Source organism: Pelophylax lessonae (assembly GCF_965119305.1).
Source record: "Pelophylax lessonae genome assembly, chromosome: 3".
NCBI classification, from domain to species: Eukaryota; Metazoa; Chordata; class Amphibia; order Anura; family Ranidae; genus Pelophylax; species Pelophylax lessonae.
In genome coordinates this window covers 293,002,114-293,257,637 of record NC_138770.1, presented here as the reverse complement: position 1 = coordinate 293,257,637, position 255,524 = coordinate 293,002,114, and the positions used below count along the sequence as shown (strand labels likewise).

Sequence of the window (255,524 nt, the reverse complement as noted above, 5' to 3'; positions counted from 1 at the left end):
GAGAGATCCACCTTTCCAAGTTGTTGGGGTTCATCTCATACTTCTGAAGGTTTGAGGGTGCTGCCTGTTCCATACTCCCCCTACTCCTAGCCTTTTAGGGGTACAAACAATAGTAATTGGGGCCTAGTGTGGTTGTGTACGTGTGATATACATACACTTTTTTGGGATCATATTTTCTATTCCGCTATTTAATCAAAAACCTTTGGGGATCAGTTAAATTGGGGGATAGTCTGTGTTGGTACGTGTGAGAGAGATCCACCTTTCCAAGTTGTTGGGGTTCATCTCATACTTCTGAAGGTTTGAGGGTGCTGCCTGTTCCATACTCCCCCTACTCCTAGCCTTTTAGGGGTACAAACAATAGTAATTGGGGCCTAGTGTGGTTGTGTACGTGTGATATACATACACTTTTTTGGGATCATATTTTCTATTCCGCTATTTAATCAAAAACCTTTGGGGATCAGTTAAATTGGGGGATAGTCTGTGTTGGTACGTGTGAGAGAGATCCACCTTTCCAAGTTGTTGGGGTTCATCTCATACTTCTGAAGGTTTGAGGGTGCTGCCTGTTCCATACTCCCCCTACTCCTAGCCTTTTAGGGGTACAAACAATAGTAATTGGGGCCTAGTGTGGTTGTGTACGTGTGATATACATACACTTTTTTGGGATCATATTTTCTATTCCGCTATTTAATCAAAAACCTTTGGGGATCAGTTAAATTGGGGGATAGTCTGTGTTGGTACGTGTGAGAGAGATCCACCTTTCCAAGTTGTTGGGGTTCATCTCATACTTCTGAAGGTTTGAGGGTGCTGCCTGTTCCATACTCCCCCTACTCCTAGCCTTTTAGGGGTACAAACAATAGTAATTGGGGCCTAGTGTGGTTGTGTACGTGTGATATACATACACTTTTTTGGGATCATATTTTCTATTCCGCTATTTAATCAAAAACCTTTGGGGATCAGTTAAATTGGGGGATAGTCTGTGTTGGTACGTGTGAGAGAGATCCACCTTTCCAAGTTGTTGGGGTTCATCTCATACTTCTGAAGGTTTGAGGGTGCTGCCTGTTCCATACTCCCCCTACTCCTCATCTAGCCTTTTAGGGGTACAAACAATAGTAATTGGGGCCTAGTGTGGTTGTGTACGTGCGAGATACATACACTTTTTTTGATCATATTTCCTATTCCGCTATTCAATAAAAACCTTTGAGGATCAATTGAATTGCGGGATAGTCTGTGTCGGTACGTGTGAGAGAGATCCACCTTTCCAAGTTGTTGGGGTTCATCTCATACTTCTGAAGGTTTGAGGGTGCTGCCTGTTCCATACTCCCCCTACTCCTCATCTAGCCTTTTAGGGGTACAAACAATAGTAATTGGGGCCTAGTGTGGTTGTGTACGTGTGATATACATACACTTTTTTTGGATCATATTTTCTATTCCGCTATTCAATAAAAACCTTTCTAGGGCAAGATCTTAAATTACAGAAATATGAGGAGACCGTCAAATAAGGGCCGTGGCCTGGGTCGTGGTGCTGCTGGTAGAGCTCCTGTTGCAAGGAGAGGACATGGTCGATCTGTGCCAGCTACACGCACAAGTGAAACACCTTCCTCAAGTGTGAGTAGGCGACAGAACCTGCATCAGTATTTGGTAGGGCATCAAACGCCCCTAGAAGTGATGAGGCCAGAACAAGTTGAGGCGATAGTAGATTGGTTTGCTGCTGACAGTGCCTCCAGTTCCTTCACATTGTCTCCCACCCAGTCTACTGCAGAAAGGTCAGAGTTGGCACCTGCAGCCAATGTCCAACCGTCTTTCACCTCACCCCCTTGCAAATCAGGCCAGCAGTCTGAGCCCCAAGCCATACAGCAGTCTCTTATTCTTTTTGAGGACTCTGTCAGCAGGGTTTCCCAGGGCCATCCACCTAGCCCTGCCCCAGAAGTGGAAGAGATTGAGTGCAGCGATGCCCAACCACTTATTTCTCAAGATGAGTACATGCAAGGATCATCGCAGCACGTCTCCGATGATGACGAAACGCAGGTGCCAACTGCTGCGGCGTTCAGCATTGTGGAGACCGACAAGGAGGGCAGGGGTGAAGACTGGGTGGAAGATGATGTGGAGGACGATGAGGTCCTCGACCCCACATGGAATGAACGTCATGCAGGTGACCTGAGTAGTTTGGAGGAAGAGGCGGTGGTCGCACAGAGCCACCAGCACAGCAGAAGAGGGAGCAGGGTGCAGAAGCGGAGCGGCCGTGCCCTAGACACTACGCCCGCTACTGCCCAACGCAGCAAGGGAACGAGCGCACCAAAGTCAGCTCAAAGGAGTTCTCTAGCGTGGAAGTTCTTTAGAAAATGTGCTGATGACAGGACACGAGTGGTTTGCACCCTGTGCAATCAGAGCTTGAAGCGAGGCATGAACCTTCTCAACCTGAGCACAACCTGCATGATCAGGCATCTAAGTGCAAAGCACGAGCTGCAGTGGAGTACACACCTTCAAAACCAAGAAACGTCTCTGGCTCATCCTGCTTCCTCTTCTGCTGCAGTCTCGGCCGCTCCAGCCACATCTGTAGTGATACCGGCACCTGCCACCCCGCAAACAGACGATCTGTCAGCAACACCACCACCTGGGTCACCAACAACCATCTCCACAATGTCCCGTGGAAGCGTTCAGCTTTCCATCTCCCAAACACTTGAGAGGAAGAGGAAGTACCCCCCTACCCACCCGCGATCCCTGGCCCTGAATGCCAGCATTTCAAAATTATTGGCCTTTGAAATGCTGTCATTCCGTCTGGTGGAGACGCACAGTTTTAAAAACCTTATGTCGGTGGCTGTCCCACAGTACGTCGTGCCCAGCCGCCACTACTTTTCCAGGCAAGCCATCCCTTCCCTGCACAACCAAGTGGGGGAAAATATCAGGTGTGCACTGCGCAACGCCATCTGTGCCAAGGTCCACCTAACTACGGATACGTGGACCAGTAAGCACGGTCAGGGGCGTTATATCTCCCTAACGGCACACTGGGTAAATGCAGTGGCGGATGGGCCTGAGGCGGATAGCAATTTGGCGCATGTCCTTCCACCACCGAGGATTGCAGGGCGCTTCAGTTTGCCTCCTGTTCGTAACTCCTCCTACTCCGCTTCCTCATCCTCTACCGCCTCCTCATCCGGACAGCGTAACACCTTCACCACCAACTTCAGCACGGCCAGGGGTAAACGACAGCAGGCAGTTTTACAACTTGCCTGTTTGGGGGACAAACCACACACCGCGCAGGAGTTGTGGAGGAGCATGGAACAGCAGACAAATGAGTGGTTGCTGCCAGCGAGCCTCAAGCCCGGCCTGGTGGTGTGTGATAACGGGCGAAATCTCATAGCAGCTCTGGGCCTAGCCGGTTTGACGCACATCCCTTGCCTGGCGCATGTGCTGAATTTGGTGGTGCAGAGGTTCCTTAAAAACTACCCCGATATGTCAGAGCTGCTGCAGAAAGTGCGGGCCGTTTGTGCGCACTTTCGGCGTTCTCACCCTGCTGCTGCTCGCCTGGCAGCGCTGCAGCGTAACTTCGGCCTTCCCGCTCACCGCCTCATATGTGACGTGCCCACAAGGTGGAACTCCACCTTGCACATGCTGGAAAGACTGTGCGAGCAGCAGCAGGCCATAGTGGAGTTTCAGCTGCAGCACGCACGCGTGAGTCGCTCTGCGGAACAGCACCACTTCACCACCAATAACTGGGCCTCCATGCGAGACCTGTGTGCCTTGTTGCGCTGTTTTGAGTACTCCACCAACATGGCCAGTGGCAATGACGCCGTTCTCAGCTTAACTATCCCACTTCTATGCCTCCTTGAAAAAACAATTCGGGCGATGATGGAAGAGGATGTGGCACAGGATGAGGAGGAGGAGGAGGATGAAGAGGTAACATTTCCAAGGCTTTCAGGGCAGTCATTCGCAAGGGGCTCCGAGGGTGGGTTCCTGCACACGCAAACGCCAGGGACGCAATTGTCCAGCAGGGGCACAGTTCTGGAGGATGAGGAGGATGAGGAGGAGGAGGAGCTGGAGGAGGAGATGGAACCATGTTCACAGCAGGGTGGCACCCAGGCCAGCTCATGGCCATCACTGGTGCGTGGCTGGGGGGATACAGAGGACACGGACGATACACCTCCCACAGAGGACAGCCTTTCGTCGCCTCTGGGCAGCCTGGCACACATGAGCGATTACATGCTGCAGTGTCTCCACAACGACCGCCGAGTTGCCCACATTCTAACTTGTGCTGATTACTGGGTGGCCACGCTGCTGGATCCCCGTTACAAGGACAACGTACCGTCCTTAATTCACTCACTGGAGCGCGATCGCAAGATGCGCGAGTACAAGCGCACGCTGGTAGACGCCATGCTGCTGGCATTCCCATCTGACAGCGGGGCCACAGTGGAAGCACAAGGCAGAGGAGGAGGAGGAGGAGGTCGCCAACGCAACCAGGGCACCGCCAGCACCTCAGAAGGCAGGGTTAGCATTACCGAAATGTGGAAAAGCTTTGTCAGCACGCCACAACAAACAGCAGCACCAGCAGCTCAGATGGAACGTCTTAGCAGGAGGCAGCATTTTACCAACATGGTGGAGCAGTATGTGTGCACACGCCTACATGTAGTGAATGACGGGTCTGCCCCCTTCAACTTCTGGGTCTCCAAATTGGGCACATGGCCTGAGCTTGCCCTTTACGCCTTGGAGGTGCTGGCGTGCCCTGCAGCCAGTGTATTATCTGAACGGGTATTTAGCACGGCTGGGGGCGTTATAACAGACAAGCGCAGCCGCCTGTCCAGAGACAATGTGGACAAGCTCACGTTCATTAAAATGAACCAGGCATGGATCCCACGGGACTTTTCCGTACCTTATGCAGAATAGCAATGGATACCGACCTTACCCACCCATTGTTCCATTTTTGCTCTTTCTCACTCTTTTGGGGTGTACCCTCATTTAAAATTTTTGAAAAGAAGCAGTGTTGGCTACCTCGTCCTCCTCCTCAGGGCCAGATTATTGTAGGGGCTATTGGAGCTGCAGCTCCAGGCCCCTACCTTTTATATAGGCCCCGGGTTGGCCATATTCACTGTTACCGCTCTTCTGTCACTTGTAAACACAGAAGTCTGGCTTCTATGCTCGCTTCCCCAGGCAGCACCCTCAGAACCTCCCCACACAGCGTGAAGGCCGCACAAGGAGGGACAGTTGGCGATGCATGGATGTGTTTATGGGCTTCAGAGACAGCATCCCATGTTGAATTAGGCATGCATGGCTGCACCCTTCCTCCTCTGGGTGCATGGCAAGGCACGGCCCTTAAGGCCCTTCAAAATCCTCAGCACCAAGCCCATGATGCTGTTAATCCGGCCCTGGTCCTCCTCCACCGCCGCTTCCACCTACACCGCCCATAGGTGTGCGCAGCCTATTGCATTAAGGTGTGCACCCCAAAGTTGAAATACACATGCATGTGTTTGCCAGCAGGGAGAGTAATGTATCGGGGCCATGTACCTGTAGGCAAGGAGAAATAGAGCAGAGCAGGTCCCAGGGAGATCTTTCCCATCTCCTCACTGGCAATGCTATGTGCCCTAGGTGATTAGGGTGTGCCCAGGCACACCCAGCACACCCTGTGCGCACGCCTATGTCACCGCCACATCCACCACCACCTCAACCTCCCTCCTACTCCATATGGGCCTCGTCCTTCAGAGATGAAGAAGAACATTGTTTTATTTTTCTGTTTTTTTTTTGTTGTTTTAAGTTATTTCCCTATCCACATTTGTTTGCAGAGCACTTGCCATGCTCTTAATTACGTTTTGCTGCCATTTGCAGCACTCTAGCCCTTTCCTTTGGTGTTTTAGAGCCATTTTAGTGCCTTAAAGTTCGGGTCCCCATTGACTTCAATGGGGTTCGGTGTCCGGGAAAAGTTCGGTAAAAGTCCGGGACACGGACCCGGACTTTTTTTTAAAGTTCGGCCGAACCCGTCGAACACGGACATCTAGGTGTTCGCTCAACCCTACTCACAACCAATTAACTCCAGGGGGGCCATGGTGGTCCTCCCAGGAGGTGGTTATAGTACGCAGGTTGGACCAATCTTACAGAGGACCCCACCACAGCAGGCAATGTAATTTTTACACTTGTAGAACTTTACTCAGATAACACCCCACTTCAATATGTGGTATTGGGGGGCCACAGGTTTATCACACCAGTTCTACAAATAATTGGCCAGTAACTGTTGTCACTGTGTGTAGCACAGTTAACGCAGCAAAAGAGGCAACATTTTTGCAGGACTAAAATACACTCTTAGAAAAGTATACTGTTAAATAACACCCCACTTCAATATGTGGTATTGGGGGGCCACAGGTTTATCACACAGGTTCTACAAATAATTTGCCAGTAACTATTGTCACTGTGTGTAGCACAGTTAACGCAGCAAAAGAGGCCAAATTTTTGCAGGACTAAAATACACTCTTAGAAAAGTATACTGTTAAATAACACCCCACTTCAATATGTGGTAGTGGGGGCCAGTGGTTTATCACACCAGTTGTACAAAAAATTGGCGAGTGAGTTTGGCACTGTGTGTAGCAGAGTTAATGCAGCAAAAGAGGCAATATTGTTGCAGGACACAAATACACTTATACAAGTATACTCAGATAACAGATAACTTCAATATGTGGTTTTGAGGGGCCACTGGTCTATCACACCAGTTATACAAAAAATTGGCCAGTGAGTTTGGCACTGTGTGTAGCAGAGTAAATGCAGCAAAAGACGCAATATTGTTGCAGGAGACAAATACACTTATACAAGTATACTCAGATAACACCCCACTTCAATATGTGGTATTGGGGGGCCAAAGGTTTATCATACCAGTTCTACAAATAATTGTCCAGTAACTGTTGTCACAGTGTGTAGCAGAGTAAACACAGCAAAAGAGGCAATATTGTTTCAGGACACAAATACACTTATACAAGTATACTCGGATAACACCCTACTTCAATATGTGGTATTGGGGGGCCACTGGTCTATCACACCAGTTATAATACTTTAAAAGTGCTTTTGTCACTGTTTGTAGTATTGCTGCAGAAACACTCATCAAACCAGTCACAATGCTACACAGTGCAAAATACAAATCCACTATAATATGCTTTCTATGTTACAAAGTATATTATAAGTGGATTATACCCCTATATAGTGCACTGCACACCTATAACAAATACCAGTCCTTAAAGTGAATTTTGTGGACCTTAACAGAGCGATTTGTGTCATTGACAAATCTGTCCCTGGTGCACACAGCAGACCACTCCCTACACTGACAAAAGAGACTGTAGACCTATTCCAAATACCAGCCCTTAAAAGGACTTTTGTGGATCTGAACAGAGTGATTTGTGTCACTGACTATCTGTCCCTGGTGCACACAGCAGACCTCTCCCTACACTGACAAAAAGCAGAATGTGAAATGGCCGCCAGCTCAGGTCTATTTATAGGGTAGGGGGTATGTCCATGTGCTGCAATGTTTCAATTGGCTGTCCCGTTCCACCTGATGGCTGTGTCATGGGTCAAAGTTCTCCCCAATGTAAACTAATATGGCCTCCGCGAACAACGCCATGGGTTCGCAAAATCAGCGGGCTGCGAACAAGCAAAGTTTGCCGCGAACCGAATGCCGAGCGAACCGCAAGGCCATCCCTAGTTATAAATGTACGCAAGTGACCGATTAAGAATACTCTCACTGATGTGATGTAATCGATAGCCCTATAGATGATGAGCTGTGGTGGTTATAGATGTACGCAAGTGACCGATTAAGAATACTCTCACCTATGTGATGTAATCGATAGCCCAATAGATGATGAGCTGTGGTGGGTATGAATGTACACAAGTGACCGATTAACAATATTCTTACTGATGTGATGTAATCGATAGCCCTATAGATGACGAGCTGTCGTGGTTATAGTATGTATGCAAGTGACCGATTAACAATATTCTCACTGATGTGATGTAATTGATAGCCCATATAGATGAAAAATCTCTCTCCCTCCCTGCTAGGAATGAATCATTGGCGCTGCACTGTCTGGCAAACTGCAAAGAAACAAATCTCTCCCTGCCTCAAACACGTTCCTGGCCTTCCCTACACTGCTAGGAATGTCTCGCTGGTGCTTTACTGTCTGACAAACTGCAAAGAAACAAATCTTTCCCTGCCTCAAACACGTTCCAGGCCTTCCCTACACTGCAAGGAATGTCTCACTGGCACTGTACTGTCCGACAAACTGCAAAGAAACAAATCTCTCCCTGCCTCAAACACGTTCCTGGCCTACCCTACACTGCTAGGAATGTCTCGCTGGTGCTTTACTGTCTGACAAACTGCAAAGAAACAAATCTTTCCCTGCCTCAAACACGTTCCAGGCCTTCCCTACACTGCAAGGAATGTCTCACTGGCACTGTACTGTCCGACAAACTGCAAAGAAACAAATCTCTCCCTGCCTCAAACACGTTCCTGGCCTACCCTACACTGCTAGGAATGTCTCTCTGCACTGTCTGACAAACTCCAAAAAAAGCTACTCTCGCTCTGCCTCTCCCTGTCTCCTCGCCCGCACAATCACACTACACACTGCAGCTGTGCGGGCAGCCTTTATGTAGTATGGGGCGTGTACTTGGTCCCTGAGCCATGATTTGGCTAAAGGCAGCCTGCTTTTAGTCCAATCATGGCAGAGATCATTTGATTGGCCAAAGCATGAGCATGTGCTGGCGTGCTTGCAGTGCATTATGGGAATCTCAAATTTCCCGCAAAGAAGCACATTTGTTCGTCATTCAAAAAACGATCGAACGACCGATGTTCGAGTCGAATTTAGCTTCGACTCGAACTCGAAGCTCATCCCTAATATTCATGAAAGTTCTTTTTATCCATTTCAGAGACATTTTCCAAGGCATCTAAGCCACGTCTTAATAATTATCAGGAACATAACCTGGCATATCAAAAAAAAGGTGACAGACTGTCTAAAACAGTTAAAAAATGTAAAAACCAATGATTGAACCTGATACCATCCTGTCTATTCTGGGGAAGGTACCTCTCTAAGGCCTATTGTCAGCAGCATCATGTCTGTTACATATAACTTTGCTAAGCATTGGGCTACTTTCTTATCACCCTTAGTTGGAAACACAATTTACCATATTCAGAATCCTAAAAAAAATGTCCAAAATGTTCATTGATTGAAGTTTGAGGCAGATGGAAATATTCGGCCGGATTTAAAGAAACTGCAGCTTCAGACATCCATGACGTGTTTCAGTTTCGCCGCTTTCAAATCAATTAACTAGCGCTGCGGCGAATTGGCTAGTGAAACAGCAATAATAAATTCCGCCGTCAGCGGTATTCACTTACGATTGCGGCTTCGCAAATGAGCATACTTATGTCTTTGTGCTTATAGCAGTTTCACATAGCGATGTGGGCTAGTGGATTAGTGCACACATCACGTCTGTAATTCATCTCCCTCTGCTGTAGGTTCGAGGCTTACCATCTCCACCTAACTTTTTTATTTTCTTTTTTTGTTTATATTTCAAAAATGTAACGGATTACATCATATATATTGCTAAATAATGTTACACTCAGAAGCGCTTGTAAACTTACAGCATTTTAAGTGATTTTATGATCTTGTCTGTGTGTCGAATCGATCTTATGATTGAAAGTAGCAAAGGGAAGTGACCAAACCCCTACACTACTTCAGGTCAAGACGAAACCTTACAATTTTACCATGGTCTTCTTTCCAGATTCCATACAATGTTTAGTACTTTAGCTATATGTGCTTTTTAGCCTTAACACACTCCTTTTTTTTCACCAAACAGCTTTATTCTGCACAATAGCTAAGTGCTTTGCAACTTCACTGCAGTTAACAACGTCATGGGTTCAAATCCCAACAATCGCTACACTTGGTATCTCTTTTCACTCTCATTTTTTTTAGAGTTTTTTTAAACTATCTCGAATTTGGGGGGGGGGGGTGTCCTACCCAAATTTAAAGCACATTAATGGAACCAACACAATTTTGATGTTATGAGTGTGGTCCTAGTTTTCTCGAGAAGCAATTCTTTACATATTTACCATGGTTCTTACAATTTCTTGACCAAAAAACATAGGTGTCTGATATTGGACTCTCTCCATATTTCAACAACACAGACCCTCATAGTCCAACACTACATTTGCCTCACACCTCAACACAACACTGTCACATCCCTACTCTACATTCCAACCCCTCACATCACCAGTACAAGCAGCTGTAGACTTAACCAAACCATATAATATGAGGTCAAACCTCAACACTTTCAATTTGTATGCAATCAGGCAGGCCCTTGCACTACATAGAAAATGTCAATCTGAAGGATAAAGTCTTCTCTAAATCTTACAGTGTGTATGGCCCTTTTGTCTGTAGGCACCCACACAAAACAAAAAACACATGTTCCATTCAAAAGTCTTTATTTATTCTAGAATGACAGCATAAGGAGGGATGCAGCAAGATAATATTGTCAGTCTCCAGTCCGTGTGCCTTTACAGCGCCAGCTCACGATCTTTGCTCCATGGCTATGGGATTCTGATGTCTTCCCCAACTTCATGCAGAGTTTAGAATCCATTCTGCACCTCTACCAGCTCATAGGGGACAGGCATGGCCAGGTTGCTGGTCAGCTTCCAAGCCACTTTGTAAGTTCCAGGGTGTTCATGTTGGTCATCGATGCTGCTTTTGGCCATGTGCCTTACCAAATATCCACTGACCACAAAAGAAGATGAGTGGAGTCCATCAAGGTGGGTTTCTACCAGCTACAACCGCAAGCAGTACCACTCCTGGAAAAATAAAACAAAGGATAAGACATTTCATTATGAAAATCACATCTTAACCGCTTGCCGACTGCGCACAGTATATTTACTGCGGCAGTCGGCCCCGGCCAGGCAGAGTGACGTAGGTCTACGTCGCTCGCCTGTCACTCCTTCCAGAGCCAATAGCGGGCGGGCGCACGCCCGCTGAGGCGCGCGCCCGCCTCGGCTCGTTCACGGAGGAGTGCGGGAGTGTGACTGGCGGACCCGATGTCCGCCGGTCACACTACGATCGCCGGTACAGCGGGAGAAAGACAGAGCGGCTTGTGTAAACAAGCCACCTGTCAGTTCTCCCTGTGTAAAAGTGAAGATCAAACAGTTCTACTATGTAGAACTGTTGATCTTTGTTTTTACACTAGTAGACCTGTCCCTGCACAGTTAGAATCACGCCCCTAGGACACACTTAACCCCTCCCTGTCCAATACTGTTAACCCCTTCCCTGCCAGTGTCATTTTTGCAGTAACAGTGCATATATATAGCACTGATTACTGCAGTAATGTCACTGGTACCCCCAAAAGTGTCAAAAATGTCAGTCAAGGGTCCGATCTGTCCGCCGCAATGTCGCAGTACCGCAAAAAAAATCGCAGATCGCCGCCATTACTCGTTAAAAAAAAAAACACCAAAAATGACAAAAATCTTTCCCTTTGTTAGTAAACGCGATAACTTTTGCGCAAACCAATCAAAATACGCTTTTTGCGATTTTTTTTACCAAACATAGGTAGTGTAAAACAAATTGGCCGAAAATTTTAAAAAATTTTGATTTTTACATTTTTTTTGGGGGAATTTCATATAAAAAAAAGTGAAAAATATTGTTGTTTTTGCAAAAATTACGCTCTTTTTTTGTTTATAGCGCGTGATCAAAAAATCGCACAGGTGATCAAATACCACCAAAAGAAAGCTCTGTTTGTGGGAAAAAAAGGACGTGAAATTCGTTTAGGTACAGCGTCGCACGACCGCGCGATTGTCCGTTAAAGTCACGCAGTAAAAAATCGCAAAATAACCCCTGGTCTTTTAGCAGGAAAATCCTCCGGTGGTAAAGTGGTTAATGCCTGTTTGCTTCATTCTGAACTTCATTTCATTTCGACATCACGAGTGAAATAACACATTTTCTGCCAACTTACACAAACCAGAAATCATTAATGCAAACATTTGAATACACACCTGTGACGCCAGACAGCCCATCACCACAGGCTTCTCATGGTACATGCCATGATTCCAAGATGTTCACGTTCTGGAAAATTAGAACACCATAAGATACCAAGCAGCCGTTCATGTTATCAATAACTACACAGGTGGCATAGACACAACTAAACACCTGCCAGCTCTTCTCAGCCCTTTCCACTATTCACAATACCAACATGTTTATGGTTAGAGGTGCATGTTTTTGCTCAAGTAACACAATTTTACCAATGTTGACTACACTTTATCTACAATGGCAAGTGTCATTGGCAGATGATAATTACCCTCTGTCTCCCTGTGAGTGGCACCTCTGCTAACTAGCAAATTAATACACATGCCCTATCTTGACCGGTTACAGTACTTACATGTAAAGTGGCTAGCAACCAGGGTATTCCGGGTGGCAAAACCTGCAGCGGTGCTCCGCCGCCTGGGGGCCGCCCACTGACGGACCTCTGGCTCCCTCTCCTCCGTCAGCTCCCAAGATTCATCCCGGGCAACGCACATGTTGTGCAACACGCAGCACGCCAGGATGATCTTGGAAGCCTTTGTAGGAGAGTACAGGAGTTCACCCCCAGGCCGGGCCAAGCAGAGAAACCGGGATTTGAGAAGACCTATGGTCAACTCGATGATACTCCGGCTTCTCCGCAAGGCCCTGTTGTAATTCATTTCTGCTGGGCCCTGGGGGTACCCGATTGGAGCCATCAGCCACGTCAGCTGCGGGTAACCAGCATCCCCTGAAAAAAATGAAAAATATACATTAGTTCTTCATATCATGTGACTTTAGATGACTCCTCAAAATGTGAGACAGTTATGCATTCTACTAAACAACCTGCTTGTCTGTTTGCAAAAACTCATATGAAACATCTCAACTCTGTCTAACTGCCTAAATCACTAATACAAATGGGAAAAAGGACACACAAAGTGGTGTGTTTCTCTTGCAAGTTCCAACTTGGCCCCTATTTTGTTCCTATTACATTAGCCTAGGTCTTACTTCTGGAATATATCTGCAACTAGAGTGAGGAAACAAATATTGACTCACTTATGCAAAGTACTTTGGGGATATGGCAATACCATTGGAATCATTTGTAGGTTTTGTTTGGGTGGCTAGAGGACACCATTTACACATTGGTTAACCACCTTCATTTGACTCAAAGACAACTTTGGAAATCTTTCTTTTGTGAGCTGCTAAGCTGCTGATCTGGTTGTGTGTGAACAGCCTGCCAACTCCTAACACATCCATTTTAGGTAGGCTTTGCTTAAATCAGGGTGTACACCGATGTAGCTTATTCCTATGTCTATGTAATCTTACAGTTTATGTTGTTAAGACAAAATACTTTACCAATAAGCCACCCTTGGGGCATTTGGCCACTTTCAAACGCCTCATACAGAGTACTGGTTCGTAACATACTGGAATCATGGCACGACCCTGGGTGACCAGTGTTGACACTCATGATGCGCTGTTTGGCGTCACAAACTAATTGGACGTTCAGGGAGTGGTACTGCTTGCGGTTGCGGTACTCCACTTCGTGGCTCCTTGGTGGCCTAATGGCTATGTGGGTGCCATCGATTGCCCCTAGTATTTGCGGCATGTGTGCCCGCAGGTAGAAACCCAACTTGACTTCATTCCACTCATTTTCATTCTGTGGCCAGTGGATAAAATTGGGCACTATATCGACTATGGCATTAATGACCAACATGAACACCCTTGAAACTGTGGGCTGGCTAATGCCCATGATACTTCCCGAAGTGGCTTGGAAGCTGCCACGCCCTAAAATATACAAAGTGGCCAGCAATCTGGCCATGCCGGGCACTGCATGGCCGCGCTGTGTGTCCGGTTCAATTTTGTCTGCTATGAGCTGGTAGAGGTGGAGAATAGTTCCTCGCTCGAGCCGGAACTTCCTCCTGACATCAGAATCCCGCAGCTTGTCCAAATAGATCCTTGGAGCAAAAATGCGTGGCTGGCGAGGTAAGGGCACACGGACTGGAGGTGCTGCTGGAGGTGCTGCTGGAGGTGCTGCTGCTGCTTCCCCACCTTCTGCTGCCTCCTGTGCTAGGGCCTCCTCAAACAAGGCACCGATGAATGCCAACATTGCACCATCTAATGCGTCTGGGATATCGTCCTCCATTTTGAACGCGCAAATTCGCGAATGCGCAGATATATATAGAAACGGCCGCTAATTATCACACCTGTGAGCCAGCTATAAAAGGAGCACATGGCCAATATGGCTGCTGGATGTTATAGATCGATGTTTCTTATGTGCTAGCAAGACCCTGTGACCCACAACGTACATTATCTTGAGGTAAGACAATTGTATCTCTCTCTCTCCCAAAAAAAAAAACAACAAATTCTCTCTCTCTCTCTCTCTCTCTCTCTATATATATATATATATATATATATATATATATATATATATTATGTGACAGGAAGTCAGGTAAATCTGGGAATGTAGTCACAGGAAGGAGATACATTTCCACCTGATTTAGAAAGTTCACTGATACTATAGGGTGTTGGCTGCAGAGAGAGCCAGCAGGAAGTTGAAAACCATTCAGCTGTTCAGAATGAGGAGATCAAGGCCTCTATAATTTGTCCAGAGAAAATCTATTGAGTGCTGCCTCCTGTCGCCGTGTGGGCTGGGAGAGGAAGGCAGACAAACGGCTGCATCCTGACGCCATGTGGGTAGAGGACAGTCCTGTGTGCCCCCTGAAAGCTGAGTGAGCATGGGGAAGACCTCCTGAAGCGGTGTGCGCTCAGGAGGGTAAAAACGAGTGAAGACGTCTCAAAGGTGAGAAGACGAAGTGTTTCTGTGTGAAAGAAAACAAAGGGACATGTTCAATGGACAATGTTTGTGCTGTGTGAAAAGCAAACAAATGGACATTTGAGTGTCTGCTGTAGGATCAGCAGTGTCGGCCCAACAGTAGGTTGGGAAGACTTCTTAGGTAGGTTCCAGCGTGAGAAGGTAGCCGCCCACAGAGGCAAGGATTTATTTTGTCTTTTATTTTATTTTGGCTGTTTTGACGCTTGCAATTGTGTGAAGTAAATTGCATGAATAAATCAGTCTTGTTTTCAACCTCTGCTCGGCTATCTCTCTGTGAAAACGCACCCCCAAAGGGGTCATCCACGCCTACCACCGAGCTAATCCCTTACATATGGTGGAGGATGCGGGCATAAGCAGAGATCCCTGCAAGGAAGTGCAAATGTTTGATGAACTTTATCTGGTGCATGAGATTGCACAATCTATGTGTGCAGGAGAGAAGATCCTGACAGAAAAAAAAAAGTGTTTTAAAGAGACAGCGGTCTCAAAATTATTTGATGAACTTTGTTGTGTCTGGTGCAAGTGACTGCACAAACTGTGTGTGCAGGAAAAGAGATCTTGCAAGAGAGAGAAAAACTACATGTGTTAAAGAGACAGTGGTCTGAAAATTTTTTGCTGGACTGTGAAAAATTTGTTTGTGGAGTTATTGAAGATGGGGCGATCCAAACGCCTGAAAAATGCAAAGATAGATGAAATGAGAGACCGGATTCTATGGATGGAGGGGATGCTACCGTCTGAACCAGCCCCATCCATGCCTAAAGAGAGTCTACTAAAGAGGAAGGGTGTTGTCCCTAGCAACACTGATGAAACTGCTATGGAGACGCAGTGTGCTCAGATGAAAAGTAAACTCAAAATGGGGGAGATGCTGAAACAGCGGAGCTTTGCAGCTCAACAAAAGGCTCACCAAGAGAGCATGGCAGGCTGGAAACAGAGACGCCAGCAGCCAATGGAGACCATCGGTTTGGAGAAAACCGAGTATGTGTGCAGGGCTGAGTTGGATGCCTTGCAACGGAAAATGGAAGAAAAGGAACAAGCCGTGGAATTGCTTAAGATGGAGCATAGAAACTTGCAGGAAACGAATGAACTACTCAAGTCTCATGTGTCACAGTGGGAAGAAACCACTGCTCTTCTTTTGGTCGAGTTGCAAAAACGTCAAGACACTATAAAGGAGAAAGATACCATCCTTATGGAGAAGGAAATTGAAGTTAAGACTTTGCAGGAGCAAAGTATGTGTGAAATGTTGGAGTTGCGTAATCAGCTGGAAAAAAGTCTTCAGTGTTTGGAAGTTACAAAAATAGACCTGCAGGAGTCGCAGGAACAGAATGTCGCTCTGAAAACGACATTGTCTCTCAGCGACAACGAGAAAAGTGAAAGAGAGGCTAAATTACTGAGTACTGTGTATGAGCTCACCACTTTGAGCAATGTGGTAGATGAATTACGTGCAGACTGTGAAAGTTGGAAAGGTGAAGCCCAACGTTTCCAGCAGCAGTTAAAGGAGAAAGAAGCCTGTGTGGCAGAATTACAGTCTCATTCCCAGAAACTAGCCAATGAGGTGAAGGCTCTTATGCAGGGAAAAGAAGATTGTGAACATAAGAGGGAAAAAGTAGAGGCACAGCTTCTGGAATCGCAAGTCAAGGTGTCAGAAGGTGACCGATTGTGTGCTAAGCTGTCAGAGAAGGCAAACCGACTGCAGGTTGAGTTGGACAATGTTACAAATCAGCTTTCTCAAGCAGACAGCAAATCTAGAGAAATTGCGGAAGATTTTTCTATCTTGGAATCGCAGCTGCAAGACACGCAGGAACTCTTACAGGAAGAGAGGTGTCAAAGGCTGAGTTTTAGCACAAAGCTCAAACAAATGGAAGATGAGAAAAATGGCTTCCTGGAACAATTAAAAGAGGAGGCGGAAGCAAAGAAAAACCTATCAGAGCAAGTCGCAACATTGCAAGCTCAGATAGCGGATATGAAAAAACGCATGGAAGAAAGCGTTGGGTCATTACAGTGTGTTGAAGATGTGAAAAAGAAGTTTGATCAGATGCTTGGTGAAGAGAAGACTGTGTCTGCAAAATATGCAGAAGAACGCGCCCGTGCAGAAACGGAGGTGCGTGATAACGAGAGCAAAGCCCTGTTCTTGGCTCGCTCTTTGGAGGAAGCTCTAGAGTGTAAGGTTGAACTAGAAAGAGTTAACCAACAGCTGTGTACAGAAATGGAAGATTTGGTCAGCTCCAAGGATGATGTTGTGAAAAGCGTTCAGGAGCTAGAAAAATCTAAGCGAGCCTTAGAACAGCAAGTAGAAGAGATGAAGATTCCGTTGCAGGAACTGGAAGAGGAATTCCAGGCAACAGAGGATCTGTCCCAAAGAGGGGATAGTGTGCCTGATGCAGTTTTTAAAAGGATCAGTGTTTTGGGGTCTGTCCTGAGTGAGCCTCAGAAATGTGATGACACGTGGCTTGAATCACCCCTTTGGAATAAACCGTTCCTTCAAAAACTTCAAGCATTGGAAAATGTATCATTAGAGCTTCAGCAAACAAAAGAGTTGTGTAAGAAATGTGATGATTTCTCAGTTCAGGCTGAAAACCTAGTGGAGAAAACTAAAGCGGAGAAAACTAAAGCAAGTGATATAAATCTGGGAGAAAAAAGCAAACGCCACCTAGTGGAGAAAACTAAGGCTGTTGGTGAAAACGTGAAGCAAATGAATAAGTGCCTTTCAGGGAGTGTTTCCAAAATGGAACTGGTGAAAGACGGGTGGCAGAAGTTTGATCGTGATCTTGAGATGCATTCCATGTGGAATTCAGATAGAGAAAAGGAACTAGGTGACTTTGAGCGGTCAAATAGTTCAGCAGAAAGTGCATTGAAGAAACCTGTAAAAGAATGTGTTGCAGTTCCATGCTTCTTCACTGATGCAGAGAGGAGGTCTATAATGGATACCACCCAGATCGCTGGGTTCAACTGTGTTGTTGCCTTTGACCCCTATGTTGGTGGAAGGAAAGTTGATGATGTTCTGGTTGGCTTCTTCTGTGAAGAGTTTGGCAAGAAATATAAACTCAATATCAAATCAAATAGTAGGCCGTTACTGCGACTCGCTCAGGAGGGCGAAAAGTTTAAGAAGTTGATGAGTGCAAATGCTTCAGATCTGCCTATGAATATGAAATGTTTGGTGAATGATATTGATGTCTCTGGGAAAAGGAACAGGGGTCACTTTGAAGAAATGTGTGACAGCCTGTTGTCTCAATTGGAAAATCCTCTGCACAGCATCTTAGAGCAAGCAAAGCTCAAGAAGCAAGATCATTCCCTTTTACAACAAAAAGTCAATGATTGTGTACAGCTGTATGGAGAGGCAACTCAAGTCACAGAGGGATGTCAAGAGTCCCTACTTGGAACAAAGCTTAGTGAAGCAAAGGTTCTCAAAGTTTTGTGGAAAACATTTATGGATTGCAGAGAGAGGCGTCTTAAGAATGTTGAAGACATTAAGACTAGCCCAATTGAGTTGCCTATGGATCACGGTCCTCCATGGTGGATTGGACAGACGGTTATGAGGGACAAGCTGTCTGACATTTATGAGAAAGCTGTCAATGAAGATGACAGAAACGAGAAGGAGCAAAATGATGCCAAAAATGCAGTTGAAGAATGTGTATATGAGATGAGAGACAAACTGTGTGGCATTTATGAGAAATCCGTCAATGAAGATGACAAAACAGTTTCATCCGGAAGCTTGAGGATAATAGGAGGCTTATCAGTGAGTCAGCAGTGCCTGACACATGCGTGCCTGGAAATATGTGTCCCAACCCTAGGGTTGAAACAAGAGGGGGGGGTATGTGACAGGAAGTCAGGTAAATCTGGGAATGTAGTCACAGGAAGGAGATACATTTCCACCTGATTTAGAAAGTTCACTGATACTATAGGGTGTTGGCTGCAGAGAGAGCCAGCAGGAAGTTGAAAACCATTCAGCTGTTCAGAATGAGGAGATCAAGGCCTCTATAATTTGTCCAGAGAAAATCTATTGAGTGCTGCCTCCTGTCGCCGTGTGGGCTGGGAGAGGAAGGCAGACAAACGGCTGCATCCTGACGCCATGTGGGTAGAGGACAGTCCTGTGTGCCCCCTGAAAGCTGAGTGAGCATGGGGAAGACCTCCTGAAGCGGTGTGCGCTCAGGAGGGTAAAAACGAGTGAAGACGTCTCAAAGGTGAGAAGACGAAGTGTTTCTGTGTGAAAGAAAACAAAGGGACATGTTCAATGGACAATGTTTGTGCTGTGTGAAAAGCAAACAAATGGACATTTGAGTGTCTGCTGTAGGATCAGCAGTGTCGGCCCAACAGTAGGTTGGGAAGACTTCTTAGGTAGGTTCCAGCGTGAGAAGGTAGCCGCCCACAGAGGCAAGGATTTATTTTGTCTTTTATTTTATTTTGGCTGTTTTGACGCTTGCAATTGTGTGAAGTAAATTGCATGAATAAATCAGTCTTGTTTTCAACCTCTGCTCGGCTATCTCTCTGTGAAAACGCACCCCCAAAGGGGTCATCCACGCCTACCACCGAGCTAATCCCTTACAATATATATATATATATATATATCTAGATCTGTCTGTTTGTGTGTTCTTGCTCACCGTTATTGTTTACTGAAGGAGAGAATTTGTACTTATCTTGGGTGTGCTTAAGTTGTCTATGGTGAATCCCCTCCAACCCACAATAGCTTGTGAACCCCTCAAGTGTCTTTTAATCATTGGCAGTTGGCCCCATGTGCATGTGGTTTTGACATGTGTTTTCTCATGTTTGTTAAAGGTGTGCAGTCTAGATTTGGCATCTAAACCTGCCCCCTTACCTTCCCAGCTTCCAAAGACACCATTTTTGCTTTCCTGATAACTGTAATTTATTATGTGCACGTATGTAGGTCATGCGATTTCTCATGTATGTTTAATGTTTGCAGCCTCCTTTGGCCTATAAAAGATTACACCACCACCCCATCAAGTCTGTTTGTGCCATTAGGTAAGTGTTTGGAGGGCCTCGTGTGATTTGTGCCCATATGCGTTTTCTTATGTGTTTTTTTCAATTTCTTTGCAGCCTCTTCTGCTCTTTGACCACCACCACCACTGTGTTTGTGCCATTAGGTAAGTGTTTGGAGAGCCTCGTGTGATTTGTGCCCATATGCGTTTTCTTATGTGTTTTTTTCAATTTCTTTGAAGCCTCTTCTGCTCTTTGACCACTACCACCACCACCACCACCACTGTGTTTGTGCCATTAGGTAAGTGTTTGGAGGGCCTCGTGTGATTTGTGCCCATATGCGTTTTCTTATGTGTTTTTTTCAATTTCTTTGCAGCCTCTTCTGCTCTTTGACCACTACCACCACCACCACCACTGTGTTTGTGCCATTAGGTAAGTGTGTTCTGTAACTGTTCACTAATTATACTGTATATGAAGAGCAATCTGCAAATCATGTTTTTTTCTGTTTTCTCTTTTGTCATTTCAGATTTAGGCGTTTGGGGCTATTTGCTGCTGCTGGACAGCCAGATTCTCTGCCCACCTCGTGCTCCCATGGCCCCACCCACTGGAAGGCTGAGGAGAAGGGGCAGGGTGGCCAGGGTGGCCATGGGGGGCAGGGTGGCCAGGGTGGCCAGGGGGGGCAGGGTGGGCAGATCGTCTGGCTCTGGTGTGAGGGAGGCTCCAGCTGTATCCATGAGGGAGTCCACCGTCCCCATCCCAGAGGAGGAAGCCGGGGGAGGTGGTAACACACCAAGTGGACAAGCTGGCTCTTCTGACAGTAGTCCTGAAGAGGGTCCGTCCACCCGAGTCAGCTTGTCCACATTATCCCGGCTTCCCCGTTTCTCCCGCAATCAGTGCTGTGTCCTGGTCCAGGCCTATATGGCCAGATATCAGGCGATACATGGGACCAGGGCCGCGGCTAGCTCTGTAACAGAGAAGCGCAGATTGTGGGATGAAATCCGGGATGCTGTAAATGCACTGGGTGAAGCACCTCGCCACCGTGACAGTGTGCGGAAGAAGGTCACTGACATCTGTGCGTCCGTTCGGAAGAAGCTAATTGCATGGGCTGCGGAGGGTCTTTATGACCGACAAGGTCGGCTGGATGAACGTGCACGAAGTTCTCCCTGGGATTATCAATTACCTTTCTTGCAGATCATAGGACCCCGATACCATCTTTTCCAGAGAGGACTTAGATTCGGATGCTTTGCCCAGAGGTAGGATATTATCTTGGATGTCAATTGTGTGAGTTGTTTTGAAATGATGAACTACTATCCTATGTGTGACACGAATAGAATTTGATACTTGCCCTTCCAATTGTCCTTTTTTTGTTTTCCCCAACCTGCAATTTGTTCATCTGTAGCACGGATCTCAGCCCCTCCACAGCCCATGCAGCTTGGCGACCCAGACGGACTCACGGGTGTTGACATCAGTGCTGACCCTCCTCCTGGTAGGTCCCATATCATACTGTGCCAAACAATGTAGATGTATATTTTATTCTTTCCAAGATAGCTCATATTGCTATGTCCTCTTTACAGAAGATCCGCAGCAGGGAACACACCCAGTGCAGCAAGGCCTGGAGGAAGGTGTTGGTATGTCTAGCAAATTAATATTTTTTTAGGAATCTTATTAACCCCGTTAACACACATGTTTTTTCTTTTGAAAGAGTGTTGCCTTTTAGATGTTTACCCTGCAAAACACCGTTGACAGCATTAATGGGTGCCGTCATTAGTATTCAGACCAAGCCTTCTTAACCTTTGGGAGGGTTTAGCAAGTGTCCTATGAGCCCAGGAAAGCACTTTTGAATGTTTGGCCTCAATGCTTCATTCCTGAAGCTAGGAGGGCAATCTGGCCATAATCATTACTGCCTAAGGTTATGTACTAAACATTTTTTTTTTTTTTTTTTCAAAGAACATCAGGCCCCTCTTGACGTAGCAGCTGGAGTTGGATCAGGAGCTGGCGACGATTCTGCATCCAGTGCTGTATGTGATATAAGGGAACAAGGTGCACATGTAACATTTCAATGGTAGTAATGATTTTGGGCTAGATGTGGCTTACATTGTGTGTGTTAAATTAGTGCTATGACATTCTGACGATGCACCAGCACAACAAGAGTTCGATCTTGAACATCAGGGAATTATGTTATAATTTGGTGTGCCACTAATGTTCCAAAAACATCCAGGACCTTTAAAGTCCGGCCAGTCTTTGATTTTCCAGGTCCAAATTAATGTGTATCGTTTTGTTGGGTTGTCCTGTAGCCGATTGATGGCAAGATTTTAGACAACATACGTAGATGTAGAAAGTCATTGGTGTAGTAACAGATTTACCAAAAGCATAAACAACCTACCACACCAGGGTTAATTGGGAACACCTTCATGTCAAAACTTTTTTGCCTTTGTCATATTAGTCCTACCAATATAATATGTACCCATTATCAGAAGTGTTGCTAGCTTGGATAATATTACAATGAACAAGTACTTATTAGAAGCACATCAAACTTTTCTACGTTCTGCTTGGAGTGTTAAGTTGTCAAACTAATCTGAACTATTTAGTCATGATGTTTGATAATGATTTGGTCTATTTCTTCTGCTTTCAGGTAGCCTTCGATGCAGAGGGATTGTCACCTACCCAACCTCGTCCATCTATGCTGGATGTAGCCGAGAGGCTGCTTGACGAGTATCGGATCCAAAATGAGTTAAGGAGGCGTACTCAGCAATCTACTGAGGTAGTACGTCTGCTCGGGCTCATACAGGAATCTGTAGCAACAATGGTACAGGTTCAACAGGATATGCGTAACAGCTTGGTAAGTTTAGCAGACCAGCATAAACGGGATCGGCAAAGTGTTGACACTTAGGTGCTGGCCACACGCCAATGCCTGTTTGGATCTGAAGATGCCCCATTGGCAGAGCCCTCCCAAACATCTCACTCACCTGCCACTGCAGGTTGTGGTAGTGGGAGGGTAATGCCAGTGTTGGCCACTTGTCAGGCAGCTGGGGATGGGACAATTCCTCCTGTAGCCACTCCTAGCACTTCACACTCCGTTCGGACTCCCACACCCCTCAATGAGCAATCGTCCTGCACAACCTCATTGCGCACTGGTTCCACAATGCCCCTTCCATTTGACTACACTCCCTACACACCTTTAGAACTTCACTCCTACCCAGGCCGTCACCCTTTGTCAACAGCCCCACATGCCATTTCCCCCCGCACCGTGGACCACAACAACCAATCAACCACCACTCCCCACACATCTTCACAACCCTTGCACCACCAGCAGCATCAAATAGCCTCGGGGCAGCAGCTAACAAATTTACTGGTAATGGCACACTATCCCCAAATTCTGAGGCTGAGCACAGAGCCGATTGGACTATTGGCACAAGATCTTATGTCTGGGACATTTCCAGGGTTCACCACCCTGCATCAGCAGCAGCCTCATGCACAAGATCTGCTCATAATGGGCCACTATACCACAACTCTAAGGCTGACCCAAGAGCAGATTGGACTATTGGCCCAACATTTGATGGCTGGAACCTTTCCAGTGTTCACCACACTGCATCAGTCACCACCACCACCACCACCACCACCACCAACTTAATTTGATCTTTTTTTATTTATTTGTGTTATTTTTGTTAATGATTGTTACATTGGCCAATTTGTGGGGCCATTTTTTGGTTTAATTTGAGGGTGGCACAATATGATTTATTATAGTGTTTTTTTTGGTGATGCAATTAAATTTTCTGCAAAATGATTAGTTTGTGTTTGATCTTTGGTTTTTTAGGAGTGTTGGTGGCCAAGTAAGGGCCCTGGTTAATGTAGGCATTTATACACACGTGCTTCTCTATCTCCAAACATATGATTTCATTTAAATTTGGAAAACTCAATGTTCACATAATGACCCAAGAAAAGGTCTCCCTTCAAATGTAGCTTCAAAACAAGTCTCAAGGATAACATAAACCAAAGCCAACATGCTAACAATTACAGACCACACCACTCGACTAAACAAATACAACACAAAAGACATTCGATGTGTACACCAAAAAGAAAACTTTGGTAATAAAAGATAAACTCTTTTTAATAACACATGTAGGTGTCTACCAACTGTAGCGTCAAAAAAATATATTATTAAAATATATAATATAATGAACACAATTTCAAATGTAACATTTGTGTTGCAACGTGCAACATACAATTATTTTATTTTTCTTTTTATTAAAAATTATTATTTTTTTTTTTTTTCAAATTTTTTTTTTTTTTTTTTAGTAAACATTTTTTTATATTTTTTTTCAAAAATTATGTTTTTTTTTTTTTAGTAAACATTTTTTATATTTTTTTTTCAAAAATTATGTTTTTTTTTAGTAAACATTTTTTTATATTTTTTTTCAAAAATTATGTTTTTTTTTTTTTTAGTAAACATTTTTTTATATTTTTTTTCAAAAATTATGCTTTTTTTTAGTAAACATTTTTTTATATTTTTGTTTAAAATATTTATTTTTTTATTTTTTTATTTATTTTTTTGTAAGAACGATTCAAAGGCATGACATTACTCACAAATGGCTCCTTAGGGTCCGGATCCACCCCACACAGCTGCTCCAATAACATTATTCGCTCTCCGCACCACTTTAAATACGCCAGCATTACCTCGCTGGTGAGGTGGGTGTGCCCTGGGTAGAAAAAGACATGACAATTAGTTTTATGCAAAATGATCCTAACAAGGATTGTAATTAATGTGCCTCAACAAATATGCTTAGGAGTCTATTGGTTGGCTTTTATGAACACTCTGAAGCAAATATGCTAAATTGCTGTTGTAAACCTTGAACTCAAACTTTCAACTCAAATTGTTCAAAAGGTTACATAAGATGGCTTGGAATGTTAGTAGCAGTTCCACCAAAGCTAAGTAAAAGGCTTTTCTGCATGTAAACACAAGCAATCATTTTGAAGAATGTAAGGTGTTTTGTGTTCAATTGGTCAACACGATACATGTGCACACATTTATCTCTATCACCATTGGAATCTGTGGAGCGTTCTCTCTCCCTCTTACTGTCTATAGTTTGAACCTGACACATAGTAGAGAATCACCCTTTGGAATTTTGAGGGACAGTTCTGGACGGAGCAGATGTGTCTCCTCCCCTGATGTCCTTTGGTCCATCCCAGCTGTGTTAAGAGAGAAGAAAAAGTTTCTCAACAAATGGACTCACGCTAACTGTAGGTTACGCAGTCATGAAAACGCTCTAACACCCACTCCTTACCCCTCCACACTTCCCTGAAAGTTTTATTTAGACATTGATACGGTGGTGATGCAGATTTGTACAGTGCAAGCGTCATTCTTCTGGGTGAAGCTTGTAGCGTTAAGGATACGTACTCCCTGCTTTTGTGCTGATTGTGTTTCTCTGATGTTTTTTGTGCCTCAGCCCTGCCTGTTCTAAGTGTTGGGAACATATTTTTGGAGGGCTGCGGAAAACTAATCAGGTTAGACTTACCCTCTCTAGGTTTTTGGGGACGAGAGAAATCACAATCCTCCTTTTTACATGGCCCCTGTACACACCTCTAGGCACCTCCCTCCTGTTGGTTGACCCCACAGCAGGCAGCTTGCTATGGAGGCACATGAGATGAAGCCAAGCACCCTGTGCCTGTTCAGCACTAGGCTGTGAGCCAGCCTTGCCCCCCTCCCTTCCGATGGTCTCAATGATTAGGAGTGACAGCATCAGGAGGCAATATTGGCATGCTGTCACCTCAGTTAAGGAGGAGGGGGAGTCTGTTCCAGACAAGTATTTGTGCAAAATTTTAGACAGTAAGAAAATGGTCCCAGTAAGTCTTAGGGGGAATATGCACACCTATCACTTGTAATACTAATGCATAGAATGCATTCACATAAAGAACCTGCTGCCTTTAGAACAACTTGAAGCCTGATCGGGGACATACACAGTTAGCATTTCTCCACTTACTAAGTAGACACATTACTGCAAAAGCACACAACTTACCATCATCACGGTTTTGTTGGCCCCCAGAACAGGATGGGCTTGCTGGCTCAGGAGAAACTGCACAAAAAGAACACAAATTGTGAACTGGAATGTGGTACATTACCGAGGAAGAGTATTTATGAAAGATTTATAAACACGCATTTTCAGTGTTGACTAAATCAGGACATGAGTAAATTACAATGTCCCCAAAAAATTTACAAGTACAAAGCACACCATTTCCAATGTAAAAAAACTAACACCAATTTAGAATAGGGTGGCTTGAGAAAACTTAAAAAAAAAAAAACATGTCCTGTAATGCTCCCCAAAACCACCTTTCAAACATGAAGGTTAAGCAAGAGTGTTTCATGACCAACCTTCCTGTCACATATAGCAAAACTACACTTGCTTTGACTCCAACTTAGATTATCCTAGATACACATCATCCTAGCACACACAATACATGTGATAATCTAATTTTAGGTACTTACAGACTAGTTCAGGGGAGCCACTAACATTATCTGCCTCCACCCCTGGAGTGGGGGAGGATGGGGGAGACCCTTCATGGGGGGATGGTGTCCCTTCATGGGGGGATGGTGTCGTATCTCCTAGAAACACAAAGACACGGATACAATCCTTGAACAAAAGCTATTTGATAAAGGCACACAGAAAGTAGTCGGGAAACATTGAAGGTAGTAGTTACAGTGGACTGGGTAAGCAGCGGCCCCTCTTCCCCAGTCCTCCACAACAAACATCCTCAATGTCAGCTGCTACAGAACCCCAATGTCAAAATATATATATTACAGCCCTTATATTTCCCAGGACACATTGAACACACAAACACATGTAGAATACTTACTTCCCATTTGAGGAGAGCCCAGGTCCTCATCACTGTCTGACAAACTGGCCTCTTCTTGGGCAACAATGTCTTCCTGGCCCGGATCCAGGCGACTTGGCCCTGCCTGAGGCTCCTCTCTTGCTGAAGTTACATCAACCACAAAAGAAAACAAAACAAACAATCATTCCTCCAAGTTCGACCTAATACACAACACACCAGCACATCCACATTACTTACAGTGGGCCTGAGAAGGCTGAGGCTCAAGATCCTCATCACTGGTTTCTAAAAAAAAAAAAAAAAAAATAATACATTATATATTATTTATGGTCACAAATAGGCAGTAACCTCTCATCATGCTAGCACTATACTCAATGCACCTACAATTCAGAACATAGAAGTGCACTTAAACCAATGAGATGCATTGACCATGTTTTAAAACAGGAGGGCACCATGCAAATTAAGCGGTCGCCTAAGGCCTCGCACCTACAGGGGCCTTGCGGCCAGTGGCGGAGCACCAACATTTCGAAGGGCGCAGTCAGGGAAATCGCCCAAGTAAAAGATTGCTTTCAATCCTCGGATCTAAAATTTTCAGCAGTGTGCTGCAGTCCCTTCACTGCGTCTGCCAGGTGTCTGTTGTCCGCTGACACTTACTCCTCCTTCTCTGACTGGGGATTGGCCGTCTGATCATGTTATCCTAAGATGTTGAGGAATCGGTAGGTGTGTACCTGCACCAGTAGGAAGTTACTGCCTGGTCAACTCACTCTGCTATCATCGGTTGTTGCTCTGGGAGGAGAGCTCCGCCCTGGATCCAGAACATACAGTTAACCAGGCCCAGACTTGATATTTTGCAGGCTGCTCATAGATTTGTGGTGTCTACTATGCAAAGGGGTGAGTAGCCCCAGGGAAGTTGGAAGAGTCCGAAAATGGTTGGTGGAGGAGGAGGAGAAGAAGGCCCTGGGTGGCTGGGGGACAAGGAGAGGGCCCCTGGGTGTTTTCTAGAGGAGGAAAGACCCCCAATGACGCCAGAGTCAGTTGCCAGGGAAGAGAGTGGAGCTGAGCAAGTCCTGCATATCTGACATGAAAGCCAAACATGGTGGAGATGGAGCCCTCTGCCCTACACAATGACAGCACCCGAGGTGGAAGGTGAGGGGTAGCGGGTCTTTGACATTATACAGCATATGGACTCTGTCCATTATTGTTAGTTTGGTTTGGAGTTGTCCTTTAGATGTTTAACTCTGTTGTTTTTGCCCCGAGCTGTGAGGGACTGAGGTATGACAGCCCACTATGCTGGGACTTATAGTGCCCTAGAATGTGGAGGACTGAGGAATCCTTAGTCCCCAACAGAGGGCACTACAAGTCTTAGCATAGCAGGCAGTAGTTCCTTAGTCCCCTACAGAGAGCAGTACAAGTCCAAGCAGGTAGCCTTCTGCGTTGGGACTTGTTGTGCCCTTGACTGTGGTGGACTGAGGAAGGGAAGTGTAAGGGGGTCTCTCTAAGCTCAGATGTATGGGGGAGCTTTGGTGACCACAGAGTTCCCTTTTACACCAGAGTCCCCAGCTTTCCCCCTCAAATAATGGTTCCCAGAACTCTCCTTACATCAGAGTCTTCACACTTCCCTCTTACAGTGCAGTAAGTCTGGAGACTCCGATGTAAAGGGGGCTCTGTGAAATGTGATTAGAGATTTGACATTTCTACAATGTACATTTTTCTACTTACGATCCACAATTTGTAGCAGCTGAAATGGCTCGCTGCCTCTGAAGGCATAGTTCAATGTGGCAGTCCTCCTCCTCCCCTTCTTCACCAAAAGTACAAGAGGGTGTCGCCCGTCCGCTTTTGCTAGAAGCAGAAGAGAAAAAATAAACATAAAAAATACTCATGTACATAGTAGTATTAAAGGTTGTGAAGAGACACTTGATGGAGGTAGGAAAGGTAGGAGCGAGAGGGAGGGGAGGGGGGGGGGTTGTTGGTATTTGTGTTGTTGCATACCTAAACATATGTCCACCTACCCACAAAATTGTAACCTATCTGGTCACATGTCATGTATATTTTTACTTACCGGAGATTTGCTCCACAGCCTTTTTCAGGAGCCTGGGTGAGCGCCTTTTGGCATCACTCCAGGCCCGCTGAAGATCCACCACTAGAGGCAGGAAGTTAAATCTCCGCAGCAGCCTCATTTGGAGACGACACATCATCTTGTACTTTTGGTGAAGATGCATATTCACCTTGTCATACCCCCAGAGGAGGAGGAGCTGTGGAAAGAGCAATGTATGTTTGAGTCCAAGTATGTCCAAAAATGTACAGTCTTACAAAAACATGCTAGGTCGTCTTTGAGATTTTGTAGAACAAAGAATCCCATTTCTGGTGATACATAGACATCGATGTCCAAATCTACCTCCATGACATAGGTTGCCCCACACTGGTGATTTCCTCTACATGATCTAGACATTTTGACAATTGTCCTTTCATTACACACCCAGGGCCGCCATCAGGGGGGGACAGCCAATACACATGTAGGGGGCCTGAGTGCCTGTAGGGGCCCCGGACCCGCCATCCATGAAGTGTGCAGGAGACAGTAGCCAGTTGACACATAAGGCAGGAGAAGCACCGAAGGATAAATTCATAGTAAGCACACTAAACTAGCTGGCAGGCCTGGGACTCAGGAGATGTTAGGAGGAAGGGACTTAAGAGCCTTTCAGCTACTCATTGGCTGAGGAGGTAACAGGAGGCAGGCTTATCCACTTCCTGCTGCCTCCTTAGCCAATGGGTACACAGGGTGCACTGTCCATCACTGCACAGCCTTGTGCTTACTCTGCTGATGGGATAGAATTCCTCTGCCAAAATAACATGCAGCAGAGATGGAGATAAGAGAGATGCAAATTAAATATTTCCTAATGAAGCTGCTATATTTAGCTAGAATACATGTACAATTCATAGCCCTTGGCATGTTAATTACAGTCACTGTATTTACAACCTTATTGCTGTCCATTTAGCAGGGTGAAAGTAACTTTACACACATGTATCATAGGTATCAACTTTTGTCACCATGTTAAAAGGACAGCAGTATGGGTAGCATTACAGTGACTGTTATTAGTCCAGGCTCACTAAACTAGCCAATGCTTGGAAAAGCAAGCCATGCAGATTGCTTTTCAGGTCCCTTTTAACATGAGCTGTCTGATTGGGTGTGTCTGTTCATTATGCTGTGCTGAATTACCCCTGGATTCGCAATTCCTGCAAGAGGAGCACATGGGATGTGGGAGATGTGAATTTAATGTGTCAGAATTATCCACACAATCACACATAATCCTTTTTAAAGGTCCCCAGCAGAATTTGATGGCATAGTGGTGGACAGCAGTGCCATCAGATTCCAGTTATATCTGTAAATTAACAAAGCAATGGGATCTGGGGGCGTATTTAGCTTGCAATGGACACCCCCATTGAAACACATATGGCAGTGTGAGATGGGTGTGTTGGGAATGTGATCCATTAAGACAAGTGATTATACACTCATGTGTTTCGTTTAGAGGTGATTTGTCCAATGCAATCCTTTGAAGACATGACCAGTCTATATTTTTGTGAGCACTGATTCCATCTCAGGTGAACAAATTAGCTGCTGTGTGCAGATCCAGCTTATGATGGCGAGTCTCCGACAAGACAAACGGTGCAGAGCTTGCAGTGTGTATGTATGTATTTAAGGCAATAATTTTGTCATTATGTATTTAGGGAATATAATGTTTCTAATCTTGCATATATGAAAAGGGGCAATACATTTGTCTTTATCTAGACAGATTCCAAAGCGTCATAGCAATCTGTCACAGATAATTGTGTTTCATTTTGTGTAAAAGTAGAAACTAATCAAATCTATCTATATACAGGCATACCCCACTTTAAGTACACAATGGGACCAGGGCATGTATGTAAACCGAAAATGTACTTAAAGTGAAGCAATCCCTTTTTTCTTTTCTCAATGCATGAAAATACACCAGCTCCATAGTAAATTTTGGCCACATTGACATGGCCTTGCTCCCAAACCATGTGGGAGCATGTTAAGGGGATCCAGGACTATGACATGATAGATTACCTAGGCAAGCTGGCCAGCCACAAAATGGATATGGTGTAGTCCTGGGTACCCTCTCGGTGCTCCCTAAGTTTGTTATCCCTGTCACTTATGGTTTGTGAGCAGTGTCATGCCAAGCTGAACAAGCTGTGTCCTTACTCACGAGTGTATGTAAAGTGAGTCTACTTAAAGCAGGGTATGCCTATCTATATCTATATAGAAAGTTCAGAGATGTGAACCTGTTCCCTATTATATACACTAATATATGGTATATAATATATTCTATATATGTATAAAATATATAGATTTTATATAATGTATACATATTGTATATAATGTATATATATTGTATATAATATATACATAGTATATATATATATATATATATATTGTCTATAATATATATCTTTTGTGTGTGTGTGTGTGTGTGTGTGTGTGTGTGTGTATTCACACATATACACACACACACACACACACACACACATATATATATATATATATATACACATTATATACAATATATCTAAAATATATATATACATTATATACATATATTATATATAATATACAATATATATATATATATATATATATATATATATATATATATATATATATATATATATACACACACACACACATTATATACATATATTATATACCTATATATCTATATATATATTATATACCAAAAAAAAATGATATATACATATATATATATATATATATATATATATATATATATATATATATATATATATATATAGTGTAGGGAACAGGTTCACATCTAGGAAGTTTCTATAACAGGAAGCTTCTAGATCACGTCTAATAGGCAGAAAGTACATGCGCATATCAGCAGACCAAAAGTTACTTGCACACCCGCTAGATAAGCGACCCACCCAGCCCCCCAGCCACCATCCCCCATCCCCCATCTCGCACATTCACCCCCCCCCTCCTTACCTTACACACAAATGCCACAATTTCGGGAGTAAAGAGTGCAGGAGCCATGATGCACAAACTTGCGGGAGGGCCTGGACAATTTCCGGAAACGTGTGCACTCACCAATAATTTTGTTTCCGGTTGCATGTACAAATGTGAGAACGCGGTTTTGTATATTAGCGAATTCGCAAACAATAGTCACCTTACACAACCATTAAGCATATTTAACTTAAAACAAGAAATACAAATACATACATTTGTGGACACCAGAAAACTTTATTTAGACACATGAAGACATTTGAAAAAAAGATTTGAAACATGCTGTTTATTACACAAATACACAGCTCAAACATTTCACATAACATATTTTTGCCACAGTCTCCACAGTATCCCATTGAAGCCACAGATTTGTATTTTTAAAACAAAAACAACCTTTGTACAACATTTAGACCATATACATCGACAAAGAGCCCATAATCTACAGATGCATGTGCAGATTGACAGAACAATACACAATTATGTTAACAGCAATAAATACTTACAGAGAGTCAACACACAACACAGCCAAATCCCACCTCCATAAATAACAAAGGCCCCCAAATGTTAACCATAAAGCATGGGACACACAATATATTGAACCTCTTCCTAGGTCAAATCTTTCCTGCTGTCTGAGTGAGCTATATATAATCAAAGCAAACACACACCCAGAATGGTAACTCCCAGGCAAAAATTTAACTGTTTGTGTCCTGTGTGTTTTGGAGCATGCTCAGTTGCCAAAAAAAGGGAAATAGAAATAAGGGGGAGGAGGAGAGAGACCTAAACAGCCCAAATACATGTATGTATGTATGTAGGTGTGTATATATGTGAATTGATAAAATTCTCTCTTCAAGTTTGCTAGTCATTATTTAGAATGTTTAGATACAGGAATACATACATATATATACAATTACATGAGAGAGCGAGAGAGAGAGAAACATATATTTAGGGAAACAATTGAAACACACCTTTTGGGATTTGGGAAGTGAGATTGTGAAGATTGAACAGATATGTAAGCCAACAATCTGACTCATCACTCATGAACATCCCTAATCTTGGCGTGGCAATTATATCAGGCGTTCTTATGGGCATTTTTGCTGGCGGTTTGCCAGGCGTTTTGACATGCATTTTTTGGGCAGGCATTTTTATATGAAATCACCTAAAAAAGCCCCAAAAATAGACCACAACACCTACATGTGAACGTAGCCCGTTTGGGGGCGTTTGAGGGGGATTTGTACAGCTCAAGGATCAACTCAAAAAACACCCAAAAAGTCCAATCCTATTCAGTTCAATGGCCCCTGTTCCCATGTAAGCATTTTGACGGCATGAGGAAAACACCCAACGCTCACTGAGAAATAGCACAATCATTAGGGAGTCTGCCTTCCTGCTGTAGGTTTGTAAGTTCGAATCCAGAAGGAGCCCTCTGTATGGGCAACACTTGGAGGTCTCCAAACCTCCAAACGTTCACATCATTAATTTCGTTCATGTTTGAAAAAGGCATGTGTATCAGCAAACTTTTAATCTAAAGACATGAACAAAATACAAAAGATGCCACATAAAGTCAATATGTAGCAATATTGTGAGCTAAAGCTATATTTGTTTGTTGGGCATACTTTGCTAATTAGCCAAGTATGGGGATATATATATATATATATATACCTTCAGTTAAATGTGTAGTCAAATGCTAACACTTGGCCATACCCATATGGAAGAAAATGTAGTATTTGCAATATATTTAGAAAAACATTCTTTTGAAACACATAGAATATTGGCAAAATTGTGACATTTCCTTGATATTTGTGAAATGCTAATAATCTTTCTTTGAAATATGTTTTACATCTATTTTTGTTCTATCTGACGACCCGTTCCCCAATGTAATATTTTGTGGGATTTTTCAGATAATGTGGAGGTTCTATATAAACACTGTAGATTTCACTGTTATGATTTCTGAGTTAGCAGGAAAGGTGTATGGAATGTGATGGTGTTTACTAAGGGATCCCTTGTTGGAAGTGTGCATGTTTTTCCAATTCCGCCGGTTTTTTCCATTTTCTATGGGCGAGACAGCGGATTTTCAATCGGTATTAAAAAAAAATATTGCCCAAAATTGCGCTGGCGGAATTTTTTGAGCCTATTTGGCGTTGCGCATGCGCACATTCGCGCGTTCGCAGCTCGGGGCTGGAGGAGCTTTTTAACCTTTCTACACTTTTGCAGATATCTCTCTTTCTAAGTCAGTTTTTAAAAGCCAGTCATCTCCAAATTGTTTTCCACACCTTCCACAGTGATTTGGGATTTTTGGGGGTACAGGGGAAAATTTGGCAAAACTTTAGTCGAGCTTTTAGCTGGCGTGTTTTTAAGTCGCGCTCTGACCTTGTTGCATCTTAATGAATCTCACACTAGGCGTTATTGTCCGCCCGCCGTTCTCTGAATACCAATTCTGACGTACGAATTCGCCGGTTCGCAAAAAACCCGCCAAAACGCCAATTCGCCGTACTATGAATCAGGCCCATTGTGTCCTATACAATGTCACATCCCTTTTTTAATTGTATTAACTGTAGAGGTTTTTAAACATATAAAGAAGTGTCTGAAAAGAAAAAGAATTCTTGACAATCCAACAGTCTAACAGAGTTTAAGAAAGAGCAAATGTGTTCTTTGCTGGACATTTGTCTTAACACTGTCTATTTCAAGTACAAGGACAACCTCTACAAACAGAAAGTCAGAAATTCAAAGACTTGTACTTTGTGAAGAAAAATAATCTCAACTGAATACAGTGATGAAAAACACTATCTACCTAAACCCAAACACTATTTAAATAGTGCTGTGAGAAAGATACAGTATAAATATATAAAAAGAATGTAATAAATAATACATATGACAAAATTATTGTGCTACAAAAAAAGTGCTATTTTTGGTTCTAATAAAATAACAAACTATATCAAAGTATACTGTGAGGATGTACTGCAAGATTTTTGGATGACAAAGTGACGCTATAAATTACAGTGACCAAAAGTTCATATAGTGTATCCACAGTGAAACCAAAATCCACATATTCTTCCTATGCCATTCTCTATTAACCGTATACCCACATTCTTCTTTTGTTAGAACACCATATTGTATAAATTACAGTTCACTCAAACAATGGCCAGACTCTTACATAAGGGCATCTTCACACTGTGCTGCTTTGGCCTCATAGTGAATGCAGCACAGTGTACCTGCAGTTTTGGTGTGTGTTAGCTGCACTTTGCCCTAGACTTCTATTATGTACCCTAGTTATGGTGCATTTTCTGAAAGTGCACCAAAAGTCTTGCACTTTGAGAAAATCCACCAAAACCATGGGACATAACAGAAGTCTATGACAAAGAGCAGCTTACCCACAACAAAGCCACGGGTACACTGCACTGGGGCAAAGCGCACCGGCTTAGTGTAAAGCCACCCTAGCATGGTGAATTCCTTATTTCTATTTTTAGGTCCAATAGCATTTGTTACATAGTCACTCTGGTAATAAAAAAAAATACACTAGTCCATCTATTTCAGCCAATATAGAAAAAACACACACACCACACACCTCCATGTACACTATACTATACCCACAGTTGATCCTGAGGAAGGCAAAAAATCCCTAATAAAGCATGATCCAATTTTCTCCAGTGGGGGGGGGGGGGAATCCTTCCTGATCCCCGAAGAGGAAATCAGATAATTCCTGGATTAACTTTACCTTTAAAAATTAGTATCCAGTTATATTATGTGCATTTTGGAAAGACGCCAGGCCTTTTTTTTATAAAAAAAATCTACTTAACTGGCCAGAACCAGCTCTTGAGGAAGTCAATTCCACATGTTTACAGCTCTTACGTTGAGGAATCCTTTCCGTATTTGGAGATTAAATCTCTATTCCTCCAGAAGTAAAGAGTGCCCCCTTGTCCTCTGTGATAACCTTAAATGATAAGTTCACTTTTTAGAAAAAAAATAAAAAATGTACATTTTTGTTGCAGGTAAAAAAGGAAATGTCCATTTATTTATTTATTTTTAGCCTGTAAAGCATTGCACCAGCGATCAGCAGATCGCTGATGCCATGCAAGTCTCCTGCAGACTTGCCAGTTGATCTGTGTGCCCGTACATCCCATACGGGCAAGCAGATACAATCTGACAAGAAGAATTAATGAACTATCACAGCGTAAAGACTTTGACCCCTTTTTAATTATAGGCACCACATTGGCCTTACGCCAATCATTCCAGTCATTAAAGAGTCCCTAAAAATTTAGAAACAATGCCTTTGAAATGACAGAGCTCAATTATTTTAGGATCTGTGAGTGGGTGTCATCTGGTCTAGGTGCTTTGTTCACCTTTATTCTGTCTAAATATTTCTGGACCATATACTGTATATTGTGAGCCATTGTGGATCATTTGGGGCTGTGTCAATATCATCATCACCATTATAGATATGAGATTCTCCCATGCCCCTTTGTATACACAGAGCTAAAGGAGGTATTTAATAAATTTGCCTTCTTCTTGTCCCTAGTCACCCACTCCAGATTATTTTGTAAAGGGCCTACATGCTCAGACCTGACCTTTTTACTATTAATATATTTAAAGAATTTCTTTAGCTTTGTCTTACTCTCTTTTGCAATCTGTTGTTCATTTTGAATTTTTGCAGCCTTGATTTCCTGTTTACATATTTTGTTATATTCTTTGTAACATTTACATGATCATAGTGTTTCTTCATTTTTATATTTAAAAAAACACTTTTCTTATTATTTATAGCTTTTTTAACTTTGTCCATGAGCCACATAGGTTTTATTTTTAGCCTTTTAAATTTGTTGCCCATGGGAATATATTTTGCAGTGCGTTCGCATACAGTATTTTTGAGGAATTCCTATTTCTGTTCTGTGCATTAATATGAATATTCCCTCTCAGTCTTGCAGAGCAGCCCTCAACCTTGGAAAATGTGTTAAGTGTTTTTATCTTTCCAATATATTCTTACTGTTTACAGCTAACATTAAATTAAATGTTATGGTCACTGCGCACACCCATATGCAATTCCACCCATAAGGCTTCAGCCTCATCACTCTCTATCAACTAGGTCCTCTTTCACACTTGCTTTGAGATCACTTCTCACATACAGACAGATCCCATCATCTTTCTGTTTTACCCTGTCTCTCTGAAAGAGACCATAGCATGGAATATTAATAGCCCAGTCATGTGAAGAATTTGTTCCTCCAAGGGTTAAGGTTATCAATCCAATTGACTTTAGACAATCAGGCTTTAATAGATATCAGAATCAGAAAGAATTATGTAAATAATTTATAGTGCTTTCCATAATGAAAGATTGTATTAACATGCCTTATTACATTTCATATATATTTCAGCTTATGCCCATTCCATGATGAAATATGGGCCCTTGCATTTACATAGTAATGAGCTGGACTGACACCCATTCATCCACCCTGGACAGCAGACAGCTATATTTTGCATTTAGACGACATGTTAAACCACCTTTTCATTCATTCATTTGAACACTTGACAGTTGGACATTTTGCATAGAGATTACTGACACCACCCATAAACAATTGACAATTGCTTACATTAACACATGACAACTGAATGCGACGGGGCGACTCTAGCACAGGACACAGGTTCAGATACGGGAACACCTCATATTGACACAGATGCATGGCGAAAGCAAAGGCCCTTTCATGTACTGTTCTGTCTGATATGTGCTATTGTTAATTTGACTGATGAATTGTAAACCAGTTTGGAGCAGTCTTTCCCGCTCAAAACGTGCCTTAAATATGAGCTAAACTTGCAATAAAATCAGATGTGACTACACTTTGTTTAGGTACTCTGTGTTCTTGCATCTCCCAGCTGGAAGAGGAGGAATTCACTATCTAGGGGGGGTTAGCAACTGAAGGGCTGTATATCATCGTGATTGCCTCCTGACGAGATTTGAGCTAACACATAATCTTACAGTTCTTTATTAAATACTACATTTTCTATAAAACACTCACATGACAATGCACTCGTCAGGGTTACTAACAGTTATGACTTAATAGATGTAGAGTAGAGCCCAGAGTCTCCAGAGTTGTGCCCAGAGTCACAAATATGTTTTAAGTTTTCAACTTATGCAACCCAGTATTAGGTGGACAAGAGTAACATGAACTGACATGATTGGTAGCATCATAAATTATGAAACCAGAGCAGTAGTTCCCTGGTCCCACTGTGCAATAAACATGCTTACGGAGTAGCCTCTTTCATGCTCACAGTTATGTGCACCCCTAACATGCACAAAGTTGTTTATACTGTAATTATCATGGCCTAACAAAACACTGAAATAATTAAAAAAAGACAACACAACAAAATACAGGCACATTAATATTTATTGATTAAAAAATATATAATATGATTACCAGTAGGCTATCTATTAGATGCTAACGGGAAATATGCCACAAATAATAAAAGTATTACACAAAATCTATTGAATATAGGCTGAAATTGCTAAATCAAAAAAAAAAGAAAAAAGAGAGAAAGACAAATGTGCTAGCAATGAAGATGCAGATTTAATTCTTGACAAATATAAAAGAAAAAGATTTACATAAAATGAATCTAAATATGCAGATTATAAACATATACTCTGTTCTACAAAAGTGAAGAACACCCGTGATATTTACGTATCTAAACATGGAAGTGTCATAACTGAAGAAAATGGAAACAAATGAGGTCTAGCACAAATGTAGAAACTGTGCATGTCCTGAGACTTACATGTACATACTAGATGTGGATTTTTGCCAGAATAGGAAGTGTGAACAAGGAAGTCTATTTAGCACAGTCCAGTCCAAAAATAAAAGTTTCTGTGCATAATATTTTAGACCCAAATTTAGACTCACCCCACCCAACTCTGATTGCTCCCTTGCTCTCTGGAGTCTCTCCATCCTGTTTGAGCGTAGGCACGTCAGTTCCGCCCTGTGAAACGCACATCCGGCTGGTGAGGCGCACGGTGTCCCGGAAGCGCCGCTAAGCGAGGGGTTTGCGGTCCCTACTCACCCACGGATCCTATTATATGCTTTTAAATGTGAGTACGTTTTAAAACGTGTTAATAAACTGTAGCATTTTAAACGGTACATCACTATATTAGTGTCTTTTATCCATACACCATCGGATACCGTTTTCAACATTTGGAGAGCTGCCCCTGATACTGTTTACCGCTTGTGTACTTAATTACTGGAGGGAGGAAGTAAGGCTATTCCCAGGAGGATTGAAGAGCCCCACCGAGGTCTCCTGAGGGTTTCCCCTAATAATCCAACGCTGGTTACCCCTGTAGGGGTGCCGCTCTCTGGTGAGTGCGGGCTGTATTGAGAGGGGAGCACGGAATTTCCTCACTCAGCACCCACATCTTGAATCCATCACTGGGACTTACCCCTCTCCTCTAAAAGACTTTTTGGCACCTTGCTTTGCACTATTGCTGCACTTTTTGATATTTATTATATCTTTGGACTTTTTTCCACCAAGCATTTATTACGGACTATTTTGAGTTTATTTTCCATTTTTTAATTTATTTATTAGATATTACCTATTTATACCAACACTGGGAACTTTTTGAGATATTCCTATCAGTGATTTAAATATATCTGTTTATTTCACTTGGCACAATTCACTATATATACAGAATATTATATTTTTCACCTGGATACTTATATTTATATAACACTATCACTGCCACCTAGTGTTTGAAATATTTATTACAACAGTCACCTTTAATTTTTATATCCCAAGATACATCACGCTTGATCACAGGAAAATATTTTCACCTTATTTACTGGTTTTAAGATATTGCTTTTAGCCACATTAAGGTTTACATTTCACTTTCTATCAATAAGTTTACACCAATTTATGTATGCACTTTTAATTTATTTACTGGCACAGCATAAACTATTATAATTGTTAAGCATCTACCAAGTAGTATTTGTGGTTTAAGCGTGGCGTAATACTATATTTGCGTGGTGTTTATAAGGATCATTGTCTCTCCCATATATTCTTACTGGCAGCGCCAATATACCCTACCACTTTCCAATATTTAGATATAGGTTTATACTATATTTTGGGGTAGGCTGCAGCCAACTAGTTTTTTTAATTTATCCACTTTGCGCGGAATTTTTTTCACATTATCTTCCCGACCTTCTTCCAGTGAGGGGCAATCTTCAATGATGTAGATAGTAGGTGTGGTGTGACGAACAGCTCTCTGAATCATTTGTGATAAGTGGAGGGCACAGTGGTGACGCCCCACAAGAGACAGGTTTGCAATTAACTGCATTCACTGTAAGTCTTCAGTCTTCTAGATTAAATGCCAAGGAGAGTCATTCAACCTGGAAGACTGAGGATATTAAGTTGTGGAATTCAATTACTAAAGGGATAGATAGCATTGGAGAGAAGGTGAATTTTCAGCCAAAAAAGCTTTTTTATTTAAAAATCCTTGGGGGATTATTTTGAAAAATAAAATTGACCAGATTTGTGGCCACCATCAGAATTTCTGCACAGTTCAGCAAATACAAACCCTGTCTTGATCTTTAAATTGCAAAAGGAAATACTAGGAAGGTTAATATATAGTGTGGCATGGCATGCATTTGAAATAGGTTGGAATTAGACTAAAAGAAACTAGAAAACATTCACAAGAGAGTATCTAGATGTCACTGGATATTGATAGTCAGTAAACACCACAACAGAAAACTTTTTTGGGATTTAAAAAGTCTCACATTTCTGCACTCACATGGCTGTTACAATTGTGTGTTCTGAAATCACTTCTTTCCCATGTGGTGAGTTGCTGTAGATGGGATTACTGTAAATTATATCAGTGTTCTTCAGGGGAACAGTCTGAATTGCATAATCTGTTCTGTTCTTTGGAGGCCACTCAGAATCTTTCTGCAGTTTCCTCTGCAGTTTCCTATACTGACTTTTTGATTTGTAGTTAAATCTTCTCTTTATCCAGAGCCATAGTTTTCGGTTTTCAATAAACCATTCCTAAAAAAAAACCCAGGGAAACCAAATCAAATCTAATTGGTTTACACTTTACTTCCCACCAACATTGCCATAACATTTAATTTTAAATATTTCAATCCAAGGAACAAGTGAACTATTATTTGTCATCATCAAATTCTGCAGCTGCATTAACCACTTGCTGACCGCATAACTTAGTTATACAGAGTGGCTCTCCTGTGTCGGATCATGATCCGGCATTTCTGGGTATGGGGCATGTGCTATGATTAGACACAGTACAAGCCAATCAGCGGCCAGCGAGGAGGAAGACAGGACAATGCTCTGTGAGTGTAAACAATACAAAGCTCTGTCCTGTCAGTGGGGATGTGTCAGTTTTTGTTTCCCTGTAAAGCAGGGAATAAAAAACGTTACATCCTTTAGTAAAAGCAGCACACAGTACACAGAAAAACACTGGTTAGGCATACATTTTACTCTTTGGTCACCCTAGATGTTAACCCCTTCCCAGCCAGTGTCATTAGTACAGTGGATCACTGTATTAGTGTCCCTGGTTCCCAAAAAATGTCAGTTAGTGTCAGACTGCCCACCATAGTATCACAGTCCCGCTATAAGTCACTGATCGCCACCATTACTAGTATTAAAAAAATGAATAAATAAAAATTCCACAATTAATATTATAGTTTGTAGATGCTATAACGTTCACGTAAACCAATCAATATGTGCTTATTGTTTTTTTTTTTTTTATGTAGCAGAATGCGTTTGGCTTAAATTTATAAAGAAATTTGATCTTTTTTTTTTTTTTTATTGGATATGTTTTATAGCATAAAGTAAAAAATATTGTTTGTTTTGCAAAATTGTTATTCTTTTTTTGTTTATAGCATAAAAAACCCCAGTGGTGATCAAATACCACCAAAAGAAAGCTCTATTTGTGGGGAAAAAATTATATAAATATCATTTGTGTACAGCATTTTATGACCGCACAATTGTCAGTTAAATTAACGCAGTGCCAAAAAGCAGAAAATGCTTTGGTCATGAACGGGGGGTAAATCTTTCAGAAGTCAAATGGGTAAAGTGAGAAAGTTCACACTGAGGATTAGTTTACACTTGTGGTTAGGAGGCAGTAAGAATAGATGGTTGAGCTGCATTTTTACTTCCTCCAAAACTGCCTACCCCTCCACCCGTAATGGCAGCTATAAAGAGATATACACATGCTAACATTCTCCCCACTGTTGTGTGCACAAAATGTAACTCACTCAAGGGAAAGGGACTTTTCACAAACGCCCTGCCACCTCATTTGATGCATGTTGTTGTGGCATGGTGGTGCAAACATTCAGGGACTAAATCAAGCAGAGAATTAGGTGGCATATCACCTCCTCACTGCCTGTCAAATATCATATAAAAAGTAATCTAGGCTTATGTAAATGAGCCCAGAGTCATTAGGAGAGCAGTAAGAGTGTGCTTCTTTAATGTTGTGCTGTATATTTTCATCTCTTTTTCCTTCCTTTCTTCCTTCCCTCCCCCTCTCTCTCTCCCATTCTTTCTCTTTACTTGATTTTTGTTCCAAATTGCATATTCAAAATTCCAAAGCATATTTAAAGTGATATTAAAGGCAGTTTTTTTTCTTCTTTCTATTTTCTTAAATGACAAACATGACAAACTTACCTGCTCTGTGCAAGGGTTTTGCACAGAGCAGCCCCGATCCTCTTCTCCCCCACAGGCGCTCCTGTCTCCACCCCCTTTACCAGTGCCCCCAACAACAAGCAACTTGCTGTGGGGTACTGGTGTGTGCTCGCTGCTCCGCCCCCCTGCTCTCTCCTTTTTTGCTCACTGGCTGCAATTGAAGAGCAGTGAGAGCCAATGGCTCCCAAAGTTCTGTCTCAGCCAATTACGAAAGAGAGACCCGGGACAGCTGAGGCATCCATGCACATCACTGGATTGAGAGGGTGCTCAGGTGAGTATTGGGGTGGCTGTGGGGGGAGGAACACACAGAAGGTCTTTAATCTTCATGCATGGAATGCATGAAGGTAAAAAAAAATGTACCTTTATAACCACTTTATGTTTCAATATTCCTTTATTGAAGGATTTTAGGTACAAAAGTCCACAACCGCGGAAGGTGTTACAGAAGTGCAAGTTTGAACAAAACAAGATAATAGCCTCTCCATATAATAACCGTACAGTACTGCCAGCATGTAAAGAAACATTAGTGGCAATCATCAGTTAAAGGTTTAGACTTATTGAGTACCATGATGACCAGACATTCCAGGTGTTCTTAAAGACTTTGTATGATCCAGACCTGAGAGCTAGGTTTTTCTCACACACATATAAAGATTGGACAATGGATATAATTTCAGATACGTTGGAAGCTTGCTCCCCCTTCCAGTGTCTAGTTATTGTTAACTGGGCTGCCATCAGAATGCACAGGACTACTTTCCGGCAAAATGATGGAAAATCTTTAATGCCCAGATTGAGTATAGCTAAGTCAGATACAGGATCCATTAGGATGCCTGTGACAGTGGAAAGGAGTCGGAAAACACTTTTACAGAAGCTCCTAGGACTTTTACATAACCAAAACACGTGAAGAAGGTTACTAACCTGACCGCAACCTCTCCAACATAAGGAGGAACTGCTAGATGAGAAGTGGGCGATTCGGTAAGGGGTCAGATACCATCTAGAGACTATTTTCTGGGTGAGTTCCCAGTAGTTGACACAGCCCGACACGGCATAGCAAAGTCGCAATGCCCCAGTCCACCAGCGGGATTCGTATGTTTGTTGTAGATCTTTTTCCCATGCCAAGATTGTGGAGCTCTTTTTTGGAGAATTTTGATTTATTTTGTAACAGGTTATAGAAAAAATAGATTCCTTTAGGTTTTTGAGGGTCACTGTGTAGGAATTCCCAGACATTGAGAGGTATTTGAACTATAGTCGTGGTTTGGTTAGTATTAGTTGTTTAATGTTTTGGAGTTTGAAAAGCCTGTGGGTAGGGAGATTGCTGCTTTTGGATAGGTTTTCAAAGTTTCCTAATTTGTCACCATCATATAAATCTTACACTATTGATAAGTTCTAGGAAGACCATTTGGTTGGGGCGATGTGGGGCAAGAGTATGTTAAATATATCAAATGGTAGCTGGGCGTCAGTGTAAGTCACGTCTTGTAATTTCTGATTATATAGTGTTCTCCATGCCTGCAGAGAAGCAGCTACTGTGATATAGGGAGGTGTTCTACCGACTGTGAAATCCATGCATCAGCTAAAAGAAGATGTAGATAGGGTGATGGGGAAGTATGAAATGTAAAAAATCCGCGCTTAGGATAATTCTAGATTCCTAGTATTTAATGTTGGCTGCAGCCCACCTTTATACTATATTACTAAGAATATAGTGAGAATGAAGAAAAAGGAGGGGGAAGGTGTATGGCGCTGCCAAAAAGTGCTGATGTTTCTATATGTCCAAAAAATAAGTGTTAAAGGTATATACAATATAAATCACCACTATGAATAAAGTGTCCAGTGCATCGTATGTGTCTTCCTAATAAATGTGCAATACTAAAGGATAATTCAACTATGTAAATGATAAATATTTGTGCTGAACTGTGAAAAAAAGTGGATACAAAATAAGTGAGAATTGGTATGATAAGAAAATTGTATGAAATGTATGAATTATAAAAACTATATAAAAGGTGTGAAATATACAAAATATAAAAATAAATATATAAAATATAAAAAATATAAAAAAGTGGATCCACTTAAATCTACAGCCGTAAATTACAAAACATCAAGTATGACTTAAATGAGGTGCACAATAGGTAGATAAATATTATGACAGCAATAATACAAGAATAAATAAGTCCGTTACACCTAAGAAAGAACAAATAGTCCCACAATGCAAAAAACTTTCCCTAAAAAACTTGGCAAAAAAGGTGACTTGAGTGCAGGTGTTCTGATGATGGGGAAGTATGTTTTTCAATCTCTATCCACAATATTTCGGATGAATGGGTGACCTTTACAACCACTTTAAAGATAATTATCAGTTATAAAAAAAAAAAAAATGCAAATTTAATTTAAATGTAATAAAATAAATTTTTTACATCAAACTTCCTGTATGATAAAAAGCAGTTTGCCAATGTTGACTATTCCAGAATCACAAGCAGGCACATTTTGGGAGTACCAAAAATAAAGAGATAAAGATAAAGAGCAGTGAGGTGGATAAGTGCCTGAGAAAGTAGGCTGTGATCACTGTACGCATGTTTTGATATCTTAATGTTTTGCCCTGTAGCTGGCAATGCACATTTAAAGTAGCATTTTGAAGTTGTAACTAAATTAAAACCTCAACTCCAGTAAATTTGTTTATGTCATGTTAGAGTAGATAGGATTTCTAAATTCTGTAAGGCTTTTCGTTTTACCTCCATTGTGGAGACTTCTACTCACTTACTGACTCTGAGATGCCAATACAAGGAATGGGAGGTACAGGTGTCATTGGGACAAGAAGGAGAGAACAGCAATATAAATATAAGGACGTTGTAAATAGGGATGATCGAACTTTTGAAAAGTTCGGTTCGACCAGAACACCCGAACTTCACGAAAGTTCGGTTCGGATTTCAGAACCCCATTGAAATCAATGGGACCCGAACTTCTGTAATCAAAAAACACCATTTTTAAGCCCTAAAACCCAATAAATGCCCCTAAAAAGTGCCTAGGGTTCTGGGTCATGCCCCAGGGACTATTAATCACACAAAAAAAAGTTCTTAAAAATTGTCGTTTTTGATAGATAGCCAATTATTGAAAAAAAAAAAAAAAAAAAAAAAAAAGAGATTTCTTTGGATTTAGTGTCTGGGGGGTCTAAAAGTTGTACCTGTGAAGTTTCAGCTCTGTAGCATGTCCAGAACCAGAATTACAGCATACCAAACCTTCAAAAATGACTTTTTTGCTTAACCGCACCTTTCTTTTGCTCCTAATCAACGGCTCAGCCAATGTGTATGATGGGGACATAATGCAGTGCACTGGGAACAAGATTAGAGGTTTTTTTGGAAAAAGGTGCTGTCTCTTTAAATGTGCATATAATTAACGGGTGTATTTCCACAATGGGGCTTTTATTACCAAATGTTTCAAGAAGTCCAAAGATGTATGTAATTGCACTTTATTTCATGTAAAATGGTGTTTGGTGCACTTTAACTTGAAATCTCACAAGAAACAGACATATATGCACGGATACATTGAGGGTTAGGGGTAGGGGCCACAATGTAGTGCAGAGTGAACAAGATTAGAGATGTTTTGGATGAATACTGTTGTCTCTTGACTTTGAATAGAAGTAAAGGATGCTTAAAAATTGGGCATTTGGTGGTGCGGACGATGCCTTGACACCATATCCCTATGAAAGTGCTGGTAATGAAAGCAATAATTGCCTTTGTAAGGAAAAAAATTACAATGATATGCATCTGTGTGACAGGTGCGCAAAAATTGTTGTTTGGGTGTTGGCGGAGCCATACCACTGTAAGCCCAAAGAGCTGGTGTTGAAGAAGGCGTAAAAATTATGAAGGTGTGCACCTGTGGAACAGGTGCGCAAACATGGTAGTTTTGGTGTTGGCGGAGCCTCCCCACCATAACCCCAAAGAGCTGGCTTTGAAGGAGGCCCAAAAATTGTAAAGGTGTGCACCTGTGGAACAGGTTCGCAAACATGGTAGTTTTTGTTTAGCATAGCCTCCCCACCTTAACCCCAAAGAGCTGGTGTTGAAGGAGGCCCAAAAATTGTAAAGGTGTGCACCTGTGGAACAGGTTCGCAAACATGGTAGTTTTTGTTTAGCATAGCCTCCCCACCTTAACCCCAAAGAGCTGGTGTTGAAGGAGGCCCAAAAATTGTAAAGGTGTGCACCTGTGGAACAGGTTCGCAAACATGGTAGTTTTTGTTTAGCATAGCCTCCCCACCTTAACCCCAAAGAGCTGGTGTTGAAGGAGGCCCAAAAATTGTAAAGGTGTGCACCTGTGGAACAGGTTCGCAAACATGGTAGTTTTTGTTTAGCATAGCCTCCCCACCTTAACCCCAAAGAGCTGGTGTTGAAGGAGGCCCAAAAATTGTAAAGGTGTGCACCTGTGGAACAGGTTCGCAAACATGGTAGTTTTTGTTTAGCATAGCCTCCCCACCTTAACCCCAAAGAGCTGGTGTTGAAGGAGGCCCAAAAATTGTAAAGGTGTGCACCTGTGGAACAGGTGCGCAAACATTGTCGTTTTTGTTTTAGCATAGCCTCCCCACCTTAACCCCAAAGAGCTGGTGTTGAAGGAGGCCCAAAAATTGTAAAGGTGTGCACCTGTGGAACAGGTTCGCAAACATGGTAGTTTTTGTTTTAGCATAGCCTCCCCACCTTAACCCCAAAGAGCTGGTGTTGAAGGAGGCCCAAAAATTGTAAAGGTGTGCACCTGTGGAACAGGTTCGCAAACATGGTAGTTTTTGTTTAGCATAGCCTCCCCACCTTAACCCCAAAGAGCTGGTGTTGAAGGAGGCCCAAAAATTGTAAAGGTGTGCACCTGTGGAACAGGTGCGCAAACATTGTCGTTTTTGTTTAGCATAGCCTCCCCACCTGAACCCCAAAGAGCTGGTGTTGAAGGAGGCCCAAAAAATGTAAAGGTGTGCACCTGTGGAACAGGTGCGCAAACATTGTCGTTTTTGTTTTAGCATAGCCTCCCCACCTTAACCCCAAAGAGCTGGCGTTGAAGGAGGCCCAAAAATTGTAAAGGTGTGCACCTGTGGAACAGGTGCGCAAACATTGTCGTTTTTGTTTTAGCATAGCCTCCCCACCTTAACCCCAAAGAGCTGGTGTTGAAGGAGGCCCAAAAATTGTAAAGGTGTGCACCTGTGGAACAGGTGCGCAAACATTGTCGTTTTTGTTTTAGCATAGCCTCCCCACCTTAACCCCAAAGAGCTGGTGTTGAAGGAGGCCCAAAAATTGTAAAGGTGTGCACCTGTGGAACAGGTGCGCAAACATTGTCGTTTTTGTCATAACCAAAATGAGGTTCTGTGAACGTAAAGAGAATGAGAGGGTTTGAGGGTGGCACCATGGTCCAGGCTTAAACTGAGGCTCAACTGCCACATCACAACGATAGCCTAGTCTACAAGGTCTGCATCAGGTGCATCAAAGCTTGATATCCACGACTGATTCATCTTAATGAATGTCAAACGGTCGACTGAGTCGGTGGAGAGTCTAGTTCGATGGTCTGTGACGAATCCTCCTGCTGCGCTGAATGCCCGTTCCGATAGGACACTGGAAGCAGGGCAGGCCAACAACTCCATGGCATACTGGGCCAGTTCTGGCCAGTGGTCTAATCTTAAGACCCAGTATGCCAGTGGATCGGATTCGTCACATGAAAAGCCCTCTGTGTCACTTTGTGCCCTCACGTAATCGTCCACCATGTGATGCAGACGCTGTCGATGCGATGTGGCAGCTGAGAGGCCTGGGCGGTGAGGACTAAAAAAAGACCGAAAGGCATCCGTCAACCGCACGCCTTCTCCAACGCTCCTCTCGTGACCACCAGTAGAATCCATGGTGGGTTGTCCCCGCCCCTGCACCCTACGGGAGTCGGGGAACATGTTCACCAGATTCCTCTTGAGACTGTCCTCAAGGGATTTGATCCTGTGGACTCTATGGGTGGATGGGAAAAGCTCCGAGACTTTACACTTGTACCGGGGGTCAAGTAGGGTGGCCAACCAATAGTGGTTAGTCTCTTTAATGGCCTTGATTCTGGGGTCCTTTCGCAGGCTCTGGAGCATGATGTTTCCCATGCGTCGCAAATTAGCGAAGGCCTGAGAAGCTGACTCCTCGGGGTCACTCATAACGACATTATCTTCAACGGGCTCCTCCTCCTCCCAGCCACGTACTACTCCAAAGTGTCCCGAGGGAGTCAAACTAGGCCTTGCAGATTGCCGCATGTCTTCCTCCTCCTCCTCCTCAAACCCTGCAAAAGTTCCCGCAGAATCGTCCTCCTCCTCCTCTTCCACCCCTGGATCCTGCTCGGGCCTCTGGGAGCTAGGCATAATGGGGTCAGGATTCTCAGGATAAAGGGGGCCTTGAGAGGCAAGGAAGTCCTCCTCTTCCTCCTGCTGCTCTGCCTCCAGTGCCCTGTCCATAATGCCACGCAGAGTGTGCTCCAACAAAAACAGTACCGGTAGGGTGTCACTGATGCATGCGCTGTCCCGGCTGACCATCCTTGTGGCCTCCTCAAATGGCGAGAGGACAGCGCATGCATCCTTAATCAAAAGCCACTGCCGTGGTGAAAAGAAGCCCAGGCGCGCAGAGCCAGTGCTGGTGCCGTACTCGCATAGGTATTCATTGAGGGCCCTCTGCTGCGTGTACAGGCGCTGCAGCATAGCCAAGGTGGAGTTCCAGCGGGTGGGCATGTCACAGATGAGGCGGTGTACCGGCAGGTGAAACTCGCGCTGCACTTCGGCCAAACGTGCAGTGGCACTGTACGACCGCCTGAAGTGACTGCACACCCTTCTTGCCATCCTTAGCACATCCTGCATTCCCGGGTACGAGTTCAAAAACCGCTGTACCACGAGATTCAGGACATGCGCCAGGCATGGCACATGGGTTAACTTTCCCTGACGAAGGGCGGCCAGGAGGTTTGACCCATTATCAGTAACCACCATCCCTGGCTGCAGCTGGCGTGGTGTCAACCACCTCTGGGCCTGTGCCTGCAGAGCCCCAAGAATCTGAGGGGCAGTGTGCTGCCTGTCCCCTAGACACACAAGCTGCAGCACTGCGTGACACCTTTTGGCCTGAGACATAGAATAGCCCTTTGAACGTTTACGTGGTATCTCATCATATTCAAAGGACCATTCTGCAGAGGAGGGCATGGAGGAGGTAGAGGAGGAGGAGCAGGAGGGGGTAGAAGTGATCGATCTACCCGGATCAGCGACACCACCAGCTGTTTGCAGACGTGGGGGCAACACTGGCTGCAGCACCGAGCCCTGGCTACAATCCCTTCCACTGGCAAGCAGTGTCACCCAGTGAGCAGTGACAGAAATGTACCGTCCCTGCCCATGTTTGCTTGACCAAGTGTCAGCCGTCAAGTGTATCTTACGGCTGACTGACTTGGCCAGGGATGACACTACATTGCCTTCCACATGTTGGTATAGGGATGGCAGGGCCTTACGGGAAAAGTAATGCCGACTTGGCACCTGCCACTGTGGAACTGCACATTTTGCGAAGTCACGGAAGGGAGCAGACTCTACCAGGTTAAATGGTAATAGTTGCAGAGCCAGTAGTTTAGCCAAACTACTGTTTAGACGCTGGGCATGTGGGTGGCGGGGAGTATACATTTTTTTTCGTTCCAGCATGTGTGGAATCGAAATTTGGCGTCTAGATGATACAGCTGGTGGTGTGCTGGAGGTAGATGCGACACTGCCTGCTATATCATCATCCCTGCCAGTGGAGGCTGCCAACAGGTGACGAGTGACTATAGCAGGGCCAGGAACAGACTGATGTGCAGGTGGAGCAGGTGGAGCAGATGGAGCATGAGGAGGAGCGCGAGGAGAACTAGGAGGCCGACTGACCAATCTTTGGCCCTTTTGTGGGTTCTTTAAATGCTCCTGCCAACGGGCCGAGTGGTGGGTTGTCAAATGCCTGTTTAGGCAGCTTGTACCCAGGTGGTTGACATTTTTGCCACGTTTTATACCCTTCTTACAAATCTTGCAGATCGCAACTGTTTTATCTGCATGGGATGTCTCAAAAAAGGCCCAGCAAGATGAGGTGTGTATAGTGGCCCGGGAGACAACAGGTGCGGCCTTAGATGGAGTAGGCCGTCTGCTCTCCCCTCTTGCTTGCTCTGCCTCCTCCTCAACCTCAGACCCAACATCTGACTCCATCAAAGACTGAGCATCAGGCCTGGCCTGGGAGACAACAGGTGCGGCCTTAGATGGAGCGGGCCGTCTGCTCTCCCCTCTTGTTTGCTCTGCCTCCTCCTCAACCTCAGACCCAACATCTGATTCTATCAAAGACTGAGCATCAGGCCTGGCCTGGGAGACAACAGGTGCGGCCTTAGATGGAGCGGGCCGTCTGCTCTCCCCTCTTGTTTGCTCTGCCTCCTCCTCAAACTCAGACCCAACATCAGACTCCATAAAGGACTGAGCATCAGGCTGGAGTAGATGGCCGACACTGTGGTCAAACAGCTCAGCTGACTCCTCTGCCATGTCTGAAATTGGGTCTAAGGGAGGACATGAGGTGGACATGGACTCATCTGTATTTGTTCTGACAACTGCAGAAGACTGACCACTTTTCTCTGCCTGGGTCACTGTAGTTGCAGATGATGCCGATGATGAGGGTTTGTTCATATAGTCCACCACCTCCTGTACATACTGTGGACGTATAGCTTGGCCACTGCCGGAGAACAATCCAAATGGTGGCCTGGCTGAGGACTGACCACCACGTCCACCCCTGCCTCTAGACACCCTAGAAGCTGTGCCCCTTTCCGCAGCAGGGCCACGTATGCCTTTTCTTGGTCTACCAGGCATATTTGTCACTGATGCGTTGGCAACTGTGTGCGGTGAAAAACGCACACTGCTATGCGACCCACAGTTGTCGCTGGATACAGCACAGCAGTTGCGGTTCACGCACAGTAGCAAAGCCTTTTGCACAGTGGACCTAACGCTTTGAACAACAGGCGTTAGGTTGTCACTGATGCGTTGGCAACTGTGTGCGGTGAAAAACGCACACTGCTATGCGACCCACAGTTGTCGCTGGATACAGCACAGCAGTTGCTTGTCACGCACAGTTGCAAAGGCTTTTGTACAGTGCACCTAACGCTTTGAACAACAGGCGTTAAGTTGTCACTGATGCGTTGGCAACTGTGTGCGGTGAAAAACGCACACTGCTATGCGACCCACAGTTGTCGCTGGATACAGCACAGCAGTTGCGGTTCACGCACAGTAGCAAAGCCTTTTGCACAGTGGACCTAACGCTTTGAACAACAGGCGTTAGGTTGTCACTGATGCGTTGGCAACTGTGTGCGGTGAAAAACGCACACTGCTATGCGACCCACAGTTGTCGCTGGATACAGCACAGCAGTTGCGTGTCACGCACAGTTGCAAAGGCTTTTGTACAGTGCACCTAACGCTTTGAACAACAGGCGTTAAGTTGTCACTGTATTTTGCTGCCTAGCAAGCACGTATACCTGCTGTGATACAGCAGCACTGTGCCACGTGCTCACTAAACAGAACCGTCACACTTTCCCTACAGAAACTAAATTTTCAAATCTAACTAATGTAGTACAAAGTTCCCTAACTACACTAGATATCCCTTTCCACTAAATAGAAAGCTCCATACAGCAGAAGACTGACACTGTCCCTTAAGTTTTTTTTTTTTTTTTTTTTAACTCTAAGAACCAGCACAATCGCTGTATCTAACTACACTGGCTGTAAGCTAAATACAATTCTGCTATATGGAGCTTTAGAACCACTCGATATGTAGGAAATGTAGTGTAGCAAGCAGGAGTCAGACAGAACTGCTTCAACTCTCTTCAACAGGCTCTGGATAACTGTGCTAGGGGTTAGGCGGGGCCATCTTATATAGTGTGGGGCGTATTCACTCCTGATTGGCCTCTGGTCCCCGTAGTCACTCCAATCACGTTCCTAGGAGACTCCTGCCCCCTCATTGGCTTTTGCAGACGTTTCTGGGCCAATCACGGGCTTTTAAAGCCCAGTTCCTGTCCCAGTGCATTTTGGGCGGTTCTGGTGGCCGAATACCGAACTTTTGCCGCAAAAAGTTCGGTATTCGGCCGAATATCGAACATCCAATGTTCGGGTCGAACCGATGGTCGACCCGAACCGTTCGATCATCCCTAGTTGTAAAGCGCTTCGTAAACTGTTGGCGCTATATAGATCCTATATAATAATAATAATAATTTAGACCCTTGCTCACACTGCTAAAAATGTGTCTGTCTTTGTTTGTGTTCATTTTAGAAAGGTTTTTCATCACCTCCTGCCCTAAGATGAAGCGAGCAGAAATCTCCCAATAGAAACATCAGTGGTTAATGCTCCAGTTTAGTTGTTCTGGGTAGGTTATTAATACGTCATCTTAGAGGCTAAGTGCTCCTAGAAATATATTTGTTTGTTGTCAGCAACATTACATTTTTTTGTTGTGTCATTTGACCGTATGTCATGACACTGCAAGCTTTTCTTAGTACTGTTTATCATAATTATACTGTATAAAATTATAAGAAAATAATGTATTAAAAGTTACCTCTCCAAGGTATGAAATGATAAATAAAACAAAAATCATGATAAAGATGTTCACTCTCCAGTAATATGGGGTACACACCAGCTGAAAACAACAAAGAAAGAACCAAATATGATCATTTAGAAATTGATGAAATATATAAAACACTCTCTCTCTCTCTCTATATATATATATATATACAGTAGGTACGGAAAGTATTCAGACCCCCTTAAATGTTTCACTCTTTGTTATATTGCAGCCATTTGCTAAAATCATTTAGGTTCATTCTTCTTCCTCATGAATGTACACATTGCACCCCATACTGACAGAAAAACACAGAATTGTTGACATTGTTGCAGATTTATTAAAAAAGAAAAACTGAAATATCACATGGTCCTAAGTATTCAGACCCTTTGCTCAGTATTTAGTAGAAGCCCCATTTTGATCTAATACAGCCAGGAGTCTTTTTGGGAAAGATGCAACAAGTCTTTCACACCTGGATTTGGGGATCCTCTGCCATTCCTCCTTGCAGATCCTCTCCAGTTCTGTCAGGTTGGATGGTAAACATTGGTGGACAGCCATTTTTAGGTCTCTCCAGAGATGCTCAATTGGGTTTAAGTCAGGGCTCAGGCTGGGCCATTCAAGAACAGTCACGGAGTTGTTGTGAAGCCACTCCTTTGTTATTTTAGCTGTGTGCTTAGGGTCATTGTCTTGTTGGAAGGTAAACCTTCGGCCCAGTCTGAGGTCCAGAGCACTCTGGAGAAGGTTTTTGTCCAGGATATCCCTGTACTTGGCCGCATTCATCTTTCCCTCGATTGCAACCAGTCGTCCTGTCCCTGCAGCTGAAAAACACCCCCACAGAATGATGCTGCCACCACCATGCTTCACTGTTGGGACTGTATTGGACAGGTGATGAGCAGTGCCTGGTTTTCTCCACACATACCGCTTAGAATTAAGGCCAAAAAGTTCTATTTTGGTCTCATCAGACCAGAGAATCTTATTTCTCACCATCTTGGAGTCCTTCAGGTGTTTTTTAGCAAACTCCATGCGGGCTTTCATGTGTCTTACACTGAGGAGAGGCTTCCGTCGGGCCACTCTGCCATAAAGCCCCGACTGGTGGAGGGCTGCAGTGATGGTTGACTTTCTACAACTTTCTCCCATCTCCTGACTGCATCTCTGGAGCTCAGCCACAGTGATCTTTGGGTTCTTCTTTACCTCTCTCACCAAGGCTCTTCTCCCCCGATAGCTCAGTTTGGCCAGACGGCCAGCTCTAGGAAGGGTTCTGGTCATCCCAAACGTCTTCCATTTGAGGATTATGGAGGCCACTGTGCTCTTAGGAACCTTAAGTGCAGCAGAAATATTTTTGTAACCTTGGCCTCTCTCTCTCTCTCTCTATATATATATACAGTAGGTACGGAAAGTATTCAGACCCCCTTAAATGTTTCACTCTTTGATATATTGCAGCCATTTGCTAAAAAACAATTCTGTCTCTGAGCTCTTCAGGCAGTTCCTTTGACCTCATGATTCTCATTTGCTCTGACATGCATTGTGATCTGGAAGGTCTTATATAGACAGGTGTGTGGCTTTCCTAATCAAGTCCAATCAGTATAATCAAACACAGCTGGACTCAAATGAAGGTGTAGAACCATCTCAAGGATGATCAGAAGAAATGGAAAGCACCCGAGTTAAATATATGAGTGTCACAGCAAAGGGTCTGAATACTTAGGACCATGTGATATTTCAGTTTTTCTTTTTTAATAAATCTGCAACAATGTCAACAATTCTGTGTTTTTCTGTCAGTATGGGGTGCTATGTGTACATTCATGAGGAAGAAGAATGAACTTAAATGATTTTAGCAAATAGCTGCAATATAACAAAGAGTGAAAAATTTAAGGGGGTCTGAATACTTTCCGTACCCACTGTATATATATATATATATATATATATATATATATATATATATATATACAGTATATTTCCTGGACCTTTTCACATCAGCCCACTATGGGTTAGCTCTGCCCTCTTGACCCCTCCAGAACCATACCTAGTCCACAAATTAAAGCTAACCCCCCCTCCCCCTGCAATCTTTTTTTGTTATTGATCTGAACATTCATTGAAGAAACAGGAGATGTGAAAGTGTGACCCCTTGCCAGGCTCAGCCTCTCCTGGGTGGCGTTTGATAGGTGCAAGGCTTCTATATGGTGGGTACCCTAAGTGCTCAGGCAAGGTGGAAGTTAGCAGTATAAAATACTCTAGATCATGGCTGGTGGGTGTTGAGATCTTACCTTTTTTTCTTGCCTTCCTATTCCTCTTCTATGGCTGGGCTGGCTGGGGTTTGCGTCCTTTGTGTCCTCCCTCTCCCTCATGGCTTGGCAGAGAGGGCAGTAGCAGCAGAGGCTCTGAGCTAGGCAGCTGCTCCTTTTTTTTAAGCTGCCTCAATAGCTGCAGTGGGAGGCAGAGAGCTGTGGCTGGCTAAGGCTTCCTGGTTGTTAGGCAGCGCGTGGGAAGCTTTTGGTACAGCTCTGAGGCTTCAGGGGTAGGAGATTTAAATCCTGCTTTCACCTCTATTCTGTCTTGCTAGCTGTGTAGAGCAGACACAGATGCTGCAGCTCCCTGATCCCTTTCTGCTGGCTTTAAGCTCCAGCTGCCCTTTTGAGTCTATAGATTCTTCCGAGGAACTGTCAGTTTCAGCTTCTTCCTGTGCTGTTTTTTTATGCTGTCTTTTATTTCCGTGTCTTGAATGTCTTGAACAGGAAGAAGATCCCAGCATGGAATAAAAGTCAGTCAATGGTACCAATCAATGTGCCCTCCCTAGTCACTCACTAAAGTTGCTGGCAGGTCCCAGGAAGAAAGGCCACCCACTAATCAAGAACTTCTCACAGGAGGAGAGAACACCAGTAAATTGAACGCCTCCTCTCAGAGACGATTCCCCATCTCGCACACATGAGAATTTGTGCTGGGCCTGCACAGCTCCAGCACTACCTATAACATTTCTGCATGCTTCCTGCCTTAAAGATGCAGCACAAGACAAAGGAGCAGAATCTTGGGAAGTTATTTAATAATTTAAAGAGGCGGTAGCAGGTGGTTTTTGCAGGCTTTCAGGAAAATCTCACAGAGTTTCAAGAAAATATTCCTTGGATGAGGTTTTACTGTATCCAGTGTCCGATTCCCATCACAGATGCTATTCAGTTTCTCATTATTTTGGGGCAGATTCCAGGGTGGATGAAGGATGAAGATTTTTATCTTTGGATTTATATTGTTAGGAGGATGAAGAAGTCTCTCCGCTTTGGGATACATTCCCCAAGGTGGATGCAGCATTACAGAGACTCGCAAGGCATGTCACACAACCTCTCGAAGACTCCATTTCCTTTAGAGACCCCCATGGGCCATGGAAGGTCAACACAGACCTCAAGAAAATATTTTTAATAGCAGGAGCAGCGTGTAGGCCAGCTGTGATTTTGACATCTGTGGCAAAGGCTTTGGGGGTTTGGATTTCCAATTTGGCTTTGGTCTCAGATAGAGGAGTGCAGAGAAGGTCTAGTTGTTCACCACTGCAACTTTTACAACTTGCAGCAGATTTTATTGCAGAAGTGGTGGTTGACCAAGTATGCATGACAGCCAAGCTCATGGTTCATTCAGTGATGGCAAGAAGAGTCCTGTGGTAAAAGCACCGGTCTGCTGATAATTCAAACATCAAAACAGGGCTTTTGCTCTCTTCCCTTTGGGAAGAAGATTCTATTTGGAATGACCCTCGAGAAAGCCATTCACAGAGCTTCAGGGGGCAAGTCAGGTTATTGCCCCAGGAGACAAAAAGGTATTGCCATTCTTTTCATGCAAGTAAGAGATCGAGAGATCAATTTAAGGAAGCAAAGTCTTACAGACCTGGATAGGAGTATTTCAGACCTTCCTGGAGGTCAGATCAGTTCTCCTTCACAAGTTCGAGGTGGGGCAGAATGCCAAACCGACAGAGAAGAACTTATGAAGGTTCAACCCATCAAGCAAGTCGGAGAGGGGCAAGATTGGCCCCATTTCAGAGGTGCTTGAAGGGAATTTGTATTGGATGAGTGGGTTTTGGATATTATTCACGTAGCATATCATATCAAATTTTCCAGCAAGCCTCCACAAGTTCATTCAAGAGACCAGAATTCCTTCTTCTCAGGAAAAGTCTGTTGTGTGCATAATTACGTAGAAGAATTGTTGGCCACCAAAGCTATTTTTCCTGTTCTGGTTCAGGAAAGAGGTACGGGGGTATAGTCATATGTATTTATTGTATCAAGGGTGTCAGGTGGATTTAGACAGTTATTAGATTTCAAATACTTAAATTCTTAATAAAACCTAGGACTTTCAGATTTGAATTAGTGAACTTGATTATCTCAGTAGTAAATGACAACGATTAAATGGCACCGATTGACTTGGCAGATTTGTACCTTCATGTGTCTGTGGACCTAAATCACCTTAGTTTTTAAGATTTGCATTCGGGACACTCATTTTTAGTTTTAGTGAACCCCTTCTGGACTGTGCACAACTCCAAGAACATTTTCAAAAGTTTTGTTAGTAATTTTTACATTGTTAAGGACCAAGGTTGTTCAGATCTTCCATTGTTTGGATGAAATACTCATTTTGGGAGGTAGAAAGTGGAGAAACATGTTTACCCAACTTGCGAAACCCTAAAGCAGTTTAGTTTGGCTAGATAGTTAAAATTTGAAAAGTCATCTCCAACCTTCTCAGAAGTTGGAGTATTTTGGGGATCCTCTTCAAAACCAACCAAGGTCGGGTATTCCTTCCCCAAAGGAAAATTCGAGAAATCCAGAGTTTAATGAGAGCTGTAGTGAAACAGAAAATCTTATCAGGGAGGTAAACTTTGCAGTACCTGGGTGAGTTGGCCTCAACAATTCCAGTAGCCTCATGGATAAGATGGCATCAAAGACACTTTCAAATCAACTTTCTGCAGCAGTGAGACTGTCATTTGCTAATGCATGGTATTCTCATTCCCGTTTTTATTGCTCAGTCTCTGAGGTGGTGGTTGAGAATGGAAAATGTAGTACAAGGTGTGCTGCTTCAACCACCTGTTGTGGTGATTGTGAAGACAGGTGCCAGTCATTTAGAATGGGTCACCAAGCTCAATATCAGTGGAAGCAGAGCCCTGGCAATGGTCTGTGCAGATCACCAGATGTCACTCTCTCTCCTCTCCTCTGCTCTCCTCTCCTCTCCTTCAGCTTCAGCTTCAACAGTACTCCTTGGAGCTTTATGCCTTTTAAATAGACAATAGGGGAGAAACGGGGGGGCCCACCATAGAGCCCTACTGAAGAAGTCGTGACGCGAAAAGCGTAAGACGCCACGCGTATAGGGGGCAGAGACTCGGACGGACGAGCGGCGATCCTCCAGCACGGCTCCCTACAGTTTCAGCTTATATTGTTCAGTGTGTACGGTCTGCACAAGCCTCATTGTGCCCCTTCATGTGAGTGCAATTTTACTTCTATTTTAATAAAAGGATTGTAGCAGTGAGCACTTATATCCTGTTATTATTTTCATCCGCATATCTGATCCATCAATCCATGTGAGGTATCGATCCAGGAAGTGGCTTCAATTCAATTGAGATTATCCCAATATAGGATTAACTGCCTGTATATCACTTCAGTGAGATGAGAGGCCATCTTGTGGCTAGAAGGTGGTGGTGTTATGAGCACTATTATATATTGAAACACCTATCAAGCACTTTTGTGATTTGTCTTATCTCTTATTGTCTGACCTATGTGTTGATTGGACTTTGTATGCACTTTATCTTGGAATGCATCTTATGGACACTTGATATATTGCACTTTATGAGATTTATATATTTTTATGATGCACATTGTCACTTTATTGGTTAATTTATTTAATATTTAACCACTTTAGCCCCAGCCCTATTTCGGACACTTTTTGTTCACAAGTTAAAACCAGTATTTTTTCCTAGAAAACTACTTAGAACCCCCAAACATTATATATATTTTTTTAGCAAAGACTCTGGAGAATAAAATGTCGGTCATTGCAAAATTTTTTGTCACGCGGTATTTGCGCAGCGGTCTTTAAAACGCCATTTTTTTGGAAAAAATTTGAAAAATCACATTTCACTGCATTTAAAAAATACTAAACAGTAAAGTTAGCCCATTTTTTTTGTATATTGTGAAAGATGATGTCACGCCGAGTAAATAGATACCAAACATGTTACGGTTTAAAATTGCGCTCCCCCGTGGGATGGCGACAAACTACGGTCAATAGAGATCTCAATCTGCGACGCTTTAAATTTATTTAACGGTTACCAGTTTAGAGTTAGAGTGTAGCTCTTTTTTTTTAATTATTGCCCACGCTCTGGCGATCGCGGCGATACCTCACATGTGTGGTTTGAACAGCGATTTCATTTGCGGCTCGACTTGCGTATACGTTTTTTTTTGTGCGCGAGCTAACGGTGACGGGGACGGCTAAATTTTTTTTTTTTTTTTTTTTTCCTATTTATTTTTTCTTTTTTTTTAAACTTTATTACAGGTTTTTAAAAAAAAAAAAAAATCTGATCACTTTTATTGCTGTCACAAGCAATGTAAACATCCCTGGTGACAGCAATATGTCGTGACAGGTACACTTTATGGAGGGATCGAGGGTCTAAAAGACCCTAGACCCCTCCACTACACTTCCCTGTATGCAAAACGCCGAAAACGGCATTTTTGCATACAGCCGTTTTTCAAATCTGCCACCTTTTGCAGCACAGTAACCCGGACGTGACGTCATGGACGCCGCCTCCGGGTTACGTCATCGGAGACCCGATCGATGCCGTTTCCGGCATTCATCGGGACTCCATCCAGCCGGCGGACGTGCCGGCTGGGTGCTCGGGGCTCCCGGTGGGACGGTAGCCCCGAGCAAAGCCGCGGAAGGCGGCGGGAGGGGGGGGACGTCCCCTCCCGCCCCCCGGGTAACGATCGAGCGGCTCCCGAGCCGCATCGATCGTTACCGACGGAAAGCCGACCGTCGGCTTCAAACAACGGTACCGGGATGATGCCTCTAGCTAGAGGCATCATCCCGGTATAACCACTCAAAGTCAGCCGACGTAGAGGTTACGTGACTGGTAGTAAAGTGGTTAATATTGTATATAGCGCTGTATTTATTTATACTATATTGCACCTTTCTACTCCAGTAAGTGAGGGAGTTTCAATATAGCTGCTGTATATTAGCACCTTATCACTTTATATTTATTTCATATAATTGAGCTGATTATTTCTTTTGCACCATAGAGTAGTATCTTTTTAATAGTTTAAAAATAATGCTGCCATTACACTAACATAGGTAATTCAAAGAATCACTTGTAGACCCTGAAGTGCCGCTCTGCATGTGCTTCGCAGGCGCTCCATAGGCCGGACGTGACATCACCAGAAGTCCCGCCCGTGACTTCCCGTATAAAGCTCCAAGGAGGATCGATCGCACTGTTGTAGCTGGGAGAGAGGAGTAGAGAGAAAGTGACATCTGGTGACCAGCATAGACCATTACCCGAAAGGGTGAAATCCACAAGGTGGTGGTAGCTCTGTTCAGCTCAGGAGGGGAGGCGGGGAGGTAAGCGCACCACATGTGAGACTGTCACCTTAAACAGCTGCCCCACTCATGGCAACCATATACCAATATGGTGTCTCCGTAGCTACCACTAATAGGAACTTCATCAGGGTGCCACAACAGGAATTGTTGGAGGCTTTCTGTACAACAAGAGCAGTGGATTTCTTAGAATTCAGTTATATGGCATGTTCTCGTTCAGAGCTGTATTTGCAGGGTTGTTCTAGGTCAAGGATTTCTTCCTCTGCACTACAACCTCTCATGTCATTGGCATGGTCTGATGATAGCTGAAGCAGAAAGGGCAACTCACTTTGGTGCAGTAAAAGCGTCTTTTTGTCAGTGAACCTCCCCTTCTCCTCCTGCATTCCTATATGTGACACTATGCGGCTTGCTAAATAGAGTAGGGCCAGTTTACAATAGAATGCATTGCCAAAAAAGCAAATTATGTGCCCTTGAGAGATGCATGTGGAACCATTCACTTGTAATGGCACCCAAAACGCATCAATTGCAGCCACTAAGGCCGCATGGCAACTGAAGAAGCATGCAGTTTGGTACATCGCAATTTAAGAAAGTTGTGCTTGTGCTACTTTTTCAGTTTTTTCATGCGTTCTTTCAAAATTGCAATGCATGTATTCCATTGTGAACCATTGGGTTTTTGTGCCACATTGTGAATTTATGACACATTTTTCGTGCTGATGCTTTTTTTTTTTTTGAGGAAGAGGTTGGATTTAAGTCCCCATTCACACGACAAAAGCATCCTCCAGATCCATTTCAGATGCATTTCTGCATGCACAATTTTAAAGTATTTCCAGATGCATTCCATATGCTTTTTTTCTTGTTTTTTCCTGTTTTTTTACTCACTGTAGTGGAGTACAGTGCCTATAGCAGCCAATCGTATGTTATCCCTTTTTTATTTATCACAGTCAGATCAATGAAATGTGCTTTATGTTAACATTTTTTTTGTTATAAATAAGTTGTTGCTGTTAATATTTATTTTTGTAACCTAAATCTCCATTAAACATTTAACATATTTCATGAGATCACTTACAAGGACATGTTTAGGGGCACACTTAGGGATGGGGCAGGGTAGGGGTTGGATGGGGCAACTGGTGGCAAGTAACTCCTAAGGCCTGGCCAGTAGCCATTAGGAATTTTAAGCCCTGTCATAGCAGATTCTCTAAGTGGGAGATTCTTCAACCGTAATAAATGGTAGCTCAATCTGAGGTATCTCCAGCCAGTCTTCAGCCAATGGGGGACACCAGTGGTAGATTTGATGGCCTCATCCATGAACAACAGGCTGATTCGCTACTTCTTGCATTTTCCAGATCCACAAGCTCTGGGCCCGGGATGCCCTTTCAAAGCCCTAGAGCTTTTGCCTAGTTTACGTATTTCCTCCCATCTCTCTTATTCTTTGAGCATTACTGAAGATACAGTGGGAGAAGGTCCAGCCAATAGTAATCCTTATGATTCTCCTACCACATCAGATGAATTTATTGGTACAGAATGGGAGACAACATTTGTACATCAGAAGATTGCCTATGACAGCCTGGAGATTGAAAGGGGACAGTTGAAAGAAATGTGCATTTCAGATGGAGTCATTGACGCTTTGTTATGGTTTAGGAAACAGTCTACAAATTCCACAAACCAGCATGTGTGGTGAGAAGTTTGTGAATTTCCCTTAAAGAATGGCTGGATGGATCCAATCTCTCTGTCAATATCTAATGTGTTGGACTTTCTCCAAAATAGCTTAGATAAGGGCCATCATGTAATGACCGAATTTCAAACGATAAATCATTCAATGGACATAAATTAATTCAGTTTGTCACATATACCTAGTGCAAACAGGTCAGCCGAGAAACACATTAACCTTTCAATTTATTGCAGTAGTTGAGGCAGGAGTAACAAGAGTGAAAGTGTCAAGATTTGGATAGTGAATCAACAGAGGGCTAAAAGGAGAGATCAGAGTTATATATATATATATATATATATATATATATATATATATATATATATATATATATATATATATATATATATATATATATATATATATATATATATATACATATACCGTGTTTCCCCGAAAATAAGACAGGGTTTTATATTAATTTTGGCTACAATAAACACACCAGGGCTTATTTTCAGGGGATGTCTTATTTATTTATGGTATATAAAATGACCATTTTAAAGTGCTTGTAACCCAAAAAAAATATCCTGATCCTTTACAGCACACTAGACAGCACAGTGCTTGTGCTGTGTCATTTACCCCTCTCTTTTTTTTTATACATTTTTATCAACATTTTCCAAAATACAGGAGATTAACAAACATTGCAAGAAAATAGACACTTGCATCAATAACCTGAGATTACATTCAGTGGTAGTAAGATAACTGGATGGATCTATATAAGGGAAGAGGGGGATGAGGGGAGGCGGGGGAAAAGGGCTCACAAAGATCCGAGAGTAGATAAAAGAAGTCAAAATGGTCCTCTGCTGTATGTAAAAAAACGGTTGAAGGAGTCCAAAGCCAGATTAGGAAAAGCAGAAGAGATGAATGCGCACCAGCGATTATAGAAACGTTTACAAGATGATGGGTGGTTGAAATCCGTGAAAATCTTTTCTCTGTGGATTAGTTGAATGAGATCTTGTTTGATTTGAGAAATAGAGGGGCAAGGTAGGGAGGTCCAGTTTCGTAAAATAACTCTCCGGGCAGTAAGTAAACTTAAGAGAATCCATTCCTTATGGTAGGAGTGATGTGGGATTGACCATATCAAGAACTGTTTGTCCCAGTAAAAGAAGGGGATTATGCACCTGCGCCTTGGACTCTTGGACTATACTAATATTAAATATTAAATATGTGCACCATAAATATAATAACTTAGTGAATGAACAAATAAAGAAATAAAGAAATTAAATATATATATATTCAATCTATAAAAAGTGCAGCTGCAATAAACTCCTCCTACCACAAGGGTAGGTAAAGTATGTGTAAAAAAGAGAGGAGAAGGAAGATACCCCCCCCCCCCCCCACACACGTTTAGTGCGCTTGCAATTCAATTTGTATACAAAGAAAAAATTGGTTATGTGTTAAAATAATGTAAACACCCTAAAATGTGCCACCAATTACCATAAGTAAATTATTAATTGAACAAACATAATCCATCCAAATATATAAACATAAAAAGTTATAAAAATGAAATATAAATAAATGTCCACAATATAACAGTCTGTGTAGGGTATAAGGGTTAAACCATTTATGAGTGAAAGTCCAAAGTTCCAGGATAAATATTCCGACCAGATTATTATATTGGTGATAAAGGTTTATTGCAAGGGTCACCACAGTGCTCAGGAGAAATGTGCAGGTGAGCCTGAGCAATGCATATAGATTATAGAATCTGATGTTGGGGAGGCTGATGCCCCCCTCACTCCTAGGAAGGTAACGTTTTATTCAAAGATATACATGGTCGCTTCTTATGCCAGATGAATTTTGTGAGGGCATGGTTTAGCAATTTAATATCTGCGTGCTTAAGCAACAATGGGATAGTTTGCATTGGATACAATAGTCGGGCAAAGCTAACCATCTTAAAGAGGTGACACCTTCCCAGGAGTGAAAGGGGGACATCCATCCAATTGTCCAGTTCCTTAATAATCTTTTGAAACAAAGGAAGGTAATTCAATGAGTAGAACGATGGGGGAAGCTTCCCTATTTTGATACGCAGGTATGTGATAGATGATTTCGCCAGGGCAAAGGGGGATAGGGTCAACCATTTTGGGGCAGAGGAGCCGCTTAATGGGAGTATTTCACTCTTATGATAATTTATGCGAAGACCCGAGTAGGTTCGGAAATCCTCAAACGTTTGTTTTATAACGGGCATATCTGCCATTGGATTGCCAGTAAATATGAGAACATCATCCGCGAAAAGGGCGGTACGGAGTTCATGCTCGCCAACTTGTATGCCATGGAGGGGGGCGTGGTCAAGAAGGAATCTGGAAAGGGGTTCCAGGGCCAGATTGAAGAGCAGGGGGGACAGGGGGCAACCCTGTCTGGTACCCTTATATAGACGAAATTTGTCAGTGAGGATTAGAGTACATGGAGTTAATTAGAGACATGAAGGGGCCGGAGAAGTCTAATTTGGAGAGAACCATGGAGAGCCATTGAAAATTTACATTATCAAAGGCTTTCTCCGCGTCGAGGGTAATAATGGCTACATCTTTGTCTGGATGTCGTTTAGCATAATCTAGGACTAGAAGGACTTTACAGATGTTGAGAGTCGCCATCCTGCCTTTCACGAAACCTGATTGAGCCGGATGGATGAGGGAGGGGAGGAAATCTGCGAGTCTAGTGGCCACTATTTTTGAGAGTATTTTAACGTCCAAATTGAGAAGTGATATGTGAGCCTGGTTCCAAGGGGTCTTTGTTCTTTTTACTCAAAAGTTTGATAGTGGCCTGATTCTCTGATGGCAAGTAGGGGCCACCCATCCAAATAGTATTGTAAACTGCCGGAAGTATTTGTTCTAACGGCTCATGGAGGGTTTTGTAGAACTCCCCCGTGAAACCATCTGGGCCGGGAGCTTTATTGGGGGCCAAATGAGAGACAGTGGCTGACAGTTCGGTAGCGGAAATAGGGGCATTAAGGAAATACCTCTGGGCTGGAGTAATTGTAGGAAGCGATAGTTTGTCCAAAAAGGTAATGGCAGCTGCGGTGTCTATGGGGTTAGGCGCATATAGAGAGGAATAGAATTGTTGCATTATGCTAGCAATAGCTGCGGGGGAGTTTTCAACAAAACCTTGCGTATTCCTAAGGGCCGTTATATGCGTGGGGGTATAGGGGCCCTTACACAGTCGGGCCAGAAGATTGCCTGCTTTGTTGCCATGTTTAAAGAACATGGCATCAGTGTGAGAATGGTTAATAAGTTCCAATTCCTGTGCCCACGTGTCAAAGTCCTGTTTGGCATTGTGCCAGAGGTCCTTATTTGAGGCAGAGGGATCGGAAGCAAGATAATGTTGGGCTTGCTGGAGATTGGAGCTGGCCAGTTTATATTTCGCCAAGGCCGATCTCTTATGGGAAGTCGCATATGCAATGTTTTTTTTTCCTCTAAGGAAGGACTTCACAGCATCCCAAAAGAGATTGGGGTCATCTCTGTGGGGGGCATTTGCATCAGAATATTCTTCCCATGCATGGGTGATGTATTTTTTAAAATCGGCATTTTGATAGAGAAAAGATGGGAAGCGCCAGGAAGATTGGGAGGATGTCGCATCATTGTAGTTTAGGGAAACAGAGATAGGGGCATGGTCGGATATGGAGATTACGTCAATAGTGGTATCGGTAAAAGTGGGGATGACACTGTCAGTGCAGAAGATGTAGTCTATCCTGGTAAAGACATTATGATTATTGGAGTAGAAAGTGTACTCTACAGGGTGGAAAAGCCTCCAGGTGTCGATTAGTTGAAGAGAAGCTATGGTAGAGCTTAACAGCGTCGGTGATGAGGATGTCGTGGCTTTGGTTGGGCGGTTGGGGGGGGGGGGCGTTCACCAGTGGTATGGAATATGCAGTTTAAATCGCTGCCTACCATATGGGGGAGGTGAGGATGTTTCATAAGTTTGGTCGAGAGGTCGGTGAAAAAGTGGGTACTGGGACTATTGGGTGCATATACATTAGAAATGAGGATGTCCCTGTTGTAGATGTGGAGGTGGACTGATGCAAAGCGTCCGGAGTCATCGGTGTCCGAGGAAACTATTTCATAGGGAAGGTTCTTGTGGATTAGGATCAGGACCCCCGCTTTCCGACCCACTGCATCAAAGCCCAGGACCCTGCCCACCCAAAGTTTTTTCAATCTATGGAAATTGGAAGAGATCAAATGAGATTCCTGTAGGAGGGCTATATCGGTTTTCAACCATTTAAGATGGCGAAGGATTTTGGTACACTTAGTGGGGGACCTTAGTCCCTTGATATTCCATGATGCAATTTTCATATGAGAGTCGACAGTAAAAGGGTTTGGGTCGGATACTTCACATAGCAAGGGGATGGAAGAAGTGTATATGGCATAGGATCGAACTGCGAGTAAGGTGAGAATATCGGGAGTAGAGAGTGGAGATAAACGTGGCAATGCCAAAGGGGGCCAGTGGGACCAGGGAAAGAGTGAGGGAAAGGGAAAAGAAACCAAATAAACAGAATTGTAGGGAGAACACAATCAGCAATGGACTTATCTTTTTTCCGCATGACAAACACCGTGAACCAGCTCCAGGGGCCACCGTGTACTCAGTCGCAGGTGTAAACAGAACCCCACAACAAGCGAGGTGTTCGCACACATGAGATAATGGCCACGGACACGGGTCCAAGTGATGTCATAGGGCAAAAGCAACCAAATATCATTCATGGCCAACAAAATATACAGAATAAACTAGACGGGTAAAACATGACATAACTGGCGGTGTCACCTGGTCGAAAACAACGTGGAGGCCCACAGTTGTGGTGACAGTTTCGCATGTAGAAGAATAACAAACTAAGTTTGGTCCATGGCAGAGCAGCGCTGGTTCAGCCGGGAAGTGGGGCCTGAAGATTTTAGATGTTTGGGGGAGTCCTTGTGAGGGCTGCATTGTTCCAAGGATCGGGCAAGAGGTGTGGCTCGGGAAGAGGGAATGTTAGAGAGGTCGGGTGCAATAGATCTCATGAAGGCTTCCACTGCGGCGGGTTCTTGAAAGGGGAGTTGCTCACCGTTGGGGGCCTTGAGGCGGAGAACAGCAGGGAACTCCAATGTTAATTTGATGTGGCGTTTGTAGAGTTCAGAGCAAATAGGTTGGAAAGCTTTCCGTTTCTTAGATACTTCACTGGAATAGTCAGCAAAAACCAAGATTTTAATGCCATCAACAGTGAGGGAGGTAGATTGCTGGTACTTTTGCAGGATAAGAGTCTTATCGGCATAATTAAGGAACTTGGCAATAATGGGGCGTGTTTGGTGCGTTCCGAAGAAGGGGAGCCCAACCGGTGAGCATGTTCCATGATGCAGGGGTTTGGGATCCCTAGAGCTGCTGGAATGCGATTAGCGCAGAAGTGCACTATATCAGAAGATTGCAGCGATTCTGGGACGCCTATAAAGTGAAGATTACTGCGCCGAGACCTATTCTCTAGGTCCTCAAGCCTCTGGAAAATATATTGATTTGTCTGGTCCTGTTTATGTTCGGATGCTTGGGCTTGATATAATTCATCCTCAATATTAGAGATTCTTTGTTCTGCTTCATTCAAGCGCAAGGCATGTTCCTCGAGCTCCTTCTGGATAAGCTGCATTGCTGCATGGATAGCCTTTTCCACAGATGCAGTTAGTGTGGGGTAAGAATCGTTGCCACTGCTTGAGCCATTTGTTGAGTATTAATGTCCCCTGGTTGTAGGGGGGTGGAGGGAGGACCGCCACCCACCTCCATTGTTGGCATTTCGGCTGTTTCCCGGGAGTAGGCCCCCATCCCCGGCCTCAATTTGCGGAGGGGGCGGGACCGGGCGCGCGCCGCTTTTTTCTAAAAAACGGTCCATCGGTGCTGGGGGGGCCACGGGGTGCGTGCGGGACCAGAGCGGGTGGTGAGGCAGTCTTTGTAGGCAGGTGTAAGGGCACTTGTAGCGGGAGCTGTAGCGCGGAGCTACTCACTCATACGGCGCCGGAACTGGAAGTCCTACCCCTCTCTTTAAAAAGTTCCTGTGTCCCTTGTCTTCTCTCCCCCTCTCCCCTGTCAGCTCAGGAGTCAGCATTATGACATTCTGTAATTCCAAAAATAAACCTTGGTTAAAGTCATTGAAAAATTATGTATTTTGTTTTGTTAAAAGAATAAAAAATGTGCAATGTGACTCCTTTTATAACTTTGTTCTGGAAAATACCTTATTTACAGTGCTGCTGGGCGTTCATGTGACCCGCCGGAGCTCTTCTTACCTGCCCTGAATACTACAGAGGAAGGGGCCAAGATCCCCGCTGATGTCAGCTCCGCTCAGAGCATTGCAGAGGGAGGAGCCGCTGACGTCATCTGGGAGGAGAGGAGAAGATATCCGGCAGGTCACATGAGCGGCCAGCTGCGCTGTAAATAAGGTATTTTCGACAATAAAGGAGACACACTGGATATCATATAATCTTTTTACAAAACGGATTACATGTTTTTACAAGGACTTTACTAGGGCTTATTTTCAGGGTAGGGCTTAATTTGCAGCCATCCCAAAAAATCACGCTAGGTCTTCTTTTGGGGCTAGGGCTTATTTCCAGGAAACTAGGGTATATATAACAATATATTCTAACAACATTACAGAAACCTAACTTTTTCATTAAAAATACTAAAGATGTACTCATTAATTACCTAAAGTTTCTCAATAAGCTATGATCAGTACTAATAGTTATGCTGATTTTATGCTGAGCAGTCTTTTAAAATAATTAAGAAAATGGTTTCAAAATACTATACCTCCAGAGCAGTGTACATATCTTCAATGTCAGCAAACAACACAAACACATAAACTGTCACTTGCACAATCATCAAACAGGTAAGTAGATCTAAAAAGAAATATAACTGAATTATAATGATTATTTTTTAAAGCGATAGATAGATAGATAGATAGATAGATAGATAGATAGATAGATAGATAGATAGATAGATAGATAGATAGATAGATAGATAGATAGATAGATAGATAGATAGATAGATAGATAGATAGATAGATAGATAGATAGATAGATAGATAGATAGATAGATAGATAGATAGATAGATAGATAGATAGATAGATAGATAGATAGATAGATAGATAGATAGATAGATAGATAGATAGATAGATAGAATTACTAAGTTAGCCAAAAATCCAATTGCAGAAGCATTTTCATAGTTTTATTGCTATTAGTTTCACTAGATAGAACACCAACTACTCTTGGATATCACAAAATGCACAAACAAAGCATCATCGCATATTGTGTTTTGGGACTTGCCAAGTCTAGACGAAGCGTAGGCAGGGGCAGAGACACAACTGCACTGGTGTCTATCATACACACAGCAATACTGTTAGCTGGAGGGCAGAGATAAAAGGAATGTACATACAGGGCCAGACTGGTAATAAAAACCAGCCCTGGAAATAATTTCATACCAGCCCCAGTGGTGTAGCGTGGGTGGTCAGCATCCAAGGAAAGGCAAGTAATTTGCACCCCTAACCAGCAGTCATTTAACGCTCTCTGGGTCCCTACCACTCATACAGAATTAAAACCCTTTATGGTACATAATACATTGCTGTCCCCCTCCCCTGGCCCCCTCCTCCTAATACAATGCTGATCCCCCCTCCCCCTAATACAATGCTGATCCCCCCCTCTGGCCCCCTCCCCCTAATACAATGTTGTTCCCCCTGGCCCCCTCCCCCTAATACAATGCTGATCCCCCCGCCCCCTCCCCCTAATACAATGCTGATCCCCCCTCCACCTAATACAATGCTGTTCCACCGGCCCCTCCCCCTAATACAATGCTGCACCCCCCAGCCCCCTCCCCCTAATACAATGCTGTCCCCCCCCTGGCCCCCTCCCCCTAATACAATGCTGTTCCCCCTGGCCCCCTCCCCCGAATACAATGCTGTTCCCCCCGGCCCCCTCCCCCTATTACAATGCTGTTCCCCCCTCCCCCTAATACAATGCAGATCCCCCTCTCCCCAGGGTCACTTTTATGCTGCCCACCAATGTATAGGGTCACTTATATGCTGCCCACCAATGTACGGGGTCATTTATTTGCTGCCCACCAATTTACGGGGTTACTTATATGCTGCCCACCAATGTACAAGGTCACTTATTTGTTGCCCACCAATTTACGGAGTCACTTATATGCTGCCCATCAATGACCAATGTACAAGGCCACTTATATGATGCCCACCAATGTACAGGGTCATTTACATGCTGCCCACCAATGTACGGGGTCAGCTAAATGTTGCCCACAGAGGTATGGGATAACTTATATGTTTCCCACCAATGTACAAGGTCAGGGTCACATATGTACAGCCGGATCCCACAATTCCCAAGTACAGGTGGAAGGACACAACATAAGGCCCCCCATTCCTCCTAAAACTTACTGATTAGGATGATGTCCTGTGAGCTGTTCATTGCATTTATAGCATGGGGGACCAGAGAGACAATCATTATTCTTAGGGCTCCCTCTGGGGTAGGAAGACTGATGGAGAGGAACCCAGGCAGTGAGTGTTGTGGTATAGAATATATATATACATTGTAATGTAATGATCAGTGATAGGAAGATCATCCTCAGTAGAGAAGATGAAGAGCACAGTACAGGGAGCACAGGGATGCATTAATCATAGATGGATACTGACAGGTCATCTCATTACAGAGAAGCGATGTTACGCTGAAGAGTCAGGGGGATCCATGTTCGGTCCTGTCCCCCCAATCTCTGTTCTTGGCAGCCCCGATCACCCGCCCGGTGTCTCCAGTGTACGGGGCTTCCTTCCTCTCCTACTTACCTCGTCATCCTGGAGGAGGGCATTCTCCCCGATCCCGTTCATGGTCATATCTTCCCGGTGGGGGCCCATGGTGCTCAGCACAGCGTACAGCACCGGTCACTGTCCTCTCCCGGCCGCCAGTAAGATCTGCCGCGCAGCCGCCGGATATGACGTCATGCCACTCACATCCGTCGGCTAACTGGACTCTGCGTACCCAGTGGGGCGGGCTGGCGGCCGCAATTTCAAAGGGGAGAGAAAAACTATTTGCGGCCACATCTCAAAGCGGCCCCAGGGCCTCCGGCCTACCTGGATTTTTCCTGGTATCCCGGTAGGCCAGTCCGGCCCTGTGTACATATAATTATATTTTACATTTATACATTAAATTGCAACTCACAGTTGGTATACAAACGCTGTCTGAATGGCTGTCCTTTGGAGAAGACAAACTCTAGAATAATAAGGTTGAATCCTGTTATAGGGAACATTGTCGTGGTGATGAAGTTCTCTGAAAACCGATGTTCTCTTATGGTAACATTTACCATGCTGTGGTTTAATGGTAGACAGGCACTGCCAATTAGAAAAAAAAAAGTCAAACTGTGTTAAGTTTAGTCAAATATATGCTGTATATATTTATTCATTTTACATTTGTTACAGGATGAATACTTTCATGGTTTCTACAGGAACACAATGAAAATCGCTGGTGTTGAAGTGAAAATAAAAAAAGGAAAAAGTAGATAGGAGAAAAATATATTAAAGTAAACTATTTCTGCCACATGGCAGAATATTTCTTCTACAGCTGACAATTATTCCTGGAAAAAAGCAGCAGAAAGGAAAACAAATTATCTTTTTCCAGCTAGCAACATTATTATTATTATTATTAATATTATTATTATTATTATTATTATTATTATTATTATTATTATTATTATTCAGGGTTTATATAGTCCCAACAGTTTGTGCAGCACTTTACAATATAAGGGGAAATAATACATTCAATACAAGAGGGTTAGGAGGGCCCTGCTGCTGGGAGCCTACAATCTAATGGGGTGGAGCTGATGGGTAATACATTTGAGGGAAGAACTAATGGGAGAAATAAAAGATTTGATTATTAGCTGAATGCAGGATAGGCTTCCCCGAAGAGATGCATTTTCAGTGATTGCCTAAAAGTGGACAGAGTAGGATATAGCTTAGATAAAAAAGAAAACAATTGCGCTAATCCAAAAATAAAAATAAAAGCAGCAACCTCAAGTGAGACTAACACCCAAAAAATGTCCAATATAAAATAAGTTGCGCTGTGGATGATGTATACAAGTTGATTGTATGGTGAAATTATAAAAGATCCGAATAATGTCCAGAATATGGAAACAAAAACGGGTAACTTGTGCAGGTACCGCTTACCGGAAATATGATAAACAAAGGCCCATCAGTATGTTCAAATACGTCCCAGGGATGAGATCCAAGTGGACTGCCAGGTTCCAATGCGGATCCCTCAATGGAGTGGTGACATATGTGATACAAAAAAATATACCGCCATAGCGTAAAACCAAAAAATATGTGTGAAGAAAGAACACCCAAAGTGCAATGGGAACACCACTGCTCCCGTAGTGAAAGAAAATGTGATAAAGGATGCCACAAAACCCCAATAGGTACTCCTTACCGAAATAAAGAGGAAAATAGCAGATGCACTAAAAAAGGGGGGAAGGGGGATTACCCCAATAGGACAGCAGCTTACCACAAGGATGAGTATGGAGAGCTTATATATAACTGGATAGATGTGACTCGAACATGCAAGCAAGTGGGGGGACACCTCTGATGGATAAAACACCCTTACCGACTCCTGGTGATTTGGAGGCAGGAAGGATATGTAGGGAACCGATCCGGTGTGTCTCCTCACTCAGATAGGGAACTCAGATAGACGGTAATGGGTCAACCATGGATAATGCAAAATATATGGAAAACGCCATAGTGTAAAACCCACAGATGAATTTATTGTTAAAAATGGTAATGCACTTACAGACAATCAGAAGATCAAATGCAGAGAGGAAAAAAGCCGCCGGCCGGACGGCTCCGCTCGCCCGTCCCTCGTGGACAGCAACGTGTAGGTGACGTCAGCACGCTGTGACCTGACGCGTTTCATCGAAGATGATATTCTCAAAGGTACGGGCGGCGTGCTGACGCCACCTATTAATAGCCATAGTGGTGATTAGATCGATGACCGGAAGTTCCCTAACCGCCATCTTGGTTGAGGTAACCCGGAACCGGAAGTTGCCTCCACGGTCCGGTAAACTTCAATGGAAATAAAACAAACAAGGTGATCCTGCATAACCCAGAACCGGAAATCATGACGAACCCGGCACTGAGGGGGGTCAGGACCAACAGGATGTAAACAACATAAGGAGTAACCAGATAATAAGACCCGCGCCCGTAGGGGTTAGGCCAACCACTGTATGGTGTAAAGTAAAATTAATCAAAAATAATTAAATATTGGATATTGGATATTGAATAGATCCAACATAGTCGTTGCACTAATTGAATAGTAAAACAAACTATGAATCAAATTTGTGCATAAATTGAATATCTCAACAAGAACAATAAAAATATAAAAAATTTAAATTATATCTATGTATTAAAATAAGTGGGAAATTCCGGTAATGGATTCTGCCCCAAAAGAAATTGTACAATATTTATAGACCCTGTTATGAATTGAAAAACAAATTAAAATATCCGTAACAGGCATCCAAAGATGAATTGGAAAATTAAAACAGTAACACATAACAAATGAGACTACAGTAACATTCTATAAATTTAAAAGGCATATAGAGGTAACAATACGATAACCTCTGGACATAGTAATAAATTGTGAATTGGACAAGATATAATCTACCACCTTATGTGGACTAAGAATTATCAATAAATGCATTGATTTCAGTATCTACATTTAAACCAAAAGGCGTGTAGGTCTTGGCCCTATAGATCCATGCCATTTCAAGACGGGAGATACCTCTAGTTTGGGGCTCCCCCCTCCAGTGTGGGGTGAACCTATCTATTCCAAGAAACAGCGTATTCCTAGGGTCACTGTTGTGGGCCTGTGCGTAATGCTTGGAAACAGAGTGCTTCGGAAATGCTTTCCTAATGTTGGTTACATGTTCATTAAGTCTAACATTAAGGGGGCGTTTAGTCCTGCCGATGTATTGGTAACCGCATGGACATTGAAGCAAGTATACCACTCCTTTGGTGGTACAGGAGATGAAGGGGTCAATGTCAAATGATTTCCCCGTACTCTGGGAAGTAAACGATTTGGTGTTGCGCCTCTTCACAGAGTTAAGTGAACAGATTTGACACCTATTGCATCTATAGTACCCTGTAAGTTGATCTAAGAAAGTGGCCCTAGGTTTAGGGGGCTCCAATACATTGGGGGCTAGATGATGCCTCAAAGAAGATGCACCCTTAAATATGACTTTTGGCCTATCAGGTAAGATGGTTCCTAAAACTGGGTCATTGTTTAGAATATGCCAATGGCGACGAATAAGATTTTTTATAGTCATATGTTGGCTAGAGAAAGAAGTAATGAAGGGTGCAATAGTCGAATTAGATGCACTATCGACATTCTCTACCTTCTTAGGTTTCAGCAGTTGTGTCCTGTCTAGTTGTTGAACTTCTGTGAGTGTCTCTTGAAGAAACTCACAATTATACCCCTTCTCCTGAAATCTTTTGGTCAAAACATCTGCTTGGGACAGAAACTCCTGGTGGTTAGAGCAATTTCTCCTAATACGAAGGATATAGCTTAACAGATTGGGGTAGGGAGTTCCAGAGGATGTGAGAGGCTCTAAGGAAGTCCTGGAGATGAGCATGTGAGGAGGAGACAAGGAAGCTAGAGAGCAGGAGGTCTTTGAAGGAGCAGAGAGGACAGTTTGGATGATATTTTGAGACAAAATTGGTGATGTAGTTTGGGGCAAAGTTGTAAATGGCTTTGTATGTTAATGGTAATGTTTTGAATTGTATTAGTTAAGCAATGAGAAGCCAATGGAGGAATTGGCAGCAGCTTTCATAACAGACCGAAGAAGATAGATCCTGCGAAGAGGTATGCCTATGAGGAGGGAGTCATACCCCACTAGCTGGCTGGCTGAAAAGACCAGGAAGTGACACAGGAGGGAGGCGGGAGCAGAGCAGAAGACTGATTGACTGTGGGAGGAGGGAGGGAGAAATTGCTGACAAGCACTGCAAGGGAGCGCAGGGACACACACTTGGTAAGTAAAGACTGTGACTGTGATTGTGATTGTGACTGAAGACTGTGACTGAGGGTGTAGGGAAGTACTTGAGTATCAGTGGGTACTGTGTGGCTGAGTATCAGTGGGTACTGAGTGCCTGTGCATCAGTGAGTACTTGAGTGTCAGTGAATACTGTGTGCCTGAGTGTCAGTGAGTAGTGAGTACCTGAGTATCAGTGAGTAAAGAGTACCTGAGTATCAGTGAGTAGTGAGTGTCAGTGAGTACCTGAGTATCAGGGAGTAATGAGTATCAGTGAGTACTGTGTGCCTGAGTATCAATGAGTATTGAGTGTCTGAGTGTCAGTGAGTAGTGAGTACCTGAGTATCAGTGAGTACTGAGTGTCTGAGTATCAGTGAGTAGTGAGTACCTAAGTATCAATGAGTACTGAGTGTCAGTGAGTAGTGAGTACCTGAGTATCAGTCAGTACTGAGTACCTGAGTACTGAGTGCCTAAGTATCAGTGAGTACCTGAGTGTCAGTGAGTACTGAGTGTCTGGGTGTCAGTGAGTAGAGAGTACTGAGTGTCTGAGTGTCAGTGAGTACTGAGTACCTGAGTATCAGTGAGTAGTGAGTACCTGAGTATCAGTGAGTAGTGAGTGTCAGTGAGTACCTGAGTATCAGGGAGTAGGGATGATCGAACTTTTCAAAAGTTCGGTTTGGCCAGAACATCCGAACTTCCCGAAAGTTCAGCCCGGATTTCAGAACCCCATTGAAATCAATGGGACCCGAACTTCGGTAATCAAAAAACACAATTTTGAAGCCCTAAAACCCAATAAATGCCCCTAAAAAGTGCCTAGGGTTTTGGGTCATACCCGAGGGACTATTAATCACACAAAAAAAAGTTCTTAAAAATTGTCATTTTTGATAGAGAGCCAATTGTTGAAAAAAATTAAAAAATAAATTCTTTGGATTTAATATCTGGGGGGGTCTAAAAAGTGTACCTGTGAAGTTTCAGCTCTGTAGCATGCCCAGAACCATAAAAAAAAAAAAAAGATTGTTTGTATTTTGTCACTTATAGAACAGGTTAGTGGCTTCCCTCTTTTCACACCTTGCCGGTTTAGTAGCAAGCATTTTTTTGGGCATTTGTTTGGGGTCTTTTGAGGCAGGCAAAACATCTGAACATGTGTATAGGGGGTATATATACACACCCATGTATGTATATATACACCTAGACATATATAGGTGTGATAGTAGCAGAAATATATGCTTGCGCTAATAAATAATTTACACCAATATAGTTACGCTCCTATCACACCTATATATGTCTAAGTGCAGAGATGTATAGTAATGAAGTAGAACTACTTAAGTACTGTACTTAAGTACCGAAATGCGGTATCTGTACTTTCCTAGAGTAGAATTTTTTTCTCCTACTTCTACTTTTACTTCACTACATTTTTTTCGATGATTTCGATACTTCTACTCAAGTATTTTTTTTATGTGCTGCATAGTTACTCGTTACTTTTAAAAAAATTACCACTGCCAGAACAGTAGATGGCAGGTTACATAAAGCTCAAAAAAATGTTTATAATGTCATTTGTAAATCAGCGCATACGAAAATAAAGGCTGTGTATAATAGAAGCTGCTATACCAAATCTTTCCAATAAAAAGAAAATATGAAACAAACAAATAAATGGTGCTACAGCACTTAAAGTGCATCAAGAAACTACTAACAATTAACGCAACTTGGCTGTGCGAATAAAGTGCCTGTGCAATCGATATAATATCATTGTTGCCCCCAGTGCCCTGCCCACACTCCACACAGTATCAAAAATAAAGTGACATGAATGTGCTAGAGCCTAAATGCAGTGAAAATAATTATTCCCACAATGTAACAGTAAATTCAATTCATATAAAATATGACAATAAATCACAATAAAATAAGTTATGAAATAAATTAGGTCAGGTGCGTGCAACAAGTTGAAGTGTGTAAACCTATCTATAACAAAAAGTCCATAAATGAATTCCAGTGTGCAAATCTAAAGTGTCACTTCACTTGTCAGATGCTTCCACCTCCTTCAGTGCTCGAGTGACCGACCAACACACTTAATGGTGGTGGCACTGGTGGATAGCGTCTGGGTGGCACTAGCACTGACTGCACTGGTTCAAAAAGCCATATATATTTAATTATTTCAATTCTCAATCTCATAGGTCCTCTCCTCATAAGATATTAATAACTTAAGATTAGGTGATGAACTTCTTGGCGACCCTGGCAGGATGACGGGGACACCCGCCACTTCTGGAGCCGAGCCGCTGTGATTCCCCAACATGTGACAAAGTGACAGCCAGGAGATCGAGTGGCTAGTAGTGCTCAACAATACCGCTTTTATATATAAAAATGAAATAAAATATACTGACTCACAATTTAGTAGTAGGTAGCGTGTAGCAGTAGGCAGCACAACTCAATTCAATCAATCCCACAGCCTGGCTCGCGCCGCGGCCCGCGGAATCACTGTCATGATCATCAAGTTAAGACCGCACTGGAGGAGCCATGCTGCCGTCTTCCCGCTCGAGGTCTCTGCCTCTAGACGTGTTGTGTGTCACTCAGACTCCAACCCTTAGGGCCCTTACTGAGAGGAGTTGTGACACGGGCGGCGGGACTCGGAGCATTTTCTTCTTTATCTCATCTTCTTCTCTACTGTATGAGGTGAGTGAGGTGGACCGTGGAGAGGGCCTAATCCTTGCCATGGCAAATGTGCCATTTGAGAATGAAATAATCAATATAAAATATTAATATATTATATACACACGGGTCATGGGTGGCTTTTTTGAACCAAGAAGAGTAAGACTGACGGCTATGATGATTATCCGACCATCCATGGTCCATGGACCATAAGTGTTGTGTTGTGCTTCCTGCGGCCTGCCTCTGCCTGTGCGGCTGTGCCTGCACTGCAGTGGCCACTGGCAGTGGCACTTGACTTGAGCAAAGCAAATGAGCACTACTAGTGTGAAGGACAGGTGGTGGAAGCATGTTCTGACAAGTTCTTTTAATGAAAATAATATAGACAGCTTTTTGAACCAGTGCAGTGCCAGTGCTACTAAGGTGAGAGGCAGAGAGAGGGGCTATCCAGTCCACCACTTTACTTGAGCAGATCACAGAAGAAAGGTGGAAGCATCTGACAGCAAGTGACAAGCACTTCTTAGATTGCACACTGGAATTCAGTTATGGACTTTTCGTTATAAAGTTTAGTTTACACACTTAAACTTGCACCTAACTTATTCACAATCACAACTTATTTTATTGTGGTATTGTCATATATATTTTATATGAATTAAATTTACATTGTGGGGAATAATTTGCACTGCATTTAGCACAGACATGTCACTTTATTTTTGATACTGTGGGCGATGATTTTGAATACAAGAAGAATATATATATATATATATATATATATATATATATATAATTGCAGGCACTTTATTAGCATTTTTAGCACAGCCACTTTGTTAAGCGTTGTAGGTTTGATGAAGCTGGCCTGGCACATCATCATCAATTGAGCAAATCAAATCAAACCGCGATTAAGAAGACTGCGCATGCTCCTGTTCTGCCTTTTGATCAGCTGAAAAGATGGACAAACCAAAAACACCACCTTCCACCCCTGGCCCTTCAACTTCAAGAGATCTGCCTGGCTGTGAGAGTGAGGAAGCTCAGGAAGGAGACCACCCCTGGCTTTAAAAGGTGGATGCTTTAAAAGGGGAAGGGAGGGACATACTTTATCTGTTTTTTGTTTACAAAAAGTTACAGCCTAAGGAATTGTGATTGTCCTTTAGGTTAATCATTTGAATAAATCATTTGAAATAATAAAAAACAATATGATGTTCAAACTTTTGACTTCTTTCTTTAATAACTACATAACACAGTACTTGTACTTCTACTTTCAGTACTTGAGTAGAATTTTTTTTTCAAAATGTAACGCTCCTGCGTTTTTATTGTAAGCTGGATTTGCAGCTGCAGAATCTCCACTCAGTAGTCATGTAGAGATGTGTTGGAATACCAGATCCAACTCTCCAGACTCATCACTGTGGGCCTGTCTTCTTCAGCATACAGATATACACACACTCAATAAGATGTTCCTGGAGTGATAGGATGTATATGATAGTATGGTAGTGATGTGCTGAAGGGACAGGTGTGAGCAGTGACAGTAATGGTAAGCACTTGATAGTAATGTTCAGGAGAGTAGTAGATGGTAATAGGTAGAATGCAGATAGGTTAGTAATCATGTATGGTAACAGGTGGTAAGGACAGCAGATGACATAGACAGGATAGACTAACCCAGTGCAAGGATAGATGGTAGTAGACTCAAGAGCTAGCAATCTATGTAACAGTGCAGATGGTAGAATTAGTATGCATAGATAGTAACAGTCCTTAATGTGCAGAAGATGATAGTGTAAGTTAGTTATGGAGGATTCCCCTGTGGGGTACTTATCACTAGTAAGGTTTAGTAAGTAGAGGGGTCCAGTAGTGAGGGAGTGATCCGGTAGCGAGATACGGGATCTGTTGCGAGGTTCCGGTCTGTTCCAGGTAAAGGCAAATAGCTGGAGGTTCCGACAGCAAGACAAGGCTTGTGAGCATGTAGACACACATTGAACGAACAACGTGAGAGAGAATGCTGGCGATTGAAATAGCCGCTCAGCGGCGCTCAGCGATGACGTCATCCGTCTTAAAGGTGTATGCGTTCCACCTAACTAAAAAGGTGGGACGCAATGTTTTGAAAGGAAAATGGTAAATAAGGGTACCAAAGGTACCAGAATCTTACACAAAACTACTGGTCCTTTTTACTTTTAGTACTTAAGTAGCAATTTTTTTGAAAAAAACTACTTGCAATACTTAAGTAAAAAAAATGTTGAATACTTTAGTACTTCTTCTTAAGTAACTTTTTCTGCGAGCACTTCCACTTCTACTCAAGTCACTTTTTGATCGAGCACTTGTACTTTTACTCAAGTAGAAATTTTGAAATGTAAAATACATATAAGTATGTGTGTATATATACCACTATACACAAGTTCAGATGTTTTGCCTGCCTCCAAAGAACCCAAAAAAACGCTAGCGCCAAAAAAAAAAACGCCCAGGTGTGTTGTTGCAGGCATTTTTGGGGGTTTTTGGAGGCAGGCAAAACATCTGAACTTGTGTATAGTGGTATATATACACACATACTTATATGTATTTTACACTTAGACATATATAGGTGTTATAGGAGCAGAGCCATATTAGTGTTAATTATTTAATTAGCGCAAGCATATATTTCTGCTACTATCACACCTATATATGTCTAGGTGTATATATACATATAAGTATGTGTGTATATATACCACTATACACAGGTTCAGATGTTTTGCCTGCCTCCAAAAACCCCCAAAAAATGCCCGCAACAACACACCTGGGCGTTTTTTTTTTGGCGCTAGCGTTTTTTTGGGCATTTTTTTGGGTTCTTTGGAGGCATGCAAAACATCTGAACTTGTGTATACGGGTATATATACACACATACTTATATGTATATATACATCTAGACATATATAGGTGTGATAGTAGCAGAAATATATGCTTGCGCTAATGAAATAATTAACACCAATATAGTTACGCTCCTATCACACCTATATATGTCTAGGTGTATATATACATATAAGTATGTGTGTATATATACCACTATACACAAGTTCAGATGTTTTACCTGCCTCCAAAAACCCCCAAAAAATGCCTGCGACAACACACCTGGGCGTTTTTTTTTACGCTAGCGGTTTTTTTGGCATTTTCTTGGGTTCTTTGGAGGCAGGCAAAACATCTGAACTTGTGTATAGTGGTATATATACACACATACTTATATGTATATATACACCTAGACATATATAGGTGTGATAGGAGCGTAACTATATTGGTGTTAATTATTTCATTAGCGCAAGTAGTGTTTTCTGCTCCTTTCACACCTATATATGTGCAGGTGTATATATACATACATGGGTGTGTATATATACCCCCTATACACATGTTCAGATGTCATGCCTGACTCCAAACATGTGTTTAAAAATCACTATAGACGCCTGCAGCCAAAAAGCAAGCTGACAGGGGCGAAGCCATATTACTGCAGCGAAAGTGACTTCAGAGAAACTAGCTTTTCTCTATAGCAGTCACCCTGATATGGAAGTGTTTGGTCACCCTGCCATAGCAGTCACTGTCAGTTCACCCTACACTACATTACGGTCACCCTGATATGGAAGGGTTTGGTCACCCTGCCATAGCAGTCAGTTCACCCTACACTACATTACGGTCACCCTGACACTTCACACTTTCCCTACAGAAACTACATTTTTGCATCTAACTAAAGTGTAAAAGAGCACCCTAACTACACTAGATATCCATTTCCTCACACTAATAAATTCTAAATGCTTCCACTCTCTTCCATGTCCCTGTATAACAATGCTAGGAATTTGGCGGGGGCTATCTTATATACTGGGGGGCTTATTCACTAATGATTGGACTATGGACCCCCTAGTCACTCCAATCACATTCCTAGCATTCTCCTGCCCCCTCCGTTGGCTTTTGCTAATGGTTCTGGTCCAATCACAGGCTTTTAAAGCCCATTTCCTGAACCATTGCATTTTGGTCGGTTCTGGTTGGCGAATTCCGAACTTTTTCAGCAAAAAGTTCTAAATTCGGCCGAACCTCGAACACCCAATGTTCGGGTCGAACCGATGGTCGACCCAAACCGTTCGATCATCCCTATCAGGGAGTAATGAGTGTAAGTGAGTACTGTGTGCCTGAGTATCAGTGAGTACTGAGTGTCTGAGTGTCAGTGAGTAGTGAGTTCCTGAGTATCAGTGAGTACTGAGTGTCTGAGTGTCAGTGAGTACTGAGTACCTGAGTATCAGTGAGTACCCGAGTGCCAGTGAGTGTCAGTGAGTGTCAGAGAGTGTCAGAGAGTATCAGTGAGTGCCAGTGAATGTCAGTGAGTGCCAGTGAGTATCTGAGTGTCAGTGAGTGCCTGAGTGTCAGTGAGTGTCAGTGAGTGCCAGTGAGTGCCAGTGAGTGTCAGAGAGTGTCAGAGTGTCAGTGAATGCCAGTGAGTGTCAGTGAGTGCCAGTGAGTGCTAGTGAGTGCCAGTGAGTGCCAGTGAGTTCTAGTAAGTGTCAGTGAGTGCCAGTTAGTGCCAGTGATTGTCTGAGTGTCAGTAAATGCCTGCGAGTGCCTGTGAGTGTCAGTGAGTGCCAGTGAGTGTCAGGGAGTACCAGTGAGTGTTAGTGAGTGTTAGTGAGTGTTAGTGAGTGCCAGTGAGTACTAGGGAGTGCCAGTGAGGGCCAGTGAGTGCTAATGAGTGCCAGTGAGTGCCTGTGAGTGTCTGTGAGTGTCTGTGAGTGCCAGTGAGTGTCGGTGAGTGTCAGTGATTGCCAGTGAGTGCCAGTGACTGCCTGTGAGTGTCTGTGAGTGCCAATGACTGCCTGTGAGTGTTAATGAGTGCAAGTGAGTGTCTGTGAGTGCCAGTGAGTGCCTGTAAGTGTCGCAGAGTACCAGAGGGTGAGAAAGTAGAGTTAGGAAGCTAGAAAACAGCCACAGAGGACAGACTTAAATTACTGAATCCCCATTAGATTAGATTAGATTAGATTAGTGGGTACAATGCCCGGCGGGTGTGGAGATGTGATTTGGTGTACATCTTGTGGCATGTATATGTTTCTTGATCATGCGATCAAGGGCGATTACAGCTGCACAAAATGTAAGCACATTGCTTCCCTGGAAGCTCAGGTTCTGAATCTAGGGAAGCAACTGGCAACACTGAGAAGAATCTCCATACTGAAGGAGAGCTGGGAGCATACCCGTCAGGTGCAGGCATGGGCCTGCACAGAGGAGGGCGGAGATACAAGGGTGCAGGCATCAGAGCAGAGTAGTTGGGTGACAGAACAAGACAAGGAGGCCGGTCCTGTGCTGGAGCACCCCAATAAAAACGCCCTGTTGCGTGATGTTGGGGAAACCAGTCATGGACCAGAATTGCAGGAGCAGAGCGACGCCCCTAGCTGCCAGGGAAAGAACTCCTCCAGTGAGGGCGGGAGCAAGGGAAAGAAAAGACAGGTTCTGGTGGTAGGGGACTCAATTATTAGAAGGACAGAGAGGGCAATCTGTCACAAAGACCGTAAGTGCCGAACTGTCTGTTGTTTACCGGGCGCTCAGGTTCGGCACATCACGGATCTGGTGGACAGATTACTGGGTGGGGATGGGGAAGACCCAGCTGTCATGGTACATGTAGATACCAATGACAAAGTCAGAGGGAGATGGAGAGTCCTAAAAAACTATTTCAGAGACTTAGGAGCTAAGTTGAGGAGTAGAACCTCCAAGGTAGTATTTTCAGAAATACTACCTGCACCTCAAGCCACACCAGAGAGGCAGCGGGAGATTAGGAAAGTTAACAAGTGGCTGAGGAGCTGGTGTAGTAAGGAGGGCTTCAGGTTCCTGGAGAACTGGGCCGACTTCTCAGTCGGCTACCGGCTCTTTAGTAGGGACAGATTGCACCTAAATGGGGAGGGTGCAACCGTACTGGGTGAGAAGATGGCCAACAAGTTAGAGGGGCTTTTAAACTAGGTGATGGGGGAGGGTATAGATGTAGAATCAGCCAGTGGGGAGCAAGGTTCAGCGGGCACAAATAGGGACGTTAGCAGTAGGGTGTTCAGAGTTCTTAAATCCAAGGTGGGTATGGGGAAAAATCACAAGAGCAGCCTAAAAACAACATCAAACGAGGATATAGTATGCATCCGGTCAAAATTACAAGGTTTGTATACCAATGCTAGAAGCCTAGCCAACAAGATGGGAGAGCTGGAGCTGCTGATGTATGAGGAGGACTTTTGTGGGGATTTCAGAGACTTGGTTTGACAGCTCTCATGATTGGCTGGCGACCATTCAGGGGTATTCCCTTTATTGCAGAGATAGAGAAGGTAAAATAAGGGGAGGGGTATGTCTGTATATTAAGAACAGTGTGCAAATAAATATGAGGGATGATATTAATAATGGAGCTATGGATGAGGTAGAATCCCTATGGGTAGAACTTCAAAGGGAAGGCACTATGGGGAAATCAATATTGGGCGTATGCTATAGGCTCCCCAACCAGTGTGAGGAGGGGGATTCGGACCTCCTTTCACAGATTGGATTGGCAGCAAGGATGGGAAATTTCATTATAATGGGGGACTTTAATTATCCAGATATAGACTGGGCAGAAGGACCCGCGCATTCATCAAAGGCATTTCCTAAATGTTTTGCAGGACAATTTCATGGGTCAGATGGTGAACGCACTGACAAGAAACAACGCGGTACTAGACCTACTGATTACCAACAATACAGACCTGATCACAGATATAGAAATAAGGGGCAACTTAGGAAACAGTGACCATAGGTCAATTTGTTTCAGTATTAATCATAGTAATAGGAAACACAAGGGTAATATAAGGACACTGAACTTCAAAAGAGCCAACTTCTGTAATTTGTATAATAAATTATATTGTTTTATGAAAATACCTTGCCTACACAATCCCATCTTTTTTGGTTTGAGGAACCAACCCAATTGCTTTGTTATATATTAGGGATGATGGCAACTCAAACACTTAAGTAGCTCCAAAGGCAACCTTAAAACTTCCTAAAACTGTGCTCTTTGCTAAACAATATCAAATGGGATAGTACCCTGGGAACTAAGAACACGGAGGAAAAATGGGAGTGCTTCAAGAGAATACTCAACAAAGGGATTGTCCAGTGCATTCCAAAGGGAAATAAATTTAAAAGAGCAATAGTAAACCCTGGGTGGCTAAACTCCAACATAAAAAATGCATATTAATACTAAAGAAATGCCTTCAAAAAATACAAGGCTGAGGGGTCATTGGCAGCATTCAAGCATTACAAAGAGTGCAATAAGAAATGTAAAGATGAAATCAAAATGGCTAAAATAGAACACACGAGACATATAGTGGAAGAGAGTAAAAAAAACCCCAAGAAAATCTTTAAGTATATAAATAGTAAGAAAGCAAGGCAAGAGGGGGCGTGGCCGGCGCGGGACCTTGATGGCAGCTTGATCCCTCGCTCCGGCTCCAGGGCTCCGCATCCAGCGACATCCGCACACCTACAAGCGGCATCCAGCCTTCTTTTTTATCGGGCAGCATCGCCCTATCACCCCTGCACCTGAAGCCATGACCGGGAAGCGCAAAAACGAGAAGGGACCGAAGAAACTGACGGCCTTCTTCCCGCCGCCATCTCGGAGCGGCCGACAAGATGGCGCCGGCGGCTCGGGCCTTGCCGCTCCGGAGAGACAGCGGGAGCACTATTCGGATCTGCCGGACGATCGACCTCCCTGCGATCCTCCGCAGACAGGTACTGTGTCCCCCCGCACTCCTGAGCCTTCCAGCCCTACGTGCAGCAGTCCAGCCAAATCCAAGCTCTGGCTTGATGCACAGGCACAGGCCTCATACTCAGGCCGCACCACCTCCTCTCTGCTACCAGTATGCCGCTTTCCCTACTGTGGGACAACCCATACTGGACACTGCCCTAAAAGATATGATGTTTGCACTCCATACCTCCTTGCAATCTGACATAGTGGCTCTGGCTAATAGATTCACTACTGAGGTCCACTCCCTTGGGGATAGAGTCCATAATGTGGAGTCCTCCATGTCTGACATGGTATCTACTGTAAATGAACTAGTTGAAGCACATGACGAAAACGTATCGGAACACCAGTGGCTTAAAGCGAAAATAGCAGACCTAGAGGATCGCTCTAGGCGAAACAATTTAAAGATCCGGGGCATACCTGAATCAGTCCCGCACGCAGAGCTACACAAATTTGCCCTGGACGTTTTCTCCACGATTCTTCCTGGAGCTACTCCTCTGGACTTAACCATCGACCGCATACACCGGGTTCCTAAACCTCCATTCCTGCCTCAGCACACTCCCAGAGACACCCTGTTACGGGTGCACTTTTACCACATCAAGGAATCCATACTGCAAAAATCTAGATCACTGGGCCAATTTCCCGACCCATACGCCACTATACAAATATTTGCCGACCTCTCCAAGCACACTCTGGACATGAGGCGGCAGTTGTCCACTATAACGAAAGCACTCAGAAACCACAACCTTCCCTATAAATGGAAGCATCCTTCCAAAATAGTGGTAGAGAGGAACGGATCATCCCATTCCATTACCAACCTTGAGAGAGGCCTGCCACTACTACAAACATGGGGTATCATCCCCGAAGCTGCACCCCCGGTTGGGGCCAAGAAACCCCCAAGCAAGATCCCTCAGCAATGGCACACTGTGCCCCACCATAACCTGAGAGACACTTGATCATACACACCAGCTTCCGAGTCTGGTTCTTGGTTCTTTCTGGTTACGTTTACCTTTCTTCCGCATTATTCTGGATGTCTACCAAGCAAAATGGATATACCTGGACCACCTAGCCTGCTTGGCTGATTAACTGTTTTACCCCCACCAGGAGACGGTCATATACCAATGATCTCCTTATTGTTCTTCATGCTGTTTTGTTCTACCTTTTGTCTTTTGTTTTTCCCCTTCCCATCCAGCAGGCACCCTTTTACCCATGACGATGTGACTACTGCGAAAGTCCACCTCTCCAGCTGGCACTCCAACAGGAGACCACGAACTCTTCTGCATCATCTGCAAGCTTCTGAAAACCCTATGCTCCACTTTTCACCAGTCCTTCATCTCTGCCTCTAGCCACCATCTGGTATCATCGGATCTGTGAGTAACCACACCGCACACATTCCCTTAGACCTCAATGACGGTTAAAATACTGTCACTGAATGCTAACGGCTTGAACCACCCAGCCAAGAGAGCTTCTCTGTGGCATACAGCGTTGAGTCACAAAGCACAAAGCCTGCGTTCAAGAGACTCACTTCCTGGACTCACATACTCCCTCTTGTGCACATAGGGATTTTCCCACCATCTACACTGCATCTTGCCCGAAAAAGAGGAAAGGGGTATTAATAGCCGTACACAAGTCTGTGGACTTCTCCCTCCTATCCTCCATCGCTGATCCCAACGGCCGATTCCTTATATTGACGTGCCTTATAGATGGACTGCCGCTCACCATTGCATCCATTTATGCCCCCAATGTGCACCAGTTGCGGTTCCTCAATCGCACACTCAAAACTGTTAGACGGGCTCAAAAAGGATCCCTGATACTGTGCGGAGACTTTAACTTGCCACCGGACAGGACCCTCGACTCTACCGCCAGCTCCTCTAGGCTCCAGCCCTCACTACAAGGATTTATCCACAAGCACGACTTGTTCGACGTGTGGAGGTGTCACCACCCCTCCGACAGAATGTTCTCTCACCATTCTGCTGTGCATAACTCATATGCTCGTATTGACGTGATTTTGACTGACAAGGCAATCCTTTGGAGGGCAGTGGACTCCGAGATAGCTCCTATAACCTGGTCCGACCATGCCCTGATTAGTATTACCCTAACAATCTCACCTAAGACCTCCACATCTAAGCCGTGGAGGGCGAGAGCAGAAGTTCTCAAAAACCCAGATAATGCTGATAGCCTCAAACATTCAGTGCTAGAATTCTTCCAGACCAATACGGGGTCGGTATCGGAGTCTGCTGTCCTCTGGAATGCCCATAAAGCATTTAGTAGAGGTGTGTTAATACAACTGCAACATAGAATGAGCAAAAAAAGGACCCAAGCAATTGATAGGCTTACAAGGGAGATAGCTACGGTGGAGACTCAAAATCAATCTGCCCCCTCAATAGCCCTTAAACACCAACTTATGGCTATTAGACAGGAACTCAGGTCCTACCTGCTAGATTCCTATGAACGTGACCTCCGTAGATCTAGGGCGAGATACTACGCCACCAGCAATAAGACGGGCAAACTGCTTGCAGCCAAACTGAAAGGCCAGCGTACTAAAAATAGGATTAGTTCCATTAAACACCCATTTACCGGAGCCAAGCTGCATGACCCCGAGGACATAGCTAACGCGTTCAGCAGCTACTACGATTCCTTGTATAACCTCCAAGCGTCCCAACCATCTTCACCCACACCGGAACTCATCAACACATTCTTAGATTCCATAGAGCTTCCTAAATTACTTCCCGCACAACTCGCACAGCTCAATCGGCCCTTTACAGTAGATGAAGTAAAAGCAGCCATTGCATCACTGCCGTCCGGGAAGTCTCCTGGCCCGGACGGGGTGATCAATGAGTACTACCATCTTCTCAGTGACATTCTAGCCCCGCACCTGTGCGCGGTCTTCAATGAGGCAGCACTATCGTCCTCCTTCCCCTCAGAGATGCTTACTGCCACAATTGTAACCCTTCCTAAACCCGGCAAGAATCCCGATACCCCACAAAATTTCCACCCAATATCCTTATTGAATACGGACGTGAAAATCTATGCCAAGACGGTTGCCACTAGATTAATGACTTACATGCCACAACTTATCCACAAGGATCAGGCAGGATTCACTAAAGGCAGGCAATCTGCAGACGCCACAAGGCGACTCATTAACATCATACACGCCGCTCATGCCTCCAGAACGCCTTCTCTGCTTCTATCTTTGGATGCAGAGAAGGCGTTTGACCGAGTACACTGGGGCTACCTGAGGGAAGTTCTCCAACTCTTTGGCATAGGAGGAACCATGTTCTCCGCGATCATGGCCTTGTATGCTAATCCCTCGGCCCAGGTCCTGGTGGACAACACACTATCGGCACCATTCGCAATCACAAATGGGACGAGGCAGGGATGCCCCCTGTCTCCTCTCATTTTCAACCTGGCGATAGAACCCCTTGCCCAAAAGATCAGGTCGGACTCGCAAATTTCGTGCATCACAGCAGACTCTTTAGAACATTGCATCAGTCTCTTCGCAGACGATGTCGTTCTTATGATATCGAACCCAACCACCTCCTTACTGCGCATAAAGCAAATCCTCATGGACTTTGGGGACATATCCCTGTACAAAGTCAATGAGAATAAATCTAACATCCTAGACCTGGGTGTGGATGGCATTACTAGAAACCTTATAACCCAATCCTTCCCGTACAAATGGTCTGACCAGGGCATTACCTACCTGGGAATCACACTCACTAAGACCACAGACAGCTTATTTAGAGCCAACTATGTCCCTTTTAAATCGCAACTCTCCACTGAACTCCAATCTCTCTCCAAGTTTGAACTTACTTGGTCCGGGAGATTGGCAGCCTTCAAAATGTGCACATTGCCTAAGCTGCTGTACTTGTACAGGTCCTTACCGATACCTGTACCCAAAACATACATTAGTTCCCTCCAGGTTATGCTGTCCAGATACCTCTGGCAAGGCAAACGCTCTAGATGCGCTAGATTCATACTGATGAAATCCAAGAGTGTGGGAGGTGCATCTGTGCCAAATCTGTTGGATTACTATTGGGCTACCATACTGTCGCAAATGCGAACTTGGTTCCTGCCGACTCCGGATACTACCTGGGGCCTGATGGAACGGGCAACGACCCCTGAAGCCAATTTACGCACCTGGCTCTGCAGCAGGAAGCAAGGCGATCGCCTTCCCAAATATGTATCGCCGACTATTAGAGCAACGGTAGTGGCGTGGCTGCACCTCACACACACTAAATGGAAGAACACCCCGCTTATCGAAATCCCCTTTCCGGTAATGGGATTATCTCAACTAATACCAAACTTAGACCTCCATGCTTGGCGGGAATATCCCCCTATATACCTGAGTGACTTACACCACAATAGCAAGGAAAAATCATTTGAAACACTGACAGCTGAATTGCACCTAGGTAAAGGAGAATGGCTCTGTTATACCCAAATACTCTCATGCATTCGCAAAAACCCGCAGCTCCGAGCCAGAGTCCCTGTTAATGTCTGGCACTTCCTAACCACACCCCTAAGGTCCGCTAAGGGCATCTCGCTTTTTTACTCCACCTTGAGCGAGAAGGAGGTATTCACCAAAACTACCCCCCTTATAAAATGGGAACGAGATCTGGAGTGCACCTTCTCTCCATCACAGTGGAAAAAAGCCATAGTGTCGAGTCAAAAAGCCACGTTAAGCGCCTCCCTGAGAGAACTATACCTAAAAGTGTCCCTGAGATGGTACATCACGCCGAGCGTAATAGCAAAATTTGCTCCGTCAGCCCAACCCGCCTGCTGGTGGGGTTGCGGCTCTCAGGGCAATCTGTTACATATACTGTGGGCATGCCCCCCCATACTGGCACTTTGGGGGGAAGTGTTCGCCCTGATATCACGACTACTGGAGCTCCAAGTGCAGCCCTCCCCTAGTCTGGCTCTGCTCCATATCCCGATAGATAACATCCCGCTGAGGTCCCGCAAAATGGTGATTAATATACTGCTGGCAACCAAAATAAATATTACAAGGAGGTGGAAAGATCCCCAGCCACCGTCTATCTCAGAGGTAATAGCCACAACCCAAACTCATAAAATGTTTGAGCTACTCATGGCACCTACTCACGATACATATACAAGAGAAATGTCGTGGTGGCAGACATGGACAGATTGGTATTCCTCCCATCTTGCCTTATGATCACAGGAATGTTAGGCAATATTGTATTGTGCCACTAGATGGCACCCTAGGCCTTACTAGGTAGTATGAGAATGAAAATAGTTTATGCTGTGGTTGCTGGATATAATGGATATTCTTATCTTCTTTTGAGTACGCTAATTTGTGTTAAGCCTGCTCCCCCTTTGTTCCCCAAATTTTTGTTCACATGTTTCTTACTCTGTATGTTTGAAAAATCAATAAAAACTATTTGAAAGAGAAAGCAAGGCAAGAACACATTGGCCCCATAAAAGACGGTGAAGGGAATCTGGCCACAGAGGAAAGAGAGAAGGCGCAAGTGTTAAATAATTTCTCATCTTCAGCCTTCACAAAAGAATTGGGGGGCTACACTGACCCAGCTTGTAATGCTAAATTAAATAATACAGCTCAGGAAGTACCCCCATGGCTAACAGAAGATAGACTTAGAACTGAAGAAACTTAACATAAATAAATCATCTGGACCGGATGGCTTGCACCCCAGGGTTCTTAAAGAGCTCAGGCAGAAGATAGCCAGACCATTATTCTTGATCTTTAAGGATATTCTACAGATGGGTATGGTGCCAGCTGATTGGAAAAAAGCTAATGTGGTATCAATATTTAAAAAAGGGCCGAGATATATCCTGGGTAACTATAGACCTGTCAGCTTAACATCAGTAGTCTGCAAGAATTTGGAGGGGATGTTAACAGACTATATACAAGACTTTAGTAATGAAAGTCTTCATGAAAAATCGTTCTTGCCAGACCAATCTATTAACCTTCTACGATGAAGTGAGTTGCCGTCTAGATAAAGCAAGGCCTGTGGATGTGGTGTATCTGGACTTTGCAAAGGCATTTGACACAAACGCTTACTGTACAAAATAAGGTACATAGGTATGGACCAAAGGGTGGTACCTGGATAGAGAACTGGCTCCAGGGAAGAGTCCAGAGGGTGGTGATAAATTGGGAGTACTCGGATTGGGCAGGTGTGGAAAGTGGGGTCCCCCAAGGTTCTGTCCTGGGACCAATCTTGTTTAATTTATTCATAAACGATCTAGAGGCGGGGATATCCAGCACAATCTCGCTATTTGCTGATGATACTAAACTAAGCAGGCCAATATCTTCTGTGTAGGATGTGGAAACCTTACAAGCAGACCTGAACAAAATAATGGGGTGGGCAACTACATGGCAGATGAGGTTTAATGTTGAAAAATGTAAAGTAATGCACTTGGGCATCAGAAACCAGAAAGCAAGCTACTCACTAGAGGGGAAACCTCTGGGTGAATCCAAGATGGAAAAGGACCTGGTAGTACTAGTGGATAACATACTTGGCAGTGGCATGCAATGCCAAGCTGCTGCAAGCAAAGCCAACAAAATACTGGCATGTATAAAAAAGGGGATTCTCCCACTCTACAAGACTCTGGTCCGGCCACATCTGGAGTATTCTGTCCAGTTCTGGGCACCGGTCCTCAGAAAGGATGTGCTGGAACTGGAGAGAGTACAGAGAAGGGCAAAAAAATAATTAGGGGAATGGAGGACATCAGCTATGAGGAAAGACTACAAGCATTGAACGGGAGACGAGATGCTTGAGAGGGGATATGGTATCAATGTACAAATACTGTACTGGTGGTGATGACCCTAGCATAAGGAACAAGCTTTTCAGAGAAAGGGAATACAATAAGACACGTGGCCACTCACTAAAACTAGAGGAAAAACGGTTTAACCTTAAAATACATAAGGGGTTCTTTACTGTCAGAGCAGTAAGGATGTGGAATTATCTTCCACAAGCAGTAGTATCAGACCTTAAAGACCACAACATAAAGGGGTATACTGTACAATGTATGGTTAACAGCAAACACACACACACACATCATAGGTTGAACTGGATGGACCGATGTCTTTTTTCAACCTCACAAACTATGTAACTATGTAATATGTAACACTAGTCAAGGCGAGTGATAACGAGGGAGTGAATAAGTTACTTAGTGGTTTCAATAGATAAAAAGGGGCGCATTTTGGAGATGTTACGGAGGTGGAGTCTACAAGATGAGTACAGTGATTGGATTTTGGGCTGAAAGGACAGGTCATAGACCAGGATTACACCTTGTACCCTGGCATGAGGGGACAAACTGGTATTTGTATTATTGATCTTGATGGAGAATTCAGGGGAGGGGGCAAGAGCAGGACGAAATGTTGTGAGCTCAGTTTTAGAAAGATTGAGTTTTAAGAAGTGGTGTGACATCCATGCTGATATGTCACCTAATAAGTTAGTAATGCAAGAGAAGATTGAAAGAGTAAGGAGTAGTGAAATAGGTTTGGGTGTCATCAGCATAGAGATGGTACTGGTGATTATCAAGTAACCAAGGGAAGAGGTGTAAGTGGAGAAAAGGAGGGGGTCAGAGGGCAGTACCTTGGGGGACCCCTACAAAAAGAGGAAGTGGAGAGGAGGAGACAGAGTTATAGGAACACAGAAAGAGCACTTTGATAGGTATGGGAAGAACCAGGAAAGAGCAGATTCTCGAATAGGAGAAAAATATATATATATTTATATATACTCCAAGAGAGTGGAGTTTTTTGAGGAGGAGGGGATGATCTACCAAGGAGGGTGCTACATAAGCATTAACTACCCTTTCAGTAAAATAATACTTTCTAAGATTCATTTTTAACTTTCCTCCAGTTAGCTCTAGGTCATGTTACCGTGTTCTTAATTTCGGTTTCATATTGAAAATACTGCCCTCGTGAACCTTATTCACCTTCTTGATGTATTTAAAGATTTTAATCATATCTCCCCTTTCCTTATTTTCTCCAGACTGTACATATTAAGTTCCTAAAGTTGTTTTATTCCTCAGACCTTTCACTAATTTTGTTACTCATCCCTGGACTCATTCTATCTTATCAATATCTTTTGTAAGTGAGGTCTCCAGAACTAGACACAGTATTATAAATTAGGTCTCACTAAAGATCTACTGTATATAGCGGAATCAGCATCCTGCTGGTGACCCCTCTTGTGATGATTCCTAGATTTCTATTTGCTTTTCCCACTGCCTGGCCACACTGTTTGCTTATTTTGCAATCATCTAAAAAAAGTACCTCCAAATCCTTTTCCTCTGTAGTGCTGGCCAACGCTGTACCCCTCTCTCTGTTGTACTCTCTCAAGGGATTATTTTTATCTAGATGCATTTGTTTACATTTAGAAAAATTTAACTGCAGTTTCCACTTTCCAGCAATGCCAACTCATGTTCTATGTTACAGACTCCTCCAGGGATAGCAACCCTATTAAAACCAATTAGGTAATTTAATAGAGAATCATTTCTAAAAAGGCCTGTCTAGAACCAGATCCACCAATGTCAGATGTAAAAGCAACCAGTGGCTGAGTCAGCCTACTTGCCCACATGTGGAGATGTAAAGGATGGGTCCCTAGCTGTAGCAAGAATGCTGCAGAGATGTCACTATTGTGGACTCACTAAACCAGCATGTAGGGAGATCATAGGCTGCTGAAACAACCACCACTCGTGGCACCGATGGTAAGGCAGTGCAGAGGGCTCTGCAGTAATCACTCCGTGGAGACATTGTGTCTGGATGAGGTGGCAGGCGATGACGTCATGGAGCTGCGCCAGAACAGAAAGCAGAGTGAAGGCCGCTGGGGATGGTGGACAACTAGAACGCAAGTCTGTGAGTGTGGTCCCATCACTATGACAACGCATTTTGTATGCCTTATCAAGTCATGTGACATGGTGGACCAATATGAACTATTTAAAAGAAAAGGGCTGGAAATGGAGAGAGGGGGCCAGGGTTAGGGGAGATATCCCCAGAGATTCAGAGAAGGAGTAGGGTGAGCAAACAAAGAAGGAAGTGTAATATATATTAATGCACATACCTCTCTGTCCTGGTGTTTGGGTCAGCATGTGGGTAAAGTATTTTCAAGAGGTGATGAGAACAGTAGTAGAGAGAGGGTAGAAGTGAGGGTGATATGTACAAGCTTTGGGGTGGAAAAGTGGGATAAAGAAAGGAGAATTTGAGAATAGAGGATACTAATATGAGAAGGAAGAGTAAAGGGGGCACATTAAAGGATAGAGAGAGTAGGAGATGCTTTCAAAAATTGTTGGTTTGCTTGCAGTTAGTCCACAGTGGAGCATGGTTCTTTGTTGTATCTTCTTGCTGCTTTAGTTATTCTGCTTTAGTTAAACTGCTGTGTTCCACTGCTGAACACCCCTGTAGAAAAAAACACTTACGCTGGAAAAAATGCCCTGTCTGTGACTTCCCCTATAAGCTGATCTAAATTTAGAGGGAGATTGGTCAGGGAAGGATTCATCAATTAATCAATTAGGATGGATATGGTACACATGAATTGAGGGGAATGGTCCAAAAGGTCCAAGTCATAAAAGATAATTGATTGTTTAATCACAAAAGGCAAAAGGAGGTGAGAATCAATCACCACAAATATAGACAAGTTAAAAGACTCAGATTATTTGCCCTATAGATTGCAGAGTGTTGGTGCATAGCAATAAAACAGTTAACATGGATTTTGAGACAGCAGCATTACCCTAAATATTGAAGAGTGCATAGCAATGAGACAACATGGCAATGTTCTTCCAATGTTTGTAAAGTTTGCCAGACACTGCTCTTCTAGCTTTTAAATGATTCACCTGTTTTACTAAAATCTCATCTTAAGTCCATTAAGTCAATTAAAGTGAGGATACAAATTGAGGTCTGTTGGCATGGATCATAGGGTATGTGTACCTGAAAAAAACACTGGCTACAGGGGCGGGTCTAAAGGGTGGTGAAAAATAGCAAGTACTCAGAATGGTCCGGGGTGGTAAGTGGGGTCCCCCAAGGATCTGTCCTGGGACCAATTCTGCTTACTTTATTCATAAATGATATAGAGCAGGGGTCGGGAACCTTTTTGGCTGAGAAAGCCATGAACACCACATATTTTCAAATGTAATTCCGTGAGAGCCATACTCTATATTTCAGGGGTCGGGGACCTTTATCAAATATTCATATTCATGGGCCGCAGCTAAACAGAGAGCTGATGGAGCCGTGTGAAAATGCCTGGAGTCCGGTCGGGAAGAGAGCAGAGCAGGCAGGTATGCAATGAGGCCGGAGTGGTGAAGCGCCTGCAGGCCTGCGAGTGATGGAGGGGAGTATAGGCCCTGAGAAAATGGCGGCCTGCCGCTGAAGGCCTCAGAAGTGGATGTAAGAGGCAGCTTCCGCGGGTCCCCGGGTGTCAGAGGGGAAGGAGATTGTGTCTGTCGGGGCACAAGGAGCGGATGGCAGGTCTCCTTACCGGGCGGTGATTGCCAAGGCCCTCAGATGCACAGGAGCTGGCGACGGTACTGCGAGTAGGCCGCGGGGTCCGTAGCGCGGCAATCCAGTCACCCAGAAAATAACTGAGGGTGGCGGTGGGTAGCCCACAAAATGTACCATCGATGGGTGCAGAAATCTCCTTGACACCGGACACAGCTACTCGGATGGCACTGGATTGAGTGGTAGATGTGGCGGAGCTCTGGGACTACACGTCCAGCGCGTCTCACGTCTGGACACCCTTTATTAAAGATTTGTCTGCGAGCCAGATGCAGTCATCAAAAGAGCCACATCTGGCTCGCGAGCCATAGGTTCCCTACCCCTGATATAGAGGATGGGATAAATAGCTCAATCTCAGTATTTGCAGATGATACAATGCTAAGCAGGGCAATAACTTCCGTGCAGGATGTGGAAACCTTGCAAGAAGACCTAAATAAAATAATGGGGAGAGAAACTACATGGCAAATGAGGTTTATTGTTATAAAATGTTAAGGTAATGCATTTGGGTGCTAAAATCACAAACTCAAGGTACTCGCTAGGGGGAGAACCTCTGGGGAATCCAGAAAACAACAGAAACAGAAAAGGACCTGGGGGTCCTATTAGATGACAGGCTCAGCAATCGCGTGCAATGCCAAGCTGCTGCAGGCAGAGTCAACAGAATATTAGCATGCATTAAAAAGGGGATCTGCTCCAAAGATAAAACCATAATTCTCCCACTCTGCAAGACTCTGGTCTGGCAGAATCTTGAGTTTGCCATCCAGGTCTGGACACCAGTCCTCAAGAAGGAAGTGCTGGAACTGGAGAGGGTTCAGAGAAGGGCAACAAAGCTAATAAAGGAACTAGAGGATCTCAGCTATGGGGAAAGACTTCAAGCGTTGAACTTATTCTCTCTGGAGAATAGATGTTTGAGCTAGCGATTGGCAAATACTGTACTGGTGACCATGGCATAGGGAAAAAACTTTTCAGTGAAACCGAGTTTAAAAAGACACATGGCCATTTATTGAAATTGGAAGAGAAGCAGTTTACCCTAATCTGTGTAGAGGGTTTTTACTGTCAGAGCAGTAAGGATGAGAAATTCCCTACCACAAGCAGTTATATCAGCAGGGAACGTTGATAGTTTAAAAAAACGATTAGATGGGCACCCTAACTACCACAACATACAGGGAAATATGATTTACTATTGACATAAATACTTGTACACACACACCACAGGTTGAACTGGATGGACTGATGTATTTTTTCAACCTTACCGACTATGTAACTATACTAAAGAGATATCAACACAAACATATATTATTGTGCAAGGGAATCTAAAATAATAGAGCTGGTGCTTGTACATTAATACAAAGGAAAAAGGGCTGTCTTTAGCCATTTTTTAACACTCACACTCTTTTTGTACAAGAAAGCAGTGCTGACACTTTAGCAAAGGTCACTTCTCAAACTTATGATTCTCTTGGTAAAAAAAAAAGCCTCCTTTGCTGAAAATTTGGATGATCAATGTCTATAGATGCATTAGATTCATACAAAAAGCTAATATACTTGAGTGGCTGAGCATATGCTCTCTTCTTCAGTGCACAGAGTTATAGCTGCCCCTGGGTAGACTTGAACAGGTGTTGTAAGGGGGTTTGTATGTACTTTCAATGCCCATTGCTGTAGGGTGTGCTTAGAAAGTGTTCACCTCCCTTTGAAAACTTGCTGTTTTTTTTTTTACAATGCTTCTTCAAGCTTTGCTTTGGCTCTTACCCCCCCCCCCCCTATTTCCTACATCACTACATTAATTGTTACTTTCATAAAGATCCAAGCTCACTATCTTCACAAGGGCTAGGCTTCCATTTTCCTTGCTGAGAGAATTTGAGCATGACCTTGGGTAGTTATCAATGAATGGGTTTTTTGGTTGTCCCTTAGGACCATTTTGCAGCCTACCAGATGCTAGGGCTATTTTAAATCCCACCAGATGGTAGCCCCTGTTTCTTGTCTAAGTTGTAAAAATGCTTTATTTATAAAAGCATATACAGTAAAACCTTGGTTTGAGAGTAACTTGGTTTGAGAGCGCTTTGCAAGACAAGCACATTTTTTAAATAAATTTTGACTTGATATACAAGCGATGTCTTGATATACAAGTAGCGTCATGTATAAAAAAGAAGAGAGGAGCCTCTAAAGTGTAGCAATATGGTTACATTTAATGAAGGTTCAATATTTAGCAACTCACATGGTTGATGATTAAAACAGGCACATCTAAGTATGCAGGCATCTGGGGTAAAGCTGTCCACATAGACCATCCTCTGCACAGCCATCTTCATCATCCCTTCCCCGCTGCACTCAACAAGTGATTCAAAGCCTCACTTTCAGATCACTCTACTGCAGGCTATTCTTCCCGGTCACGATTGCAGACTGACAGTGGTGAGAGACGGTGGTTCAGAAGATGGTCTATGTGGACAGCTTTACCCCGGATGCCTGCATACTTAGGTGTGCCTATTTTAATCATCAACCATATGAGTTGCTAAATGTTGAACCTTCATTAAATGTAACCATATTGCTTCACTTAGAGGCGCCTCTCATCTCTCTTATATTCTGTAGCTCTGCTGGATTTTGCTTCTAATCCCCTTGGGAAGGCTACATATTGTGGATGGACATTTTATGGTTACACAACCTATCACATTGCTATAATCTTTGTATATAGACTATAAACTGAAGGACTTTTGGAACGAATCATCTGAGTTTCCATTATTTCTTATGGGGAAATTTGCTTTGATATAAGAGTGCTTTGGATTAGAAGCAAAAAATACAGGTTATTTTAATTTAAAAGTTAAAAATTTGTAGTAAATTGGGATTCAAGGGTATATAGGCTCACATTGATTATTGTATTCAAATTTAAAATAAAGTGCATGTATGAACACAATAGAAACTAAACATATTTAGTACATCTCTCCAAAATATGTTTTGTCTCTTTAAAAATGACAAACCATGACATACAGAAAAAATACCTCTTGACCATACAATCAATTCAGTAATTTGTTTTTATTTATTTTTTGACAATACAGTGTTATCAGCTCTGCCAAATTTATTTCTGTGGAATACAATCTCCCTCTAGGTTATGGGGATGAGAAGATGAGGTGTTTAAATCAGGAGCATAAAGCCTAGGATAACAATGCTGCCCCTCGAAAGATACTGTATAATGAGTGATTGTGCTCACACCACTACAGAAATGCTCTGGTAGCAGAGTCACCATGTGGAAATAAAGTTTGAAAAAAGAAAACAAATGCAACTACCATATCTATGGACCATGTGATATTACAATCTGCTCACCTCCATTTTTGACCTCCCATCATAAATAATGTCAAATAGCACTTTTATACTCTCCAGCAGGGCTAGTACACACATATGGAGTTGACCCCTTATTAGTAGCCTTATCTGTGGCTCAGATACACTTAACATGCATTAAAAAAAAAAGGAAACATATAGTGCTCACTGTATTTATTAATATTAAAATTGCATGGAATAAAAACACTCACAAGAATAATACCAAATAATTGTCCAAAATCAATGCTCTTCTATCAGCACTGTTACTAAGAATGTATCAGTCCCTAACCACTTAGCAGTCCAGGCATAGAAATTTGATGGCATAAATTGCCGTAGGCTCTGCCCCTTTATATGTTAATTCAGGAGGGCCTGACTTCTTCAGTAGGACTGAAGAAACCCTACTGAAGAAGTATGGCCCTCCTGACATAAAGTGTATAGGGGGCGAAGCCTGAGGCCAATGATGTCATCATGTTCCTATGCCAGGACTGCAAAGTGGTAAGAGACCAGTACTTTCCTAGTAACAGTGCTGATAGAAGAGCATTGATTTTGCACAATTGTTTGGTTTTATTCTCATTTTTTTTCATACAAATTTACTGCTATTAACTACAGTGAGCACTATACAGTAAGTTCCCTTCTTTTTTGTGCATTTCATGTGCATCTGAGTCACATACAAGACCAATAAGGGATTGACTCCATATGTGTGTGCTAAACCTGTGGTAGAGTGTAAAAGTGTTTTGTGACCTAACTTATGATGAGAGCGAGGTCAAAAATGGAGGTGAGCAGGTTGTAATATCACATGGTGGAGTGCACTGATGTCCCTGTGGGATTATGTATTTATAAAATATTTGGAATTGATCACAATTGCACATTCGTTTTGGAAGATATATTTGAATAATGTATTCATGGTTGTATTGGGACAATTTTTACTATAAAAATGGAGGTGGTTATGAGCTAAAATATATTAGTGTATTTTTAAGTTGTGCTACACTATTTTTGTTTTTTAGAATTTAGATCAGGATTTAGCTACTTCTTCGACATTAAATGTCAATTTTATAAATATTAGCATGCCAATGATCAATAGCACACCATAGTCATATTATTTATTTTTAATTTTATGCACCTATAGTTGTAACGCTAATAGTAATGTAAACTCGTTAATTATTATTATATTAACTGGTGGACACACAAAACATGTTTGTAGTTACTATTACTGTGCACTAGCCCAAATTCATATACCTTCAGACCTCAGATTAGCCCCAAAGCATGCACTTTTAAATGTTTTATAAATCCCAACTAATGTATTTACAGACCTCAAATAAGCCTCAAAGCATGCATCTTCAAACCTCAGATCTGCCCATTTAATGTTTCTTAAGATTTCAAGTTAGCCTTTATTCCTGCACCTTTAGATCTCAGATCAACACCAATGCCTGCACCTTCATACCTCAGATCGGTCTAAATACACTGCTCAAAAAAATGAAAGGAACACTTTGAAAATACATCAGATCTCAATGAGGAAAAATATCATGCAGGATATCTATACTGATATGGACTGGGTATTGTGTTAGGAACAAAAGGATGCCACATTGTTTTATGGAAATGAAAATTATCAACCTACAGTGTGCTGAATTCAATAACACCCCAAAATACAAAGTGAAAAAATAATGCAGATGGCTAGTCCATTTTGCTGAAATTTCATTGTAGCAGCTCAAAATGGTACTCAATAGTTTGTATGGCCCCCACACGCTTGTATGCATGCCTGACAACATGGGGACATGCTCCTAATGAGACAACGGATGGTGTCCTGGGGAATATCCTCTCAGATCTGGACCAGGGCATCACTGAGCTCCTGAACAGACTGAGGTGCAATGTGGCGGTGTTGGATGTGCCAAAAATGAATGTCCTGAGGTGTTCTATTGGATTTAGGTCAGGCGAGTGTGGGGGCTATTCAATGGTATAAATTCCTTCATCCTACATACACTCACCACATAAAGCTGAGCATTGTTGTGCACCAGGAGGAACCCAGGACCCAATGCATTCGCGTAGAATCTGACAATGGGTCCAAGGATTTCATCCCAATACCTAATGGCAGTTAGGGTGCCATTGTCTAGCCTGTAGAGGTCTGTGCATCCCTCCATGGATAAGCCGATGCCCAGACCATCACTGACCCACCACCAAACCTTTCATGCTGAACGAAGTTACAGGCAGCATAACATTCTCCACGTCTTTTTCAGAAACTTTTACATCTGTCACATGTGCTCAGGGTGAACCTGCTCCCATCTGTGAAAAGTGTGGTGGACCTGCCAATTCTGGTGTTCAATGGCAAATGACAATCAAGCTCCATGGTGCCGAGCAGCAATCACAGGGCCCATTAGAGGTTGTTGGGTCCTCAGGCAACCCTCATGAAGTCTGTTTCTGATTGTTTCATCAGAGATATTCATGCCATTGGCCTGCTGGAGGTCATTTTGTAGGACTCTGGCAATGGCAATGCTCATCCTGTTCCTCCTTGCATCAGTCCTGCTGATGGCTTAAGGACCTTCTACAGCCCTGTCCAGCTCTCCTAGAGTAACTGCCTGTCTCCTGGAATCTCTTTCATGCTCTTGAGACTGTGCTGGGAGACACAGCAAACCTTCTGGCAATGGCACGTATTGATGGACCATCCTGGAGGAGTTGGACTGCCTCTGCAACCTCTATAGTGTACAGGTATCGCCTCATGCCACCAGTAGTGACACTGACCCTAGCCAAATGCAAAACTAGTGAAAAAGATGAGTAGGGAAAAAAATGTCAATGGCCTTCACCTGTAAAACCATTCCTGTTTTGGAGGTTGTCTCATTGTTGCCCATCTAATGCACCTGATGTCAATTTCATTCACACCAAAGCAGCTGAAACTGATTAACAACCCCCTCTGCTACTTACCTGACCAGATCAGTATCCCAGGAGTTTAACTGACCTGATGCTATACTCTGAATAAAAAGTGTTCCTTTAATTTTTTTGAGCAGTGTACATACACATTTAGACCTCCGATTAGCCCCAAATTCTTCACCTTCAGACCTCAGATCTGCCAAAACATGATACCTCCAGACATAGAGGGACTTTAAATATCTGCTGCAGATTTAGGAGGAAGAGGGTGTGTGTGGGTGGCCTTATTTCTCACACTAACATCATCACATTAGTGATATCAGGGGGTTGAAAGATCATGAGCAGGTAATTAATCTTGTAATTGACTGTCGACTATGGCCTGTCTTCAGTGAAAAAGGCATCGCAAGCTTACCTGGGCACATGTGCCATGGTTTGCCAATCCCTGCTTTGGATTACAGCTGCATTTTTATAAAGCTCCATGTGAGGGAGTATAATGACGACAATATGAGTTTCAAATAAAATAATTTCCAATGTCCTTAAAAAACAGTATTTTTCAAATTGTGGCTAAAGAATGGTTAGATCTTCAAACCATGTGGTAATCATTTACCTGAAGACATCTGTTTCATTGTACCATGGCTGTTGCTGAAGCAGGAAGAAAGCAGTTGTCTGTACAATCACAGTGAAGATGAAGTGCATAGCAATGGACAATAATAATGGAGGAGAAAGAAGCTGTCCTGGGGGTCTGTATGGAGCGAGCTTTGATGCTGGACCATTCAAACTTACTAAATAAAGAAGAATGTTGTGTCATACAGTGTATTATTGAAGAAGTCAGCAAAAAAAAAATGCTAAAATGATAAATACTTACAGGTTAAGGCCACTGTAACACAGATAGCCAAATCTTGTAATAGGTATTGATAATTTCCAAGAAGGGTTTGTTTCTAAGGCAAAATAATTTTGTGTAAGGCAAAAACAAATTATTTCATAACGTGCAAAATATTTATACAGAGCTGTGTTTCCTGTGGTGAGTATACAATTTATATTATATCCAAAGTTACTTTTTTTACTTGGTTTTTGTTTTCAATGGAGCAGAATTTAAAACCATTGTCAGATATTATTTGCTGTCTCTTTTAGTCCTGAGGATGACTGCCGCAGGCACATTAAGTGATGGTAAAATGTTACAGTTGCTTTTTTCATTAAGAGGTAAAGGCGTTACATTTTCCAAGGGTGATACTTATTCTAGTGACAACTGACTAAGATAAGATTTCTCCTCTCTTTAGAGAAATTCCCTCATACTTCCTCTTTGGTCTAACAGGGTGGGAGACAAAAAAAATAAAAAATAAATAAATCTTCCCAATGGGACACAGACAGCAAAAAAACCTAAGAGGGATTTTATCCCTTTTACATTCTATAAAGGTAGACATAAGCAAATGTATTCAAAGCATATGTGAACACTCCAATGATTCCATCATTTGGCTAAAATGTTCCCTGCACTCACAACTCCTGTGCAGAAAATCCTTTTAAGATTCTATGGAGCCACCTCATTAACATCTCTGGGCTTAGGAGGCAGCCCATAGAAAGCCAGTGCAGATAATATTTTAGCTAATTTAGCTAAAAGTTATATACAGCCATGGCTGCTGGGTGGGAGTAAGTTTTAGGGTTAATTTTAAACTTAACAAAGATACAAAGATTTACAAATGAGAGAATCTAAAAATCAATTGTAAAAAAAAAAAAATAATCCAGGAAGCAAACACTTCAAAACATCTTCAAAGTAAGGAAAATTTTAAAGTAAGGCAACCTTACCCAAAATAGATATGCTATGCAAGTTAGACCAACAAGGGTGAACATGGTCATGAACTTGAAGATAGAGAATGTGGTAACCAAAGTATTCCTTCCTTCCCTGTGTAAGAAAATAACATTGCCTTATTACATTGTAGTACACAGTGTTGTACGTATTTTAAGCAATGTACAACGTTTTCTCAAAATAGAAGTAGAGGTGCTATTATTAAAACACAGCAAGGACCATTTATTCCATTTGGTTCTACTGATAGCAATCACAAATCTGGCTCTGCAGTTATATTAGATATATGTATATATATTTTATATTTACTGTATATTTTTTATTTGTTAGTAAGACACTCTTATTTTTTGTAAGACATTTTACTAAAGGAACACACATCAAAATGATAAAAAAAGAACAAAAAAAGAAATTAAAAGATAAAAGTGATAACTAAAGTTGGGCGAACAATTTGGCCCGAACATGAGTTTGCAGGGTGTTAAGCGGGGGTTTGACCTGCCAAACACCTGCAACTGCACTGCGCGCTGCAAAGCTTTCCCAATCAGGGTGCAGTAAAAACAGGTTGTTAAAGCGGAATTCCACTGGCTTTTGTGTTTATAAAAAGTCAGCAGCTACAAAAACTGTAGCTGCTTACTTTTAATAAACACATACTCACCTGTCCCATGGTCCAGCGATGTGGCAGGGAGGAGCCTCGCTTCTCTCCATCTTCTCCCCAAGGCACCAGCATCTCTAGTGTGGGCATCCGGCTGTGACAGCTTGTGGCTTCACAGCCGGGTACGCACTACACATGCGCGAGTCGCACTGCGCATCCTGAATGAACGGGCAATCTTCTGGGACCTGTGACGTGTCCCAGAAGATTGCAGGGAGGGAGGGGCAGAGGAGAACTTCCGCCCAAGCCGCCTAGGCGGCCCGAGCGGAAGTGGGAGCGGGTACCTGTCAAAACTAAGTACCCCCCAAAAATAAAAATGACATGCCAAATGTGGCATGTCAGGGGGTCAGGACCACTTAAAGTGGAAGTTCCACTCCCTCCTGAATCATACCAGGGCACATGCCTTCAACATGGGGGGAGGGTGTGCTTTGTTAATGGGGACAAGGGTCTCTTCCCCACAACCCTGGGCTGTGTTTGTGAGGGTATGCAGGCAGGGGGCTCATTTGAATCTGAAAGCCTCCTTTAAGAAGATTCTGCCCCCCCCTTATGTGAATGAGTATGGGTTACATAGTACCACTACCCATTCACTAAAAAAGTGTAAAAAAGTAATAAAAATGCAGAGACAGTTTTTGTTTCTGTTATCAGTCAGTATCTCTGATCACCGCCACACCAGTTATATGATAACGCTGTACTGCACTGGTGACAGCATATAAAAACAAATTATGAAAATAACTATTTTGTTTAATTTCTTCATTTTCGAAAAAAATTGTGACAAACAAATTACAACTTACCATGCCTCTTGCTAAATAACTTGGACTGTCTACTTTCCAAAAAGGGATCATTTGGGGGATGTTTTTACTGTCCTGGCATTTCGTGAATCAGAAAATGAGACTGTCTGTACATCAGGATTGATCAATTTTCATATATACAGTATAAAGGTATACCATAGTTTTTGGACTATATAACTTTACTACAGACTGAATAATAAACACTGTTTTGGATTATTTTCACCAAAGAAATTCAAAGTAAAGCACACTTTCTCAACTGCTTTAGGACATTTTCCCTTTTATGTGCACAGCCAGTTATAATTGACATTAAAACATTAATTAAATTTCTTATAGCCAAACCTATGCAGATTGTAAACATGCAAAAAGCGTACTTGATGAGCATTGGCACACATTGAATATTTGGAATTTTGGAAGTGAAAGGTGAAGCAACAGATGCTTCTAATTCTGACAACGAAATTCCAGCATGAGATATTTTAAGCGCCTGTGGAGAAAGGACAAAAGAAAAATAATACATTAGTGAAAATAAGAAGAAACATTGGAAAACAAATAATGTTTGTAATGCTTGTATTACCTTTGTTTTTGCTTTAAATTGCTGATAAATCATTATGCCACAATTAGCTTCTCTTCACTTTACTTAAAGCTGAAGTTTATTTTTATTTATTTTATTTTTTTGGGGGGGAAGGGGTATACATCACCATTCTCATAGGTTTTGTATAAGTGTATGTATTCCATTACCCGCAGACTGCTGCCTGTCCTAAAAATGTTCCCTGTTGTGCCTCCTCATAGCTGCCAGATACTATCTTGAGTAGGGTTGAGCGAACACGGACTGTATTATTCGTGTTCGTACCGAATAATTGGATTTTTTTTACCCGAACACGGACACGAACACTTTACTGTATATTCGGGGTAAAAATCCGTGTTCGGTCATTTTATTTCCGGGTTTTGCATGCTTTGGCACGCTTTTCATGGCGGGCTTTCAACAGCCAATCAACAAGCGTTTAACTGGTGTGCCTAAGCCATCCCAGCCATGCCTACAAATGTATCAGTAGCTGTGATTGGCCGTCTGAAGCATGTGACCAAGTCTTTATAAGTTAGAGGCAGCGCCGCTACGGCGTCATTCTGCTGCTTAGATCAGGGAGAGAGCACACATCAACGTGCTGGCTGCTGATTAGGGACAGACAGGAAAAAAAAAACATTTGTGTCCGGATAGAATTGAGGGACAGGTCGGAGTGTGTTAGGCAGGGCGAGTTGTAGGCATTTTAGGGAGAGAGTCTGCTGATTTTTAGGGAAAGTGTGTTCTACAAACTACAATCGACATTGCTGTGTGGGGTGGGGTTTGCAGTCAACCGATCTACGATCTCTTATCAATCCTGTTAGGGATAGAGTCTGCTGATTTTTAGGGAAAGTGTGTTCTACAAACTACAATCGATATTGCTGTGTGGGGTGGGGTCTGCAGTCCCGATCTACGATCTTATAAATCCTGTTAGGGATAGAGTGTGCTGATTTTTAGGGAAAGTGTGTTCTACAAACTACAATCGATATTGCTGTGTGGTGTGGGATAGGAGATAGGCAGGTGTCAGTGATCCACATCCATTTTGCTGTGTGTGGGCTGCAGTGAACACAATCTTTTTGGGGTGCAGTGAACACAATCTTTTTGGGGTGCAGTGAACACAATCTTTTTGGGGTACAGTGAACACAATCTTTTTGGGGTGCAGTGAACGCAATCTTTTTGGGGTACAGTGAACACAATCTTTTTGGGGTGCAGTGAACACAATCTTTGTGGGGTGCAGTGAACACAATATTTTTGGGGTGCAGTGAACACAATATTTTTGGGGTGCAGTGAACGCAATCTTTTTGGGGTACAGTGAACACAATCTTTTTGGGGTGCAGTGAACACAATCTTTTTTGCCCACGGAGGAGGAGGGAGAAAAGTCTTTTTCTATCAGTCACTGTGTGCAGCATTTTTCCTTCAGCTTTGCTGTGCTGAGTGACTGATCATACACTGCTGTGTTCAGTTCACATGTGCTAATATTGAGTGGTTTCAAAAATTATACACTTTTTTTCTATTCCACTATTCAATATACAGCCTTGGGTTAAAAAAAATTAAGTTGTGGCCTGCAGCAGAGCTGAATGATATTTGGGGTTTTTGGGGTTCATCTCATACTTCTGAAGATTTGAGGGTGCTGCCTGTTCCATACTCCCCCCTACTCCTCATCCAGCCTTTTAGGGGTACAAACAATAGTAATTGGGGCCTAGTGTGGTTGTGTACGTGTGATATACATACACTTTTTTTGATCATATTTTCTATTCCGCTATTTAATCAAAAACCTTTGGGGATCAGTTAAATTGGGGGATAGTCTGTGTTGGTACGTGTGGGAGAGATCCACCTTTCCAAGTTTTTGGGGTTCATCTCATACTTCTGAAGATTTGAGGGTGCTGCCTGTTCCATACTCCCCCTACTCCTCATCCAGCCTTTTAGGGGTACAAACAATAGTAATTGGGGCCTAGTGTGGTTGTGTACGTGTGATATACATACACTTTTTTTGATCATATTTTCTATTCCGCTATTTAATCAAAAACCTTTCAGGATCAGTTAAATTGGGGGATAGTCTGTGTTGGTACGTGTGAGATCCACCTTTCCAAGTTTTTGGGGTTCATCTCATACTTCTGAAGATTTGAGGGTGCTGCCTGTTCCATACTCCTCCTACTCCTCATCCTGCCTTTAGGGGTACAAACAATAGTAATTGGGGCCTAGTCTGCTTCTGTACGTGTGAGATACATACACTTTTTTTGATCATATTTCCTATTCCGCTATTCAATAAAAACCTTTGGGGATCAATTAAATTGCGGGATAGTCTGTGTTGGTACGTGTGAGATCCACCTTTCCAAGTTTTTGGGGTTCATCTCATACTTCTGAAGATTTGAGGGTGCTGCCTGTTCCATACTCCTCCTACTCCTCATCCTGCCTTTAGGGGTACAAACAATAGTAATTGGGGCCTAGTGTGGTTGTGTACGTGTGAGATACATACACTTTTTTGATCATATTTCCTATTCCGCTATTCAATAAAAACCTTTGGGATCAGTTAAATTGCGGGATAGTCTGTGTTGGTACGTGTGAGATCCACCTTTGCAAGTTTTTGGGGTTCATCTCATACTTCTGAAGATTTGAGGGTGCTGCCTGTTCCAAACTCCTCTTACTCCTCATCCTGCCTTTAGGGGTACAAACAATAGTAATTGGGGCCTAGTGTGGTTGTGTACGTGTGATATACATACACTTTTTTTTTGGATCATATTCTCTATTCCGCTATTTGATCAAAACCTTTGGGTATAAACAATTAAATTGTGTGATAGTCTGTGTCGGTACGTGTGAGATACACCTTTCCAATTTTTGGGGCGCATCTCATACTGCCGAGGATTTGAGGGTGCTTCAGTCTGCCTCCTGCCTGTTCCGAACTCCTCCTACTCCTCATCCTGCCTTTAGGGTAGAAAAAATTGTAATCGGGGCCTAGTTTGTGTTTGTACGTGTGAGATACACCGTTTTGTAAAATTTGTCCTATTCCGCTATTCAATATACACCCTCTTTGAGTGTAAAAAATTAAATTGCAAGATAGTCTGTACCGGTACATGTGAGATACACCTTTTTAAATTTGTTTGGCGCATCTCCTTCTACCGCCGAGGATTGCAGGGCGCTCCAGTTTGCCTCCTGTTCCCAACTCCTCCTACTCCTCTTCCTCATCCTGCCTTTAGGGTACAAAAAATTGTAATCGGGGCCTAGTTGGTGTTTGTACGTGTGAGATACACCGTTTTGTAAAATTTGTCCTATTCCGCTATTCAATATACACCCTGTTTGAGTGTAAAAAATTAAATTGCGGGATAGTCTGTACCGGTACTTGTGAGATACACCTTTTTAAATTTGTTTGGCGCATCTCCTTCTACCGCCGAGGATTGCAGGGCGCTTCAGTTTGCCTCCTGTTCCCAACTCCTCCTACTCCTCTTCCTCATCCTGCCTTTAGGGTACAAAAAATTGTAATCGGGGCCTAGTTGGTGTTTGTACGTGTGAGATACACCGTTTTGTAAAATTTGTCCTATTCCGCTATTCAATATACACCCTGTTTGAGTGTAAAAAATTAAATTGCGGGATAGTCTGTATCGGTACATGTGAGATACACCTTTTTAAATTTGTTTGGCGCATCTCCTTCTACCGCCGAGGATTGCAGGGCGCTTCAGTTTGCCTCCTGTTCCCAACTCCTCCTACTCCTCTTCCTCATCCTGCCTTTAGAGTACAAAAAATTGTAATCGGGGCCTAGTCTGTGTTTGTACGTGTGAGATACACCGTATTATAACATTTTTTCTATTCCGCTATTCAATATACACCCTTTTGGAGTGTAAGAAAATTAAATTACGGCATAGTCTGTATCGGTACGTGTGAGATACACCTTTTAAATTTGTTTGGCGCATCTCCTTCCACCGCCAAGGATTGCAGGGCGCTTCAGTTTGCCTCCTGTTCCCAACTCCTCCTACTCCTCTTCCTCATCCTCCCTAGGGGCCTAGTCTGTGTTTGTACGTGTGAGATACACCGTTTTTTTATCCTTTTTCCTATTCCGCTATTCAATATACACCCTTTTGGGGTAAAAAACATTAAATTGCGGCATAGTTTGCATATTTGACTGTGAGATACACCCGTGCGATACTGTTGTTGTTTTGTTCCGCTATTCAATAAACACCTTTCTAGGGCAAGATCATAAATTACAGAAATATGAGGAGACCGTCAAATAGGGGCCGTGGCCTGGGTCGTGGTGCTGCTAGTAGAGCTCCTGTTGCAAGGAGAGGACGTGGTCGATCTGTGCCAGCTACACGCACAAGTGAAACACCTTCCACAAGTGTGAGTAGGCGACAGAACCTGCATCAGTATTTGGTAGGGCATCATGCGCCTCTAGACGTGATGAGGCCTGAAGAAGTACAGGCGATAGTAGATTGGGTTGCTGACAGTGCCTCCGGTTCCTTCACATTGTCTCCCACCCGGTCTACTGCAGAAAGGTCAGAGTTGGCACCTGCAGCCAATGTCCAACCGTCTTTCACCACACCCCCTTGCAAATCAGGCAAGCAGTCTGAGCCCCAATCCATACAGCAGTCTCTTCTTATTTTTGAGGACTCTGTCAGCAGGGTTTCCCAGGGCCATCCACCTAGCCCTGCCCCAGAAGTTGAAGAGATTGAGTGCAGCGATGCCCAACCACTTATTTCTCAAGATGAGTACATGCAAGGACCATCGCAGCACGTCTCCGATGATGACGAAACGCAGGTGCCAACTGCTGTGGCGTTCAGCATTGTGGAGACCGACAAGGAGGGCAGGGGTGAAGACTGGGTGGAAGATGATGTGGAGGACGATGAGGTCCTCGACCCCACATGGAATGAAGGTCATGCAGGTGACCTGAGTAGTTTGGAGGAAGAGGCGGTGGTCGCACAGAGAAACCAGCACAGCAGAAGAGGGAGCAGGGTGCAGAAGCGGAGCGGCCGTGCCCTAGACACTACGCCCGCTACTGCCCAACGCAGCAAGGGAACGAGCGCACCAAAGTCAGCTCAAAGGAGTTCTCTAGCGTGGAAGTTCTTTAGAAAATGTGCTGATGACAGAACACGAGTGGTTTGCACCCTGTGCAATCAGAGCCTGAAGCGAGGCATAAACCTTCTCAACCTGAGCACAACCTGCATGATCAGGCATCTAAGTGCAAAGCACGAGCTGCAGTGGAGTAGACACCTTCAAAACCAAGAAACGTCTCTGGCTCATCCTGCTTCCTCTTCTGCTGCAGTCTCGGCCTCTCCATCCACATCTGTAGTGATACCGGCACCTGCCACCCCGCAAACAGAGGATCTGTCAGCAACACCACCACCTGGGTACCCAACCATCTCCACAATGTCCCGTGGAAGCGTTCAGCTTTTCATCTCCCAAACACTTGAGAGGAAGAGGAAGTACCCCCCTACCCACCCGCGATCCCTGGCCCTGAATGCCAGCATTTCAAAATTCTTGGCCTTTGAAATGCTGTCATTCCGTCTGGTGGAGACGCACAGTTTTAAAAACCTTATGTCGGTGGCTGTCCCACAGTACATCGTGCCCAGCCGCCACTACTTTTCCAGGCAAGCCATCCCTTCCCTGCACAACCAAGTGGGGGAAAAAATCAGGTGTGCACTGCGCAACGCCATCTCTGGCAAGGTCCACCTAACTACTGATACGTGGACCAGTAAGCACGGTCAGGGGCATTATATCTCCCTAACGGCACACTGGGTAAATGCAGTGGCGGATGGGCCTGAGGCGGATAGCAATTTGGCGCATGTCCTTCCACCACCGAGGATTGCAGGGCGCTTCAGTTTGCCTCCTGTTCCTAACTCCTCCTACTCCGCTTCCTCATCCTCTACCGCCTCCTCATCCGGACAGCGTAACACCTTCACCACCAACTTCAGCACGGCCAGGGGTAAACGACAGCAGGCAGTTTTACAACTTGCCTGTTTGGGGGACAAACCACACACCGCGCAGGAGTTGTGGAGGAGCATGGAACAGCAGACAAATGAGTGGTTGCTGCCAGCGAGCCTCAAGCCCGGCCTGGTGGTGGTGTGCGATAACGGGCGAAATCTCATAGCAGCTCTGGGCCTAGCCGGTTTGACGCACATCCCTTGCCTGGCGCATGTGCTGAATTTGGTGGTGCAGAGGTTCCTTAAAAACTACCCCGATATGTCAGAGCTGCTGCAGAAAGTGCGGGCCGTCTGTGCGCACTTTTGGCGTTCTCACCCTGCTGCTGCTCGCCTGTCAGCGCTGCAGCGTAACTTCGGCCTTCCCGCTCACCGCCTCATATGTGACGTGCCCACAAGGTGGAACTCCACCTTGCACATGCTGCAAAGACTGTGCGAGCAGCAGCAGGCCATAGTGGAGTTTCAGCTGCAGCACGCACATGTGAGTCGCTCTGCGGAACAGCACCACTTCACCACCAATAACTGGGCCTCCATGCGAGACCTGTGTGCCTTGTTGCGCTGTTTTGAGTACTCCACCAACATGGCCAGTGCCGATGACGCCGTTGTCAGCTTAACTATCCCACTTCTATGCCTCCTTGAAAAAACTATTCGGGCGATGATGGAAGAGGATGTGGCACAGGATGAGGAGGAGGAGGAGGAGGAGGAGGATGAGGAGGTAACATTTCCAAGGCTTTCAGGGCAGTCATTCGCAAGGGGCTCCGAGGGTGGGTTCCTGCACACACAAACCTCAGGGACACAATTGTCCAGCAGGGGCACAGTTCTGGAGGATGAGGAGGATGAGGAGGAGGAGCTGGAGGAGGAGATGGAACCATGTTCACAGCAGGGTGGCACCCAGGCCAGCTCATGGCCATCACTGGTGCATGGCTGGGGGGATACAGAGGACACGGACGATACACCTCCCACAGAGGACAGCCTTTTCGTTGCCTCTGGGCAGCCTGGCACACATGAACGATTACATGCTGCAGTGTCTCCACAACGCCCGCCGAGTTGCCCACATTCTAACTTGTGCTGATTACTGGGTGGCCACGCTGCTGGATCCCCGTTACAAGGACAACATACCGTCCTTAATTCACTCACTGGAGCGTGATCCCAAGATGCGCGAGTAAAAGCGCACGCTGGTAGACGCCATGCTGCTGGCATTCCCACCTGACAGCGGGGCCACAGTGGAAGCACAAGGCAGAGGAGGAGGAGGAGGAGGAGGAGGAAGAGGTCGCCAACGCAACCAGGGCACCGCCAGCACCTCAGAAGGCAGGGTTAGTTTTGCCGAAATGTGGAAAAGCTTTGTCAGCACGCCGCAACAAACAGCAGCACCAGCAGCTCAGATGGAACGTCTTAGCAGGAGGCAGCATTTTACCAACATGGTGGAGCAGTATGTGTGCACACGCCTAGACGTACTGAATGAGGGGTCTGCCCCCTTCAACTTCTGGGTCTCCAAGTTGGGCACATGGCCTGAGCTTGCCCTTTACGCCTTGGAGGTGCTGGCGTGCCCTGCAGCCAGTGTATTATCTGAACGGGTATTTAGCACGGCTGGGGGCGTTATCACAGACAAGCGCAGCCGCCTGTCCAGAGACAATGTGGACAAGCTCACGTTCATTAAAATGAACCAGGCATGGATCCCACGGGACTTTTCCGTACCTTGTGCAGAATAGCGATGGATACCGACCTTACCCAGCCATTGTTCTATGTTTGCTCTTTCTCACTCTTTTGGGGTGTACCCTCATTTAAAATTTGTGAAAAGAAGCAGTGTTGGCTACCTCGTCCTCCTCAGGGCCAGATTAACGTAGGGGCTATTGGAGCTGCAGCTCCAGGCCCCTACCTTTATATAGGCCCTGGGTTGGCCATATTCACTGTTACCGCTCTTCTGTCACTTGTAAACACAGAAGTCTGGCTTCTATGCTCGCTTCCCCAGGCAGCTCCCTCAGAACCTCCCCACACAGCACGAAGGCCGGACAAGGAGGGACAGTTGCCGATGCATGGATGTGTTTATGGGCTTCAGAGACAGCATCCCATGTTGAATTAGGCATGCATGGCTGCACCCTTCCTCCTCTGGGTGCATGCCAAGGCACGGCCCTTAAGGCCCTTCAAAATCCTCAGCACCAAGCCCATGATGCTCTTAATCCGGCCCTGGTCCTCCTCCACCGCTTTTTCCACCTACACCGCCCATAGGTGTGCGCAGCCTATTGCATTAGGGTGTGCACCCCAAAGTTTAAATACACATGCATGTGTTTGCCTACATGTACATGGCCCCGATACATTACTCTCCCTGCTGGCAAAGAGAAATGGAGCAGAGCAGGTCCGAGGGAAATCTTTACCATCTCCTCACTGCCAAACAGAGCGATAATGCTATGTGCCCTAGGTGATTAGGGTGTGCCCAGGTACACCCGGCACACCCTGTGCACACGCCTATGACACCGCCACATCCACCACCACCTCAACCTCCCTCCTACTCCATATGGGCCTCGTCCTTCAGAGATGAAGAACATTGTTTTATTTTTCTGTTTTTTTTGTTGTTTTAAGTTATTTCCCTATCCACATTTGTTTGCAGAGCACTTGCCATGCTCTTAACTACGTTTTGCTGCCATTTGCAGCACTCTAGCCCTTTCCATTGGTGTTTTAGAGCCATTTTAGTGCCTGAAAGTTCGGGTCCCCATTGACTTCAATGGGGTTCGGTGTCCGGGAAAAGTTCGGCAAAAGTCCGGGACACGGACCCGGACTTTTTTTTAAAGTTCGGCCGAACCCGCCGAACACGGACATCCAGGTGTCCGCTCAACTCTAATCTTGAGCAGTTGTCTTCCAGCGTTGTGAGACTTAACTGCCGCCCTCGCTACAAAGAAAAGTTAGAGCAGTCGAATGAAAGGATTCCACTAAACACATGTGGTTCGTTTCATTCTGAATCAAAATTCGGACAAAAGTTTTGCTATTCTGATATTTGGATGTATCTGAAGTCCCAAATAAGTACAGAATTTAAACGAATCCCAAATAACTAACAAACGTTTGTCCAAAATTCGAACACTTAATTGAATTTGAAAACCATTTTAAAATATAAATATATTGCTGACAATTGCTGATTTGACAATTGCTGATTTCCTACAATGACTATGTGTATAAGCCATAGAATATAGCCAGCTTCTGAAATTCGAATTTTGAAAAGAATAGAACAGAATAAAACAGAATAGAATAGAATATAAAAGAACAGAATATAAAATAAAAGAATATAAAAGAATAGAATAGAATAGAAAGAATATAGCTGTCTTTCGAAATTCTAATTTTGAAAAGAATAGAATAAAAGAGAAAAGAATATAATAGAAAATAAAGGAATATAATAAAAGGTTTCTTCCCAGTAAGAGCTGTGAAAATGTGGAATGGACTCTGTCCATAGGTGGTTCTGGCCAGCTCAGAAGATTGATTTTAAAAAAGGCCTGGATTATTTCCTAGGAGTACATAATATAACTAGGAACTAACATTTATAGGTAAAGTTGATCCAGGGAATATCCAATCGCCTCTCGGGGGATCAGGAAGGATTTTTCCCCCTGCAGGAGCAAGTTGGATCATGCTTTGCTGGGGTTTTTGCCTTGCTCAGTTGGATCAACTGTGGGTATAGGATTGTGTATATGAGATTGTATGGTTGTATTTTCTTTTTTATTTTATTGGTTGAACTAGATGGACTTGTGTCTTTTTTCAACCTTCTAACTATGTAATAACTATGTAAAATAGAATAGAAAAAAATGAACAGAAAAGTAAAGAAAAGAAAAGGAAAGAAAGTGACAGCAGCCCTGGAGGAGAATTTCTCTAATAACCCTGTAGGTTCCACCTCACCAAAAGCTTTTTGGAATGGACATAAGGCAGTGATTAAGAAGGTCCCAATTGCATATGGTCCACACATTTAAAGTGAAAAACAACAAGAACTTGATAATTTGATTGCCGAAATCCACATTTTTGAAAAAAAATTATAAACGTATTAAATATCTCTGATGAAAGGAAACTCTCAGAACTTTGGAACAAATTGGTTAAATTACTAGACTAGAATATACGAATTAAATATAGATATAAAGCACATAAAGTCTATGAGATCAGCAATAAATACAGTAAAATGCTTGCTTCAAATACTTTAAGAGCAAATAACGAAAGCACCCGCATTTATAAATAAAATTTAGGAGGGACTAGTGTAGTACATATGGATAAGATTGTTCAAACTTTCTGGGATTATTATGCTTCTTTATATGATATTAAACCAAATGATCCGACCTTGACACTTGAGCAACGTCAGCAGCTAATTAAGAACTATTTGAGAGAGGTCAGCTTTCCGAGGTTATTCCCAGATAATGTGAGGAGTTTGGAAACCCCAATCACACCTAGGGAGCTTGGAGAGGTAATCTCCTCCTTAAATGGGAAAAGTTCAGGTCCAGATGGTTTTTCTAATGTTTATTATAAAAAAAGTTAAGACAATTTTATTAGGCCCTATGGTTGAGTATTTTAATTCTATAACAACCAAATTGCGATTACCCAATGAAGCATCACTAGCTAATATTACTGTTATTCCCAAACCAGGGCCCACTCATCAGTTAACCTCCCTACCTTCTCCAATCCTGTCTACTGATGCTGAAAAGGCTTTTTACAGGGTGGACTGGATGTTTATGGAAGGGCTTTTGCAGTTTCTAGGGTTAGGAGATTGTATGGGAGGATGGATAATTTCATTATGTCGGAAACCAGAAGCCAGAATAAAAGTAAATTATACTTTCTCAGAGAAGTTTCCAATTAAAAATGGGACGAGGCAGGACTTTGTCGCCACAACAGTTCACTCTAGTACTAGAACTCCTAATATGTAAAGTTTGGCAAAATTTGGACATAAAAAAACATATCAATAGGATCAATTGGAAATAAGCTTTCAGCATATGCCAATGACATAATTTTTTATATTGAAAACCCTCTTATATCACCCCCCCCCCCCATATTAATGACAGCATTGGATAAATACAGGAACTTATCAAACTTTAAAATAAACTGTAATAAATCTGAAATTCTTGTGATTAATCGTTCCTCGATCACCCAATAACTGCAGCAATCCTTCCAGTTTGTATGAGTGAAATTCCACTCTCACCACCATCACTCTGCCACTAATGCCATTCCCCACCACCATCACTCTGCCACTAATGCCATTCCCCACCACCATCCCTCTGCCACTGATCCCACCCCACACCACCATCCCCCTGCTACTGATCCCACCATCTCTCTGTCACTGATCCCACTTCCCTTCACCAGCTCTCTGCCACTAATCCCATTCAACCTCCCATCACCACCGCTACCTCTGATTGATCCCATTTCCCCCTACCCTCATAAGGCACTGGTGGTGGGGATAGGGTTGACATCAGTGGAGGTGATGGAGGGATAGGGATGACATCAGTGGAGGTGATGGAGAGATAGGGATGATATCAGTGATGGTGGTGGAGGGATAGGTATGACATCAGTGATGGTGGTGGAGGGATAGGGATGACATCAGTGATGGTGGTGGAGGGATAGGGATGACATTAGTGGCAGTTGACTGATGTCATCCCTATCTCGCCATCACCACCTCCACTGATGTCATCACTATCCCTCCATCACCATCTCCACTGATGTTATCCCTATCCCCCAATCACCACCTCCAGTGATGTCATCGTTATCTCTCCGTCACCACCTCCGCTGATGTCATCCCTATCCCTCCATCACCAACTCCACTGATTTCATCCCTATCCCTCCTTCACCACCACCACGGATGTCATCCCTATCCCTCCACCACCACTGATGTCATCCCTATCTTTACATCACCACCTCCACTGATGTCATCCCTTTCCCTCCATCAACACCTCCACTGTTGACATCCCTATCCCTCCATCACCACCTCCACTGATATCATCCATATTCCCCCATCACCACCTCCACTGATGTACAATCACCACTTCCACTGATGTCATCCCTATCCCCCCATAACCAACGCCACTGATTTCATCCCTATTCCTCCATCACCACCTCTAATGATGTCATCCTTACCCCCCCCCACTTCCACTGATGTCATCCCTGTTCCCACCACCACTGATGTCAACCCTATACCTCCATCACCACTACAACTGATGTCATCCCTATCCCTCCACCACCACTGCCACTGATGTCATCCCTATCCCTCCACCACCAATGCCACTGATGTCATTCCTATCACCACCACCACTGATGTCATCCCTATCCCACCCATCACCACCGCCATTGATGTCATCCCTATCCCACCCATCACCACCACCACTAATGTCATCCCTATCCCCCATCACAACCTCCACTTATGTCATCCCTATCCCCCCCCTACACTGATGTTATCCCTATCCCCCCCACCTCCACTGATGTCATCCCTATCCCCCACCTAAACTGATGTTATCCCTGTCCCTCCACCTCCACTAATGTCATCCCTATCCCCACCTCCACTGATGTCATTCCTATCCCCACCACCACTGATGTCATCCCTATCCCTCCACCACCACTGCCACTAATGTCATCCCTATCCCCACCACCACTGATGTCATCCCTATCCCTCTATCACCACCTCCACTGATGTTATTCTTATCCCCACTGCCACTCCCAATGATGTCACCCGTATGCCTCCATTACCACCGCCACTGTTGACTATCACTCCACCACCAATGTTGTCATCCCCTATCTTTCCATCACCACTGCCACTGATGGCATCCCTATCCTCCCACCTCCACTGATGTAATCCCTATGCTCACTTCCACCCCTGATGTCATCCCTATTTCACCATCACCAACTCCACTGATGTCATCTCTATCCCTCTATGACCACCACCACTTCACAGGAAGGCTTGGTCTAAAAGGGGATCCAAAGAGTGTACAAGTACACAGTACATACGGCGCTCCTAGGAGAAGTGCATAGTCCCTTGGTCCATTGGAACTTTCATCTGTATCTGTTGACCATCAACAGGATAGAGGTACTTGTGGAGGAGCTGGGGAGGTTTTGCATCTGATAAGTTTACATCCATTCTGTTTTAAGAGTTCATGGAGGCTGATGATCGGTTATCTGCTAATTCATGCCTGATTGACCTTTCATTAATTTTAAGGTCCACCTCAGCTGGTAAGAGTAACCCGGTTATTTGCATCACAGTGGTGGATTATTACTCTACAGTGGGAGCGGCTTCCTATCATCTCTTTTCCTTCATTTACTACAGAGACTGCTTAATATCAGGACTGTTTTGGTTTATCTTTTATATGCACACAAGTCATGTTCATTTCTGTTTTTGTATAGGATATTGTTTTTCATCTTTTTATCATCTATGTGCATTATATATTAGCTTCCATCATCATTATTAGGTGCTGCACTTTTTATTTATGTTGCATTTTTTGGATATGGTTTCCTGTTGTGCTGGCTGCCATTTTCTTTTCATTTATCTGTTATTTTACTGAGCACTCATATGCTTAGAATTGGTCAGTGATCCTGCCCATCTGTTCACTTTGGGACTAGCGCGGCTTTTTGCTTTTTATTTTTTACTAATTCATTTGGGCCTATAATATGTAATAAACAAATATATATCTATAATGTATAAATAAAGTGCTCTGGTCCCAAAAAAGTGCAAAAAATCAATGAATAATACGTCTCATGAATGGACGTGGTGTAATATAAAGTGCTCTCGGTGTAAGGAATGCAAAAACACAATAGGTGAACTATAAATGAACCTCAAAAATCCATCAATCCATATACAGTGATGAGTGCAAAGACCACAATCTCGAGTACAAAGAATCACAATCTCTGGGGATAAACCGGAAAAAATACAAAAACACACAATATATCAATTAATCTCAAAACAATATAATAATTCATAAGTCTAAATAAAGTGACAAGGTACAGAAACCAGTGCAGATAGATCACAATCTTTGGTAAAAAGCCTCAAGTGGGTACACCCCCCCCCCCCCCCATCTCCAAGGTCTGCACCCACCAAAATGTGGAATCCCTGCAGGGGTCACAGGCACCAACAAAACAGGGATTTCTTTCTCCACCTCTTCATGCCAGATTATTGGAGGACAGAAGGTAAAAATCCTTAGCAGGGGTCGCAGACACCAACTAAGCAGCGATAGCTCACTTTCAACTTCAATATACTCAATCCCAGAGAGTTTCCATCACAGATTTATGAGGGTAAAAAGAGGCATCCCATAGCATGATTCCATACGAGTAGTGTTGAGCGAACACGGACTGTATTATTCGTGTTCGTAACAAATAATTGGATTTTTGTTACCCGAACACGGACCTGAAAACTTTACTGTATGTTCGGGTTTAAAATCCGTGTTCTGTGATTTTATTTCCTGTTTTGTATGTAATGGCACGCTTTTAATGGCGGGCTTTCAACAGCCAATCAACAAGCGTTTAACTGGTGTGCCTTAATCCATCCCAGCCATGCCTACTAATGTATTAGTAGCTGTGATTGTCCATCTGAAGCATGTGACCATGTCTTTATAAGTTCGAGAGCCCCAGCGCGCCGCGTCATTCTGCTGTAGTTTAGGGACAGAGCACACATCATACGTGCTGGCTGCTGATTAGGGACAGACAGTGATTCTGTGAAAAATTGTGTCCGAAAAGAATGCAGGGACAGGTCGGAGTGCAGGCAGGGAAAGTTATTAGAGCATTTTAGGGCCAGGCTGGAGATTAGGCAGGGTCAGTCTACATCGATTTTGCTGTGTGGGGGGTGGTGCAGTGAACAATCTTTTTGCCCTCACTTGAGCCCACTGAGGAGGAGGAGGGAGAAAAAAAAATCTATTTTTATCAGTCAGTTGTGTGCAGCGTTCATCAGCTATATTTCACTACAAGTTAAAGGGGATTTTTTTTTTCTCCCCCTTCATAGCCTGTTTGCTGCAGTGCTGACTCTGAGCTGACTGTGACATAAGACACTGCTGTGTTCACATGTGCTATTGAGTGATTTTCAATTTTATACACTTTTTTCTATTCCACTATTCAATATACACCCTTTTGGGTTAAAAAAAATTAAATTGTGGCATAGTCTGTACTAATCTATTTAAAAATTACAAACTTAAAGGGGAATTTTCTTTTTTTTTTCCCTTCATAGCCTGCTGCAGAGCTGACTGTGACATAAAACATAAGACACTGCTGTGTTCACATGTGCTATTGAAAAATCACCAATTTTATATCATATTTTCTATTCCGCTATTCAATCTACACCCTTTGGGGTAAAAATAATTAAATTGCGGCATAGTCTGTATCGGTACGTGTGAGATACACCTTTCCAATTTTTGGGGCGCATCTTACACCGCCGAGGATTGCAGGGTGCTTCAGTTTGCCTCCTGCCTGTTCCGAACTCCTCCTACTCCTCATCCTGCCTTTTGGGTACAAAAAATAGTAATCGGGGCCTAGTCTGGGTCTGTACGTGTGAGATAGATACACCTTTTGATATCATATATTCTATTCCGCTATTCAATCTACACCCTTGGGGTAAAAATAATTAAATTGCGGGATAGTCTGTATCGGTACGTGTGAAATACACCTTTCCAATTTTTGGGGCGCATCTTACACCGCCGAGGATTGCAGGGTGCTTCAGTTTGCCTCCTGCCTGTTCCGAACTCCTCCTACTCCTCATGCTGCCTTTAGGGTACAAAAAATAGTAATCGGGGCCTAGTCTGGGTTTGTACGTGTGAGATACACCTTTTGATATCATATTTTCTATTCCGCTATTCAATCTACACCCTTTGGGGTAAAAAGAATTAAATTGCGGCATAGTCTGTATCGGTACGTGTGAGATACACCTTCCAAATTTTTGGGGCGCATCTTCCACCGCCGAGGATTGCAGGGTGCTTCAGTTTGCCTCCTGTTCCGAACTCCTCCTACTCCTCATCCTCATCCTGCCTTTAGGGCACAAAAAATTGTAATCGGGGCCTAGTCTGTGTTTGTACGTGTGAGATACACTGTTTTATAAAAATTTTTCTATTCCGCTATTCAATATACACCCTTTTGGGGTGAAAAAAATTAAATTTGCGGCATACTTTGCATATTTGACTTTGAAATACACCCGTTGTATTAGTATACTGTTTTTCTGTTCTGCTATTTAATAAACACCCTTTTGGGGTAAAAAAAATTAAATTGCGGCATAGTTTGCATATTTGACTGTGAGATACACCCGTGCGATACTGTTGTTGTTTTGTTCCGCTATTCAATAAACACCTTTCTAGGGCAAGATCATAAATTACAGAAATATGAGGAGACTGTCAAATAGGGGCCGTGGCCTGGGTTGTGGTGCTGCTGGTAGAGCTCCTGTTGCAAGGAGAGGACGTGGTCGATCTGTGCCAGCTACACGCACAAGTGAAACACCTTCCTCAAGTGTGAGTAGGCGACAGAACCTGCAGCAGTATTTGGTAGGGCATCATGCGCCTCTACAAGTGATGAGGCCAGAACAAGTAGAGGCGATAGTAGATTGGGTTGCTGCTGACAGTGCCTCCAGTTCCTTCACATTGTCTCCCACTCAGTCTACTGCAGAAAGGTCAGAGTTGGCACATGCTGCCGATGTCCAACCGTCTTTCACCTCACCCCCTTGCAAATCAGGCAAGCAGTCTGAGCCCCAAGTCATGCAGCAGTCTCTTCTTCTTTTTGATGACTCTGTCAGCAGGGTTTCCCAGGGCCATCCACCTAGCCCTGCGCCAGAAGTGGAAGAGATTGAGTGCAGCAATGCCCAACCACTTATTTCTCAAGATGAGTACATGGAAGGACCATCGCAGCACGTCTCCGATGATGACGAAATGCAGGTGCCAACTGCTGTGGCACTCAGAATTGTGGAGACCGACAAGGAGGGCAGGGGTGAAGACTGGGTGGAAGATGATGTGGAGGACGATGAGGTCCTCGACCCCACATGGAATGAAGGTCATGCAGGTGACCTGAGTAGTTTGGAGGAAGAGGCGGTGGTCGCACAGAGAAACCAGCACAGCAGAAGAGGCAGCAGGGTGCAGAAGCGGAGCGGCCGTGCCCTAGACACTACGCCTGCTACTGCCCAACACAGCAAGGGACCGAGCGCACCAAAGCCAGCTCAAAGGAGTTCTCTAGCGTGGAAGTTCTTCAGAAAATGTGCTGATGACAGGACATGAGTGGTTTGCACCCTGTGCAATCAGAGCCTGTAGCGAGGCATAAACCTTCTCAACCTGAGCACAACCTGCATGATCAGGCATCTAAGTGCAAAGCACGAGCTGCAGTGGAGTAGACACCTTCAAAACCAAGAAAGGTTTCTGGCTCCTCCTGCTTCCTCTTCTGCGGCAGTCTCGGCCTCTTCATCCACCTCTGTAGTGATACCGGCACCTGCCACCCCGCAAACAGACGATCTGTCAGCAACACCACCACCTGGGTCACCAACCATCTCCACAATGTCCCGTGGAAGCGTTCAGCTTTCCATCTCCCAAACACTTCAGAGGAAGAGGAAGTACCCCCCTACCCACCCGCGATCCCTGACCCTGAATGCCAGCATTTCAAAATTCTTGGCCTTTGAAATGCTGTCATTACGTCTGGTGGAGACGTACAGTTTTAAAAGCCTTATGTCAGTGGCTGTCCCACAGTACGTCGTGCCCAGCCGCCACTACTTTTCCAGGCAAGCCATCCCTTCCCTGCACAACCAAGTGGGGGAAAAATCAGGTGTACACTGCGCAACGCCATCTGTGGCAAGGTCCACCTAACTACCGTTACATGGACCAGTAAGCACGGTCAGGGGCGTTATATCTCCCTAACGGCACACTGGGTAAATGCAGTGGCGGATGGGCCTGAGGCGGATAGCAATTTGGCGCATGTCCTTCCACCGCCGAGGATTGTAGGGCGCTTCAGTTTGCCCCCTGTTCATAACTCCTCCTACTCCACTTCCTCATCCTCTACCGCCTCCTCATCCAGTCAGCATAACACCTTCACCACCAACTTCAGCACAGCCAGGGGTAAACGACAGCAGGCAGTTTTAAAACTTGCCTGTTTGGGGGAAAAAAACACACACCGCGCAGGAGTTGTGGAGGAGCATGGAACAGCAGACAAATGAGTGGTTGCTGCCAGCGAGCCTCAAGCCCGGCCTGGTGGTGTGCGATAATGGGCGAAATCTCATAGCAGCTCTGGGCCTAGCCGGTTTGACGCACATCCCTTGCCTGGCGCATGTGCTGAATTTGGTGGTGCAGAGGTTCCTTAAAAATTACCCCGATATGTCAGAGCTGCTGCAGAAAGTGTGGGCCGTCTGTGCGCACTTTTGGCATTCTCAGCCTGCTGCTGCTCGCCTGTCAGCGCTGCAGCGTAACTTCGGCCTTACCGCTCACTGCCTCATATGTGACGTGCCCACAAGGTGGAACTCCACCTTGCACATGCTGGAAAGACTGTGCGAGCAGCAGCAGGCCATAGTGGAGTTTCAGCTGCAGCACGCACGCGTGAGTCGCTCTGCGGAACAGCACCACTTCACCACCAATAACTGGGCCTCCATGCGAGACCTGTGTGCCTTGTTGCGCTGTTTTGAGTACTCCACCTACATGGCCAGTGCCGATGACGCCGTTGTCAGCTTAACTATCCCACTTCTATGCCTCCTTCAAAAAACAATTCGGGCGATGATGGAAGAGGATGTGGCACAGGATGAGGAGGAGGAGGAGGATGAAAAGGTAACATTTCCAAGGCTTTCAGGGCAGTCATTCGCAAGTGGCTCCGAGGGTGGGTTCCTGAACACACAAACGCCAGGGACACAATTGTCCAGCAGGGGCACAGTTCTGGAGGATGAGGAGGATGAGGAGGAGGAGATGGAGGAGGAGATGGAACCATGTTCACAGCAGGGTGGCACCCAGGCCAGCTCATGGCCATCACTGGTGCGTGGCTGGGGGGATACAGAGGACAGCCTTTCGTTGCCTCTGGGCAGCCTGGCACACATGAGCGATTACATGCTGCAATGTCTCCACAACGACCGAAGAGTTGCCCACATTCTAACTTGTGCTGATTACTGGGTGGCCACGCTGCTGGATCCCCGTTACAAGGACAACGTACCATCCTTAATTCACTCACTGGAGCGCGATCGCAAGATGCGAGTACAAGCGCACGCTGGTAGACGTGATGCTGCTGGCATTCCCACCTGACAGCGGGGCCACAGTGGAAGCACAAGGCCAAGGCAGAGGAGGAGGAGGAAGAGGTCGCCAACGCAACCAGGGCACCGCCAGCACCTCAGAAGGCAGGGTTAGCATGTCCGAAATGTGGAAAAGCTTTGTCAGCAAGCCACAACAAACAGCAGCACCAGCAGCTCATATGGAACGTCTTAGCAGGAGGCAGCATTTCACCAACATGGTGGAGTAGTATGTGTGCACACGCCTACATGTAGTGAATGACGGGTCTGCCCCCTTCAACTTCTGGGTCTCCAAATTGGGCACATGGCCTGAGCTTGCCCTTTACGCCTTGGAGGTGCTGGCGTGCCCTACAGCCAGTGTATTATCTGAACGTGTATTTAGCACGGCTGGGGGCGTTATCACAGACAAGCGCAGCCGCCTGTCCAGAGACAATGTGGACAAGCTCACGTTAATTAAAATGAACAGGCATGGATCCCACAGGATTTTTCCGTACCTTGTGCAGAATAGAGATGGATACCGACCTTACCCAGCCATTGTTATATTTTTGATCTTTCTCACTCTTTTGGGGTGTATCCTCATTTAAAATGACTGAAAAAAAGCAGTGTTGGCTACCTCGTCCTCCTCCACCGCCACTTCCACCTACACCGCCACATCCACCACCACCTCAACCTCCCTCCTACTCCATATGGGCCTCGTCCTTCACAGATGAAGAAAATTGTTTTATTTTTCTGTTTTTCTTTTGTTGTTTTAAGTTATTTCCCTATCCACATTTGTTTGCAGAGCACTTGCCATGCTCTTAACTACGTTTTGCTGCCATTTGCAGCACTCTAGCCCTTTCCATTGGTGTTTTAGAGCCATTTTAGTGCCTGAAAGTTTGGGTCCCCATTGACTTCAATGGGGTTCGGTGTCCGGGTAAAGTTCGGAAAAAGTCCGGGACACGGACCCGGACTTTTTTTTCAAGTTCGGCCGAACCCACCGAACACGGACATCCAGGTGTCCGCTCAACTCTACATACGAGATATATATTCAATACAATAAAAATGTACTCACAAACAAGCGGAGGTAAAAAGCCTTAAGTTCCAAGTATCTATACAAGTGCTGTGTCCGGAATTAGATGTGTTCCACGGACTAGAAATGCGAAGCCGTAAGTGACGCGATGACACTATACACGTTTTGTCAGAATGACGTCATCAGGAGCAGCATAATTCTCATCAATCCAGCTATATTTATACTGTGTAGTTGCCAGGCAGCAAGGGAACAACAAATAAACATAAGCGTCCATGACCGGAAGCCATCAAGAGTGGCCATACAACGGGTCAGAGTCCTAAATCTGCAATGCACTAAGTGTACGAAAGTAAAAAATATCTGCTTGGCAATATACACTAAACAAAATATAGTGTACATTATATAGCCTCCATAGATAAATCAAAAATACAAAAATAAAACAAAAATGATTTACAAATAAAATAAAAATAAACTAAAATAAATATAATTTTACAATGCACCCAGCCTTAAATTGAGAATAAGGTACTTCCTTAAAAAAACATATATGTAATATAAAAAAAATGTGTAAGTAAACAAAAACGTAGTGAGTTGGGGGTGAATTGCACGTTCAAAGCAATATCATCAAGGCGCTAAAGATATGCATTACGCAACACGGATGTTTGATTGACCTATTGGGAAGCGCTGAGGTTACTCTGGGAGATTGTGTTCAATAACAGAAGGTGTAAATGGTCAGCCTATTGGGCTCTGTAACTACATGAAGAGCACAGACTGCAGCAAAAATGATGCAATGTGTTCATAGGATGAGTGACATGACTCCAGGCAAGACAAACACTTGATTTCAGATCTCTAATGCCAAGAAAAATGCTGTTACTGATGACTTCTGACAATTCAGACTAGGCCTAAACCTGGAGATATGGTTCATCTAAGGCGAGGTCCAACTTTGGCTTAGGCACCTTTTTGGAATGTGGACCTTATTTTTACTTTTTTGTTGTGATTCTGTGGACTTTTTAGTATGTATTATGCCCTCCCCCTTTTTTGTCTTTCTTCTTTTGTTTAATTGCGTATGTGTGATATTTTGTATTTTTGTGAATTTGTATTGAAAAATGTCATAAAATATATAATATAAAAAAAGAATAGAAAAGAATAGAATAAAATAGAAAAAAAAATAATAAAATATAATATAAAATAAAAGAATAGAATAAAATAGAATATAAAATAAAGGAACAGAATAAAAAATATTAGCATAAAATAGAAAATAAAAGAATAGCATAGAATAAAAAAGTCACTTTATTTTTCATGTTTATTTCTGTTAATATAAGATAAGGTCCTATGCACAGTCACTTTATATTTTATCTACCATTTGTTATGTATGGGTATTGGTTGAGCGCACAGTATTACTCCAATCACTTTGCAAAGTCAACAAATATTACTCCTTTATTAAATCCATTCCAGTGTATCTAGCATTAAACCATCACAAGCAAAACAACATTTTATATAAATGATATATACTGTAATCCACACAAAAATATTGGTGACTTCTAGTCATATCATTTTCATATTGATATCTATCTACATGTACCTGATCTATGGACTGCTACAGAGCACCTGGAATCATAACATGAAGAATCAACTTTTTCATGTTATATTTGTAGATGCTAAGTTACAGTCCTATGAGCAGATTTAGTGTTTGGAAGTATAAAAATAAGGTTTAGGTATATTTCTTATATATAAGTATAAAACAAGGTTTGCATTTGTATTGCCAGATACTGGCATCGTTTTAAGTGGGTGTATAGATGTATTCACCGTGTTAGCAAATATACAGCATGCTTACCCCACAGTCATTTGCTCCATCTCCACACATTCCAACAAAGTAGCTGAAATAGTGACAGTAAAATATATATTATTTACAAAATAATTATTACTAGTACTTACTATTATATGGGATCCTGAAGGCTTATTTAATAGAGCAGTGCAAAGAGCAAATATTATATAAAATATCCAGTAACCCTTATTAAAATCTTTTAAAATGACTAGAATATTAGCACTGGTAGCAATGCATTGATTGGTTTGCATAACTCGGTTTTGATCAACCCATTATAAAACCTAATTCACTTAGAGGAGGAGAAAGGAATACTTTAGTCCCCTTAGCAGCCCAGAACCAGTGAAAGGGTTCCTTTTAATCCCATGTGCCAACAGATGTTTGCCAAATATAGAGAATAGGATAAAAGACATTTTTAAACAGTCAGTGATTCACAATGCACAATAATTAGGAGTGAATTCAGCTGCTCATCAAAAGACCAAATCTCAATGTTTTGCGAATCACTACATTACTACATTGTGTAGGTGTATGGCATATTTAAAAATATAACAACATAGTTGATTTTTATTTTATCGTTTAAGCTGGTTAACCTGGAAATAATTATCAAGGGCAGATTTATATTGCCTACAACCAGTATAGCTATCTCAGGCTGGACTCTTCCTTCCCGAGTTATCTCTCTCTCCCTAGAATCACAATACAAGACAACATAGCCAAACAAGGCAAACTCTCAACACATACAGCTAGTTGGTGCTAGGTTTATAGACCCAGTCAGGAACAGGATGTGTTTGTGGCTGTATAAACCCCTTTCAGACTAGCCGCCTTTGGCTATCCAGAAAAAAATGTTATACAACATGCAAGTATTCCAATATTTTAAGGTTCTTAAAGGTCTGTACTTACTCTAATTTCTGAAGTTCTTCAATAAGGTTGGACTTTTGTTTTGGCATCATTCTGGCAAAAATGGTTCCATTCAGTAATATCTTTAAAACATTAAAATTTGTACAGTACACTATTATGGTAGGTCCTATGTAACCATTTATAATGTTTGTATAAATAGGGAGGCAAGAAAAAGCCACGATTTCTATTAATCTATGTAAGCTTGTGTTAGCCACTATTTTCGAGATGTCACATTATTTAGTATACTGTAAATACTACATTTTGCGCAAAAACTCTTTGTAGTAATCATCTATGAAATACTGTAGGATGACATGGTGTCATCACCAGGAAAATGATAGCAATTGCTTTCCTAGGTTCCTTTTATCTCCTACTATACATAGTGTTCCCCTTTCCTTATCCTTGTTGCACTAATTCTCTCTCTCTTTTTTTTTTTTTTTTTGAAGCATCATACTAGACATTCTCTTTCAGAGGTGGGTATTTCTGTGTTTGATATTGTACAACCACATGAAGAAGATATGTATAAATAAGACTTCAGACAACATACTTACTTTTGGCAGTAAGTGGTTAAAATATTGATGTATAACCTGGTAGGACCTTCCAGTCAGCACAAAGTGAAAATTTCCATGAGCAGTGGGGTTATTAATCCATCCACCAATGATGTTAATTTTTGACTCCTAAAACATATATTTATGTTAGTAATGAGAATGTATTCATTATTGTCTTAATAGTAACAAATGTTTTATGTTTTACATTCATATAGAACTTCTCTAATTAAAAAAAAAAAACAGGATTTTGCATTAAACAAAAATTATGTTGAATGATAAAATGTAACCAATCGCATGCAATGGTAAAGTATCAAATGCATTATGTGGGAACAGTAATATTTTTACTTAGTCCATAATCCTGTGTATACTAAAATCATTTATTCACTGGCATGCAAATCTAGGATTGAGATATTTTGTGCAAAAAAAGGTCCAGACTAAGTAAACTATTTGTAATGTAGTGATGCAACCTAGGTTTAAAAATATTTTGGCTTGGTAAAATAATTATCTTAAGTCACCGCTTCCATGTCTATAATTACCTCCATCACACTATGGTGATTACAGCACACACTGCTCAGACAAGGAAATGTTTCTATGGCATCATGACAACTGATATTTTTCATGATCAAGTTTACCCATTCATGACTGAAGAAGATGAAAGGCCATTCACAGAAATACAAAATTTCAAATTTCTTCTTAGGATTTGCTAATTGCATTCAAAATTTTTATGTATTAATATGCTTTATTATTATGTATTATTATTATTATTATTATGTGTTATTATGTATTTCGTTTTGATGGGTTTATGTAAAGTGAAACTTTTAGAAGCCGACAGTTTTCTAGCCAAATTAACCTGTATTCTATTTAAAATTTTAAAAGCAGTGCTTAAAGCGTTTGTTACCCTAAAAAAAAAAAAAAAAAAATTATCCTGTTCCCTTAAAGCATGTTATACAGCACAGTGATTGTGCTGTGTAATTTGGCCCACTGTATCACCTAAAAAACCTGGCTGATCCTGCCAGTTTCTACCTTCCCCTCTGTACACTGACCACAGTGTATCATGGCTGCTGAGCCCTGACACCATGGTCAGTGTACGTGCCTCCATCATCCGCAGCCCTGCTCTCTGTTCTCTTGTGTCTTGTGTGGCCTCCTCCCCCCTCCCCTCCCGCCCTGTCAGCTTTGTGTCATGGCCCGCCCCCCCTCCTGCTGCTTAAATAACTGTTATTGTATTCTATAATCATCTTTGTCTCCTAATCCTGTGTACCTCTGTCTATGTGTTGCATAAAAAAAATGCTGTGAATACCTGATTTCAGTGTGCTGCTCAGCGATCACGTGACCAGCTGGCTCTTTCTCTCTCTCCTCCTTTCCTCCTGAGTGATGTTAGCAGGGGAATCTCGGCCCCGCCCCGTGCAGCTGTCAGACGGGGAGAGGTTAGAGCCAGCCAGTCACATGATCACCAAGCAGCAAACTGAACTCAGAGGCACACAGGCTTAGGAGACACTGGAGAATATACAATCCTACAAGTGGCTTGACAACCACTTTATATTGTCAGAAGGTATAGCATGCGGTTTTCTGTGCTTCCCCTGGAGGCAAGCTAATTTTAGTTGGCCAAGCTCCAGGACTGCCCTTGCATTTTTACTTTGTTGCTGGAGCCTGACTTTCCCTGTTATAATAGATATGCTTTGCCAACTGTCATCACTCCGTCCAATGGTTCCCCAATGATAACTAAGGGCATTCATTTACTTACAAACTTTAGGAGAGCATGTACAGGTAACAAGGAATTTCTAGATAAGCAAAGCCTTTTCTACCTAATAGCTGGCGTAATCTGGTGTCTTTTTTTAGGACAGTTTAAAATTCATTATAGCATTTAAATATATGTAAATACAATGTTATTTTATAGTTGTATACATTTTTTAAAAGCATATAACATACTTTTGGTTTTGATGGGTTCCCATCAACTTGTTCCTCAGCCATGGATTTCCAGGTAAGGGATGCAGGTAAATCTGTTTCAGGTTCACAGGCTTCTAGCAGGATAATTTCACTTTTGTCAGGTATCATCCCTGAATGTTTCCCAACTGTCACAGCTGTCTGAAGGTTATCACCTGTGTAAAAAAAAAAAAAAAAATATATATATATATATATATATATATAAATATGTAGCTAACACCATGTGTAAACAAGTAGCAATATGTATGCCAACATGCTATAGGTGATAGAGCAACATATGAGGGGCATTGATGTAGCTTTTTTGCCATTAACGGCACTATCATACACTTATCACTTTGCATTTATTTCTTCTTCAAATTTTAATTTTACACTAAGCGGTTAAAGGTTTTTTTTATTATTATTATTTGTATAAAATTTCACACTTTGTGTGTTTTATTTATACTATTCAGGAAACAATTTTAGGGGCCTGACCATCCTTAAGATCTATAGGTTAGCTATTTAGGTATGATTTACAATGACTGATGCTGAAGGCTAAAAAATTAGGGAAAAAATGTTTAAAAGATAACAGATTAAAAAATAGTATCATTGCTAAGTCTCTTTGTATATTATAATATTTCTGAACCAGACATACAATACATTGGTAACATACAGCTCTACCACATTTACTATAAAATATTATGCTCTAAATTTATGTTTTCTTTTTATCTGACCACTAACTATGACTTCACTATATACTGTATCTGCTACTGTTACTGTAGTGTAGGATAAATGTTAAAACATATTGAATGTTATAGGTTTTAAGCCTTTACATTTAAATAATTTAGCGATTTATAGCGATTTATCATGTTTTCCTATTAGAGTTTGTATTACTCTTTGAAATACACTGGGCTAGATTTACTAGTGGGTATGAGCAACAGCAAAGACTGATTGTAAAGATACCCTTTAATTGCACAATCCCACTGAAATGTTAGTGAATGTAACAGGCATTAAATGCACATACTTAAAGCAAATCAGCAGGGCAAAAAATACTTGTGGTTTTGTTGGACCAAAAAAAAAAAAAAATGAAAACAGAATATGTATGGTATGTAGGAATAATCATTGGTGCCTCTAATCCAAGCAGTAGTGTATGGCATTGTGTACACATTTGCATGTCCATTGTGACACCTCAGACACAGTGTAGTTTTTATAGTCACTTTTAATGATATCATGATGATAATGGTATATACTTCATTTGTACCTACAATTCCAGCCACTAGGTTAGCATATTTCCCATGGTCATGTTTACATCAAACTGTACTAACCCAATTTACTCCACTCTACTAAAGTAATTTCATGGTAATTAAAACAGGAAAACAAAAAATTGTTCACACATAAACTATCAATTCTGCAATATTATCACAATCTTTAGGCACAACATTTAAAGCATATTTTAGTGTAATTAGACATCATTTAAATCTTGTAAATATGTGTAAAAAACACATACCTGTAACCATAACAGTTCTTATGTTGGCTGCACTTAGTTCCTTTAATACAGAACTTGTCTCTGCTTTTAGACGATTTTCGAGGATCAGTAACCCAAGAAATATAAGGTTGGACTCCACTATTTCCCTTTAAAGAAAGCATTTTCAATAGAAGTTTTAACTGAAGCTTTTTTAAAGTGAGAATATACAATCATGCTTGCAAGAAAAAAAAAGAAAAAAGTTTAAACATTTTAGATGAATAACTCAACAATAAAGAAAGCTTTAAAGAAAAGCAGCTGTTTGCTGTAAAAATGTTGTGTGCTTTATCGAGTGCAAAGTAAGCGCAGCTCTCTATCAGGAAATTCTAGAGCACTTCATGCTTTCCTCTACTGGCCATCTTTATGGAGATGCTGATTTCATTTTCCAGCAGGACTTGCCACCTGCCCTGTCAAAAGTACCAATAGCTGATTTAATGATCATGTATCATTGTGCTTGACTGGCCAGCAAACTCACCTGACCTAAACCCATAGAGAATCTGTGGGGTATTGTCAAGAGGAAAATGAGAGACACCAGACCCAAAAATGCAGACAGGCTGAAGGCCGTTATCAAGGTAAATTTGGCTTCCATAACACCTCAGCAGTGCAACAGGCTGATCACCTCCATGCCATGCCACATTGATGCAGTAATTTTTGCAAAAGGACCCAAGACCAAGTATTGAGTGCATACTATACTGTACATGGACATACTTTTCATATATATTTTTATATATCCTATATACAGTATATATTCTATACATCTATTTCACAGAAAACTGTGAAGAGAACACAGGTGCCACTCTAAGTGCAGTATGAATGATTTATTCAGGTAAAACACATGTTATGGTACTCACAAACGAGCGTGAAAAAAAGGCATTGTTCATGATATCCATGGGGAGAAAAATGTCTATCCAGTGCTGTAATTCAGGATGGCCTCCAGTGGTCACTGCTCCCGCAGTCCTTGCCGGTGGTTACCGGCACTTCCTGGTTCCTGGAATGCACGGGGGCTCCTCCTGATGTAATTTCCTGGATATGACGCGATGGTGCAGGCGACAGGTTTGCGGAGTCTGCGCTCCTTCCTCAGGCTTATGAGGAAGGATTAGGCCCATGGATATCATGAACAATGCCTTTTTTCACGCTTGTTTGTGAGTACCATAACATGTGTTTTACCTGAATAAATCCTTCATACTACACTTTGAGGGGCACCTATGTTCTCTTCACAGTTGTTTTCAAGTCCCTTCTTCTTACTTGCCACAAGAGCAGCCTTCTGAGTGCAATGTGTATGGACTGCTATATATATACTTTCTCATATGGACTTTGGTTGTAATCATATTTATAGAGATTTGTCCTGTTTACTGAAATTAATTTTACCAGGTCCTTACTGTGGAACCGGTGGGTCCCATATTTCCATATTTCTCCTTTTTGCGCCAGTAATTGTTTCTGTTATTTCACAGAAAACATTTTTGCATAGGGAGATGCTCTCATATGAACCATCTGAGTTGTCCTGCCTTAGGGAAGCATAACCATATTACCAATAATTGCATACAGAAATGTTGAAAAGTTAAGAATTCAGGCTTGAATTAATAACAGTGTGTATTGGGTATCCTTTTCAAAAAGTTGGTGATGAGCAAAAAGTTATTACATTGCTACAAATTAACTAACACCCACGTTATTGATAGGTAAATGCACCTGTAAACTGCAGCAAGCTAAATGGGCTGGGCCTATTAAACCATAGAGGTTACTCACTATTAACTCAGGGTAAATAGTGTTTTGCTTTTGCTTTCATTCTGCAACCAGCTATTATTTTTTTAAACTTACAAAATAGTAAAATGTCAAGTTTGCAATGTAGTAAACTGGGGACATGTTTATGTACAGAATGTCCCCAGATTTTAAAATTTCTGTATGTGCATGGGGATCATAGCTTTTCCTAGAGGTCTGCACATTCCTCAAATGGCAATGGCTATAGTTGACTCATTTTTTGGGAGATTCTTCCTAAAGCTCGTACCAAAAATAATGCAGTTGATGGTCCTTTTCAAACTAAAACATTTTTAGTTTGCTTAGATCAGTGGTTCTCAACTCTGGTCCTCAGGACCCACTAACAGGCCAGATTTTAAGTATCACCTTGGGGAGATGCAGACTAGAATACTGCAATCACTGAGCAGCAAAATATATCACCTCCAATGTATTTTAGTTATCTTGCAAACCTGGCCTGTTAGTGGGTCCTGAGGCCCAGAGTTGAGAACCACTGGCTTAGATGATAACAATGAAAGCATACTTTCCCATTTCTGTATGTGAAAAAGAACATACTTAGGTAAACCTATGTCATCAGATCTGAGAAATACTGTACATTTGGTAAAATTCTTGTGGTATATGTGGTTCACCTTCCGGGACTGTTTTGTGTTGAGAATATATGTAGAAAAGATGCATAATATTTTACTGTTTAGTAAGATACAGTAATCAGAAAGAAATGGAGGGTTTAACCTAAAATAGTGCAAAGAGAAATGAGCACAATGATTTCAGCAAAATAGATTTTGGCACAATATTATCAAATTCATCAAACTTTGCCATGCAGATTCGTTTGGTAAATTTTATTTGAAAATGTTACAAGTAAGGCACCTTTTCGATGTTCATTTGCAAAGTGTTATTTGTGCTTCTAGGCAAAGTTTAAATTTACCCAATCCTTCTAATGCTTACACATTCTTTTTAGTCAATCAAGCTTCCCATTGTAGTGATGAACGAATAGGAATGTGTGGGTATGGGGCTTAGTTACAACCTCTTAAACTGCCATGAAATTTGGAAGCTTAGTCTAGCCAAATAGCTTGGGGTTTCACCTTGATGGGAAGGTTTGAAATGCAACTGCAGATTTTTTTTCTCTTTTTATATGCAATATAAGATGTGTTAGTTTTAAAAGATAACAACATTTTAAAATGATGGTCACCTTTCTAAGTCTGAGGTAAGTGTCAGTCCCTCCTTTTGTAGAGATCGATATGCCAGTCCTATTACACGAAAGCCTTGCTTTGTGTAGAGGTCAAGTTGCTTATAAAAATTGTCTGGAACTAGTTAACAAACAAAACATCTTTGTGGTCACAAATATTCATAGAAAAGATAATGTAAAAATACATAGCCAAAAGGCTTACTTTCCTAGTTGTAAGCAGGTTAAGTCCCAATTTTGGTACCTTAGGATTTTTTCACAAGCATTAAAAATAAAATACATACCCTAAAAACATCATTTTTATGGGTCTTGAAAAGTGGTTATTTAGGGGTTCATTTACTAAAGTTAGAGCGTGCAAAATCAGTCACATTTCTGCATAGAAACCAATCAGCTTCCAGGTTTTATTGCCAAAGCTTAATTGAACAAGCTGAGGTTAGAAGCTGATTGGTTGCTCTGCAGAAGTGTGACTAATTATTCACTCTCCAGCTTTAGTAAATAAACCCCTTAGTGTATATTTTTACAGTCAAAATAGAGCAGACACCTCAAGCAATCTTTTATCACCTTAGCCACAGAACTATCAGTACTTTACTACTAGGGCCTGATTTCCCTGACTTGTGATCCTATGGTATGTTCAGTAATGTTCATTAAAGCCATCACTGATCTCAGTAGCTGCACTCACTGGGGAGTATATCTTCCTAAAAGTTCACAGCAGATGCACTGAAACCTTATTTTCCCCTGCTACCCCCTCCCAGCAGTGGCTTGGCTATCTTTCACTTGTATAGCATTTTCTCCTAAAATTGTTTTCTAAATGTGTTATACATTTGCTAGTAGTAGTTAGTCACATACAACTGGACTTTTACTGTATGGTCAAAGACATTTGGTAGCTTCTCCAAGGCATTTCTTCAGTTCTAATAAATGTCAGGAAGTTATCTCAGCATTTTAATGCACACAGGTAGCACCGATACCTTTACCCAATCACCATGAAATGTGTAGATGTTAAATGCCTATAAACATGGCTTTGTTGTCAAATGCATTATTTTAGATGAGGACTGGGTCACCATTTACGAAGCAAACCTTGCATTTTAGTATGTAAGCTTGCACATAGCAACGTAATGCACTGCTACAGTATATGAAAAAAAATAAATAAAAATAAAATAAAAATACAGATCACTTCCCCAGAGAGGTACAATGTTACTATGATAACAATATAATTGCTCTGGTCGAAGTGTGTTAAAAAAAATCATGCAGTCAGTGTCCCTAATCATCGCTAAACCTGCTATATGATGACGCTGTACTACACTGGTGACAGTATGTAAAAAAAAAAAAAAATGTGTGTATGTTCGTGAGCAGCAAAAAAGTTTTAATATATTTTATTATAGTTTCATTGTTTTTAACTTTTTAATTTTATTTATTTATTTTAACTTTATTCCAATCACAAAGGGTTAATAAACCCCCATGTGATAGTATTTGGCAGGTGACTTTATGGAGACATGTCTCCTTTGCTCTTCACAGCAAGTAACTGGCCACAGATCTGCTCAGTTAGATGTGTCCCCTGGCTGTACCAAACAGAAAATGGAGGATCTGAAACCAGAAGTGACAAAATCATTTTCACTTCCGGTTTCTTTCAGTACAGGGGAGATTAAGGTATGAATATGCCTTGGTCTCTCTCCACATGGGAGATCCCAGGAACCACACAGGGGGGTTCCAGTGGGAGGGAGTTTTTACTGCACTGCCCACAATGTGAAAGTGATCTGCAGCTATCAGGGCTATATTTACATATCACGAACCTATAGGCAGAGAACTCTGAAGTGCCCCCCCCCCCAAAAAAAACCAACCAAACAAACAAACAAAAAAAAAAAAAAAAGCACTAATTAACACGTTGACCTGGTAGCATACAATACTATTGCAAGTTAAAATCCCCTCCCCCTTCCCAGCACATATCTTTGCCCTCCAAACCAACCTTCCAGCTCAAATCCACCCCAATACCCCACAAATCACCCCTCTCCTAGAACACATCCTCTTCCCTTCCAAATCCCCCTCACAGAGCATAAATTCTCCCCCAAATCCTCCCTCCTAGCACAAATCCTCTCCTGCAAATCCCCCCTCCTAGCACAAAACCTCTCCCCCAAATACCTCCTTCTAGCACAAATCTTCTCCCACAAATCCCTACTTCTAGCATAAATTATCTCCCCCAAATACCCCCACCTAGCTTAAATCCTCCCATCAAATCCCCACTCCTAGCGTAAACCCTTCCCCCAAATCCCCACTCCTAGTGTAAATCCCCCCCTGAAATCCCCACTCTTAGTGTACGTTATCCCCCAAATCCCCAATATAAGCGCAAATCATCCTCCCCAAATCTCCCCTCCCAGCACAAATCATCTCCCCCATATTCCCCTCCTAGTACAAGTCTTCACCCCAAAATCCCCCCTCCTAGCACAAATCACCTAAAATCTGTCATTAGCACAACCCCCTAAAAATTACCCTCCCCTGCACAAATCCCTGCCCTCGCTCCAATTATCCTCTCCTAGCTCAAATCCCCCCTTCCCCCCAATACCCTTTCCACCGCAAACAGCCCCCCATCAAATCTTACAGGAGTAGTGAGGAGGTGTGGGCTCTCTTGTACCTATGCCCATTGCAAGTCCCGACAGGAGAAGTGTCAGCGAGGAGAGAGCTGGGATAACACTGCTCCTTCATACAGCAGATAACACAGGATCCTCCTAGATTGGATGGAACACAGCTTGATTACCCATCCCCTACCTCCTCCAGGGACTGTTTTATCTCCCGGAAATGTGGGTAGGGAATGAGTAATCAAGCCCTGTACCGTGCAATCTAAGAGGATCCTGTATAATCAACCATATGGATGAGCGTTCCACTGACAGGAGCGGGGAGAGCACAGAGAGCCCAGCTGTCAATTCTCCTGTCTGGACTAGGAGCGGGTGTAGGTGCAATGTTCAAAGGGGAGGCAGCATGGGGGGCACAACTGAAATCTGGGGGGCTGCAGCCCACCCCAGCTCCCCCCTAGATAAGGGCATATACAGATGGGTTCCCCTGCTAGGGAGGCCGCCTGTAGGCACATGGCTACAGTGCCTAATGGGAAATCTGGCCCTGGCAGCTATGCAACTTTCCCTTTCAAGGCAGGAGCTAGCTGAACAAAATGGGCACAGGCAGATGGCTGCTGCTGCAGCCATCAGCTTGTGCTTAAGGGTTCAATCTTTTGGCATATGTAGTACATCCAAAGAACAATTTGGGACCAACCAAATTTTGATTAGTTTGTGGCCTTCCATGCTTGACAGAACTCAATTATTTATTTGATTTATGGCAAAGGGACATGTTGGAAAATTTTCAAGAAATCTGCGGTCAATCCATTTCAGGCACTGAAAAGTATATTCTAACAGTAGTGGGTGCAGCTGTCACAATACAACGTCCCTTAGGGAGGATTTCTCCATCTACATCATTTTGGCTGGCTGAATGAGAAAACTGTCCATGTATGGTTAGTGTTACCCGAAAGATATGAGATTTAATTTACCTCAGACAATATTTGGGTTAAAAATGAGAGTTCTTTGACTATGAATGAAAGCTTTAACACAGCAATTATTTATTGGTATATAGTTTGAAAGCCTAACAATCTAACTATTGTACATACTACAAAATGTAAAATATTCCTAGTTTAACTGAACAAATACAGTGTATAGAGTATATACTCATATACAAGCACACTACGACCGACACAAAGAGGACAAACAATGTAAACCTTAAACCTTCATAGTTACCCTTAGTGTTTCCTCCTGCTCTGCCATGCCAAACAGGAAGTCACTCTATCCCCACCTTTGCTAATATAGAACCATATTGCATTGCCTTGTATAGGGCTATTCTGATTGGTTCAGCTATCATGTCCTGTTCCTCCCTGTGGGCGTATCTCGTTCAGGATAGGACAAATTCCCCCTCCCCTAGGTTCTCTGTTGGGGGGAGAACCTGTTCATCTCCCGGGCCTATTGTCCAACCCTTCAACCGATAGTCAATCTTCATTGCATATCTTAATGAGAGTTCTTTGATATGGAGACTTGAAATAAGGGCAGACAGGACATAGTCTATTCATCCTAGTTTCATTGTCCCCAAAAAGTCTGGCTCTCTGTAAATTAAATTACAGGGTGATACTATCAGTATGTGTTTAAATGTAAATAACAGTTGCCCCCTGGTAGCTCAGGCATGCATTTTAAATGGACTTGTTAATCAAGTTCCTAAGACTGACTGCAGACTGAAAGTCACACAACTTCATATAATTGATAATCATATCTCAACTAAATGTAAAATCAAAACTCAATATCTCGTACATATATATATATTTGCATTAATACTTACAATCTCTAATGGGGATTTATACATTACTCCTCCTCAGGCCACAGTAATGAAGATTACGCATAAACTCATAAGGCAACAGTTAGCCTTAGTCAGCTTACCTTAAAGCTTCTTAAAATAAGTCAGCTAATTTAAAGTATATCCAAACCCAATCAGAAAAATATAATATACTGGAGCTCATTAATAATATGATGATGGCTGCTGATGGACTTGACTAACAAAGCTGAACACCAGTTAATGCCTTTAGCCATTTCAATAATGAGCACTTTCACCCCCTTCCTGTCTAGGCTAATCTTTAGCTTTTAGCACTTTGAGTGACAATTGCGCGGTCATGCAATGCTGTACCCAAATTAAATTTTTATTATTTTTGTCACATAAATAGAGCTTTATTTTGGTGGTATTTACTCACTGTTGGGTTTTTTTATTTTTTACAAAAAAAAAAAGTAAAAAATACTGAAAATTTGGAAAAAAAAATTTTTCTTAGTTTTTCTTAGATTACCTGTCCTGGACTCCCCTTCAAGGAGGAGCTACTGATCGGCTCTCCTCGCCACAAACTCTGACAGCGTGAGGCGAGGAGTGCTGATAAACTAAACTTCCTCATTTACATGTGACTGGCTGTGATTGGACACAGCCGATCACATGGGCAAAGAGCCACGTCATTGGCTCTTTACCAAGATCAGGGTCACGCCGTGTCCTAGGAACATGGTGCAGGCGAGATCACTGTGCTGTGCGCCTCCGCGGTGTTCTGGGGCGCCATCATATGACATGTTTGCTTGAGAGCCGCACCTCTTCGCCATCATTTGACGGTGGGTGGGCGGCAAGTGGTTAAAGCAGTTACAGCAACAGGTTTTTTTTTTTGGTATAAAGGTTTTACATAAATGAAAAAAAGCTGACCATTTTAAGCAACTTTGTCAGTTGAATTTGGCTTGTCTTAGCACTCCAACTGACACTTTTGCTAAAATGTTTGGTCTATTAAAGGAGGTTGAAAAATAAACTTACTGGCCGGATCACCATGTGAAAATAAAGGGGGAAAAAAGCCTATAAAGGAAAAGGCATGGTAATCTGTAATCCATTTTATTTTTGTCTTTGTGTTTGGATATGCTTTAAGGTTTCTCCTGCATACAAATGTAGTCGTTGGAACTGATCTTACAGGGCATCTGCTGTGAAGTTTTAGTAAGTACATAATGTTGGATATTTTAAAGTGGAACAGTTTAATAACAATTACTGTTCCTTAGCAAGGTACATACATTACATATTAATAATTATGCTACCAAAATTTGAGTGTGCAGTAAATTGCCTCCAGCATTGCTCTTCTGTGCCCACTGGAGGTTGCCATGTTGTTGAAGCCCAGAGCAGTCACTTCCCTATTTAAAAACTTTCACCCTTTCCTTGGACTGTAATTTAGCTCAAAGTTGCAGTTAAAATTTGTTTCTAGCCTTGATTGCATGCCTTGATTGCATGTCTTGGCTCAGCTAGAGGAAAGACTGAAAGAAACGTTACAGTGCTCAGTCACATAGTGCTGTGCTTCCCTCTCCCTAATATGTCCGTCCTCTGCACAGCCTGCCCTCCCCCCCCCCCCTTCCTTTTAGCAGCAGCAGATGTTTAAGCTGTCAGCAGAGCGTCTTTAGTGGCTCACTGATTTTAGACATATTGCCAAGTATAGAGACAAACTGAGGCTGTGCAGAGCTGAATGAGACTGTGCATTATTAGATTTTAACCAGTATAGGCACTTATTTTTAATGTTTTATATACTTATACCTGCAAACGGGGCCATCGGGAAGTTATCTATCAGGACTTAAATTTTGGACTAAAGTTCCACTTTAACAGTTAGTTGAAAGTATATTTTGACATTACTTACTTATCTTTGCTTGCATGCTGTTGCACATTTGTACAATTGTATTTCAATGCTTTCTCTAATATTCAGCTGAATACCAGGGAATGTGAATAATATCCTGGCTTAATATCCACAGCAATAAGCTCATTTAGCCTTACAGTGAACCTGAGTTGACGTATACACTTGCACTGAGAAAATAGAGCAGTAATGCAGAGAGGCAGTAAAAGAGAGGAATACTAAAAGAAAGATGCAGTAAATAGAATCAGAAATGCAGATGTGTAGTAAGGAGGAGCAGTAATGCAGAGGTACAATAAAGATGGGCAGTATTGCAGAGGTGCAGCAAAGAGAAGCAGTAAAGCAGAAGTGCAGTAAAGACTACTAGTAATGCAGAGGTGCAGAAAAGAGGATCAGTAAAACAAAAGAGCATCAATACAGTGGAACAGAAAAGGCAAAGTAAACAAAGGAGCAGCAATACATAAAAGCAGTAAAAGAAAGGTCCAGTAAAGAGAGGCTGTAAAGCATGACCAGGGTAGATCAGAGCTCTCTTATGAAACTAAAATTCTCCACCAACTGTTCCAAACTCTACCCTCCTGTAACCTCCCCCTTTTATTAATAATCACATTACTCGTACGTGGAGTTAAATTGGCCGACATGGCCTTTTATTAAACAATAAGCTTTTAACAAAAACATAACATAATCCAGTTGAACTTGGTTGCAGGTTCTTGACAGTACCATACTACCACCAACTTTGTGTCTGTGTCACCATTTGGCAGAGTTACGCCCCAAGTCGCTAAGCACCGCCTCGTGGACTAACCCAGCTGACCTCAGACACCCACCTGTACCAATTAGAGGATGCCATACCTCGGATGGGTCCCCACAGTTTTTCCCAAAAGAACAGCTTTTAGACCCCTGTCAAGGACCCCAAACTGCCATAGTGACACAAGTGTAACACCTTACACTTGTGCGCACCGCCACACACGAAAAAGCCCTCTGAATCCCATCCTGCAACCCCAAAAACCATAAATCAGTGCCAATGACATTGAGATGAACGCCGTCACCCCAGAGGAACGGTCATATATCGGCTTCCAAGTAAAAATGCCTCACCATGCCTCCAGACCCCCATTTCTCCTAACAAACCTGCCCACTTCCTTGTTTACCTTAATACGGGCCTTGTTTAGTCTCTCCACAGATCTGGCTGCCCGCCAAGAAGTGCGTGCTACTATGTCTGACCAGACTATAAGCATCCCAGGAAATGAAGTACGAAGCCTCAAAAAATCTAACTTCACATCTAATATTAGCTCCCTCATTGAGCGGAGGCCCAGATCATTACCACCAACTTGAAGCACTAAGACATCTTGGGCCCTGTCCAGTATTGCGAATTGGTGAACCTCGGGAACTACTTGGCTCCACAGCATGCCCGGTACTCCTATCCACCTAACCCTCCCTGTCTCCCTGGGTAAGCCCAACTGTCAGCCCTAACCTCAGCCCTCTTGGCCCCCCAGAAGACATAAGAATGCCCGAGAATCCAGATTAGGCACTGCAGGACACCTGCAAAGAAACAAAACACAGTGCACCTACCGACAAAGAACATATGAGACGAACAACAAAAAACAGAAAGACAGAAAAAACAAGGAGACCATCCTTAACAAGGAGTGCCTAAACTAGGTAGGGTCTGACGTACAATCAGAATCTGCTGGACTCCCACGTGCCAATGCGCCTGTTCACCCCCTTATCCAAACAACACCGAGCCGCCTCAGTGGTAGCCCCAATATTAAATGAATGCAAAGCATATTCTGAAGCCCTCCGCCAACAAACATTTTCTAAACACTTACACAAATTGAAACTTGGACAATGAGGAACTGTCCAAGTGAACAAATAATGCACCTCCCATCTGAGGTCGCACTTGAAGGAAATGTTCCAGGGCCAGTACAGGACAAATGCCCAGGCTGTTGCCCCAAAACAGCTCCACACACCTACCCCTGCCCCTTTGGTCCATCTTGAGGCGCCTGATACAGATCTGCATGGAAGTGTCCTTGTATCCAATATCCCCCAGCATCAGCCCTCCGGCAACTCGCTTTGAAGGACCAACAAGTTCACTAATCTGGAATGCTCCAAAGAAAGTCAATAAGAATGCCGCCCTGATCAACATTTGTTCATAATGTGACGAGCAGACCATCCTTAAATGCCCCAGAATGGAAATAAACACTGAGAAAGATAATGGGTGCCGCAAATTACAGCTGCAATTTCCTTTTAGGTAACCCTTCAGTGCCTGCCTGACCCCAAACGGCTTAGTAAAATCTGCCACCCCACCAACTTAAACCAGAAAGCAAGGCCAGCAAGCATACGATCCACTGCTGATGCTGAGACACACCGTATAAAATTACAGCTGATAAAGTAAAGCAACAATGAGGAAACATCCCTACCTGGGTCCACCACCCTACCTCATCCAACAGCGAACACCATTCTCTCCAAGAGTTGGCATTAGCCACCCATGTCGCAGCGCTCAGTGACTCCCAAATCAATCTAGCGGTGACTCCAATGTGATCTTCCACAGCTGCCGCAGACATGGCCTCCCATGTTGCTCCCCTTCTGTCGCCAACACACGAAACTTGTCCCACTGGAAACAAGACAAAGGATCCGCCACTTTGTTGCAACTACCAGGAAAGTGCACTGCATAAATAAACACATTTAATCTCCAACAAAGCAAAACCAGATGGTGCAAAAGTCGCACAACCAGCGGGAAGGAGTGCGAGATATTATTGATCGCTGCCACCACACCCATATTATCACAATGAAAACATACTTTTTTGTTCTTAAAGGCTGCCCCCCAAAGTTCTACCACCACGACAATGGGGAATAATTCCAAAAGCATCATGTTTCATAGAAAGCCTGCCTTGCCAGAGTCTTCTGGCCGAGGCTCAGCACTCCATTGACCCTGAAAATACGCACCATATCCGGCGGAACCTGCTGCATTCGTAAAGAGAACTAAATCCCTGTTGCTAATAGGACCTTCCATCCACAAGGAGCAGCCATAATAGGACTCTGAAAAGATATCCCATATCCGAAGATCCACCCTAAGCTCCCTGGTCAGCCCCCCCGAGTGCCCTGGGGCCCTAATGCCAGACGTTGCTGCAGTCAACTAGCAACAAAAAAATCTGTCCCATAGGTATAATTCTACAATCGAGATTTAACTTACAGGGCAATGACTGCAACTCCCGTAATTTGATCCTGCGACTTCCATAAACATTCCTGACCTTCGTCCTCAGGTTCACCAACTTGTCCATCTGCAATCTGCATTCCATGGCCACTGAATCCATAGTAATGCCAAGGAAAACCAATTCCGTTACCAGGTCTTCAGTCTTGTCGTGAGCCAAGGTGATGCCGAAGCAGTCCGCAATGTATTGCAATGTTCCCAGGAGAAACTCACAGGTCCCTAAATCTGAAGGTCCAATGCACAAAAAATCATCAAAGTAATGGATGATTGAGTTAACACCCAACACTTCCCGGACCACCCACTCCAAGAAAGAAATAAAGATTTTGAACAAGGTACACGATATAGAGCAGCCCATTGGCAAGCAGCGATCCACAAAATAGGAACCCTGCCAATGACACCCCAACAAATAAAAACTCTGGGCATGGACAGGTAGCAAGCCAAATGCCGCTTCTATGTCCGCTTTCGCCAGCAGTGCACACTTGCCACACTTACGAACCCAAGAAATGGCCGCATCAAATAATGTATAGATAACCGCACATGCCCGCGGGTCAATACCATCATTTACTGAGCCTCCCTTCGGATAAGAAAGATGGTGAATCAAACTAAATTTTCCTGGTTCCTTTTTGGGGACCACCCCCAATGGTGACACCACCAGCTCCGGGAGTGGGAGAGAGGAAAAAGGCCCACTCATCCGACCCAGAGCTACTTCCTTAGATCGTTTCTTTGAATACACTTCCGGAAGGAACACATGCAAGTTTGAAGATAAAGGCAGAATTGTATGTAAAGTGCACGGAATGCGAAAACCCTCCGAAAAAAACAGTTTTGAGATGGCCCACCCCCGCTCGATCGGGGTACCTATTTAGAAAAGGGGCCATCTTTTCCACCTTCAGTGGAGTCTTCCAGCTGCATTCCCACTGCGCCCTTTTCCTTGCTTAAAACAACGTAAGAGGGAATGGTTGCCACCACATCCCGAAAACTTGTGTTCCTTGGTCCCCTCTGTGGGCTTATCCGTGGCGGACAAAGCCTGTTCCTGAGTGCCACCATCAGTCTGCATGCCAGCCACCGACTGCCCCACCTGGGAAGAACAGGTGTCATTGTTCAATCCCCCGTGACCCCGCTGAGGAGCCCACACTGTAACTGGGGGAGGGGCCCTGGCCGTACTCACCTCTAGCTTGCTCAGCAATTCCTGCAGGCTCCCCAAAAACTCCCTTCCCACTTGTGTGGAACCTAAACAACTGGATGCCCCAGCGGTACCCAGCACATCCTGACCACTGACCCCTGACTCCGCCAAGACATCAGAATAAAGGTGAGAAGACAACACACTACAAGGGTACTCACCAGGCTGTCCAGGGCCGGAAGCCCCCCAGCCATCAATCCAGGAATCCCCCGCTGTGTCATGTGCCACTTCCTCTAGCTACCCGTTCTCAGGGCTGCTAATCTCCCCTTCTGACTGGACCTCTGCTGGGCAGCTTTTCTAGCTCTGGTAGTTGATCTTCCCTTCCTGCCTGCAGTCTTCATGGCCTTCTGTGCTTTCTTTTTCTTCAGCTGTGGGCTCTTTAGGCAAGCTGCTCCTCTCAAGAAGCTGCTGCCCCACTCTCTGCCTCCTCCTCAGCTCTCCCAGGTGGAGACCGAGGCCTGGAGGCACTCACCGTAGACCTTGTGGCTCCCACCGATGGATGATCCCTTCTCATCCTGCTCGATCCGCGATGGGGCCGCTGGCCGCCCCAGAAGACAGGCTGGCTCCCACTGACAATACGCTCCTCCGCAGAGCGGGTCCACTGAACGGAGCATTGCCAGCTACACCTGCCATACAGTCCTGACACCAGATGATGAAGGAGGGGACCATGTCTGTGTTGCCACCCTCCTGAGGGCTCGGTCCATGATGGGGATTCCTCCCAGGGCTCCCACCAGCAGAAGCAGGCAGTTGCTTTGCAGGGGGGCCTGAAGGGTCCCTTCTGGGTCTCCCTGTGCGACGCTGAGCCCTAGGGGCATGGTCAGGACTAAAGCACTCTGGAGGCCGAGACCTCTGAGCATCTGAGGGGGACCCTGCCTAGCCCCTTGCAATGTAGCTGATACCTGGCTCTGCACCCAAGTATAGCCATGAACATCAGCCATCTCCCTAAGCTGGGAAAGCAATCCTTCTAACTCACTAATTTCTTTTTAAGGTGGGGTGGCAGCAGCAGGCTACACAGTGATGTTCTTCCACGAGTTCTCATCAGAGAGTGAGCCAAATCACTCCTTCCCAGCAGCTATACTTCTCCAGCTCCGCCCCGTCTGTCTGACCAATCAGGTAGGGTCAGCCACTGATCACCTACTTTTGACTAGTTAACCCCTACAGCTCAGTTCTCCTTCCACCCAGTCATGTATGCCCTCTACTTAATTTCTTCCTCCTTAGCGCCGGGCATGTCTGATGTGTAGTAAAGACTACCAGTATTGCAGAGGTGCAGGAAAGAGGATCCTTAAAAAAAACAAAGGAGCAGCAATACAGTGGAACAAAACAGAGGCAAAATAAACAAAGTAGCAGCAATACAGAGAAGTAGTAAAAGAAAGGTCGAGTAAAGAGAAGCTGTAAAGCATATGTGTAGTAAGGAGAAGCAGTACATTACAAAGGAGTCCCTAACAGATATAAAAGCCAGTAAGTGGCTCAACTCACCGCACTCCACCTATAACTGAAATACCACATTTGAAATGACTGGTCCTTTTTTTCTTGTTTTTACCAAACTTTAATCTTAATACTATCTATCTAATATTAACCTGTGTCTGGTTTGCAGTAACGGATAACCATTTCTGGAGCTCCTTTCATAAACACTGTCAGGTCACTCTCTCCGATAACCTGAGTGATCACTGACATACGCTGCACAGTGGAGGAGAAGGGAAACTGATGCAGAATGATGATTCCTTCCACGGGTACCTAGATGAAAACATTTATTCTGTTACTTACTATTTATTAGGTGCTTAATAATTATTTAACATAATACACAACATGATCATAGAAACATTGAAAATTCAAAAATTAAGCATTTACAGACCAATACAATAACTTATTTTTTTTGTTTTTAATATACTTGGGAATAGTAAATACTATTTTTTCCCTTTGGGAAGATTCATATAACTAAGAGCAAGACTTAGACAGTAAAAGTTAGTTGTAACCTTACAGAAGTTATAATCCTTCCCTAATTTACTGTTCAATTTGTATTTTCCATATGCATTTCCATAGATAACGGTGCACTATGCATCTTCATACATTTATGCATTATAACGTGTTTTACTGTATATACCCTACCTTTCTTTCCTATGAAAGATTCAATTGAACTCCTTCATAATCAGGGTCAAAACAAACCTTAATGACCAGCCTAATTTTGCAACTTTAACATGCGTTAACATAACTGTACAGTATCATCACAATTGCTTTGTTCATCCCGGCGGATTACACCTTGCTTTTTTCAGGACAGATTGGGCTTTTATTTGGCAGGAAATGTTAATGAATATCTCCTGATTTTCTTTTTATTATCAAAGGAAAAGTGGCCCAAAATAGTACATTTTTAAAAAAATATAGCTGTATATTATAATGCCATTACCATGACCCATTACAAAAAAAACCTGCAAAACACATTTCCTACTCCTGACAATTGTGGCTATGATACGATGTATGTGTGTGATTTGTCCTGTAGTAGGGCCAAGAAACAATGGTTTGTATTTTGTTGACTTTATTTTCCTATCTGAACAGTTGAGACAAACCATTTACCACTGACAGGGATGCTTACATTGCTTAGCTTTTATTTATTTAGGTAAAACCTTTATTCCAAAAAGAAAAAAAAAAAAAACTGCTGCTGTGACTGCTTATAAATTGTTAGCTGAAGTTCAGTTCTAATTTGTCAGTCAAGTAAATCTAAATCTTCTAGTCCATCTTACACTGCCCTCTCCCCAAAAGTGTCCTCATTACTCCTCCATCGAGAAAAGAGACACCCTAAGACAGTGTGTTATGACCGGATCGCCTTTTTCTTTAACTGTATTTTATCTCTTCTCAAAATAAACGCCTATCAATATACAGATTTTATGGGGGTGTTATGACCGCTCTCGAAGATGGCCAAAATGACCATGAGCTCCACTCCACCGTGGGAGAATTCTGATTTATCAACCTTTACCTCTGACAAAGACTCAGCCACAACTAAGCTGCATCTGCCCCTCATTCTCTAGAGATGACCCTTAAACATACAGACCAAGCCCAGCTGCAGAGACTTTAGACTTTCTTCTCTCCGGCCAGCCTCCAAGAAAATGGAGCCCATGGTAATGCTCCTGGACCGCACCAACATGGTAGCCACATGTCTATGGGACAGTCTGTGACCAGCAGCTCATCCTCTTTCCTCTCACAACATTTAGGGGCCCTGATTGCCAATAGAGACAGTCTGCTTTTATCTAGCTCTAGCTCTTCAACACCATCTACAAGGAGCCTGTTAAAATCTAAGCCCAGAATGGCAGTGAATGCCACTTCCACACCTCCTGCACCACAGGCTGAGGTAAGTGACATTTCTGACAGTATGGACAACAATTTTCCTACCACAAATACTCCTATTATGGACACCATTATTAAGGAAATCTTGGTCCCCCTCAGAGCTTCATTGCACACAGAAATCATGCATTCCATGCAACAATTTCATAAAATATACATATCCGTTATCTGGGAGACAGGTTAGATCAAGTGGAATCCAAAATGGAAGAGCTTGCTTTGTCATTTAATGTGTTGCTTGACTCCCAAACTGACAGAGGAGAGGATATAACCTGGCTGATGGTGAAACTAGCGGATCCAAAAAACAGATCACACCGTAACACTTTAAAGATCAGAGGGATTCCTGTTCAGCTTCCCACTTATACTCAGGATCTCCTTGCCTACCACCTCTCCTACCGAAATACTTATGGATAGAGTCCACCATCTTCCTAATCTGCCACACCTGCCTGAGTCTGTCCCATCTCACTACTCAGCCTTAAAAGTGTTCCCAGATCTCTCTCACCAGACCATGGAGCTTCAAAAAAACTCACCATCACAAAGGTCCTACACAACCACAAAATACCCTTCAAGTGGAAACATCCCACTAGCCTCATTATTAAACATAATGGGGTGACTCGTTGGATTTCCGCACTAGCTGAGGGCCTGCAGCTCCTCAGAATCTGGGGCATCATTCTGGACTCCACACTTTCAAATCCTGTGTACTCATCCCCTATCCTGGTCGCTTCTGTCTGGCAAGTGGTCACGCATAAGAAGAAAAGGAAGAAATCCTGGTTGGGAAGACATTCAAGCTCTAACAATGTCGTTACTTAACCTATCTCCGGTTGGTGAGGGGAATTACAATCTAGCTCTATACCCCCTTACTCAGCAATTTGCAAGAATACCTGCACCCAGATCATCTATTTGGTTCCCACTTTATACACTTGGTTCTTGTTCAATTGTTTTCCACCATTGGGTTGTTAATTTCATTGAATCTTCTACGACTTCACAGTTACAGTGTCCCGATACCTAAAGAGCTTTCATTCTAATGTGTGTCTGTCTTTTCCAACTGTCAACAATACCCATATAATCATTCCAGTCAATAATCGGTGGAAGAGGTCCCAAAGGTCTACCACTGTTTTGTCTCCTATATTTTTCTTGATACACTGATGGGCTTCAAAATTGCTTCACTGAATGTTCACGGATTAAATCATCCGGCCAAAAGTTCCTCCCTTTGGCAAGAAGCACTCACCCTGAATTGTGACGTTCTTTATATTCAGGAAACACAGTTCCAGAACTTCCTACTGCGTTCCCACAAAAATGTTCCACATATTTACCCAACTAATGTGCCTGTTAAGAGGCGTTCTCATGGCTATCAAGGACTCACTTAGTCAAGTAGCATTTATCTTGAAGGAAGCCATTCTGGAGGGAAGATAAGGTATTCTACTCTGTACCATTAATTCTAAACCCTACACTTTGGCAAAGATTTATGTTTCTAACAATCATAAAGCCAGATTTCTCAACAAGCTCTTCTGGAAATTTTCCACAAATAACAAGGCTCCCTAACCCTGTGTGAAGACTTTATTAGCATCAAGGATCCTCACCTAGATTCCTCTGCCAAACTCAAACATTGCTTACAGCGGGCCCGGATTGGCCAATCGGGAGAACCGGGAGGATTCCCGGTGGGCTGGTCGGGTTGAGGGCCGGTGACACAGGTGTTCTAAAATTTAGAACACAGCTGACAGAGAGGAGGCAGGACCAGGCCCGGATTGGCCAATCGGGAGAACCGGGAGGATTCCCGGTGGGCTGGTCGGGTTGAGGGCCGGTGACACCGGTGTTCTAAAATTTAGAACACAGCTGACAGAGAGGAGGCAGGACTGGTTGCTTAGCAGAGAGGAGGCGGCACGGATAGAATACATCCTCGGGTCTGAGAGGAGGCGGGGCTGAGGCGGGACGGACTGCTTAGCTGGGAGGAGATGGGACGGAGGTAGAGAAAAAATGTAATCTGCCAGCTCTGCATTATTACAATTATGCTCGACCTCCGTCTCGCCTCCTCCTAGCTAAGCAGTTCGTCCCACCTCCGCCCCGCCTCCTGTCTCAGCTAAGTAATCTGTCCCGCCTCCTCTGTCAGCAGTGGGCTAATGGCGCGGGGGGGGGCGCCATTTTTAAATCGAAAGAAAAAAACTGCAGTGGCCCAGCAGTGGCGCTCGCCTCTCATCACGGCCAGGTAAGACCCCTCCACAGCCTCTAACCATCTCCCCTTGTACCATGCCCACATCCTCTAACAATCTCCCCTTGTACCATGGCCACAGCCTCTAACCATCTCTCCCTGTACCATGCCCACAGCCTCTAACCATCTCCCCCCTGTACAATGCCCACAGCCTCTAACCATCTCCCCTTGTACCATGCCCACAGCCTCTAACCATCTCCCCTTGTACCATGCCCACAGCCTCTAACCATCTCCCCTTGTACCATGCCCACAGCCTCTAACCATCTCCCCTTGTACCATGCCCACAGCCTCTAACCATCTCCCCTTGTACCATGCCCACAGCCTCTAACAATCTCCCCTTGTACCATGCCCACAGCCTCTAACCATCTCCCCTTGTACCATGCCCCCAGCCTCTAACAATCTCCCCTTGTACCATGCCCACAGCCTCTAACCATCTCCCCTTGTACCATGCCCACAGCCTCTAACCATCTCCCCTTGTACCATGCCCACAGCCTCTAACCATCTCCCCTTGTACCATGCCCACAGCCTCTAACCATCTCCCCTTGTACCATGCCCACAGCCTCTAACAATCTCCCCTTGTACCATGCCCACAGCCTCTAACCATCTCCCCTTGTACCATGCCCACAGCCTCTAACAATCTCCCCTTGTACCATGCCCACAGCCTCTAACCATCTCCCCTAGTACCATGCCCACAGCCTCTAACCATCTCCCCTTGTACCATGCCCACAGCCTCTAACCATCTCCCCTTGTACCATGCCCACAGCCTCTAACCATCTCCCCTTGTACCATGCCCACAGCCTCTAACCATCTCCCCTTGTACCATGCCCCCAGCCTCTAACAATCTCCCCTTGTACCATGCCCACAGCCTCTAACCATCTCCCCTTGTACCATGCCCACAGCCTCTAACCATCTCCCCTTGTACCATGCCCACAGCCTCTAACCATCTCCCCTTGTACCATGCCCACAGCCTCTAACCATCTCCCCTTGTACCATGCCCACAGCCTCTAACAATCTCCCCTTGTACCATGCCCACAGCCTCTAACCATCTCCCCTTGTACCATGCCCACAGCCTCTAACAATCTCCCCTTGTACCATGCCCACAGCCTCTAACCATCTCCCCTAGTACCATGCCCACAGCCTCCTACCATCTCCCCTTGTACCATGCCCACAGCCTCTAACCATCTCCCCTTGTACCATGCCCACAGCCTCTAACCATCTCCCCTTGTACCATGCCCACAGCCTCTAACCATCTCCCCTTGTACCATGCCCACAGCCTCTAACCATCTCCCCTTGTACCATGCCCACAGCCTCTAACCATCTCCCCTTGTACCATGCCCACAGCCTCTAACCATCTCCCCTTGTACCATGCCCACAGCCTCTAACCATCTCCCCCTGTACCATGCCCACAGCCTCTAAGCATCTCCCCTTGTACCATGCCCACAGCCTCTAACCATCTCCCCTTGTACCATGCCCACAGCCTCTAACCATCTCCCCTTGTACCATGCCCACAGCCTCTAACAATCTCCCCTTGTACCATGCCCACAGCCTCTAACCATCTCCCCTTGTACCATGCCCACAGCCTCTAACCATCTCCCCTTGTACCATGCCCACATCCTCTAAACATCTCCCCTTGTACCATGCCCACAGCCTCTAACCATCTCCCCTTGTACCATGCCCACATCCTCTAAACATCTCCCCTTGTACCATGCCCACAGCCTTTAACCATCTCTCCCTGTACCATGCCCACAGCCTCTAACCATCTCTCCCTGTACCATGTCCACAGCCTCTAACCATCTGCCCCTGTACCATGCCCACAGCCTCTAACCATCTCCCCCTCTACCCCATAGACATGCATTATGTCCGTATATCATCCGAAAACGGATAGGATGATATGCAGACATAGGGACCGGATGACACAAGTGTCATCCGTGTCTGTAAACAAAAAAAAAAGTGCCACAGCGGACAAAAAAAAACGGAGCGGCCGTGTGAAAGAGGCCTTAGGCTACTGAATTTGCACTGAATTATAAATATTTTTTGAAAAATATAATGAATTACAAGGCTGTAGAGAATAGAGAACAGTGCACCTTTGCAAACTTATATTCTGAGGTTTTAATTACATTATTTTAATATAGTCAGTCATGAACTAAAGTGGGCCGGTCTAAGTCATGAAACTCCAGGGCTGAAAATGAGTCCCACTCCGGCCCTGGCTTGCAGCCCCTGCAAGCTCTCTCCTACAAGGAAGACCTATTCGATGTATGGGGATGTCAACACACCAATGAAAAGGACTTCACCTGTTTCTCAGCTAGACATGATTCGTATTCTAAGGGAAGTTAATTGTTGATAAATAGTTGCTTGATAACGTCTCCACCTCCACGATCCACAAAACAACATGGTCTGACCATACCCAGATTATTATATCGATAGTGGAAGATAACCACTAGCCTCCAAATCACGTACCTGTACGTCATTTGGCTTCAAGTCGTTGCGCCTGTCACTGTCTATTACTGTCACAATGGACGTTTACATCCCTTGTGACAGCAATAAAAGTGATTTAAAAGTAAATAAATAAAGGGATAATGTAAAAATAACAAAAAAGAGTGAGAGCAATAATTCTAGTGCAAAATTCCCTCTGTAACTCTTAATAGGTAACTGTTATAAATGTTTAAAGCGTCGCCTATGGAGATTTTTAAGTATCGTAGTTTGTCGCCATTCAATGAGCATGCACAATTTTAAAGCATGACATGATAGGTATCTATTTACTCGGCATAACTATATCTTTCAAATTATCCAAAATCCCACAAAAAGTGTATTTTTCCCTAAAAATTGAGTTTGAAAGCCTGCTGGGCAAATACAATGTGACATGAAATATTGCAATAACCGCCATTTTATTCTCTAGGGTCTCTGTTGCTTGGGGGCTCTAAGTAATTTTCTAGCAAATTATACTGATTTTAACTTGTAAGCAACAAATGTCAGAAAAAGGCTTAGTCTTCAAGTGGATAAGATTCACTCTCCTACTTTTCTATGTTGTAACCCTCAAATTGTCATCTCTTTTCACTACAAGTCCATTCTCTGGAGGCATAACCTTTCCAAAAAGTGTACAAGTACACAGGGCGCTCCTAGGGGAAGTACAAAGCCACTTAGTCCAATAAAACCTTCATCTGTATCTGTAAACCATCAGCAGGGTAGAGGAAAGGATAAGACTGAATGGATGGATGAGAGAGTAGTCAATGGGTGAATGGATAGATAAGCAGGAGAAGTGAATGAGACTGGAACAGGCACAAAACCTCTGAAGCTCCCGCAAGAAGCCATTGGAAGCTTCTTCACCTGTATCTATAAATCATCAACAGGGTAGAGGCAGGAATGAGGCAGATGGATGGATGGATGAGAGAATAATGGATGGATGGATAGATGGATGGATAGATTGATAGCTGAGCATTGAGGTGATCTGGGTAGGATCACCTCAATGTAGAAGAAAATGTCTGGTTGGTGTCACAAGAGCATGATGTGTTTCCAAGGACTTCACCCTCTTTTTCAAATGACAGCTGTAATCCTTGTGTGCACCTGAAAAAGCTGCAGCTTCTATCCATACCTTTAGCTGGCTGGCACCCTGTCACCCCCAGTCTCTTTTTGCTCAGTGATGCCTACAGCCTCACACTGATCACAACTGCTTGGTCTCAAGTGTTCCCTATCTATGCTGTTTCATGCTAACTCCAATTTAAGTGAGATGCTTATTTTAATAACGTGTATTTTATTTGATATTGACTTCAGTGCTCTGCTGTTCATTCTCTTCTGCATTCTCACTAGGCATCTGAATGACACAAAATAGCCCAAAATGTTATCGAAAGACCTATCCAACCCACTTTCTTTGGCGATTTTAAAGGCTTTTACCCATGCCACAGATGCAAAATCTGCTCTCTCAATTCCTTCAAGGGAAGGAAAATTGAGAAATTTGTATCCTCTGCAACTGGACGAGAGTATAAGATTGACTCACTTATTACCTGCTCGTCCACCAATGTTGTATATATGCTTCAATGCAAGTGCGGGCAACAATATGTGGGCCGCACGACGAGGAAATTGCAGGTTAGGTTGGGGGAACATGCAGGCAATATTAGGAAGGGCTTCCCAGGCCACAGTGTGTCAAAACACTATGACCAGTGTCATCACAATAACCCTAAAAATACACTGTTTATAGGGATAGATAAGTTTTCACCTCATTGGAGGGGATCCAATGCAAGACGAGAAATATAAAAAATGTAGACTCGCTGGATCTATATTCTCAAAACTTATACTCCCTATGGGTTAAATGTGGAATGGGACGTAAATGCTTTTATTAACAATAGCTGATTTTAATATATTTTATCTTTTTAAATTCTTTTAATTCTCCTTTATGTATGATGTTTTTTGTTGGGAGATCTTTGAAGTAATGTGTCTGTATATTACAGCTGTCGTGATGTACATCTTGCTGCCCAATTTTTTTGCAATTATCACTTCACTGATTCAGATATGACCGTCAATGATCATATTTTTTTTAGCACTTTATATGTTTTGAGTGTGATCGTCACTGATCTTTGTGGAATTTTTTGTATTCACATTTTTTTATATTTCATTCTAGTATATGGGGTCATCCACATATATGTTTATATTACTAAATGAATATATATTTTTAAAAAATTTCATTTTTTTTTTTATTAATGTTATTTCCACTCTTTCACGTGTTTTTATTGTGGTTCACATATATTTTTTAGGTGTTTAAAGGCTACACTATTTTGGCCACTAGATGGCGTTTTTATATATTGTACAGCAAGATGAAATGACACATTGCTCGGAAATCTCATTATAACAATATATTATGAGATTGTTCAAATGTATTTTAATCATATAAATTCTTCTATGTACGGTATTTTGTAATATTTTATACAATGCCCGTTGTCCCATTCTTTTTGTGAACAACCAATGAGCCGACCTCCTAATCTGGGTATTGCTAGTATCGCTCATCTAAGTTATTTCATCATATTAGAAACTAAAATTTGAGCTACTTTCCAATAGTAGGAGACTCATGTAACATCATCTTCATTCTGTGTTGTTTCACAAGTTTTGTGGGAACATTCGGGTACTTATGAGTAGATGCCCTCATATGACGTTGTATAAAGTTCACTTCCTTGTTATTACCATCAATGGGAGGAGTGATTCCTCATATCCTGTCTCCATCCCTCCGCCGTCTGGCCGTATGACTTCCGCCGACGTGCGTACTAGATGATTGGTTGACGTGCGTCACTTCCGCTGGCTGCCGATTGGCTGACGAGCGTCACTTCCGCTGTTCGGGGATTGGTTGACGTTCGTCGCCCCCGCTGATTGCGGATGTGTAGCGGCGGGACTCGCGGCCATTCAGCGGAGATGCGGGGGTACTTAGGCGTGTGAGTTGCGTCTGGGGTCACGCCCAGACGAAGTTTATTGAGATGAAACGTTGGCGACTCCAGACGCAACGTCCACACGCCCCCTGGAATTAGCCGGCCTTTACTGTTTGCTGCCTGGGACCTTTGCGGGACGCCGCACCTTCATCCCATGCTCAGCCTTTGATATGTCTGTTATTTCATGATACATTGTGAGTATATTTTTTTAATAAATATTATTACAAGTTTATACGGGATTACGCTATGGGCCTCGCTTTTTTTCTCCACATATTCATTTATGACCGATGAAAAATACTGAGGAGTGTCAATCCTATATATCCTTTATTACACCGATCCTTCCACGCACCTCGAGAGGCGATTCCTTTGATTTGGAAAAGTATCCACGTAACATCTGACCTTTAGTGGTTTGATTAATAGCTGGGAGAGGCTGACTCATTAAGTTGAGCAGCCATGGAAATCTGGTAAGCTGCTTACTATATCCCATCACAGAGATGCTCCCCTCCTTCACATACCCTTGGTGTCCCGGGAAAGAATCCCCCCTTGGAATATTGTGCATGCGGATTTATGTTTTTACCCTACACCAGCGTTTTTTTTGGGACTTATTCATTTGGACACTTTCTTGTCTATACACAATATTGTGATTATTAGTTTTCATTCATTTGGACACTGTTTTATCATTTTTGTGAACATTGATACTTTTAGCGCTACACTTTTATGATTTATTGGTCTTTTTGAGTCACTGTTAGTTGATTTTGTGTTGGCTGCTGATATATTTTTTCACTCATTATACTAGCGCGGAAATTTCTTATTTTTATTTGTAATCTGAATGACTACTTTGAATCCAACAGACACTCTCATACCCTGTCACTTTATGGAATGCCCATAAGACATTTATGAAAGGCACTATACTCTGATGTCCACCTACTAAAGAATCAGAATAAGCTTTCCCCAGACCATAAAAACTACTTCCACCCTGGCTCTACTTCACCACAAATTGCACAGACTGTTGTGAGAACTCCACAAAACTCCTTAAAACGTAATCACTATGCATATAACAATATGGCCTGAAAATGTCTTGCCAGGAGAATAACAATTCATCGAACAACAACTAAAATTACCCACCTTATACACCCTACTTATAACCACACATTTTTGAATCCACAAGATATTGCTTACTCTTTTGCTCACTACTATAGTTCACTATACAATCTGCTCAGTGACCCTCCCCCCCCCCCCCGACCTTCTGAGTCGGGCATAGTTAACTCTCTAGCAAAGCTAAACTTACCCAGACTCACTGAAACACAACTCTGCAGCCTCCATTCCCCACTTTAACCTTAAGAAATAATTAAAACAATCAAGTCTTTGCCTAATGCAAAATCCCCCAGCCCTGAAGGCTTTACCTAGGAATATTACAAAACTTCCCAACATATTCTTTCTCCGTATCTTGCAGACCAGTATGGTAAGGCAGCCGCCACCTCTTTACCCCCAGAGATGTTGAAGGCCTACATTGTGACAATTCTGAAGCTGGGTAAAGATGCCGCAACTCCCCAAAATGTCATTATTGAATGTAGACATGAAAGATTATGCAGAGATCATAGCTACTGTACCCACCTTATTACCATCCTCCACGAGTTACATAAACCTGATCAATCTGGATTCACAAAGGATAGGCAAACCTCAGATGCCATGAGGAGAATAATCAATATTATTCATCATGCCAAGAAATCCCGAATACCTTCTCTGTTTCTATCAATGCAGAGAAAGCATTTGACCGTATTCACTTGTCCTATATGCCACATGTATGTATGAAATTTGTGTTTAGCAGACAAATATACAATGCCACCCTAGCACTATAATTCTGTCCCCTTGGCACAAGTCTATATCTCTGAGATGCTTCCTAAACCATTTCAAATTTCTAATGGCACCCGCCAAGGTTGTCTGCTATTACCAACTATCTTTAACCTTCTTATTGAACCTCTACCCGAGTCAATAAGGGCACATCCCAAGATATCAGGTTTTTAGTGTCTATCAATGTTGCACAAAATTCAATTGTTTGCAGACAATGTTATCCTATTATTGACTTATCCAAACGTTTCACTACATGGTACTACAAACGCATAACTGTCTTGTGGAGAAAAAAAAATCCAAATTATAATAATTATAATAACTGGCTTCCTTCTTCCCCCTTTTCAGCTCTTGCCCTGCTAAATTTGGGAATATAAACCTACCCCCCTCACTTTCATATTATTTTCTTGCAAACATTGCTGGCTGCTAGAGTGACAATAACTAGACATTGGTAATGACAAACTGCACCTAGCCCTACAGAAATCTGGAATGATAAATACCCTCTTTTTATCAAATTGTAGAACCCCTGGATTTTCTGGTTAAATAAATCCTAAATCATATCACATTGCCTGCTTTTTAGGTCTCTAATAAAAAATCTGAACAAATGTATGTTATATTGCATAAAGTTTCTGGACACTTGAACATCATATGTACTATATGGTCAACAGTAAGTGTAAATCCCTTCAATGTATTAAATCAATGTAGTTCCAGTGATTGGTACTCCTAATATTACAGCATACAAAGACCTTTTAGACAATTATGTCCTTCTAACCCTGTGGCAGTAGTTTATGGTAGGCCTTTTTCTCTTCCAGCATGTGCACAAAGCCAGATCTATAAAGGCAAGGTCTGAATAATGGGTTTGTTCAGAGCCTTAGCCTCAACATCGGGATGGATTGAAATGACAATTACAAGCCAGTTATTCTCATCCAACATCAATACCTATTCTCATCCAACATCAATACCTAATCTCACAGATGCTTTTTTAGTTCTATATAGACACACATTTCTACACACACACACCCCAAAATCTGTTGGAAAAGTTTATAGTCACAAACAGAAGTGGGGATGCGTGGCCTTTGTTTTAGAATGGGATGTCAAACTGGTTCATATAGGTGCAACGGTCAGGTATCCCAAAACTTTGGTATGTATTGTATCCAACATTATGTTTGTTTAGTCTTTCAAAATGTGTATTGTATCTGGTCTGGGACCATTCTTTACCAGCCTAGCAAGTTATGGGCAATACAGTCTCTTCCAAAACATACAACATTGTTGCATGCACAATGAAATCACTGTTCCTTCTTTTCTCAAAAAAAAAAAAAAAACATAATCAATAGTGATGGGCTGAACACCCCCTGGTTCAGTTCACACCAGAACTCCCAAACTTTTAAAATGTTTGGACCCGAACTGTGAACTCTATTAAAGTCTAAGGGACCACAACTTGAAAAATCAAAAGTCCCCATTTTGAAGGCTTATATGCAAGTTATTGGCCATAAAAAGGGTATGGGGGCCTGGGTACTGCCCTGAGGGACATGTATCAATGGCCATCTTGGTACACCCTGCACTACTGAGCGCCAAACGTATTATATAGTGATATAGACTTTCACTTGGTCGCGGTGAAATAGTCTATTTCAGTATTTAAGGTGAGTTGACTGCTAAGATAAGTGTGCAATTGAAGACTTGCTTGTGTGTAAGAAGATGTCCACTGCTGCCTTCTGGTTCTGTCAGATTAGGAACCCTATTGAAACGCGTAGCGACCATGTTGGAATGCATAGCGCATACGCAATAAGAAATTTTGTTCACAACGTCACTTTGATTGCATTTTCAGAACACTTGCAATACAAAAATTTAAAAAAAAAATAAAAAAATGATGTGTGGGGTTCCCCTCCCAATCCATACCAGGCTCTTTGGGTCTGGTTTAGATTTTAAGGGAAACCCCACAGAAAAAAAAAAAAAAAAAGCGGCATGGTATCTGCTGAATTCATACCAGAGCTTAATCCGAGCATGCAGCCTGGCAGACCATGAAAGGGGAAGGGGGGGTGGTCATTTTTTTTATTCATTCATCTGCCAGCAAGAAAGCCCATTGACAGCTGATGACTCATCCATTGTTAAGGAGGCTTGCTTCCTGGCCTGCTCCTTAACAACCAGCTATTCACTGTGCCCTGATTGGGCAAAGCCTTGCACCTGACCGCTCGCCCAACACTAATCATTAAAGCCTGGTTCCTTTTTGTCTGGGAATCTGCACTAGCTATCTGCACTAGATAATTTAGGCTTGGTACTGAAATTGATTAAATTTTTTAACAAAACATGTACGCAGCAGTGCTACAATGCTACATTGTAGATGTATCTTGCATGTTCTAGATTAAATAGTATGAAAAAATGACTTGCCTTTCCTGCTGTAGACCCAGGTTTTGCTATTGTGCAAGTAATCAGTGGCCCATCTTCTACAATTTTAGCTTGATATTCTTGAAGTTCCTGTTGCAAGTTTCAAACAGTAAAATATTACCAAGAACAAATTATATCTAAATCATAACTTACATTTCTTTATGCTCATATGATGCACTGATTTTACAATACTTTAAATAGGATTACAGATAAGACTATAGTGGTGAGCAATGTTTTATAAGTGAACACTATCCTAGTAAGTAGATAACATGATTTTAGTAATTGCCTTAATTGGATTACTACTCTTAATCCAGTATTAAAAACGAATCCATTGCAGATTAGTGTAATATAGAAAAATTATATACCCATCCTGTCCCTTCAAACATTTTCAAGTCCAGTGGATCTCCATTTAATTCCCCATCCATCTTGATTAAGGAATGGCAACTAGCCATAGCCTGAAGTACTAGGCTCCAGGACAAATTATTAGAGCTATTAAGCAATTTCATTTCCTGGAATCTGCAGATTGTACAGAGGGAACATATTTAAAAAAAAAATTAAATAAGCAGAATCTAAATCATAACTAGCTATAGAACACATATAAATAATAATAAAACATATAAACTTTTCTCAAATGAACAACATCAAATAACTTAAATGTTCAAAACATATATAATGGGGAAAATATTTGATCTCCTGCAGATTTCATGCAAAAAAAAAGAGTGGTTTAGTACTACGTTATATTTAAACCACCAATCTGTGTACCACATGAGCACATACTGTAGCCAGTCTGTGGGAGCCGGAATTATTGTTGGTTGGCAGGGGATCAAATACTTATTTTACTCACTGAACTGCAACTCAGTTTATAAAATTTGTATCATCTGTTTTTTTCTGGATTTTTGATTGATATTCTGTCTCTATCTTTTAAAATACTCCTATGATAACAAAAATATAGCCCCTTCATTTTTTTGTATGTAGGGAAACTTACAAAATCTGCAGGAGATCAAATGTTTATTTTTCCCACTGTAAAGCTAATGTTGTGTTTTTTTTTTATTATGCCAATAAATGAAATCACCTAATAGTTTCTTATGTCTCCCATGAGATGCTATGCTGATAACTCTGTGCTTGAATTTCCACTCATCTGCAGTTACAAGGATAACTCATTCTTGTTAATTTTTAAATTAAAACCTGAAGATCATACAGTAATGGAAATATCCCTCTTAGTCTAGAAAAGTAGAGTTAGGGTGAGCAGGAACATAGCCAGGACCCATGGCAGTGTTATCTCACACGTTTCCGAAAAAATATATCAGACCAAAATAGTAACATAGCCCAGCTACTTTTACGTATGAACAAAATATTACTTTTGTTAAGGCTACAGTGAGCTGCCGTTCTATTATTAAAAAGGCATCGGCAAGCTTTTTGCAAAAATTAGTTCTGCTTAAATGTTTTACCTTCCTAGTCTGTCCTAACATATTATGCATTTAGCAGAATGAGACAGCTAGGGCTTCAGATCTGAATAGATTTATTTAGATTTTTTCCATTTTAAATAGAAACAAAAAAGAAAAGAAAAAGAGCAAATAAAATTTAAAATCGAATGCCATTTTAGGTATTTTACACAACCCTAGATATTTATCTCACATCTCACAAAGTCTTTTGAGTGTGAGAATTATATTGTCTTTGTATATTCAATATAGTGGAGCTTTCCTTATTTGTGTTAATTAGTATAATATCAAAACTCAGGTGTGAGCAATCATGGCACTGTATTTCAAGTCTGAGATCACAGAATAGTTGGTTGACAATGCATATGTTTCGATAGCATTTGGCAAAGCCTACAATCATGATGCTAATTGAAATGCAAAAGTTATTGTTTTTATGTTGTTATTTATTTATTTATTTTTTTACTCTTCTCATGAGGGGTTGGATCTGATCAGGGGGAACATAATACAGCCCTCACACACCTCTCACACACCTCTGTAGCAATAGATCAGATTTAAAAGTAATATTTTGGTCTTAAAAGCAAGCAATACATCCATATTGCATTGATCTGTATGAGTATGTAACCAAGCAATGGAAGCAGTGCTATCATGACCCATAGAGGCGGCATACTGTGGAACTTATGAATCAACATTATAAAATAGAAAACTAGAATTATGTTAATAAATATATTTAGTATAGTAAATTAGTTCATATTACCTCACTGGCTAATTTAAACGTACCTACTGTTATCACAAGCAAGTATGCCATATAAATCTAAAATATCTTCTGTTAAAGTGCCTGTCTAGGATAAAGAATATTAAACAGATTAGTTTTACTATCATTACAATATGAGGTGTATGTAAAATATTCAATGGCATATGTAATAATTTATATATATATATATATATATATATATATATATATATATATATATATATCTATAATAAAGTGTATGATTGATAGGTGTGTGTGATCTATCTGTTTAGATATCTATCACTGTGATTGCTTCTGGGTATATGGGAATGTAAATAATTGAAAGTGTAAATGCAAGGGTATATTTTGTTTGTTCCACATGATATGCTAACTAAAAATCAATAGGCTAGGAGAATCCATACTGTCAGGTTACTGCCTGATTTGTTTAGCTAAAAAATAAGAGAAAAGTACCAGCCTAAAAACCTTTCCTTGTTCACATAAGGATCTTTGTGATATCGGCACACTGAGCCTTATGAAGATACATTATAACACGATGGGTGGTTTTCAGGCCTAGATACTGCTAACCAGCAACCGTGGGGTCCTGCTGGAGGAGTTTACTAAAGTTTTGAAAGGATAGGAGCACCACACTAGCTTATATAGCCATTTGAAAGGTGTTATTTTGCAACATCCTTTGTCCAAAGCAGACAACTGCCATTGGCTCCCGCTACTCCCGGGCACATTGCTGGATCAAGATCAGCTCAGGCAAGTATTTAGAGGGGCTGCGCCATAAAAGTTTTTTACTTAATGCAGAGAATGCAAAACCTGTAGCCTTTACAACCACTTTAAAGCTATCCAGAAAACTATTATTTAAACAATAACTTTAATCACCCATGGTGGGGCTTTCTATATGTTAGTTGTATCGGGTTACTAAACAGGAGAAACTGTATTGACTGGAAAGGGATTTGGTTTTTATTGATATAAAAAGGGCTTAGATTTTTGGAACATTGAGAGTCTCAGATTGTGTAGTACAACTAGAAGAGGTAAAATAAGAGTTAACAATGTAAAGTGCTTTGGAGAATTTGCCCAGATTTTTCACTGTATTTCAAAAATCGGGAGAATGGGTAGGTGATAATATACAAGAATCATGGTTTTACATTTACCTTATAAAAATGTGTTCTCCTGTGATTTATCCCTATCATTCCATCCTATTTAAAACTGCCCTGGAATAAATAATGAAGTATATCTCACATCAGCCAGTTACCATTCTGTTAGTGGTCATGGCTTTAAATAGCTTGCAAGTTCAATGCTTACTTAACATTTTCTTTTCACATTACTTTGATCATGGAAAACATTTGTGGAATGCAAACTATTCATAAGATTAAACTTACTTTGTCAAAACATATAAGATTTAATTGCCCAGCTAAATTAATCCTTTGAGGACTAATGCAGAATATACCGAGTTTCTTTAGTCTTGTTTGTCCATAAAGAAGACCAAGTGTAATGGTGGCTGGAAGGGCAGCATTCACAGCTACTGTTAGCATCAAAAATGACATCAGTATTATATCATGAACTCTGGCCTGTGGTGAAGAAAAACAAGTTAAAAAATCTGCCTAAGTACAGAAAGTTTTGTTGTTCAGAATTGCTACCTTATATAAACAAGTATACATTTTAGGTGTTAGTAAAAACATTCCTAGCCATTGAAGAACACAAAGGTGTCTATTTATCATTCTTCTTTCCCAAGATTTACACAAATTTCACCCATGATTTATCAATGTTTCTAATGTATTCCAGTGTAAGGTTAATATTCTGTAAAGTTTGTGTGATTCTTAAAAAAAAAAAAAAAAGATATATATATATATAAAATAGACACCGAGGTAATGTACCAATGTTAATGCACAAGTTAAAGAGTAGATTGTATTGTTCTATCAATGTATAATTTAACTTTAACTTATAGGACTAAATAATATGAGGACAGTATATTTAGACTGTTCACATTACAATCATTATGATGTCTCCACTTTGCAAAGTGTTCTGAAAGTATTGCAGCAGCCAGTAAAACCTTTTCTATGATTAGATGAGATGTCTTTACACAGACACAATAGAAAAAGAACAGTTGCACGATTTAACCACTTCTGGACCCAAAGGTTTTACCGCCTTAATGACCAGGCCGTTTTTTGCAATTTGGCACTGTGTGAATTTAACTGGTTATTGCACAGTCATACAATGCTGTACCCAAACAAAACCTATGTCCTTTTTTTCCCCCATAAATATAGCTTTCTTTCGGTTGCATTTTATCACCTCTGTGTTGTTTTATTTTTTGCAATATAAATGAAAAAAGACCAAAAATTTTAAGAAAAAATAAAATTCTCTACTACTCAATAAACTCAATTTTTGTCATACATTTAGGCCAAAATGTATTTAGCTACATGTCTTTGATAATAAAATCTCAATAAGTGTATATTTATTGGTTTGCTCAAAATTGATAGCGTCTACAAACTATGGTGTATATACTGGAATTTATGCAGCTTTTACTTTCTGACTGCCTATCTCATTTCTTGAAGTGCTAAAATGGCAGGGCAGTACAACCCCCCCCCCAAATAACCCCTTTTTGGAAAGTAGACACCCCCAGGAATTTTACTGAGATGCATATTGAGCCCATTGACCATTTAATTTTTTTTTTTTGTCACAGGTGATTTAGAAATTACAAAAAAAAAAAATTACACAAAGTTGTCATTGAAATAATATATTGCTCACGCACACCATAGATAAATGTGTAATTACACCCCAAAATACATTCTGCTGCTTCTCCTGAGTATGGGGATACCCCATGTGTGAGACTTTTTGGCAGTCTATCCGCATAAAGACCCCAAAAACCAATCACTGCCTTCAGGCTTTCTAGAGGGGGAACATTTTTGATTTCACTCGTCACTACCTATCACACTTTAGGAGGCCATGAAATGCCAAGATAGCACAGAAGCCCCCCAAATGACCCCTTTTCTCACACATGTGGTATCCCTGTACTCAGGAGAAGCAGCAGAATGTATATTGGGGTGTCCTTTCACATATAGCCATTGTATCATTTAAATGACAACTTTGTGTAAAAAAAAAAAAAAAAAAATTTTGTAATTTTCCCGAAACTTGTGGCAAAATATAAAACATTCCATTAACTCAACATGCCTCTCAGCAAATAGCGTGGAGTGTATACTTTCCAAAATTGTGTTATTGGGGGGGGGGGGGGCTGTGCTATTTCTTGACATTTCAGGGCCTCTGAAACTATGATAGGTAGTGAGTAGGGATGATCGAACTTTTCAAAAGTTCGGTTCGGCCAGAACATCCAAACTTCCCGAAAGAAGAGAAACTAGCTTTTCTCTATAGCGGTCACCCTGATATGGAAGGGTTTGGTCACCCTGCCATAGCAGTCACTGTTAGTTCACCCTACACTACATTACGGTCACCCTGATATGGAAGGGTTCGGTCACCCTGCCATAGCAGTCAGTTAACCCTACACTACATTACGGTCACCCTAACACTTCACACTTTCCCTACAGAAACTACATTTTTGAAGCTAACTAAAGTGAAAAAGAGCACTCTAACTACACTAGATATCCCTTTCCTCACACTAATAAATGCTAAATGACACTTTTAAAGTAAAATTAACAGAACTGCTTCCACTCTCCATGTCCTGTATAACAATGGTAGGAATTTGGCGGGGGCCATCTTATATACTGGGGGGCGTATTCACTAATGATTGGCCTAAGGACCCCCTAGTCACTCCAATCACATTCCTAGCATTCTCCTGCCCCCTCAATTTTGCTAATGGTTCTGGTCCAATCACAGGCTTTTAAAGCCCATTTCCTGAACCATTGCATTTTGGTCGGTTCTGGTTGCCGAATTCCGAACTTTTTGGGCAAAAAGTTCTAAATTCGGCCGAACCTCGAACACCCAATGTTCGGGCCGAACCGATGGTCGACCCGAACCGTTCGATCATCCCTAGTAGTGAGGAAGTAAAATAAGCAATTTACGCCCTTATAAAAGCTGAAGGTGGTGATTGGTTTTCGTGGTCCCGTACACAGCTAGGCTCAAATAAAGTCTCACACATGTGGTATCCCTGTACTCAGGAGAAGCAGCAGAATGTTTTTTGGGTGTCATTCCACATATACCCATGGCATGTGTGAGCAATATATCACTTAGTGACAACTTTGTGTAAAAAAAAATAAAAATAGTAATTTTCCCAAAACTTGTGGCAAAATATAAAATACTCCATGGACTCAACATACCTCTCAGAAAATAGCTTGGGGTGTCTACTTTCCAAAAAGGGGTAATTTTGGGGGTGTGAACTGTTCTGGCATTTTATGCCCAATATTAGAAGCTTATGCCTTACATCACCCACTTTTCTAACCACTTGAAGACCATGCCTTTTCTGATACTTTTTGTTTACATGAAAAAACTATTATTTTTTTACTAGAAAATTACTTTGAACCCTCAAACATTATATATGTTTTTAAAGCAGAGGCCCTACAGAACAAAATGGTGGGTGTTGCAATTTTTTTTTGTCACACGGTATTTGCGCAAAGATTTTTCAAACGCATACTATATATTGCCCAATTGTTTGGTAAAATATAAAAGATGATCTTATGCAGAGTACTGTACATAGATACCAAACATGACATGCTTTGAAATTGCACACACCTGTGCAGTGGCAACAATCTACGTACATTTTTAAAAGCCTTTAAAAGCCTTTACAGGTTACCACTTTAGAGTTAGAGAAGGTCTACTGCAAAAATTACTGACCTTGATCAGATGTTTGCGGCGATAACTCACATGTATGCTGCAATTGCTGTTTACATATGACACCAGACCAATGCTTGCGTTCACCTTTGCGCACAAACATAGGGGGACAGGGGTGCTTGCATTTTTTTTTTGCTTTTTATTATTATTTATTTTGCTTTTTTTTTATTTTATTTTGACACCCATCCTTTAGTTTTTTTAAATTATTTTTATTGTTATTACAGGGCATTTAAATATCCCCAATGATAGCAATAAGTAGTGACAGTCTCTCCTCTGTCCTTAAAGCATCTGACCACACCTAGATTGGTGTGATTAGATGCTTTCCCAATTTGCCAATGCCGCTGTTTCTATCTGGCAAAACTGAAGTCATGAAATGCTTGTAGCTTCCGGTACCTTAGGCCATAGAGATGATTGGAGCCATTCTGTTCTCCAATCAGCTCTATGGTCAACTGACGGAACCACCGGCAGCAGTCTTGGGTTATCCTGTGGGAAAGGAGAGCCCGAGAAAACTGTGGAAGGTGGCGGGAGGGGGGGGAGTCCTCTCCTACTCCTACTGATTTTAAAAGCAGTCTAGCAGCTAATTATCTGCTAGAATTGCTTTTACATGAAAGCTGACTGCTGGCTGTAAAAAACAATACCAGAAAGTGTGTGGTATGCCCACCATTAGACCTCCCAGCTTCCACCCACTTCTAATGATGGGCATACATGCAATGTTCTTTATTTTCATTCAGCCCATGTGTCCACCGCATCCCCTATGCTTCGCCATATATGCTCTTTTTTTTTTTAACTGTGGTAGTGAAATCACCTCCTACAGTGCTGCAATCATTGATTTACATATATGCTGAGAGCAAACGATCTTGCTGTTAGAATAAACAAATCAGTGCTGCAGCTGATGGGTGTACCTGCAAAGCAAACAATTGTTAACAATAAAACATCACAATATAGTATACTGTGCAGTAAAACAGTAGAATGGTGGTATCTGCAAAGAAAACTATGGTTAACAATGAAAAACACAGCAACAATAAAACATTACATTATAATAGCATACAGTACAGTAGAATGGAGGTATCTGCAAAGAAAACTGTGGTTAACAATGGAAAACAGTAACAATAAAACATTACAGTATAACAGTATATTACAAAGTACAGTAAAAGTAGAAAAAGTAGAAAAGTAGAGTAAGAACAGAAAATGAACTCAATAAAACAACAACAATTTTTGTCTTTTTTATTTTTTAATTTTATTACATTTTTTGAATTTTTTTTTTTGTAACTTTTTTTTTACACTTTTTTTTTAACTGTAAAAAAAACTTTAAATGTTCCAAGCTAGGGTCTCTCAAAATGCAAAAGTCATCAAACATCTTTCGAGACCCTGTGTGAAAGTGTGCCCTAGACTGTGCAGTACTGTATAATATACTAATACTCTACCAGTGTGTGGTAGCGACGGTCCCTGATGCAGAGACCAGGTTGGCCAGGACAGGAGGGACAAAGATAACGGGTGTCATGCCTATATTCACGTTTTCTACAAATACGACATCTTATTTGGGGTGCTCGGTGGGTAGAGGTACCAGGGAGGACATCCGGAAAATGCCGCTCATGCAGCCGGCTCACTGCATCTGGATTGTGAATTTGGGCCACAGCACCTTCAGGATACAGAAGGGCTGTGGTGATCTCTTCCTGGAATTTTAGGAAGGATCCACTTCTTCCTGATGCTTTGTAAAGCACATAAGAGTTCAGCAGAGCCAATTGGAATAAGTATACACAAATTTTTTTGTACCAGCATCTGGCCTTACGGGCAATTACGTACAGCGCCATCATCTGGTCGCTGAAGTCCACCCTTCCCATGTTAAGGTTGTATTCATGGACACAGAGAGTCTTCTCAACAACACCAGTCGCCGTTGCAATTTGGACTGTCATATCTGCGTGAATGGAGGACAGAACGAAAACATTCCATGTGTTCCTCCACTTCACTGCAAGCAATTTATTACACTTCAAGCAGACTCTCTCCCCCTGTCTAAGTCAGGAATCTACAAGTCGTTGGGGGCTTGGTTGCACGGTGCCACATTCACCAATTCCAAAATCAAAAAGGTGAGTAAAAAGCGGCACGCTTGTGTACTAATTGTCCACGTATAAATGGTACCCCTGTCCAAAAAAGGCTGACACCAAGTCCCAAACAATCTTGCCGCTGTTCCCTATCTAGTCTGGGCAGTTGGGGGGCTCCACATTACTATATTTTCCCTTGTAAATCCAGAAACTACATGTATAGCCTGTTGCCCTCTCATAGAGCTTATACATCTTGACGCCATATCTGGCATGTTTGCTGGGGAGAAACTGTTTGAAACCAAGGTGGCCAGAAAATGTAATCAGGGACTCATCAACACTTACAGCTTGTTAGGGTATATACAAGGCTGCAAACTTTTGGTTGAAGTGATTCACGAGGGGCCGAATTTTGTAGAGCCTGTCATATCCAGGGTCACTCCAAGGACGACAGAGTTCATTGTCACTGAAGTGCATGAACCGCAAGATTTGCTTGCATCTAGTCCTTGCCATGGCAGCAGAGAACATGGGCATATGATGAATTGGGTCCAATATGACCGCAGCTCACTCTTTTTAGTAATGCCCATGAGAAGGGATAGGCCCAGAAAGGTTTTAAATTCAGAATCAGTGATACGTTTCCATGCAAATTCACCGGCAAGGGTCAAATTTGCATTTGTGGGGTTTAATTGATCAGCATATAAATTGTTTTGGTCCACAATAGATCTGTAAAGATTTTCAGTGAAAAACAGCTCATAAAAACCAAGGGGAGTAAAATCAGCGGTTTCCACCTGAATTCTGGGTTGCCCAGTGGGGAAAGTACAAGCACTGCAGAAGTGGTGGGCTTCCCATCAGGATCAGGAAGAACACTATGGGCTCTACGGGCCTGTCGTTGAATTATTGGTGGCTGCGGAACACTACTTGTGCTAGCTACTGCACCAGCTTGAACTGCACTTATGGGACTCGCCACATCACCAAGTGTTACTGTAGTGCTAGTTTGACTATAGCCAGGATGTACTAAGCTGCTGGTGCTTGTCAGTTCACCAGAAGGTTGGGCGGCACTGGTACCGACACTCTGCTGCATACTAGAACCCTGCGGTTGTTGCACCTCAGCAACAGAAGAACAGGGACGGGTATTTCTGACCTTAACAGGGACCACTACTCTGTCGTCAGAGTTATCTGTCAGGGTGCCGCTGCGCTGTGCAGGTTCGAATACTGAGCCTGATTCTGACAGTGAGGCTTCCCCATCGATCTCATCTGTCATGCTCAGCATCGTGTAGGGCCTCTTCACTAGTGTACCTTTGTTTGGACATTTTGGACAATAAATTTATAGGTACCTAGTGTGATTCACAGGTAAAAAAGTACCTGGTTGTAAAGGACTGTTTGAACCGCTACCAAAAAATGTAACTGCTAGTGCTAGCAGAGATCAGGCCTGACTCTGCTAACACTGCCATTTAGTGTGCTGTGTATTGGAAGTGACAGTTATCTGCTGATTCTGCACTTCTTGTGGGGGGCGGAGAGGCTAAACTCAGGTGCTGGCAAGTGTCGGGTCTGATCCTGCTAATGCTGCATTTTGGGAACACTACACTAAACTATTGGGGACGCTAGTGTAGTTCGGATCAGATCAAAGATATTAATTTGTTCAGACACTATACTAGTAATGGAGGTGTTTGGTGTGTGTGTGTCACTGGCAATCAAAGGGTTAAAATGTATTACTAAATATGCGGAGGGCAATCTGATGCTAACTAACGTTAATGCTAACTGTTGTAAACTGTGACACTAATACAGTGATCAGAAAAAAGATCTGTACACTATAATAGTGACACTGTGACAGGGCAATGAAGGGGTTAACTGGGGTGATCAGGGGGTTAAATCTTTATTAGGGGATATATGGCCGGCACCCTAAACCTATCTGGGACTCCCTCTAACTACCACTAACTGTCTCTCACACTAACTGAAGTCACAATTGACACTAATACAGTGATCAGTAAATTATCTGTATACTGTGGGGGCGTGTCCTGGCCGCCGAGCAGTATGGCCGCTTGAACTACTGCTCCGTAGTCTCTGTGGAAGTTCAGCCACTTACCGAGCGACACAGCCCGACTCCGCAGCCCTGTCTTCACAGGGAGAGACAGCCGCACGATCCCGGAGTATGACCCGCCGGCGATTACCGTCCTCGGGTCCCCGCCGCCTCACGGATTTCTTCAGCATGTCGTCCCACCACTCTCCCAAAGATGGCGCCGAGGGGGCTGGGGACCCAGAAGCGGCGCCAAAGGTCCTGAATGACCAGTCCACGGATCCAGAATCTGACATGGATGAGTCTCCCCCGGCAGTTAACCCCTCTTCCTCTGCTGATAGAAGTAAGAGAGCGGCAGTATCCCCAGCCTTTTCTCCTACAAAGCCCCCCTCTGTTAAGAAACAGCACGGAGCCAGTGACAACTCACAGGCCCTGGAACTGACAGAGTCCTACATTAACCCTCTGTCTGCCTTCCCCGCAGCAGACGCACCTGCCACTGAAGCCACACTAAAGGCAATGCTCCTCTCTCTTCAATCTGGCTTTCAGAGAAAGCTTAAACTTTCTGTTCATAACCTGTCAGTAAGACTGGATGGCCTGGAGGAGAGATCACACAATCTGGAAATGCAGTTTTCAGACATGGCAGCAGCACACAATGAGGTAGTGGACATGCATGAGGTACAGGCTGAAGCGATCCAGAAATTGCAACTGAAAGTCGCAGACCTGGAGGACAGGTCGCGGCGAAACAATGTCAAATTTAGAGGTATTCCTGAGACTGTTAAGCCACAAGAAATCATCCCCTACTTGAAGCAACTCATGCAGAAACTGTCCCCTGACCTATCGCCTAGAGATCTCCTTATCGACCGCGCACACAGGATTTCAAAACCACCACATCTTCAAGATTCGGTTCCACGAGACGTTCTGGCTAGAATACATTATTATAATGTTAAAGATCAACTCATCAGAGTTGCCAGGAATGCTCAGGCGCTACCGCCCCCGTACGCTGGAGTGTCCCTCTTCCAGGATATCTCGCCTGCAACAGCTCAGAGGAGGAGAGAGTTTGGGCCTGTGACAAAAGTGCTGCAGGATAATAAAGTGATTTATCGCTGGGGTTTCCCCACTAAGCTTTTGGTCACTTATCAGGGCCACCAAGTCGCAATGACATCTCCAAAGGAGGGATACAAACAACTCCATAACTGGGGTCTAGTCCCTACTCCATCGACTCATTCTACCCGAAAGCAGGATCAACATCCATCGAAAGACTCTCGGGGACCGCCGGACCGTGGTAAAACACACCCATCTCCTCTGTGATGATATTACTGCTGTTGCCTTCAGGGCTTCCCCACAAGGGAAATAAGCCGTTCGTATTCCTTAGAGACTCGGTCATATCATACTTTCTCTTTTTTTCACGCACCCCAAGTAAGAGGTGTGCTAAGCACACGTGTAATCGTTCTCTTTTGGTTTACTTTTTTTTTTTTGTTTTCTATTATTATTCTCGTTGCTAACTATTGTGCACATTTGTTACTGTCAATTGCCTATACCGTTTATTGAGTACCTTGATTCTCAGTGGGTATTGCCTGTGTAGTGCTGCTGCAAGTGCAAATTTTTTTTTTTTTTTTTTGCCTCACAGGCAACGCCAGCCCAAACTCTCTCCTCTATCACCACTATCAACGTGAAAGGGCTTAATAGCCCCTTCAAACGTTCTAGACTGTGGAGGGAGGCATTGTCCCTCAAAACTGATATACTGTGCGTCCAGGAAACACATTTCGCACAAGACAGGGCCCCATTATGTACCCATAGACTCTTCCCACACCAATTTTTTGCCAGCGCACCCAATAAGACGAAAGGTGTGATGATAGCAATACGAAATACTGTAGCCTTTCAACTTCATCACATAGAAATAGACCCTTGCGGCAGATATCTTATTCTCTCTGCCTCAATTAACAACTCTCCATTAGTGATCGCCAATCTCTATGCTCCCAACATGAGACGCAGACCTTTTTTTAACACTGTACTATCTAAATTACAACCTTTTCCCAAGGATCAAATAATCCTCTGCGGAGATTTTAATGATGTCCCAGACAACACTTTGGACACATCCAATCCAACTAGACCTAGATCCACTGCTCTTTCCAACATGATATACTCTGAAAATCTGTATGACCCCTGGCGTTGCCTTCATGGTACCGAAAAAGATTACACTTACTTTTCAGCAGCCCAGAAGTCCTATTCCAGAATTGACCTCTTCCTGGTACACCCCCTCACTCTACAGTCTGTCTCTAAAGTGTCCATTGGTACCATCACGTGGTCTGACCACGCGCCGGTTACTTTAACCCTGGCACAGGGACACCAATCCCCCAGAAGCTCTTTGTGGCGTATGAACACCTCCATTCTATCCAATCCATTGTACCAGGGGGAGATCAAGGAGGCAATAGTGACCTACTTCGAATTGAATGCTCATTCAGTGGATAATGATTCAATTTTGTGGAATTCGCACAAGGCCTCTATCCGTGGTTTGTTTATGAAGCTGGGTGCCCAAGAGAAACGCAAGAGATCTGAAAAGATCAACAACCTCCTGGCACAAATTAGAAGTTTAGAAAGCTCTAACAAGGTCAGCCCATCTGACCTCAACATCAAGGCTTTGCGTAAACTTCGGGATGACCTAAGTTCCGTGTTATACGCAACCTTTGATCATCATATTAGAAAACTCAGACTGGACTGGTACATACATCATAACAGACCAGGAGCCCTTTTAGCAAAACAAGCCAAGCGAAAAGACGCCCTACACAGGATCTCCTATATGACTTCCCCCCATGGCCACAGACTAACTGACCCTAAAGACATAGCAGACTGCTTTAGTGACTTCTATTCTAAATTGTACAATTTGAAAGAGGACCCTGCTGAGCCCTTTCCTGATTTGGACCGCATTAACGGCTTTTTGGACTCCCTGCGCCTGCCGACGTTGACACCTGACCAGTGCTCCCAACTTAACACTCCCTTCTCGGAAGTGGAGGTCTGTGCAGCTATACGTGACCTTCCCCAACATAAGGCCCCTGGCCCGGATGGATTCTGTAATGAATATTATAGCACCTTCATCACCTCTCTCAGTCCTTATCTATGCAAAACGTATAATTATTTTGTGGCGACGGGACATATGCCCGGGGAATCCTTAGAAGCGACTATTGTTACCATACCCAAAACTGGCAAATCCCCTGACGACCCGGCAAACTACAGACCCATATCTTTGCTTAATACGGACACGAAGTTATATGCGAAAATCTTAGCTACGCGGTTGGCATGCTATTTGGCTGATTTGGTACATCCGGATCAGGTTGGCTTTATACCGCAAAGGCAAGCTCCGGATGGTACCAGGAGATTTATAGACCTCATTCAGTGGGCTGAGCATCATCAAACGCCTTCTCTGCTCCTGTCTTTGGACGCAGAGAAGGCGTTTGACAGAGTTCATTGGGGATATCTCTCCGCAGTCCTTCACAGATTTGGTATACGGGGTAATTTTTTCACGGCAGTCATGAATCTATATTCTTGTCCTTCTGCCAGGGTTCGAATATCAGGGCTCACATCTAGACCCTTTGGTATTTCCAATGGGACTAGGCAAGGGTGTCCGTTGTCCCCCTTGATATTTGCCCTGATCATGGAACCGCTAGCAACAGCTATTAGGTCACACCCCCAGATTGAAGGGTTCACAGTTGGGGACTCCACACATAAAATAGGACTTTACGCCGACGACATTATTATAGCACTCAGCAACCCGACCCACTCATTGCCGCCACTCATAGACCTACTGACCCAGTTTAGTGCGCTTTCCTTGTACAAAATTAATTGCTCTAAGTCTAATATGTTAGGCATTTGCCTATCCGATTGCCTCAAACGACAAATATCTGTGATCTCCCCCTTCCCTTGGGCCCCAGCTTCTACTTTGAGATACCTGGGAATTGACCTTACTGTACCCTCAGCCACCCAAGTAAGGCTCAATCTAGAAAGAGTACTTAAGAAACTGATGGACTTATCCCTGAGCCTTTGAAATGTCAAAGCATCCTGGGCTGGAAGAATTGCACTTGCTAAAATGTTTCTCATGCCACATATCCTTTACTTATTCAGAGCTATACCACAAACTTTTCGTAAAGACCAACTGAACAAACTCCAAAAGTCAATTAATTCCTTTATTTGGAATGGTAAACACCCGAGAGTCCGTCGTTCTACGATGTATGCCCCATCGAGCTCAGGGGGGTTGAGTGCTCCTGACATCAGCAGGTACTATCAAGCAACTATTCTGGATCAAACCAAATATTGGTGGACTCAGTCAAAGCAACATAGATGGCTACAGATAGAGCAAGTGGTACTAGGTTGCCCTCCCACGCATATGCTTGCAGCTCTTTGGTTACAATTTCATCCTCCGAAGTTCCTGCTAAACTCAATTACCGCTACCATCCGAGTCTGGCAATCCATCTTACAAATGGCCCAGGGCATCTCCACCACGACCCTCAATCTACTACCGCTACAATCATTAAACTTATTTTGTCAAGACTTGGCAATTGACTCTTGGGTGCACACAGGTCTAATTTCGGTTGGACACTTATATGACCAAGGCCAGCTATCTGCCTTCTCTACACTACAAAACAGCTCCCATATACCCCATCAGGACTTCTATAAATACCTTCGTATTCGACATGCATTGAAAAATGGTCTATGGTCTTCTTCGCAACTTCCTCTTAAGATTGCCCAAAATTATTTGCGTCCGTCTAAATCATACAAAGGGATCTTCTTTTTCTACAAACTGTTGGCAACTACACTGGAGCAGCAAAAGCTTCCTTCCATGGAACAATGGGAACGTCTTCTTCGATTTACGGAAACACCCAACGGGTGGAACCAAGCTTTGAGATACCCTCTAAAATTTTCCAAATGTTTGACCCATTGGGAATCAGTCCTAAAGGTTCTTCACTTCTGGTACTACACTCCGGATAAACTATCGCGCATCTTCCCAACACAATCGAATAATTGCTGGAGAGAATGTGGACAAATTGGCTCAGCACCACACGTCTGGTGGCAATGTCCCGAGCTTACCTTATTCTGGAAGGAAATCGATTCGCTCATCATTCAACTCACAGGGCGACAGATCTCTCTAGAGCCACAAACTGCCCTGCTGGGGGTGGGGCTCTCTACTTGGCACAATGAATTCCATGCTGTCATCACTCACATCTTGATAGCGGCACGCTTAACCATAGCCAGGAATTGGAAAAAGGGCTGTGCACCTACCTTCCGGCAGTGCATAACCATTCTAAACCACAATATGCACATGGAATACATGTTTGCCAAAGCCCATTACGGCCTGACAAAATTCTTTTCACTGTGGGAACCCTGGCTTAGAAATCCTAATAGTAACTTGGACGCTACCTGACTCTTTATCTCCTTCCCTCTCTCTACCCTTATAAGGGATTCATCTAAAAACCTCACTGATCAATTCCGATTACCTGCTTCTTACACACAACGCCTTCTGTTCTCAGCCTATCTCTACCTACATGAAGCAGCTTCTCCCTAACCCTGGAACATAGCACACACTGGATAACTACATCTGGAACTTTACTACGTATATGATCACAGTCTATCCATGATTCCTTGCTTATGTCCCCCACTGAGAGCATCTATGTTTGTCTCGTTGTTTTTGTTTTGTTCTTGTTCTTTCTGTTTTATGCTCTCTAGTTCAGAGTAACACAATTGCCATTATATGTAGCTGCCTGACTGTTGTGATTCATACTCTTAATTGTTTGTACTATATGAAGGTGGTATGTAGTCTTGCAGACTGTGTATTATGCTTATTTGTACTCTATGAATTTAACGTTGAACAAAAATAAAAAGTTTCAAGTTTAAAAAAAAAAAAAATTATCTGTATACTGTATTTAGTGTACACTGTGATAGGGAGTGAAAGGGTTAACTGGGGGTGATCAGGGGGTTAAATCTTTACTAGGGGATGTATGGCAAGTACCCTAAACCTATCTGGGACTACCTCTAACTGCCTCTCACACTAACTGAAGTCCCAAGTGATACTAATACTTTGATCCGTAAATTATCTGTATACTGTATATAGTGTACACAGTGACAGAGAGTAAAAGGGTTAACTGGGGGTGTTTAGTGGCTTAAATCTTTATTAGGGGATGTATGGTAGGTACCCTAAAGCTATCTGGGACTACCTCTAACTGCCTCTCACACTAACTGAATTCACAAGTGACAATAACAAGTGATCAGTAAACTTTCTGTATACTGTATATAGTGTACACTGTGACAGCGAGTGAAAGGGTTAACTGGGGGTGATCAGGGGATTACATGTGTGCCTATGTGTGCTGGTGTCAGTGTAGTGCTTGTGTACTCACAGTTGATGCTCTCTTCTCTCACGCTGGAACCGAAAAGGGCTCCAGGAGAGAAGATTTCATAATCTAATGTGCCTGTGTTTACATTACACAGTTATAGGACATTCTGAAAATGGTGAGAACCGATTACCAGGTCCAGGCCAAAAATCAATGGCCTGGACCTGATGACTGATCGGTTCTGAACCAAATCAGAACATTGCGGGGACGACGGCTGTGCGCACGTGCCCCCCTAGCTCCACAAGAGACCGACGTAAGTTATGTCTGTTCGTGCAGCTGAGCCACCTTGCTGCAGTAAATCTGCGGCGGGAGTTTGGCAACTGGTTAAACAAATCTCTATTAGACTTCTGGCTTATTACACCCCATTAAAATTGTTCAAAATAGGCATGTTGGATGACTCATGTGCAGCAGATGTCGTGGAGATTGTGGATATTTGATACACTTATTTTGGAGATGTCCCAATCTGCACGTTTACTGGATGGGGGTTTAAATACACTTAATAAGGTGCTTCATGTCAATATTTGAAATAACCCTAAACAATGTCTGATGGATATTCTAAATGATTTATAGGTTCAAGCATTTACTAATTAAGTTATTGTCAGGACTTTATTTCAAACATACAAACTTATTTTATCACATTGGAAATCAGCAAACCTTCCCACGCTTACAGAATGGATAAGGCACATGGGTGAGACACTTATATTTGAGTGTTCTATTTAAAATTATCAACATAGAGGCTGTCCAGATTAATTTGAAAAAATGTGGGCTCAATGCTTGGATGCTCCTGGGTTAAATCCTATTGATACGGTTCTAGGCAGACTCCGTCCAACCATTTGGGCAGTTTTGGAATATATACTGTAAGTGTAAGAGGCATACCCCAGCTCAGCTGCTTCATTCAAACTTTAATGGCTAAAACCTGGTGCTCTGTCTGGGAAGTTCCGTTACATGAGTAGCTCAATCACAATTAGAAAGTTGGGTATTAACACCCTGTATGCCAACTAACCCTTTTACAGCCACTCAGCCAGGGCCCTTTTTCTCTTTGTTTGACACATGTTTAAATGCACATTTGAGGCCTGAAGATTTGTTTAAACTCTCAAGCATCAATCAATGATTCAATTGTTGCCAGTCATGGATTGATGCCACTAAACTGCCCATATAAGTGTCTCATAACTCCTTTGAGGTCAGATCTCACAACTGACCCGCTACAATAGAATGTTAACAAAAAACCCAGCATGAGATGTGATCTGATAGATATACCTTTTGACCTCCTGTAAGTAATATTTGGCGTTCTCATTTCTTTTTTTTTCCTTATATTTTGTACTGATGATTTTTAGAAGTATGTTTTGGGTGATTAAGGGTAGTCCCTGACATAACTTGCAAAACAAATTCCCAGCTCAACTTACTGACCAGCTTTCAACCAACTGAATTATCCTGTCTAACAGTATGCGTTAAAAACAGGGGTTTGGTCTGCATACATTTGCAAATACATGTGTAAACTACAGAGCCCTGTCAAGGCACCCCAATATTTTCTGTAGTCCTAACTCTAAATTTTGAGAGCCTCCACAGTGGAAGCACATGCAATATAATGGACAGGCAGAGGGCAGTTAAGCCTGGAGTGAGCCACCCCTGCTTAAAGGCACAGGGGCGTACTGGACAGCCAGCACATAGCACTATGGCAGCAAAGGTGTCCAGTGCGTCCCCTCACCAACATTTCAACAGTACAAACAAATAGCCACTGTCCTCACCTGTAACTAGCGTATGCAGCAAGGAGCACCACAGAAAATACTGGGGTGCCTTGATGGGACTCTGTTGCTTACGCGTGTATTTGCAATTGTGTGCAGACTAAACCCCTGTTTTTAATGCAAACATTTAGACAGGATAATTTGGCTGGTTGCAGGCTGGTTAGTAAGTTGAGCAGGGAATTTCTCTGGTTTTGTTTTGCATGCGTTGCCCTTCCAATTGCCTTTACTGCAAAGGCCAGTTATAGGTGAGGGCAGTGGCCATTTGCTCCTGACATAACTAGATGCAATTTAAATATTTTTTTATTTTTTCTCCAAAGTGGTTGAAATTTTATATATACTGTATATATATATATATATATATATACATATACATGTATATGTATATGTGTATATATATATATATATATATATATATATATATATATATATATATATATATATATACATATACACATATACATATATATATATATATGGCTTGGTGATCTTTGCATTTCCGAATGGCGGTCTTGATTGAGATTATATGTGTCCTGTGTATGTTGGGACATTCCTTCTGTATGCAGAGTGATATAATGTGATCATGTAAGTGTTACAAGTACCTGATTGGCAGACCTTCATAAAAATATTTTCAATGAATTAGACTGTAAAATATTGTTTATTTTCCAAAATGGTATTCTATCCCTAAAGAAGATAATTTGTAAAAAAAAAAAAAAAAAAAATGTGTTTTTAACATGCTATGTAATATACTGCTCAAAAAAATTAAAGGAACGCTTTTTTTAATCATAGTATAGCATCAAGTCAATTAAACTCCTGGGATATTGATCTGGTCAGTTAGGTAGCAGAGGGGGTTGTTAATCAGTTTCAGCTGCTTTGGTGGTAATGAAATTAACAACAGGTGCACTAGATGGGCAACAATGAGACAACTTCCACAACAGGAATGGATTTACAGGTGGACATATTTTTTCCCCTTCTTATCTTTTTTTACTGTTTTTTTTTTTTTACCAGTTTTGCATCTGGCTAGGGTCAGTGTCACTACTGGTAGCATGAGGCAATACCTGGACCCTATAGAGGTTGCACAGGCAGTCTAACTCTCCCAGGGTGGCACATCAATATGTGCAATCTCAAGAGCATGGAGGAGATTCCAGGAGACAGCCAGTTACTCTAGGAGAACTGGGCAGGGCTGTAGAAGGTCCTTAACCCATCACCAGGACCTGTATCTGCTCCTTTGTGCAAGGAGGAACAGGATGAGCACTGCCAGAGCTCTACAAAATGACCTCCAGCAGGCCACTGGTGTAAATGTCTCTGACCAAGCCATCAGAAACAGACTCCATGAGGGTGGCCTAAGGGCCTGACATTCTCTAGCAGGCCCTGTGCTCACTGACAGGCACCGTGGAGCTTGACTGGCATTTGCCATTGAACACCAGAATTGGCAGGTCCACCACTGGCGCCCTGTGCTTTTCACAGATGAGAGCAGGTTTACCCTGAGCACACGTGACAGATGTGAAAGGGTCTAGAAAAGTCATGAAGAATGTTATGGTGCCTATAACATCATTCAGCATGACCAGATTGGTGGTGAGTGTGTGATGGTCTGGGGAGGCATATCCATGGAAGGACGCACAGACCTGTAAAGGCTAGACAATGGCACTCTGACTGCCATAAGTATCCAGATGAAATCCTTGGACCCATTGTCAGACCCTACACAGGTGCTGTGGTCCTGGGCTCCTCCTAGTGCACCACAATGCACATGGGGGCCATACAAACTACTAAATACTATTTTGAGTTGCTGCAACGAAATTTCAGCAAAGTGGAGTAGCCTGCTACATCATTTTTTTTAATTTTGATTTTCAGGGGGTGTCTTTGAATTCAGCCCTCTGAAAAATGATCATTTTCATTTTTATCAAACAATGTGGCATGCTTTCCTTCCTAACACATTACCCAATCCATACCAGTACAGATTTCCAGCATGAAATTTTTCCCCTTTGAGATGGGATGTGTTTTCAAAGTGTTCCTTTCATTTTTTTGAGCAGTGTATATGTGAAAAATCTATCTAATAAGTAGGGACTGGGCTGAATGACCCCCTGTTCGGTTCGCACCAGAAATTTCAAACATCGCGAAAATTCAGAACTGAATAACGAACCTCATTAAAGTTTAAGGGACCCGAACTGGAAAAATTAAAAGTGCCCATTTTGAAGGCTTATATGCAAGTAAATGGGCATATAAGGGTTATGGGGTTCCGGGTACTGCCCTGGGAGACATGTATCAATGAAAAAAAAAGTTTGTAATAAACTTTATTTTTAAAAGAGCAGTGATTTACTAACGCCTAAAGTGAAAGCATCAAAATGAGAAATAACAATAAAAATAAAAAATACCTTTTACTATAATACCTGGGGGGTCCCTTTAGTCTACATGTTAAGTAGCACATCTGTACGGTGTAGAGATGCTGCTGAAGAAATAATTGCATTTATAAAGCCATCCAATAGGAACATGACTGTCAACTTATGGATCAGTGTTCTCCCCTCTCTGTAGGCACATGTTCCTACCTTCCTCAACCTCAGAACCAACATCTGAAACAAGTAATGGCTGTGCATCATCAAGGAGCAAGTAGCTGACACTCTGTTCAAATAACTCAGCTGATACCTCCATGCCTAATGCTGGGGCTATGGCAGAAATAGCTGTGGACAAGGAGGCAGATTTAGTCACTCTGGCAGCTGCAGTGGTTTGTGCACTAGTCTCTGCTTTGATGACGGAGGATGAGGATGGTTTAGTAAGCCAGTCCACCACCTCCTCTGCATGCTGAGGCTGGATAGCATGGGCAACATCACTAAACAGAGAAAATTATGCCCTGCTTAAAGGGCTTACCATGTCCACCTTTACCTGTGGACACATACACTGCTGGCCCCCTCAGAGTGCCATGGGAACGTCTGCCTCTCCTTATTAACAAAACGTAATAAAGATGTGGAAAAATGTATGTGGATGCACTATAATAATTGAAAAGTGGTGTTTGGTGCACTTTAACCTGAAATATACAGTGTTAAACGTGCACTAATGCACAGAAATATACTGCGTTAAATGTGCACTAATGCACAGAAATATACTGCATTAAACATGCAGTAATGCACAGAAATATACTGCTTTAAACGGCACGTAACGCACTAAAATAAACTGTGTTAAACGTGCACTAACGCACTGAAATATACTGCGTTATAGTGCACTAACCTACTAAAACATACTGCGCTTAACGGCACATAACGCATTGAAATATACTGCGTTAAATGCGCAAGAATGCACCAAAATATACTGCGTTAAATGTGCAATAATGCACCGGAATATACAGCGCTAAATGGCACATATACTGTGTTAAATGTGCACTATTGCACAGAAATATACTGCATTAAATGTGCACTAATGCACTAAAATATACTGCACTAAATGGCACGTAGCGCATTGAAATATGCTGCGTTAAACATGCATGAATGCACCGAAATATACTGTGTTAAACCTGCAATTAAACACCAAAATATACTGTGCTAAATAGCATGTAACGCACTGAAATATATTGCTTTAAACGTGCACTAATGCACTAAGATATACTGCGCTAAATGGCACATAAGGCATTGAAATATACTGCATTAAACGTGCATGGATGCACCGAAATATGCTGCGTTAAACGTGCAATAACGCACCAAAATATACTGTGCTAAATGGCACGTATTGCATTGAAATATACTGTGTTAAATGTGCACTAATGCACAGAAATGTACTACGTTAAACGTGCACTAACGCACTGAAATATACTGCGTTAAATGTGCACTAATGCAGAGAAATATGCTGCTTTAAATGTCATGTAATGCACTAAAATACACTGCATTAAACATGCACTAATGCACTGAAATATACTGTGTTAAACATGCATTAACACACTGAAATATACTGTGCTAAATGGTACAAAACACATTGAAATATACTGTCTTAAGCAGTACCTAATACATTGAAATATACTGCGTTAAACGTGCACCAATGCACAGAAATATACTGCTTTAAATGGCATGTAATGCACTAAAAAATACACTGTGTTAAACATGCACTGACGCACTAAAATATACTGCGTTAAACGTGCATTAACACACTGAAATGTACTGCGCTAAATGGTACATAACACATTGAAATATACTACATTAGAAAGCGCGTAACGCATTGAAATGTACTGCGTTAAATGTACACCAATGCACATCATATACATAAAGTGTAACACAACATTAGGTGTAACATATGCATAACTGAAGAGGACATCAAGGGGGGGGGGGGGGTGCTGTAGTTTAACCACTTCTGGACAAGAACATTTTCCCCCTTGGTGACCAGGCCATATTTTGCGATTCGGCACTGCGTTACTTTAATGGACACCGTACCCAAATAAAATTGATGTCCTTTTTTTCCCACAAATAGAGCTTTCTTTTGGTGGTATTTGATCAATTCTGCAATTTTTATTTTTTGCGCTATAAACAAAAAAAAGCAACAATTTGGAAAAAATATATATATTTTTTTACTTTCTGCTATATAACATTCCCAAAAAAATTTTAAAATCTAAATTTTTTAATATTTTAGGGCCAATTTGTTTTCTGCTATATATTTTTGGTAAAAAAAAATCACAATGAGCGTATTTTGATTGGTTTGCACAAAAGTTATCGCGTTTACTAACTACGGGAAAGATTTATGTCATTTTTATTGTTTTTTTTTTACTAGTAATGGCGGCGATCTGCAATTTTTAGCAGGACTGCGACATTGCGGTGGACAGATCAAACCCCTAACTGACATTTTTGACACTTTTGCGGGGATCAGTGACATTACTACTGTAATCAGTGCTAAAAATATGCACTGTTACTGTAATAATGACACTGACAGGGAAGGGGTTAACACTGTGGGTGATCAAAGGGTTAAATGTGTACCTAAGGGCATGTTTCTAACTGTATGGGGGCATGGCTTGTGAAATGATCACAGAGACCTGTGTTCCTATATAGAAGTATCACAGGAGCTCTGTGATCATTCCAGAGAGAAGAACGGTCAGCTGTGTTTACAACAGCTGCCCATCCTTCTCTCTCAGCGGGGAACAATTGTGGGTGTCAGGCGGCAATCAGAGCCGCCTGCCCCGTGCACTGGAGTCCCCGCTGCCGAGTGGGGGCGGGAGCGCGCTGCCGCCAGCCCACGCTTGCCCCCTAGCTGCAGGCGCGCGACCAATGTATACCTACATCGGTTTGCGCAGGAGGGCCACCCTGCCACAGTATAACTACGGCAGGCGGTCCTTAAGTGGTTAAACATTATCACTCGAGGTGTAGAGTGTATAAGATATTTGTGCATATATGGAAATTAAAGAGAGGAAGGAGAGAAAAGAAGGGAGAAAGAGGAAAGAGAGGGGGGAATGAAAAGGAAAGTCATAGAAATTAAGGAGGAAAACTTGAATTAATCTTTAAGCCTCGTTGGTAATGAGCTATGTTTATGTATTGGAATATTCTATCCTGAGGATAACATGGTCTTCAAAACATCAGAATTAGAAATGTCAAGCCAGATAAACCCCAAGAGTTTATTTCTTAAAGGTACCATTGTCTAATGCTAGCATTTCCACCATACGTATGATATAATTAACAGCAGAAACTCACAAGGATAAGGAAGGGGTGGCTTTGGTCTTCCAGAACATGGGGATCATCTGCCTTGATGCTGAAAGAAGGAACAATAGCAGGCTCTGCTTCTGAGAAGCCACTGAACCTGGGAGAATGTGTCAAAGTTTCATCATATAATTTATTATAAATGGAAAAGACTTGAGACCAAAAGGCTGTATTCCACTGCATTCCCACCAGATATGGATGTAGGTGCCCTCAGCAGTGTCACATCTCCAACAGATGGGTGGTAAACTGGGAATATATTATGTAGGGGGTCCCATCTGGAAATAAATTCGATTTTTTTTTCCTGTGCATAACAGGAAATAGTAAATTTGTGGGTAAAATGGAAAGACATCTGCCAGTCGGCAATTGTATGTTTTTTGCCCAGATCCGTGGACCACGGGCTGGTGTATGTGGGTAGCTAAGTGTGTAATAAAGCATGTAGTAATTTATAAATTGAGGAGAGTAAATTTCTGGGTGTGTCAGAGACAGAGCATAGCTGTTCATATTCATTTAAGGATCTGTGAATTTGAGAAGAGGTAAATAAGTTGGTACAAAAAGAAGACAGGTGAAGCGAAGTAAGCCAGTCACTCCCACCCACAGGGACAGCAGGCCACCCATCATGAGGATGTATAAAAGTGCATGCCACAGTCCAAGTATTACAAGAAAAAGGACCCACTGAGGGAGATTCCATACCCTGTGGGAAGAATGGGGTAGAGGGGAAACCGAGGTAAGTTTGTGGAAATCTCGTTTGTGACCCCACGGAAGGGCTCAGATATCTATAAAGGTCTATCTATAAAGGTCCTGTTCAGCCATAGAAGAGGCCTTTTGAAAGAGATGAGGGAACCATTCCAACATACATGCCAACACAGCTGCTTTGTGATACATTTCATAATCTGGTAACCCTGCACCCCCTTGAAGTTTAGGAAAAGTAAGTCGTTTAAATGTCAAGCGGGATAAACTCAGATTCCATACGAAGCCTATCGATAAGGAACGTAATGAGGAGTAACATTTTTTGGGGACAGCAATGGGAACCGTCTGGAATAGATAAAGTATTTAAGGGAGGGTGTCAATCTTTAAAGTATTTATGCGGCCTAACCATGGTATGTGGGGATGAATTCTAGGATTCAAAATCCTTTCGAATGTGGGTTAACATGAGCGTATAGTTTAAAGCACAGAGATCAGAAAGATTGGTAATACCAAGATAAGAAATGCATTTAGTGCTTCATGGGAAGGAAAAATTAGAGCATAAATGAGCAACATTGGACAGTGGTAGGGATATATTAAGGGCCTCAGTTTTTGAAATATTGAATTTAAAATTGCTGAATTCCCCAAACCTATGGAATTCATGTAAGGGTAGGGAGGTATGGGGCTGTTGTATATATACAAGCAGATCGTCTGCATATAGGAAAAGTTTGTATACCTACAATGGAGTAATTCTGTCTTCTAGCGCAAGCCAAATGTTCCTCAACCACAACGAAAAGTAAGGGAGACAGTGGGTAGCCCTGTCGCATCCCATTGGAAATGGAAAATGGTTCAGAAGATGACCAATACAGATGCTGAGGGCCGAGTATAGAGTGACATGACCTTGGTTATAAATGTCTGTCCAATGCCAAGATGTTCCAGGGATAGACGAAGGAACTGCCAGTTCACTCGGTCAAACACCTTTTCAGCATTAAATGAGAGAAGGCATGCTTTCAGTTTGTGTGTTTGAACCCCATCTGGTCTTTGTGTATAATTGTAGCTAGAAGAGGAGATAAGCGGTTGGCCAGGACTTAGGCAAGGAGTTTTATTCTAAATTGAGGAGGGAAAATGGGTGATAGCACTACTTTGGGAGGAATCTTTCCCTGGTTTTGGGATGATGGAGATATTTGTGGATAATTGGTCTGTGAAAGGGAAGCGGGAGTCGTCAACCACATTGAAAGTTGAAGTTAGTAAGGGGGCAAAAGTGGACCAAAGGTCTTAAAGAATCTAGTTGTGAAACCATCCGGGCAGGTGTATTTACCTAATTTCAAGTCTTTAATGGCACCCAGAAACTCCTGTTCAGAGAGGGGTTTATCTAGGTCTAAAGCATCTAATGTCTCCGAAATATAGGTCATCATGTCTGATAGCGGGGACCGAGTCTGCGGTGCTGTGGGGGGGTGAAGGTAGGTTATATAAGTGGGAATAGTACTTCCGGAAGGCTGCTGAGGGCCATGAATGAGTTGGATGGGGTGGCGGGGTCGGCGTGGGTGGAGGACCCTTGCTAGGTGTTGGCCACATTTATTGCCAAGAGAATAGTAGTGTTTGTCCCTAGCTATGAGGGAGCGTTAGTCAAGCAAATTAAGTAAGTCACATCTTGCCTTGGAGAGATCTACACAAGTAGAAGGGTTTAGACTTTGTTTGTGTGTGGTTTCAAGAGTGGCTATGGTAGAAAGTAGCTTATGAATTTCAAAGGTGCTTTCTTTATTATTATTCTGATATTTGTCTTGGTCTTCCAGATCTTGCTTTAACTTCCACTGTTCCTGATGACTGCCATTTCTTAATTACATTCCGAACAGAGGACATTGACATCTGAAAACGCTTTGCTATCTTCTTATAGCCTTCTCCAGCTTTGTGAGCGTCAACTATTTTCAGTTTCAGTTTTCTAGACAACTGCTTAGAAGATCCCATGGCGCTGATTGTTGGGGCAAGGTCAGATGAGTCTGGGCATTTAAAACCTTTGAGATTGACATCACCTGGTCTTCCCAGACGATGATTGAGAACAATCCATGACACTGGCAGGTCTCAGCCTTGCAAAGGGGGTAGTGCATGCTATAAATTCTGCAGGGTGCCCAAACTTTTGCAGATGCCATTTTTTGTTTTCTGTAATTTTGAAAGTGTCAATGATGGAAATAAAATCTAACTTTTGTTGACATATTATAAGAATGTCTAATCGGTAATTTGAAGCCTTTTGGAGATGTTTCCATCTTTCCTTGGCTTGGCTTCTTTATGCACATTAATACAAATTTTTACCAGAGGTGCCCAAACTTTCGATCACCACTGTATGTCTTTTCTGCACTTTTGACATAGTGTTCAAAATCATCTTGTAGGTAGAGACTTCATGTAGGCTTGGAGGGACCACATGAGTGATTCTATGTCCCATCCATCCCCGGAGCATAGTGAGGTCTGGGATAGGCTCTGGGATCTGCGAGCGAGCTGTGTTGTGCCCTCTGAAGATGGGAAAAGGCTTTGGGTGCTTACCTGTAGTGTGGCTGCTGGAGAGGAAGGCGCCGACACCATCTTGGATGTCAACTGCTATCTGCCTGAGACGGAGGATCGGATGGCCCCCTCCGGTCTTCTTTCGGTCTTTGGGTTGATTCCTGCCCATTTATGTGGTTCGGGGGTCCGGTGTGGAAGATGCTTGGACTGGGAGCTGTAGAGGAACACGACCTATAGCTCCATGCGCCAAGCCACGCCCCCCCAAAATATACTGCTTTAAACGGCACATAACGCACTAAACTATACTGCATTAAACAAGCATTAACGCACTGAAATATACTGCGTTAAACGTGCACTAATGCACTGAAATATACTGCGCTAAACAGCACATATTGCATTGAAATATACTGCGTTAAACGTGCACTAATGAACAGAATTATACTGTGTTAAACGTGCACTAATGCACAGATATATACTGCGTTTAATGTGTAATAACCCTCAGAAATATACTGCGTTAAACAGCACATAACACACTGAAATACACTGTGTTAAATGGCACGTAACGCACCGAAATGTATTGCGTTAAACGCGCAGTAACGCACAGAAATATACTTTATTAAACATGCACTGAACTATAATGCAGTAAACCTGCCCTGACAAAACAAACTGACACTAAAGTAAAAATGAATGGTCAGTTCACTACACTCACACTGACTGAACTATCACTAGGTTCCGACCAAAGTAAAAATGAACGTTTACTACACTCACACTGACTGAACTAGATTCATACTAAAGTGACACTAAAGTAAGAATGAACGGTCGCACTACACTCAAACCAACTGAACTATCAATAGATTTACAATAAACTGATATTTCACACTCACAATAGAATTAGAATAACACACTATAGCACTCTAACTCTCTAGTAGCACTGAACAGAGCCCTGTTCTATCTCTCTCCACTCCTATATCACACTGCAAATGGTCGCTATTAAAATACTTTTATAGTGAGGGGTGGGACTAAGAGCAATAAGCCGTGATTGGATAGAGTCATCAGTACTTTCTCCAATCATTGCTCTGACAGTGCTATGTGCCCTGATTGGCCAAAGCTTTCATTGCTTCAGCCAATCAGGGCTTTCAATGCACTGTGCAGCGGCGCAATACATTGTGATCATTTGGCGGGCCAAACAAACGATCGAACACCCCAATAATTTGGGTGTTCGACGAATGGGCGAACAACCAATGTTCGGCCCAAACTCATACTTGGGCCGAACCATTCGCCCACCCCTAATAATAGGTTCAATTTTAATTGTTTAAAATAAATGTTGACATTTTCATTTTAATTTGATAGTTGGTTGTCTTCAAACTCCCATTATGAGTATTTCCAATTTTTTGCTAAAAAAAGAAGGGATGGTGAAAACCTCACCCAGAGTCACACAAATCTATTTTGGGAATTTTCTCCATTTGTGTTTTCTGGCTCTCACCATGGTTCGCTGGAGTCCCAAAGCCTTAGAAATGGCTTTGTAAACCATTCCAGACCGATACATGTCAGTTACTTTGTTTCTCATTTATTTTTAAATGTATTTGGATCACAGCATGATGTGTTGCTTTTTGAGATCTTTTAGCGTGCTTCACTTTGTCAGACCGCTTCTATTTAAGTGATTTCTTGATTGCACAGGTCTGGCGGTAATCAGGCCTGGGTGTGGCAAGTAATATTTATAAGTGATATCTTTATTAGGGTTTTGACAAAACAACTGGTTCATAGAAAAATGGAGGATAACAGAGGAGAGGAGAAACATATGAATACCACATAATAAATCTGTGTAGTCACTCCAGATGGGAAGAGGGAAGAGAGGAGGGGGTGAAGGGAGGAGTGAGGGAGCGGAGGGAAGGGGAACGTAGAGGCAGTTATGGGAGAGGTGAGGAAGGGTAGGGGAATGAGGAAATAACAGATAAGGACACCAGCATAACATTGTTAACAGCAGGAAAGGGATAAGGTCACAAATGCACAGTACATTTTGGGTGCTTCAACCATTGTGACCACTGAACCACAATTTTTTCTAACTGCATAAGCTTCCTAGCAACCGTTTTCCATTTCTGATTGAGAATTTTGATCAGCGATAGTAACAGAAACAGAGGGTATTTCTGGGGTTTTCCACACGCTTATAATATTTAACTTGGCTGTGAAAAAGTGTACAATAGCATACCTTGAGTCAGAGGGGTATTGGGAGCAGATAGAACCCCAGAAATAGAGCAGATTTATACAAATAGTTGCTTCCAGAAATAGCTTAAGGACTTGCAGAACCATAGGATGTGTGCAATAGATCCTATGCTACAAAAACTTCTCCAGCAGCTTGGCAAGAAATCAGGATACATTTTTGATATGGAAGGGTTTTAAGTACCATCTACGAAGTGTTTTCTGATAGGATTCCCAATGGTTAGCGCAATGGGAATCCTTATATGTAATCCTAAATGCACGTTGCCACATAAGCATTTGCTTAATGTTGTGATTTAGGAGTAAGGGCAATTGTCACTGAGTAAAGAGTAGAGTAGGCATTGTCCTTTTTTTTGGGCATATTGGTCAGAAGTAAAACAGGTAAGTAGGTTCAGAGATACAGTATCTGCCTTAGGTGGTAACTTCAATAAAGTAAGTAGTCTGAATGTGTGAATATGCCTCTGGGTTGGGGAGGCTGTATTCACCTTTGAGGCTTTTAATTGATTTTAGGTAGTTATTGGCAGGGATGTCCCTAATGGTTGTGATACCAGCAAGGAGCCAACAGGATAAGTTTAGGTCGGGGAGACATGCGGATAATGGCCGTAGGGGAATTGGTATTGATTGGATTGGTGATCCAGGAGGGGAGGCGGACTGGAGTTTTTTTCTAGCTGGGAGGGATGCTGAGATTGAAGGGTGGGGGTCTTGCAGGGAAGGGAGTGGCCTGCTGCAGAAAGGAGGAGGAGATCTATTAAGTTATGGTGCTGGAGGGGCGAATTTTCCATGAGGGACCATATTTTTTCAGGAGTTGGGTGCCACCAGTAAAAAATTTGGTCCAAGATTGAGGCGTAATAATAATTACTAATCTGCGGTAGGCCAACTCCACCCCGATAATGGGGTCTAGTCAGGATGTAGTTAGGACATCTGGGTGGTCTGGACTCCCAAACAAATGTTGATAGTTGCCTCTGAATAGTGGTAAAGAAGACTTGGGGGATAGGGACAATCACTGTGCAGAATAGGTAGAGGAGCTTAGGGAGCACTATCATTTTAATAGCGGCTATTCTACCTAACTTGGAAAGTCCTCTAGTACGTAGTGAGTCTAAAAGTGGAGATAAGCTCTGTGCGAAGGCATAGTGGATCAGTTGACTGGAGCTTGGAGCTAGTTGGATCCCCAGGTGTTTTAAGGCACTGAGCTTATAATATGACATAATGGTAAATGATGAAGGTTTTTCTCAACTTCTTTCAGCGACTGCTGGGGGTTGGCAAAGATGATGACTTTGTGATTAACCCCAATATAAGAAATACCTGAGATACGAGGGTCAGATCTGATCTTGGCAGCCAGGGGCTCCATCAATAGGGTGAAGATGATCGGGGAAAGGGGGCATCCTTGCCGTGTACCATTGGAGATTTTGAATGGGGTAGATAAAGCACCTCCTGTGAAAACTCAAGCTGATGGGTTAGAGTATAGGGATAGAATCACAGCCTGCAACCATCCAGTAATTTTGGTAGGGAACATTTGTAGAAATCCCCAATGAACCCTATCAAATGCCTTCCCTGCATCCAGAGACAGCAGCATAGAAGGCGTTTGATTCTGAGTTGCATAGTGGATAAGGTTAAGGACCCATCTGGTAGCATCAGGGGCCTGCCTACCAGGGACAAACCCAACTTGGTCAGAATGTACCAAAGAGGGGATGGGTACTGTTAATCTGTTGGCAATCACTTTAGCAAGTAGTTTGATGTCTGTGTTCAGGAGTGAGATATGTTTGTAATTGGAAGTTAAGGTGAGGTCTTTCTCAGATTTGAGGATGGTAGTAATTAATGAGCCTAGCATATCAGTAGGAAGAGAGTCAGATGACCCAGCGGCATTGAAGAGGTCGGTCAGTTCCAGGGTTAAGATATCTGTGAATTGCTTCTAGAATGCATTGGAAAACCCATCTTCCCCAGGGGATTTTTGAAGGGGTAGGGCTTCAATCGCCCAAAGAATATCCTCCATGGTAAAGGGTTGGGATAGAGATTCTAGTTGTGTTGTTGTAATGGAAGATAATTCAATAGAGGCTAGGACATTTTGGATAGTGACATCAGTGGGTTGAGGGGTTAGGGGATTGTTTTTTAAACTATATAGAGATGCGTAGGAGTCACTAAAAGTGTTAGCTATGCCTTGTGGAATTTGTTTGGAAGAAGGATGATGGAGGGAGAGAATTTTGGTTGCCTTTTATTGTGGTTTAACCTGATGGGTTGGAAGGGCTCTTGCTCTATTGCCCATGGATGGCAAAAATTTTGCTTTAGAAAGTTTAAAGTTTTATTTGTATAGTAGTAGAGAGCAGAGTTGTTGCCGCAGCTTTATTGAGTCATTGGCCAACGAATGGTAGGGGGAAGCTTTGTTTTGTTTTTCAAGCTGGGCAATTTGATGAATGAGCCCATCAATTTGCCTGATCCTCTGGCGTTTAGCTCTTTTACCCAATTTAATGAAGATCCCATGAATGTAGGCTTTGTATGATGACCAAAGCGTAAACCTATCAATCCCCTGAAGATCGTTAAGTTCAAAAAAGGTTTGATGTTCTGAGGTATTCTCTTTTTGTACTGTAGCAGAAAGGTCTGAGAATAATGTCTATCTCAGGGAGATCAACATGTTCTTCATGGTTTGTTCTGATATAGACTGAGCAGGTACAGGGAAGGAGTCTATAGCTGACGGCTGCTGTGGATGAGGGAGGGGGAGTGTGAGAGCAGCAATGAGAGCCTGGGATGGATCTATACCAGTTGAAATTTAGCATGGATGTGATTAATCACCAGAGTCAGCTATAAAGAAGGGTAAGTTTGTCTGTAGTGTTCTCCTGTGACCGGCATGAGGAGGAAGATGCCAAGCAGATTGTCTGTGTAGGCTGCTAGTGCCATCTTGGCTGCTGCTAAATCTGGCCGGAGGGAAGAAGTCGGTGAGTTTCTGTGAAATTTTCAGGTTGTTCCTGCATTTTGACATGCTACCTGCAGGAAGCTGGATGTCTGCCAATACAGGGTGTGGGGATATCACTCTTTTCCAGTGGCTGGAAAGCCGCTATTTACCAGGATGAATGTAGAGCAGGGAATTCAAGCTACCATCCATGGTGCCGGCAAGATACAACCCCCGAGCAAATTATATTTAACTCAGCTTTCCAAAAAATGTGGTTAGTTTATTCATGACCTAGCAATGGGGGGGTTGGTACAATTACTTTTTCACATAGGGCCAGGCAAAATTTGGGCATCTTTTTTCCCTTGATAAATGAAATCATCATTTAAAAAATGCCTTTTGTGTTTACTTGGACTATCTTTGTGTAAGATAAACATTTGTTTGATGATCTGAATCATTTAAGTGTGAGGAATATGCAAAAAAAATCAGGAAGGGGCAAATACTTGTTCATGGGAATGTTCATTGTTGATGGTAGATCTGTAGGAAATTGTACAATTAGATTGTAATGTGTATGGTCCCCTTAAAGGGAGAATTAGGAAAGTGGTGGAAATAAAACAAGAAGTGGTATAGTAATGAGGGAGATATGTTCCAGTGTTGAAATACGTGCCTGTTTTGTGACGCACTAAGGCTTTGTATGATGGAAAATGATCTACAGGAAGTAATGGCTTGAGCAGAAAAGACAAAAGAGAAAGCTTCTATTCATTATAAAAAGTGAAATTCTGCCTGAAAGGTGAACTTAGCCTTTAAATATGTTACAACTACCCTGTGAAGGCGTTTGGGCTACTAATATTTTTTTTTACTATTATTATTATTATTATAATTATTATTTTTTACTTTTTTACATACTAATATCGTTGTCTATGAGACAAATGAACATGCAAAAAAAATACAACAGTCACTGAAATTCATAAAGAGTGTATAAAATAGTCTTTAGAATTCCAATGCTCCTCCACACGACAATGTCTGTTATACACAGGTACATGAATATGGCACAGGCACCGAGTGAGGAGATGCACTGAGAGTGGAGTGCTTGTATGGGTTTCCAGCCACTGAACCAGACATACAGACAGAGCAGCAGCAAGGAGTTTTGTATGTGTGTGTGTGTGTGTGTGTGTGTGGGGGGGGGGCAAAGCCTGATTTAGCAGCAATGAGCATGCGCTCTACCTTTGTCTTTACTCCAATTAAGAGTGGGTTTTAATTATATCTAATTTCATCATTTATGAACTAAGGTAATTATTTCTAAACCCAAGACCATGCATTCACTATATCTGGTCTCCCACAGTATACAGAACATGGAAATGCAATTATTTTAGTAAATATTAACTGCCTAATACCTTTTCTCATCAGCAGTTAGAGAAGTCTTGTGACTTGTATTTATGTCTGGTTTAAGCTTGTAGGAGGAGTTTTCATTCTTCCCTGATTGTTCTATGAGGCTGCATGACTCCTGACTCTGTCTGGATAGTGCTGATTCTTGTTCTGAGCTGAACACATGCACTCTCCCAGGAAAAAAAAATATATGTCTAGCAATACACACTAAACTGAGCATGTGCAGAGTGGCCCTAAGGCTATGTTCTATTAGGAGATGGATTTGGGACAGTGGAAGAAGGGGAGGATCATAGAAGGCGGGATCAAACAGCCTTTTTACACAATGCGCAGGTTTAACCCCTTAGGTTCCACAGTGAGTATAACAAGCATGCTTTACTGCATATACTGACTGATTTTACTGTTGTAGGTTTAATAACACTTTTATAGCACCACTATGTAAAAGTGGCGCTATTAGGAACTACCTGAATCTGTCGCATATATCGGTAAAGTTACTGAAATGAGCGGTAAAGATTTTTGAATGGCCCTGGCTATTTTAAAGGACCATAGCACCAAAAAAAAAAAAAAAAACTGTTTCTTTATTGCATCCACCCAATATGTTTTGGCAACTGATTTGATTTTTTTAGGCATATTTTCATTGAAAGTTCTTTCAGACAAAAATGTGATTCCTGCAATTCAAAATAACTTCCCATTGCATACATAATGTACTTACCCCATTCTTTTCAAACACAATTGCTGTATATATGACACAAGCCACAGCCACAATGGCAAGTACTGATAGAAACCTAAGGGCTTCCCTGTGCAGCTTCACATTAATGGGCTTGTTGTAAAGAATAAATCTTACAAGATCTCCCTTTGCTGTATTAAATCCTAAAAAAAAAAAAAAAATAATAATAATATTCCATTAGTACTTAGGGTATCAGACCAGACTTATGCTGTGTTTGTTGTTTTGACCCTTGGAGTGCTCACAACAATCATTCTGCATGCTATTCTGGCACTGTATATTTCTCATGTTTAATACTAATATTTTCCCCACCTGATGCCTGCAAAGCTGTGGGCCTAACCCTTCCCCACTCTATAAAAAAAAAACAAAAGAAAGTTTTACTTGAAACTCCCGCACACCCCTCGCCAGGCAATGGCTATGCACGCGCATTAGACCTCCCCATGGGAAAGGATTATCCAGTCCTTTCCTATGAAGATTCAGCCCTGAGCCCTCACAAACAACATAAGCGCTCAGGCGGCACAGACACAGCATGAGGAGCGCTGCCCACACCCGCCGATCCATACTGATTCCGAGTGCAGCAGGCAGGATGCTGGCACCCCCTGATGAGTTGCACCCTAGGCGGCTGCCTGGGTCGCCTGACAGGTAGAGCCTTACTGGTGGGAGGGTAAGAAGCGAACAGAGAATGCTCTGTACTTCCTAGGCTTTAGTGGAGGGCAGGGTAGACATCATGGGTGTCCAAGAACCCTGATGTGTTAGTAAAGAGAACCTGTAACAGTAAAATTATCAGCCCCCTATGTGGTAGCAATAAAGTTACGTGGAAAAAAAATGTTAAATTTATTAAACACTTCAAAAAATGTAAAGCCTCTGCACTGTTTTAAATATAAATGTTAGTTTTAGGGCCGCCTACATATGAAAATATCAACTGCACTACACGTGATTCATATTACTGTACATGCCATAATATGAGCAATTATTCTTGGGTCATTACTTGTTAATTCTAAACGGATGAGGGGGTTACCTAAGGAAATGTTTGTGTAGTGAAGCTTGTCACTGTTTCATAGGCTCACACAAATTTATGGCTTGACAATGTTTGTAGCTTATCTTTTATATTTCACAAAAAATGGGTGATATTTAGCATTTTTTTTTTTTTGGCACTAAAATTATTTTATTGTATTATTTATACAAGGTATGTTAACCTGCTGATGTATCACGTTGAGCCAATGTTTCCATTTGTTTGTGAATTTGACAGGAAGTGAAGGGAAATCTCTCTAATGATACACAGATAGCAAAAAGTAAACTGGCAGGGGTTTTAACCAACACTGAAAACTTCTTTCCTTACATTTGTGTATAACTCTGTTTTTTTAATTTTTTCCTATCTGTACACCTGTTCACATTGCAATGCTTTATTCTCCATAGCGTCTTACCTAAAATGATGGTCTGTTCTTATCTGCACAAAGCTGCCCTCTTGTAAGTCTGTTTCTGAAGTGAAAATTTGGTTCTTCAAGCCACCCTTTATTAACTCCTGATTAGTTAATTAGAAAGCAACTACTCCCATCCCTAACAGAATAAAACTCAGCACCTTTATGGGAAGGCACATTTGCAGCTGGGGTTCTTTCTAGAAATGAGGGTATTTCTATAAGCGGGAGCACCTCTGACTCTGCATTTCAGCGAATGCACAAAGCGAAAGTATACAGAAAAATACTTTGAAAAACACCACACAGACCCCAGGTGACCTTGTTTACCCCTTCAACTCTCTATCCACTCTGTAACTTGCACTCTCTACCACTCCTTCTGACAGCTGTGTCCTCTCTCCTTAAACTCTTTTTCCTTCACCCCTCTTCTCCAACCCACAGCGTATATATAACACCCTCCCTTCTGTGCTCTCCTTAATACTGCACTCACCAACTCCACACTAATAAAATCTCCAGGACACTGGAGCATGTCCTTTCACATAAATCACACTCTCACATTACCTCCCTCAGCCTTCTGCTTCTCCTAACCTCTGGAGATATAGCCCCAAAACCTGGGCCTCTATGATTTAACTGTACCCAATGCGCTCAACACCCGATCCCTCTTTGGCAGCAGGCACAATCCACACAATTTAGTTCCTATTCTTCTTCTTCCCAAGTCCCCTTCTCTTGCACCCTTTGGAATACCCGTCTGTAACAAACTCACCTCTCTCCACAACCTCTTTATCGCTAACTCATTTAATCTACTCACCATTACTGAAACCTGGCTTCATGAATCTGACACTGTGCCTTCTGCTGCCCTCTCTAATGGTGGTCTTCTGTGGACTCACTCACCCAGACCTAGTGGTTGCAGGGAAAGGTGAATGGGAATCCTTCTAGCCCTACATAGCACCTTTCAGGTAATTCACCCACCTCCCTCTCTGTCACTCTCCTCATTTGAGGCACACTACACTCATCTTTTCTCTTCAGTTTCTCTAAGAATAGGTCTACAAGCCACATGGACTTATATGAAACTTTCTTGATGACTTCTCTGCTTGCTTCTGTGCTTTCTCTCTTCTGAAATCCCCACAATCATTCTCAGTGATGTCAACATCCCTGTTAAAACTAACACTTCTGATACTTCCAAACTTCTCAGTCTAACCTCCTCCTTTGACCTGAAGCAATGGATACAGACTTCTACTCACTATGAAGGCAAAACCCTTGGCCTTGTTTTCTCTCACCTATGCACTAAAACCTTTCCAACTATCCTTTTCCTCTCTCTGATCACTACCTTGTTAGTTTCACTCTCTCCCTCTCCTCCACCTTCTTTCCCTCCAACCACCTAACAGTTAACCATATAAACCTTTTCCCATCTCAATCCTTCTCTTCTCTACTGTGCTACTGAACACTTCTATGACAAAATCTTACCCCTGTCCTGCAACCTAGCCGCTTCTGTCTACAACACTTCATTGTCGTGCACCATGGACACACTGCCCCCCCTTTACTACACATAGAATCAGGCCCTGACCCCTACAACCTTGGCAAACAGATGAAACCAGAAGTCTGAAAAAACATAGCCACAGTCTTGATTGCCTATGGGTTAAGACTAAGTCTCAGAAAGATTTCAAGCAATATGAATCTGCTCTCCAAAAATGCAACGCATGCCTCCTCGTTGTCATGCAGGCCTATTTTATCACTCTTATTAACTCTTATTGTCAACTCTTCTCTACCTTCAACTCTCTACTTCATCCTCCACTGCCTCCACCCACTAACCCACTCACTACCCAGGAGATCACCAATCACTTCAGACATACCTTTGCTGTAAAGATACCTTCTTCACTTAACAATCCATGTCCACAGGTACAACCATCACTTTCCTCATCTAACCCCATCACTCTAGACAAAGTTGCTAAACTTCTTGCTAACATCCAGTAATCACTTGCTCTCTGGATCCTGTTCCCTTGCAAATGCTATGTTCAACCTTTGGCTTTATTCTACACTCTAGAACTCATATCTTCAATCTCTCCCTTTCTTCTGCCATCTTCCCCAACTCTCTAAAACATGCACTAGTCACCCCCATACTAAAAAGCCCTCACTGGACCCCACTATTCTTAACAAAATATGCCCCATCAACTTGTTCCTCTTTTTATCCAAACTCCTTGACCGTGAGCGACCACCTCACCCAGAATAACCTTACTGATCCCTTTCCTTCTGGAATTCACCCGCAAGACTCCACAGAAACTGCCCTCCTAAAACGAATGATCTACTAACGGGCAAAACCATTGGACACTATTCTGTACTCCTTCTCCTGGACCTTTCTGCGGCCTTTGATACGGTTGACCACCCCCTCCTTCTCAAAAAACTCATCACCTTTGGTCTCCCTGACTGTACTCTTTGCTGGTTCTCTTTCTACTTATCCAACTACACCTTTAGCATTCCTTACAACTCTACTTCCTCCTCTCCTCTTTCTTTCTCTGTTGGGGTCTCCCAAGGCTCTGTTCTTGGACCTCTCCTATTCTTGATCTACACCTCCTCCCTGGGTCAGATGATAGCCTCCCATGGCTTTCAATACCATCTCTATGCCGACGACACCCACATCTACCCCCCAGCTCACTTCTTCAGTCTCCTCGCATATCACTTATTTACTAATACACATATCAGTCTGGATATCACACTACTTCCTCAAACTCAATCTATAAAAAAAAGCAAGCTCATAATTTTTCCTCCCCTACGTGCCCCTTCCCTTTTTATTTCTTTCAAGATTAATGGCACAACTATCAGCTCATCCCCGCATGCCAAGGTTCTAGGTGTAATTCTTGACTCTGATCTATCTTTTAGACCCCACACTCATTCACTGTCCAAATCTTGCCACCTCAACCTTCGCAACATCTTCAAAATACGCCTCTTTCTAACCAATGACACCACAAAGCTCCTAGCTCACTCGCTGGTCATCTCTTACCTCGACTACTGCAAATCCCTTAGTTTATCTTTACATAGGCTACCCTCCCTTCAGTCCATCATGAATGCTGCTGCCAGGCTCATCCACCTTACCAACCGCTCCGTGTCTGCTACTCCTCTCTATCAATCCCTCCATTGGCTTCTTCTCTTCTTGGCCTCTCAAGACCTCCTGCTCTTTAGTTCCTTTGTCACCTCCGCCCATACTCGCCTCCAGGACTTTCCAGAGCCTCTCCCATACAATGGAAATCCCTACCCCAATCTGTCCAATTATATCCTACTCTGTTTACTTTTAGACGATCCCTGAAAACTCTCCTCTTCAGAGAAGCCTATCCTGCCCACACCTAACAAGTGAACTTTTTTTTCTCCATCAGCTCATCCTCCACAGTTATTACTTTTTGTATCACTTGACCCTCCCTCCTAGATCATAAGTTCTAATGAGCAGGGCCCTCTGAATCCTCCTGTGTTGAATTGTATTGTAGCTTTACGGTCTGACCTGTTGTAAAGCTTTTCGAAAACTGTTGGCGCTATATAAATTCTGTATATAGTTAATGAGAATAATAATAATAAAAATACAAGTCACAACAATTAGGAGATCCCCAAAAATCCACCCCAATGTCTTTATAAAGAAAAAAAATATATATATATATACCGAGATTTTCAGTACAAAAAAATAACTCATATATAGCACACCAGTTTGTAGGACAACAGCTTTTACAAGATCCTGCCCATTTCCCTTTGTCTGGATCACTTCGGTTCCACAAAACAGCACATGTCTCTTATAATCATCACCGCTGTGTGCCATCCATGGAACGGAGTTGTCAATATTTGGAAGAGGTGTTTTTGTCACTAGAATACTTTCTCCTAAAAGAGGAAACATGTTAAAAGTCAATAAGATGACTTTACATTACACTTTCAACCTATGTATTGTGAAAATACAATGAATTTTATTAAAAAATATGGGCAAAGGGCAGCAGGATAATAATTCTGACCCAGGAACATATACTTTTGACCTAGCATACAATACATTTCTTCTCCTTTTTCACATGGGTGTACAGGCATATGCAGACACTGTGAGTTAGGGATCATGCACTCACACAGATGTCTATTTAGAAGCAGCAGCAGATTTGTCCATGCAGCCATGCATCCCAATAGACATATTTGAGACTGCCTGGATGTGGATGCATGGAACACTTGTGCATTCATGCGAGAAAACACAAACCTTCACACAGATGTACGCTTAAGTATGCCCATGTAAACATGTCCACGCAGTGTAGCGTGTATATTAAGTAACCAAAAAAGAGTACAGTATGAAAACATTTATTATTGCACAGAATCCACTTATGCAAGTTAATTACAATTAAGTAAACCCTTCACCCTTTACCCAATAAAACATTACAATATTGTCATAAATGCCAAAACCCATGTACAAACCTAATCGCATGTACAAAATCTACTGCACACACATACCAACTCCTAACAGTTTTACCTGCTGTTGCTGGGGAGTAAAATTAGAAGTATACAACCACAGACCTTGCCATAATTATCTAAACTCCAAAAAAAGGCTACTAAATGCTGTAGCGGAGTAGTTAGTCCTCATTGATCAAACAAAACAAGGTCAGTGATGGTAAACCAGGTTATAAGCTATTCCCCAAGAAATTTCAATCCCAGCCTCCAAACATGATATAATCATACAGTGATATGTCAAAATCTGTCTTAAGGCCATAATATATACACATGTATTTCAATATTTAATCACGAATGCTTCTTGTAATGATAAATAACCATACTTACACTTATTTGTATCAATAACCCAACAAACAGCCGCTAACCTTTCTTTGGTGCACGTGCACACATCTTTCATACCTCAGTTGCCAATCATGGTACTTGTCACATTATAGTTTTTTTTATCTATATTTGTATTTTTAATTAAAGTTTTCACATTAAAAGACATAAAAAAACAATGTGGAAGTACAGTGAAATATTGTGTTCAATGGTTGCCAACAAAAGACCACTAGTTAACAGTTACATTTAGTCATAGAAGACAAAATAAATATAATGTAGTAGTGAGGGTAGAAGATTAGGTAACCAGAAATGTGCAACTAAGACTATATACAATCATGGCTTAAGTTGGAAAAAAGTTCTCAGGGCACAGAGATTGTTATGAGACATAAAAAAGATATAAACCCAAGTGCAAAGCTGAGGTATAGAAAAGGACAATACCGTAGCAGTTAAAAAAAACACAGAACAAAAACTTTCTGAAAGAAACAAAGAGGATCTAAAGAAAATGTTAATAATCATAAATATATTGACACTAGGAAAATAGCAGAGATAAACCTTCCAGGAATCATGGCTATATGCATGACAGAATGAGTCATATGTAATTAATGTACTAAGGCTCTGAAATCAAAATAAATAAATCTCACGATTCCCATATGTAACTGAAGTTACATAAATGTTGCTGTTGAAGGGCTGTAAGGTGCTCCATTCTCAAAATTTCTAAAATAGTGTTCAAAGGTTGGGCCCGAGATGGGGGCTTGGAGGAACCCCATTTAAGGAAAATGAGCCCCCTGGCTGCCTTTAAGACATGCATAACTAATCATTTGGAGAAATATAAAAATGCTGGGAAAGGGTAACCCCAGGAAGCAATGAAGGGGATCTAGAGGGAGAAGGAACCTTACCAACTGTTCAAGGATCCCTAATATTGTCTCTCAGAAGGGCCAATCACAAAACAGCTCCAATGCATTGTCCTTACATACCACACATTGGGAAGACTTAGCAGCTGCTTCCCAGATTTAATCCCATTGTGATAAAGAGTGTTGGAGGATCGTCTCCCCATTTCCGCACATAGAGATGTGAATCCCCATACTTAGGAGGGGACATGTAATAATTTGTAAATAGTAGATTCACATAATAGTTTTTCTTTTTTTTTTGGCTGACATTTAACCCACGTTTTCTTGATGTAACATATTTGTACATAAGCCACAAATAAGCCATATTTAAATGGTAAATGCATACTGCAAACAATGATTGCATTGAACAAGAGTGTACAATTTAGCTGGAATCTTAACTTCTTTCTTAATTTATTTCATTCAAATACTCAAATGCTAATCAGCAACCAAAGCTTGCCAGCTCACAGGAATCTCTCCCGCTCTTGTGCATTTCCTTCTAAATTTTCCTTTTAAATCAGGCAAACTGGCTGTAAGATAACATGTTCAATGGAACTTCTTCTAAATACTATAGTTACCTACCGGTTAACATTGCTTCATTCACAGTGCACCCGCCACTTAGTAATATGGCATCACATGGTAGAAAAAGTTTTTTTCCACCTAGTACAATAACATCTCCAGGGACCAAAGACTGGGACTGCACTTCTTCAACCTCTGGAAATAAAATTGTCTCAAATTAGTGGAAGGTCAAATAAAAGGTCCTTTCTCACAGAAATAAGGAAAACACGAAAATCTGTACTCCAGGCAGATATTAAAACCCTAATGAATGCAGTTGTGTTTTTTCTTTTTTTTTTTCATTTTTGGAGAGGCAGAACTGGGCAATCAGGTACCTACATGCACATGTGCTGACATGGAACATACTAAAAGAAAAGTGTTTCTTTGCTGTGCAGTCACAGACCAGGGGTAGGGAGGTTACATAGTTGTGTTCTTTAGCTTTAGGAAAGACATATCATGTCACCAGCCCTTGAAAAACAAAATATCTGCCCACATGCCTGGACTGGCACCTGGCTCAGCCTCTTGGCTAGCCTCCACAGCCCAGCGTTCCAGTGAGAGATGAAGGGGCAAAGCAGACAGCAGTGACTGACAATCACCAACCCTTCACTCAGGGAGCTCTGAGAACCAAACAATTGGTGGTGTTTGATCGTTTGGCTCTCAGCTTTAGAGCCGGGGACAGATGCAGCATTGGACCAATGCTGCATCCACCTAGGTAAGTATGATTCTAAAACAAGAAACATTCCCATACTTCTCTTTTAAATCAACCTAATTAGAAGCAGCTGCAAACACTTAATGTGTACCTACATTCGCTAGAAACTGAAAAACTAAAATGCGTTGAGCTACTTCAAAAATTAAATATATTCTCCACTCAAAACTGAAAAGTGAAAAGTGAAGCCAAGATCCACAGTAATCATCAATCAGCAATTCATGGATCAAATGTTGAGAAATAAATCAATATCAGTGAAATATATATGTACTCCACCTAAAACTGAAAAGTGAAAGAACTTCTACAAATTATTATAACTCATTTTTCATATATACATAAATAATAATGCAATGAAAATTGCAATCATTAATAATAAAAAAAAACCTAGATAAATACTCCACCCTATACAAAAATAAATAGAAAATATATGTGCTCCACTGAAAACTAAAAAGTGAAACAAATCTTCTAAAGTAACCTTGATCAATCACCTGTATACACAAATAATAATAATAAGTTACATACAATAGATGTGTTGGCCACCCTAAACTGAATCAAGTGAATGGTGTGTGATAACATCCACTGATGTGGTAACTATCTGATTATTTTACCTGAATTCAAATTAGGGTGGAGCACACATATACAGTATTGCATGTAACTCAGTATATCTGGTTTTTTTTTTTTTTATTATTGATTGCAATCATCATAGGATTATCATGTGGATATGGAAGACTGAGTTATAACAATTTGTGGAAGTTCTTCTACTTTTCAGTTTTAGATGGAGCACATATATATGTAACTTATATTGTTTTATTTCCTAACATATTGATCCATGATCTGTTTATTGATAATTACAGTGGATGTTAAAGTGATATTAAGTAGTGTTGAGCGAACACGGACTGTATTATTCGTGTTCGTACCGAATAATTGGATTTTTTTTACCCGAACACGGACACGGACACTTTACTGTATGTTCGGGTAAAAATCCGTGTTCGGTCGTTTTATTTCCGGGTTTTGCATGCTTTGGCGCTCTTTTCATGGCGGGCTTTCAACAGCCAATCAACAATCGTTTAACTGGTGTGCCTTAAGCCATCCCAGCCATGCCTGCAAATGTCTTAGTAGCTGTGATTGGCCGTCTGAAGCATGTGACCAAGTCTTTATAAGTTCGAGGCAGCCGCCGCAGCAGCGTCATTCTGCTGCTTAGCTAAGGGACAGAGCACACATCAATGTGCTGGCTGCTGATTAGGGAAAGATAGGCAGGAAAAAACCATTTGTGTCCGGATAGAATTGAGGGACAGGTCGGAGTGTTTAGGCAGGGCGAGTTGTAGGCATTTTAGGGATAGAGTCTGCTGAATTATAGGGTCAGTGTCTTCTACAAACTACAATCGATATTGCTGTGTGGGGGGTGGGGTGAATCTGCACTCAATCCTGATCTACGATCTCTTCTCAATCCTGTTAGGGACAGAGTCTGCTGAATTTTAGGGAAACTGTGTTCTACAAACTACAATCGATATTGCTGTGTGGTGTGGGATTGGAGATAGGCAGGTGTCAGTGATCCACATCCATTTTTCTGTGTGTGAGCTGCAGTGAACACAATCTCTTTGGGCTGCAGTGAACACAATCTTTTTGGGCTGCAGTGAACACAATCTTTTTGGGCTGCAGTGAACACAATCTTTTTGGGCTGCAGTGAACACAATCTTTTTGGGGTGCAGTGAACAAAATCTTTTTGGGGTGCAGTGAACACAATCCTTTTTGGTGTGCAGTGAACACAATCTTTGTGGGGTGCAGTGAACAAAATCCTTTGTGGGGTGCAGTGAACACAATCTTTTTGGGGTGCAGTGAACAAAATCCTTTTTGGGGTGCAGTGAACAACATCATTTTTGGGGTGCAGTGAACACAATCTTTTTGGGGTGCAGTGAACAAAATCCTTTGTGGGGTGCAGTGAACACAATCTTTTTGGGGTGCAGTGAACACAATCTTTTTGGGGTGGAGTGAACAACATCCTTTTTGGGGTGCAGTGAACAAAATCCTTTTTGGGGTGCAGTGAACAAAATCATTTTTGGGGTGCAGTGAACACAATCTTTTTGGGGTGCAGTGAACACAATCTTTGTGGGGTGCAGTGAACACAATCTTTTTGGGGTGGAGTGAACAACATCCTTTTTGGGGTGCAGTGAACAACATCCTTTTTGGGGTGCAGTGAACACAATCTTTTTGGGGTGCAGTGAACACAATCTTTGTGGGGTACAGTGAACAGAATCTTTGTGGGGTGCAGTGAACACAATCTTTGGGGGGTACAGTGAACACAATCTTTTTGGGGTGCAGTGAACACAATCTTTGTGGGGTGCAGTGAACACAATCTTTTTGGGGTGGAGTGAACAAAATCATTTTTGGGGTGCAGTGAACAACATCCTTTTTGGGGTGCAGTGATCAAAATCCTTTTTGGGGTGCAGTGAACACAATCTTTTTGGGGTGCAGTGAACAAAATCCTTTGTGGGGTGCAGTGAACAGAATCTTTGTGGGGTGCAGTGAACACAATCTTTGGGGGGGTACAGTGAACACAATCTTTTTGGGGTGCAGTGAACACAATCTTTGTGGGGTACAGTGAACAGAATCTTTGTGGGGTGCAGTGAACACAATCTTTGGGGGGTACAGTGAACACAATCTTTTTGGGGTGCAGTGAACACAATCTTTGGGGGGTACAGTGAACACAATCTTTTTGGGGTGCAGTGAACACAATCTTTGTGGGGTGCAGTGAACACAATCTTTGGGGGGGTACAGTGAACACAATCTTTTTGGGGTGCAGTGAACAACATCCTTTTAGGGTGCAGTGAACACAATCTTTGTGGGGTGCAGTGAACAACATCCTTTTAGGGTGCAGTGAACACAATCTTTGTGGGGTACAGTGAACAGAATCTTTGTGGGGTGCAGTGAACACAATCTTTGGGGGGTACAGTGAACACAATCTTTGTGATGTGCAGTGAACACAATCTTTGTGGGGTGCAGTGAACACAATCATTGTGGGGTGCAGTGAACTCAATCTTTGTGGGGTACAGTGAACACAATCTCATACTTCTGAAGATTTGAGGGTGCTGCCTGTTCCATACTCCCCCTACTCCTCATCTAGCCTTTTAGGGGTACAAACAATAGTAATTGGGGCCTAGTGTGGTTGTGTACGTGTGATATACATACACTTTTTTTGGATCATATTTTCTATTCCGCTATTTAATCAAAAACCTTTGGGGATCAGTTAAATTGGGGGATAGTCTGTGTTGGTACGTGTGAGAGAGATCCACCTTTCCAAGTTGTTGGGGTTCATCTCATACTTCTGAAGGTTTGAGGGTGCTGCCTGTTCCATACTCCCCCTACTCCTAGCCTTTTAGGGGTACAAACAATAGTAATTGGGGCCTAGTGTGGTTGTGTACGTGTGATATACATACACTTTTTTTGGATCATATTTTCTATTCCGCTATTTAATCAAAAACCTTTGGGGATCAGTTAAATTGGGGGATAGTCTGTGTTGGTACGTGTGAGAGAGATCCACCTTTCCAAGTTGTTGGGGTTCATCTCATACTTCTGAAGGTTTGAGGGTGCTGCCTGTTCCATACTCCCCCTACTCCTAGCCTTTTAGGGGTACAAACAATAGTAATTGGGGCCTAGTGTGGTTGTGTACGTGTGATATACATACACTTTTTTTGGATCATATTTTCTATTCCGCTATTTAATCAAAAACCTTTGGGGATCAGTTAAATTGGGGGATAGTCTGTGTTGGTACGTGTGAGAGAGATCCACCTTTCCAAGTTGTTGGGGTTCATCTCATACTTCTGAAGGTTTGAGGGTGCTGCCTGTTCCATACCCCCCCTACTCCTCATCTAGCCTTTTAGGGGTACAAACAATAGTAATTGGGGCCTAGTGTGGTTGTGTACGTGTGATATACATACACTTTTTTTGGATCATATTTTCTATTCCGCTATTTAATCAAAAACCTTTGGGGATCAGTTAAATTGGGGGATAGTCTGTGTTGGTACGTGTGAGAGAGATCCACCTTTCCAAGTTGTTGGGGTTCATCTCATACTTCTGAAGGTTTGAGGGTGCTGCCTGTTCCATACCCCCCCTACTCCTCATCTAGCCTTTTAGGGGTACAAACAATAGTAATTGGGGCCTAGTGTGGTTGTGTACGTGTGATATACATACACTTTTTTTGGATCATATTTTCTATTCCGCTATTTAATCAAAAACCTTTGGGGATCAGTTAAATTGGGGGATAGTCTGTGTTGGTACGTGTGAGAGAGATCCACCTTTCCAAGTTGTTGGGGTTCATCTCATACTTCTGAAGGTTTGAGGGTGCTGCCTGTTCCATACTCCCCCTACTCCTCATCTAGCCTTTTAGGGGTACAAACAATAGTAATTGGGGCCTAGTGTGGTTGTGTACGTGTGATATACATACACTTTTTTTGGATCATATTTTCTATTCCGCTATTTAATCAAAAACCTTTGGGGATCAGTTAAATTGGGGGATAGTCTGTGTTGGTACGTGTGAGAGAGATCCACCTTTCCAAGTTGTTGGGGTTCATCTCATACTTCTGAAGGTTTGAGGGTGCTGCCTGTTCCATACTCCCCCTACTCCTAGCCTTTTAGGGGTACAAACAATAGTAATTGGGGCCTAGTGTGGTTGTGTACGTGTGATATACATACACTTTTTTTGGATCATATTTTCTATTCCGCTATTTAATCAAAAACCTTTGGGGATCAGTTAAATTGGGGGATAGTCTGTGTTGGTACGTGTGAGAGAGATCCACCTTTCCAAGTTGTTGGGGTTCATCTCATACTTCTGAAGGTTTGAGGGTGCTGCCTGTTCCATACTCCCCCTACTCCTAGCCTTTTAGGGGTACAAACAATAGTAATTGGGGCCTAGTGTGGTTGTGTACGTGTGATATACATACACTTTTTTTGGATCATATTTTCTATTCCGCTATTTAATCAAAAACCTTTGGGGATCAGTTAAATTGGGGGATAGTCTGTGTTGGTACGTGTGAGAGAGATCCACCTTTCCAAGTTGTTGGGGTTCATCTCATACTTCTGAAGGTTTGAGGGTGCTGCCTGTTCCATACTCCCCCTACTCCTCATCTAGCCTTTTAGGGGTACAAACAATAGTAATTGGGGCCTAGTGTGGTTGTGTACGTGTGATATACATACACTTTTTTTGGATCATATTTTCTATTCCGCTATTTAATCAAAAACCTTTGGGGATCAGTTAAATTGGGGGATAGTCTGTGTTGGTACGTGTGAGAGAGATCCACCTTTCCAAGTTGTTGGGGTTCATCTCATACTTCTGAAGGTTTGAGGGTGCTGCCTGTTCCATACTCCCCCTACTCCTAGCCTTTTAGGGGTACAAACAATAGTAATTGGGGCCTAGTGTGGTTGTGTACGTGTGATATACATACACTTTTTTTGGATCATATTTTCTATTCCGCTATTTAATCAAAAACCTTTGGGGATCAGTTAAATTGGGGGATAGTCTGTGTTGGTACGTGTGAGAGAGATCCACCTTTCCAAGTTGTTGGGGTTCATCTCATACTTCTGAAGGTTTGAGGGTGCTGCCTGTTCCATACTCCCCCTACTCCTAGCCTTTTAGGGGTACAAACAATAGTAATTGGGGCCTAGTGTGGTTGTGTACGTGTGATATACATACACTTTTTTTGGATCATATTTTCTATTCCGCTATTTAATCAAAAACCTTTGGGGATCAGTTAAATTGGGGGATAGTCTGTGTTGGTACGTGTGAGAGAGATCCACCTTTCCAAGTTGTTGGGGTTCATCTCATACTTCTGAAGGTTTGAGGGTGCTGCCTGTTCCATACTCCCCCTACTCCTAGCCTTTTAGGGGTACAAACAATAGTAATTGGGGCCTAGTGTGGTTGTGTACGTGTGATATACATACACTTTTTTTGGATCATATTTTCTATTCCGCTATTTAATCAAAAACCTTTGGGGATCAGTTAAATTGGGGGATAGTCTGTGTTGGTACGTGTGAGAGAGATCCACCTTTCCAAGTTGTTGGGGTTCATCTCATACTTCTGAAGGTTTGAGGGTGCTGCCTGTTCCATACCCCCCCTACTCCTCATCTAGCCTTTTAGGGGTACAAACAATAGTAATTGGGGCCTAGTGTGGTTGTGTACGTGTGATATACATACACTTTTTTTGGATCATATTTTCTATTCCGCTATTTAATCAAAAACCTTTGGGGATCAGTTAAATTGGGGGATAGTCTGTGTTGGTACGTGTGAGAGAGATCCACCTTTCCAAGTTGTTGGGGTTCATCTCATACTTCTGAAGGTTTGAGGGTGCTGCCTGTTCCATACTCCCCCTACTCCTCATCTAGCCTTTTAGGGGTACAAACAATAGTAATTGGGGCCCAGTGTGGTTGTGTACGTGTGATATACATACACTTTTTTTGGATCATATTTTCTATTCCGCTATTTAATCAAAAACCTTTGGGGATCAGTTAAATTGGGGGATAGTCTGTGTTGGTACGTGTGAGAGAGATCCACCTTTCCAAGTTGTTGGGGTTCATCTCATACTTCTGAAGGTTTGAGGGTGCTGCCTGTTCCATACCCCCCCCACTCCTCATCTAGCCTTTTAGGGGTACAAACAATAGTAATTGGGGCCCAGTGTGGTTGTGTACGTGTGATATACATACACTTTTTTTGGATCATATTTTCTATTCCGCTATTTAATCAAAAACCTTTGGGGATCAGTTAAATTGGGGGATAGTCTGTGTTGGTACGTGTGAGAGAGATCCACCTGTCCAAGTTGTTGGGGTTCATCTCATACTTCTGAAGGTTTGAGGGTGCTGCCTGTTCCATACTCCACCTACTCCTCATCTAGCCTTTTAGGGGTACAAACAATAGTAATTGGGGCCTAGTGTGGTTGTGTACGTGTGATATACATACACTTTTTTTGGATCATATTTTCTATTCCGCTATTTAATCAAAAACCTTTGGGGATCAGTTAAATTGGGGGATAGTCTGTGTTGGTACGTGTGAGAGAGATCCACCTTTCCAAGTTGTTGGGGTTCATCTCATACTTCTGAAGGTTTGAGGGTGCTGCCTGTTCCATACCCCCCCTACTCCTCATCTAGCCTTTTAGGGGTACAAACAATAGTAATTGGGGCCTAGTGTGGTTGTGTACGTGTGATATACATACACTTTTTTTGGATCATATTTTCTATTCCGCTATTTAATCAAAAACCTTTGGGGATCAGTTAAATTGGGGGATAGTCTGTGTTGGTACGTGTGAGAGAGATCCACCTTTCCAAGTTGTTGGGGTTCATCTCATACTTCTGAAGGTTTGAGGGTGCTGCCTGTTCCATACCCCCCCTACTCCTCATCTAGCCTTTTAGGGGTACAAACAATAGTAATTGGGGCCTAGTGTGGTTGTGTACGTGTGATATACATACACTTTTTTTGGATCATATTTTCTATTCCGCTATTTAATCAAAAACCTTTGGGGATCAGTTAAATTGGGGGATAGTCTGTGTTGGTACGTGTGAGAGAGATCCACCTTTCCAAGTTGTTGGGGTTCATCTCATACTTCTGAAGGTTTGAGGGTGCTGCCTGTTCCATACCCCCCCTACTCCTCATCTAGCCTTTTAGGGGTACAAACAATAGTAATTGGGGCCTAGTGTGGTTGTGTACGTGTGATATACATACACTTTTTTTGGATCATATTTTCTATTCCGCTATTTAATCAAAAACCTTTGGGGATCAGTTAAATTGGGGGATAGTCTGTGTTGGTACGTGTGAGAGAGATCCACCTTTCCAAGTTGTTGGGGTTCATCTCATACTTCTGAAGGTTTGAGGGTGCTGCCTGTTCCATACTCCCCCTACTCCTCATCTAGCCTTTTAGGGGTACAAACAATAGTAATTGGGGCCTAGTGTGGTTGTGTACGTGTGATATACATACACTTTTTTTGGATCATATTTTCTATTCCGCTATTTAATCAAAAACCTTTGGGGATCAGTTAAATTGGGGGATAGTCTGTGTTGGTACGTGTGAGAGAGATCCACCTTTCCAAGTTGTTGGGGTTCATCTCATACTTCTGAAGGTTTGAGGGTGCTGCCTGTTCCATACTCCCCCTACTCCTAGCCTTTTAGGGGTACAAACAATAGTAATTGGGGCCTAGTGTGGTTGTGTACGTGTGATATACATACACTTTTTTTGGATCATATTTTCTATTCCGCTATTTAATCAAAAACCTTTGGGGATCAGTTAAATTGGGGGATAGTCTGTGTTGGTACGTGTGAGAGAGATCCACCTTTCCAAGTTGTTGGGGTTCATCTCATACTTCTGAAGGTTTGAGGGTGCTGCCTGTTCCATACTCCCCCTACTCCTAGCCTTTTAGGGGTACAAACAATAGTAATTGGGGCCTAGTGTGGTTGTGTACGTGTGATATACATACACTTTTTTTGGATCATATTTTCTATTCCGCTATTTAATCAAAAACCTTTGGGGATCAGTTAAATTGGGGGATAGTCTGTGTTGGTACGTGTGAGAGAGATCCACCTTTCCAAGTTGTTGGGGTTCATCTCATACTTCTGAAGGTTTGAGGGTGCTGCCTGTTCCATACTCCCCCTACTCCTCATCTAGCCTTTTAGGGGTACAAACAATAGTAATTGGGGCCTAGTGTGGTTGTGTACGTGTGATATACATACACTTTTTTTGGATCATATTTTCTATTCCGCTATTTAATCAAAAACCTTTGGGGATCAGTTAAATTGGGGGATAGTCTGTGTTGGTACGTGTGAGAGAGATCCACCTTTCCAAGTTGTTGGGGTTCATCTCATACTTCTGAAGGTTTGAGGGTGCTGCCTGTTCCATACCCCACCTACTCCTCATCTAGCCTTTTAGGGGTACAAACAATAGTAATTGGGGCCTAGTGTGGTTGTGTACGTGTGATATACATACACTTTTTTTGGATCATATTTTCTATTCCGCTATTTAATCAAAAACCTTTGGGGATCAGTTAAATTGGGGGATAGTCTGTGTTGGTACGTGTGAGAGAGATCCACCTTTCCAAGTTGTTGGGGTTCATCTAATACTTCTGAAGGTTTGAGGGTGCTGCCTGTTCCATACTCCCCCTACTCCTCATCTAGCCTTTTAGGGGTACAAACAATAGTAATTGGGGCCCAGTGTGGTTGTGTACGTGTGATATACATACACTTTTTTTGGATCATATTTTCTATTCCGCTATTTAATCAAAAACCTTTGGGGATCAGTTAAATTGGGGGATAGTCTGTGTTGGTACGTGTGAGAGAGATCCACCTTTCCAAGTTGTTGGGGTTCATCTCATACTTCTGAAGGTTTGAGGGTGCTGCCTGTTCCATACCCCCCCTACTCCTCATCTAGCCTTTTAGGGGTACAAACAATAGTAATTGGGGCCTAGTGTGGTTGTGTACGTGTGATATACATACACTTTTTTTGGATCATATTTTCTATTCCGCTATTTAATCAAAAACCTTTGGGGATCAGTTAAATTGGGGGATAGTCTGTGTTGGTACGTGTGAGAGAGATCCACCTTTCCAAGTTGTTGGGGTTCATCTCATACTTCTGAAGGTTTGAGGGTGCTGCCTGTTCCATACTCCCCCTACTCCTAGCCTTTTAGGGGTACAAACAATAGTAATTGGGGCCTAGTGTGGTTGTGTACGTGTGATATACATACACTTTTTTTGGATCATATTTTCTATTCCGCTATTTAATCAAAAACCTTTGGGGATCAGTTAAATTGGGGGATAGTCTGTGTTGGTACGTGTGAGAGAGATCCACCTTTCCAAGTTGTTGGGGTTCATCTCATACTTCTGAAGGTTTGAGGGTGCTGCCTGTTCCATACTCCCCCTACTCCTAGCCTTTTAGGGGTACAAACAATAGTAATTGGGGCCTAGTGTGGTTGTGTACGTGTGATATACATACACTTTTTTTGGATCATATTTTCTATTCCGCTATTTAATCAAAAACCTTTGGGGATCAGTTAAATTGGGGGATAGTCTGTGTTGGTACGTGTGAGAGAGATCCACCTTTCCAAGTTGTTGGGGTTCATCTCATACTTCTGAAGGTTTGAGGGTGCTGCCTGTTCCATACCCCCCCTACTCCTCATCTAGCCTTTTAGGGGTACAAACAATAGTCATTGGGGCCTAGTGTGGTTGTGTACGTGTGATATACATACACTTTTTTTGGATCATATTTTCTATTCCGCTATTTAATCAAAAACCTTTGGGGATCAGTTAAATTGGGGGATAGTCTGTGTTGGTACGTGTGAGAGAGATCCACCTTTCCAAGTTGTTGGGGTTCATCTCATACTTCTGAAGGTTTGAGGGTGCTGCCTGTTCCATACCCCCCCTACTCCTCATCTAGCCTTTTAGGGGTACAAACAATAGTAATTGGGGCCTAGTGTGGTTGTGTACGTGTGATATACATACACTTTTTTTGGATCATATTTTCTATTCCGCTATTTAATCAAAAACCTTTGGGGATCAGTTAAATTGGGGGATAGTCTGTGTTGGTACGTGTGAGAGAGATCCACCTTTCCAAGTTGTTGGGGTTCATCTCATACTTCTGAAGGTTTGAGGGTGCTGCCTGTTCCATACTCCCCCTACTCCTCATCTAGCCTTTTAGGGGTACAAACAATAGTAATTGGGGCCTAGTGTGGTTGTGTACGTGTGATATACATACACTTTTTTTGGATCATATTTTCTATTCCGCTATTTAATCAAAAACCTTTGGGGATCAGTTAAATTGGGGGATAGTCTGTGTTGGTACGTGTGAGAGAGATCCACCTTTCCAAGTTTTTGGGGTTCATCTCATACTACTGAAGATTTGAGGGTGCTGCCTGTTCCATACTCCTCCTCCTACTGCTCAACCATCCTTTTAGGGGTACAAACAATAGTAGTTGGGGCCTAGTGTGGTGGTGTACGTGCGAGATACATACACTTTCTTTTTGATCATATTTTCTATTCCGCTATTCAATTAAAACCTTTGGGGATCAATTCAATTGCGAGATAGTCTGTGTCGGTACGTGTGAGATCCACCTTTCCAAGTTGTTGGGGTTCATCTCATACTTCTGAAGATTTGAGGGTGCTGCCTGTTCCATACTCCTGCTCCTACTGCTCAACCATCCTTTTAGGGGTACAAACAATAGTAATTGGGGCCTAGTGTGGTTGACGTGCGAGATACATACACTTTTTTTGATCATATTTCCTATTCCGCTATTCAATAAAAACCTTTGAGGATCAATTGAATTGCGGGATAGTCTGTGTCGGTACGTGTGAGATCCACCTTTCCAAGTTTTTGGGGTTCATCTCATACTTCTGAAGATTTGAGGGTGCTGCCTGTTCCATACTCCTCCTCCTACTCCTCATCCATCCTTTTAGGGGTACAAACAATAGTAATTGGGGCCTAGTGTGGTTGTGTACGTGCGAGATACATACACTTTTTTTGATCATATTTCCTATTCCGCTATTCAATAAAAACCTTTGAGGATCAATTGAATTGCGGGATAGTCTGTGTCGGTACGTGTGAGATCCACCTTTCCAAGTTTTTGGGGTTCATCTCATACTTCTGAAGATTTGAGGGTGCTGCCTGTTCCATACTCCTCCTCCTACTCCTCATCCATCCTTTTAGGGGTACAAACAATAGTAATTGGGGCCTAGTGTGGTTGTGTACGTGCGAGATACATACACTTTTTTTGATCATATTTCCTATTCCGCTATTCAATAAAAACCTTTGAGGATCAATTGAATTGCGGGATAGTCTGTGTCGGTACGTGTGAGATCCACCTTTCCAAGTTTTTGGGGTTCATCTCATACTTCTGAAGATTTGAGGGTGCTGTCTGTTCCATACTCCTCCTACTCCTCATCCATCCTTTTAGGGGTAGAAACAATAGTAATTGGGGCCTAGTGTGGTTTTGTACGTGCGAGATACATACACTTTTTTGGATCATATTTCCTATTCCGCTATTCAATAAAAACCTTTCTAGGGCAAGATCTTAAATTACAGAAATATGAGGAGACCGTCAAATAAGGGCCGTGGCCTGGGTCGTGGTGCTGCTGGTAGAGCTCCTGTTGCAAGGAGAGGACGTGGTCGATCTGTGCCAGCTACACGCACAAGTGAAACACCTTCCTCAAGTGTGAGTAGGCGACAGAACCTGCATCAGTATTTGGTAGGGCATCAAACGCCCCTAGAAGTGATGAGGCCAGAACAAGTTGAGGCGATAGTAGATTGGTTTGCTGCTGACAGTGCCTCCAGTTCCTTCACATTGTCTCCCACCCAGTCTACTGCAGAAAGGTCAGAGTTGGCACCTGCAGCCAATGTCCAACCGTCTTTCACCTCACCCCCTTGCAAATCAGGCCAGCAGTCTGAGCCCCAAGCCATACAGCAGTCTCTTATTCTTTTTGAGGACTCTGTCAGCAGGGTTTCCCAGGGCCATCCACCTAGCCCTGCCCCAGAAGTGGAAGAGATTGAGTGCAGCGATGCCCAACCACTTATTTCTCAAGATGAGTACATGCAAGGATCATCGCAGCACGTCTCCGATGATGACGAAACGCAGGTGCCAACTGCTGCGGCGTTCAGCATTGTGGAGACCGACAAGGAGGGCAGGGGTGAAGACTGGGTGGAAGATGATGTGGAGGACGATGAGGTCCTCGACCCCACATGGAATGAACGTCATGCAGGTGACCTGAGTAGTTTGGAGGAAGAGGCGGTGGTCGCACAGAGCCACCAGCACAGCAGAAGAGGGAGCAGGGTGCAGAAGCGGAGCGGCCGTGCCCTAGACACTACGCCCGCTACTGCCCAACGCAGCAAGGGAACGAGCGCACCAAAGTCAGCTCAAAGGAGTTCTCTAGCGTGGAAGTTCTTTAGAAAATGTGCTGATGACAGGACACGAGTGGTTTGCACCCTGTGCAATCAGAGCTTGAAGCGAGGCATAAACCTTCTCAACCTGAGCACAACCTGCATGATCAGGCATCTAAGTGCAAAGCACGAGCTGCAGTGGAGTACACACCTTCAAAACCAAGAAACGTCTCTGGCTCATCCTGCTTCCTCTTCTGCTGCAGTCTCGGCCGCTCCAGCCACATCTGTAGTGATACCGGCACCTGCCACCCCGCAAACAGACGATCTGTCAGCAACACCACCACCTGGGTCACCAACAACCATCTCCACAATGTCCCGTGGAAGCGTTCAGCTTTCCATCTCCCAAACACTTGAGAGGAAGAGGAAGTACCCCCCTACCCACCCGCGATCCCTGGCCCTGAATGCCAGCATTTCAAAATTATTGGCCTTTGAAATGCTGTCATTCCGTCTGGTGGAGACGCACAGTTTTAAAAACCTTATGTCGGTGGCTGTCCCACAGTACGTCGTGCCCAGCCGCCACTACTTTTCCAGGCAAGCCATCCCTTCCCTGCACAACCAAGTGGGGGAAAATATCAGGTGTGCACTGCGCAACGCCATCTGTGCCAAGGTCCACCTAACTACGGATACGTGGACCAGTAAGCACGGTCAGGGGCGTTATATCTCCCTAACGGCACACTGGGTAAATGCAGTGGCGGATGGGCCTGAGGCGGATAGCAATTTGGCGCATGTCCTTCCACCACCGAGGATTGCAGGGCGCTTCAGTTTGCCTCCTGTTCCTAACTCCTCCTACTCCGCTTCCTCATCCTCTACCGCCTCCTCATCCGGACAGCGTAACACCTTCACCACCAACTTCAGCACGGCCAGGGGTAAACGACAGCAGGCAGTTTTACAACTTGCCTGTTTGGGGGACAAACCACACACCGCGCAGGAGTTGTGGAGGAGCATGGAACAGCAGACAAATGAGTGGTTGCTGCCAGCGAGCCTCAAGCCCGGCCTGGTGGTGTGCGATAACGGGCGAAATCTCATAGCAGCTCTGGGCCTAGCCGGTTTGACGCACATCCCTTGCCTGGCGCATGTGCTGAATTTGGTGGTGCAGAGGTTCCTTAAAAACTACCCCGATATGTCAGAGCTGCTGCAGAAAGTGCGGGCCGTTTGTGCGCACTTTCGGCGTTCTCACCCTGCTGCTGCTCGCCTGGCAGCGCTGCAGCGTAACTTCGGCCTTCCCGCTCACCGCCTCATATGTGACGTGCCCACAAGGTGGAACTCCACCTTGCACATGCTGGAAAGACTGTGCGAGCAGCAGCAGGCCATAGTGGAGTTTCAGCTGCAGCACGCACGCGTGAGTCGCTCTGCGGAACAGCACCACTTCACCACCAATAACTGGGCCTCCATGCGAGACCTGTGTGCCTTGTTGCGCTGTTTTGAGTACTCCACCAACATGGCCAGTGGCAATGACGCCGTTCTCAGCTTAACTATCCCACTTCTATGCCTCCTTGAAAAAACAATTCGGGCGATGATGGAAGAGGATGTGGCACAGGATGAGGAGGAGGAGGAGGATGAAGAGGTAACATTTCCAAGGCTTTCAGGGCAGTCATTCGCAAGGGGCTCCGAGGGTGGGTTCCTGCACACGCAAACGCCAGGGACGCAATTGTCCAGCAGGGGCACAGTTCTGGAGGATGAGGAGGATGAGGAGGAGGAGGAGCTGGAGGAGGAGATGGAACCATGTTCACAGCAGGGTGGCACCCAGGCCAGCTCATGGCCATCACTGGTGCGTGGCTGGGGGGATACAGAGGACACGGACGATACACCTCCCACAGAGGACAGCCTTTCGTTGCCTCTGGGCAGCCTGGCACACATGAGCGATTACATGCTGCAGTGTCTCCACAACGACCGCCGAGTTGCCCACATTCTAACTTGTGCTGATTACTGGGTGGCCACGCTGCTGGATCCCCGTTACAAGGACAACGTACCGTCCTTAATTCACTCACTGGAGCGCGATCGCAAGATGCGCGAGTACAAGCGCACGCTGGTAGACGCCATGCTGCTGGCATTCCCATCTGACAGCGGGGCCACAGTGGAAGCACAAGGCAGAGGAGGAGGAGGAGGAGGTCGCCAACGCAACCAGGGCACCGCCAGCACCTCAGAAGGCAGGGTTAGCATGGCCGAAATGTGGAAAAGCTTTGTCAGCACGCCACAACAAACAGCAGCACCAGCAGCTCAGATGGAACGTCTTAGCAGGAGGCAGCATTTTACCAACATGGTGGAGCAGTATGTGTGCACACGCCTACATGTAGTGAATGACGGGTCTGCCCCCTTCAACTTCTGGGTCTCCAAATTGGGCACATGGCCTGAGCTTGCCCTTTACGCCTTGGAGGTGCTGGCGTGCCCTGCAGCCAGTGTATTATCTGAACGGGTATTTAGCACGGCTGGGGGCGTTATAACAGACAAGCGCAGCCGCCTGTCCAAAGACAATGTGGACAAGCTCACGTTCATTAAAATGAACCAGGCATGGATCCCACGGGACTTTTCCGTACCTTATGCAGAATAGCAATGGATACCGACCTTACCCACCCATTGTTCCATTTTTGCTCTTTCTCACTCTTTTGGGGTGTACCCTCATTTAAAATTTTTGAAAAGAAGCAGTGTTGGCTACCTCGTCCTCCTCCTCAGGGCCAGATTAATGTAGGGGCTATTGGAGCTGCAGCTCCAGGCCCCTACCTTTTATATAGGCCCCGGGTTGGCCATATTCACTGTTACCGCTCTTCTGTCACTTGTAAACACAGAAGTCTGGCTTCTATGCTCGCTTCCCCAGGCAGCACCCTCAGAACCTCCCCACACAGCGTGAAGGCCGGACAAGGAGGGACAGTTGGCGATGCATGGATGTGTTTATGGGCTTCAGAGACAGCATCCCATGTTGAATTAGGCATGCATGGCTGCACCCTTCCTCCTCTGGGTGCATGGCAAGGCACGGCCCTTAAGGCCCTTCAAAATCCTCAGCACCAAGCCCATGATGCTGTTAATCCGGCCCTGGTCCTCCTCCACCGCCGCTTCCACCTACACCGCCCATAGGTGTGCGCAGCCTATTGCATTAAGGTGTGCACCCCAAAGTTGAAATACACATGCATGTGTTTGCCAGCAGGGAGAGTAATGTATCGGGGCCATGTACCTGTAGGCAAGGAGAAATAGAGCAGAGCAGGTCCCAGGGAGATCTTTCCCATCTCCTCACTGGCAATGCTATGTGCCCTAGGTGATTAGGGTGTGCCCAGGCACACCCAGCACACCCTGTGCGCACGCCTATGTCACCGCCACATCCACCACCACCTCAACCTCCCTCCTACTCCATATGGGCCTCGTCCTTCAGAGATGAAGAAGAACATTGTTTTATTTTTCTGTTTTTTTTTGTTGTTTTAAGTTATTTCCCTATCCACATTTGTTTGCAGAGCATTTGCCATGCTCTTAATTACGTTTTGCTGCCATTTGCAGCACTCTAGCCCTTTCCTTTGGTGTTTTAGAGCCATTTTAGTGCCTTAAAGTTCGGGTCCCCATTGACTTCAATGGGGTTCGGTGTCCGGGAAAAGTTCGGTAAAAGTCCGGGACACGGACCCGGACTTTTTTTTAAAGTTCGGCCGAACCCGTCGAACACGGACATCTAGGTGTCCGCTCAACCCTAATATTAAGCCGTGTTTTGTTTTTTGTTTTTTAAATAACAAACATGTTATACTTACCTGCTCTGTGCAGTGGTTTTGCACAGAGCAGCCCATTCCCCTCTTCTCAGGTCCCACGCTGGCACTCTTGGCTCCTCCCTCCCGCCGGGTGCCCTCACAGCAAGCGGCTTGCTATGCGAACACCCAAGCAGGTGAGCCCTGAACCATGGCTCTGTGTGTCCATTCTCACATGAAGCCATGGTTTGGCCCACCCCCTCAGCCCACCCCCCTCCTGGTTGGATCACTGGCTGTGATAGACATAAGCGGGAGGGTATTTGTTTACCCCAATGCATAGAATGCATGAAGGTAAAGAACCGTGTGCCTTTACAACAACTTTAAATGTATTGTTCAGTTTTGGGTGGAGCCTAGATGAAAGTTTTCCAGTTTCTGGTGAATGTAAATCTTTTGATGGGTAAAAGGGTTCCCATATCCATCATTTCATTAGTGTGTTTAGCTGTTTGCCTGGAGCCAAGCTTTAACTCATGGATACATACTGTACTTATAAGTTTACAAACATGTGTTTATTTGTTAATTTGTATTAATAATTATGTCCTTACATACTGTATGTCTATCACTCAACCACTGTTACCTCCATTTTTGTGAAGCACCGTAACCATAATGCTGTTATAGGATGCAGACATTTTGTGAAGTTTGACAGATTGCTATAGGGAAACATAGGATGAAAACCATGGTTATTTTTATTGTATAAACAAAGAAAACTTTGAAAATTGAATTGAAAACATACATACCTTTCTTAGATTATATACAGTTGCAAAAATTGACAAGTAGGTCAACAATAAAATAACTAAGCTATATTCAATGTATGATGTAGCAATCCACATACTTAAAGAGTAAACTTGAAAAACATAAAATGGGTTGAAAACCTGTAAAAGACAAGACTTAATAAATTAGCACATTGTTTTGCCACGATTACAACTGTGAAATTATTGGTAAATATATTATTTTTATTACAACTGTAATTCCTATCCAACCAACCATTTACTGTTTTTTTACAGCTGATTATACTGACCATACAGATATCCCACTACCACCATTAATGAAACGGTGGTGACTGAATGTGCTCATAAGTTTAATAATTGACTGGAATTCTTGGTCTTCTTTCAGCAGAGACTGGTGACTGTCAGCTCTGCTCCTCCAGCGCTCACTGGTGCTCCTAGATGAAGAGGGGTCGGGAGTGGCACTAATACGCTGAGCCAGCTGCCAATCAGGCATCTAGGTGAATCCCAACTATATGGTTGGGACCCTTCCAGAATTTGGGAGCCTGATGTGGCTCTGTGAAGTAAGTGGACAGAAGGCATTAGTAAATGCACTCTTTTGACCCAGAAGAAAAGTATGGCTAAAAAGCTTTGGTCATACTTCTCTTTTAGGGAAGCTACTCTTAATTATCCTGGAACTGTTCTTGAACCTAAAATGTCCACTAATGTTTTTACTTTATTTTTACAGAAATAAAAAATAAACAAGTAGCAAAAAAAGTCAAATAGTTTGTAAAGCAACTAAATGCAAACATTTAAATACATATAAAAACAGGAAAAGAAAACACAAAGAATACAAAATTAAACAAAAAAAAAAACTACAATAAATACACACAAGGAAAAAAATAAAAAACCTTCTAAATGAAGAAAATAAAGAGTCAAACTTTTTGCCTAAGCAGATCAATGGTCTAAAATGTGAGTTTCTGCTTTGGCAAAATCATTTTCATTAAAATCTAAAATCACTAAAAGTCTGTTCTTCCCTAACAGCAATCATATAAATACCACTGGTACCCGAAAGTGAACCTGTTGTATTTTCATAGTATATAAATCAACAGAAGTGTAAATGTTCCAGCACCTAAATTCTTAGGTAGTTTTTCCCATGGGCCAGGGGAGCTTCTTAGCTCAGGTTCACAACATCTTGACTTCTTGCTCAGGAGAGTCCTTACTCTGTCTCTCTGGAAATAAATCTCCCCTTTTATTCAAGGCTCCCATGCAAGACTAAGCCCCCCCTGTTATCGAACAGACCACTTCAGCTGTGGAAGATTTTACCCCCTTCATGACCAGGCATTTTTTTGCTATTCAGCACTGCTCTACTTTAAATGGTGATTGCGTGGTCATGCAATGCTGTACGCAAACCAAATTTATATAATTTTTTCCCCCACAAATAGAGCTTTCTTTTGGTGGTATTTGATCATCCACTGTTTTTTTTTAAGTTTTTGCGCTATAACCAAATAAGATTATGAAAAAAAAAACAATATTTTTTAGTCTGTTATAAAACATATCCAATAAAATAATGTTAAAAATTTAATTTCTTCATACACTTAGGCCAAAATGTATACTACTACATGTCTTTGGGAAAAAATCCAAACAAGTGTATATTGATTGGTTTGCGGAAAGTTGTAGATATATTCCGGAATTTTTATTTATTTATTATTTTTATCCTAGTAATTGCAGTGATCAGCGACTTATAGCGGGACAGTGGGCAATCTGAAACAAACAGACACTTTGTAGGAACTGGCTAACTGCCACTGATCAGTGCTAATATTATACACTGACACTGTATTAATGACACTGGCTGGAAGGGGTTAACATCTGGGGCAATCAAAGGGTTAAATATCTGCCTAACAAGGTTTACTATCTGTAATGTGTGCTGATTTTACTAAGCAATGTGCCAGTTTTTTTTCCCAGTAAAACTACAGTGCGCAGTCGGCAAGTTTTTAAAGTGTAACTAAAGGCATAGGCATAGGCAAGGCAAGGTTATAACCTGTCAGGTTTTTTTTTTTTTTTTTCCGTTTGCGTCCCTTCCCTCCCTGTCCTAAAGCCAAACAATAAGTGAGTGGAAATGTGTGTCACCAGGGTCATGAGAACTAGTGTTCTCATTGGAAGATTTCTCCTCTATAAATGTCAACGCAAAATTTGGGATTTTCTTTTACTTTCACCTTACGATAACAGTAAACAGGACAAATAGAGAGCGTGCATTTTTCTAACAGGAGAACAGACAACAATAAAAACTGTCAGGTGTTCCAATCCCTCTCCACTCTATCTAAACTAAAAAAAAAAAAATGCCATTAGTTACACTTTAACCACTTAGCGACTGCCCGCCGCAGTTTTACTGCTGGGCAAAGCGACGTAATATAACGTTGCTCGCTCCCGCCGCCGGCCCCGCTGATGGCCTGATTGGGTTCAGAACCGATCAGTCATCAGGTCTAGGCCAATGATTTTTGGCCTGGACCTGTTGATCGGTCTTGCCCAATCAGAGACTGACCTGTGCCTATGTAATGTAAACACAGGCACAGAAATGACTCGCTCTCTCCTCCCAAAATCCTTTTTGGATTCATCGAGAGAAGAGAGAGGATCAAAACTGTGAGTACTGCACCAAGCACACTTTCACACACCTAGCTAGGCACATTTAATCCCCAATCACCCCCCCAGTTAACCCCTACACCGCCTGTCACATCGCACACTGTATACAGTATATAGCTGTTTCCTATATATCTGTCTTAGTGTGACTTGTGACTTGGTTTAGCGCTTGCAACCATTACTTTTAGGCTTAGGATACCTGCCACCCCCCCATAAGGATTTAACCCCCTGATCCCCCCTGATCAGCCCCAGGTAACCCCTTCTCACCTGTCACATTGCACACTATATACAGGCAATATAGTGGTTTTCTGTATTTCTGTGATAGTGTGATTGTGACTTCAGTTAGCGCTAACGAGTTCGTTTCTGTCTCAAGTAGGTTTAAGGTCCCCGTCACCCCCTCCCCCAATAAATATTTAACCCTCTGATCACCCCCAGTTAACCCCTACACCCTGTCACATTGCACACTACAGACAGTATATAGCATTCGCCTATAATTCTGTATTAGTGTGACTTGTGACTTGGTTTAGTGCTTGCGACCGTTACTCTTAGGCTTAGGATACTCGCCACCCCCCCCAATAAAGATTTAACCCCTGATACCCCCCTGATCACCCCCAGTAAACCCCTTCATTGCCCTGTCACAGTGTCACTTTTATAGTGTACAGTTTCTTTTCTGATCACTATTATTAGTGTCACAGGTGACATTAGTTAGCGTTAGCATCAGTCTAGGACAGCACAGATCCCCAGGCATAGTTAGAAATATTAGTTAACCTCTTGATTATCACATACACACACATACACATGCATACACCTCTATTACTAGTATAGTATCTGAATGGATCAATATCTTTGATCTGATCAGAACTTATCTAGCATCCCCAATAGTTTAGGGTTCCCATAACGCAGCGTTAGCAGGATCGGTCATGACACCTGCCAGCACCTGCCTTTAGCCCCTCGGCCCAACCCACCCCACCCAGGCAAGTGCAGTAATCAATAGATTACTGTCACTTCCAAAAAACACAAAACACACAAAACTGTTGTGTTAGCAGAGTCAGACCTGATCCCTGCAAGCATTAGCAGTTTTTTGGTTGCGGTTGAAATAGTCCTTGACAACCAGGTGCTTTTTTACCTGTGAGTCACACTACTGTACCTGTAAATTTAGTTGCTAAAATGACCAAACGGTGATACAGTAGGGAAGAGGCCTACAGTATACTGACCATGCCAGATAAGAGCAATTGGGAAGCCACACTGGCCACAGGGTCAGTATACGAACCTTTAGAGAACAGTGGCTCCCTGACAGATAGCTCAGACGACGGATGGGTCCCTGTTAAGATCAGGCGTACCCGACCCCATTCTGGAGTTGCTGAGGTGCAGGAATTGCAGGGTGCTCGTATGGAGCAGAGTGTCGGTACTAGTGCTGCTCAACCTTCTGGTGAACTGGCAAGTACCAGCGGCCTAGTACACCCTGGACTTATAAACCAGCACTATCACTTGGTGATGTGACGAGTCCCATAAGGGCAGTTCATCTGGTGCAATGGATAGCACAAGTAGTGGCCCGCAGCCACTGCAAATTCGAAGACAGGCCCGTAGAGCCCATAGTGCCCCCCTGATGCGCTGGCATATCCTAATTGAGAGCCCACTGATTCTACAGTGCCCGTACTTCCCCTATTCACTGCCCAACCTGGAATTCACGTGGAAACAGTCAATTTTACTCCCCTGAATTTTTATGAGCTGTTTTTCACAGAAGATCTTTTTAGATCTATTGTGGACCAAAGCAATTTATATGCTGGTCAATACATCGCCGCCAACCCAAATTCGTCCCTTGCCAGACAATTCGGCTGGAAAGTGAAAAAAGGAATAATAACTGCGCTAAAGGTGAAAAAAAAGGGAAAATAACTGAAGCAGCAACTTCAAGTGTGACCACACCCTCAAATTAATATGTATACAATAAGTCGCGCTAAGTGATCTAGAACAAATAAATGTCCGAAAAGCAATAAGTCCCAAATTGTGAACGTAAAATAAATTAATTAGGTGATGATAAAAAATCTCAATCAGCACACAAGCAATCCAGAGTCCCTTAGGTAATATGCTTACCAGATAAGCAATTAAAAATTGCGGGATTCATATGCCAAGGTGACTTGATTGTGTGAAGTTTCAGTGTTGGACATTCGATTCAAAGTGTCATAAATCATATAACAAAAGAGAAAAAAACTCCATAGCGTGATACCGTAATAGTGAGTGTTAAATGATAACCTCAAACAATTCCACCACATAAAGGTGTGAATATCCTTCACCGGTTGTGAAACTGCTTACCAGAAAAATATATACCACAGACAAAAATGACTATCCCAGTGATGAGGAAGGAGGGAGAACCACCACCGAACAGAAAGCCTCTTACCAGATTGAGAAGTGTAATCAGCAAAAATGAAGAAGATCCTGAGTACACCTGACCATCAACAGTGACATTCAAAGACACTCTAAGCCCCTTACCAGACCACAAATTCAGATGCTCAAGGTGCAGTTGCTCTATGCGCCCCCCCAACGTATACAGCAGACAGTCTCAGGGACCAGGATGATGCCAGCAGATGAAACCAGACCAGTCCAGACAGAAAGAAAAGCACCAATAGTGTAAAATCTTTAAAACTATTTATTTTAAAAAAGAAATGCACTTACAAATAACTGATGAATAAAAGCACGAAGGAATGTAGAGCCGCTGGACGGACGGCAAAGCACATCCGCTCTCTCAAACGCTTCCGGGGATGACGTCAGCACGCCGTGACCTAACGGCGTTTCGTCCAAGGAGACGTTATCAAAGGTGCGGACGGCGTGCTGACGCCATCTCTTATGCACCGCTCACCCGGATATCCGGAAGTGAGCGAAGCCAATTCCACCATTTTAACCGCTTTACCACTGGTCACTGTGCTGCTACTGCAGCACAGTGGCTCGTTATCGTCTGGCGACGTAGGTCTACATCACCAGACATTCCCCTCTCTCGGCGGCGCGCGCGCGCCGCCAGAGGCTCGCTCCCGCTGTTTTCAGTTACAGCGGGAGTCGGTCCAGGGGAGGAGCGGCGGCGATCGCCGCCGCTCTTCCCCGATCGTCGGGGAATCTAGTTTGGAGATCCGCCCGCCTGTGTAAACAGAGCGGGCGGCTCTCCTAAGTGACAGGCAGGGTCAGATTTCAGGGTTCAGCATAGCTGAACCCTGGATCTGTCCCTGTGTCACTCAGTCACCTCCCCCCCACACGTTAGTAAGCACCAGGCATACATTAACCCCTCCCTCTCCAATAAAATTAACCCCTTCCCTGCCAGTGTAATTTTTACAGTAACAGTGCATATATATAGCACTGATTACTGCAGTAATGTCACTGGTACCCCCAAAAGTGTCAAAAATGTCAGTCAAGGGTCCGATCTGTCCGCCGCAATATCACAGTCCCGCAAAAATAAAATCGCAGATCGCCGCCATTACGCGTTAAAAAAAACCCCACCAAAAATGACATAAATCTTTCCCTTAGTTAGTAAACGCAATAACTTTTGCGCAAACCAATAAAAATACGCTTATTGTGATTTTTTTTTTACCAAACATGGGTAGCAGAAAACAAATTGTCCAAAAATTTAAAAAAAAAATTGGTTTTTACATCTTTTTTGGGGGGAATTTCATATAAAAAAATGTTAAAAATATTGTTATTTTTTCAAAATAAACGCTCTTTTTTTGTTTATAGCGCAAAAAGTAAAAATCGCACAGGTGATCAAATACCACCAAAAGAAAGCTCTGTTTGTGGGAAAAAAGGACGTAAATTTTGTTTGGGTACGGCGTCGCATGACCGCACAATTGTCAGTTAAAGTCGCACTGCGCCGAATCGCAAAAAGTGGCCCAGACGTAAGACAGCAAAATGCTCTAGTGGTAAAGTGGTTAATGGAGGGAAATGATGAATTCAAATGGACTCGATATCTGTGTTAAATGCACCGACTCAATTATCACACTTAAACCTTGCATAAACCAAGAGTGAGTGCTTCTGCATAACAAGTTTACCTAATACAATACAATAATATATATCGCGTGTATAAAATTGAATACGATGGCTACTCAAAGACTCCAGCACCATCTAGTGGCCAGATAGGGGAGATGCAATATGTATCAAGCCACCAGATAAGTCCAAAAAATCTCCGATAGCCATATCTAACACAGTAAAAATTCTGGGCAATTGTATACATTAACTAATACTTACAACCCCATATATTGGTTTAAAAACCTTTTTTAACTTTATGTAAAAAATGTTATTAGCATCATATAAGCAAATGTCAGAAAACTGTCATTATTATAACAGTCTAAGCATCATATCAATGACAGACATGAGTATTCACTGCATGATCTTATGATGATCAAATAGACTTGACCACAGCCTAATTGGTCAAATATGGTTATTGAAATTAAATGTAATAAAACCACTAAAGCTTTAGCCAAAAAATAACATAGCAAAGATAACCTTTTTTGGCTAAAGCTTTAGTGGTTTTATCTTTGAGTAGTCATCGTATTCGATTTTATACACGCGATATATATTATTGTATTGTATTAGGTAAACTTGTTATGCAGAAGCACTCACTCTTGGTTTATGCAAGGTTTAAGTGTGATAATTGAGCCGGTGCATTTAACACAGATATCGAGTCCTTTTGTATTCATCATTTCCCTCCATTAAAATGGTGGAATTGGCTTCGCTCACTTCCGGATATCCGGGTGAGCGGTGCATAAGAGATGGCGCCAGCACGCCGTCCGCACCTTTGATAACGTCTCCTTGGACAAAACGCCTTTAGGTCACGGCGTGCTGACGTCATCCCCGGAAGCGTTTGAGAGAGCGGATGTGCTTTGCCGTCCGGCCGACGGCTCTACATTCCTTCGTGCTTTTATTCATCAGTTATTTGTAAGTGCATTTCTTTTTTAAAATAAATAGATTTAAAGATTTTACACTATTGGCGCTTTTCTTTCTGTCTGGACTGGTCTGGTTTCATCTGCTGGCATCATCCTGGTCCCTGAGACTGTCTGCTGTATACGTTGGGGGGGGGCGCATAGAGCAACTGCACCTTGAGCATCTGAATTTGTGGTCTGGTAAGGGGCTTAGAGTGTCTTTGAATGTCACTGTTGATGGTCAGGTGTACTCAGGATCTTCTTCATTTTTGCTGATTACACTTTTCAATCTGGTAAGAGGCTTTCTGTTCGGTGGTGGTTCTCCCTCCTTCCTCATCACTGGGATAGTCATTTTTGCCTGTGGTATATATTTTTCTGGTAAGCAGTTTCACAACTGGTGACGGATATTCACACCTTTATGTGGTGGAATTGTTTGAGGTTATCATTTAACACTCACTGTTACGGTATCACGCTATGGAGTTTTTTTCTCTTTTTTTATATGATTTATGACACTTTGAATCGAGTGTCCAACACTGAAACTTCACACAATCAAGTCACCTTGGCATATGAATCCCACAATTTTTAATTGCTTATCTGGTAAGCATATTACCTAAGGGACTCCGGATTGCTTGTGTGCTGATCGAGATTTTTTATCATCACTTCATTCATTTATTTTACGTTCACAATTCGGCTGGAAACCTAAAATGTTTTCCAAGTATAAAACCTTTCGAAGCCTTTCCCTTAACATGGGCATAACCAAAAGGAGTGAGTTGCGATTATATTGGTCCACTAACCCAATTCACCATATGCACGTGTACTCCATGTCCAGGGCAAGATACAAGCTAATTCTGCGGTTCATGCACTTCAACGACAATGAATTCTGTCGTCCTCGGGGAGACCCTGAATATGACCGGCTCCACAAAATTCGGCCCCTCGTAAACCACTTTAATCAGCAGTTTGCAGCCTTGTTTACCCCCCCCCCAACAAATTGTCTGCATTGATGAGTCCCTGATTAAGTTTACTGGCCGCCTTGCTATGAAGCAGTATCTCCCCAGCAAGCGTGCCAGATACAGGGTCAAGCTGTATAAGCTGTGTGACAGGGCCACATGCTATACAGTTAGTTTCTGTGTTTACGAGGGAAAAGATAGCACTGTGGAGTCCCCCAACTGCCCAGACTACATAGGGAGCAGCGGCAAGATAGTTTGGGACTTGGTGTCACCCTTATTCGGAAAGGGGTACCATTTGCACGTGGACAATTTTTATACAAGCAAGCCACTTTTTAGTCACTTGCTTGAATTACAAATTGGCTCATGTGGCACCATGCGACCTAATCGCCGGGGCTTCCCCCATGGCATGTAAATTCCCGTCTTAGTCGGGGGGAGAGAGCCTGCTTGAAAGCGGACAAATTGCTTGCAGTGAAGTGGAGGGATACACAGAATGTTTTCGTTCTGTCCTCCCTTTACGCAGAAACGACGGTCCGAATTCCTACGGCAACTGGTGTTTTGGAGAAACCCCTCTGTGTCCATGAATATAACCTTAATGTGGGAGGGGTGGACCTCAACGACCAGCTTTTGGCGCCATACTTAGTTGCCCGTAAAGCCAGACGCTGGTACAAAAAAGTGTCTTTTTATTTATTCCAATTGGCTATGCTGAATGCCTTTGTGCTATACAAAGCGTCAAGATGAGCTGGATCCTTCCTAGAATTCCAGGAAGAGATCATCTGAGCCTACCTGTATCCAGGAGGTGCTCCTGCCCCACTTTCCCTACCAGATGCAGTGAGCTGCATGAGAGGCATTTTCCCCATGTCCTCCCGCGTACCCCTACCCAAAGAAACCCCCCAAACAAGATGTTGTGTCTGTAGCAGGCGCAGATTTAGGCGTGACACCCATTTTTATTGTCCCTTCTGTCCTGACCAACCTGGTCTCTGCATCGGGACTGTTTCCAATGCTACAACACACTAGTGGAGTATTAGCGTAGGGTACGACACAGTGTAGGGCACACTAACACAGGGTCTCGAAAGATATTCAATGGCTATCGACACTTTGGGAGACCCTAACCTGGAAAGCTGCAGTTGAAAAAAAAAGTGTAAAAAAAAAATTACAAAAAGTGTAAAAAATATTACAAAAAAAATATAAAATAAAAAAGCCAAAAATAGTTGTCGTTTGAGTTATTTTTCTGTTCTTACTCTGCTCTTTTTCTTCTACTCTTCCTACTGTACTTTTACTGTACTTTAGTACTGTTTTTCATTGGTACCATTTTTTACTGTTCAGGTACCAATGTCATCTTTTCTTTCTATTCTATTGTTAACCAGTTTGCCTTGCAGGTACACTCATCAGCTGCCACACTGATTTTATATATTCTGACACAAACAGCATTTGCGCTCAGCATATATGGATATTTCTGGTGGCAGCGCTGTAGGAGGTGATTTCACCACCACAGTTAAGAAACCATTAGGTATACATGGAATTTTGTCATGTATACCCATCATTAGAAAGTGGGTTTGGATGTTTTGGGTGGCTAATGGTGGGTGTACTAAACAATTTTCTTGCAGCGATTTCTGTTAGGTTCTCTTTTTTTCATGCAGCCCACAGGCTGCATGAAAAAAAAAAATTACATTATTTGCCAAACAAGGACCAGCAATGTACTGGTACATTGCTGGACTTTGAGTGGTTATATCAGGATGATGCCTGCAGATTTAGGCATCACCTTGGTATCGTTTTTTACAGCCAGCGGTCGGCTTACATGTAAAAAGCGATCCTAGCAGATAATTAGCCACTAGACTGCTTTTACAAGCAGTGGGAAGGGACTCACCCCCCCCCTCCCGCCGCCTGCTGTTCTTTGTATGAAGAATGAAGAAGGTTGCTCTCTATCAGACTTTTATAGATTTAAAAGGTCCTGTTGGTGGTGATGGGGCAGAGTTATATCATATGTATGGGCCATGGATTGGAATCAGGAAAGAAAAGTATGGTAAGTATTTGGTATAATTTTCTGGTTTTAATACATTAATTTCAAGATCATTATAGATGAAATTCAAAAATGTTATGAAGTTTGGCAGCCTTAGTTAAACATGATGTTCTCCTCACTAATATAATTAATTCCGTTACCTATCTTTGCTTTACTTTTTTTTAATAGATGGAATAAAATACTGGAAAATCCTATTTAATACTTTTACCATTTATGTAGTAGAAAATTAAAATTAAAAAATAGTGATGCAGAAATTAAAATTTGAACCATAGCCTGTACTGTTTACAGTTACTAAAACTGGCTCATGGCTGATAACATTCATGTCTTCCTATTTAAGAAAATGTTCTAACAATGTGCTCTTTTGTAGAATGCATTACATGTTTTCTTGCAGGTTAAGATTCAGTGCCTATTTTGTTATCTGTACATTTTTTAATGTCAAAGTAACATATCTTACTCACATATTTTTTAGTCACATGATTGTCAAAATACACAACAAAAATGGTTTAATTTTTCTACTATTCTGATGATGGTAATAAAAAATGTTATTCAGTTTCTGACAAGCTTATTTTTGATCAATGTGTTATGGAACAATAATTTGGAATTATGGGCCTCTCTTTGGTCATCAATATTGTATAGAACCCAATATTTGCAAATAAATCCTGAACAGAGCAGGAGAAAGTTGTTCTTTTGTAGGCTTCTCCTAAGTGATAACAAGCCTCTTATGCTTTTGTTACCAAACACAATTTGTATTACCACATTTTCATGTATTGGATAACCCTGTGAATGTTCATTTATCATTCTCCTTTCTTTATAGAAAACGTAACAGACCTTTACCTGCATATATTTGCGCATCAGATGAGTAAGCGATGAAAGTTGTATGCAATATTGACTATGCACCATTTCAATCAAGTGCAAGTAAATCTGGTAATGTTTGTCATTCTCACTTAGAAATATATCCGTTATCCCACCCACCCAAACTTCTAGCTCCTGGAGCTGGAAGTCTGTCATTTAGCAGTGGTATCTCTTCAAACTCTAATTACATATTTGGTCAATAATGTCACCTAGGTTCCCCAGCACTGCTGTTTAAATTCCAGCAGTATCAGGGAAATGTAATTTGTGATGGGAGTAACGGTGTGGCATTATAGTCATAGCAGCATGTCCTCATACATTTCTCAGTGGGATTGACAATAGATCTACATTGTTAGACGACTTAATTGACATTGGATTTACCTTGTGGGACATTGTCACATCAAACTGGGTGCATGGCGGCTTGGCAACCTCCTCCTTTGACCCTCAAAATGTTGAGGGCATGTGGTCTGGAATGGGTCAGGCTGCATGCTCGCTGCCCTCTTCCCATTCCTGGCCAGAGAGGATGCATGCCTGGAAAATGGCATGGTATAGATTTTAAGGTGGCCCCAACATTTTTTTTTTCTTCAAGGAATAGTACACTTGTACACTAGTACACTACACTAGGACAATGCATACTGCCCCTTTAAGGAAAAAATGGCTTAAATTCCCCCTCTAAATCTTTACCATAACTTTATCTAGCCATTCTGCCTGGCTGGTCAGGAAGAAGGGGACAGTGGACATGCAGCTACCCCCATGAACCATACCAAGCCATGTGCCCTCAAGATTGGAAGGGTACATTTCAAGGGGAAAGTATAGATGTGGCCTTTGTTGCAGAGGACTTATCAGAATCTGGATGACCCTCTTAGAATAAGAAATCACCCCCCCCCCCTTACACACACTACCGCTTGTTACTTATTCTAAAAAAAAAAAATGCACATAGTAAACAATAATACAAACAAATAAAAGTCTACTATTTAGAAAATCCCATCATAGAATGAAATAATGTCCCATGATGTACATCCAAAATCAATCACATTGTCCAGTTATGTAGATGCAGCATAAATCATGATGAGTGTGGTCTGGTGACTTTCCTACTACCCCAATCACAAATCACAGGTCCCCACTGGCTGCTGTATGTCTTGAAGCAGGCCAGAAAAGCTGGGTAATGTCATTGTTTAAAGACAAATCTGAGACCCAGTTAGCAATTTTTTTTTTCAATGTCTCTTTTAAAGGATGACATCGTACTGGTGTGCAACTTCATGTGAAGATTAGGGTTGAGGGAAACCCGGGCTGTATTGTTCGGGATCTTACGGGACTTTTGGGTATTCGGTACCCGGACACGGACCCGAACATTTCACTGTATGTTCAGGTACTGTCCATTGTTCGGTAATGTTATTTGATGTTTTGGCACGGTTTTAATGGAGCGGTTTCAACAGGTGCAAGGCAGCCAATCAGCAAGCGTTTAACTAGTGTGCCCTTAGAAGCCATCACAGCCATGCCTACTAATGGCATGGCTGTGATTGGCCAGTGCAGCATGTGACCCAGAGTCTATATAAGCTGGAGTCACTTAGTGCCGCGCTTCACTCTGCTCAAACTATACTAGGGAGAGGTTCCTGATGCTGCTGAGGGAGAGATAGGAGATTACTGTACGGTCAGGCTGGAGATTGCTTTGAGGGAAAGAATAGGAAGAATCCTCTTTAATCAGACAGCGATCTTCATTGATTGTATTGTGTGGGGGTGCAGTGCACAATCTTTTTGTCCGGAGGGAGAGATAGGAGATTATTGTAGGGTCAGGCTGGAGATTGCTTTGAGGGAAAGAATGTGAAGAATGTTCTTTAATCAGACAGCGATCTACATTAATTTTATTGTGTGGGGGTGCAGTGCACGATCTTTTTGCCCAGGGGGGAGAGATAGGAGATTATTGTAGGTTCAGGCTGGAGATTGCTTTTAGGGAAGGAATAGGAAGAATCTTCTTTAATCAGACAGCGATCTACATTGATTGTATTGTGTGGGGGTGCAGTGCTTGATCTTTGTGCCCTGACCTGAGCCCAGTGAGGAGGAGAAAGGAGAAAAAAAAATGTTTATCAGTCTGTTAGGTGGGCGGCATGCGGTGCTGCACATTTAATGCAAGCTCAGTGCATATGTGTCTGCTTAATCTGCATTTAAAAAAGAAAAAAACTTTTTTCCTTCATATTTTACTTTGACATACAATGTTTAGACAGACACTGCTTTTCTAACCTGCTCTTCAAAAAGCACCAATGTAAGGGGAATATAATTATTTTTTAGTATTTAGGGGAAAAAAAATATTTTTCATTTTTTCATTCAAATGTTTTTTTTTTTTTTTATTCAATAGCGGAATAGAACAACAACAGTATCCAAGCTGTTAGGCGCGCGGTGTGCAGCGGCCATTTCATGCAAGCTCAGTGCATATGTGTCTGCTTAATCTGCATTTAAAAAAGAAAAAAACTTTTTTCCTTCATATTTTACTGTGACTTACAGCGTTTAGACACTGCAGTTCAAATCTGGTATTCAACAAGCACCAATTAAGGGGACAATTATTTTTCAGATTTTCATTCATACGTTACAGTGAGATACACCCTTTGCATACTGTTGTATTCCGCTTTGCAATAAAAACCCATTTAGGGGAAAAAAATGTAATTGCAGCCTAGTCTGCATATGTTACAGTGAGATACACCCATTGGATACTGTTGTTGTATTCCACTTTGCAATAAAAACCCATTTAGGGGAAAAAAAATTAATTGCAGCCTAGTCTGCACATGGTACAGTGAGATACACCCATTGCATACTGTTGTATTCCGCTTTGCAATAAAAACCCATTTAGGGGATAAAAAGTTAATTTTGGCCTAGTCTGCATATGTTACAGTGAGATACACCCATTGCATACTGTTGTATTCCGCTTTGCCATAAAAACCCATTTAGGGGATAAAAAGTTAATTGCGGCCTAGTCTGCATATGTTACAGTGAGATACACCCATTGCATACTGTTGTATTCCGCTTTGCAATAAAAACCCATTTAGGGGATAAAAAGTTAATTGCGGCCTAATCTGCATATGGTACAGTGAGATACACCCTTTTGCATACTGTTGTATTCTGCTTATCAATAAAAACCCATTTAGGGGAAGATCCAAAATTCAATAAATATGAGGAGAAGGTAAAATAAGGGACGTGGCCTGGGTCGTGGTGTTGCTGGTGGAGCTCCTGGGTCGAGGAGAGGACATAATCAATCTGTGCCAGCTACACGCACAGGTGAAACACCTTTCTCAGCTGCGAGTAGGCAAAAGAACATGCAGCAGTATTTGGCAGGGCCTAATGTGCCTCTACAAATGTTGAGGCCAGAACAAGTACAGGCGGTAGTAGATTGGGTTACCGACAGTGCCTCCAGTTCCTTCACATTGTCTCCCACCCAGTCTTCTGCTGAAAGGTAAGAGTTGGCACCTGCAGCCAATGTCCATCAATCTTTCACCTCACCCCCTTGCAAATCAGCCAAGCAGTCTGAGCCCCAAGTCATGCAGCAGTGTCTTCTTCTTTTTGATGACTCTGTTAGCATGGTTTCCCAGGGCCATCCACCTAGCCCTGCCCCAGAAGTGGAAGAGATTGAGTGCACCGATGCCCAACCACTTATGTCTCTAGATGAGTACATGGGAAGACCATCGCAGCACGTCTCGGATGATGACGAAACACAGGTGCCAACTGCTGCGGAATTCCGAATTGTGGAGACCGACAAGGAGGGCAGGGGTGAAGACTGGGTGGAAGACGATGTGGAGGACGATGAGGTCCTCGACCCCACATGGAATGAATGTCATGCAGGTGACCGGAGTAGTTTGGAGGAAGAGGCGGTGGTCGTACAGAGCCACCAGCACAGCAGAAGAGGGAGCAGGGTGCAAAAGCGGAGCGGCCGTGTCCTATACACTACGCCTGCTACTGCCCAATGCAGCAAGGGACCGAGCACACCAAAGCCAGCTCAAAGGAGTTCCCTAGCGTGGCAGTTCTTCAGACAATGTGATGATGACAGTACACAAGTGGTTTGCAAGCTGTGCAATCAGAGCCTGAAGCGAGGCATAAACCTTCTCAACCTGAGCACAGCCTGCATGACCAGGCATCTAAGTGCAAAGCACGAGCTGCAGTGGAGTGCGCACCTCAAAAACCAAGAAAGGTCTCTGGCTTCTCCTGCTTCCTCTTCTGCTGCTGCAGTCTTAGGCCTCTTCATCCACATCTGTAGTGACAGTGGCACCTGCCACCCCACAGAGGATCCACCAGCAACACCACCACCTGGGTCACCAACAACCATCTCCACAATGTTCCGTGGAAGTGTTCAGCTTTCTATCTCCCAAATACTGGAGCGGAAGAGGGAGTACCCCCCTAACCACCTGCGATCCCTGGCCCTGAATGCCAGCATTTCAAAATTCCTGGCCTTTGAAATGCTGTCATTCCGTCTGGTGGAGACGCAGAGTTTTAAAAGCCTTATGGCGGTGGCTGTCCCACAGTACGTCGTGCCCAGCTGCCACTACTTTTCCAGGCAAGCCATCCCTTCCCTGCACAAGCAAGTGGGTGACATAATCAGGTGTGCACTGCGCAACGCCATCTGTGGCAAGGTCCACCTAACTATGGATACGTGCACCAGTAAGCACGGTCAGGGACATTATATATCCCTAACAGCACACTGGGTAAATGCAGTGGAGGCTTGGCCTGAGGCGGATAGCAGTTTGGCGCATGTCCTTCCACCACCGAGGATTGCAGGGTGCTTCAGTTTGCCTCCTGTTCCTAACTCCTCCTATTCCGATTCCTCATCCTCTACCGGCTCCTCTCCTGGTCAGCGTAACACCTTCACCACCAACTTCAGCACAGCCAGGGGTAAACGACAGCAGGCAGTTTTAAAACTTGCCTGTTTGGGGGAAAAACCACACACCGCACAGGAGTTGTGGAGGGGCATTGAACAGCAGACCGATGAGTGAGTGGTTGCTGTCAGTGAGCCTCAAGCCCGGCCTGGTGGTGTGCGATAACGGGTGAAATCTCGTAGCAGCTCTGGGCCTAGCCAGTTTGACACACATCCCTTGCCTGGCGCATGTGCTGAATTTGGTGGTGCAGAGTTCCTTAGAAATGACCCCGATATGTCAGAGCTGCTGCAGAAAGTGCGGGCCGTCTGTGCGCACTTACGGCGTTCTCACCCTGCTGCTGCTCGCCTGTCAGCGCTGCAGCGTAACTTCGGCCTTCCCGCTCACCGCCTCATTTGTGATGTGCCCACAAGGTGGAACTCCACCTTGCACATGCTGGCCGGACTGTGCGAGCAGCAGCAGACCATAGTGGAGTTTCAGCTGCAGCACGCACATGTGAGTCGCTCTGCGGAACAGCACCACTTCACCACCAATAACTGGGCCACTATGCGAGACCTGTGTGCTTTGTTGTTCTGTTTCGAGTACTCCACTAACATAGCCAGTGCCGATGACGCCGTTCTCAGCTTAACTATTCCACTTCTATGCCTTCTTGAAAAAACACTTTGGGTGATGATGGAAGAGGATGATGAAGAGGTATCATTTCCAAGGCTTTCAGGGCAGTCATTCGCAAGTGGCTCTGAGGGTGGGTTCCTGCACCCACAAACGCCAGGGACACAATTGTCCAGCAGGGGCACAGCTCTGAAGGATGATAAGGATGAGGAGGAGGATATGGAGGAGGATATGGAACCATGTTCACAGCAGGGTGGCACCCAGGCCAGCTCATGGCCATCACTGGTGCGTGGATGGGGGGATGTCTATGATAACCCCCAAGTGGGAGGGGGAAACGCGTTGACGTATTTCCGTTACGGCACTTTGGATTTCATCACTTCCGGTTTACTTCCTGAACAGCTGTGGAACGCACGCCTCTAGCGTCGTTCCCGAAACTCACTGCAGTATACTACACTCTTTCTTTTTACCGCATTTGTGAGTATGTTTTTTGGCTTTCTTAATTAAAATATTATAAATGGGCTTCACTATCCCTGGTCTTCTTTCTGGCAATTATCATTTGGAGCCATTTAGGATCACCACTGACTAAGATCGTCCATCCAGCCCATTACTGTCTAGGAGAAGATTTGTTGCTACCTATATCCATTTATCCACAGGCGTTTTTGACCCTAGTTAGGGTCCATATGTTCTGGTGAGTAGGGTTCCTGGAGGGGTCACAGCCACTTGGAGCACGAGTGTTTAAATATCTGCACTGGAGCACTTCACAATTTATTGAATATCCACTTTATTGGACACTGTTTTGGATACTCACCTTATCTTTGGACACTTTTATCTATCATATATAGTTGATTTCAACTTTGGATCACATTTGTGTATTTTTCTTATAGTTCATTTATGTATGCAAGCGCTGTGTTAACTTTATTATTTACATTCTTCTAAGTTTTTTACTTGGAGAGCAGCAGCTGCAATATTTATTCATACACCTATCACTATTTACTTTGAGGGTAGCGCGGGTTTAATTATCTTTTTTTACCCAGCCATTGTTGGATTTGATCTTTCTTACTCTTTTGGGGTGTACCCTAATTGAAAAAAAAAATTAATCAAAAACCAAAACCAGTGATGGCTACCTCGTCCTCCTCCTCCATCGCTACCGCTGCCGCTTCCACCTACACCACCATATCCACCGCCATATCCTCCGCCACCTCAACCTCCTACTCCATATGGGCCTCGTCCTCCTCCTACATCATTCAAGATTATTTTTTATTTTTCATTTTTTTCTGTTATTTTAAGTTATTTCCCTATCCATATTTGTTTGCAGAGCACTTGCCATGCTCTTAAGATGATTTTGCTGCCATTTGCAGCCCTCTAGTCCATTCCATGTTTGTTTTAGAGCTATTTTAGTGCTCAAAAGTTCGGGTCACCATTGACTTCAATGGGGTTTGGGATCGGGGTAAAGTTCAGGTTAAGTCCGGGTCACGAACCCGGACTTTTTTTTTCAAGTTCGGCTGCACCCGCCGAACCCAGACATCCATGTGTTCGCTCAACTCTAGTGCAGATTGAAGGAATCCCCCAAGCGTGTTATTTAAAGGAATTGTGTATTTGTAATGTTGCCATTTAAGGTATAAACAATAGCAAGATTCTGCTCCAATAAACTTTAATTGGGTGAACGTTGCATAGTTCACTCATCGCTACAGTTTTCTACAAGACAACAATGTAGTAAAGCCTATACCTTCCTTTGTCAAGCATGTACTATATGGGACAATATATGGCAGTATGGATCAAATTACCCTGAAGTTATGTAAAAATCTGTCAATTTTTATTTGTCCTGTTTTTAGTGTATGTAAATGTATGTATGAAAATGTATCTCAAAATTGTGTAGAGTGTTCAGTTCAATGAGATATTACTATACTCCATGACATTGCTTACTATTCTATTCTATTCAATTATATTGAAATCATCTCTTGTCTGGCAATGGTGACAATAGCAAACAGGTGTTATTAGAAGGGAACCAAATTACATTATTCATCACTATCAGTGCTTCTTCATCTTGAACTGATTTTGTTAGACCCCTGGCACCCAATGATCTGGTTAGGCGCATGCTGAATACAAAAGGAAATTGGTTTATATCGGCATAATTTATCTTATTTTACCCACTGTGTATTGAAATAATATTAAACACAATAATACAAGCATTCTGTAATGAATATCAGTCATAATGAATGTTTTTAGGCAAAGACACACAGCAATAAAGCAATCGTATAAAATAAAGTTTCTTTACCTTCCACCTTTTTCCTACTACCATTATAAAAATCAAAAATCAAATATATTTTTTATTTATTTACACATATGTACAGTAGCTCACAAAAGTGAGTACACCCCTTACATTTTTGTAAATACTTTATTATATCTTTTCATGTGACAACACTGAAGAAATGACACTTTGCTACAATGTAAAGTAGTGAGTGTACAGATTGTATAACAGTGTAAATTTGCTGTCCCCTCAAAATAACTCAACACACAGCCATTAATGTCTAAACTGCTGGCAACAAAAGTGAGTACACCCCTAAGTGAAATGTCCAAATTGGGCCCAATTAGCCATTTTCCCTCCCCGGTGTCATGTGACACGTTACTGTTACAAGGTCTCAGGTGTGAATGGGGAGCAGATGTGTTAAATTTGGTGTTATCGCTCTCTCTCTCTCTCATACTGGTCAGTTGAAGTTTAACATGGCATCTCGTGGCAAAAAACTCTCTGAGGATCTGAAAAAAAGTATTGTTGCTTTACATAAAGATGGCCTAGGCAATAAAAAGATTGCCAAGACCCTGAAACTGAGCTGGAGCATGGTGGCCAAGATCATACAGCTGTTTAACCAGACAGGTTCCACTCAGAACAGGTCTCCCCATGGTGGACCAAAGAAGTTGAGTGCACTTCTTCAGCATCATATCCAGAGGTTGTCTTTGGGAAATAGACGTATGAGTGCTGCCAGCATTGCTGCAGAGATTGTAGGGTGGGGAGTCAGCCTGTCAGTGCTCAGACCATACCCCACACACTGCATCAAATTGGTCTGCATAGCTGTTGTCCCAGAAGGAAGCATCTTCTAAAGATGATACACAAGAAGGCTTGCAAACAGTTTGCTAAAGCCAAGCAGACTAAAGACATGGATTACTGGAACCATGTCCTGTTGCCTGATGAGACCAAGATAAACTTATTTGGTTCAGATGGTGTCAAGCGTGTGTGGCAGCAACCAGGTGAGGAGCACAAAGACAAGTGTGTCTTGCCTACAGTCAAGCATGGTGGTGGGATTGTCATGGTCTAGGGCTGAATGAGTGCTTCCGGCACTGGGGAGCTACAGTTCATTGAGGGAACCATGAATGCCAACATGTACTGTGACATATTAAAGCAGAGCATTATCCCCTCCCTTCGGATACTGGGTCGCAGGGCAGTATTCCAACATGATAACAACCCCAAACACACCTCCAAGACGGCCACTGCCTTGCTAAAGAAGATGAGGGTAAAGGTGATGGACTGGCCAAGCATGTCTCCAGACCTAATTCCTATTGAAAATCTGTGGCGCATTCTCAAACGGAAGGTGGAGGAGCGCAGGGTCTCTGACATCCACCAGCTCTGTGATGTTGTCATGGAGGAGTGGAAGAGGACTCCAGTGGCAACCTGTAAAGCTCTGGTGAACTCCATGCCCAAGAGGGTTATATCAGTGCTAGAAAATGGTGGCCACATATAATATTGACCCTTTGGGGCCAATTTGGACATTTCCACTTAGTGTACTCACCTCTGTAAGATACTGTATATGCTTCTCTCATATATTTTTTTTTCTTTGTGAAGAAACTGTTTTTACACTTATGTGTGCAGCCTAAACTAGAGTGTATTTATTTTATAATAAAGCATTTTTATCCTACCTCTTTGAAAAGTAGTTTCCAGATTGGGATGACCTTCACGGTAATTGTGTTGAATCCACAGATCTTTCGTCTGTCAAAATACAACCAAACATTTTTACTTGAGTCATCTTGTTCTGCCAAAAGTGCTGTAGATTTGAATTACTTGACATGACAATGAGTGGGCAGAGGTGTTGAGCTGGATTTCCCTGTCCCCATGGAGGCATTGACCTAGGCTGGTTCACATATCTAAGCTTGAGCTACAGACTGGAGAATTGCACACTTCAAAGGTCAGCCAAGTATTATTTTAATTTTAAATATCAGACAAATGGCTAGAAGACCATTGTGCAGGGCGGAAGTCACCACTAACCACTATTTTTTCACAAAGGAGGGAAGTTCAATAAAAAACATTAGGCTTCTTTAACAAAGACCTAATAGCTGGAGATTTCTAGCCAACCTTGCAAGTTTATAGAATTATTTGTAACACTCAGCAAACCTGCTTGGTTATGTTTACGAAATGCATATACCTTATATCTTGTTCTTCTTTCCTTAAACCACAACCATATTTTGTGTGAACATCTGCACAGGAAAGAGACTCATCTAGGATGCTGGAATTAGAACACCATATGGTATGAATTCACTTATGTATGTGATTGATAATATGAAGTTTCATCTTCCTCTTTTATTCCATTCCACTTACCCAATCTTCTTAAACATGCTTATAGAAGGAATCCAAACATAACGTATTTTTTGAACTTCTAAATATCGCACCTGTAATATAATGAGCATCAACATAATAATTAGCGTGTTCTACTAAAATTAGGTGTCACACATCTTACCAATAAAAAAATAGCTTGCTATATATTGCATTTAATTGCCATATTTTGAATAAACCCATCCACAACTGATACGTGTTATTGTCTCTAGATGCCTTTGCAATTGAAAAAAAACACTCATATGTCTCATGGAATACGGTGAGTGAGGTCTATGGTGGACTTTTCCGTTCATTTTACATTACAGATAAGGCTGCAGATTAGAAAGAGTACAGACTTTTTAAGACGAGATTAAGAACCTGGTAGGTCTCATCATGAACTTCTGAGCTAACAACCATGTACCTATCTGAATAGAGGTTTTGGGTAGACTTGCCTTTCAAAACTTTACATTTACCTTTCCTTCTGGCTTCATTATTGATCTATTAACAGTTGAATTTTCATCTTGAATAAGCTGATAACAAGGTTTTTCTCCCATAATAGTAGGTTGAATCACAATCACCTGCTTTTTTATGTACTGTTTAAAATCATCATCCTGTATAGAAAGAATAGCAGTTATACAGTTGCAAGCGCAAAACTTTGCTTTTAGTATACGGTTCATTTCTCAAGAAATTATTTGATTTACTGTCTGTCTACTGCTCCGTCAAAGCTATGCATCTTCCTGAACCTACGGCTTTAGATGAGATAATGATTGTAGGTAGTGCCAAAGCACAGAAGAAACTTATAAAGCTTGTTAAAATTCTAGATTTATCCTTTGTTTCTGGAATACAAATTAAGGCTGCATTTAAATGTTTGTCCTGAGCAATTATGAGTGTTGTGCGTGAACTGCACCTATATGCTGTTATACATAATTTGCATTGTTGCATGCAATGATTACATATATTAAGTGACTTGATCTTTATATTCTTTTAAAAGTGCACAGTCTAATAATGATTGTACCTGATTATAATTTATAGTTTGACTGTATTTAAAATGTGATATACTGTGCATATAAAGTACTATTGTGTGTAATGGAACAATCAGAGCCTTAAAGTGTTACTAAACCCACAACAGTAAAATCAGTCTGTATATGCAGTAAAGCATGCTTGTTATACTCACTGTAGAACCTAAGGGGTTAACGCTCTGCATTGTCTAAAAAGGCTGTTTGATCTTGTATGCACAAATCCTCCCTTCTTGCATTGTCTCCATACCATATCCAGATAAGACAGTTGGTGGAGTCAGTCTGCACATGCTCAGATTTGTCTCTATTGCTGCAGAGAACATTTCTTATTTGATCAGAGCAAGTACAGATCCTAAATGAAGCCCAGTCCTTCCCTCTAATCAGTGCTGGCTGGACAGAAGGTCGGCATCAGTCAGCATCACAAGACACGTCAGAGGAGAGTGAAGTCTCCTCCTACAAGAATATTCAGCACTTCTATATTTCACTTGACCGCTATATACTGCTGGTCAGAAAAGGTACTGTATATAGTGGTTTTAATTTATTGTAAAAAAACATTCATAGGTTGTTAGTACTGCAGGGTTGCAGATATATTGTTTTTACATTCATGGGTTTAGTAACACTTTGAGCAGTTAATGTATTTTTTAACCCAACATGCACATCCACTGTACAATACATACTATGCAAACCTTCTAGAGTATAGAGAGATATATGTGCAGTCAGCTTACCTCTGTTTAAAAGTATAATTAAAATTAGTTTACATTTAAAAAGAATAATATATTACAGCTTACCAGTGAATAAATATGGTGGATGCCTCTGTTTCCTTTTTCAGGCTAAATACATTTTCTGCAAGTACATAAAATGCCCATCACTCTTGCCAAAATTCCAATGTCTTTGTAACTAGACATGGGCCGAATGACCCCCGGGTCGGTTCACGGCAGAATTTTAGAACATCGCAAAAGTTAGGGACCGAATAATAAACCCTATTGAAATCTATGGGACCCAAACTTGAAAAACCAAAAGTGCCCATTTTGAAGGCTTGTATACAATTAACTGGGCATACAATAGTTATGGGGTCCAGGCCCTGGGGGACATGTGTCAATGAAAAAAACTTTTTTTAAATGAGCAGTGATTTACTGATGCTTAAAGTGAAACCATAAAAATGAAAAATAATAATAAAAATTAAAAATGCCTTTAAATATAGTGCCTGGGAGTTCCCTTAGTCTGCCTGTAAAGTGGTACATCTGTACCACGTATAGAACCTGCTGAAGCAATAATGATCTTTGTAAAGTGGCACATCTGTACCGTGTATAGAACATGCTGCAACAATAATGATATTTATAAAGCCATATATGCAAGTAGATGGGCATACAATGGTTATGGGGGTCCGGGTACTGCCCTTTGGGCATGTATCAATGAAAAAAAGTTTGTAAAAAAATTAATTTTAAATGAGCAGTGATTTACTGAAGCTTAAAGTGACACCATAGAAAAAATAAATAACAATAAAAATGAAAAATGCCTTTAAATATAGTGCCTGGAGGGTCCCCCTAGTCTGCCTGTAAAGTGGCACATCTGTACCGTGTGTAGAACCTGCTGCAGCAATAATAATATTTACGAAGCCCTGGAAGCGTTCTTTATTTTGTAAACAACAGCTTGGGGAGCCAGTCTGTATGATGAGGCCACAATTTAGTGCACTCAGAACAAGATTAGAGATTTTTAGGATAAATTCTGGTATCTGTTTAGCAGACTTTGGATAGAAGTAACAGGTGCGAAAAAATTATTTGGGTGTTGGTGTTGCCTTCACACCATAACCGTATAGAGGTACTATTGAGGAATCTTGTCTTGTAATGCCTGTGCATCATCAAGGAGCAAGTGGTTGATGCTGTGTTCAAATAACTCCTCCTTGCTTGATGCTGGGGCTATGGCAGGAGTAGCTGTGAACAAGGAGGCAGAATAAGCTCTGACAGCTGCGGGGGATTGAGAACTAGTCTCTGCTTGGGTGATGGAGGATGAGGAGAATAAGGATGGTTTAGTATGCCAGTCCACCACCTCTGCTGCATGCTTTGGCTGGATAACACAGGCAACATCACTAAACAGGGGAAATGATGCCCTGCCTGAGGACAGGCCATGCCCACTGTTAGAAAACGCTAATTGGCTAATGCGCATGCGCAAATTAGCGCCTGGCTAATACGCATTAGCCAATGTGCATGCCCATTCGCTAACGTGCGTGACCCCACGCACATTATGCGTTCTCACGTTCGCACACGTTGACCCGGATGTTTGGCGCCAAAGAAGGTCTATTTAAAGGCAGCTGGTGCATTTGCACTTTGCTGTTTTGTCTTCAGCTCTCCTGTGTTCCCGAACCTGCTTCCTAAATGATTCCTGTCTGATACCTGTTGACCTTCGGCTCGTCCCTGACCTCGCTTGTCTGCTGCCCGTCCAGACCCCAGCTCGTTTTGACTACTCTTCTGGATTCTCATTGTCGGCTCATCCATCTGCGGACCTTGACCGGTTACCCTCTGGTGGGGCGACCCTGGGAATCACGACCTGGTATCCACCTGCAGCCAAATCCATCCTCACCATCAGAGGCTCTGGTGAAGACTGGTTGATGCTTACACTCCGCACCTCAGGCTAGCCTGTGCTACTCACCTCAGGGGTTTTCATCCAAGCTCCGCCCACCGACAATGGTAAGCCTTCTCTGCACGATAGGCTTCCACCAGCCTCATAACACCCACCTTTGCCTGTAGACACAGAGGCTGCTGGCCCCCTCACAGTGCCATGGAATGTCTGCCTCTCAACGCATTGCAATATACTGCGGTAAATGTGCACCAACGCACTGAAATATACTACGTTAAACAAACACTAGTGCACTGCAATATACTGTGGTAAATGTGCACCAACACACTGAAATATACTGCGGTAAACGTGCAATAATGCATTGCAATATACTACAGTAAACGTACACCAACGCAATGAAATATACTACATTAAACATGCACTAACACATTGCAATATACTGCAGTAAACGTGCACCAACGCACTGAAATATACTGTGTTAAACGTGCACTAACACATGGCAATATACTGCGGGAAACCTGCCGTGACATAAAATGACACAAAGGTAAAAGTGAACGGTCGCACTACACTCACGCTGCACTATCACTAGATTCACACTAAAATTACACTAAAGTAAAAATGAATGGTCACACTACACTTACAGTACACTGCACTATCACTTGTTTCACACTAAACTGATACTTTACACTCACAATAAAATCACAATAGCCCATTGTATCACACTAACTCTCTAGCAGCACTGAACAGAGCCCTGTTCTATCTCGCTCCACGCCAATATCACACTGCAAATGGCTACTATGAGAAGAATATTTTTAAAGCGTGGGGTGGGACTAAGAGTAATGGGCCATGATTGGATTGAGTAATGACGTGTTCAATCATGGCTCTGACAGTGCCCAGAGACTAGCGTCACTTCCGGTACTGTGGTTTTCGGCTGTGGAACGCAGAAGCGTCACGGTAACGCTGATCCTTGTACTCTGCAACTGTAAGTCACGACTTTTAATAAAATAATTGATTGGAATTACTACACTATGGGGCATTCTATCCTTTTTTCCCTGAAATACACCGGACCCATCTAGGAATCAGATACCAGAGCGGGGATATCCCAATACGGGCAGAACAGTACCCAAAACGCTATACCCCTGTTGAAAGGGGTGGGCTGTCTGGTGAGTGCAATACCTAGTGGGGACCACAGGTGAGGACACAGAGGACACTGAAGGGTGCAACACCTGCACGGACTATTTGTTAGCACAGCACAGTGGACACATTGGAACATTCACTTTAATACTAAATGGCTGCCAATATGGACTGAATGGCGCAATATAGGACATATTTTAATGGATTTAATCAGTTATCTTAACTGCTTTGCACTATTTTCACTTTTGTTTTTTTTTTTTTAACCACTTTACCACTAGAGCATTTTGCTGTCTTACGTCTGGGCCACTTTTTGCAATTCGGCGCTGTGTGATTTTAACTGACAATTGCGCGGTCATTCAACGCCGTACCCAAACGAAATTTACGTCCTTTTTTTCCCACAAACAGAGCTTTCTTTTGGTGGTATTTGATCACCTGTGCGATATTTACTTTTTACGCTATAAACAAAAAAACGTGTTTATTTTGAAAAAATAACAATATTTTTCAAATTTTTTATATGAAATTCCCCCCAAAAAAGATGTAAAAAACATTTTTTTTTTAAATTTTTGGCCAATTTGTTTTATGCTACTTATGTTTGGTAAAAAAATTCACAATAAGCGTATTTTGATTGGTTTGCGCAAAAGTTATTGCGTTTACTAACTAAGGGAAAGATTTATGTCATTTTTGGTGTTTTTTTTTTTAACGCGTAATGGCGGCGATCTGTGATTTTTTTTTGCGGGACTGCGACATTGCGGCGGACAGATCGGACCCTTGACTGACATTTTTGACACTTTTGGGGGTACCAGTGACATTACTGCAGTAATCAGTGCTATATATATGCACTGTTACTGTAAAAATTACACTGGCAGGGAAGGGGTTAATTTTATTGGAGAGGGAGGGGTTAATGTATGGCTGGTGCTTACTAACGTGTGGGGGGGGAGGTGACTGTGTGACACAGGGACAGATCCAGGGTTCAGCTATGCTGAACCCTGAAATCTGACCCTGCCTGTCACTTAGGAGATCCGCCCGCTCTTTTTACACAGGCGGGCGGATCTCCAAATTAGATTCCCCGACGATCCTCCCCTGGCCCGACTCCCGCTGTAACTGAAAACAGCGAGAGCGAGCCTCCGGCGGCGCGTGCGCGCCGCCGAAAGAGGGGAAAGTCTGGTGACGTAGACCTACGTCGCCAGACGATAACGAGCCACTGTGCTGCAGTAGCAGCACAGTGACCAGTGGTAAAGCGGTTAATAAGCTGTTTACATAGGGTCAATAAGTTTTTAATAAGTAAATGAAACGCATGGATTATTTAAGAAGTGGCATTCACATATTTGCATTTGTATTAATCTTTGTATTCTTTGTAATTTTTATTTACTAATTTATGCACATCAGCACTTTCACAGAGATATCATTACATATTCTACACACCATTATTTGCAAGGGTAGCGCCACAAACCAACATCCCATATAACTCTTTGTAATAAATGTTGTTATTTTATACTATAATAGATGTGGCCATTCCTCTTTTGGTACCAGTAATATATAATGTTATCATCTCTGCACAGTAGGATTCACCTACATCTTCCCAGGCCTATTAGACTGATGCCTCAATGGTCCTAAACAGTTTATTGTAATTTTACATGCATGGTTGCATTGTATTTGTATTTTTTTTTTAATATTCCCATCCTGTGTAAATTTTTGCTTGTATATGGGTACTGTGACAGTGTGAAGCCCTGTCAATCGTGAAAATTATTGGATATCTTGGGAGGGAAGATATCAACAAACCTGTCTCCAGGTTTTGTTAAAAAAACAGCTGGGTGGGTGTCCATATGCACACAGCCCTTATAATGAAAGCTTTAAGGATAGCTTAGGGCAAATACTGGCATTGAGAGACACAGTCTTGGAGTGAATATAGTGGTATGCTCCAGCCAGAAGGGGTGACCTACTCAGGAGGCAAAACCCTATGTTGGGGAGACATGAGAAAGCTGAGGTGACTAGCGAGTCCACAGAGGGAGCTGGAGGGAGTCTGAATTCCCGAGTAGTGCAACAGAAACTGGAGTGCTTGAAGAACCCTATGTGAAGGCCAGGAGTAGGCGTGTAGAGCAATATACTGTCACAAAAATAGCTTAGTGAGCCTGAAGAACCCATGGTCTGGGAGACCAGTAATAAAAGCTGCTGTGCTGCTAAAGTGTAGCTAGGTGGGCTAGGATTTCCACTTTTTGTTTTTTTTTTTATGTTGAAGAAATTTACTGCTGTGTGAGCTTTTTTGCTTATAAACTTTGCTGTGACAGGCCAAGCTGGGACAGAGGCTTTTGGATGGGACTAGGGGCAAGCATCCTACCCACTGGCAATGGACCCTGGTTTTTAAGGAAACATTACTCTTTGGGAGGTGTGTGCCTGGGGGACCCTTGGAGTAGTCTTGCTTCAGATTCAAGTAAATTTTTCCCCAAAACACACAGAGTCTGGTAACTGGAAGACCCATATACATATTTGGAGTCTCTAGGCCCAAACCAGCAATGACTGCTTCAGACTATAAGATTCAGAGCAGATGGTAATATAATCAGCTCAAGCAACCTGGTGCTGGGGGTCTCCTGCTATAGTTTGTTTAATAACGTGTTATGTGTTTATTAAGTGTTTCTCTCTCATTGTGTGCCTTCTAGGTGTGCAGTCATTGAGACACATATTGTTTTTGTCTGTCTGCTAGTATTGTGTCCACTTCAACTTGTAACCAAATTATTTTGGGATGTTATATGTTTGTTGATTGACTTATTGTTTAATTAGGATCACTGTTAGTTAGCTGTTATTTGGATTAGTGTTTGAAGTTTGCATTGTCATGCTAATATCCTCAAGAGGGGAATGTCCTGCTGTGGGGCATAAAGTATGTGTCTGAGTTTCAATAAACAGTCATTTTTTTGGTTCTATCCCAACATCTTGTCTGTGTATCATGCTTGTGGTACAAAGGGCTGGTATTAGGTCTTGGTCTACTTGGAACGGTTTGGAGGGCAGGAAGCACTGTTTGGCTGAAGGAAGAACCTAATTGGGGTGTCAATTGGTTCAATCACAATTTCTTTGCCTTTTTACTAAAAGTGGTCTGTCAAGCCTATAGATATTATGGTTTGAACTGACGTGATCTCACTTATAAGCGCATTTACAACAAAAGCGTAATAACCCCAGATCACAGTACCTTTAAACTTTGTTGTGCTTCAATATATACTATGCAAATGGTAAAAGCTTCTATTAGTTGTAGTTATCATGTGTAGTAGTGAATAAAAAAGCTTTTGGTACCATCCATAGCAACTTTTTAGCATGGAGAGCGCTGCTAGCTAGGTATCCCTAATCCCCTTTCTGCTAAAGCTTTTAGAAACTTATCATGCCACAATTTATGACCCAATTATGGATAGAGAAGGTTCTTTTGTCCCTTTCAGCCCTATATGACAATAATAAAGTTAAGCCCTGGGAAACACTCAAGAACGAGTTTAATCTCCTTTGCAATGAGAGGTTTTGTTACCAACAGATATCTCATGCTTTACGCTCGCTAACTTCAACCCTCCATTGGCTTCCAGATGAGGTATTGTCTGCCTGTCATCTGACAAGATCCCTGCTAGGTCAACATCCTACTTTTACAACCTATTGCATGATAAGTTGACCTTTTTGTCAAGAATCCAGCCTTGCACCAATGGGAAACTGATCTAGCATCACAATTTTCAGTTCCACAATGGAAAGCAGCCCTTAGATCCCTTTATAGAGCCTTAAACTGTATAGACCACTGGGAACTATCCCTAAAAGTAATCACACGCTGGTATTATACCCCATATCGTCTTGCCAAATTCAGTCCTGCTAACTCCCCACTTTGTTGGCATAACTGTGGTTCCATTGGTAAATTATTGCACATTCTATTGTACTGTAAAAGTTTTAGTGGTTTCTGGAGGAAAATATTCAAATTGATATCAAAAGCAACTGACATGCTTGTTAAGCCCCACCCTGCCCTAGCATTAATTAATTTGGGTATAGATTTATTACCCTCTCACTTTCACACAGTGGTGTCGCATATACTTCTAGCAGCTAGATCCACCATCCCTAGATCCTGGAAAAAGTCAAATGCACCAAATTATTCCGAAACCATAGAGATTCTGAAACCAATTTTATGTGTAGAACCCTCCTAGATAGGTGCTAGGAAAACCCTATGGGGGCCCTGTTTCCTCATCAGGGGGGCCTGATTGTTCAGTTAGGCTGTCATGTGTTTCCAGGGTGTCTGTTGAGTCTGGGGAGTCTCCCCACTGTGTCCAATGAGGGCCCTTATTGGACAGTGGAGGAAACCTCACCAATAGCACACCAGGGCTTGTATCCTTCCCAGAGGGCAGACTCTGCCGCAAAGCATCCTGGGAAAGGGTATAAGTCTGAGGGGAACACATGATGCAGCGCCTTTGGCGGGAAGCAGAGTCCCAGGAGGAGGGTCATGACTGTCTCTCCTCCTGTCAGCATGAGAAAAGGTCGGCCTAGAGGACAGAAGGTTGAGATGAGCTGCAGAGAGGGATCCAGTGTGCTGTGGACCGAGTGGATCTGTTGTGCAGAAGTTTCCAGGAAAGCAGTGTCGTGAGTACTGTAAACTTCCCAGGGGTCTGCCTAGGATAGGGGACCACTCCAGAAGGTCAGAGGGATCCAGGAGCCAGCTAACCAGTAGAGAAGGCTTAGAAAGGGGGTGCCAGTGTCTAAGTCCTGAAGATAAGTGTGTGAAAGAGGGTGCCGGTGTGGGCCCTGAAGTGTTCAGCAGGGCAGCAGTGATACAAGTAGCTACCTCAACAATGAGTATCAGAGGGCACTTCAAAAGCACTTTTAGACACAAGGAAGTGGTCAGAAGTCAGTTCAGTGTTAACAGGCATCAAACCAGTGTTAACCGGCATTGACCGGCATCAAGCCAGCATCAAGTCAGCGCCAACAGGCATTTTTCAGTTGTCCCCTGTAAATTGTGCATAGTTGAGCCAGAGGAGTATCCCACTCATCCCTTCTCCTATCCAAGTTCTCAATAAATACAAAAACCCAAAGATACTGGACTGGTCATTGTCTCAGTGCTCCCATTTGGAGAGACATGCACAAAGGTACTTTTGTTGCACCCGGTGACCCAGGGGGACCCATATCCAGCAAAACGGCTGGGAATCCTGCTACATATGCATGGACGCTTATTAGCTTTAAGAAATGGCAAACTTCCTAGTTTTCTTACGTTGTGGAAACCCTGGATATGCTGGAATAATAATGAATATTACTATGATGTTTTTTTTGTATGTTTTCCTCTGCTGTCCATTTGTGCTGTTATATTATCAACCTGATGTTCTACCTTTCTTATCCCCCACTACCACCATTATACCAAAGAATTTATGAACCGTATTCATGTGAAAAATCACCGTATTTACAGTATGTTATACTACATGTTGATTGCAATTTTTCTGTCCTTCAATATTTTGTATTGTCGCAAAACAAAATAAAAAATGTATTGTAAAAAAAAAAAAAAGTTTTGGCACCAGGCTCTAACAAGAAATGACAAACACATTGGAGGAGATTTACTTAATCCAGAGCGTGCAAAATCTGGTGCAACTCTGCATAGAAACTAATCTTTCAGGTATTATTGTCAAAGCTTGATTGAACAAGCTGAAATTAGAAGCTGATTGTTACCATGCACAGCTGCACCAGATTCTGAGTGTTCCAGTTTTAATAACCCCCCCCCCCCACCCCACTTGTATAGCAACTGTAATATAGATACACAGGTAAAGAAGCTAGTTCTACTATATGGTCTAATATGTTTTATTTCCTAGTCTCTGCCTGGAATTGATTGGTTATTATGTGTTGCACATTTATTTTTACAACACTGCAGTTGTTATGCATGAGGATCATTCCAATGACATCTGTTAAAAGCATGCTTCCCTATGTGCTGTCTAAAAAACAACATGCACAGTCAGCAAACACTATATTGATTGTGGATAAGGACAACTCACTTGACATTTGTCAAAGTTCCATAGATGTCCTAAAATTACCTTTTGTCAGAGACACAAGCCAGCTTACAGCTGGATCTTACTCAAAAATGATGTGACTTTGCAACTGTGGCACAAACTGCAGAAGAAAAGCAGAGCATGAAACATCATACGGATGTGTATCAATATGGTGAGAAGTTATATTCAAGTCAGTTTAAAAGGGATACTATAATGGATTTGGGTCAATTATATATTAGATATTTTAAAGTTATTCATTATTTAAACTGTTATGTATTGTATACCTGTATCTGTGTTTTTTTTTCCATGTGTATACAATTTTTGCTAATACAAATAAACATTTAATACATGATAAAGGTTTCTGGTGAAACATGTGTTATCTGAAGAGAGAATGCAGCAGAAATTTCCAGTATGAACTCTTTCGTACATTCCTTGCTGTGGCCTTGTTTGGAATGTTGTTTTGCAACTAAAGTTGTCACTGGTATTTTATTACTCTACCACTTGATATATGCAGGAACTTAAGGGTGTCTGTTTTTCTTAATGTTATGCTTTACATTAAGGTTACCAGATTTAAAAAAAAACAAATTCTGGAAACAACCTACTGACCCTACTCTGTAAACAACTGGTCACAGATATTTGGAAGAGAGGGATGCTTAAAGCAAGGCAACTTGTACCTAATGTTGATGACATGGCCTCTTCCCACCACCCTGGCCTAGTGGCCGTGGAGGTCTGGGAGTGAGGTGCTTGTTGGAATCTGGAAGTTTCTTTATAAATAAGGGGGCCACAGTTTGCAGAACAAGCAAAATTCAGTCTGAACCTGCATTCAGACCAAACCAGCAGCTAGTACCTAATCTTTAATAGAGATTATATAAAATGAGGAAAAGTACAATCTAAGCAATGCAATGCAAAGCTCTCACCCTTGCTGTGCTGCTGGGGCCTACCTGTGCTTTTTACAGGCATAGAAGGGAAAGAGAGGCACACAATTCACAACCCAACATATGCAGAGAGGAGTAGACATAAGGGACTGGGGGAGTGGCTAGAGGAGAGGCCGCTGAAATACAGCAGAGAAAATCAATTCCCCAGTGCTTTTCAGAGATCAGACTGGCAGGCTGGATTTCAGGCAGCTTTGGGGGGTATGTGCAGCTCTTGAGAACTTCATTGTGTCCCAGAGACACAATGGATGCAATTTTTATCAGGAAATAGGCTGCAGAAATTTAGGGACCATCTATTAAAACTGGGGACATCTGGTTACTGTACTTTACACAATAACACTTTTATATTACTAGCAAATGATGTATGCTTGCCAGTATAATTATGCTATGTCTCAGATCCACAGACAGACACAGACCAATGGACAAATAAATATACTTACAGTTCCTTT

At 42.8% G+C, this 255,524-nt stretch overlaps 1 protein-coding gene across 1 annotated transcript; it reads right to left on the bottom strand.

Annotated features, from left to right (window-relative positions):
* Positions 1-40,283: 40,283 nt before the first annotated feature.
* On the bottom strand, positions 40,284-244,047 carry LOC309551110 (putative cation-transporting ATPase 13A4). The gene is made up of 28 exons (XM_082251556.1): positions 243,918-244,047; positions 243,451-243,521; positions 243,278-243,358; positions 242,775-242,844; positions 222,089-222,223; positions 221,929-222,001; positions 204,061-204,192; positions 201,503-201,673; positions 196,395-196,552; positions 164,811-164,999; positions 163,470-163,531; positions 161,622-161,772; positions 161,260-161,346; positions 147,660-147,816; positions 135,508-135,625; positions 132,558-132,682; positions 131,060-131,229; positions 129,137-129,262; positions 128,592-128,671; positions 127,707-127,749; positions 105,629-105,738; positions 103,826-103,922; positions 102,891-102,963; positions 102,633-102,807; positions 71,189-71,358; positions 68,780-68,868; positions 52,801-52,881; positions 40,284-40,609 (listed from the first exon to the last, which is right to left on the bottom strand). The coding sequence occupies exons 1-28, from the start codon at positions 243,996-243,998 to the stop codon at positions 40,355-40,357; spliced, it is 3,330 nt and encodes a 1,109-aa protein (XP_082107682.1). The 5' UTR covers positions 243,999-244,047; the 3' UTR covers positions 40,284-40,354.
* Between the last annotated feature and the right edge of the window lie 11,477 nt (positions 244,048-255,524).

Bases quoted from the DNA above. Each gene is read 5' to 3' on its own strand.
- LOC309551110 (XM_082251556.1), bottom strand. From the start codon at position 243,998: ATGGGAGAAAAACCTTGTTATCAGCTTATTCAAGATGAAAATTCAACT. The intron at 129,263-131,059 runs GTATGTTATATG...TATATGTTTTAG, and splicing joins GGAACCCATCAAAACCAAAA to GAGTCAAAAATTAACATCAT. The intron at 71,359-102,632 runs GTAAATGATTAC...TCTAATTGGCAG, and splicing joins AATGAAACAGATGTCTTCAG to TGCCTGTCTACCATTAAACC.